The sequence below is a fragment of the Schistocerca nitens genome, chromosome 6 (genome assembly GCF_023898315.1).
Source record: "Schistocerca nitens isolate TAMUIC-IGC-003100 chromosome 6, iqSchNite1.1, whole genome shotgun sequence".
NCBI lineage: Eukaryota > Metazoa > Arthropoda > Insecta > Orthoptera > Acrididae > Schistocerca > Schistocerca nitens.
Window position 1 is genome coordinate 470,674,527 of NC_064619.1, and position 288,358 is coordinate 470,962,884.

The window sequence follows — 288,358 nt, forward strand, 5'->3', positions numbered from 1 at the left end:
CAGTATGCACATATTAAAAAATCAACATATGATTCATTCAGAAATCAACTTAGAATGTGTCAAAAAATGTTCAAAACCAACAGTATGCGTGTCAGAATCATATGAACCATCGATAGACTAACGGACTTTGTGAAACACTTTTTTCTTCGAGAATATGAATTTGACACCCCCGTGAAATTGCCGCTCGGGGCAGATACTCCAGATTGCTCCCCACCCCCCTCTATATCCAGGTCTGGTATAAACTATACGAAAAGTAAGGAAATTCCAGTAGCAAATGTAAAACAAGTAACAAAAAAATAACAAAAGTAGGAAGTGAAATGATTATAAGCAAGCGTCACAGGGACTAGCAAGTATAGCACACATGTAAGCAGCTACTTTCAGAATGATGGAACACACTCATCCAGGTGTTCTCTGAAGCCGGATGGCCCGGCCACGTGATGTCAATTTCTGATTCGAAATGTCAACACAGCCAGGCGTTCTATGGATGTGAACCATTCCCTCTGTTTCTGTGTTGTAACTTGCGATAGTTTGGTGATCTGTTATTGTCACTCTTTCTGAACAATCAAACAGACACGCGTACAATGGAACAATGTTGCTTGTACTGAATAATCAAACACGCCAGCACAGCAGAGCCTTGTGATCACTCACTGGTGCCTTACATGTTCGTCGACCTCATACCATAACGCCCACAAAATTAAGGCTCGTACGGGTGCGGACAGCATTTTTTGTATCTGTGCAGATCTGTGGTAGTGTCTGTATTTGCACTGACAGAACAAATCGTTATGGTTCAGACTATTACAGTACTTGTGCCTGGCGACTGCCGCCATTACCCTTGTTGAAATAACGACGAAAGTAGGTAAAATATATCCTCAGGTGTTTGTCAGATTTATCTGCATCATTTTATAATGTACGAACATTAAATCAATGTAAAGATAGGTTGAAATGTCCATCCAATGAGAAGTGGGATGCTAGGATAGAAGTTCGTCGTTTGAAGAACTTGATTTTTTTCTTTTGTTCTCTGTAGCACAGTCGGTGTTTTTTTTCGTTTTTCGAAGCTGAATCGGATGGTACACTCATAATTACATTAAAACAGTAAAAAGTTATCTTTAACAGCAGTAGTGCAGGGAGAGACTGCGTGGTACGATTTCGGAACGATTATGTAGATCTTCCTTTCCCAATGGGTTGAATTTTAGCGTGTTTGTATATCCCTACAATGATAAGACAGCCTAAAAGTTAACTTTGTATTGTGCGCCACGCAAAAATCATTGAAAGCTTAGGTTTTTCAGGAGCATATGGCAAAAACATATAAAAAGATCTAGGAATAAAGGAGTCGTGAAAGATAGAGTGTAAAGCTTTTATAGCATCCGATGCACCAAACCAATTTTCCCTATATAGCTGCTTAGAACAGAACTAAGGGGACACACAATAGCAAAAGAAAGTGCGCATGTAGCGAAGCGCATGATGGCATTAACCTCAAATGAAGAACCATCGAAATCAACATCCTTCAGATTGGAGAAAATTACTACAATTTGTAAGTACCGATGAAAACAAATTTTTATACGTATATAAAGTGATTGTACATTCTGGGTATTCACAAATGTTTTGATCCATATAAATTTGAGAGTGTGAAATTAATAGCAGCTACCGTATAACAGCTAAGCTTATCAGCAAAGTTAGACAACTTCAGCCACTGCCAGTAGTAATAAGAAAAGTAATAATAACAGTTATATACATAACTTGTCAAAAAAAGAACTATTTTGTGGATCTTTATTGCTTTGTACATAATGAAGTACAGATTAGGGCTGAACGAAATAATGTTTAAGCCTTTGCTACTCACCGTTTCGCATTTTTGTGTAAGGGGAGTTTTCGTGGCTTTTTATTTTTTCGAACAAATGTACAAGATCCTTAACAAATGTATTAGTCCGCAAATTAAGTTCCAGGAGATTCTTAGGTTGCACCTACACAACAACTTTAGCTTATTGTACATTTATTCGTTGAATGTTCGCTTATACAGCATGGTCACTTGACCAGAATACAGTTGAGGCGCTGAAAATCATAAGGAAAAAAGGCACACTGTAGTCGATCCCACATTTAAGTGAATATCAGACAAACCAGTGAGAGAGCTTTTCGCGAATGTTTATATCTGCAGTGTGGGCTTACAGCACGGATACACCTGACTCACCGCAAGATCAAGATTTCAGAAGCATGAATAAATGCTACAACCTCAGAACCGACGATGAAGTGCTGATTTTAACCTACAAGAACAGGACGGATACCACGACGCCAATGTGCTTGGAGACGAGTGCTACAGGGCGTCTTTTGCTATTATAAGATGCATGTAAATGAGCAGTACCGTCTCGAAACGAATGTGGCGAATACTTTACACTCCATCCTTAGTTACTAGAATTACCAGACAAGTTTTACGACTATACAACATGAAGGGAAAAACGCCATGCCCCAAAAGTTATAAACGCTTTAACTTTGTGACGTCACTTTCCTTCTCTCACACCTTACAAACTAACAGGCCGGAATTTATGTTTTTCATATTTATACGCGTGTATTACGAAAACATGTAGTTCCAGTGATACACTGCTCTAATGATCTCTCCAAAACGCGTTGTTCAGAATGTGGTTTATTATGCTTCAGTGACAGGATGTGCGATGCGACTTCAGTTTGTTACGTTTTTCCCAATGAGATTATGAGGACATAATGGTTAATTTACGTGGTGAAAAGTACATGTTTCTATTATGGATAAAATTTATATGTAAAGAAGCAAGTATTATCTAATTAATGATTTACGGTTTCAGAGCAGCTTACGTTATCCGAAAAATGGTGAAAATTGATGCAGCAGCCTACTGGACGGATATTCAGGTTCTAGTACACTTCAGCGCTCTGTACACACTTACACAGTAGATCTGAGAAAGCAAGTAACAATATTCCTGATGGGAGTATTATTTCAGATTGAGTGTGGCATTTAATAAAGAAAATCACTGTTACAGTGTCATTTAGTGCACTTGCACAGCTTCAAAATTCGGTTTGGAAAAAATTAAAAATTTCGTAAAACAGATATCTGAGGTGCAAGAGTGAAAATATTAGGTTTTAAATTAGTATTTAGAGCATCGTACATAACATTTAAGATATGGCACAAAAACTTTGAAATTGTACTTTTCAGAATTTGGTATAGACCTAATTATTAGAAAGATATAATCGACAGATGTCAAATATCAGTGTCACTTCTGGTTTTATCTGAACCAGAAATGCATCTTTAATGTGAGAATTGCATTTTTAATTGACCCTAATCACACTCCTACAAGTAGGGTCTACTCGAAATCTGTTTTGCTGAGTTTGTTTAACGTAGTGCAGGCATGCGTCCAATAACCTTCATTCAGTATTCGTGTCACAGACACACACAAAGTAAGATAATCTGAACACCCAAAGCACTGAAAAGTGAAAATACATATTCATACGTACGCCATATTTGCAAATCACAGGAATAACAGAATCACCACCCTTCTGCCACAAATGCAACGCCAGTTAGCAGTAATAATAATTTGTAGACAGCTGATGTCCACCTACCACAACCGAAAACGATCCACTACAGTAAATTTAACCAAAAGATACGCCATCCTTGTCAGTCGAGCAAATTATTTTTCCAGATTTCCTGTCTTGTGAAGAACATGACGAGTACTATACACTCTGTCCTCAGTTACCGCAATAACCAGACAAGTTTTACGAATAACGAGATGACGGGAGAAACGATCTGTTACATACTCCGGATAATTCGAGATGACTTGAAATGCAACTTTTAAAACTTTGTTTCGCTATATGTATTTAAAATTGTGCTGACGTACGTCAATTAACCACCAGTGAATGTCATTTAGCACACAAGGAAAGACAAGCATGAAGTGTAGCATAAGGTACTCTGAAAACCGAAAGGACTTAAAAGTGGAAATACATACTGTACACCACATTTGCAAACGCTTGTATCATTACCCTACTGGCATACAACCAGTAAGTAGTAATAACAATTGGTAAGATAACTAATGGCAACTTACCACAAAAGAGATCGACTACAGTAGCTATAAGCACGTAAGATACGCCACCCTCTTCACTTGAAGAAATTCATTTTTGAGGTTATAATCTATGCCTAAAATTTCCAATAAAGATTTTACATATTTGAGGTTTTGAATTAACCTGCGATTTCAGATCATAGATTCCGAATTATATAACGATGGTTGTATTTTCGTCCTCAGGATGCCAAAAACTCACTCTTTCTTGGACTGAACTTACCAATTTCTCGCACTCCATATTTCGTGTGCGAGAACGTTTGACTGAAGAAAAACAAGTTGAATTGAATTTCGCCGAGTGTTGTTCGAAGTCTGTACGTGTAGGAATCAGGATTGGCTATAATGTGAACGCACGTAGTGGCGTACTAATTTGAAAAGATCGGCCGATGTCGGTTGTCGGCGGAATCCACCGATATCGGAGCCACTGTGACCGCAGCCTAAGGCAGTTACGTCACGTTAGTAGCGTATGCACAACTGAAGTTGTGCTCGCGACCGTGATTCCAAAGTTCACGAAATCTAGAGGAACAGCGATGTAACATAGCGCGGTGGATTTAGTGCCGTGTATTTGATATCACTGTATCTTCATTTCATTTAACAGCATACAAAGAAAAATATCCAAAAAATTCGCACCGAGCAAGGTGGCTCCAATGGTTAGTGCACTTGACTCACATTCGGGAGGACGACGGTTGAAACTCGCGTGCGGCCATCCTGATTCAGATTTTCCGTGATTTCCCTAAATTGCTTCACGCAAATGCATGGCCGATTTTCTTCCCCATCCTTCCCTAATCCTATGAGACCGATGACCTCGCTGTTTGGTCCCCTCCCCCAAATTAGCCATTTTGCAAGGTGTTCACGTGCCCTTGTGCTCTTACACAACAGCTGACACTGCATATATAAATACTGCACAGTGTACAAGGGATAAACAATTATTTTTGCCAGAAAAGATAGTGGACACTTTAAGTTCCAGACATTCCAAATCAGTGTGTCAATTACAAGGAGGTGCGGTTTTTTGTTTTTCTCATCTTCTTATTTTCTTTCTTTTTTTCATCCAAAGAAGTGACAGTTTTATACATTATCAGTTTAATTTCAGGTGTTGAAGACCACGAGTTTATTACTCCAACACAGACGGTTCTGTGCCGAGAGGACATGTACGTATGGAGAAGATCACAAACATGTCATGTAAGTTATGGTGACAGTAGGCTACCTGTTTCCTTTGCGACATCTATGGAACACAGAAACTAGTGTGTTGAAAGACAAGCGTTTACATTGTTATGAGCAGGCATTCCATAGAGAACAACTATTGTGAGTACTATACATCAGACTTGGGAACATACCGTACAAGATCCTGGTTCTGACGGTTGAAAAAAAGTTCTTTAAATAGTTAGTGTTAATAGAAACAACTGGCAGTGTATTATATGTGGATATTTAAATAGCAGTATTGATTTAATCTCAGTACAACTGTTTGGGGGTACTTCATTACTGTTGTGTTACATTGGTTTGTCCCTACCACAACATTCCCCACAAGAATAGAGAGAATATAGTGCCACTGTAATTGATAATTTATTTTTAATTCCAATGGTCTTTCTTGTAGTAGATGTGAGCCTATAATGAAATGTTTATGTGCTTATGGTGATCAAATGAGATATAGGTTACCTGTCAACCATATTTTGCTAAGAGTATAGTCTCGCAAAATTATAAGTACTGTCTGAGTTAAACTATTCAGAGATAATTTAGGGGAGACCAGGGTAAAATGTAAACACTTTCTACCGATACAAGTTATACTTTACCCTACACAGCCCTCAATAGCAGTTATCATCAAATGTGAAAACTAATCTTATTTCTACATTTTTCTTTTATTGAAAAGTAGGTTTTAGAATACTGGTACATGTTTTAATTTAGTCAATCCTTTAATAGGTTGTTTACATTATCACCCACCGAGAGATGTAATTATACACCAAAATTAGTGGTACTGTATAACTGTAGAAATGAAATATGTATTACTAAACACTACGGGCCTAAGAGTTGTTTAAATTGCTTCTTTTTTTTTCTCTCCTTAATTTAGATATAGGTATACAATTACCTGTGTTCACTTTTTGATGGTTGAGAAGTCAAAGAAAAATGAAGAATACAGTTACAGTGTATTATTAAATATGTTTACAAAGTCACATCTGTTTGAGGAAATACAGAGCCATCATAAAACCTTTAATATGTTAATCAAATGTGAAAATTCTAATTGTATAAAAATCAAACAATGGGAACTTCAGGTTGGAATATCAGGAAAAGGATAAATTGCTACTCACCATAAAAATGACACCTTGAGTTTCAGACAGGCACAATGAAAGACTGTTATAATTTAGCATTTGGCCAAAGTCTTCTTCAGAAAAGATAGCAAACACAAATTCAAGCACACTTCATGAAAACATGAGCACCATCTCTGGCAGTTCAAACTGGAATGCAACTGTCACTTTGAACAAAAGCAGCAATCTGTAGGGGCCAGGGAAGGGAATGGATAGCAGGGTATGGATTGGAGGAGAGAAGAATGCTGTCTGGCAGAGTGTGCAGGGACTAGGTGGACACACAAAGACTGCCAAGCATGGCATTGGGGGCAGTGGAGTAGGGATGTGTGGGGGGGGGGGGGGGAGGGGTGGAAAAGGAGAGAAGCTGGGAGGGGAAGGACGGGCAGGTGCTTGGCAGAGGGCAGCACACAATGAGGCCGAGGGGATGTGAATGACGGAGGGGGGAGGGGGTGATAGGACAGAGGGGGTGGAAACTATTGGGTGGAGGGTGTTTAGACAGTAAGTTACTGTAGGTTGGTGAGACCATTATAATTTCATGAATGGAGAATGTGTTGTCTGCATAATTTAGGAAAGATGGTGGTGGATGGGAGGACCCAGATGGCCCGGATTGTGAAGCAGGCATTGAAATTAAGCATGTTATATTCAGCTGCATGTTCTGCCACAGCATGATCAACTTTGCTCTTGACCATAGTGTGGCAGTGGCTGTTCTTCCTGGTGGACAGCTAGTTGGTGGCTATACCAATATAAGAAGCTGTGCAATGATTGCAGCAGAGCTGGTATATGATGTGTCTGCTTTCATCCCGGGCCTGGCCTCTGATGAGATAGATAAGCCTGTAACAGGACTGAAATGGTAAGTTCTGTGAGGGTGGATTGGGCAGGTCTTGCACCTGGGTCTTCCACAGGTATATGATCCCTGTGGGAAGGAGTTGGGATTGGGATAGTATTCTGATGGAAGGCATGTTGTCTAGAATGGGTGGTGACCATTTAAGGGGGGGGGGGGGAGGAGGAGGCAGTTGGTGGGAAGGATCTTGGGTAGGTTGTCCTTCATTTCAGGGCATGATGATAAGTAATCAAAGCTCTGACAAAAGGCGTGGTTCAGTTGTTCTAGTCCGGTGAGGTACTGGGTGGTGAATGCAGCACTCCCTTATAGCTGTTTCTTAGGGGTGGTGGGTGGATTGGGGATGTGCGGGGATGTGGCACAGAAAATCTATCTGTGGAGTAGCTCTGGGTGATAGTTCCTGTCACCTTCAGCATAGTGGGCAAAGGAGCTCTTGTCACAGCAAATATACAGTCCCTGGATGGCCAGGCTCTATGGGAGGGGTTTTTTGATGTGGGAGGAATAAAAGCTGTCAAAATGCTCATTCTATTGGTAGTTGGTGAGTTTAATGTGGATAGCGATGTGACTGGAGCCATGAGAGATGATGTCAACATTGAGAAAGGTGCCCTGAAATAAGGGATATCCTATCCAAGAACCTTCCCACCCAACATCCACAACATCCTAGTTCCTGCCTATGCCACTCCCAAACACAAACACTTGCCACAGGGATCATATCCGTGTGGAGGACCCAACTGGAAGACCTGCCCGATCCACACACCCAGCACTTACTATTCTAGTCCTGTTACATACTTATCCTACCCTCCCAGAGGCTGGTGTCACATACCAGCTCTGCTGTAAAAATAGCACAACCTTTTATATTAGTATGACAGCCAACCAGCTGTCCACCAGGATGTATGGCCACCTCCAAACTGTAGCCAAGACCACAGTGGAGACCAAGCAAGGTGGTGCAGTGGTTAGCACACTGGACTCGCATTTGGGAGGACGACAGTTCAATCCCGCAACTGGCCATCCTGATTTCGGTTTTCCGTTATTTCCCTAAATGGCTCCAGGCAAATGCTGGGATGGTTCCTTTGAAAGGGTACGGCTGACTTCCTTCCCTGTCCTTCCCTAATCCGATGAGACCGATGACCTCACTGTCTGGTCTGTTCCCCCAAACAACGCAACCGCAGTAGACTACCTGGCAGCACAACGTGCCAGCTGAACATAACATGCTTGATTTGAATGGCTGCTTCACAACCCAGACCATCTGGATATTCCCTCAACCACCAGATTTTCTAAACTGCGCAGATGGAGTTATACTTATTAAACATTTTCCCCACCCGAAATTATTGCAGTCTCAGTCTACAGTAACTTACTGTTCCCAATAGTTTCCACCCCCTGTGTCCTATCATCTCTTCCTGATTCACATTCCCTCGCCCTCAGTGTGTGCACTCCTATGCCAATGCACCCACCCATCTTTCCCCCTCCCTGCTCCACTTATTTTCCTCTTCAGCCCTTCCCTCTGCCCCCCTCCCACCTGCCTGCCCTATAGCCTCCCCAACCCTGTGCATGGCAGTCTTCATGTCTCCATCTGGTCCCTCCAGGCTTTGCTAGACAGTGCTCTTCTATCCCTCACCCATATCCTGTTATCCCTTCCCCTACACCACTCATCCAGACTGCTGCTTTCCTTCAACGTTACAGTTGCATTCTGGTCTGAGCTGCCAGAGATGGTCATCACATGTGCACAAGTTGTGCTTGCTTGTGCGATTGAATGTGTGTGTGTGTGCTTTCTTTTCTGAACACGGCTTTGGCCAAAAGCTAAATCATAAATCTATTCACTGTGCCTAGCTGTGACTCAGCATGTCATCTTTATGGTGAGAAGCAATCTATCCTTTTCCTTATACTGTTAATTATATGAAAACATATTCTTATACAAAAAGCTACAAAATTTTTATTGTTCAATGAATTTTAACAACACATAGATCTTTATTCAGTCTTACAAAATTTCAGTTGTATGAGGAAATTTTAGTTTGAAGTTGTGATGACCCCTTTGAAATTCTAGTTGTAGCCATATTTTTTTGTATCAGAAAGATCAACTGTTGATGTATCTAGGATTGATGGCAAGAAGAACTGTGCTCTCACTTTCTATAGAAAATTGACTGTAGCATATGCTTCACCCAGTTCTGCCACCTGCACTGCATAAAATCTACATCCTTTTTCTTTTGGAATTTGACTAGAACCCAGACCTCCAACTTTGGAGCAAGTTCTTCTTTGAAGAAATCTTCCTCTGTTGTATTTGGTTCCTTGCCACTCAGTTTGTAAACTGTTCCCTTCATCTGCCAGATACATCCTCCTACTGGTTTTCTGACAATGAACATTCTTCTGATTTTCTTTCACCAACTTCCATTTTATGACTTTGGGTTGTCGCCTTTTTATACGTTCCATTTTCTTCTATTTTTGATTTTCCTTTATGCTGTCAAGATCTTGCACTTTCAGCTTCATTAAGTCTCTCCATTATCCTCTCCACAGTTAGAACTTCACTACAATTTGCCTCTTTTAACTGAAGTGTAAGAGTTCTCTTTCACTAGTTTTGCTCCTATCCTCAGATCAACTAGTTCCTTTTCCCTTATTTTACTTGCAAAAATGTCAATTACTATATCTGTAGGTTTAATGGAAGATTTGTGTCTTATTCTGGTGCTCAAGTGTACAATTATTGTTTCAACTTTCTGCTATGTAGTTCTTCTTTTATATGGCTGCAAGTCTTTATCTGTAGTCATATTATCCAATTCAACAACTAGCCTAATCCTAAAGTAGAAATGTGTGAGTTACATCATCCTACAATGCCTTTTGATTGGACCTTTTTGCAGTGTTTGTATCATCTATAAAGAAAAGATTTGTGTCAAAATTAGGTGGGTCTAGAGGAAAGAGGTTTGTGTATTCATAACCTTTCTCACATTTTTCAGGCTTCATTCCAGACTTCCAAACTGAATTTAATATTTCCAAGAACCTTCACTTACTCAGTCGTCCACATCCAACACCCATTCCTTCTTTGCTGAATTTTACCAGTTCTTTATTCCACATGATTTTTAAGGGTCCAAATACACACTTATCAGGTGGTTAGTTAAAGGACTGGGCAATATGATGAGAAGAATTTTTGACAAAGTTGCTTTTTCAGATAGGTGAAGGCTAATGGAGCTGGCATGTTCATCAAATATCGATATTGCTCCTGGTCTGGTATGCTGTCCATGTACCCATTGAACATGTGGAATAAATACATCCATAAACCATTGGCAAAATATTTCTTTGATCTGTCCATTTTTTGTTGTCCCATATGTAGTTCCAAGGAATGCATCTTCAGATGTCCCAATGACCTTGAACTGCCTCTCACATTCAATCAGTTATGGGAAAGCTGTGCCATCACTACCTATGCAAGCCAGAACTGTAGTGTACTCCTGGCTGGAACCATCTGAAACACAGTTGAAAGGCTTTCCTTTCCCTCCAATGGCCCCCAGTTTTGTTGGATCACTTCCCATCAACATTAAATACAAATACTGCCTTGCTGATTTCTACTTTTACATTTATACATTTGTATAGAGAATCTAAATTATAAAAAGAGTATACAACATCAGGATTCTGTCATTATTCAAACCTTCTGACGGCGTTTATGCCCTTTTAAAGAAATCTGTTGATTCTGAATAATGAAACCACATTAAGAGTCATCACCTGGCACATCATTTTTAAATGGGATAAAAATATTATTAGCTTTAATTTAATCTGCAAGTACCTCTTTATGGTATGGATAACCCATTTTTGCAGGAGCTATCAAACAGTGATCAACTTTTTCCCCTGTGTGAAAATAAAGAACTGTGCTTCTCACAGCTCCAGTTTTATTTGTTGATACTTTCGTGCCTTTAATTATGTGAAATATGACCGATATTGGAACTGCACACCACTCCTCAAATTCACAATAACTGCTGTTATGATTTTCAACACCCCTGCCAGTATTTTGCAAATCCTTAACTGTATAGCTGGGTGGAAGCAGCTTCCCAATATAGTTTAGCATTGAAGCCAAAACAAAACTTGTTAATAGTTACCTTGATTTCACAGAGCACTTGCCCACGACAAGCATAGCTTTCGAGTTCAGGAAGTTGCACGCTGATTTCGTGTTTACAATTAACCCATCAACTGAAAGTATGATGTAAATGTAAATGAACCATAACCTGCGGAAAGTGGTTATGACTAAGTTGGAAAATTAATAAACATATGAAATCTACAGCATATACACTAAAGAGCCAAAGAATCTTGTACACCTGTCTAATACCACCTAGAGCCCCCGCGAGCATGCAGAAGTACCTCAACACAACGTGGCATGGACTTGACTAATGACTGAAGTAGTGCTGAAGGGATTTGACACCATAATCTTGCAGGGCTGTCCATAAATCCGTAAGAGTACGAGGGGGTGGAGATATCTTCTTAACAGTACATTGCAAGGCATTCCAGATATGCTCAATAATGTTCATCTGTGGGGAGTTTGGTGGCCAGCAGAAGTGTTTAAACTCAGAAGAGTGTTCCTGGAGCCACTCTGTAGCAATATGGGATGTGTGGGGTGTCACATGTCGTGTTGGAATTGCCCAAGTCCATCAGAATGCACAATGGAGATGATTGACTGCAGGTGATCAGACAGGTGATCACCTGTCAGAGTCATATCTAGACATCTCAGCGGTCCCACATCACTCCAACTGCACACACCCCACTCCTTTACAGAGCCTCCACCAGATTGAACAGTCCTCTGCTGAAATGCAGAGTCCATGGATTCATGAGGTCATATCCATACCCGTACTTGTCCATCCGATCGATACAATTTGAAACAAGACTCGTCCGACCAGACAACAAATTTACAGTCATCAACAGTCCAATGTCAGTGTTGATGGGCCCAGGCAAGGCATAAAGCTTTGTGTTGTGCAGTCATCAAGTGTACAAGAGTGGTCCTTCGGCTCCGAAAGCCTTTCATTGAATGGTTCGCCCGCTTACGCTTGCTGATGGCCCAGCATTGAAATCTGCAGCAATTTGCGGAAGGGTTGCACTTCTGTCATGTTGAAAGATTCTCTTCAGTTGTCATTGGTCCTGTTCTTGCAGGAGATTTGATGTTTTACCGAATCGCTGATAGTCATTTGTGAAATGGTTGTGCAGGAAAATCCCCACTTCATCACTACCTCGAAGATGGTGTGTCCCATTGCTTATGCACTGACTGTAACACCATGATCAAACTCACTTAAATCTCGATATCCAACCATTTTAGCAGCAGTAACCAATCTAATAATTGTGCCAGACACTTGTTGTCTAATATAGGCGTTGCCGACCGCAGTGCCGTATTCTGCCTGTTTACATATCTCTGTATTTGAATATGCATGCCTATACCAGTTTCTTTGGCGCTTCAGTGTAAATAATAGAAACTGAATTCCAAGAAAAATAATAGTATGTTTTCACTTACTGAGACAAAGAAGAAGTAAGAGCTTGTTTTCTCAGTCTTTTTTATACACTTCCACAACCTGTTTAGAAACAAACAGCTGTGTAGAATTGGCACCAAAATACATTGACATGTTTGCTGACATTCACACCCTAATTTTCCCCACATTTCAAGTCTTTCTACTGGCAGTCTTAAATTTATAACTGCTTATGTTGAAATTCACCTCCTGTTTACAGTTACCATGGTGAGCAATGGGAAGAAGTGTGCCAAGGACACAGAGTAAAAGATAAATTTAATTCTTTCCAAAAAAAAATATGCTTTCCAGTTTTCTTGTATGATAGATAGGACTTCAGTTGAAGCTAAGAGAAATGGTGGTTAACATCTGTGATCAAGATATCTGGTGTCAAGAAGAGAGAACTTTGTTTAAAGCAGATTACTAGCTCTAATCCAGACTGAAAAGCTCACCACAAACAGTAATCTATCGAAAAATTATTTACCATATCATCCCAGAAGCGGTACCACACTCTATGGACAAAAAATTCCAAATAAAAAGCAAAAGAAATTTGGAGCATTATCCTGCATGAAATGAATGAAGTAGTAAGGTATTGTATTGTTTTGTATGGAACTGGGGACCTAGAAATGACGGAGAGGCTTCATCCCTGCCATAGCCCTCAGTAATACACAACCCCACAATAGGCTACAGCAGTCCACTCACCATACTGTCGCCCCACACCGAACCCAGGGTTATTGTGTGGTTTGACCCCGGGAACGTTTCACACTAGACGAGTGTAACCCCAATTTTTGCATGGTAGAGTAATTATGGTGTACATGTAGGTGGAGAAAATGTTTGCGCAGCAATCGCTGACATAGTGTAATTGAGGCAGGATATGGGGAACCAGCCTGCATTCGCCGAGGTGGATGAAAAACTGCTTTCAAAACCATCCACAGACTGGCCGGCACACCAGACCTTGATACTAAACCGCCGGGGCGATTCGTGCTGGGGACCGGCACGTCTTCTCGCTCGGAAGGCAGTGCATTAGACTGCGTGGCTAACCGAGCGGCCAAATAGTAAGGTAAATGATACTCAACTCCCAGATGACAATAGCTGGAACAAAGATGATATTAATTCAAATAATTGGGCCTAAAACTCAGTCTTCTAACGGCCAAGAAAACACAAGGACAAAAAGATGACCACTGTAAGCAGATCAATTGGAATTAAACTAGACACTGAATAACCCTCCAGAAGACATGTTTTGCCAGAACAGTTGGAAATGAAATCACATAATTCATTAGGTCACTGAAATGCACTACTGTCCTGGTTAAGGTGGTATTTTAATGAAAATTACTAAAATTTTTTGGTGGTGTGGCTTGGTCTTGAGTTACATTTTGTAACCAGTCAATGAATTTAGATGTATTTTGTTGAACGCTGAAATATGCAGTAGTAAGAACGTTTTGAGAAAGTGGAACATTGGAGGACTTTCCAAAAAAGGTTTGCTGATGATGCAATTGGTAAACAGTCCAAACATATTCATTCCAGACACAATCTGGAGAATAATGTACCAGACTTACAACTGGTAACAACTTACAACAGGTAACAACTTAACCCTTAATTTTACAAACGCTCATTCTATGCAATTTAAAACAAATACAAACAAAATGACTCACAGATAACAGAAGTAAAGCTCAATGAGTATACACTGAATAAGGCTCCAAATGTGAAGTGCATAGGCATCCACAGGGATAATTCATTGAGGTGGCACCAGTGTAGTTAACCAAAAGATCAGTTTTTCATGCTTAGCACTTAGAAGTCTCTCCCGCAGTGTTGACCTGTAGACAGGATTGCTAGCACACTTTGATTATTTTCATTCAAAGCTATTTGTGATTAATCACATGAGTCAATTTAGAATGATGTTGTTGTTGTTGTGGTCTTCAGTCCTGAGACTGGTTTGATGCAGCTCTCCATGCTACTCTATCCTGTGCTAGCTTCTTCATCTCCCAGTACCTACTGCAACCTACATCCTTCTGAATCTGCTTAGTGTATTCATCTCTTGGTCTCCCTCTACGATTTTTACCCTCCACGGTGCCCTCCAATGCTAAATTTGTGATCCCTTGATGACTCAAAACATGTCCTACCAACCGATCCCTTCTTCTAGTCAAGTTGTGCCACAAACTTCTCTTCTCCCCAATCCTATTCAATACCTCCTCATTAGTTATGTGATCTACCCACCTTATCTTCAGCATTCTTCTGTAGCACCACATTTCGAAAGCTTCTATTCTCTTCTTGTCCAAACTAGTTATTGTCCATGTTTCACTTCCATACATGGCTACACTCCACACAAATACTTTCAGAAATGAATTCCTGACACTTAAGTCTATACTCGATGTTAACAAATTTCTCTTCTTCAGAAACGATTTCCTTGCCATTGCCAGTCTACATTTTATATCCTCTCTACTTCGACCATCATCAGTTATTTTACTCCCTAAATAGCAAAACTCCTTTACTACTTTAAGTGTCTCATTTCCTAATCTAATTCCCTCAGCATCACCCGACTTAATTTGACTATGTTGATGTTCATCTTATATCCTCCTTTCAAGACACTGTCCATTCCGTTCAACTGCTCTTCCAAGTCCTTTGCTGTCTCTGACAGAATTACAATGTCATCGGCGAACCTCAAAGTTTTTACTTCTTCTCCATGAATTTTAATACCTACTCCGAATTTTTCTTTTGTTTCCTTCACTGCTTGCTCAATATACAGATTGAATAACATCGGGGAGAGGCTACAACCCTGTCTCACTCCTTTCCCAACCACTGCTTCCCTTTCATGCCCCTCGAATCTTATAACTGCCATCTGGTTTCTGTACAAATTGTAAATAGCCTTTCGCTCCCTGTATTTTACCCCTGCCACCTTCAGAATTTGAAAGAGAGTATTCCAGTTAACATTGTCAAAAGCTTTCTCTAAGTCTACAAATGCTAGAAACGTAGGTTTGCCTTTTCTTAATCTTTCTTCTAAGATAAGTCGTAAGGTTAGTATTGCCTCACGTGTTCCAACATTTCTACGGAATCCAAACTGATCTTCCCCGAGGTCCGCTTCTACCAGTTTTTCCATTCGTCTGTAAAGAATTCGCGTTAGTATTTTGCAGATGTGACTTATTAAACTGATAGTTCGGTAATTTTCACATCTGTCAACACCTGCTTTCTTTGGGATTGGAATTATTATATTCTTCTTGAAGTCTGAGGGTATTTCGCCTGTCTCATACATCTTGCTCACCAGATGGTAGAGTTTTGTCAGGACTGGCTCTTCCAAGGCCGTCAGTACTTCTAATGGAATGTTATCTACTCCCGGGGCCTTGTTTCAACTCAGATCTTTCAGTGTTCTGTCAAACTCTTCACACAGTATCATATCTCCCATTTCATCTTCATCTACATCCTCTTCCATTTCCATAATATTGTCCTCAAGTACATCGCCCTTGTATAAACCCTCTATATACTCCTTCCACCTTTCTGCCTTCCCTTCTTTGCTTAGAACTGGGTTGCCATCTGAGCTCTTGATATTCATACAAGTGGTTCTCTTCTCTCCAAAGGTCTCTTTAATTTTCCTGTAGGCAGTATCTATCTTACACCTAGTGAGACAAGCCTCTACATCCTTACATTTGTCCTCTAGCCATCCCTGCTTAGCCATTTTGCACTTCCTGTCAATCTCATTTTTGAGACGTTTGTATTCTTTTTTGCCTGCTTCATTTACTGCATTTTTATATTTTCTCCTTTCATCAATTAAATTCAATATTTCTTCTGTTACCCAAGGATTTCTCTTAGCCCTCGTCGTTTTACCTACTTGATTGTCTGCTGCCTTCACTACTTCATCCCTCAGAGCAAATCATTCTTCTTCTACTGTATTTCTTTCCCCCATTCCTGTTAATTGTTCCCTTATGCTCTCCCTGAAACTCTCTACAACCTCTGGTTCTTTCAGTTTATCCAGGTCCCATCTCCTTAAATTCCCACCTTTTTGCAGTTTCTTCATTTTCAATCTGCAGTTCATAACCAATAGATTGTGGTCAGAATCCACATCTGCCCCTGGAAATGTCTTACAATTTAAAACCTGGTTCCTAAATCTCTGTCTTACCATTATATAATCTATCTGATACCTTTTAGTATCTCCAGGATTCTTCCAGGTATATAACCTTCTTTTATGATGTAGGCTATGGGAAATTGGAGAATATTTCATATAAGTTTCTTGGTCGTGTTATAGTTTTACATGGAGACTGCAACTTACCAGCTATGTACTGGGAGACTGAAGGCATTAAGATTGGCTGTAGGGACAGGGAACAGTGCGAAATTGTTCTGACTGCCTTATCCAAAAATTACCTTGACAGTTTATCAGAGAACATACTCAAAAAGAAAACATCTTAAACCTGCTAATGAGCAACAGATCTGAACTTTTTGATGCAGTTAGCATAGCACACAGAATTGGTGATCATAAACCCATTACAGAATCACAGTATTTGGCTGTAAATAGGAATACAAAGAAAACAGGAAAATCTTTCTGTTCAGCAAGAGCAGAAAGAAACAGATTTCAGATTACCCGAGAATTCAACATAAAAATTCCACATGCAGCACTGACATTGTCGACCAGCAGTGGACAAAGTTCAAGTGCATTGCAAAACACTGCAGACATGCAAGTGCCAAGCAAAATTGTGAGTGATGGAAAATGCCTGCTTTGGTTTGACAGCTGTATTAGAAAGCTGCTATGAAAGCAAAGAGAGATTCACTGCAAATTAAATGTAGCAAAGCCGCACAGACAAACAGAAACTAAATAAAAACAAAATTAGTATAAGGGGGGCAATGCTTGAAGTATTCAATGAATTTGAAATAAAATAGAATCTACCAACTTGATAGAAAAACCTAAAACTTTTGGTCTTGTGCTAAAGCAGTAACCAGATCGATGTCATCTGTCCAGACACTGTGACCATAATGGCATTGAGGCAGAGGATGGAATGGAAAATACTAAATGTCTTTTTCCATAATTGTTTCACAGCAGAAGATAACACTGTAATTCCTCCCTTAAATTGTTACATGAATGACAAATATCAAACTAAGCAATGAAGAGATAGAAAAGAAACTGGAATCACTCAGCAGAGGAAATACTGCTGGAAAAGACAGGGCACTAGTACAATTCTACATAGAGTATCCAAAAGAAGTTGACCCTCTTCTAACAGCAGTGTACTATTGGGTTCTGAAGGAGCTAAGTGTTTCTAATGATTGGAAAAACATTTTTGCGTGTAATCAATGCAAATGTGAATAAAGCATTGTCTTAGAGCCATGTACTGGAATGGGATAAATCCACGTGGCATCATGTAACTGCCAGCTGTTTAGAACTGACAGGTCCATGTGGAGCAATCTGCCACTGCCCATTCCCTCATTGCTGCCTTCCATCCCACTCTCACCTGCTGCCTGGCTGAGCTAGCCTCAGCAGTCATGTGCGCACGCCCGTTAAGCATGACCCATGATCAAACTTCTCTCTCCAAATGACAACAAATGACTGTTGTGTAACTACATATCTATACAGTAAATGTTCAACTATTCTTTTAAACTTGGTCCATAGTTACTCTGCATGCTCCTGCCCTGTGATGAAAGTTTCAAGTTTCTCATTGAGATATGGCACTACTGATGTTTTATCCAGTTTACTGAAAATATCCATCTTTCTGCTTATTTCAGTTGCCCTTAGTACTTTGGTGATCATTGTTGCCACAACTGTGCCATGATCACTGATACTAGTTTCAGTGTGGAATCCTCAAAGAGGTCAGTTCTATTTGTTGCCATTAGATTCTATATATTTCCATCATCAATGGGTTTTGGACTATCTGTGATAGATAGTTTTCAGAGAAGGCATCTAGTAATGTTTCACTGATTGTCTTACCACATCCACAACTAACAAAGCTGTATTTTTCCCAATTGATTGTTGGACAATTAAAGTCTCCACCAATGATTACGCTATTATTGGGGAAAATTATGTACAACTGAACTGAGGTTTTCTCTAAAGTTGTGTAGGTGTGACCTGTGCTTACTTCAAACTACTGGGCACAGGTTTTGTTCAAGGGCTCTACAATAGACTATAGGTAAAACAGGACTAAACCAGCCACAAATTTATTGTAGAATCTCATAGAGATTCCATCGGGCCCTAGGGCTCTGTTAAACTTCAACAATTTCAGCTGTTCTCAACACTGCCGACACTAACACTTATTTCAAACATCAAGTCAGTGATATGAGGATTAAATTATTGCAATTCTCCTGGGTTTTCCTTTGTAAGGGAACTTTTGAAAATGAAGTAGAGCATTTCAACCTTAGCTTTGCTACTTTCAATTTCAATCTGTGTCTCATTTACAAGTGACTGGACACTAACTTTGGTGCCACTAACAGCCTTTACATAAGGCAAGAATTTCTTTGAGGTTTTTGAAAAACCATTTGACAATATTCTGCTACAGTAATCATTGAAGGGTTCACACATTGCTCTCTTGACAACCAAAGGCATTTCGTTTAGCATCTCTGTATCTATAGTTCTATGCTTTGCGTTATGTCTGTTATGCAGTAGTCTGTTTTTCTTTAGAAAGTTCAGTACAGTTACTCCATACCATGGAGGGTCCCTCCCATTATGAACTGTTCTACTGAGTACATATCTATCCAATGTATGGTCAACTATTTTTTTAAACTTGAGGAATAGTTCCTCTACATAAGTGATTCCCATACTGCCTGAGAACATTAGCCCCACGTGCAGTCACGTATTAGCTAGTACCCCTCTTCTTCCCTCCAACCCATCACCTTCAGCATTAGCACCTAACTAAATTTTTGGATGAAAAAATTTTCTTTGAACACTTACATTTTAGAAAGGTATAACATAAATGATATTCCTCTGAAGAGCTCAGATGGAAAACCAGTTCTAAGCAAAGAAGGGAAAGCAGAAAGGTGGAAGGAGTATATAGAGGCTCTATACAAGGGAGATGTACTTGAGGACAATATTATGGTTATGGAAGAGGACATAGATGAAGATGAAATGGGAGATCTGATACTGTGTGAAGGATTTGACAGAGCACTGAAAGACCTAAGTCGAAACAAGGCCCCGGGAGTAGCCAACATTCCATTAGAACTACTGACAGCCTTGGGAGAGCCAGTCCTGACAAAAGTCTACCATCTGGTGAGCAAGATGTATGAGACAGGCGAAATTCCCTCAGACTTCAAGAAGAACATAATTATTCCAATCCCAAAGAAAGCAGGTGTTGACAGGTGTGAAAATTACTGAACCATCAGTTTAGTAAGTCATAGCTGCAAAATACTAACATGAATTCTTTACAGGCAAATGGAAAAACTGGTATAAGCTGATCTCAGGGAAGATCAGTTTGGATTCCGTAGAAATGTTGGAACACGTGAGGCAATACTGACCCTACGACTTATCTTAGAAAATAGATTAAGGAAAGGCAAATCTACATTTTTAGCATTTGTAAACTTAGAGAAAGCTTTTGGCAATGTTAAGTGGAATACTCTCTTTTCAATTCTGAAGGTGGCAGGTGTGAAATACAGGGAGAAAAAGGCTATTTACAATTTGTATGGAAACCAGATGGTAGTTATAAGAGGCAAGGAGCATGAAAGGGAAGCAGTGGTTGGGAAGGGAGTGAGACAGGGTTGTAGCCTATCGCTTATGTTATTCAATCTGTATATTGAGCAAGCAATAAAGGAAAGAAAAGAAGAAATTGGAGTAGGAAATAAAATCCATGGAGAAGAAATAAAAACTTTGAGGTTTGCTGATGACATTGTAATTCTGTCAGAGATGTGGAAGAGCAGTTACAAACAATCCTGTTGGAAGAACATCCACAACTGTGCATGTTACTAGAGGTTGAAAATTCACTTCAGTTGTAAGTTTATTTTATTATCACGACTGGTTTTGGGCTCTCATAAGCCCAGCCTTAGGTGTCGCAACTGTGCTGTGGCCCCAAAGTGTGGCAGCGGACATGTACTAGGGGCCGTGTGCTACCTGTGAGCACTGAGGGTGCCACAGCACAGTTGTGACACTTGAGGATGGGCTTATGAGAGCCCGAAACTGGTCGTGATAAAAAAAGAAATTTACAACTGAAGTGGATTTTCAACCTCTAGGAAGAGCAGTTAAACGAAATGGACAGTGTCTTGAAAGGAAGATATAAGATGAACATCAACAAAAGCAAAACGAGGATAATGGAATGTAGTAAAATTAAATCAGGTGATGCTGAGGGAATTAGATTAGGAAATGACACACATAAGTAGTAGATAGAGAAGGTGTTTAGTAATGTTTCACAGGATGTCTTGTCATGTCCACCACTAGCAAAACCATAATTTTCCCATGTAATTGTTGGATGATTAAAGTCTTCACCAATGAATACAGTATGATTGGGGAACTTACATACAAGTGCACTGAGGTTTTCTCAAAAGTTTTCGGTTACATCAGGAGATGAGTCTGATGGGCGATAGAAGGATCCAGTTATCATTTTATGCCCATCCCTGATACTGAGTTTTGCCCAAATAGTCTCACTTGCAGCTTCTATTTCTATCTCAGTGGGTTTGAGTTTCTTGTCTGCTGCGACAAATACACCACCCCCATTTCCTGTTTTCTTATCTTTTCATTTTACACTTAAACTTTTTCCAAATATTTCACTGCTATCAGTTTTGGGTTTCAACCAGGTTTCTGCACCTAGTATTGTGTGAGCATGTCAGACTGCTATAGCAAGAACAAACACAATTTATGTAACATAGTACTTTATAGAGCAACACATAAGATACGATGAAGTACAGGTTCCATGTGGCACTGAAAACATTGACTGGACAGCAGTAATACAGGTTACAGAACTGGCTGACCACTCATTTGTGATTGCTTAAATAATACTCTTTCTTTGGCAGCTCACCAGAAAGCATCAGGGGGCTGACCCAAGTGGCGTCTACAAGCAGGCCTGTGAACTGCATAGACTCATGATTTCTGAAATCTCATGCTTCATGAATGAAGGTACACCACTCCTCCCTTCTAATGGTGGGAAAACCACATATGCACATAAAAACACTAGGCACTGAAAGATACATGGTACAAAAAATGCATGGTACAGAAGATAAGTACTGGTACCGGAAAAGTGCTGGTACTGAAGAAGCAATGGTTCCACATAAGCACTAGTATTGTGGGGGGAAAATCTCTCAAGGCACTGAACCATGGGAAACACCAATGATGGTGCCGACATCCATTTCATTGCCCAATGATGGCAGCTGCCGCAACATATGGTTGGCAGGCACTGGCAAGTAGGGACGGAAGTGATGAGGGGGCAGGTTGGCATGCCATCTCTCTGCTGAGAGGCCATAGGTTAGGACCAGGGATGACATCTCCGGAGTGACGTCCTCATTGTGGTCAGCAGTTGACACCAGAAGCATCAGTGTGTGTGTCGTAGACAACAGCCACACAGCATCCAGAGACAGAGGCAGCAGGTGCAGTGGGGGCGGCACCGGCGATGACAATTGTGGATCGGAGGCAGAGGCAGGAACCCCATACAGCAATATACCAGGCAGTGACCCCTGCTGCGGGGCTAACTGGAATGTGTGCAACACAGGAACAGGTATTGATGCCTGTGGGGATGGGAGAGGCGGTGAGCTCTCCGGAGCAGACCCTGCCATGTGTGGCCACAGCTGGTCAAACTGATGGAACAGGCACTGGCACCAGCCCTGGTGATACTCAATTATGGTAGGAATCCAGTTCGGCCGGCAGTCAAAACCACTAATCCAGACAGGTGCAACTGACTGGAACTGTCATGGAACTGGTGATGCCAGCAGATGCAGCATTGTATGCAGCAGGTGAAGGAGGTTCTGTGGTCAACACTTTTGTAGTAGTTCCACTTGGTTCTTGTCCCCCACTGGACTAAAATGGTATGAACTCAAAAAATGGCCTAAGCAGCTTCAGTGTCCCTGCCAGATACATACTTCCGCATCTGAGTTTGTATTCAGCCTCACCATTAGTGTGAGGGTGAAATGGGGGAGTTGCGAAATGGTGAATACCACTAGATTGACAAAAAGATGCAAATTGTGTAGAAACAAATTTGGGGGCTGTTATTGGTAACCATGGTGTATGGAAGTCCCTCAATTGTAAAAATCTTAGACAGGGTCAAAATAGTGGCTGCCACAGACATGGTTTGACAATGCACCACATAGGGAAACTTGGAATAGGCATCCACTACAGTGAACCAATACTGATTTAGGAAGGGCCCAGCAAAATCTACATGTAGATGTTCCCATGGACATAGCGGCATCAGACAGGGGGAAAATGATATATGGGGTGGCCACCTGTTGCTGAACACAGTGAGTGCAAGTAGCGAGAAGCTGCATAATGTCTCCACCTGTGCCTGGCTGATACACATGCTGGCAGGCCAAAGCATTTGTGCAAGAGGTCCCCCAATGACAGACAAGCAGAAGTTGAAGTACATTACAGTGTAAGGAAGTGGGAATCACAGCCTGGGGAGCAGTGTCTTCCATAGCTAACAAAAGAACCCCATCAAACACAGAAAGAAGGTTCTGGAAGGAAAAGTAATTACACAAGGGATCCAAGGCATGGCCTGGGGTTATGTTCAGCAACTGTGCTTCACAAAAGAGAGGATCCGACTAAGTGCAGGATCAACGGTGACAGCCAATGTTATCTTGGCACTGTTGATGGGAAAACCATCAACCATGTTCTGTTCATTTTGATTTAATTATTTCATGTGGCATTGCATTGTTGTTCACCATAACATTCATTTAGCAACTACAGTTTTTTCCTTCGTATTGTTTTTCATCTCATTTTTTAAACTGTTTTTCTTATTTTTCAATGTAATTGGCACTGGAATTGAGCTGTGTTGACTGATTTTCATTTATATTGGAATATTTTGTCAGTATTGTTTTATATCTTCTTTGTTTTTTAGTTTTTTTCTTTATTTAATGTTTTGCAATGTCATCTACACTCCTGGAAATTGAAATAAGAACACCATGAATTCATTGTCCCAGGAAGGGGAAACTTTATTGACACATTCCTGGGGTCAGATACATCACATGATCACACTGACAGAACCACAGGCACATAGACACAGGCAACAGAGCATGCACAATGTCGGCACTAGTACAGTGTATATCCACCTTTCGCAGCAATGCAGGCTGCTATTCTCCCATGGAGACGATCTTAGAGATGCTGGATGTAGTCCTGTGGAACGGCTTGCCATGCCATTTCCACCTGGCGCCTCAGTTGGACCAGCGTTCGTGCTGGACGTGCAGACCGCGTGAGACGACGCTTCATCCAGTCCCAAACATGCTCAATGAGGGACAGATCCGGAGATCTTGCTGGCCAGGGTAGTTGACTTACACCTTCTAGAGCACGTTGGGTGGCACGGGATACATGCGGACGTGCATTGTCCTGTTGGAACAGCAAGTTCCCTTGCCGGTCTAGGAATGGTAGAACGATGGGTTCGATGACGGTTTGGATGTACCGTGCACTATTCAGTGTCCCCTCGATGATCACCAGTGGTGTACGGCCAGTGTAGGAGATCGCTCCCCACACCATGATGCCGGGTGTTGGCCCTGTGTGCCTCGGTCGTATGCAGTCCTGATTGTGGCGCTCACCTGCACGGCGCCAAACACGCATACGACCATCATTGGCACCAAGGCAGAAGCGACTCTCATCGCTGAAGACGACACGTCTCCATTCATCCCTCCATTCACGCCTGTCGTGACACCACTGGAGGCGGGCTGCACGATGTTGGGGCGTGAGCGGAAGACGGCCTAACGGTGTGCGGGACCGTAGCCCAGCTTCATGGAGACGGTTGCGAATGGTCCTCGCCGATACCCCAGGAGCAACAGTGTCCCTAATTTGCTGGGAAGTGGCGGTGCGGTCCCCTACGGCACTGCGTAGGATCCTACGGTCTTGGCGTGCATCCGTGCGTCGCTGCGGTCCGGTCCCAGGTCGATGGGCACATGCACCTTCCGCCGACCACTGGCGACAACATCGATGTACTGTGGAGACCTCACGCCCCACGTGTTGAGCAATTCGGCGGTACGTCCACCCGGCCTCCTGCATGCCCACTATACGCCCTCGCTCAAAGTCCGTCAACTGCACATACGGTTCACGTCCACGCTGTCGCGGCATGCTACCAGTGTTAAAGGCTGCGATGGAGCTCCGTATGCCACGGCAAACTGGCTGACACTGACGGCGGCGGTGCACAAATGCTGCGCAGCTAGCGCCATTCGACGGCCAACACCGCAGTTCCTGGTGTGTCCGCTGTGCCGTGCGTTTGATCATTGCTTGTACAGCCCTCTCGCAGTGTCCGGAGCAAGTATGGTGGGTCTGACACACCGGTGTCAATGTGTTCTTTTTTCCATTTCCAGGAGTGTATTTCTTTATAACTTTCAATATTATGAGAGGAAAGTTGCTACTCACCATATAGCAGAGATGCTGAGTTGCAGATAGGCACAGCAAAAAGACTCACAACTATGCTTTCAGCCGTTAAGGCCTTCATCAACAAAAGACATTGGCAAAGAGTTTGGCTCAAACTCTTTGCCTTTACAAATGTCTGCTTGTGTCTGTGTATATGCGGATGGATATGTGTGTGTGTGCAAGTGTATACCTGTCCTTTTTCCCCCTAAGGTAAGTCTTTCCGCTCCCGGGATTGGAATGACTCCTTACCCTCTCCCTTAAAACCCACATCCTTTCATCTTTCCCTCTCCATCCCTCTTTCCTGATGAAGCAACCGTTGGTTGCGAAAGCTTGAATTTTGTGTGTATGTTTGTGTTTGTTTGTGTGTCTATCAACATGCCAGCACTTTCGTTTGGTAAGTCACATCATCTTTGTTTTTAGATATATTTTTCCCACGCGGAATGTTTCCCTGTATTATATTCATATCAGAATATTTTGACACACAGATGTAAATCCCAGTTATTTCTGAAGTTTGTTTTACACAGAGTTTTAAATTTTCTGGTGCATATATTGCTTTTAGTGTCCTGTGGCATCAGTTAAGTCACATAAATAAAACAGTAGATAAGAACAATAGCTTGGCAGTGTAAGAGGAAGACCATTTTTTTCCAAAGTAGCTGCTTTTCTCTTGCATGTGGTGGGCTGTGGATGCTTCTGCCTGTTGTTGTATAACGGAAGGTGATGAAATGCGAAACTGATACAATTCTAACTGCCTCTGAATATTTTTAAACAATATTTAAACTTGTATAGACAGGGAGATACAATTCCTATAGGTAAATGATGGTCATCCCATCTTTCCCTTTGTGGAATTAATGATTTTCTGTTAACTTTCCTTTTTATACTGATAAACAAGTCTTTCTATTCTGAGAAGAACTGAATAAGTTACATATTTATAAGGTAATTTAAAATATTCTTGTAAATTCTCTATATTGTTTTTTCCTTATACTTTAATTTAATAATTATCTGCTTCATAAAACTTGACACTTCTCTAATTGCAGGACTATTTTTTGTTTATCACATCACTCAATGAGACAATTAAAGGAAAACCACTTTCAGTTGACTGTGAAAAGTCTCCAATCGTACATGAAATAGCTACACTGCTGGCAAAAATTGAGGAGTGGATTGATCAACATGTGCCTACTACCCTATCTCTTAGAGGAAGAAGTGAAGCTTTTAAGATGTGGCATGCCAGACTAAAGAATGTATGTTGACTTTACTCTGTCATTATAAAAGCACATGCTTTTAATTAATTACTAATTGTTATCAATTTCATAATTGTATACAGTGGGTTGAATAACACTTAGGCGGTTTTTTATTCTACTGATTTTTATTTGTATGAACTAGTTTTCTGCTTATTAGGCCATCTTCAGATAACTACTGGCTATTGTTTACAAGGAGCTTGTGTTCTTATGAACCAAACATTCTGCACTAAGATCCAATGCACTTACATGTGATTTTCAGTTCTGGTATTGTCTCAGGAATTGTCAAACAGGTCTTTTGACTTTTGTTCTGTAAAACTGTTCTTTAACATAATAAATCAGATTTTATGGTTTGTCAGTACCATGTAGAATTATTTAGAATACACATTATTACAAAATTACAATTTTTGGTATTTGTTGTTAACAGTTGCACTGGACACTAATTGTTTATTTATTTATATCCCATAAATCCAATACTGCGAAGCATTCGCATGGATGTAGGAAGTGTCAGAATTATTACAAATAATACAAAAGGAATACATAAAAGTACCTCTTGCAAGAGGATATCTGGTATAAGACAAAATACACATTAATAGGTATAGAAAAAATTGCATTAAAAATATGGTAGATCTTAATAGCTAAATGAAAGACACAATAAAGTTAACAGTGATGGTGAGTATCATAATGCACAATAGCACATCAAATTAGTAAGTGAAAAAATCAATTACAGTTAACTCTACCGAAATATTCTTCTACCGAATAGAAGGAATTATCTAATAAATACTGTTTGAGCTGTTGCTTAAATTTGGTAAGCTCATGGATTATTAATTTCGGTGATGGTGGGAGAGCATTGAACACCTTGCAGCTCATGTAATGGACTCCTTTTTGTACAATAGTAAGGTTTTGTGATTCATAATGGAGGTCCATCTTCCTCCTGGTATTATGGATATGGTATGAATCATTGGTTTTGTATGATTGTCCATTTTTACCAATGAAACATAACAGGGAGTAGATGTATTGGCATGCCGTTGTCAGTATCCCTAATTTTCTGAAAAGGTTCCTACAAGAATGTCTAGCCTGGACTCCGCTCATTATCCTAATAGCTCTCTGGTGGGCAATGAATATTTTTTTGGATAGTGGCTGATTACCCCAGAAAACTATGCTATACAGCAATAATGCATGGAAATAACTAAAATAAGCAGTTTTTGTGGTGTCTCAGTCACATACAGTGGAAATAATACGAACAGCGAATGTTCCTGAACTGAGTTTTTTGTGGAGGTGCAAAATATGTTCAGACCATTTTAGACTGTTGTCAAAGTGTACACCCAGAAACTTGGTTGACTCAACTTAAGCTGGTATGCAAGGGAAGGTCATTGATAAAGATGAGGGAGAGAAGGGGGCCAAGTACAGAGCCCTGAGGAACACCACAGCCAATAGAGCCCCAGCTAGATGACACAGAGTACCCCTCAGAGTCGTTCAACATGACCTTCTGCTTTCTTCCAGCTAGGTAGGATTTAATCCATGAGCCAACTGAGCCACTTATACCATAATATTCAGCCTTTGCTAAGAGGATTTCATGATTAACACTATCAAAGGCCAGAAGATACCAACAGGAGATAATTTATTATTAAAAGACTCTTACGATTTGATGGGTGAAGGAAAAAATAGCTTGTTCTGTTGATACACCCTGTTGAAATCCGAACTGGCTACTGTTTAATACCTTATAATACAAGAGGTGTTCAGAAAGTCTTTTCTGAACCAGTTTCTCAAGAATTTTAGAAAAGATTGTTAAAAGGGAGATAGGCCGATAGTTGGTTATGTCAGCTTTATCGCCTTTTTTAAAGAGAGGTGTGACAATAGCATACTTTAGTCTCTCACGAACAATCCCATGATGGATGGATTCATTGAATATGTGACACAGAATTTTGCTTATCGGCTTATAGCACTCCTTCAGTAATCTTGAAGAGATACCATCTATGCCAACAGAATTCTTGCTCTTCATTTCTCTAATTATATTCTCAGTGTCATTTACTGTGACAGGGGACACTTTAATCTGCTTGGTGTTTTTTTATTCATAGCTTTTATAAGGGATAACATGGCTTCATTAACAGAACACGTTTTTCCAGTTTGTACTGCTGATGCCAGAAAGTGGTTGTTAAAAATGTCGGTGATTATTTCAACATTGTCATGAATGGTATCATTTATTTTAATTTCTATTGTGTTTTCTGCAGCAAGGATTTTACCTGTTTCCCTTTTTATTATGCCCCATATGGTTTTAATTTTGTTATTAGAGACATCAATTTCTGATTTTATAGAAATACTCTTTGCCCTTCTTATAACTTTTTAAAGCATAGAGCAGTATAGTTTGTAATGTTTTTCCTTTTCTACACTATAACTGGATTTGAGTGAGGCATACAGATTCCTTTTCCTTCCGCAAGACGTTTTAAAGCCCAGAGTTAACCAGTTTTTATTAGAGTAGGTCTCGCGTTTGGATTTGACTGTCCTTTTAGGAAAAGGCACTTCGAATAGGCAGATAAATTCGTTTATAAAAGCATTGTACTTGTCATTAACTTTGTCAAAGAGCTCAATCTGGTCCCAGTCTACTTCTTGTAGGGAATTACAGAAGCTATTGATAGACTGTGTGTTAATTACTCTGAAAGTTTTATTGCAGGAATTGTTCTTACAAAGAGGGCTAATATTATCAGTTGAAAGTAGTTGACCATCATGGTATTAGAGCCCATTAAATATATGTTTTACAGTTATGTTTAGAATTCTACTACTGTCTAAGATGATGATGTCAATCTGACTTGTAGAATTAGCTGTGACTCTAGTGGGGAAAATCCACGAGTGCTGTTAAGTTAAAAGAGTTCATTAAATGTGATAAATCATTTTTCCCATGTTATCTGTACGTAAGTCAACATTAAAATCACCTACAATTATAATATCTTTCGTTTTTGCAAAGAGATGAGTTAACAGAGATTCCAACTGTTTTAGAAAAATACAGATTTTGCCTGCAGGAGACCTATAAAATGAAAGGACAGTAATTTCAGAGAAATCAGTACAGATTACAACTCCACAAAACTCACAATGTTGATCAATAAAGTATTCAGTCAAGTCTAAAGATCTATAAGCTATTTTGTTCTTAACGTAAATCACCATTCCACTATTATCTAAAGAATGTCTACAGTAAAGAGCTGCTAGGTTATAGTTATTCAGTTGCAGAGTGTCACAACCAAGTTTCATAAAGTGTTCACTAAAACTGATTACATCAGCATTATTAATAAAGTCCTTATCTAAAATGTTAATGGATATCTCATCTAGTTTACTTAATAAGCCTTGAATCTTCTGATGGTAAACAGCAAATTTATTAGCACTGTTGGTTGTACAACAGCATTGTTTACTTTGGGGGTTACATTTTGTTATTAGAAAATTGTGCATTAATAAATACCAAATATTACATTGCTACAGTTGAGTTACAATTAGGAATGTAAACATATAAGGGATATTGCATAATATTAGGGAGTGAATCTTTTACTATTGGGACACTTTGTGGTTAGTAGCAGGTTTACTGTATTGTGTAAAGTTTAAGAGTGGTGATGTGCTCAGTTGCAATTGGTCATTTAGAACCAGCTGGTGATTTAGGGCTAAGTTTTTGTTAATTTCAAATGCTTCTAGTAGGCTGAGTTTTCTGCCTTTGTTGGCTATATGTAGCACTTCTGTGTGTGTGAGATATTTGTGTCCTTCTTTGAGCACATGTTCAGCAAAGGTGGAGTCTGATTTATTTAATCTCCAGCTGTGTTCGTGTTGAGTCAACCTTGTTGATATGGCCCGGCCTGTTTGACCAATGTACAGTTTATTGCAGTTAGTACAGGTTATTTTGTAGACCCCACTGTTGCTTAGTTTATGTGTTTAGTCCTTGCTGTTGAATAGGAGATTAGCTGTAGTGCCTCTTACATAAAATGATGTTTTATAGTTTTGGGATTTCAGTGTTTTGGCTAGTTTGTCTGATAGCTTACCTAGATATGGAATAGTATACCAGTTGGTTTTTGGTGTGGTTGTTATTGCAGATGGGGCATAAATGTAGGGGAAGATTTTCCTTCTTGTTTCTTATGCAGGATTTTGTCAACTACTTCGCCGTTATAGCCATTGTTATATGCAACATATTTAATGGTGTCTACTTCTGTTTGGAGATTTTGTTTTGACATTGGTATGGATGTGAGGCGATGCACCATGGAATGGAAGGCTGATATTTGTGTGTTATTGGTTGTTGTGAACATGAGGATATTACTGTGTCTGTTGTGGTTTTTCTGTAAATTTTGAAAGTATGTGTATTTGTGATGATATCTATGTTAAGGTCTAAAAAGGTAATGGATTTTTCACCTAGCTCCATGGTGAGTGTATGTTTCTGTGTTGTGAATTTAGATGTTCTAGGAATGTGTTCAGTTGTCTGTTGGTACATGTCCACACACACACACACAGTACATCATCTACATATCTGTACCAGTATTTAATGTTATTACTGAGGGGTTCATTTTCTAGGAACTGTTTTTTCAAACTTGTCCATGAATATTTCAGCTAAGAGGGGACCCTATTGCCAATCCTTCTAGCTGTTTGTAAAGGGTACCTTCAAATTGGAAATAATTTTGTTTCATACACGTTTGGGTGGCAAAATTTATGTCTTCTACTTGTAATGGGTTGACACTTGCTCTGTATAATAGTTCTGTCAGAATATCAAGGCATTCTTGTGTCGGTATGTTTGTAAATAAGCTGCTTATGTCAAATGATACTAGTTTTGCAGTACTTGGTATTGGAAGGTCTTTAATTTTGTTGACAGGGTCCACTCTGTTTACAATTACAAGCTTAGATTTGAATTTTGTTTTGGTTTAGATACAGGAATGTAATTCTTTGGCAATTTTGTAGTTTGGTGCAGTGTAGGTTGGGACAAGTGGTCTTAGAGGATGGTCATTTTTGTGTAATGTAGGGAGTCCACATAATTTAGGAGCTGTTGAATTCATGTTGCTCAAATATTTAGCTTCATAATCGTGTATTATACTTTTGTTGGACTTGGTTAAATTTTCAGTTTCATCATTAAAGGTATTTGTGGGGTCTTTGTTAAGGACACAGTAGGTATTAGGTGTGGGGAGTTGTTTGCCTTTTTCAACATATTTACTTTTGTCCAGGAGGACCAAGGTATTACTTTTATCTGCTCTCGTCATAATTGTTTTGTTTTTGGTGATTCTCTTCTTTAGGTTATTCAGTGTGTTGTGGTCAGTAGATTGAGTTGTAGTAGTGTTGCACTCGAGCCATTTTTGTATTTCACCTTTAATGATGAAATTAAAAGCTGAACTAAGTCCTGCAAAATTATAATACACGATTATGAAGCTAAATATTTGATCAACATGAATCCAACAGCTCCTAAACTGTGTGGATTCCCTAAACTACACAAAAAAGACCATCCTCTAAGACTACTTAAGACCACTTGTCCCAACTTACAGTGCACCCTAATACAACATTGGCAAAGAATTACATTCCTGTATCAAAACCAAAACAATATTCAAATCTAAGTTTGAAATTGTAAACTCAGTGGATCCTGTCAACAAAATTAAAGACCTCCCAATACAAAGTATTGCGAGACTAGTATCCTTTGACATAAGCAGCTTATTTACAAACATACCTACACAAGAATGCCTTGATATTCTGACAGAACTACACTCGTGGAAATGGAAAAAAGAACACATTGACACCGGTGTGTCAGACCCACCATACTTGCTCCGGACACTGCGAGAGGGCTGTACAAGCAATGATCAAACGCACGGCACAGCGGACACACCAGGAACTGCGGTGTTGGCCGTCGAATGGCGCTAGCTGCGCAGCATTTGTGCACCGCCGCCGTCAGTGTCGGCCAGTTTGCCGTGGCATACGGAGCTCCATCGCAGTCTTTAACACTGGTAGCATGCCGCGACAGCGTGGACGTGAACCGTATGTGCAGTTGACTGACTTTGAGCGAGGGCGTATAGTGGGCATGCGGGAGGCCGGGTGGACGTACCGCCGAATTGCTCAACACGTGGGGCGTGAGGTCTCCACAGTACATCGATGTTGTCGCCAGTGGTCGGCGGAAGGTGCACGTGCCCATCGACCTGGGACCGGACCGCAGCGACGCACGGATGCACGCCAAGACCGTAGGATCCTACGCAGTGCCGTAGGGGACCGCACCGCCACTTCCCAGCAAATTAGGGACACTGTTGCTCCTGGGGTATCGGCGAGGACCATTCGCAACCGTCTCCATGAAGCTGGGCTACGGTCCCGCACACCGTTAGGCCGTCTTCCGCTCACGCCCCAACATCGTGCAGCCCGCCTCCAGTGGTGTCACGACAGGCGTGAATGGAGGGACGAATGGAGACGTGTCGTCTTCAGCGATGAGAGTCGCTTCTGCCTTGGTGCCAATGATGGTCGTATGCGTGTTTGGCGCCGTGCAGGTGAGCGCCACAATCAGGACTGCATACGACCGAGGCACACAGGGCCAACACCCGGCATCATGGTGTGGGGAGCGATCTCCTACACTGGCCGTACACCACTGGTGATCGTCGAGGGGACACTGAATAGTGCACGGTACATCCAAACCGACATCGAACCCATCGTTCTACCATTCCTAGACCGGCAAGGGAACTTGCTGTTCCAACAGGACAATGCACGTCCGCATGTATCCCGTGCCACCCAACGTGCTCTAGAAGGTGTAAGTCAACTACCCTGGCCAGCAAGATCTCCGGATCTGTCCCCCATTGAGCATGTTTGGGACTGGATGAAGCGTCGTCTCACGCGGTCTGCACGTCCAGCACGAACGCTGGTCCAACTGAGGCGCCAGGTGGAAATGGCATGGCAAGCTGTTCCACAGGACTACATCCAGCATCTCTACGATCGTCTCCATGGGAGAATAGCAGCCTGCATTGCTGCGAAAGGTGGATATACACTGTACTAGTGCCGACATTGTGCATGCTCTGTTGCCTGTGTCTATGTGCCTGTGGTTCTGTCAGTGTGATCATGTGATGTATCTGACCCCAGGAATGTGTCAATAAAGTTTCCCCTTCCTGGGACAATGAATTCATGGTGTTCTTATTTCAATTTCCAGGAGTGTATTATACAGAGCAAGTGTCAACCCAGTACAAGTAGAAGACATAAATTTTACCACCCAAACATGTGTGAAACAAAATTATTTCCAATTTGAAGGTACCCTTTACAAACAGCTAGAAGGATTGGCAATAGGGTCCCCTCTTAGCTGAAATATTCATGGACAAGTTTGAAAAAACAGTTCCTAGAAAATGAACCCCTCAGTAATAACATTAAATACTGGTACAGATATGTGGATGATGTACTGTGTGTGTGTGGACATGTACCAACAGACAACTGAACACATTCCTAGAACATCTAAATTCACAACACAGAAACATACACTCACCATGGAGCTAGGTGAAAAATCCATTACCTTTTTAGACCTTAACATAGATATCATCACAAATACACATACTTTCAAAATTTACAGAAAAACCACAACAGACACAGTAATATCCTCATGTTCACAACAACCAATAACACACAAATATCAGCCTTCCATTCCATGGTGCATCGCCTCACATCCATACCAATGTCAAAACAAGATCTCCAAACAGAAGTAGACACCATTAAATATGTTGCATATAACAATGGCTATAACGGCGAAGTAGTTGACAAAATCCTGCATAAGAAACAAGAAGGAAAATCTTCCCCTACATTTATGCTCCATCTGCAATAACAACCACACCAAAAACCAACTGGTATACTATTCCATATCTAGGTAAGCTATCAGACAAACTAGCCAAAACACTGAAATCCCAAAACTATAAAACATCATTTTATGTAAGAGGCACTACAGCTAATCTCCTATTCAACAGCAAGGACTAAACACATAAACTAAGCAACAGTGGGGTCTACAAAATAACCTGTACTAACTGCAATAAACTGTACATTGGTCAAACAGGCCGGGCCATATCAACAAGGTTGACTCAACACGAACACAGCTGGAGATTAAATAAATCAGACTCCACCTTTGCTGAACATGTGCTCAAAGAAGGACACAAATATCTCTCACACACAGAAGTGCTACATATTGCCAACAAAGGCAGAAAACTCAGCCTACTAGAAGCATTTGAAATTAACAAACACTTAGCCTCAAATCACCAGCTGGTACTAAATGACCAATTGCAACTGAGCACATAACCACTCTTAATCTTTAGACAATACAGTAAACCTCCTACTGACCACAAAGTGTCCCAATAGTAAAAAAATTCACACCCCAATATAATGTAATATCCCTTATGTGTTTACATTCCTAATTGTAACTCAACTGTGACAATGTAATATTTGGTATTTATTGATGCACAATTTTCTAATAACAAAATGTAACCCCCAAAGTAAACATTGCTGTTGTAGAACCAACAATTAGTGTCCAGTGCAACTGTTCATAACAAATACCAAAATATGTAATTTTTTAATAATGTGTATTCTAAATAATTCTAATTGTTGTCATACATGGTACTGACAAACCATAAAATGTGATTTATTATGTTAAAGAAAAGTTTTACAGAACAAAAAGTCAAAAGACCCATTTGACAATTCCAAAGACAATACCACAACTAAAGATCATATGTAAGTATTTTGGATCTTAGTCCAGAATGTTTGGTTCATAAGAACACAAGCTCCTTGTAAACAATAGCCAGTAGTTATCTGAAGATGACCTAATAAGCCGAAAACTAGTTCATGCAAATAAAAATCAGTAGAACAAAAAACCGCCTAAGTGTTATTCTTCTTTCAGTATGGAAATGTTCTATCAAGAAGTGATGGAAAAATCCATAAATGAAATTGTATACAGAGTTAAGTACTACACATAATTAGTTTTATGTGGTATCTTTCATATAAAATATGTGCCTGTTTGAGTTGCTGTGTTTATATTTTGGCTACAAAGCCATGAATACATTGGAAGTGACATACCAACAGTGATTTCCTTGTAAAATAATACAACTTGCCCCTCTTTCCTCCACAAGGAAGTAATTAATAATTTTGAAAGCTAAAGTTATGTTCTCTGCTTAATTGTCTGTCTATTGGCAGTAATAAATAGCTTGCCTCCTGAAGGCAAGTAAAAGCTAACAATTGTGTCTCATAATTTTATAGTTTTGTCAAGTGAATTTTCCTTTTGATAAATATAAACTGCTGTCCATTAAAATTGCAATACCAGAAGCATAGCACACAAGGGAATTTTACTTAGTGTGTGTACATTATATTAGGAACAATAAATAATTAAATTTATAGTGAGGAAGGGACGTGCAATGTACAAAGTATAGTACATTGTTACCAGCACTAGCAGCATTAATGGCTACTACCCAGCTGGGCATCAAGTCAGACTGAACTTGGATGGCAAATACAGGTACATTATTCCACAGAGCTTGAACTCTGTGTTAGAGTTCATTAGTTACAGTGGCATCATACCCCAGCCTCTTAGCATCCATGACCAGATTTTATCAGTGGGTAATATATCTGCAGAATATAATGGTCAGGGCAACAACTGAACAGCCTGTGTATTGATCACAAGCAACATGTGGTACTGTAAGCAACTTGTGGTACTGTTTTATCTTATTGAAAGATAATGTTGAAGACACCTGGAAAATAGGGCATAACCCCTGGCCTTAGCATGTCAAAAATGTAATGACTGGTGCCCAGATTACTAACAGTATCAAACAGACAGAGCCTCACCTAATCATACTACCTGCAGACTAAAGCCTGCTATTGGCATTATGAATCTTGTCACTTGGTGCAAGACCTCTGCCAGTTGTCTGACTCCTCCACCTATAAACTCTGCCAAAGTGATCCCATCGCATAAGTACAACATAACCTGCTTAAAGCCTTAGGACTTTTCCCCTGAATCTGTTTCCCTCCTTACCCCTATGATACCCCACAAACCCGCTTTATAAATGCTCCCAAATATCCACAAACCTGACAGTCCTGGACACCCCATTGTAGCTGGTTATTGTGCCCCCCCCCCTAAAAGAATTTCAGCCCTCACTGACCTCCAATCAATTGTCCTTGTCAAAGACACCAATCACTTCCTTCACTGACTCTCCACCAACACCATCCCATTACCTCAAGGAGCCCTACTCGTCACTGTTGATGTCACTTCCCTATACACCAGCAGTCCTCGTGCCAACGGTCTTGCTGCTCTTGAATACTAGTGATACGCGTGTATTGATTCCAATCCATTGTATGATTAGCGGAGAGAGAGTTGTGCCAGACGGGACGTAGAGGGAGTGAGCACTGTGTGAGGGAAAAGATTTTAGGTGATGTGAGTTGGTGTACAATTGGTGTGAGGGTGTGGAAGAGAGAGGGGGATCCCATAGATAGTGCTCTAGTTGGAATCGTATGCTGTGTACACATCCATAAGAGCTATTTTTCTGGGAAGTGTTTGTAACTCATCTTATTTGCACTGTGCCAGGACTAGTGACAGTATGGAGTCAGGTGTTTGCGCACAAATAACCAGAGCCAGCTGTAGGAAATGATAATAACTGTTAACTGTTTCATGCTTTAAGTTGTCTAATACCATTTTGTCTCCTTGTGTGTGAACTAGTGTTTGCCGGTTGCCTTGGTTGCTGTCAGTTACCTTGTTTGGAGCTCGCTTTCTGAATGTTGGGACCTTGTTCTGCTTCTATGAACTAACAAACTTGTTTTATTTTGTAATAGAAACCTTTGGGTCAAGGTGCTGTTTTGGACATCATTGTGCTGGTGTACTAGTTGGCATATCAAATTCTTGTTGAACACAAACTCACACCACTCATGGCTCTGCCAATGTCATAAAGTTTATTGAGCGGTCATTCATTATTTCCACTACTTAGTGTGGCTGATGGTGCAGTAAACTGTAAGTTGTGTGTACTTTTTGTAATAAGATGATGCATCCTGTCTAAGAATCCTTGGCACATGAACAATATATTTATTGCAATGTTTATTTGCTAGAAACTATTGGATCAGCATGACAGATTTTGTCATTATTTCTTGTTAAGGTATTTGTTGCCAAGATTGTCTGACTAGTTGTTCAGTACTAAGTCTGTCACTAACTAATTAAAAATTACAAATGTTATTTCTATTTGTTACTTTAGTGGGCTAGAGCCCTTGATCTGAGCAACTGTGTAAAATTTTTGCTGCCACAAAACAGGCTAGAGTTATCTGTAAGATTGCCCTAACTACTGGTTAAGGCCTACATGCACTGTTATCTTGGTTAGATGTTACTTTTTAAAAACTGGGTTTTGAATTGGTTAATTTGTGGGAGCTAGTGCTCTTCCTATGGACTTAAGGTTACTGTGTGTGTGTGTGTGTGTGTGTGTGTGTATGTGTCTTTTTTTTTTTAAGAGGAGTTATTTTCAATTGTTAATGTAAGTGGGCTATCACCCTTAGCTTGAACAACTATTTAAATATTTTGCTACTACTAAATTGGGCTAGTGATACCTACCAGAGTGCCCTTATTAGTTACTAAGGACTTTGTCCATTATTCTATAGATCTGAGCTTACTGTGTTTAAAAATGTAATTTTTCTATTTGCCAATTTTAGTGGGTGAGGGCCCTTAACTTGAGTGCCTGATGCTTTCTTTTGCTAGCACCAGATCTGTTTGCTGTTTCTCATTAAACCCCCCTAATTAATTTTGGCAGCCTAGGTCTGTGATTTTATTGATTTAAAGTTACTGTTTTATAAAAATTGCCTTTTAAATTTGTCAATTCATGTGAGCAAGCACTCTTAACTGACTTTCAATTACAGTATATTCTCATTAGAATGAACTCGCATGAGACGAACTCGCGGTTAACGCGAAAAAAATATTGGTCCCACCAGGAATACATTAGTTCTTATGGTATGTTTTATCGGTTAACACGAATTTCGGTTAAGGCGAATTACAAACTCTGTTTCAGTTCCTAGTGTAATTAAATTTCACTCTAACACAAACTTCCAACCTTAGAGTATTCTAAAGCGTAATTTCTTTTTCTGAAATGAATGTAGGAAATGTAGCTACAAAGCTAATTATACTTATTCATGACTCATTTTTAACGTATTGTAATTCGGTAGCCGCGATTATCACCTCAACAATCAGCGTGTGCTGTACATTGTAAGACATTCAATAATGTGTGCAGCAGCATTTAGGAACGTACTCAGTGCCAGCTTTGACAAGTGTTCTGTTAATCATAGCCGTATCGAGTTGGAATACTGAATAAAAACTACAGTTACAACCGTTACCGTAGCATACGAAAATGGCAAAGAGGAAATAGACAGCTCTAAATGTACAGTTAAAGCTTAAGATTCTAGATGAAGTGGACTGTGGTACCAAGAAAACAGAAACTGCAGAGCAGTTTGGAATATCTAAATCTACTTTATCTACGATTATTAAGAATCGAAAAAAAATTATTAATGCTGCGGCATCAGGTTCTGGAAACAAATCTAAACGACTTCATACCGCCAAGTATGAAGACATCGAGACGTTACTGCTAGAATGGTTCAATCATATGCGTGCATCTAACATACCTTTAACTGGCCCTGTGATTCAGTCAAAAGCAAATGATATTGCTAAAGATACGGGCATCGAAGACTTCCATTGTTCTGCTGGTTGGTTGTATTGGTTCCAAAAGCGACATTCAATTTCATCTGTACAAATTTGTGGTGAAGCAAATAAAGAAGATGAAGAAAGTGTGAACAGCTGGTTGCATTAATTCAACCGAGTGAGGGAAAAGTAGGCCTCATGTGATGTGTTTAACATGGATGAAACTGGATTTTTCTACAATCTTTTTCCAAATCACACCCTGGGGATCAAAGGTGATTAGTGTCATGGTGGAGCACAAAGCAAACAACGTGCAACCGTTGTACTGTGCTGTAATGCTGACAGCAGTGAGAAGTTTCGTCCCTGGGTTATCAGTAAATCCGAGAAACCACGTTGTTTTAAAAACATACATATGGACACTTTTGTGAAGCCGTCCAGCTTGTCGCTGCCATCTGCGTTGCTGCATAAGAGAACAGTAATTCTCTGCTTGCTCATTCTTCCTCCATGGCATGCTTCTCCTTTAACACTTAAGGTTTTAGAGGGCATGAGTTGGTAAAACAGGCCGGTTTCACCCACATTGTACACACCCTGAGATTTGAAACCTTCTAAGAGGGGTGGCAGCACCTCTTATTTCCAGTGTTCAACACTTTCATCACTAACTGCAGCACTCTCTCCGCATACTGCACTGCAAGTTTTCCCACAGAGTTTTTTGAACCTATCCAGCCAACAATTCGAAGCTTTGAATTCTGTTAGCCCAAGTTTCCCTGATATCGTAGATGCTTTCATTTTTATCAATGCCCCATCGATTGGTAAATTTTCAGCACATGCACCATTGAACCACTCCATTAGCTTCAATTTCATTTCTTCATATTGTGACTTTTTAACATTTTTTTCTCTGCTTTACTTTTGAACCGCACTGTGTTTCTTGATCCAGAATCTTCTCCTTATTCTTCAATATTCCTGACAATGAAGACTGTGCAAGTCCCAGGCATGAAGCCATTTCACTTACGGGCACATTTGCGTTTCTCTCCACATCCTGAATCAGGTTCACTTTCTCAGCGACAGACAGAGTTTTTCTTTTTGCTGCCATAGTCAACTTCGCTACAACAACGAATGTGAGTGAGCAAACTTATATACAGCTGGATTCTCCACACAATACACGAACTGATGCAAACTTGCGTAAACTGATGCTATACTGTAATGCTGCTCTAAACGTACATACTTGGACACAGCTCGGCTGCGTGCAAGCATGCAAAGCACAGAATAAGAAAAAAAGAGAAACGCAACTCCCGTGTTAAAAGTGTGAAACACAGACCGACAGCAGCGCCTCAAGTGGTATGGAGATGAACTAAAATATGAAAACATTGCGGGTTGCATCCCCCCCTAGTTTACTTACGTTGTAGGCTTTTATTTTTCTTTTAATTCTATTACCTTGTTTTTCTGGGCGTGCCATGTAATTATTTTGGCTGGAATCATAATAAAATAATTGAAACACAGCTATAGCACACTGTACTACAGCAGAGAGAAACTTATTCAGTAATATTTTCAGTCAATTTTTGAATTTTGCGTCTGACAGTCAAGAAAACATGATAGGAGCAGCGACTGTCAGGTGCAAATGTCAAAAATAGACTTTTGAATTGACATGCTTATATTGTTATCTATCAACATGTAAAAGCTCGAGCATGTTTTATGGCTCATAAGAACCAAATGCAACACTTGAAACTGAGCGTAAGTCGAAACAAGCTTGTAGTGTAAATAATTGAAGCAAAAGAAAAATAACATTGTAGCAGCTAAACTGGACTACAAATATTTCTGAATAATGTCATAATTTTTATGTCATACAAGCTGCTGGATCAATGGAGGAAAAAAGCCTATTATTAAGAGAATAAGCATCAGTTAAAGAGGTTCAGTTAAGAAATATTTATCACAGTATTAATTAATGAAGAATTCTAAAATTTGTAAAAATATGTTTCAGGACTATAAGTTCTTAGTAACTGCCCAGCAAACTTGCACTACTGACCATTAATTTCTTAAAAAGGTTCTTACATCTTACTACTGTAAATGCTTCAACACAAAAAAGAAAACATCAATACCAAGTACCAAAAGCAGGAAAGGCGGATAAAAACAATGAAATGAAAACAGTGAAATGAAAACAAAACTTACTTTTTATTTCTCAAGCACACAAGAAAAATTTTCTTTTAACTGTTATAAAGGTTTAAACCGTTTACTGAATTTGTCATTAACAATATCAAGTCTTTAATTACTGATGGTGTGTTTCCAGTCTTTCACATACTTGTAAATCGATAGAGGTACACATTGTCTTAAAATATACTGTTCAGAAAAATGGGCCTTGCAAAATGTTATTTCCTCTGGAAACTTAAACAGTGAATAGAATGTATTCTCCAACTGTTCCCGGTGTCCACATTTATCTAAGAATGCATACTACTGACTATGAACATTTGCTACAAGGGACATTAAGCTGTCACTAGCATACAATAATTTTGGGTTTAAAGCACCATATTCTTTTAAACTTGTAAATAAATGCTGCTCTTTGGGTATTGGTGAAAACAGAGTTGTTTTACAGTCACTACAGTTGGTTTCAGGTGTTACACCCATCTTTCGTAGAATGTAACCAGCTACATATGCTAGTGCTTGTCTGTCGTTTCTTACATCAGCCCCACCACTACCAGCAGCAGCTTCATTATCAGCAAGGGCACAATATAAAGCACTTTGATCTATAATGGAATGGTGTGTTGTGGAGTCAAGAAAGTTGTCATCACTAGCTCCCAAAAATTGCCTTAAATTGTTAATGGCATGCATCTATCATCCACACAATTACCTAGTGACTTTGTAGGTAAGGACATGTTATTGACTATAACTGTTTTCAATGCTGCTTTGAACTGAAAGCAAGTTGGGTCGGTGTTTGCAACACCATGCTGCCTCACACAACAAAATACATTCTCCACTGGGTCTTGATTGAAAGCCCTCATGCTTAAAAAATTAAAGCCATTTTTTTTTTAATCTGTTCCAAATGAACATCAGTGATCTGATTGTGGTTTGCCACCCACTTATGAAACGGAACATATTTGTCTTATCTCTCCCTGTGCCTAGCTCCAACACTCCCCAATTTTCCATTTCCTTCAACACATTTCAATATGTGGGGGCTCTGCAGAGAGGGCACACTTATAAGACTTGCCCTCTTGTGGATAACAATAGGAACTGTTCAGTGGATCAGATAAACAATCCATCTTTTCAACAAATTCGGCAGTGTATATTGCGTCAGCAGGTAAGATATTAAATGCCACATAAGTTTCAATAACTGCAGCAACTGTATGACTAAGCTGATTCCTATGTAGTTTTGGCAATGTCTACAACATCTTCTGCTGATCCAGAAGAAAAGCCCTGTGAATATATTCAAAACTGGCCTCTTTTTTAAACCCAAACTGTGTTTTAGTTCCTAGCAGAGCATTTCAAGTATTTTTAATAGACGTGGGACATCATAAATGACTGTAATAGGTTCATCTCTGACTACAAAATGAAATAATAAGCAACAACCTGCTTCCAGTTTTTATGTATGCCTCTGACCATGAAAACTAATGCATAATTTGCATGAACATTTGACCTCCCTAAATGCCCTAAATCTTGAAACCTTGAAATTGCTTGTTTGCTTGCATTATAATACACCCCTCTTTTTAAAGACATTTCATCAAACAACAAAGCACAATATTTGTCACTGTTGTTCATTACTTCAACTTCTGCTTTCATTACATTCATGACCGAAATATTCAATCCTGGTTCAAAAGGTATAGAAGACAACAGACATTTCAGATACCTCACAGAAGGAAGATAAAAATGAACTGACACATATTTGTATAGGCGGGGACTTCGTTTGTATAAGGATAAAGCAAATACTTTGTCCTCGGGTGTCCATCGCCTTGCATTTGCTGATCGATGAGCATTTCGTAATTGGCTGTTTATGAAATCTTTGGCAACAGAATTAAATTAGATTCTATGACAGAGAAAGTATTGCTGTCATACAAATATTTAAGTGCTTTCAGTTCTGATTTTTCATGATGTAGCTTTGCTTTCAGTTTGGATAGCCTTGTTAGAGTATTCCTATGAATCTTGTACAATTTTGATTTTGTTGGAGTTAAGTCTGCTTTTGAAACCCCTGTACCTAAAACCCCACTTCCCTCATTACAAAATGTTTCAGATAAGAATGTGTACTCACTATCTGCAGATTCATTTTGAGGGGAGATAAAAAATTTAAGAGGTGCATCACTCAGTGTATTACTCTGCTCAGCACAATTAGTGCTATGTAATTCTCTAACACCAGTTTCACCTCTGGTATTGGCACCTGTATACTAAGGATTTTCCATAGTACCACTAGTGCTTGGTAAGTCTAATTCACTATTAACACCAGTTTCACCTGATCCAACTATGGTACAAACACCTACATGAGAACTACTTGCCACAGCACAACTAAGGCTTTGTAGCTCATTAACACCAGTTTCACTTCTAGTATCAGCAGCTGTAAAATGAACAGTTGCCATAGCACCACTAGTGCTTGGTAGGCCCAATTCACTATTAGCAAGTGCTGATTCACTACCAATTTGGCAATTTCACAAGGAACACCTGTCACATGTTTTGGAAACACACCACTGTTTAGCCTATGCCTACTTTTATTCATTAAATCTTCTTTGAAAAAATGATTTTCACGAACAAAATAAGAAGCACAGTTCACATCTGGTGACAGTTTACAAACACTCTTCCACTTTAGAAGCAACTCTTGAGGTTGTTTTGGAAACCTGTAGAAATGCTTATTGCAAATTTTCTCCGTTGAACCCACGTAATAGCCAGATGAACAGCCGGGGAACTTGCAGGAGTATTTCAACGTCAATCTGTTGTGTTGAATATTCTGAAAAAAACATAAACGTATTCATTAAATAAAACTGCTACAGACATATCAAAGTTATTTAAATAAACAACGGAAACCACACTGCTTAATCCACGATAGAAGAGAATACATTTCATTTATAAGATACGAGATTATTTAATGAAAAATTAAATGTCTTACCTTACAGTTAATTGTGGACATTTTTCAGCAGGAAATTTCTTCAATTCCACGGTGAGCTTTATGAATTTAAAGTAAAAAATCTGTTTATAATGAAGATGAGTAGTACGTAAATATGAAACAAATACAAAGACGACTGTAACCGAGGACTACAGACTTCAGTGTGAGCAAGACGATAGAATATTTCAAAACAACCACCACTGGAGTTTAGACAGCTCTCATTGGTCAATTCCAGCTTCATTTGACCCCTAGCGCCTCTAGTGGTCTGGAATGGAACTACATGGCTTGTTGCCTCTTCGCCCATATAGCTTTCACCCCCGTGATGCAAAGCAGCGTGAGTGTTAGCATGCTGTACATTGTTAGTCTTCGGCTGCGGTCGGCTAAGTTAGAGCTTGGAAGATGATCGATCGTATCCAATACAAATGCTGGAGTTCATAGGTTCTTAATGCCCGTATTACACGATACTTGCATTTGGAGGCAAAGCCTACAGAAGATCCGAAAAATCCCGCTAGAAGCCGCCACAAGTACTGTAGTTACTGTATTTACACGAATGCAATCCGACCTTGAATGCAAGCTGCACCCCAGAAATGAGACTCGGGGGGGGGGGAAATTACCCCGATTTCAAGCCGCACTTAAAAGTGAAAAATATGGCTCATCATATGATGGATAGAGTATTAAGTGGCCGTACCCTCAGGGATTTGGGACACTTAAAATTACATCGCAAAACACTAACAACAGTGAAAAATTCACTATATCTATCGAAATAAAGTATTCCGGATCGACACGCACGTGAGCTCGCAGCACTGCATACCGGAACACAGTCATGATTTTTCATGTTTTTATTATTAACGCTAGGGACTCTTTGTCACTACTTTCGTACAAAGCATCATCCTCTGTGCCATCAAGCGCATTACAAATACAGTGCTTTTTAAATACGTGACGAACAGTTTCACTTGGGAGACATTTACAAGACTGCCTAATGCACACGCACACTTGAGACAAGCTTGCACATTTAACATGTCCTGTAGGCATTAACTGCCTATCTTCTTTTGTTAGACACTGTGTATACATATTTTTCTGCTTGTTCATAAAAGGTTCCCATGCCCCATGAACCATGGACCTTGCCGTTGGTGGGGAGGCTTGTGTGCCTCAACGACACAGATAGCCGTACCGTAGGTGCAACCACTACGGAGGGCTATCTGTTGAGAAGCCAGACAAACGTGTGGTTCCTGAAGAGGGGCAGCAGCCTTTTCAGTAGTTGCAGGGGCAACAGTCTGGATGACTGACTGATCTGGCACTGTAACACTAACCAAAATGGCCTTGCTGTTGTGGTACTCCAAACGGCTGAAAGCAAGGGGAAACTACAGCCGTAATTTTTTCCCAATGGCATGCAACTTTACTGTATGATTAAATGATGATGGCTTCCTGTTGGGTAAAATATTCCAGAGGTAAAATAGTCCCCCATTCGGATCTCCGGGCGGGGACTACTCAGGAGGACGTCGTTATCAGGAGAAAGAAAACTGGCGTTCTATGGATCGGAGCGTGAAATGTCAGATCCCTTAATCGGACAGGTAGATTAGAAAATTTAAAAAGGGTAATGTATAGGTTAAAGTTAGATATAGTGGGAATTAGTGAAGTTCGGTGGCAGGAGGAACAAGACTTTTGGTCAGGTGAATACAGGGTTATAAATACAAAATCAAATAGGGGTAATGCTGGAGTAGGTTTAATAATGAATAAAAAAAAATAGGAGTGCGGGTAAGCTACTACAAACAGCATAGTGAACGCATTATTGTGGCCAAGATAGACACGAAGCCCAAGCCTACTATAGTACTACAAGTTTATATGCCAACTAGCTCCGCAGATGATGAAGAAATTCATGGAATGTATGATGAGATAAAAGAAATTGTTCAGGTAGTGAAGGGAGACGAAAATTTATTAGTCATGGGTGACTGCAATTCGATAGTAGGAAAAGGAAGAGAAGGAAACGTAGTAGATGAATATGGATTGGGGCTAAGAAATGCAAGAGGAAGCTGCCTGGTAGAATTTTGCACAGAGCATAACTCAATCTTAGCTAACACTTGGTTCAAGAATCATGAAAGAAGGTTGTATACATGGAAGAACCCTGGATATACTAAAAGGTATCAGATAGATTATATAATGGTAAGACAGAGATTTAGGAACCAGGTTTTAAATTGTAAGAAATTTCCAGGCGCAGATGTGGACTCTGAACACAATCTATTGGTTATGAACTGTAGATTAAAACTGAAGAAACTGAAAAAAGGAGCGAATTTAAGGAGATGGGACCTGGATAAACTGAAAGAACAAGGGGTTGTACAGAGTTCCAGGGAGAGCATACGGGAACAATTGACAGGAATGGGGGAAAGAAATACAGTAGAAGAAGAATGGGTAGCTTTGAGGAATGAAATAGTGAAGGCAGCAGAGGATCAAGTAGGTTAAAGGATGAGGTCTAGTAGAAATCCTCGGGTAACAGAAGAGATACTGAATTTAATTGATGAAAGGAGAAAATACAAAAATGCAGTAAGTGAAGCAGGCAAAAAGGAATACAAACGTCTCAAAAATGAGATCGACAGAAGTGCAAAATGGCTAAGAAGGGATGGCTAGAGGACAAATGTAAGTATGTAGAGGCTTATCTCACTAGGGGTAAGATAGATAATGGCTACAGGAAAATTAAAGAGACCTTTGGAGAAAAGAGAACCACTTGTATGAATATCAAGAGCTCAGATGGAAACCCAGTTCTAAGCAAAGAAGGGAATGCAGAAAGGTGGAAGAAGTATATAGAGGGTCTATACAAGGGCGATGTACTTGAGGGCAATGGTATAGAAATGGAAGAGGATGTAGATGAAGATGAAATGGGAGATATGATACTGCGTGAAGAGTTTGATAGAGCACTGAAAGACCTAAGTCGAAACAAGGCCCCGGGAGTAGCCAAAATTCCATTAGAACTACTGACAGCCTTGGGAGAGCCAGTCCTGACAAAAGTCTACCATCTGGTGAGCAAGATGTATGAGACAGGCGAAATTCCCTCAGACTTCAAGAAGAATACAATAATTCCAATCCCAAAGAAAGCAGGTGTTGACAGGTGTGAAAATTACTGAACCATCAGTTTAATAAGTCATGGCTGCAAAATACTAACACGAATTCTTTACAGGCAAATGGAAAAAATTGGTATAAGCTGATATCAGGGAAGATCAGTTTGGATTCCGTAGAAATGTTGGAACACGTGAGGCAATACTGACCCTACGACTTATCTTCAGAAGAAATATTAATGAAAGGCAAATCTGCGTTTCTAGCATTTGTAGACTTAGAGAAACCTTTGACAATGTTGACTGGAATACTCTCTTTCAAATTCTGAAGGTGGCAGGGGTAAAATACAGGGAGTGAAAGACTATTTACAATTTGTACAGAAACCAGATAGCAGTTATAAGAGTCGAAGGACAGGAAAGGGAAGCAGTGGTTGCGAAAGGAGTGAGACAGGGTTGTAGCCTCTCCCTGATGTTATACAATCTGTATATTGAGCAAGCAGTAAAGGAAACAAAAGAAAAGTTCAGAGTAGGTATTAAAATCCATGGAGAAGAAATAAAAACTATGAGGTTCGCTGATGACATTGTAATTCTGTCAGAGACAGCAAAGGACTTGGAAGAGCAGTTGAACTGAATGGACAGTGTCTTGAAAGGAGGGTATAAGATGAACATCAACAAAAGCAAACCGAGGATAATGGAATGTAGTCGAATTAAGTCAGGTGATGCTGAGGGAATTAGATTAGGAAATGAGACACTTAAAGTAGTAAAGGAGTTTTGCTATTTGGGGAGCAAAATAACTGATGGATGGTCGAAGTAGAGAGGATATAAAATGTAGATTGGCAATGGCAAGGAAAGCGTTTCTGAAGAAGAGAAATTTGTTAACATCGAGTATAGATTTAAGTGTCAGGAAGTCATTTCTGAAAGTATTTATATGGAGTGTAGCAATGTATGGAAGTGAAACATGGACGATAAATATTTTGGATAAGAAGAGAATAGAAACTTTTGAAATGTGGTGCTACAGAAGAATGCTGAAGATTAGATGGGTAGATCACATAACTAATGAGGAGATATTGAATAGGATTGGGGAGAAGAGAAGTTTGTGGCACAACTTGACTAGAAGAAGGGATCGGTTGGTAGGACATGTTCTGAGGCATCAAGCGATCACCAATTTAGTACTGGAGGGCAGCGTGGAGGGTAAAAATCGTAGAGGGAGACCAAGAGACGAATTAACTAAGCAGATTCAGAAGTATGTAGGCTGCAGTAGGTACTGGAAGATGATGAAGCCTGCACAGGATAGAGTAGCATGGAGAGCTGCATCAAACCAGTCTCAGGACTGAAGACCACAACAACAACAACATAAAATGTTTCTTTAAACAAGCATGTAACCGATGCAGAATGGACATTATCCATTCTGGAATTACAGCTAAGTCCGTTTTAGCCTCTGCTAATTTTTTTTTTCAACAGCTGGTGTACAGTGACCTGCATATGAATCTATGAGGAAGACGTTGCCAGATAGATCTGATCCACTCTAAAAGATGTCCTCCATGAACCAGCCAATTTTGTTAGCACCTATAATAACATCTTTAGGGAACCCTTCGGACTTCGTTAAAGTTTTCTGTGTGAAATGAATAGTGGCAGTTTATGGCCATCGGCTGTACAAGCCAGCATGAATTTCCGATGCGCATCTTGATGATGTAGCGCTGAAATGCGACGAGTTTTTCCCCGTATTTTTCAGGCCAAATTGTGGCTCCCTTTAAAATCCTGGATTTTCTGACGTGCTTTTACTTGAATTATTTCTGCAGTTACAGGTAAGCACTGTCATTGCTTCCTCACAAAATCGTTCACTACGACTTCCAACTCATAGTGGTGACCATGTTTGGGTCCAGAAAATGCTTTTCTGTTGCTGGAACAAGCTGAAAGTTGATACTTTTGCTGTCTGCATGTCTTACCAAAGTTCAAAACCAGACTGAGACAAATGTTTTTGCGAGCATTGCTCTCATTAGTTGGAGTTGTCGAAATGTAAAGCCACGCTTGTCAAGTTTCTTCAAAACGTCCATTTTGATGCTGTATATGTAAAGAGTTTTTTTAATTGCTATGAATATTTGAAAAATTGGTAAATTCGCCCATGATAAAATATACCTTAACATTAATTACTCAAAACTAGCACAACGGCTTCTGTGGCGGCTTCTAGTGGAAAAAAGCAGCAATAACGGCCGCAAGCAGTTGCGGTGAAACTAGCGGCATTTTCGGAACTTCTTAGGCTTTGCACCTGAATGTAAACTGCAGGCAGTTTTTTGGATTCCGAAAACTGGAAAAAAAGTGCAGCTTGCATTCGGGCTGCAAAAACCACTATTGTATTGTTTTCAATATTTAATATTTCTAATGCTAAATGCGGGTTTTGACGTAATGTGAATTATGTTAAATCGAATATAAAATTGCATTGCACTTATGGAATAATTTTCGGGACTTGAAATTTCTTCGGTTAAATGCGGGTTTCCCCGAAATCGAGGTCACACAAAATCGGGGTTATACTGTAAATTATATGGAAACAATTATCCATCGACAGTGATATGAACGTTTTCACTCAGTCTCTGCATTTTATTTACATACTTTTTCATCGTTTTTTATTATACATGAAGCTTGACTAGGTTTGACAACCTGTCTAGAGCCAAATAAAGTGTCTTATTTCAAGGAGAAGTGAATAAAAAGTATATTTCTAAAAAAAGATATTCAAAATGTTTGTATTTACTTACTGAAATACAAATTTTCGTACTTACAGCATTAATTATCAATTTTTGGCTGGTTTTTAAAAGTGTAATATCTGGTGCTGCACTGTAAATTTGTCTACATATAAATGATCAGTCACTTTTTAACACATTTTTATCAGGTTGGTTCCTTGTCATTTCTTTCTGGTACAAATTTTGCAATTAATTTTAAACTAACTAAGCAAAAAGCTAGTGACTCGAAAGTTTCAATCTAACGCAGAACTGGATGATGCTGCAACATTAACTCACTGTCAAATCTGGTGTGTGGTGAAGCATACTTTTGTTTTTGGTCTGTCTGTCTGTCTGTCTGTCTGTCTGTTCGGTACAAATTTTGCAACTGATTTTTAACTAACTTCCCAACAAGCTAGAGACTTGAAACTTTCAATTTAGATCAGAACTGGGCGACAATGCAATGTGAACTCACTTTCTTTTCTGATGTGTGGCACAGAGTAATTACTTGGTGTGCCACTGCTATTTCCCCATTTTCTTGTTTCAGTCACGAATGTTTCACAGTTAAAAATGATTGTTGGTAAGCTTCCTTGTGAACTTGATTCTCTAATTTTTACATTTGCAGTCTATTCATGAGGTATGCATAGGAGGAAGCAATATATTAGCTGAATTGGTTGAAGAGAAACTGAAATAAACCTGAAGTTTACCACATGTCACTCTTGTAATCTCATCAAAATATTTGAAATCAGTTGAAAAATTTCTCACACACAAGACTAAAAAGCAGAAAATAACAATTTAAATAGAAAACTTTTGTTGTTAAGCTTCCGTGTGCACTTGATTCTCTCTCATTTTTACATTCATGGTCTGTTTGCAAGATATACATAGAAGGAAGCAAAATATTGGTTGATTCAGGTGAAGAGAAACGGAGATAAAACCTGAAGTTTACCACATTTCCCTATCGTAATTTCATCAAAATAGTGAAATCAGTTGAAAAATTTTGCACAAACATGACTAAAATGCAAAAAAATAACTATTTAAATAGAAAACTTTTTAATATAACACGGTTTTAAAACTAATAAGTATTAAATAATCTCTCCTAGCCCCATACAGATAATCCTGAAAATTTGTGCTTGTGAATTTTCAATAGTTATGACACTACCTGTAAAACTGAAAATGTGGGGCATATGTATGTAGCCGATGATGTGATTTTCTGTGCAAAATATTTAAATTCCACAAAAGTAAACTGCTGAATATTCAAATGATTTTGCATTTGTGGACACCATCACGTATAAAATGGGTTGCAAACTGTCACTAAAACAAGTCATGGTTTCTTTCTGCTTCATATTATCCGTAATGGAACCATTATGCTCATCTTTGCACTTGCCACTAGGACTGCAATACGTCCAGATTTCCCCCACTAAAAGGTCCTAGTTTTAAGGGTGTTCAGAGACATACAGGACGGATTTGTATATAATGGTCTGGGGTAAACTCAAACCATTTTTAGAGCCTGGGAAAATACTATTGACTGGAGACAAATAGATTGTAATAAACCTTGGTTAAAATTCATTAAAACCCAGTGACAAGCACACTTAGACAGTCTCTTATACACATACAGTGTGTTCCGAAATGATCTTTACCACTTTGATCAAGTATATTTCAGAAATGGGAATAAGTAGAAAGGTGTGGTTCGCAGCATAATGTTCACATGCACCTAAAGCTGTTATTTTCTTATTTTTCCCATATTAGTTATTGACTGGCCTTGGCCAATGGTGGAATGTTGGTCCAACCAGATCTGTTACCCAGGTCATGTGGAACTCCATTACACTTTTTTTCTTCAGGCTGGACTTGCATGAACTATGAGCTCACATCACAGAAGCAATAGCACGTGTTAGTGGGGGACACGCTAGTTCAAACATGGAAATAGAATATCACTTGGATATCCTGTGTGCTACAGATGGCACACACATTTAAGGTGACCATTCGTTCCCCCGTACTCCATTCTTTGTGACAGTCACGATTTTTCTAGTTCTGTCCCAGATTTTTTCAAAAGTAATTTGGGACCCTATTTGTCCCAGATTTCAAAATTATGAAATGATTTATCTTGAATTAGATGTTCATTTCACCTGTATCAGTGTGCTGTTACTGTAAGGTTATTTTCCCAAAAGAATAATGTATGGAGCAGTGACAAAACACAGTTTGTCGCAGAAGCTTTGAAAGCAATGTTAGTTACTGGAATGATATATATACTGAAACTTGAGTTGAATGTTTTTGTATGCTGTTGAAGAATACAGATGTGCTGAAGAAAATTTAAAACACTGATAAATACTGTATGTCTGCTCGTACTCCTTCATCTTAGAAGATACTAATAAAATATAAATTAACATATTTTTTTTTGTAACAAAGTAAAGTGATAGTTTGCATTTATTCCATTCAGTTAAGACTTTTCTTTTGTAATATCAAGATTTTTTAATGTATCCCAAATTTGGGTCTAGAAAATATGGTCATTTTAACACACTGAACTTAATTAAGTGGTTGCTGGAACCCCAGGTGTGTGTGAACATTATGCACAAATCACAATTGCCTATCTGATCCAATTTCTGAAATGTATGTGATCAAACTTATAAAGATAATTTTGGAACACCCTGTATTCTCCATACTTCTTTATTGAGACAATGAGATGCTGCTGACAATGGATGATTGCACGTACTGCAATGACGCCCCCCCACCCCCCCACCCCACCCCCACCCCTCTCCACGCCCACAGACAACAAATATCTTAAATGTCATTTGACTTCTAATCATTGAGTTGTATGGATTAATTTACATTTACATTCCTTACTGAAAATGAGTACTTTATTTGAACATGAAAGTCTCTGTAATATGTTTCACAAATCCTTGTTACTTGTTTGTTTAATTTATATCTGCTGATAGATAAGAGACACATGCTCTCTGGCACTGACAACATTGAAATGCAATTGAGGAAACATTCCCCCTTTCATGTCCCCACTCTCCACTATACATCATGGCCAACTTACAGAAAAATAATCTGATTTGACCCAGATATCTGGAGTTCTCAAAGTTTTTGTCTTGGGTTGGCAATTTAAGTGATGGCAGGCCTACCTCAGTGATAAGTCAGATTTATTAATTACATTATAATGGCACCTGGGACAGTTTACTCCACAAAAATGTATGAATCAGTTTTAAATGATGAAAAAAACTACTCCCTTCAGTATATAATTAAATGAACATGTATAATGCTTGTTGTACCCCTTATATATATCTCCTCTAGTAGTATAAGGTAGCACTGCTTTAGTTCAACTAATTAAAATACTGCAGGCTTGTTTCACTCAGAAGAATGTATGGATAGCTCGGGCAGCTAAAATACTAAGTAGTGGTTTCAGTTAAAAGACCAAATACGTGGTTCAACTGACAGAAAAAATACTGATTGTTTTCATTTGAAACAAAAGAACGAATAAAGCTACAATGGTGTTGAATCTTCTCATTTGGTTGCTCCCACTGACTGCTTTCACTTAAAAAAAAGAAAAGAATAATATTCCAACCAACACATAAAACTGAAACCGACTGACTTGATTTTTTCATTTGGTTGCTCCTACAGACTGATTTCACTCAAAAGAATGAATGAGTAGTCTAACCGACTGAATTGGTTGTTTTCATTTGGTTGCTCCCACAGATGAGTAATACTCAAAAGAATGAATCAGTCATTCAACCAATATGGAAAACTACAACCAAATGAGTCAACTGTTTTCCACCAACAGAATGAATTGATTGTTTTAATTAAGTTGTTCTCATCACTATTGTAGACTGTACCATGCAAAACTGGGTAGAAGTTAAAGTATCAGTGAATAAATGGAGATCCACAACAAATTTTATAGTCAGTGGTTTATCTGAGCAACAGTTGAGCATATTAAACCTTTTTCCATGTTATATTTCAGAGCGCCTTAGGCAATACATAGTGCATTCTCAGCTTAGAGAAGACCAACATGTACACAAACTTTCTCAAATCTTTGAGGATGCCTGCAGAGAGAAACCTCTCTGACCGCCAACTGCATCCTTGTCTAGCTTATCTTTTTAATGTGGACTCAGACTGCTATGTGGCTGCCAAACAGTGTGACATACTTTTGTATTCATGCCATATGATAAATAAGGAGTGTTCTAGTCAGCACCGAGTCCTTGCTGATTGTCACCCTTATCTTACCCTGGGCTAAGATTCTACTTTGGTGACCCATAACAACTGTATATCGATCACTTTCAAGCTCCTATGCCTCCAGGTTTGGATACTAAGTGCCAGTGTTGCAGCCATTCTGCAGCTGCCCTACATCTCTGTTCTCAAGGCATTAGTGTGCAGTGTTTTGCAGTCAACTTCATAACAAACTGTATTTGTCAAAAATGAACATGACATTCATTAGTGCAGTGGTACAAAAGTTGAAAATGGTATCAGACAATGGAATCCTACAGACAGTTTACTAGGCGATTTCATTCCAATCTCTACTCTGCACATACCGTATTTACTCGAATCTAAGCCGCACTTTTTTTCCGGTTTTTGTAATCCAAAAAACCGCCTGCGGCTTAGAATCGAGTGCAAAGTAAGCGGAAGTTCTGAAATATGTTGGTAGGTGCCACCACAACTAACTTCTGCCGTCGAATATATGTAGCGCTACACAGGCATGCTTTGCAGGCACAAAGATAAATGCTGGAGCCAAATTCTCTGCGTCAGTAAATAAATTTAAAAAAAGGTGGAAGACGAGCTTTTTCCTCCGCCCCGAATTTCGACCACTGCATTTTCATACATTATCCAATGAAGTAAATACAAATTCCGTATTGTTCATCTTAGAATGTAGCAGCTTTTCAATGTACTATGAAAATCCGACTGGCAAGACTGTTTGCAATGTTTGTCAATATACGTTCTGAATTTTTTCCTACCTGTGAGAAGAGATGGTTGCTAATGGGAACTTTTATGAATTGTGAATCACATGCAGTATTCTCTTCACCATAAGAATAATACCAATATAAACATTTTGCCATGTATTCTTTCATGTTTGCTGCTATCTCATTTAAATCCTGTCTGCCTAATAAACTATGAAACTAGAGTGAGACAACAGCAAACGCGGAAGAATACACATATCATGTCATGTTTATATTCGTATTATTCTTATGCCTAATAGTGATACAGTCAGAAATGAAGCATGGCAATTGAGTAGATTTTTAAATCTAAGATGACTCTAATTTCTGTGCAGAAAGTAATGTACTAAAGAGGTGTCTGCAAAGATTTTCAACAGAGAAAAATTTTCGCTAAATTCTCGTTCAAAACATCTTCTATCATACGCAGTTTATTATTTGGTTCTTGTTGATCATTATCAAAGAAATCAGCAGTGTAAATAACAACAAATAGCAGTCTCTTGCCATTGTTTCGCTAATGAGACGATTCCTCTCTTTTTTTTTTAAATTGTACAGTAATACATTTTCAGCTTAGAGTGACATAAACACCTATAACAAAGAGAATGGCACTTATTAAATCAAAGAAAAATAAGCAATCAATTCAAACCAGACGACGTGAAAAATGAAGGGTACCCATATAAAAACGGACGGAGCGCCTGACGCATAGCAATGGCTACTTGGCAAAGCTTAACTGCTAAGCTTACGACTTGAACCAAACTACTGTATCTGTATCGTCATTCATTCGACCTAAATTGTGTCTCATATCACAATAGACTAACTTTGTTTCGATTTGGAGGTGCGGCCTAAAACTTTTCTCTCCCCTTGAATTTCGAGTCTCAAATTTCAGGTGCGGCTTAGATTTGGGAAAAATTTTTTTCCTTGATTTCGAGTCTAATTTTTCAGGTGCAGCTTAGATTCGAGTGCGGCTTAGATTCGAGTAAATACGGTAGGTCAGGCAAATACTATGCATCAGTTCCTGCAACAGCCATATTCACGAGTCTTCACTGCTATTGATGTGACTGCCATGCTGCATCTAAATTCATTCACCCTGTTCAGGCTGCACCACAGGGCCAGTGACATTATTAATTTGTCCCCAGCCAATAATAAATACCTCACCATGAAATTTCCCCTTTTTCAATGCTTATCCCAGACACCAGAGCAACAGTTACAGCAAGATATGTATGACAAATGACAGAGGACAGGAGGCCTTCACAGCTACAGCACCAGTTATGCATACTAGTGGATTTCAAACTGCTGTCAGACCGCATGCTGTGTCCAACTCCCTCCTAAGTTCAACTTGCGATGATGTCACATGAAAATGAATCATTGTATTGCAAGTTAAAATTGGTGGACAGAATCTTTATCAATGTGTAACACTGACAATATATAAATACTGCAGACAACAATGCCTCTGAACGTAGTTCACAGCAGCCTCACTGCACCCACTGCCTCGCTATAACTGAGCTGGATCGAGCGCACCTGACCACTGCTGAATGTGACATCAGTCCCTCCACAGAGGACAGTGATCTTCATTTGACCTCAACAGGCATCCCCACAACTGAAAACAATGCTCTGTGCACTGGTATGGGGACAGTGTTGCTGACAACACATGCAGTTTGGCATCATTGTGAGGAATTGCTGCCCACTGTGTGACTGCCCGAAACTGGTGCACAGTCTGCAAGAGTTGCATAGGATCACGAAGACCATTAAAGTTGCTTTACTTTATGTTATGTCAATGAAAAGTCTTCCACTCCACCATCACCACATGGTAGCAGACACTACACCTTTAGTCACATCAATCAACACTATTTCCTCATTGACACGGGATCTGACATGAGTACCTCACCTCCTGGTCTACCCTCAGCATTGAGTGCCATTCCTGCCATACAGATTTGTGCGGTGAATTACTTTTTCCACCACCATCCACAGGGCTGAGTCTCACACCCTGGATCTCAGTGTTGGTGAACTGTTTACATGGAGCTTCGTTAACACAGGGGTGAGAGATCCAGTGCTTGGCATAGACTTCCTTCGTCATTTTCAACAGTTACCAGACTTGGTCCGCAGTACTCTGATCCATCAGGACAGTGGCCACTTTATTACTGATGTCTTTGTTTATGACTCTCCAGTACTATGGCGCACCTCGGTCACATCTTTATTGGACAACACTCAGTGTTGCAGCTCGACTGTCAAATGCCAATAATATATACAAGAATGCATCACATACCCCATCAAACTGCAACAAGTGAAATGGCTTTACAGGATGTACATGATGCTATATGTTGCACAATCCAAGAGGTGTTGGAGGAACTTAGTGCCACACAATGCTACCTAGATGGTTGTGAGATGCGTCATTCACTCGTGCCCATTCAAGACAATTCCACCATAACATCTCCCCTCGATCTCAGCATGATAATGGCATCCTTCCCAGTAGCACCTGAGTCTACACAGCCTCCACACACAATCAAATTCAACAATGTGCTTCCTACTCTTGTGTACCCCTCTGAAACTGTGAGTCTTTGTACGTCCTCCTGCAACTGCGGGTGTTATTTATGCAGGGTACTACCTGCAGTGGAATGTTCCACAAAATCACTACTGAACTAGCTGCACACTGCCAAAGTGGAAGTTGACAGTCTTTTGTTGTCTGGGATTGTGAGACCTTCTGTTGATTTGGAGCTTCTCCCATTAAGATGGTGCCCCAAGAAGACAGGAGAGTGAGAATATGCGAATACTGTAGAGCTCTTATCGCCTGTCAATCATTGTCAGGCAATATCAAACATACATGACTTCATCAACAACCTTGCTGGCACTTTAGTTTGCACTATATTGGACTGTAAGGAGGCACTCCTGTAGATACCGGTAAGTGTGGAAGACATTCACAAAACTGTGAGTATCACATCTTTTAGTTTACAAAAATATTTATATCTGCCACATGGCCTCAGGACTGTGGCTCAGACCCAGCAGTGATTTATTGACAGTGTTATGTTCAAACACCCTTTTTGATACACCTACCTGGATGACATTCTCGTCTTCTCTCCTACCCAGGAATTGTGGGAAGTGCATCTTAAATAAGTTTTCATTGTGATTCGTGCCAACAGTGTAGTAATTAACGATGACAAATGCCAACTTTAGCAGCCTCAAGTTGTCTCTCTCAGATACATTGTCACTGCAGCAGATATTCATTCTACACCACACTGAACTGACCTCATCTGCCAACTACCCCCACCTCAGGATTTCCACAAGCTATACCATTTCCTTGGGAAGATTAATTTCTATCATCACTATCACCATCTCCATCTTAATGCCACCTTTGAGGCACCACTTACAGAAGTTCTCATGGGCAAGAATAGTGCTGGCCAACCTAAGCTAGAGTGGACCCTCACATACAGTACACATTTAAGTAAATAAAAAACTGTCTTGTGCAAGCCAATGTTGGGACACCCACCTCCACATGATCAATTCATGATTAATAGTGATGTTAGTGACTTCACTACTGGAGCAGTTCTGCTACAAGAAATAGCAGGCATACAAGAGTCACTCTAGTTTTTTTTTATGTAAGTGATCACTTTATAGTTCAAGTGGTTGGTATATGACTGTGAACTGTTGGCAGTGTACAAAGTGGTTCATCAGTTGAAAGGAAATGTGGAAAGCAGATCACTCATCATCTACTCCAATCAACAACCTTGGGTGAAATCAATCCATAGTCTTTTTAAGGATACGTGCCTTCGACAATTCTGATTCCTCAGTTATATAGCACAGTTCATGAACGATTTTAGACATCTGCACGGTGCAGAAAACATTGCCATGGATTGCCTGTTGTTCATCAACATCCTCTCTGTGCATGTTGACTCTGGAAAAACTACAGAGAAACAGCTGCATGAATTAATTTCACAATACCATAACCAACTTATGGCTGGAATGATGCTCAATTCTGGGCACAGCTAAACAACTCTTGTGTGATGTTTTGCAAAATTGTGCTTGGCCACTTGTAATCAAGCTGCTGTGGAAGTTCATCTTCAAACAGCTTCACAACTCCTCACATCCTGGCATACGCTTGATAACATGACATGTCACAGAATGCTCTGTGTGGCCCAATGTAAAAAAGCATTGGAGAGAGTAGACCCATGTGTGCATAGCCTGTAAATGGAGTGAAGTGGGATGTCATGCACAGTGGCCACTTGGTCAGGTCAAGATACCAAAAGCATTATTTCAAAATGTACTCTTCGACCTGCTAGGGCCACTGCCTAACTCTGAGTGCTACCAATACATTCTCTTGGTCATTGACTGTCTACCCTTAGAGCAGGGGTGAGCATTAATTTTGGCTCAGGGCCACTTTGTGCAAGCAAGGGTTAGTGGAAGGCCACACTTTTTAAAATGGTTGCATGCATTGTTAACTTTGCATTTCAGAAAAGACATAAATTGTTATATAAAAATTCTGTCTGTTTTGGTGGGCCACACAAAAGCCAATAGCAGGCCGCAAGTTGTTTTTGGCTGCTATTTGCCCATACCTGACTTGGAAACATCACTGCAGAATCAATAATCAGGGCTCTCGTTGATACTTGTATCTCCCATTTCGGTTGTCTGGCTTCTCTAACCACCAATCCAGGTTGGCGGAAGCACTTGCTCTACTGGCAGACTACATACTCCATGCACTGCTGACATCATCTACAGATCTGCCCATCTTCACCGACATGTCAAACAGGGCACAGCTGCACAGTCTTCCGAGAACCTTCATCCACAAGGCACTAACCAACTGAGATTTTGTCATGCTTCACAATGATACCCTTTGGTCAGCACTCCAGCCACCATACAGTTCTTAAATGTGGTTTCCACACATTTTACATTTTGCTTCATTGCAGTCCTACGATGGTCACGATCAGTCAGCTGAAGCCAGCTTGGAACTTAACATGACAACACTCCAATTAATGATGCACTGCCTACTTCAAACCATTCAGCCTCACCTGTGGCTGCACAACTGTATGCCATGACTGCCAACCCCTCCACATCCAATGTCTTCGAAGGGCCCCTCAATGTCCAATGCTTTCTGCCAGATGATCTACACATCAAACTTGTTGACAATTTGCTGGTGGTTGAAGGGTGGCAAGCTGAATGACAAATCAAGAATGGATTCATTGCCTGTCAATTCTCACATAGTTACAACCTACCTAACGATGGGGATGCAGCTGCCATCACATCACTCCTATCATCAGATGGTTTCCTCACATTAATGGACACCATGCCAGATCACTTCTACTTCAGTTGACCCAGATGCTTATAATCACCCCTATTACAGTCATCCCCATCACCATCACTGCACCTCCAGAAAACCATATGTCTGCCATGACTTGGGGGATGTATCCTTGTGCCATGACTTGGGGGAGCTATCCTTGCAATGGTGGATCATGGGTACCTGCATTACTATTAATTACTATTAGTGGGGGATGGAGAGGGGAGGCGGGGAGCTCTGTGGGGATGCCACAAAAGAGGAACTTTTTGACGATCAACTCTGTCCTCACCTGCTAGTATGTCCTTGTAAGGTGGACTCATTTTGCTCTATGGCTGCCAAGCAGTGTGATGTACTTTTGTATTTATGCCATATGTTCAATGAAAATGTTCTAACCAGCGCCATGTCTTTACTAATTGAAAGATTCTACAAACCATTTAGCACTTCTTGCAGATAAGGAGTTTGTTGTGCAATCCTCACACCATGTGAGTGCATTTGCAAATTGTAGTTGAGAAAGCTGAATAATGTTTCAATGTATACAGCAGCTTGCTTCTTAACTCTCAAAAACTAAGGGTAAGAAGGTTTTAAATGCCACATAGAACTCATCTTTTCTATTCATTGGCTTAAATAGTTTAAACAATGTATATTATGAATATATGCCTCTTGGCATATAATATGACAATTTTAACACTTGATTCTTAATATGATGATGACAATTGGGAAATTAAATATATCTTTGTGTAGCTTTGCAATATATTATTTAAGTGTAATACATTTGAAAAGTCATAATATTTTGACCACATTCATTTCATTTCTGTGATAGAAAAATAGTACTTAGAACATTCATCTCTTTTACATTTGTGCAAACAATTTATGAGACCCTTAATTATGAAAAAATGCTTTCAACTTGAAATATATAGAATTTCAATGATGTTGGCACTAAGTTGTGTTTTAACGAGCTCATGTTCACTGGCAGTTTATTTTCAGGAAGCAAATAGACTTCTTACTGAGGCTTTACCTGAAGAATTTTACAATAGTGTAATGGAAATTGTGGTGTACTTCATGGAATCATTTGGAAGTTCAGTTCATTTTAATTATGGCCCTCGCCATGAAATGTCATTTGGATTGTTTCTGTGCTGCCTCATCAGGATTGGAGCACTTACCGCAAAAGACCAAGAGGGAATAATTACTGTTGTGTTTGTCAGGTATGTTACAAGAGATCATTACTTTATTGTAATATAAAAAGAAATTATTCTTCTGCTAGTGGACACATAAATTTGTTACAAAAATATGAAGTGTGGACAGTTTTGTAATATATCTTATTGTAATTATTGTTGTTATAGTACTGATTTTTCTGTACACTAAACATGAAGATAGACAAAATAACAAAAAATGTGGACAACAGGGAATATAATCCCTGTCCATCTTTACAGTGGAAAATAGAAAGAAGGAAATGAGGCCAAATAAATAAATTCTTCATTTACAAAACAAGAATGCAAGAGGACAAGAAACTCATCAAAGACAAAAAAAAGCCTTCTTTATTGGAAGGAGGACACGTAAATCATGGAAATGTGGCAAAAACTTAAGGTCATTCAATCAAAAAACACATAGTATATCTGTCTCCAATACTACACCCATTATGGTATCTGGCAGGTTCAGAGAAGGAAAGCCAATTGTAACAACAAACTCTTGTAATACCATGAGACTTGTTGCAACTGACCAATGGTTATAGCACTCTCTCTCTTGCACGGTCAGTTAATGAGGACTCTGTACTGTGTGATTCTCTCCTGGACTGTGATTTGGACTTTGTTGTTACCTACCAGTGCTGCTTTGTTAGCACATGTACTTGCTGGCAGTAGCTTTAAACCACTTAGGACTGATGTCCTCATTGTAATAACAGCCTGTATATTGATATGCCAGGTTCCTTAAGAAATAGGAGCAGTACTGTGCTGGGCCTGACCCAGTATTTTCTGGATAAAAGGTATTAGATAGGAAGGAAGAAAGTTCAGAATTATCTACGAAAATCTGACCACAATAATTCTTTCCTGTCATCTCAAATCGCAATAGAAGTTGAGAACAATTTGCTGCTTGAAACTCAAAGAGATTCTTAGGTAATTAACAGCATTGGTGACATTATATGTGATAGATTTGCGTTCAGAACACTTGTCATGAATCATCAATTTACACATAAACTGAGGACTGGAAACCACAGAACCTGGACACAAGAGTGGAAGAGGACTTTCAGAAAAGAAGATTAAAGGCATTTTGGTACAGGAAGAAAGCAAAATAATCAACAAAATAATGTGAAGCCTATTCTCAATTGGGCATAAACCCTATAAAATTGATACTATTAAAAAAAGTCAAAGGTAAATAAAAGTTATAAGGAGTAACATAAGAGAGTATGTGAATTAAGGACAACACATAGATAATTTATACAAGGTATTATCTATATATAATTTCATTATTCATATCAGTATAATAGAGGGAAACATTCCACGTGGGAAAAAAATATCTAAAAACAAAGATGATGTGACTTACCAAACTAAAGCGCTGGCACGTCGATAGACACACAAACAAACACAAACATTTGTGTTTGTTTGTGTGTCTATCGACGTGCCAGCGCTTTCGTTTGGTAAGTCACATCATCTTTGTTTTTAGATATTAATTTCATTATTCTCGTGACAAACAAAAAGTACTGATGGCAAATTACTGTGACGTCATATACCCTCAATTCTCGTATTCATTTCACTAGCTAGTAATTAAACAAGTAAAACACCTAACAAGAATACTTAAACATAAAAAGAGCCTTCTGTTGAATTTCTAAGGTACTCCTGGTAATTCTTGTGTGTTTTTTATTTTTTATTTTATTTTATTTTATTTCTTTATTTATTTAAGATTGTGAAAATGGATGCTCTACACACACACACACACACACACACACACACACACACACACACACACACACACACACAAAAGTGTTATGACTCAAAATTATGTGCTGTAACTGAGACAACTACTTCACTAGTGATCTGTCACTCCGATGTCATTTGTGATAACTTTTACCAAGGGCTGTAAGAAAGCTCACATCTATGTCAACTCACTACAAAATGAAATAACTGCTTTTTAAAGAACTCTTCCGTATTTTCTTGCTCTCATAAAACAGCTATAAAATCTGGTGAACAGATCTCTTATTAATCAGAACATCATCTCCAATATGAATCACAGAGCAGAGCAGAAGAGAATGACCTTCCTCTTAAGCTACTCGCAACTGTTTCTGTGCGTTATCATGGTAGGGATACCTCTTGCTTTCTGCCTTCCGAAACAGTGCTGAGCTGCAATGCCAAAGCCTAAGTGACCCCTCCGTAGTAGATGGAGATGCCTAGTCACCATTATACCTTTGTGTTGTTATTAGCTCCCACATACCACTCCGACTCTGTACATTGATCAAACCAGGGCACACACAGTGGAAGGTTGTCTACAGGCTAGCTACATAAACATTGTTTGTACATAGACTTCTTTCATCTGAGTGCAAGGAAGAGGTGGGACAACATGTCACACCATTAAGATGATCACAGTTTAGGTCTCTTAAGATGGAATTCAGTTTTATCCCTTCACAATACAAAACTTGTGCATTTGTCTTTCTTACTTCAGTCTTTTCAATGTGTGATTGCTAGGTTCTACAATGATTGCCTTTCCCTTTTGATTATGTCTTTGTCACATATCAGTGCTTACTTATCTAAAAAAAGTGTCCTTTTGTTGCTTCATTTCTTTATCCTTCCTCCTTTTCTTATATTACTGTTGCCATTCAATTATTCATAATTAATTGCTAGATTTTCATAGATGAAGAGAACTCATAAAGGTTTATCTTATTTGACAAGGATTGATCATTATTTCATTACTTTGACTCAAAGTTTATTTGCATCTGATAGTTTGTAAATCATCATCTATAACAGTGCAAGATTCTCAATTTTTTTGAGACAGAAAAGGTTTATATCTTTAATTATTATAAGGTGTAATGTACTGACATTTTAATCTACACAACTTTCCACTGTCTCAAACCCCAGATTTGTGACAACTGAACATTTATGGAAAATGAATTTTCATAGAACCAATCATCACCCAGGTTGGTCTAATTGTTTTTGACTATTTTGTAGAATACTTCATTAGCATGATTAGCAGTCACATTAAAGTTCACTACCTTAGTAAGAACTATGTTTAAACCTGATACTGTTTGTGATGCTGGTCTCCCTCTCCTTACCCCTCTACAGAAAAGGAATGGTACAGGTCATTCCTTTCCTAGATTCACATGACCAAGGATTAGACCATTCCTTCTCTGAATTCATCTATCCTTCCTCTCTCACATATCTTCATAAAATTGGGTCCGCCACATACACACATCAAAAAGAGTTTTGCATCACCCTAGTTCCAAGAATTCCTGAAGATAGAAGTTGACTGTGGATATTGTATCACAGACATAGTCCCTTTGACTGTTCAGAGATGTCACTAAATCCGCCCTTGCATGAGCAACACCTATTAAATGGAGGGAGTCTGACAGCCGATCAGTTCCAGTCATTCCAGCAGGAAAGAGGTACACAACTCGTGTTGTCTATGCCTAGATGGTCAATACCATAGTTTGATCATGTCCATATTGTTACTTTGTGCCAGGTATGGCTCTCCAAGGGAAGCGGCCAGGTGTCTCGGAGTGAACCAAAGCATTGTTGTTCAGACACGGAGGAGATACAGAGAGACAGGCACTGTTGATGACAGGCCTCGCTCAGGCCACCCAAGGGCTACCACTGCAGTGGATGACCGCTACCTATGGATTATGGTTCAGAGGAACCCTGACAGCAACGCCACCATGTTGAGTAATGCTTTTCGTGCAGCCTCAGGATGTCATGCTATGACTCAAACTGTGTGCAGTAGGCTGCATGATGCACAACTTCACTCCCGACATCCATGGCAAGGTCCATCTTTGCAACCACAACACCATGGTACAAATGGGCCCAACAACATGCCGAATGGACCGCTCAGGATTGCCATCATGTTCTCTTTACTGATGAGTGTTGGAGAGGCCTTCAACCAGACAATTGGGGGAGACATGTTTGAAAGGCAACCTGGTCAGGCTGAACGCCTTAGACACCCTGTCCAGTGAGTGCAGCAAGGTGGAGTTTCCCTGCTGTTTTGGGGTGGCATTAAGTGAGACTGACATACACTGCTGGTGGTCATGGAAGACACCATAATGGCTGTACGATACATGAATGCCATCCTCTGACTGATAGTGCAACCATATCGGCAGCATTGAGGCATTCATCTTCATGGACTGCAATTTGCACCCCCATCGTGCACGTCTTGTGAATGACTTCCTTCAGGATAATGACATCGCTCGACGAGAGTGGCCAGCATGTTCTCCAGACATGAACCCTATCAAACATGCCTGGGATAGATTGAAAAGGCCTGTTTATGGACAACATGACCCACCAACCACTCTGAGGGATCTATGCTGATTCGCTGTTGAGGTATGGGGCCAATCTGGACCAACAGTGCTTTGATGAACTTGTGGATAGTATGCCACAATGAATACAGGCATGCATCAATGCAAGAGGACGTGCTACTGTGTATTAGAGGTTCCGGAACTCTCGAAATGGAGGTGATGCAAAATTTTTTTGATGTTTATATCAAAAATCTGAGATTGTATGGGCAGCTTAAGACCCTTAGCTTTTTAACTTTCAATGATGAAATCTCTCCATGTCCAAATGACTTTACCTGGCTATTTCAGATTGATGGATCTTGACTCCTTCCTGATATTCTTACACATGATGTCAAAGGATATTCACTCCTGGTTTATTTTTGTTATTAGATAATTATTTTTATATTTTTGGATCATCAGACTGGTCACATTATGTTCTAATGGAGCCTAGGTGGTCACAAAATAGCTACAAGAAGAAGTGGCTTTGGAATATAATCTCTTTTTCACTTCTTTACATCAATACCCTCTATGTATATGATAAGGTAGCTTCTCACTTTCTGCTAAAAATACTTCTACATTTGCTGTTAATCTCTATTCCATCTCTCTTAATAATTGTAAAATACAAAATCTTTTTTAATAGCTCTTTAATTCTTCATTCTTAAGTTAAAAGGCATAATATATCCATAATTATTGCATTTTTATTATATTCACACACTCTTCTCAGAGATAACATGAGTTTTTGAGATTAATTTCCCTCCTCATCTGTTAAAAGTGACAACATACATTTGCATTTCCATAGACTTGCATGTTCCACTATTTCCTTTTCACTGATATGTTAGCATGTTACAATCTCTTTTAAGGATGAGTATTAGCTTCCTTCCTTTGCACTGCCTCCCCCCCCCCCCCCCCCCTCCATTTATCTGACATTGCTAACATATACTACAGACCACAACAGCAAAGATTCATTAGTTTATCATGCGTCTGAAACACAATTGTCTACGTCAGTATGTCATATATTTATTAACCTGGGTTACTTGAATTGTCTTTTGACTTTATCTACGAAAACAAGATGTAATCACCACAATGTGGTGGGGATCAAAGATGGGTTTTAGCAGTAGAAATATATGAATCTGGACAGATGGAAGGAAATATAAGAATAAGTGTGTTAGGACTGAAGAAATAAAGAATACAGATCCCACTCCACACACCAAGGTACTCTGCTTGATGGGTTCTTCACTGAGATGCTGAAGGATGAAGTGTGGTCGGCATGCCCTACAGCATGGACATGTCTTGGTTTCTCCTGTACAGGGACCTAACTACACTCCTATGAGTAGCTAATAGAGACTGGTAACAACACACCAGTTGTCAGTAGTAATTAGTCTTGTCATCATCAGTCTTTAAATCAGTGGTCACTCACCAGTACAAGTCCTATTCATAATTTCTATTGCTGATAGACCTGTAGACGTATGGGGCAATTCATTCAATATAGTCTGGTACTCAGGAATGAATTTAGCCACTGTAGTATGTTTGTTACCTTGCCACAGTGGGAACACTGGTTCCCATCAGATCACGGAAGTTAAGCGCTGTCAGGCTTGGTTAGTACTTGGACGGGTGACCATCCAGTCTGCTGAGTGTTGTTGGCAAATGAGGTGCACTCAGACCTTTTGAGGCCAATTGAGGAGCTACTTGACTGAGAAGTAGCGGCTCTGATCATGAAAACTGGTATGGCCAGGAGAACAGTGTGCTGACCACATGCCCCTCCATATCCACATCTAGTGACGCCTATTGACTGAGGATGACAAGGTGGTTGGTTGGTATCGTTGGGCCTTCTGAGGCCTGTCCAGAGTTTAGTTTAGTTTAGTTTTTAATTAGTATGTTTGTTGGAACAGTAAGTTCTATATAGACATTCAATTTCCTTCATTATGTGTTCACAAGAATTTGATAGCAGATGATATTTTGAGATGACTATATGTTTTACACCTTTCCATGGCAAAAATTCCTAGAAGTTATTACTTGTAAATAGTGATGCGTTATCAGTAAGAAGAATACAAGGCTTGCCTACATCTCTAAAATAGCCTCCTAAACATTTTATTTCTATATATGCATTGGATTGTTTAATGTAGTAAAGTTTACTGCACTTAGACCAACACTGTAGAAGTACCAAAGTATAAGTTGCTCCTCCTTGATCTGAAGATAACTATCCAAAAAAACCAACAGCAACAAATCAAGTAATCCTTTTGGTGTTATTGGATATAACTTACATATTAGATAGCTGTTATCATCTTTAACCAATGACATACCTCACAGGAGAACAGTAAGTTTACTTCTATCCTGCTTAAGTTCTTAAAGTAATAAAATTTATTCGTGTGCTTAATGCAATGGGAAAACCATATTAGATCTTCTTCCACACTCTGAGGTATGCATAATTTCCAACTAAATATGGCATTGTTTAATCTCCAGAATAAAATACCATCAATAGCTGGCCATAATTCCTACCTCGTCTGGTAACATTCTTGCATGTGTGCATTGCTGAAATTTCATGCTGAAATATGCATCCATCCTTGCTTTATCCTTGAATCAAGGTTCCTTACCTCGTTATTGGTGATAATTGAAATTAAAAAAATTAATCACAAAAATGACACCAGGTCTCTCAGTACGTTTCATGTCATTTGTACCTAAAGGTAATTTTGATAGTATATCAGGAACTTGGTTCACAGAAACCTTTATGTATTTCTATTTGGAATTCTTGTAAAGACAATGCCCACTTCATTATATGGTTATGTGGTAGTCTACTATCCACCAGGAACTATCTTTGATCCCCAAATTGACATCTGGAATATTTATATATTGTAAACAATAGCTTATTACTGCGAACGGTTGAAAGCAAAGGGAAACTACAGCCGTAATTTTTCCCGAGGGCATGCAGCTCTACTGTATGGTTAATGATGATGGCGTCCTCTTGGGTAAAATATTCCGGAGGTAAAATAGTCCCCCATTCAGATCTCCGGACAGGGACTACTCAAGAGGACGTTGTTATCAGGAGAAAGAAAACTGGCGTTCTACGGATCGGAGCGTGGAATGTCAGATCCCTTAATCGGGCAGGTAGGTTACAAAATTTAAAAAGGGAAATGGATAGGTTAAAGTTAGATATAGTGGGAATTAGTGAAGTTTGGTGGCAGGAGAAACAAGACTTTTGGTCAGACAAATACAGGGTTATAAATACAAAGTCAAATAGGGGTAATGCAGAAGTAGGTTTAATAATGAATAAAAAAATAGGAATGCGGGTAAGCTACTACAAACAGCATAGTGAACGCATTATTGTGGCCAAGATAGACACGAAGCCCACACCTACTACAGTAGTACAAGTTTATATGCCAACTAGCTCTGCAGGTGACGAAGAAATTGAAGAAATGTATGATGAAATAAAAGAAATTATTCAGATAGTGAAGGGAGACGAAAATTTAATAGTCATGGGTGACTGGAATTCGAGTGTAGGAAAAGGGAGAGAAGGAAACGTAGTAGGTGAATATGGATTGAGGGTAAGAAATGAAAGAGGAAGCCGCCTGGTAGAATTTTGCACGGAGCACAACTTAATCATAGCTAACACTTGGTTCAAGAATCATAAAAGAAGGTTGTATACATGGCAGAAGCCTGGAGATATTGACAGGTTTCAGATAGATTATATAATGGTAAGACAGATATTTAGGAACCAGGTTTTAAATTGTAAGAAATTTCCAGGGGCAGATGTGGACTCTGACCACAATCTGTTGGTTATGAACTGTAGATTAAAACTGAAGAAACTGCAAAAAGGAGCGAATTTAAGGAGGTGGGACCTGGATAAACTGAAAGAACAAGGGGTTGTACAGAGTTTCAGGGAGAGCATAAGGGAACAATTGACAGGAATGGGGGAAAGAAATACAGTAGAAGAAGAATGGGTAACTTTGAGGGATGAAGTAGTGAAGGCAGCAGAGGATCAAGTAGGTAAAAAGACGAGGTCTAGTAGAAATCCTTGGGTAACAGAAGAAATATTGAACTTAATTGATGAAAGGAGAAAATATAAAAATACAGTAAATGAAGCAGGCAAAAAGGAATACAAACGTCCCAAAAATGAGATCGACAGGAAGTGCAAAATGGCTAAGCAGGGATGGCTAGAGGACAAATGTAAGGATGTAGAGGCTTATCTCACTAGATGTAAGATAGATACTGCCTACAGGAAAATTAAAGAGACCTTTGGAGAAAAGAGAACCACTTGTATGAATATCAAGAGCTCAGATGGAAACCCAATTCTAAGCAAAGAAGGGAAAGCAGAAATGTGGAAGGAGTATATAGAGGGTCTATACAAGGGTGATGTACTGGAGGACAATGTTATGGAAATGGAAGAGGATTTAAATGAAGATGTAATGGGAGATATGATACTGAGTGAAGAGTTTGACAGAGCACTGAAAGACCTGAGTCGAAACAAGGCCCCGGGAGTAGATAACATTCGATTAGAACTACTGACTGCCTTGGGAGAGCCAGTCCTGACAAAACTCTACCATCTGGTGAGCAAGATGTATGAGACAGGCGAAATACCCTCAGACTTCAAGAAGAATATAATAATTCCAATCCCAAAGAAAGCAGGGGTTGACAGATGTGAAAATTACCAAACTATCAGTTTAATAAGTCACGGCTGCAAAATACTAACGCGAATTCTTTACAGATGAATTGAAAAACTAGTAGAAGCCGACCTTGGGGAAGATCAGTTTGGTTTCCAAGGAAATATTGGAACACGTGAGGCAATACTGACCCAATGACCTATCTTGGAAGCTAGATTAAGGAAAGGCAAACCTACATTTCTAGCATTTGTGGACTTAGAGAAAGCTTTTGACAATGTTAACTGGAATACTCTCTTTCAAATTCTAAACGCGGCAGGGGCAAAATACAGGGAACGATAGGCTATTTACAATTTGTACAGAAACCAGATGGCAGTTATAAGAGTCGAGGGGCATGAAAGGGAAGCATTGGTTGGGAAGGGAGTGGGACAGGGTTGTAGCCTGTCCCCGATGTTATTCAATCTCTATATTGAGCAATCAGTGAAGGAAACAAAAGAAAAATTCGGAGTAGGAATTATAATCCATGGAGAAGAAATAAAAACCTTGAGGTTCGCCGATGACATTGTAATTCTGTCAGAGACAGCAAAGGACTTGATAGAGCAGTTGAACGGAATGGACACTGTCTTGAAAGGAGGATATAAGATGAACATCAACAAAAGCAAAACCAGGATAATGGAATGTAGTCGAATTAAGTCGGGAGATGCTGAGGGTATTAGATTAGGAAATGAGACACTTAAAGTAGTAAAGGAGTTTTGCTATTTGGGGAGCAAAATAACTGATGATGTCAAAGTAGAGAGGATATAAAATGTAGACTGGCAATGGCAAGGAAAGCGTTTCTGAAGAAGAGAAATTTGTTAACATCGAGTATAGATTTAAGTGTCAGGAAGTCATTTCTGAAAGTATTTATATGGAGTGTTGTGATGTATGGAAGTGAAACATGGACGATAAATATTTTGGATAAGAAGATAATAGAAACTTTTGAAATGTGGTGCTACAGAAGAATGCTGAAGATTAGATGGGTAGATCACATAACTAATGAGGAGATATTGAATAGGATTGGGGAGAAGAGAAGTTTGTGGCACAACTTGACTAGAAGAAGGGATCGGTTGGTAGGACATGTTCTGAGGCATCAGGGGATCACCAATTTAGCATTGGAGGGCGGTGTGGAGGGTAAAAATCGTAGAGGGAGACCAAGAGATGAATACATCAAGCAGATTCAGAAGGATGTAGGTTGCAGTAGGTACTGGGAGATGAAGAAGCTTGCACAGGATAGAGTAGCATGGAGAGCTGCATCAAACCAGTCTCAGGACTGAAGACCACAACAACAACAGCTTATTACTCCTTCTCTGTTGATGTGTAATTTAATTCATGCTTGTTGAAGCTGCTGCTTATCAAAGTGATAGTCTTATTTTCACCAATTTCCGAAGTCTATTCTCCTTGAAATAATTCTGCCATGACACCATATTCTGATGCACCTGTTCCTAACTTATATGCCTCATGTTACACACTTCACTTCACTTTCATTAGTGCTTCTTTAATATTCTTAAATGCTGCCCCTCATCACATAAATATTTAGTTCTTACAAAAGGAGGCCATGATGTTGGGATCACGGATTTACTTCAAACTTTTAGTGGGCCGTTATAGCAACATAATGTGCGAGTAGTAAGATGCACTAGTCTGACAATTCTGAAAAAAATCACAAGAGAAGTCTTATACTTCTGTCACACAACTGATGTATCTGTGCGTAGGTGCTGGATATTTAAATTCATGGTGGTCAAGTAGTTAGCATTCAAGCATCATAAGACAAACGTGTATGAGACAATGTTTTGGACATCTTACCACAGGTTAACTGCCAAATGTGGCCGCCTGCTCGAAGCATCGAGGTGCAAAGTAGTTCCACATACATTACCACACTGCATGTATAAGAGATTTCACAAATCATGACAGGCATACATTTTCAGGAAAACTCCATGCGTTTCTTCATTTGCTTGTCAATAGCTAGAAATATGTGATTCTTGAGTTTCTCCCAGTGTATTTGATAATCAAAATATCCACGGGTGTGCTGCCAGTCTATAGTGTCCAACGGGCACAATATTTCGGCGATCATACATGTCGCCATCATCAGGTGAACTGACGGACTGAGCTCCTGTGAACGTGCCGGCACGGAGATCAGTACGCTATGGCTTATTAAACTGATAGTTTGGTAATTTTCTCATACATCTTGCTCACCAGATGGTAGAGTTTTGTCAGGGCAGGCTCTCCCAAGGCTGTCAGTAGTTCTAATGAAATGTTGTCTACTCCCGGGGCCTTGTTTCGACTAAGGTCTTTCAGTGCTCTGTCAAACTCTTCACGCAGTATTATATCTCCCATTTCATCTTCATCTACATCCTCTTCCATTTCCATAATATTGTCCTCAAGAGCATTGCCCATGTATAGACCCTCTGTATACTCCTTCCACCTTTATGCTTTCCCTTCTTTGCTTAGAACTGGGTTTCCGTCTGAGCTCTTGATATTCATGCAAGTGGTTCTCTTTTCTCCAGAGGTCTCTTTAACTTTCCTGTAGGCAGTATCTAACTTACCCCTAGTGATATACACTCTACATCCTTACATTTGTCCTCTAGCCATGCCTGCTTAGCCATTTTGCACTTCCTGTTGATCTCATTTTTGAGATGTTTGTATTCCTTTTTGCCTGTCTCATTTTTGTATTTTCTCCTTTCATCAATTACATTCAATATCTCTTCTGTTACCCTAGGATTTCTATTCTTTCCTTGCTAATGGCTGGTTGCCCCAAAAAATAATTTCATACTCAATGAGAGAATGAAAATAGCCATAGTATGCCACTTTTGCAGTGTTAGGTTCAACACATGTAGTGACAACGCATAAAGCATAGGTAGCAGAGCTAAGCCTCTTACAGAGATCAATAATATGTGAAGACCAGTTCATTTTCTTGTCAGTGTGCACTCCAAGAAATTTTGTTGTTTCCATTCTTACTATTGGTTGATTACCACATGTCACACTTATCTCTCTTTTTCTGTTTTTGTCATGTCAAGTATAAAACAAAGTTTACATTAGTGTCAGGCATATTGCACTTACTATGCAAGCTCATGTTCATACGACAGTCAAATGAAGAGTGAGATGCAAAAGCCAGCAACAAACATTATGAATTATCACCATATAAATCTGTGATAGTGAACAGACGGAAGTACATTTGAACATATCATTTTTGTTGCATATTTCCAAGTGCAGGCTGAAAGTATTTCAACTCTAGAATATATTTAATTTTGTAAACTGCTTGGCATTTTATTAGCCTCAAAGAGTACTGTCATCTGTTCCAGATAAGAGTGGGTCTGCTATCTGCACAAATATTGTTTTTTTCCTGTAAATTTTCCATCACGTCGAAACTTCCAGAGATTTTAAGCAAATGAATATGCGTGAAATATGTCCATTCCACCAATTTACATCATATACAGAAGCAAGATACTGGATGGGTTGAATTGCCATTAAATGTTTCACTGCACTTACATTACTACCACATGGTGAACTGCTGTGGCTTGTTCTAAAGAAATTCTGTTCCACACTGATGTTAAAATTCCTTAAACTATAGCAGATATTGTGAAATTTATTAAAATTCTGTATCAGATAGCAGACCCATATTAAAATATTGACTATGTTTCATTTCTGTGGTTGGTAATTTGAGTAACTTGTTTAATTCATCCAGATAGATGTGTGCTGATAATGTAACACCCAATCGCTGATAAAGCAGTATTGTAGCCAACACTTTTTGATACATCATTATACAGGGTTGTCAGCAACAGTTTGAAAAGCTTGTAAGGGTGTTGCAGTGTATGTTGTGCTGAGAAGTAATTGTTAAGAAAAAAATTCTATATAGTGCGCTGTTTCTAAATTAATTACCGCTGAAGTTAGCCAGTCAGGCCATTGCACATGAAGATTCAAGTGGTCCACCAGATACAATTTTTTTCAGTTGTTTTCATAGTGTAGATGATAACACATGAGGATGCACAGCCTTTGACTCGGGTTCAATCCTTACCGCTGTCCTATGACCAATTTGTCAGTGATTTGTGTTTACTTCATTGTATGTATTATTATGCTGTAACTGTTCAGCTTTAGCAAACCAAACAAAGAACATGTTTGGTGACATAGTCTGTGGTGGGGTGCTTGAATTTGCATGTTCAATGGCCTGATTGACTAATTTCAGTGATAACTAACCCAGAATGATGCAAAATATCAAAAGGATGAATAGTTGCAATATCGCTTAGCTTCTTTCCCAATGCGATCTTTGTACTGCATCTTCGGTAATGAAGGAGAAGTTTTCAAAAAAGTCTGTTGACATAATCAGTTCAGTTTGTGATATCTTCTATGGTCACTTTAAATTGCTTCCTCTGGTGTTTAGCAGTGTAGTGTTAATTAAGAAGAACCAAAATCTTTGCTTTTCTTTTTTCTACTTTCAGCTGCATTGTTTCTGTGTAAATCCTCTGTTTACATTGACTTAATCTTTGAGATCAATATTTTCAAATTCAGAAACATCTTCCAGAAATTTTTTCAGGGCCTCTGATCTTGGATATTACACAGCAGTGAAGAATACGGTCCTTCGATTCCAAACTACATGATTTTACTAAGCAACACATTATAAACTTCCTTTTCTGCGCCATGTATTGACATTAATTTTAAATCCTGATACACTGTGCACACACAAACTGAATGTTAACCTGCTCTGGATACTGGTGTGTAGCACTTTGAACATGATTCACAAAATTTTGGAAATCCATCTTTTGATCCATTTCTGGTGAGCAACCTATATTTCTTTCAAATTGCTCAGTAGCAAGTTTCTGAACTTTTTCTCTCTTACTTACAAGAACTTTTTCTTTCTTACCCAAAAGGAAACAATCTTTTTTACTGGACAAATTTTACTAAGTTCTTGATGTTCAAAAAATTCCATAACCTTTTGAATTATGTTGGCTGGAAGTTTATTTACATACTTGGTTCTTGTGTGGCCCAATATTTCTCTTTTTCATCATCAGGCTCCTTGCTGCTTTTGCCATTTTTTCTTTAACATAAAATTCTTCCATAGTCTTCTTGATTGACCGTCTTGGAAGATGGGAAACTGCGGGATCCTAGTTCTGTTAAGTCAGGAACAATGGCTTGCCAAACTTGAAGACTTTTTTGTGTGTTTTGTGTTCTGAAGAAAGTAGTCCTTGTGAAAATGTCTCTAATAGCTACACTAAGTTACAGAAGCAGCTGAAACTTGATAGATGTCTATGCAGTTTCATTACATACAGTCTGTACAAATTTTAACAAAAGGGCTTGGACTCTTAGCTCAATTCACATAGAACTCTTATACTACACTGCGCTCTCTCCCTCCCTCTCCCTCCCTCCCTCTCTCTCTCTCTCTCTCTCTCTCTCTCTCTCTCACACACACACACACACACACACACACACACACACACACACACCATCTTCATAATGTTTATCCCAACCTGCAGGGTCTGTTTGTTTCATGATTTGGCAAATTTATTTTATCTAAATTTGTGACTGAACGCTCTTGTCAAGAAACTTAAGGGAGAAGAGATCTGGGCACCATCTGTCAGTGCATTGTGTTTTACTTCGTAGTATGTGTTATTATGCTTTAACTGTTTGTGTATCACTCTCCTGAGGTGAACATTGGGGCAAGTCCACTGTTTGCCTTCACAATCATGGAAACCATCTAAAAATCACACTTAGGCTGGACAGTGCACAGCACATATTTGATCCAAGTCTCGCTGACTTCCTTGTCTCACAAGGTACTGCACTGTACATTAAGCTATATGAGCAGGTTTCTTATGTCTATATTACTGAATACATACACTCAAGAGTGAGTGGCACAGTGGTGGGTTCATGTGTTGCTGGGTGGAAGATGAAAGAAGGAACGAACTGATGGCTGGCTCCTTAGACCTCAGCAACAGGTACGGGATGCTAATCAGTGATGATAACACCTCTGAGCCACCATCGGATGCCTCTCCTGTAGGGCCAGCAACTGATTCTCCTGCCAGTCTGAATAAGAGCAGAGGTTGGGTATGCTAATCATTTGGAGATTGAATGTTAGGCAGGTGGTGGGATAGCGTGCAGGGCAGGAAATGGTGCCAGTGAGTTATCATTATGTTTGCCAGGGGGTCTCACCTGTGACGTGGAGGAGACCCTGTTAGTGGCTATTGAGTGCACTGGGTGTAACCAGCTGCAACTTTGGCACATGTTGGCACAAGTAATGCTGTGCTTGGGTGCTGAGGCCCTCTTCAATTCCTTTTGGCAGATGGCTTATTTGGTGAAGGCAACTAGCATGCATGTAGGGTGCAAGTAAGCAGTCATTTTGTAGCATCATATGGTTCTCTGATTTGGAGCAGAGTACAAGGTCTATACTAGTGGCTCAGATGTCTCTGTGATAGTTATCAGATGTGAATTTCTGAAACTCCACTGTTTATTGAAGAATTGTAGGGTTCCCCATAATAGGTCAGGCGTGCACTATACACAAGAAGTGACTCCTAGGGTAGCAGAGTTTGTGTGGTGCAGGCAAGGTTTTTTTTTTTAGATTAGAGGAGCCTCTCTTGGAATGACTGCCTGCCAAAATCGAAGTTACATCAGCTACAAGGCTCTCAGAGAATGCTCATCATCACAGATCAGATACAGAAAAGGTTAATATGATTTTAGTAAATTGCAGAGCATCCAATGAAAGGTCCCAGAATTAGTATCACTTATTGAAGGGTATAATGCCCTGACAGTAATAGGAACAGAAAGCTGTTTGAGACTGGAAGTGAATAGCAATGAGAACCTAAGTTCAGATTGGCATATTTATTGTAAGGAGAGGTTAGTTGCCATTGGTGGCGGTATTTTTATTGCAGTGAAGAATTTGATAATATTTAGCAAAGTTATCACAGATCTCAAATGTGAATTAATGTAGGTGAAGTTCAGTATCAAAGGTTAGTCAATAATGTTAATCAGATGCTTTTATACATTGCCTGGATCTGGATCCATAGTGGTAGAGCTCCTCAGAGAGAACGTACAGAATATCATTAATAATTTTCCTGATCATGCTGTTGTAATGGGTGGAGGTATAGATTGAGAGAGTGATGCTATCAACTCTGATTCAGAGACAAGGATTCATGTGGTATTATTCTGAATGTCTCATCTGAAACTTACTTGGAACAGATAGTTAGAGAGCCAACTAGTGAAGGTAACATCTTAGCCCCCACAGCAACCAAAAAATTTTGGCTTATTGAATCAGTTAATCTAAAGGAAGGTATCAGTGATCATAAGACTGTGATGGTAACTGTGAATACAGGTTTTACAAGGAATATTAAGAAATGTAGGAAGATATTTTTGCTTAGCAAAAGTGACAGAATACAAATTGCAGGGTATCTTAGAAGTCAGCATCAAATATTCAGTGATGACACTGAAGATTTGGAGCACAAATGGAAAAAAAATCAAAAGCATCATTCAGTATGTCTTGGACAAGCATGTTCTGAGCAAGATCTTAAGGGATGAGAAAGATTCACCCTGGTTTAATAGCCATGTTAAAAAATTTCTCTTTAAACAAACAGAACGTCATCTCATATTGAAGAGAAACCAAAACTTAGTTGACAAACTAAAGCTGAACAAAGGGAAAATGAGCTTAATGAGTGCAATGAGTGAAGCAGTCAGTGACTTTGAAAGAAAAATTTTGTCAATCGATGTAAGTAAAAACCCTGACAGGTTTTAGTCTTATGGACAGTCAGTAAGTAGTTTGAAATAATCTATTCATTCACTCAAAGACCTTACTGGCACTGAAATGGAAGATAACACAGCGAAGGACAAAATACTGAATTTGGTCTTCCAAAATTGTTTCGTCACAGAGAATCATAACACAGTCCCTTTTTTCAATCATCGTACTTAAGTCAAAACTGAACAAACTGAAATAACTGATCATGGGATAGAAAAGCCACTAGAATCACTTAGCAGTGGAGAGACATCAGGACTAGGTGAGATACCTGTAAGAGTCTACAAATATTATGAGAAATAACTTGTGCCCCTTCTAGCATCAATTTATCATAGATCACTAGAGCAATGACGTGTACCTAGCGAAGGGAAAAATGTGTGTCATTCCCATTTTCAAGAAGTGCCTCAGGACAGAGGCACACAATTACAGACTTATATTACTGAGGTCAGTGTGCTGTAGAATTATGTAACATGTTTTATGTTCAAGAATTCTGATATTTTTGGAGAATGAAAATCTCCTCTATAAAAATCAATGTGGATCCTGCAAATAGAGATCCCACAGAACTCAGCTCACTCTGTTCTTCCATAAGATCCGTAGTGCTGTAGAAAATGGCACTCAGTGTGATGCCATGTTCTTTGACTTCAGGAAGGCATTTGACACCATCCTCCACTGCTGTATAGTGAGAAAAATACAAGGTTATCAAGTATCAGACCAGATTTGTAACTGTATTCAACATTTTCTTGCAGACAGAACTCATATGTCCCTCTTAACAGAAGAAAATTGACAGATGTAAAGGTAACTTCTGAAGTACACCAAGGAAGTGTGATAGGACCATATTTGTTTGCAAAGTATATAATTGATCTAGTAGAAACTGTTGGATGCTTTTTTAGACTGTTCATAGATGATGCTATTGTCTACAGCAAATTAGCAGTGCCAGAAGACAGTATTGATGTGTAGAATGATCTGTAGAGGACTGATGAATGGTGCAGGCTTTGGCAGTTGATCCTGAACATAAATAAATGTAACATATTGTGCATACACAGGAAAAGAAATGCACTACTGTACAACTGCAGTTGATGAGAAAATGCTGGAAATAGTATCTAACAGTAATTATCCATAGTGACCTTAAGTGGAATGAGTTTGAACTATCAGGTTGGACTGATAGAAGAGCTGGAGAAAATCCAACAAAGAGCATTGCATTTCATCTTGTGATCATTTAGTTGGGACAAGAGCATTACCGAGATGCTCAACAAATTCCATTGTTACAAGAGAGGCGTTGTGCATCACAGAGAGGTTTACTATTGAAATTTCAAGTGAGCACTTTCCAGGATGAGCCAGACAATATATTACTTCCTCACTCTTACATCGCACATGAAGAGAAAATTCAAGAAATTAGAGCCAATACAGAAGCTGTAGATATAGATTGTTCTTTCATTAATACCAAATGTGTAAATCGTTCGAACTGTATACTGTTGATACTGCTTTAATTTCTCAATTCATTTTTCATTTATTACCTCAATTCATTTTTTATTTATTACCTTTGTAGTCCCCCCACCCCCCCACCCCCACCCCCCTCCCTCCACCCCATGAACCAGGGACCTTGCCATTGGTGGGGAGACTTGTGTGCCTTAGCGATACAGATAGCCATACCATAGGTGCAACCACAGCAGAGGGGTGTTTGTTGAGAGGCCAGACAAACGCGTGGTTCCTGAAGAGGGGCAGCAGCCTTTTCAGTAATTGCAGGGGAAACAGTCTGGATGATTGAACTGGCCTTGTAACACTAACCAAAATGGCCTTGCTGTGCTGGTACTGCGAATGGCTGAAAGCAAGGGGAAACTACAGCTGTAATTGTTCCCGAGGGCATGCAGCTTTACTGTATGGTTAAATGATGATGGCATCCACTTGGGTAAAATATTCCGGAGGTAAAATAATCTGCCATTCGGATCTCCGGGCAGGGACTACTCAAGAGGACGTCGTTATCAGGAGAAAGAAAACAGCATGGAATGTCAGATCCCTTAATCAGGCTGGTAGGTTATAAAATTTAAAAAGGGAAATGGATAGATTAAACTTAGATGTAGTGGGAATTAGGGAAGTTCAGTGGCAGGAGGAACAAGACTTTTGGTTAGGTGAATACAGGGTTATAAATACAAAATCGAATGCAGGAGCAGGTTTAATAATGAATAAAAAAATAGAAGTGAGGGTAAGCTACTACAAACAGCATAGTGAAAGCATTATTGTGGCCAAGATAGACAGGAAGCCCACACCTACAACAGTAGTACAAGTTTATGTGCCAACTAGTTCTGCAGATGCTGAAGAAACTGATGAAATGTATGATGAGATAAAAGAAATTATTCAGATAGTGAAGGGAGACAAAAAATTATTAGTCATGGGTGACTGCAATTCGATAGTACGAAAAGGGAGAGAAGGAAATGTAGGTGAATATGGATTGGGGTTAAGAAATGTAAGAGGAAGCCGCCTGGTAGAATTTTGCACAGGGTATAACTTAATCATAGCTAACACTTGGTTCAAGAATCATGACCGAGCGAGGTGGTGCAGTGGTTAGACACTGGACTCGCATTCGGGAGGACGACGGTTCAATCCCGCGTCCGGCCATCCAGATTTAGGTTTTCCGTGATTTCCCTAAATCACTCCAGGTAAATGCCGGGATGGTTCCCCTGAAAGGGCACGGCCGACTTCCTTCCCCATCCTTCCCTAATCCGATGAGACCGATGACCACGCTGTCTGGTCTCCTTCCCCAAACCAACCAACCAACCAACCAAGAATCATGAAAGAAGGTTGTATACATGGAAGAAGCCTGGATATACTAGAAGGTATCAGATAGATTATATAATGGTAAGACAGAGATTTAGGAACCAGGTTTTAAATTGTAAGACATAAACTGAAGAAACTGGAAAAAGGTGGGAATTTAAGGAGATGGGACCTGGATAAACTGACTAAACCAGAGGTTGTACTGAGTTTCAGGGAGAGCATAAGGGAACAATTGACAGGAATGGGGGAATGAAATACAGTAGAATAAGAATGGGTAGCTTTGAGGGATGAAGTAGTGAAGGCAGCAGAGGATCAAGTAGGTAAAAAGACGAGGGATAGTAGAAATCCTTGGGTAACAGAAGAAATATTGAATTTAATTGATGAAAGGAGAAAATATAAAAATACAGTAAATGAAGCAGGCAAAAAGGAATACAAACGTCTCAAAAATGAGATCGACAGGAAGTGCAAAATGGCTAAGCAGGGATGGCTAGAGGAGAAATGTAAAGGTGAAGAGGCTTATCTCGCTAGGGGTAAGATAGATACTGCCTACAGAAAAATTAAAGAGACCTTTGGAGAAAAGAGAAACACTTGTATGAATATCAAGAACTCAGATGGAAACCCAGTTCTAAGCAAAGAAGTGAAAGCAGAAAGGTGGAAGGAGTATATAGAGGGTCTATACAAGGGCGATGTACTGGAGGACCATATTATGGAAATGGAAGAGGATGTAGATGAAGATGAAATGGGAGATATGATACTGCATGAAGAGTTTGACAGAGCACTGAAATACCTAAGTCGAAACAAGGCCCTGGGAGTAGACAACATTCCATTAGAATTACTGACAGCCTTGGGAGAGCCAGTCCTGACAGAACTCTGCCATCTGGTGAGCAAGATGTGTGAGACAGGCGAAATACCCTCAGACTTCAAGAAGAATATAATAATTCCAATCCCAAAGAAAGCAGGGGTTAACAGATGTGAAAATTACCGAACTATCAGTTTAATAAGTCACAGCTGCAAAATACTAACGTGAATTCTTTACAGACAAATGGAAAAACTGGTAGCAGCCAACCTCGGGGAAGATTAGTTTGGATTCCGTAGAAATGTTGGAACTCATGAGGCAATACTGACCCTACAACTTATCTTATAAGATAGATTAAGGAAAGGCAAACCTGAGTTTCTAGTGTTTGTAGACTTAGAGAAAGCTTTTGACAATGTTGACTGGAATACTCTCTTTCAAATTCTGAAGGTGGCAGGTGTAAAATACAGGGAGCGAAAGGCTATTTACAATTAGTACAGAAACCAGATGGAAGTTATAAGAGTGGAGGGACATGAAAGGGAAGCAGTGGTTGGGAAGGGAGCGAGACAGGGTTGTAGCCTCTCCCCGATGTTATTGAATCTGCTTATTGAGCAAGCAGTAAAGGAAACAAAAGAAAAATTCGTAGCAGGTATTAAAATCCATGGAGAAGAAATAAAAACTTTGAGGTTCGCCAGTGACATTGTAATTCTATCAGACACAGCAAAGGGCCTGGAAGAGCAGTTGAACAGAATGGACAGTGTATTGAAAGGAGGATATAAGATGAACACAAACAAAAGCAAAACGAGGATAATGGAATGTAGTTGAATTAAGTTGGGTGATGCAGAGGGAATTAGATTAGGAAATGAGATTCTTAAAGTAGTAAAGGTGTTGTGTTATTTGGGCAACAAAATAACTGATGATGGTCAAAATAGAGAGGATATAAAATGTAGATTGGCAATGGCATGGAAAGCATTTCTGAAGAAGAAAAATTTGTTAACAACGAGTATAGATTTAAGTGGCAGGAAGTCGTTTCTGAAAGTATTCGTATTCAGTGTAGCCATGTATGGAAGTGAAACATGGACGATAAATATTTTAGACAAGAAGAGAATAGAAGCTTTCGAATTGTGGTGCTACAGAAGAATGCTGAAGATTAGATGGGTAGCTCACATAACTAATGAGGAGGTATTGAATAGAATTGTGGAGAAGAGGAGTTTGTGGCACAACTTGACTAGAATAAGGGATCAGTTGGTAGGACATTCTGAGGCATCAAGGGATCACCAATTTAGTATTGGAGGTATCAGTTGGTAGGACATGTTCTGAGGCATCAAGGGATCTCCAATTTAGTATGGGAGGGCAGTGTGGAGGGTAAAAATCATAGAGGGAGACCAAGAGATGAATACATTAAGCAGATTCAGAAGGATGTAGGTTGCAGTAGGTACTGGGAGATGAAGAAGCTTGCACAGGATAGAGTAGCATGGAGAGCTACATCAAACTAGTCTCAGGACTGAAGACCACAACAGCAATCTTTGTAGTTTCTATTTGTTTTTATTTATATCATGCATCTTTAGCAGTTGACCATCATAGAATGGGAGACCATTTGCTTTGGGAATTACACTTTGATTTTGCAATCTCATTGTGTCTATGAAAAGTTACCAATATCAGCACTGCTGCTGTTGTAAATTGTACGAGGGAAGTTAGATTATATAAAATGACAAAGCACTCAAATGGCTGGTCAGTGTGGCCGAGCTGTTCTAGGTGCTTCAGTCTGGATCCGCGCGAACGCTACAGTCGCAGGTTCGAATCCTGCCTTGGGCATGGTTGTGTGTGATGTCCTTAGGTTAGTTAGGTTTAAGTAGTTCTAAATTCTAGGGGAATGATGACCTCAGATGTTAAGTCCCATAGTGCTCAGAGCCATTTGAACCATTTGACCCAAATGTAGCTCTATCAATGTATGCTCTGAAAAATTAAAAATTCAAATCTCCACATAGCATTACCATATGCTACATGCAAGATAAGAAGTTTTATTACACACCAAACTGTTTCATATATAATTCAAAATTACCAGTTGGAGCTCTCTATGTTGTGACTATTACTATTAATTTACCATAAAAATCTTACTTCTGAAGCACAAGCTTCAAAAGAATGGTTAGAGCAAAGTCTTTAGTTATTAGTGATTTTATATTTGAATCTGTTCATAATGTAAATGGAAACTACTTTTTCCATAGCTGACCAGCAGTAGCTAGATACTAAGTGATATACATTAATACTCACTATTTCTGCATTGGTGATCAAATGATGTTCAGAAACACATATTATGTTGACATAGTTCGTAGAGTGCAATTCATCCAAACAATTCAGTAGTCAATATATTTTATTCTTTGATGTTCTAATGTTTTGCTGTGATAAGTGTACTTTAAACTCGTTTCTGTCTTCAAGTGTATGAGGTTCCAAACTTTCAGTTATCTAAAATTATTTTAATGCTTATAGACTGACATCTGAGTTTCCCCTAAGGAATGTTGCTGGCCTTGTACCAGTAATTACAAGGACACTACCATGACTTTTCAGTGTTGCTCCACCACCACTTCCCCGTTGATAGATTATTCCATAAACCCATAATTTCGCTTCCCATACCTACTAGGAAGCAGGCCATGACTCATAAAACCTACAGGCCAGAAGCATCGATGGGAACCAGATATACATTTGACCTTATAACTGAGAAAACCAGGCAATCTAACGTGATGCTGGCTCAACTCAGAGCATTGTGCAGATGAGGCTAATCAGTATGCTTTGAAGTGGAAAGAAGCTTGACATTTGTATAGTTTGTTGCTGAAGCTATTGTTATTGGATCGCTCTTGATACTGTAGCCCTGAGCCCTGTCGGTACTGTTTTCTGCCGCATCCATTATCATAATATTTTTTCCTAATTCTTCCTACAACAACTAGCCCGCGTCTCTTCCATGACTGCTACCTAACACCAAGACTTTCTTACTTTCTCTGGAACCACAGGTTTCCTCTCGAAGGCATGCTGTGCCTTGGCCACACATAAGTCTACTGGTGACTTTTCCTTTTCCAACCAAGATAGAATGGCAAAGCTGTGATGAAACTACCAGATACTGTTCTCTTCCTGTAGTCTCTGTTTCCTGCTACAGCTTCCCACTTCTCACTATCCATCTCCTGGAAAAAAAAATCCTAGCTACAGTCATAAACTAAGTTATGTGGCACATTACATTTTCAAATCACAAGACAGTTAAAAAAAATGACCTAGAGAAACATATATGTGATATGAAATACAAATCAGAAAATGAAATCTTCAGTATTGCTTACAGATCTGATTTTTGGACTGTACCAATTGGAGTACCACAGGGAAGTGTTCTAGGAACTCTCTTACTTCTAATTTATGTAAACAACATCAAAATTCCAGTCAGTGCTACTCATATAACACTGTTTGCTGATGATAAAAATGTTTTTGTAACTGATGTAAACCTAGTGTTGCCAACATCTGCAACTAGAGTTTTGAAATATTTACAAAAATGGTTTGAAATGAAGAAGTTAACTTTAAATATTTCAAAAACTAATTACATACATTACAGGAAAACAGTCACAAAATGACCTGGACTCTTACTGTACTTATCCAGATAAATGGAACTAGGGCAGGTCAATCAAACTACATCTAGCATGAACACAATTAGTCAATGTTTCAAATATACACTAATACTAGCTTCAATAAAAATCGGAATACAAAATAAGTAAGTTAAGAGAGTAGTTGTCACAAAATGTTTAAGTGTCCATATGGATGAAAATTTAAGTTGGAAAGCCCACTGACTGACTAACAAGTTAAGTTCTGCTTGCTTTACACTATGTGTAATTAGTAATGTGCCTAGTAAGCAGTGTAGCAGAACTGTCTACTTTGCTTACATTCACAGTACTATGACCTACAGCCTCACTTTCTGGGATAACAATACTACAAATCTAAAAACCACCTTCACACTACAAAAACGAGCTGTCAGAATAATTACCAACAGTTCCAGGCTAACACTCTCCAAGCAGCTATTCCAACAGCTAAATATTCTATCTTTACCAATACTCTGCATACAAAATGTAAGTAACATAAAAAGATGCATTGAAAATTTCAAAACCAACTCAGATCTGCATTCATATAATACAAGAATGTGCAATGATATCCATGTGTAAAGAGTAAACAATGCTATTGTGTAGAAACAAATAAACATTCAAGGTACAAAATTGTATAACTAATTTCCAGCATGTATTAAAGAAATTAAAAAAAAAATTGTCTACATTTAAGAAAGCAGTATTCAAGTTTTTAGTGATCAGCTGCTATTACAGTGAAATGAATACCTCAACAACCTAGCAGAAAATAATTACAGTCGTGTAATATGTTGATCTCATACGCCACAGACAATGTTAATAGTATTTTCTGTCAAATGTTTGCTATGGTCCGAATTAATATTCTGAACAGAAGTGTTACAGCTATTATTTGTTTTTATTAAAATCTCAGCAAATAAGTGTTTCATGAAAAATATCTTCTATGTAATTAATCAAAGTTGTATGCAATTTTAATGTAAGATTGTGTAGGGTACTGTGCACTTTTGTATACGTAGGGTACTATACATCCTTATATTTGTACATGTGTGTGTATTTATTTATTTATTTTTCTATCCTTCGTATTTTATGATGAAATCCATGCATTTATAAATTGTCTCTGGATGAATAAACTGCTGCTACTACTACTACTAATGTTTCACCTGGACAGGATACTAATGTGTATTTAAAAAGATCATAATATCTTTAAACATACACTTAATACTCTTGAAAAATGGTTTGATTTGCACACTTAAAATAATGGCAGAGACACTTAGTCAGAGAAATTATATGTTGAAATGGTGTAATATCATCATGAAAAAAGGACAGTAGAAAAATTTTGGTAATCAATCAACAAGGTGTAGAATTATATTTCACAGTTTATAGCAATTATAATGTACTGAAAAGTTTTCTTTTTACAGTTACATAAAAGTGATTCACAAATTGCAAACCACGTATGGCTTGAGATATGCTAGGAGACATGGCATCTGGCGATTAGATGATCCTATGTACCTACCATACATATGGGGCAGTTCTCAGCTCATAGGTAAGAGAAGGGAAATGACATGTATCTTTTATAATGTATATTATTTGCAAATTCCTGACCCCACCCATTTCAAGGCTTTATCACAGATACAAATATGTTGACAAATATGTTGACAGATACACACCTTCTCTCTTTAAACAGTTTTTTGGAAATCTGTATCTACGGTGCACAATTATACAGTATCGTTATTGTGTTCTGTTTCATTGTACTGCACACTCAGATGCAATACTAGCTGGGGTACCTGGCTTCACTCAGGAGCTTGATACAAGACTGTGTGGTAGTTGGAATAAATGGATTAAAGTATGAGAGGTAATTTTTGTAAATGAAAACTTATTCTATTTACAGTACTTGTCAATGTATAACAGGTAAAAAAGAAATATTGAAAACATATTCTAACTATTTACAAACCTTGTTTATAAACAATATTTTTGTTTTGTTATACAGAGTATATATGTTCAAATTTTTTGGATTTCTTACTCAAAAGCAAGCTACATATAACTGACTGTGAGAGAAACAGAAGTCTTTGAGGTTGATACCACAATATTTTAAAGTCTGTCCTTGTACGTTGTTAATTGTAAGACTGTAGACTAATTTGGTTGGAAATTGCAGTCTTTGAAATTGAAATGGCAGTTCAGTAGTATTCTGGGGATAAATGTGTTTCCTTTGTACTTTCCAGTCCCAAGTTCGGCTTCAATGATGTTATTTGATAGCTATTTGACAAACATCCTTGTTCCATTACATTGTTTTGGTGAGTTGAAATTTCTGAGTAGTATGGTCAGAGATCCAATTTTAAGTTGAAGGCAGCGTAATGGCATTGCTGATACCTGCAAAGAGTTTGAAAATTGTGTAGGGAAGTTCACACTTTTTTCAGTATTTACTATCATGTCAGTCATTTGTATATTCTTTCTTCACTGGGAATATCCTTTGGAATAGTAAAGTTGATATTATCGACAATATTATTTTTAGTTGCCAAAATTTCCATTTCAAATAGCCAGTCCATTTTGGTATAGTTGGTGAACAATGTTTGCATAAATTTGTTGATGTGTTCGTTTTCATAAAAGTTGTTAAGCAAAATGTGATGTTGTTTTGTCTTTCGATAGTTCAACTCCCATATTTTTTGTTAGCTACAGTAATTGTACTTGTGGCCAGAGATGTGGAATTTTTTAGCATGTGTTGATCTCATCTGCTGGTGTTGACTTGGGGTACCTGGAAGAGTTTGTCAAAAATCTCCAGAGAGGACAAGTAGAGCTCCTCCAATCACTTCAGAGTTTCCTCACAAGTCTTGTAATGTTCTGTCCTTGGCATCAAGTGATTCTTTTATGTGCCATTGCACATTTGTACCAAAGGATAATTTTAGATTGCTTTAGAAGTTCACCTTATCCAGAGAGTTTACATGCCAGGAACTGTTCTTCAGTTGCATTCATCGGTAGTTGTAGGGTGGAATGGGCAGTTCATCCTCCTTCCATAAGTGTGGCTGCAATGCCAGATGATGCAGTGCAAGTGCAATGTATTATTTAGCATATATTTCCACCAGCAATAGATTTATTAGAAACATTTTCCAGGTGCCGCCTGGTGCTTGCATCCCAAGCTGTACTAAGGTCCAGTTGTTTATTGCTAAACATTTATCTTTTGGGCAACTGATTGTTTCACTGAAAATGTCATCACTGAATTTGATGGTCAGGTCGGGATAAGCTTGTAGGATTTGGTACAGTATGTCATCACTCATACTCTCTTTGAACGAGTTCTATAGCTATAATTCTGGATTTCAATGTAATTTCACTCTAAGTACACTTTACACACTTTATTATTGATTTATATTCAGTCAATCACTTTGACTACTCACACTTCATTGTTTGTTTTTATTCACTCACTACACTACGTTTTCAGTTCCTCCCTTCATCACTGATGTGATGTGATGTCATGTGACTAGGTCCTCCCTTAGACCGTTCACCGGGTGCAAGTCTTTTGATTTGATGCCACTTCGGCAACTTGTGTGTCGATGGGGACGAAATGATAATGATTAGGACAACTCAACACCCAGTCCCTGAAAGGAGAAAATCTCTGATCCAGTCAGGAATCAAACCCAGGCCCTTAGGACTGACATTCTCTTGCGCTGACCACTCAGCTACCGGGAGCAGACTTCGTCACTGATAAGAAACTGACATTCTAACCCGCAACGGGTCTTGCTTTGTACACCCCTACCAGTGGGTGTGGAATTTTTGTGAGTGTTCCACACTATTTCCAAACATTCCGGAACATCCCAGATCATTGCGGAACATTCCGGAATGTTGTGGAATATCTTGAATGTTTTGGAATGTTCTCAAATACTTTCAAATCTTCTGTAATGTTCTAGAAATCTCTAGAAAGTGAAACTTCCTAGCCCTTATATCTCAAAAGCATGCCGTTCAGGTAAAAAAGGGAACCTCCTCCATGGATTGGGGTTAGAGGGCTAACACATTTTGTAACTACCTTAATTTTACTGGGACTGAAGGTTTTAGCAGCATGTACACTGTACACTTACTTTTATAATACGTATTGATTAATATTGGTTTCATATGCAGATATAAAACTCTTTGACAATCTACCAGACCACTGCTAGGATTTTCAGCTCCTGGGTAAGCATTCGTAGGCCCCTCCCCCAACCTTCTGATTTAAGCTTTGATTTTTTGGATAGTCAGAAAACTATAATACAAAAAAAATCAAACAAAGCCTTTTTATGATACTTTTTAACTGTTGAAGTTTACATAAATTCAATACTCTACCAACTTGTACTTTCTTCCAAGGTTTTTCTAGATGCAAACCCTTTTATAACCCAGTATAATCTAATGAGCAGGCTAACTCTGACTCTTATTATGATTGTAGTTAATCTAGCAAGCCATTCTTGACACATTGTAGTTCTCAAGCAGTGCTTAACCCTTTGTAGGAATGCTGAACAACCACCCTGCTTGGGCAACAGTAACAGGCAAAATACAGAGAATCCATAAGGCTACCATTATATTTGGAAATATTTATTAAAATTGCATTCTTAAAGAACATTGAGTTGGTGCAGCGGGGGTAGTGGCTCAGAGTCAAAGTTAGCAGTATGAATCTTCTTTAACTGCAAAATTTCTCCTTTTGAAAACTCTTTAATAAACTCTGTACGAAGATGCCATGTTTTCTGTGCTCTCTCATAATGTAGAATCATGACGGATTATGTGGTTACATTAGAAACCAAATGTGTTAATCAGGTTGTCTGTAGCAGCATACATGATAGTTAAGTTCCCAACAACTGTATCGAGAATAACAATGAAAACATTTAGTTTCAAACTGTCCTCTAGGCTCCCATTTAAATCTTCTTCTGATGTTTTATCTACAAAGCATTTATTTTTGCCTTTCATTTCTCTGCACTGCATACTGTTGCATTCATTTCAGGTGATATACCAATATTTTCCCCTAACTTGCAACTTTCTGTATAAGTACTATCCCAGTTATTTATCAATTTATTTACTTCCTTCTCTAGATTACTAATATCAGCACTTTCAACATCTACTGTGGCTTCCTTTGCACAAAGCACAATGTTATGTCTGTTAATTGGATCTAATACTTTCTACTACACTGAAGGCATTGTGACACACTGAAATGATTTCGAATACTTCTGAATGCCCTTTGGTTCAGTATGTACCTCTTATATCAAATTAAAGTTAAAAGCAAGTTCATCTGCTCTTCATAACCCTGGCAGATGCTTAGCAAATGTACTCAGGGCATCTATCTGCACAGACCATCTCTTTTCTGTAGCCGTTGCAGGACGAATCCATATTTTCATTATAACTTTCCATCATTGGGGACTAGAGTGAAAAAAATACGAGTTTTTGAAATGATTCTGAAAAAAGAGACTACACTATTGCAGCTCTCTGCAGCATGGATGCCACAAAGATTTAATGATTGAGTACCAGAAGGAGAAAAATCGCCAATGGATTTTCTTTTAATTACTGCACTTAAGCTCCCTATATATTCAACTCACATAGCCCCCATTGTTGTCTCTGCTGATTACAGTCTGAAAGCTGTAAGTCATAATGTTTAAGCTTCTTGCAAATCATTTTAGCAATTGACTGAAGAGTCTTCTAGCCACAGTCAGCAAAGTTGAAAAAACACTCTCTAATTCTTTATTGGTTCTCTTCATTAATGGCAGTGAAGTACAGTAGGGAAATATCTTGCTCCCTTTGGGCTTCATCAGGATCTGCATCTACCATAACAGAAAAGTATTTATTATATTAAACCTCTGTTAACATAATTTGGCGAACAAAGTCTCCAGCAATTTCAAGAAATTCATTCTGAATATGGCATGATATATAATGAACCATGCATTTTCCTCATTGCTGTGACACTTCAAATTTTCTTAAATGCTCTTTCATCAATGGAACAAAATTCACAAAAAAAGAAACCCAAGCAACTGCCATTTTGATGATCTCCAAAAGAGTCCCTATCATCTCTTTCAAACCTAAATTTCTTTCCACGAGAAAGAAAATCACTTTGATTACACAATGCAATACTTCACTCCAGTACTGCTCTTTGATTACATTTTGGTCTGAAAGATTTTCTGTGGCTGAACTACTATTTCTAACTTGCAAAGTACAAAGTGCAAAGTACAAAATTTTGTGCTCATAACTAATTTTGTGTCCACTCACTTTTTGTTTTAGCTTTTTCCAGTCTTTTGATAACCCTAGTTGTAGCTTAGAGCCAAATCACTTGTAGGAGGCATCAGTGCATTGCAAAAACAACTGGAAAGCAAAGAAAGTAAGTGTTTTCTTATCTTTATTTCATCAAGCCAGCACCTTTTTGAAATTCCTCCATTTTTAAGATGCAATCAAATTCATTTGAAGGGAAAGATCCATTGCTGTTTCAGACCCTCAACACTTGGTGTCTCCTCATTGCAAATGCCACCCTCATTATTGTCTCTCTCTACATCAGCGTGGTCCCATTTCTGCACTGCTGATGCTATACAGGCTTCTAAATACTGTCCTCTGTGCATATCAGCATTTGCAAAATTTTGAAAATGGCACTAATTTTTGCATGAGATGGTCGTACCTGCACAGCAACAACCTTAATGAGTTATAAGTGGAACTGTCTAACTAACGATGTACCTTGTCTCTGAGGCTGAGGTGACCAGAGATGGTAGTCTTGGGTGTGTGTGAGGTGTGCCTCCTTGTGTGACATGTTGTGTGTTTTCTTTCTGAAGAAGGCTTGGGCCCAAAGCTCATATGTAACAGTCATTTCATTGTGTCTATCTGCAACTCAACATGTCACCTTTATGGTGAGTAGTAGTCTATCTCTCCTTTCCACAATATTTCTGGTATTCCAACCTGGACTTTATATTGCTTGTACTTAATAAATTTTTTATTTTGAGTTATCAGTTTTCTGATTGGTTTGATGTGGCCCACCACAAATTCCTGTCCTGTGCCAACCTTTTCATCTCAGAGCAGCACTTGCAACCTCTGTCCTCAATTATTTGCTGGACATATTCTAATCTCTGTCTTCCTCTACAGTTATTACCTTCTACAGCTCCCTCTAGTTCCATGGCAGTTATTTGATGGCGTTTTAACAGATGTCCCACCATTCTGTCCCTTTGTCTTATCAGTGCTTTCCATACATTACTTTCCTTACCAATTCTGAGGAGCACCTCCTCATTTCTTACCTTATCAGACTATCAAATTCTTAATATTCTTCTGCAGTATGACATCACAAATGCTTTGATTCTCTTCTGTTCTGGTTTTCCCACAGTCCGTCTTTCACAACCATAGAATACTGTGGTCCAAACGTACATTCTCAAAAATTTCTTCCTCAATTTAAGTCCTGTGTTTGATACTAGTCCACTTGTATTACACAGGAATGCCCAGTTTGCCAGTGCTAGTCAGCTTTTTATGTCCTCCTTGCTCCATCAGCCATGGGTTATTTTGCTGCCTAGGTAGCAGAACTCCTTAACTTCATCTACTTCATGATCAAGATTTCTGATGTTAAGTTTCTCACTATTCTCATTTCTGCTGCTTCTCATTACTTTTGTTTTTCTTTGATTCACTCCCAATCCATATCCTGTACTCACTAGACTGTTCATTCCTTTCAACAGATCACTTTCACTGAGCATAGCCATGTCTTCAGCAAATCTTACGATTGGCACCCTTACACCTTGAATTTTAATTCCACTGTTGACTCTTTCTTTTATATCCATCATTGCTTCTTCACTGTGTAGATTGAACAGTAGGGGCAACAGACAAAATCCCTGTCTTACCCGCTTTCTAATCCAAGTGCTTTGTTCTTGGCCTTTCACTCTTATTGTTCACACTTGGTTCTTGTACACATCATATATTACCCATATTTCCCTATAGCTTACTCCTGTTTTCTCACAATTTTGAACATCTTGCACCATTTTACATTGTCGAATACTTTTTCCAGGTCAACAAATCCTATGAATGAGTCTTGATTTTTCTTCACTATTGCTTAATTTAACAATCACAATGTCAGAACTGCCTCTCTGGTTCATTTACCTTTCAGAAAACCAAACTGATCCTCAATTTTCTTTTCCATTCTTCTGTATATTACTCTTTCAGCAACTTGGATGCACAAGCTGTTAATCTGATTGTGCAGTAATTCTTGCATTTGTTGGTTCTTGCAATTGTCAGAATTGTGTGAATGATATTTTTCTGAAAGTCTGATGGTATATTGCCAGTCTCACACATTTGACACATTAGTTTGAATAATTCACCTACAGTGAACTGAATACTAACAACGTAAGTTGCTGCTCCACTTCTTATAATGCACAAAGACAGACTATTGCCCCGGCAAAGGAATTCACTGTTTGCTGTAAGATACATCCTGACATAGCGGTCATTCCAACTCCAGGCACCCCAAGAGCCTGTACACACTTGAATTAATGAATCTGACCATCACTCTCATGTTGACTTGAAATTTGACTGGCTAACCATCCACAACCAACATCAACAAAATATGATGGGGCGACTCACACAGGGCATTAGGCATAGCCCCAGAGTCCATGAAAACATAGGGCCATCCAATGACTGACTTGTGGCTTGCCAACTGTTACAAACAGTTGCCAAATGGCCCATCTGATGGCTTGCCCTACACATGGCTTCCATGTGTGGGCAGTCTTTTCAGATGTGCAACAAATGGCAATCAGGACAGGAACACTGGCTCGTCCAGTGTGCAGAACGCGAACGATGCTGAGGATGCAAAAACTGCTCCAGACAGGAATTATGATGCAGTGACCAGAGCAAGCCTGCCGAACTTCATGCGTGTGATGACAGGCAGCACCTAGATGTCACTGCATCAGAATTGTCAATGGCATCAACACATTGCTGATTCGATGGCAGGTGAAACCACCTGTGGTATCCTGCGGGACACTAGTGGTTGTTTACCACGCATACCTCATTGAGCCACCTGCTAGTTATCAGAAAGGATGACTCTTGCCATTTCTATCAGCTCGCATAAGACCACAATCTGGGCAACTTCAGCTAAAGAAGGGTCGGAAAAGGTCAACGCCCTAGTATGAACCTCAGTATTGTGCTAATCAGCAAAAGAGGTAGTACATTTGGTACACTCAAGATGACACTTGCGCAAGTGACCCTGCAAATCAGTTATCCAGGCCACATATGACTGCCCTGGGCGCTTATGGTACTGGTTAAACTGCAATCGTGTCGCCACCGTATGGGTTTCATGTCTAAAATACTGTCAGCAACTGACAAAGCTTATGAAAGGTGAGTTTCTTGGGCTCACTGGAAAACAATAAGGCAGCCTTATCAACTGCCCAAAATTAACACAAGGAAAAGTAAAACAAAAATAATGGTGTTACGTGCATGAGAACATCCTTCATTGCAGCTTTAGTATCTGCACAGGCATGACGATACCAATACATTACACTGTTGACATGGGTACTTCTCTGGTTGATGGTGGCTCAATAATACTTGTGGAACAGAACCTTCTGAAATAGAAAAAACTTGTCATGTGAGTCAATTTACAGGAAGTAGAACTCTGAATCCTCGTAGAGACATGCACGGGGATAAACTCAGCATGTGGCTGGCATGGACAACTGTCAACTGAACATTCAGCAACAACACTCGGCATGTAGCACAAGGCGATGTCTGTGGTAGCTGAACTTAGTGTAAGCACTGGCCTGTCCTGCCTATGGCTGCCTGCAGGTAAACACCTCTGTCAGTGGGTCTCTCCATACTACACACTGCATGCACCCTCCATGGTAGTTTTCAAATGGTTCAAATGGCTCTGAGCACTATGGGGCTTAACTGCTGTGGTCATCAGTCCCCTAGAACTTAGAACTACTTAAACCTAACTAACCTAAGGACATCACACACATCCATGCCCGAGGCAGGATTCGAACCTGCGACCTTAGCGGTGATGCGGCTCCAGACTGTAGCGCCTAGAACCGCACGGCCACTCCGGCCGACCATGCTAGTTTTCCTCACAGTTCACTGCACTACCCACAACAGCTCATCCACCTCCAACATGATGTCTGCTGGCAGGGTCACCAGAATAACACTTATATAAAATGTAGAAAACTGAATGTACTTTATATATACATCGAGTAATATGGGTACTGAAGTTTGAAATAGAGCTGGCATTGATCTGTTTTTAATGTCTTGTTCCATTCTGTTACATTACAAATTTTCCATAGCAGATGATACAGAAAACAGATCACTTCGCCTTCCTAGAGTGTGCAAAACATATCCATAGGGTGTAACTTCCACTCTCCAGCATCAAAATCTTTAAGATAAATAGATCATTTTCCTAGTGCATTCATAGTTGAGTCATTGCCCATACATTTCTGCAGTGGTTTTGCAAATTTAGTAAATAATGCGTATCACTCAATTTTCTTAGCCATATGATTCATTGCTTCACAATTAGCAATACACGAAATCTCATCTAATTATTCACTCATTAGCAATGAAAGCCTGGTCAGGCAGTTCACTTTTATTTTGGTTATGGACACCTTTTTGTTTTTGTTTGACACTTGGATACATTTTTATTAATATAACCAAATCCACCACAGCTGAAACATTTAAGCTTCTTTTTGTCTGTTGACTTTTCATACTTATTGGTCGTGAACAGTGAGACTCAATCATTTCATTTCTCCCTTACAGAAATGAGATAACTCATCCATTAAATGTTTTAGTCTCTGTTGGTCCTTAGATCTTGCCCACCATGACTGTAGTAGATTTTTCATAACTGTCAGGCAGTGTTTCAGGTAGCTACACCATTAATGATGATTCATCAGGTTTCACATCGAGTTGCTGCATATGAAGCACCAAGTTCTCAAAATTGGCTAGATGTGTCACAATGTCATCACTAGATGTGTCACAATGTCATTACCAAAGACCATATGGAAATTGAAAAATTCTGACTGAACAGGGTTTGCAGCTTTCTTTTGAAGTGTGGCCACACTTGAAAGCTATGCACATTAGTGGTGTGACATCCGTGAAAGTGTGCGAAAGAGCAATACTGTGAACTTCTGTTAGAGCCTGCCTCAGGTGCCTGTTTAAACCCTACCGTGATATGCTCATGCTCAGTTAATATGTTATTACTGATTGCATACATTTGCCTCATCTTACTGTGTTCAGTGTATGTTATGGTGATTTATGTACATGCACAGTCTAATAAAGTGTACTAACATTCTTGTTTGTGTTGTGTGTCTAAGTTACGTCATCTTTGTTTTCTGTTCAAATGTGGCATGTAGCTTGTCCCACGTATCTCTTGTAGTCTCACCTGCAAGCAACAGTGCCATGATTTTTTGCTTCAACAGTTCTAATGATGATGTGAATTGCTGCACAATCAGCTATGTGCCATGTTTTTAGCACTGTATTGAACACATCTGTTTGTGGTGTTGTAACACCCACTGAAAAAGCTGCCAGATTTTGCACTTTGTTACACCCATCTCATTCATGCTGTATGACGCACGTAATGTGTTACATATTGAAAACTTCCATATGGTCTAGTTTTCAGCTCCGTACAATTTCTCAGTGCCTTGGGAATCCATGATAGACCCATAAAACAATTCAAATTTACAGCTGCAAAAATTCCACACAATAACAGTTGTTCACGTACAGTATGAACCATGCAAACCACAGAACACACACAAATACATTTCACATGTTGAGATGTACAATAGCAGTACCCAATTTCTCTCATGAACCATGCACTGGGCTCATTACCTATTGTTATGTTATGTTAACCGGGGACCTAGAAACGATGGAGAGGCTCTGTCCCTGCTGCAGCCGCAGTGGCCCGCAACCCCACGACGACAACCGCAGTCCACTTCACCCCTCCGCTGCCCCACACTAAACTCAGGATTATCGTGCGGTTCGGCCCCCGGTGGATCCCCCAGGGAACGTCTCATACCAGACGAGTGTAACCCCTATGTTTGCTTTGTAGAGTAATTGTGGTGTACGCATATGTAGAGAACTTGTTTGCGCAGCAATTGACGACATAGTGTAGCTGAAGCAGAATAAGGGGAACCAGCCCGCATTTGCTGAGGCAGATGGAAAACCACCTAAAAACCATCCACAGATTGGCCGGTTTACTGGACCTCGACACAAATCTGCCGGGTGGATTTGTGCCAGGGACTGGCGCTCCTTCCCACCCGCAAAGCCATGCATTAGACCGTATGGCCAACTGGGCAGGTTTACCTATTGCAGGAGACAACATAAAGCACACACATGGCATGGCATAGTTCTTACTGCAAGACAACATGATATTTAGGACAACAACATGACGTTTAGACATTGCACAAAGAGATATGCTACATAGCAAAGAGTTAATACTTTAACAAGATTAACTAACTAATACACTGTTGCATACAGGTAATTGTAACACATACATAATGGTAACAAAACAGTCTTCACTGTTTACAATATACTCCTCTGCATTGTATAATTCTTATTGCACTAAATAATCCATAAAAAGTTTCTAAAATGTCGCCTTTATCAACAACTCTTTGTGGTGTACTTCACAGTTTGTGTCATATGAATGATAATGATAATGATAATTCATATTTGAACAAATGTATGAAAATAGTCTGCCTGTACACACTATAATTAATTAATTATTGCTTGTTCTGTTAGTCATAGTGGTCAGTGATAATGATAATTCATATTTGAACAACTATAATTAATTAATTATTGTTTGTTCTGTTATTCTCTACTATAGTGGTCAATGATGATAATAAGTCATATATGAAAAACAAGTGTATGAAAATAGTATGCACTATAAATAATTAATTGTTGATTGTTTTGTTATTCTCTACTATACACTGCACAAGATATATATTTATATATGTTTTACCACCGTAGGCCTATGTTATTAATTTACTGTATAATTACAAACTCATATAATGTAACATGACAACTCCAATATAATTTTATATGATAAAATGGATGCTCAGTAAATAACAATAACAAATAGCAATGGACATCTGAATTTATTTTCTAGGAATCTATTGTCTTTTATTAGTGAAGCTATTTTTAAAACATATCATTTTGTAAAACTGATTTCCATCTCTAAAAGTCTCCTTTCTCTACATAATTTGTTTTTCCCTCTGTGGAAAGATAATTGGAAAACAACTGTCATGTTGCTACCAAATATTTTACATTCATTCATTCCATAAATTCATTCACACTTCGTGCTCTGTAAATACCATCTGAAGGAGAACTTTCAGGGATGTGGAATAAGTGTAGTTATATATTAGTAGGCAGCAGCACGCATTACTGGCCATTTCTATGAAGTATACTAACAATAAATTATGGCTAATACTAATCTATTCAAAGAGTTAATTATAGTAATTATTTTCAGATTAATTGACATATCTATATAAGGTGAAAAGACTAATATATCAATACAAATAATCAATTTCTGAAACTATCATATAACTTGATAGACAAAAAACTACTTGCCAAGCAGCGGCAGGAAAAAACACACATAAAATTTATGGAAATGTGCAAGCTTTTGGAGCCAGCGGCTGCTTCTTCTGGCAGAAGGGCTGAAGGGAGAGAAATACGCATGAAAGAAAAGAACTGGTGAGGTTTAGGAAATGGGGAGAGTTATGGAAAAGTTGTCCAGTCTCCAATGGTTAGTCTGTCCGTCTTTCTTTCCCTTCCCATCCTGTAAATATTCCCTAACCAGGAGTTTTGGATGACTTTTCCATAAGTCTCCCAATGTTTTAAACCTCACCAGTCCTTCCCCTTCAAATGTTCTGCCGGAAGAAGGAGCCACCAGCTCCAAAAGCTTGCAAAGTTCCACAACTTTTATATGTTTTTCACCTGCTGCCAATTGGTGAGTAGCTTTTTAATCTATCCATTTATATTATACTGGGTGAAAAGAAGCTTCTTTGAAAACAGCCCCTTGTATATCTAGTCAGCTACTCTTTTTATCTGATACTTTACAAATGAATTTATGTAGCTCTGATACAGTAAGGATCCAGCTAAAACAAATACTAGCATTAAGTGGAGAACATTCTTGAATCCAAATATTCTGATAAATTGTAGGAGTGGCTAATGAGATACTCTTTTAATTTTTAAAAATATTTGGGGATTCTCAATTTCCTGCCTGATTTCCACTGGAAACTTTTACGCTAGAATATAAAACTGTATGCTACAGATAGATGAGAGCCAATGTGGAAATTATTTCTTCTTTTGGAATTGTGGTTGCCACAAAAATAATTCAAGAGTGTATGTTTTAGCATGTTAGTGCAAGAATCCCTTTGTGCCTGAAGAGGCTTACCCAAGATCTTCAGTTCTTAAATTTACACAAATTCTTATTGCAGGCTTCTGAAAAATGAATACTTTTTTCATCTTGGCTACAAAATCCATGTAATAGATCAGAGCTGAGTGAAAGTACACTGGCTGTAGTAACAATCGTGCCTGTAGCTCAACAAAGTGAGAGAGATTTCTGAGTGCAAAGCAGGCAAAACTGAGCTTTTTGGTAACTGAATCCACAAGCTGGTGCTCATTCAGTTAATTATCCATATGGATGTCCAGGAAGTTCATAAATGGAGCCTGATACAATATATTGCTATTGATCTCTACTTCTGGTACCTGTAAGTCATTTTTATTTGTCTGGAACTGCGTAACATTAGTTTTTGTAAGGATAAGGATGAACGTGTTAGCTATGGACCAGCTGTAAGCCTCTTCCACTACTCCCCTGGCTGTATTCTGGCCTTTTATCAGTATACTTCAGCTTTCAGCAAACTTTAAGTCCTCAAATATCCTAGGTAAATTGTTTATATAGACCAAGAATAGGAGTGGGTCAAGCACCGAACTTTGCACCACACTGTATTTATTGATTTAATGTCTCCACAATTGGAATTTATTCTTATCCCTCTAAACCTTTCTTCTTCTTCTTCTTCTTCTTCTTACGAATGGGCCAGCTAAGGACCATGATATTCAACTTTTCAGCCTGGAGAGGGACTTGATGTTTGCCCAGTAATCACGCATTCTCTGGCTATGTTTCTCCTTTGTCCAAAGGGAGGCAGTCTTTTTACGGGGTGATCTGTCAGGAAACCTCTTTTCTTTAAGTATCCTTCTGAGAAGTGCTTGGTTTCTAATGTCACTTTCAGTTATGTCCAGCTCCTGGACAACTTTCTTGACTTCTATCAGCCATGGTGTCATGGTATTCCTGCTCTTCCACTAGTTGAGAAGTGAGTTGGTTTGTCTTGTTTGGTACATCCTTGTGATATGTGTGTAGAAAGTGAGACGTCTCTTCCTGGCTACATCTGTGATTTTCTCAGTATGATTGTATAGCTCCTGGTTTGATTGTCTTCTGTACTCACCATCTGTTTTGACCAGTCCCAGAATTTTTCTCAGGATCTTCCTCCCCTGAATCTCTAGTTTATCTGTCAAGCGTTTCCAGTTAAGATTCAAGCATTCTGAGGAATACAGGGTTTCAGGGCAGATAACTGTTTGGTAGTGTTTTAGTTTGGAATTCTGAGATAGACATTTCATATTATAGATGTTGTTGGTTAATCAATATGCTAATTGTAACTTATTAATCCAAGTTGTTAGTGTTGTTCCTTCTGATAGATTAGGTTCCAACCATTCTCCTAGCTACCTGGATTTGTCAACTTTCTCAATTTTACCTTGTTCCAGCTGTAGTTCACTGGGAGTATCACTGATTTTGTCTTTTCTAGAGACAATTGAAGTCCTACCTTGGCAGCCTGGAGTTTGAGCATATTGATCTGCTTTACTGCCACTTCCACTGATGCTATAAGTGCCAGATCATCTGCGAAACCTAAACAGTCTACTTCTAGTCCCTTCTGTTTGTGTCCCAGCTAAATACCGCTCAGTATATTTTGTACTTCCATTTCTTTTTGTCACACTCTGATCACCTTGTCCAGTGCACAGGTGAAGAGAAGAGATGAAAGTCCCTGTCTAGCTCGTGTCTTTATCTCAAAACTTTCTGGAAGAGTTGCCCTGAACTTTACTCATGATCTAGTATTACTCAATGTCTTTTGGATAAGGCTGTGGGTTTTCTGGTCCGGGCACATTTCCTCTAAGCCTTTATCGATTACTGGGGTCCATAGTTTTGAAACATAAGGAATTTGTAAACTTTAAGTTGCTAGTGATTTATTGCTACCCCCTGTCATCATAACATTCAAACAATATGCTGTCTAGTATTTTTGGAGTAGATATTCTTGAATGCTGTGTTCCACTATGCTGTGCTCAGGCTCTTTATGAAGAATGAATGATGATGGAGCTAGTGGTCCACTGCAGGCATTATCTGTTACTTGTTCTCAGAAAATAAAGCTTACTAATCAAGCCAAGGTTTATGCTGAGTATGAAACAAAAAATATAGGTATAATGGCTATATTGTATGATGCAGCATGGTCTGCTTCCTCAACAGCACCCATTTTTTTGGTATAATCTTTATGCTGCTCTCTGCAGCCCCTTCTGTTAATAACAGTAAAGTTTACAAATTGTACTCACAGACAGTAAGCATCATGGTTGCATTTGGATGTGGATTTATGTCTAGATTCATAGTGTTGAAGAACTTGGAAGCTGGCATGAAATAATAATTTCATTTGCATTTACTTAGCAACTTTCCAATTTGATAATGTTTCTTGCATAATCCACACTGACATCAACATCCATACTCTACAAAGCAAGTGCAAGGCAAAGCGTGCATTCCATTGTACCAGTTATTAGGGATTTCTCTCATTCCATTCATGTATGGAGGGCAGGAAGAATGATTGCTTAAATGCCTCTTTGCAGAATGTAATTAGTCTGGTTTTGTCTTCTTAATCTCTATGGGGGTGAAGTAGATTTTTACAGAATAGTTGAAGTCTTTCTTCAAGCATCTGCCAGTTCAGTTATTTCAGCATCTTTGTAATTCCTCCCATGGATCAAACAAACATGTGGCCATTTGTACTGTTCTTCTTTCTGTGTGATCAATTCAGTTACTACTTTGTCACTTGTATAATTCATTTCTGCTTATAAATATTATTGTGTGACCAATTAAATATCTGAATGCTGTGACACCTCTGCCGAATCTCTTTGCCTTTACAATGTCTGCTTGTGTCTGTGTATGCGTGGTTGGATATGGGTGTGTGTGCGCGAGTGTATACCTGTCCTTTTTTCTCCCTAAGGTAGGTCTTTCTGCTCCCGGGATTGGAATGACTCCTTACCCTCTCCCTTAAAACCCACATCCTTTCGTCTTTTCCTCTCCTTCCCTCTTTCCTGATAAAGCAACCATTGGTTGCGAAAGCTAGAATTTTGTGTATATGATTGTGTTTCTTTGTGTGTCTATCGACCTGCCAGCGCTTTCGTATGGTAAGTCACATCATCTTTGTTTTTAGATATATTTTTCCTGCGTGGAATGTTTCCCTCTATTATATTCATACAATTAAATATTTTCTGTGATGTGGCACTTGCTTAATTAATGTGGTATCTAAATATTGTCTCTTTCATTTTGTTCCTACTCATTACTTTGATAATACCTTTTGCAAACTGTTAATAGTTGTTGATTTCTTTTTTTTTAATCTGTTATCATTAACCTTAAACAATAAATTAATGTTTCAGTGAGCTCAGTGGTCATTGCTGTTCCTTGGCACTTCTGTCAATTAGATGTATAATATGGATATACAGAATGAAGTCTGTAATATACAATAAGTCATAAAATTTTGTGTTGAACATTAACTGAGTAGTTATTGCCATATTACTTCAATACCTTATATCACATATTTTTTCTTTTCTTTTTAGGTCATCCTCATGTTTATCCCAGCTCTATTATTGAAACAGAATGTGTAGATATGTATTCACAAGATTATATGTTTCTGGCAAGTGTAAAACATATCAATGAGGTACGTAACATAATCTAAAATCAACAAAAATTTTATCTGCATAATGTGTAGCCCCTTCTGTGCGCTGGGTAGCACTCTGTAGGCTACTGGATGAAGTTAGGTGCAGAATGCTAAGTATATCATTGTCAGAAGGTTCCCATACCTTTCTATTTATGAATGGTGTATGGGGAAGAACAGTTGCATATATGGTTTTGTGTAAGTGCACATTTCATTGTAATGAGAAATAATGGACACTATATTTCACTCCATTTGAACCATAGTGCTGATACAGTGCAGTCAGCTGGGTCAGTGTAGCTGCATAGTTATCTCTGAAGGAGGACATCGCTTATAACATCAGCAGTGTTTTCAGTCTTATTTCCATGTCATCAAATGTTCAATCAATGAGCTACATGGTGATCTGTTACAACAGTTACATCATTTATTTATATTTCAATCTAGGACTTTCTGTTATTATAATTAACTAATTATGGCAGTGCATGAGCAGACTCACTGTGACATGGTGCAATATACTGATGAATGAAATTAGATAGCATGTGAATATGTAACATTACTTTTAGAGAGTAATTATATGCAAGCGCTATTTCATGTAAAAATATCATAAATTAACATTTTGTAATTATAAAATGCAGTGTAGAGAAATTATAGCCAGCCGCTGTGTCCAAGCGGTTCTAGGTGCTTTAGTTTGGAACTGTGCAACCTCTACAGTCACAGGTCTGAATCCTGCCTTGGGCATGGATGTGTGTGGTGTCCTTAGGTTAGTTAGGTTTAAGTAGTTCTGAGTTATAGGGGCTGATGACTTCAGATGTTAAGTCTCCTAGTGCTCAGAGCCATTTGAAGCATTTGAGAAATTATAACACCACTGTGTAAGAGCTTCTGCATACATAGTTCAGATTTGTGTATAACAGTTGCACTAGTTAGTTATTAAATTTATTTGCTTTTTTATTAATTTAATTTGCCATTTTATGGTTTAAATTAATTAGTTTGATCTAAAATATTACAGTTGAGTAATTTGTTGTATTACAACTGAGGTTTGTTATCCTAGTGTCTGAGTGTACTACGTCAATAGGCTTAATACTTATGAGCTTAATATATTGAATCAACAAAAGTGTGTTTCAATAGGTATGTGTCAAAAAAGAAATCCAAAGGTTTGGCTTTGATTCTTCCCTGCTCACAGGATTTTTTTGTTATAACATCTTTCACTTCTGGCAGTGCTTTGTATCTAGAAAACATTCCAAGTAGTTCCATGGTTCATATTTCATGTTAAACTGAAGATTCTGCTGTACCTAACAAAGGCATGCAGTCTTCTCCAATAAGGATTATGCATAATAAAGTATGGTGGCATTCAGACCATTATTTGACTGTAAGAAATACACTCCTGGAAATGGAAAAAAGAACACATTGACACCGGTGTGTCAGACCCACCATACTTGTTCCGGACACTGCGAGAGGGCTGTACAAGCAATGATCACACGCACGGCACAGCGGACACACCAGGACCCGTGGTGTTGGCCGTCGAATGGCGCTAGCTGCGCAGCATTTGTGCACCGCCGCCGTCAGTGTCAGCCAGTTTGCCGTGGCATACGGAGCTCCATCGCAGTCTTTAACACTGGTAGCATGCCGCGACAGCGTGGACGTGAACCGTATGTGCAGTTGACGGACTTTGAGCGAGGGCGTATAGTGGGCATGCGGGAGGCCGGGTGGACGTACCGCCGAATTGCTCAACACGTGGGGCGTGAGGTCTCCACAGTACATCGATGTTGTCGCCAGTGGTCGGCGGAAGGTGCACGTGCCCGTCGACCTGGGACCGGACCGCAGCGACGCACGGATGCACGCCAAGACCGTAGGATCCTACGCAGTGCCGTAGGGGACCGCACCGCCACTTCCCAGCAAATTAGGGACACTGTTGCTCCTGGGGTATCGGCGAGGACCATTCGCAACCGTCTCCATGAAGCTGGGCTACGGTCCCGCACACCGTTAGGCCGTCTTCCGCTCACGCCCCAACATCGTGCAGCCCGCCTCCAGTGGTGTCGCGACAGGCGTGAATGGAGGGACGAATGGAGACGTGTCGTCTTCAGCGATGAGAGTCGCTTCTGCCTTGGTGCCAATGATGGTCGTATGCGTGTTTGGCGCCGTGCAGGTGAGCGCCACAATCAGGACTGCATACGACCGAGGCACACAGGGCCAACACCCGGCGTCATGGTGTGGGGAGCGATCTCCTACACTGGCCGTACACCACTGGTGATCGTCGAGGGGACACTGAATAGTGCATGGTACATCCAAACCGTCATCGAACCCATCGTTCTACCATTCCTAGACCGGCAAGGGAACTTGCTGTTCCAACAGGACAATGCACGTCCGCATGTATCCCGTGCCACCCAACGTGCTCTAGAAGGTGTAAGTCAACTACCCTGGCCAGCAAGATCTCCGGATCTGTCCCCCATTGAGCATGTTTGGGACTGGATGAAGCGTCGTCTCACACGGTCTGCACGTCCAGCACGAACGCTGGTCCAACTGAGGCGCCAGGTGGAAATGGCATGGCAAGCCGTTCCACAGGACTACATCCAGCATCTCTACGATCGTCTCCATGGGAGAATAGCAGCCTGCATTGCTGCGAAAGGTGGATATACACTGTACTAGTGCCGACATTGTGCATGCTCTGTTGCCTGTGTCTATGTGCCTGTGGTTCTGTCAGTGTGATCATGTGATGTATCTGACCCCAGGAATGTGTCAATAAAGTTTCCCCTTCCTGGGACAATGAATTCACGGTGTTCTTATTTCAATTTCCAGGAGTGTATTTACTTATATCTAAGAATAACATATTACTTGCATTACAGAAACTTACATCTACCTTAAAGTTATTAAAAGTAGTAGTATCATTATAGTCAATTTAAGAAACTATAGTATCAAGACTGCCAAGAGAGCATGCCGCATTTGCTATGAATGACACATTTCTATTAAATTGTATTTTATTATTTAAAATCTGTAAGTTTAAAAATTTTAAGACTATGCATTATGTCCTATTTTGATTAAACTGTTCAGAAACAAGATTTCCATGAATAAACCCTTATCTCCCTGTCTTCATAACTGGAGAGTTAAATATAGGTAGATGGCTCAGTATCTCAGGGCTTCAGTTCTAAAGGCCTGGAGTTCAATCTCCAATCAGTACAAGGCTTTCTGCTGTCACTTATACCCCTTTCAGATCTGGAAAAGACTTATAATTTGATAATGTTAAGTTGTTCCATGATTCAGAGGCCATGTTAAAATGTAAGTCCCGCTGTAAAGAGGTGGGTAAGTCAGTTTAAAAGTTAGAGGTAAGCATTGGTATATTGACTCCAAGAGGACAATACCTAGTATAGCACTGATGTGTTCAAACCAACATTCAGGATGATGGCAGCTTTACGTTATTGAGATAAAATATGCTTTATAATGTTTAAAGTCAAAGACCACTCAAGATTCTACACTGCCTAACAAAAATTGGTATCCTCGAAAGTGGCACTGGGAAGGAGTTGAAGTCCAAGCTGGTCCCACACGTTCTATCAGGTACTCATCTGGAAACCTTGCTGGGTCACAGAACCACATCATCATGCAGACAGTTATTAGAGACAAAGACCATGTTTGGACAAGCATTGTCCTGTTGAAAAGTGGCACCATGCTACTGTCAGATGAGAAGTAGCACATGAGTATACAGGATGCTTGTCGATATACTCTTTTGGCATCAGATTTCCCTCAGTCATTACCAGCTGTAACCTGGAGTCATACTCAATGACTTCCTACTCCATGACTTACTCCATGACTCCAGAAGTAACACTGCTGTGCTTCTCGAAACAATGGAAGAATGAGACCATCCCCAGGTCGCCACCATACTTCCTGATAATGACCATCTAGGGTAGTGCAGAACCTCAATTCATCAACACAGATGTGAAGGGGCTATGATGTGATTGCTGCACAGTATGGCAGTCCTCTGTTGTGGTGGTCAGGTATTATCAAGTGGAACATTAATGATGAGGATGCCTGCCCTCACATCCCCATGCTGCCTCAAATCACGCCACAGTCAAATCTGAATGCCCCACAGATCTAGATACTGCATGATTCAAACAGGTGGCCAAATGGAGAGCTGCAATGAGGCCCCTTCCAAACTGTGTCAGGCACTCATAAACGTATCTCGCATGAGTCCATGACATCCTCATGTTCTTCATTGTGATCAGTGAACCACTGTCGCTGTTCATGCCACTCATATACATATATTCTACCAGTCCTGGTAACTACAGTAAACACAAACAATGCAAATGCAACTGATACGTATGTGTACAAAGTTACATAATAACTGGCTGTGTCTTCGGGGTGCCCCACTCTTTATGTCAGTGGTGTATTTCCTTGTTATGACAATTTATTGAAAGATTGAAGGGTTCCCTCTAAATATTCTTAACAAAATAATATTTGCAGGGTATTACCCACTCCTGTAATATGTCCTCTGAGATAAAACATTGATCCCACCTTACCTGCTGTTATTGTTGTGCCATAGATATAAGCTAATTAGGAAGATCTTGGACAGGTGGTGAATTGGGTTGTGGCATTTATTGGGAATTTCTCAGAGATGGAAGCTTGATCATGGTGAAGTTTCACTGCAAATTTTTTGATGTCTCTCCTGTACCTGAATTATATAAGTTATGAGACTAATTCATAATTTATTACTATATTAGGAAAGAAATCTTCTTGTCTATGTAGATATATGTTGTGCTGGTTATATATAAGAAGTCAAAACTGTTATGAGTTAAGAATCAAACTTGGCTCATTATTTTTTAAACTAAATTAGATGTACATTTTGTTCTAATTGATCCATTGTGAGGAGATCCCCTGGGATGTGGACTGTGTCAGAAAAATAAGAATACACTATAAATATTTACAAAATAAGAATAGATGTACGAATGTACCTTCCACAGACCCAAATGAAATTGCCCTTGTGGATGTGGAGTTGGTAAAAAAATCTTAAGCATATTTACATTTAAAAGATATAAAACTTGTACAAAATGTTGGTAACATTTTTGGGAAAACAGTGCTCTTGTAATCTGTATTAAATCAGTGAAAAAACAGTCTCAATTGTGATGGTTATTTTGTTAAAATGACTGGTATCGGCGAAGGCTTAGGTCATCTTCAGACAACACCATCAGCTGAAGTTGGCGATGCATGGAACAGTCAGCTGAATGCAGTCACAGTTTCAGTGACTGAGGTCAACTGACTTTTCCACACATCATCAACTTTAGCTGATGGTGCTGTCTTATGATTGCCTAAGCCTAGACCAAAATTGGTCATTTTAATAAAATAACCATAATGATCAAGACTGTTTTTCATTGATCTTATATAAAACATGTCACCAAATTTTAAATGTTCAGTACATTTGAGTGCATTTGATAATTCTTAGGTTATTGTGGCCTTAGAAAAAAAGGAGTACAGCACTTCTTTACAATGATCACATTACTGCACAATATTTGTAGAGAAGTCAGATTGTACAGAATATTCACATTGTGTGATATTATTAATAACATACAAGTATCACACTGTTCCACAAGGAATTCTTGAATGAAGCACCAATAAATCTGTTAGATTCTTCTCAGACTGAACTTTATTATTAAACTTTTTGTGGCTGCTGGAATGTTATTGAAAATGAGTAAAGCTAAATAGTGGACACCTTTCTGAACCAAACTAAATGACTTTTGTGAAAGTTATTATGATTTCTAGTACTGATTCCATGAACTGTTGGTTTGAAAAAAAGATATATTTTTAATGACAAATTTTATTAAGGAATAAATATATTGGGGAGCAATAGTTAGTATTGCCAGTTCCTTAAACAGCCCTCTGCATGACTTTCTTGTGTTCACACCACAAATAATTCGTATTGCACATTTTTGGTCTTGGAAAACTGCAGCTTGGCTTGATGAGTTTTCCCAGAAATTAATCTCATATGACATTATAGCATGAAAGTAAGCATAGTACACTAACTTTTTTATTTTTATTTCCTACTCTGACAACATTCACATAGCAAATAGAGGTTTGCTTTGATACTTCAGCTGTTCTGTGGTTTGGTCCTCCCATTAAATTTATTATCAAGCTGTAATACCAAGAATTTAACACTGTCAACTCCTTCTATCCACTTGTTGTCATATGTGAAGTGTATGGTTGGCAGGAAACCTTTTATAAGTTATGAACTTCATAAAATACATTGTTTGAAAGTTTAGTGACAGAGAATTTGCTAGGAACCATTATTAATGTCCTTGAAAATTTCATTAGCTGTCCTTCCTAAGAATATACATGATTTACTATTTATTGAAATGTCAGTATCATCTGCAAACAAAACAAACTTGGCATCTGGTAATGTTAATGATGAAACATCATTGATATAAACAAGAAAAAGGAAGGGTCCTAAGATAGAACCTTCAGGACCACCACATATTATTGGTTCCCAGTTGGATGATGCCTGATAGCTTAATACATATCTTTCCTATTGACACCCTTTGTTTTCCACCAGAGATATAGGATTTGAACCATTCTGCAGCATTTCCTATTACACAATAATTATCTAATTTCATTATTTTCATCACGGCAGCGACAAGACAACCATTACAAAATTGTCTTGAATGCAGTCGTAGTGGCAGAGGACATATGGTGCCATATGTAATTTTACTTATGTCGAAACAGGTTTATATCTGTTGAAGTTATTTTATTGGTCTTGACTCAGCTGCTGAGCTAAGATGTTTTCTATTTATTAGTGTGTATGACTTCTGAAGAAGGCTATATTATTATAAAAGAAACCATGGTCAAGGTTTAAAATAAACATAATTTAGTGCAACTTTGGGCTGTTTTTCATTCGAGATGTCTAATTTACTTAAAAGGATATTGTCATTTACTCAGTCCAATGCTTTTGAGAGATCACAAAATATACCAGTAGCCTGTAATTTATTGTCTAACGAATTAAGTACATTTTCACTGTATGTGTAGATAGCTGTCTTAATATCGAAACCCTTTAGAAATCTGAATTGTGAGTTGAACAATATTTTATTTGTGGTCAGATGATTAAGAAGATGACTGTCGATTATCTTTTGTAAATTTTTTGAGAATGCTGGCAAAAGTGAAATTGGGCAGAAGTTTGATGGTATTTCTTTATCTTCTTTCTTACACAAAGGCTTAATTTCAGCATATTTCAGCAATTCAGGAAATGTTCCACTGATAAAAGACTTGTTACAGCAATAACTTAAACTGTCACTAATGTCAGAGGCACAATGTTTAATCAACTTTGTTAATACACTCCTGGAAATTGAAATAAGAACACCGTGAATTCATTGTCCCAGGAAGGGGAAACTTTATTGACACATTCCTGGGGTCAGATACATCACATGATCACACTGACAGAACCACAGGCACATAGACACAGGCAACAGAGCATGTACAATGTCGGCACTAGTACAGTGTATATCCACCTTTCGCAGCAATGCAGGCTGCTATTCTCCCATGGAGACGATCGTAGAGATGCTGGCTGTAGTCCTGTGGAACGGCTTGCCATGCCATTTCCACCTGGCGCCTCAGTTGGACCAGCGTTCGTGCTGGACGTGCAGACCGTGTGAGACGACGCTTCATCCAGTCCCAAACATGCTCAATGGGGGACAGATCCGGAGATCTTGCTGGCCAGGGTAGTTGACTTACACCTTCTAGAGCACGTTGGGTGGCACGGGATACATGCGGACGTGCATTGTCCTGTTGGAACAGCAAGTTCCCTTGCCGGTCTAGGAATGGTAGAACGATGGGTTCGATGACGGTTTGGATGTACCATGCACTATTCAGTGTCCCCTCGACGATCACCAGTGGTGTACGGCCAGTGTAGGAGATCGCTCCCCACACCATGATGTCGGGTGTTGGCCCTGTGTGCCTCGGTCGTATGCAGTCCTGATTGTGGCGCTCACCTGCACGGCGCCAAACACGCATACGACCATCATTGGCACCAAGGCAGAAGCGACTCTCATCGCTGAAGACGACACGTCTCCATTCGTCCCTCCATTCACGCCTGTCGCGACACCACTGGAGGCGGGCTGCACGATGTTGGGGCGTGAGCGGAAGACGGCCTAACGGTGTGCGGGACCGTAGCCCAGCTTCATGGAGACGGTTGCGAATGGTCCTCGCCGATACCCCAGGAGCAACAGTGTCCCTAATTTGCTGGGAAGTGGCGGTGCGGTCCCCTACGGCACTGCGTAGGATCCTACAGTCTTGGCGTGCATCCGTGCGTCGCTGCGGTCCAGTCCCAGGTTGACGGGCACGTGCACCTTCCGCCGACCACTGGCGACAACATCGATGTACTGTGGAGACCTCACGCCCCACGTGTTGAGCAATTCGGCGGTATGTCCACCTGGCCTCCCGCATGCCCACTATACGCCCTCGCTCAAAGTCCGTCAACTGCACATACAGTTCACGTCCACGCTGTCGCGGCATGCTACCAGTGTTAAAGACTGCGATGGAGCTCCGTATGCCACGGCAAACTGGCTGACACTGACGGCGGCGGTGCACAAATGCTGTGCAGCTAGCGCCATTCGACGGCCAACACCGCGGTTCCTGGTGTGTCCGCTGTGCCGTGCGTGTGATCATTGCTTGTACAGCCCTCTCGCAGTGTCCGGAGCAAGTATGGTGGGTCTGACACACCGGTGTCAATGTGTTCTTTTTTCCATTTCCAGGAGTGTATATTATTATAGACATTATAATTTTTTGATTTTTAGGGTTTTCTGGTGGACATTACTTCTACTGGTGTTGTGGGGGTCATACTCATATTATTGCAGTTATTTGTAGTGAGTGGACAGAGATATTTCATGGGAGCATCTACTGAACGTGATAACCCCATCTTTTCAGTAACAGTTATGAAGTGCTTTGTAACGTTCTCCTCCAATCATTAACACTTAAATTTCATTTGCCTGGGATTCATTGATGATGATTGAAAACAAAAGTTTCAAACTTCACAAAATTTATTGACAACCAAACTACACACTCCACATGTAAACAAAACACTCACTGACTGACCGTCTTGCACCATCGCTTTGTATGGAATTTTAACAACAAATTTCAAAATAACTCATTATTACTTTTGTACAATTTTGATGTTACAATTAAAATTTACAAAAAGTAAAGAAACTGATGTTACAGCTGAATAAGGTATAAAATACAATATCGAATGACATAATTTTTTGTAGTAATATCTGTCGTTTTCCATAAGAAAATCAATCTGAACTTTAATTACAATAATATCTCTTGTATTACTTTCATTAAGTGATTAATTACAGTTTATAATTGGTTACTAACATTCAATGGCACTAAAGAACTCATGCTTTATCCAATTACATACATAAAATGCACAAATAAGGCCTCAAATTCTAGAAATAAAAAAGTTGTGTGTATTTATTTATGTATTTATATAATAGAGGGAAACATTCCACGTGGGAAAAATATATCTAAAAACACAGATGATGTGACTTACCGAACGAAAGTGCTGGCAGGTCGATAGACACACAAACAAACACACGTAATTCAAGCTTTCGCAACAAACTGTTGCCTCATCAGGAAAGAGGGAAGGAGAGGGAAAGACGAAAGGATGTGGGTTTTAAGGGAGAGGGTAAGGAGTCATTCCAATCCCGGGAGCGGAAAGACTTACGTTAGGGGGAAAAAAGAACAGCTATACACTCGCACACACACACATATCCATCCGCACATACCATGTCACCCTCACAACATCCCCACAACGACCCCATTAAGTTGGTGTATGTGCGGATGGATATGTGTGTGTGTGCGAGTGTATACCTGTCCTTTTTTCCCCCTAAGGTAAGTCTTTCCACTCCCGGGATTGGAATGACTCCTTACCCTCTTCCTTAAATCCCACATCCTTTCGTCTTTCCCTCTTCTTCCCTCTTTCTTGATGAGGCAACAGTTTGTTGCGAAAGCTTGAATTTTGTGTGTATGTTTGTGTTTGTTTGTGTGTCTATCGACCTGCCAGCACTTTCGTTCGGTAAGTCACATCATCTGTGTTTTTAGATATATTTATTTATTTAGCAGCATATGATATACATCTATGGAGTAAGTCCAGTTACATTTTTGCTTTGTCACTTTTCCAATAAAATACACTATTTTTACTGATTCTAACTACAGTTTTGCTAAGATAACTAATAAATTTTAGCCACAATATTTCTGGAAATCAACATCATAGTTACAAAATTTTAGATACTGTAAACTGAAGAGATTTTATGAGGCATACGTAATCTATATACCTAAATTACAGAACATTTAATTGCAATAATTCTATACTGTGGGTCCATCATTTTATATATATGGTATATTACAGTCATATAGCACATACATATTCTATATCCTGTTTTGTTTACATTTAAAAAAAATTAACAGCAATAATACTGTAGAAAACAAAATATTTAGATAAAACAATGCTGTTAAGAAGTTAACACATTTTACTATTTCTTTTTCTTTATACCTGTGTACATATTTTTTTAGTGTACTATACCTGTTTGCTCCAGTATTTTTGTTTGAAAGAAATTCTCTGATTGAATATAGAGGGGTTTCTAATATCAGTTTTTTGATTGACTGTTAAACTTATCCTTTGATTTGGTATTAGTGATGTGTGGTGGTAAAGAGTTGTACAACCTTACTGTCATGTAACCACTGCTTCTCTCATATTGAGTTGTGTTATGCTGCATAATTCTTAATTTCTTGGTGTTTCTGGTGTGGTGGTGGTGGTGTACATCTCCATTTTTGTTGAATTTGTCGTTATGATCCCAAGCAAGGAGAAGAATTTTATATATGTACAAGCTGTAGAAGGTTAGAATCTTATATTTTTTTTGTTGAAAAGAGGCTTGTAACTCTCTCTCGTGTCCATTTTTTTCCTATTATTCCAGTTGCTCTCTTTTGTAATTTGAATATTTTAATTGTCTCAGTCGAGTGGCCCCAGATTTCTATGCATAGCTCATTATAGTATTGAAGTATGAAAAATACACCATGCAAACATCATCTTCAGTTATTAGTGGCTTAATTTGTCTCAGAGCAATGCCAGCAATGCTAAGTTTATTGCTTATATTGGAAATATGATCTTTCCATCCTAAACAAATGCCCATGGTGATCCCTAAAATTTTAACAGTTTAAACTACTCTTACATCTAGCTCTTGGAATTTTTCTTTTGTTGTTCCTAAATAGGATTGCATTAGTTTTCTCATTATTGAGAATTAACCTATTCACTTCAAGCCAGTGGGTGATCATTTCAACTGTTTGATCACTTTTACTTATGGCCTCCTGTAAGATTGGTCTCACAGTTATGCTTGTTGTGTCATCTGCGAAGAGTATCAATTCACCGTCTATGTTACAAGGTAAATCATTTACGTATATAAGGAAGAGGAGGGGTCCTAGAATACTACCCTGTGGCACCCCATGTTTTATATCTTGTAGTTCTGATAACTGTTTCCCTTGATTTTCTGACACTTCCACTGCTTGTTTTCTGTTCTGCAGAAATGACTTTATGATACCAAGAGCAGTTCCTCTAATTCCATAGTGGTGTAGCTTCATTATTAACACGTGGTGATTGACAAGATCAAAAGCTTTAGATAAGTCACAAAAAACACCAACCGGGATTTGGCCTTGATCTAGGCCTGCAGAGATTATATTAATAAGTTCAAATGCAGCTGACACTGTAGATTTTTCCTTTTGGAAATGTGTGATGTGAACAATTGGAGGGTTAGGAAATGTAATTACAAAGAATATTAATTACTGAGGAGGACATAAAAATTAATAACAAATGAAAATACATCGCTTGGTAATAACTTTTAAGCTGTTTCTCGAGGTAATGAGGTTCTATGTGTTAACCCATTAATCAAGTGCAATTATGGTAATTAGAGGCATTATTTATTTATACCAACATTTCTACAGCCTCTTAATGTTTGTTGCTATATATTTATTACTTTGATTTCTCAATTAGATCTTTGATTTAGCATTTGTACATAATTTTGCTAATGTCAACAATCTAGTCACAATTACGACAATATGTTTTCACAAAAATACTCTGTGTTTTAGCAAATTGGATAGGTCGATACCTATAAAGATGCACATACAAGGCCTTTGGAAGCACAATATCATCCGATAACTACCCAGATGCGTATAAAAAAAGGCTGTCACTCCAGTCACTGGTTCACAATGCACATCTTAAGGAATTGGCATCTCACAGTCATCAGTCCTTTTGCTGGGTCCATCTTGTGTCTGCAACCCCTCTTTTCTGGCAGTCTCTATGCTGCAATAGCACATTCCACTATTAGTTTTACAGTTTTTAATTTTTACTTCCAGGTCAGATAAGGATCTTGGATAGAGTTCTCTAGGTAGGAAGTGGGATGAACTCATTACTCAAGGTACTCGTGCAGGTTACAATTAAGGTCGCATCAAGTATAAATATGTCAAAACCATTCACATATTATCCTATTCCTTAGCATATTTGTAAACAAAGTCACACAAAGGTAAGAATATCCAAACTGTAAAGATTTAGCTATATACAGATTAAAGTCAATGAACAAAAATAAATTATATATGTTTTTTTTCTTTTTGATTAATATTTCAGTATATTCCACTATACAGTATATTTGACCCCCAGATCTCATTTAACTCTTTATCATATCAAACAAACTCACAGGCTGTTCCTCATCACACCATCTCGTAATGACAAACTTTTCACAAAATGTCTTTTGTCACAGTGCAACTTGTCCATTTAGTAACACATGTATGTCTTTAACATTGTCCATTTGTAAATCTCATAAAATCATGATCATGTCTGTAATTCTAAAAGAAGCACCCACAAATCAAATACATGCGCTACAGAGTATAACTACATTAACTGGTCAATCACTACTGTAGGAAAGTCAAATTTAGTACACAGTTTACATTTTCAAAATATTCCTCAAATAATGTCGCTCGAAATTCATATTACACACAGAAAACTTATACTACAGAGAATGGATAGAATTTAGCATTACAGGTTTATAGATGAGTAAAAGATTAGCATCTGAAAGTGAAAAGAAGAAAATAGAATGCTACATAGCTTGGAGACCTAGTGCTCGCCATGCACTTGACACAAAGATGTGGTGTCCTCTTGAGGGCTTTTACATCATCTTATTTTTTCTTGTTGTTTGACACTTGCTTATATGGTTTCAGTTCAGTAATTTTACGTAAACCAAATAACCTCCCAGACTTTGGATACACTAACCTGTATGCATTTGGGTGTGGCATAGACTGAATTTTGAATGGACCAATATAGAAGTCAAAGAATTTCTTTAATTCATTGCTTATAGTCTTGGATTTTTCATGTGTCTTCACCAGGACCAGATCATCGATTTTAAAATTTGTAGGGCTAAACTTCTTATCATGTTTGTTTTTCCTCAATTTCCCTTGTTGTTCCATTACTTTCATGACTATTTCTTCTCTTTTCTGTGGACTCATAGCCTTACATGCTGGTAATTCAATTAATTCATCGATCAGATTTGATGGTTTCTTGTGGAACATTATTTCATATGGATGGAAACCAGTAGACAAATGTTGTAAGCTGTTCAGTATATCTTCAAAGCTGTCTACATACTCTATCCAACTTACATGATTTTTGTTGCAATAAGTTCTAAATAATCTCCCTATTTCTCTCATGTAATGTTCAGCCGGATTGCTTGACTGGTGATAAGCAGATATCAGAATACGGCTTGTGTTCCTGTCCTCAACAAATGTTTTCCACAGTTTAGAAGTAAATTGTGCTCCATTGACAGAAAGTATGCTCTTTGGTTTTCATACCTTTGTGAAATAGTCTCTTCTAATTTTCAAAATGATGTTGTTTTCTTTAACAGATATAGTTTGTGGCGCCGATGAGATCGACACCAGTATCAATCTTAGTATCATCTTTGGACTAAGCAAAACATTATCTTTGTGTAGTTCCGCCATCCAGTTCTGTGTAATCCTTTCTTGCGTGAATAAATGAACTCCTGATTATAAGGTGTTGTTTGGTGTATCTCACCCGAGCATCCACCTCACTGGTGACCCCGAGTTGTAACGTCTTCCGTTTTTGCCGTTTTACTGTGTCCGCGGCCTCCGTGTCGGTTATTTTCATGTGTATTACATCAACACAACATTCGAACAATGGCTTCAGCCCAACACCTAACATCAGATTTTGTGATCGACATGCATCGTGTTGCGGGCGATGTACACCCGCCAGGACTGCAACACGATGCCTCTCACTCATCGATTATGCCGATTTCGCCGGACGTTTTCGTGCCTGCAACAATAAGTGAGATTAGGAGTGTGCATGACTCCGGCTATCAGATGCCTTTGTTCCTGCCACATGTGCCCTCCCTCATGGACGGTGCAGCTACCTCTTATGGATCTCTGTGCAGTGCGGGATCAGTGCCGATTTCTGCAAATGCTTTTTGGATAACCTACCACCACCAGGACAATGGTTTGCCATGCCGCAATCCGTGCAGTACCACGGGGATTCCTGCCATGTGGCCGGCAATGCTTTGTTCACAGGTCCATCTCTTCAGCATCCGACCACACCCGCACCTGCCTCGGTTCAGCATCAGCACATGCCTTTCTGCTTCAATACCTCGGCCTGCAACAGGAACAATGGCTTATTATCTGTGCCTGACCTCCATCTCCGTCCTACTGCTACACCTCAGTGTTTTGTGCCACGATATTCTCCTTATCTGCACACCGTTCTGAGTGAAGTGACTATGAACAGTGAACATTCACACGTTATGCCCGATATTCGACATCATTTTCTTCACTGTGCTTCTGGAGAGCCGGCAGCTCTGCAGCCTCCTTGCAACACAGGTGGCTCCGACTCTGATCGCATGTCGAGTTTTCCGTGGACCGTCACGCGTTTTCAAACTTTGAACTTTTTCTCACCTGTTACCCCCGCGCCAGCTCCAGTCGAACTTCCACAACCGCAGTTGACACATTACGGTGTCTCACCCGCATCGGCCTTCCTCATCGCGACAGATCGTGCTCAACCACAACACGTCACCTTCACGCTGCCACCCGACCAGCTGTCGTCGACACATACCCTGGACACATACTCTCCTGGAATACTGCAGCAACAACAGCTCGTTTCAGGCAGTGCCCCGACGAATTCAACTCAACCTGTTCTTCCGAACGTTCTACAATGCTTACCAATGCTGCCGCCGTTCAATCCCGACAGGGCAACCACCTGGTTCAAAATTGTGGATGAAGTGTTCGACCATTTCAAACTCAACGAATCAACGAGATTTCTGTGCCTTATCACCCACCTGCACGATAAGGAGGACTTGATTGCTGACCTGGTCGACGCCCCGGACTCTACTACCCAGTACACTCTAGCCAAAAAGACAATTCTACGTCGTCTTGTGTGCTCAACTGAGACAGCAATATGGCAAGTGCTCCACGTCGAGCAACTAGGCAATGACAAACCTTCACAACTCTGGAGACGGCTATGGGCCCTGGTCAGCGACGATCTACTCTCTGACACAGCTCTCCTCGTCAAATAAACTACCTCCTCACATCTGCTTTGCTCTGGCTCAGAGGTCTCCCGAACCTGTTCAGTAATGAATGACAATTGCTGACAAACTACATGATGCTTCACTGCTCTATTTCGCCAGCCACTGCCTACCTGGCAAGTCTCAGGTTCAGGCTCCTCGTCCCACGGCCTGACGGGGCCGGGGCCGCACTGTACCGACTGTTTGCTCACTCTGGGATGCAGTAAACAAGCCACTGGGACGTCACCAGCTCTGCCCTCAAGTCACACCCCCTCCTGCAACCGAACTGGCTGCGGCCACCGAACCTCAACCACCGCTTCTGGGAACGAACACTTTCCACAGGAAATGCAACTGCACTGCCCATACTGTTACTTCCACACACAGTTTGGTGAGGCGGCAAGGAACTGCAGACCACCCTGCTGCTTCCCAAATGCCAATCAACTTCAACTTCAATTCATGCCCTTCGGTTTGAAAAACGCAACCCAGACCTGGCAACGCTTCATCAACAAAGTGCTATTCGAACTAAAATTCTGCTTTGCGTATTTTGATGACATTCTTGTGTTCAGCGCCTCTGTTGAGGACAACATTCGACATGTGCAAACTGTTATAGACACTCTCGCGGCAGCAGGAATTGAGACCAACCAGGACAAATTGCAGCTACATCAACCTGCTGTCACTTTTCTTGGTTTTTGGGTCTCTACTGACGGCATTTCACCGTCCCCTGACAAAGTACAAACAATACTAAACCTACCAAGACCTTCGTCATACAAAGAACTCCAGTGCTTTCTGGGGATGGTTAATTATTAGCGCTGTCATCTACCTTGGGCTGTGGAGATTCAGGCTCCACTGACGGACGTCTTGGCAGTCACCAAGACTTCTGGATCTCCGCCCATTCCATGGACCCCTGCTATGACTGACTCTTTCACTGCCCTCAAAAATCTTCTTGCCGAGGCCTGCACCATCGCGCATCCTCATCCCAATGCGCAGCTTTTCATCACCACAGACGCGAACGATACTGCCATCGGCGCTGTCCTAAGCCAGACATTCGACGGCCAAACTTCGCCTCTGCAGTTCTTCACGCGCCAGCTCACCAATGCGCAATGGAAATATTCCACATTTGACAGGGAGTTGCTTGTGGTCTATGAAGCGATCAAGCATTTTAAGACCGACATTGGGGGATGCCCTTTCTATGTTGTAACAGACCACAAGCCCCTGGCTGCAGCCATTTCTAACCCGCCAGCTGACCCACCTCCTCGCCGTTTCAGATACATGGACTTCATATCTCAGTTTACCACTGATGTCAGACACATAAAGGGTGCCGACAATATAGTTGCTGATTTCCTTTCACGAGTCGACGCCGTTCATGCGCTGTTAGAACTCTCTGAACTGCCTAACCACTAACCCGCTGACGAGGACACACAAAACCTGATTTCAGACTCTACCTCTTCACTGCACTTCGTCCTCACCACCTTCCCTGGCATTTCTGGTGAGATCTGGTGCAACGACAGTATGGGCACATTATGCCCCCTCATCCCAACCACACTCCGTTGAGCTGTCTTCAACCCCTGCATAATTTAGCCCCCCTCGGTGTTCGTGCGTCCGCCCGCCTCGTAGCAGAGTGCTTTGTGTGGAGAAATGTCAATAGGGACTGTCAACAATGGGCACGCTCCTGCGTCGTGTGCCAACGCTGCAAAGTACACAAGCACACTTCACCCCCCCTTGGCGCCTTTTCGATCCCTCCTGGGCGTTTCCAGCATATTCACATTGACATTGTCGGCTCTCTCCCCCTCACTAACGGCTTTCGTTATGTTCTCTGTCTATCGACTGAGCAACTCGCTGGGTTGAGGCTGTCCCTCTCCCCAACATCACAGCAGAAACTGTTGCTCGAGCATTCATCGAGTCACGGGTATCGTGTTTCGGATGTCCAGCTATCATCACGAAAGACCAGGGCAGGCAATTTGAGTCGGCCCTGTTCAACGAGATTTGTAACATTTGCGGCATCCGGCGCATCCAAACCACAGCATATCACCCTCAAAGTAACGGGCTGGTTGAGTGCTGGCACCGCACTTTCAAGGTGGTTTTTCAATGCCACGACTCTCTTTGGATGGAGGCCCTACCCCTTGTGCTACTCGGCATTCGTGTGATCTATAAGGAAGACCTCAAAGGCACAATAGCTGAGTTCATATAAGGCCAGAACATTGTTTCCCTGGCGAACTTGTGAGCTCTTCCGCTTCTCTCCCTCAGTCTGACTTACCTTCCTTCGTGGAGCGTGTCAGACGCCACTTCATCAACCTCCACATCCCTCCGCCTGCCAGCCATTCCCGCCCTAAGGTTAACGTCCCGAAATCTCTGAACAATTGCGAGTATGTCATGCTCCGAGATGACACTGTCTGTGCTCCCCTCCAACCCCCATATACCGGCCTGTACCGAGTTCTTCAGCGTCAGCCAACACCTATGACATCCAGATGAAAGATGCAACTATCACAGTCTCTCTCAACAGGCTTAAGCCTGCTAATGTTGAGCCTGCTTCTACCCCCCTTCAGGCCACAACCACGCCACTCACTGTTGTGGCTCACAATGCTCCGACCACTCCCTCCATGTCGGACTTACTCACTCAGTCGGGTGACTTCGACCTCCAATCGTCAAGCTCTTCTCCGACCTTGCCCTCTACTCTGGTCTCACGCACTCTGTCGAGTAATCACATGCTCCCCACATCGAGCTTCCCTATGATCACGCCCTCGCTGCCGGTACCCTCTCCGGTCCCTTCGACCTCTCCCCCGTCGCCTGCCTCGCCCTATCGAGGTTTCTCACGCCGCCCCCCCCCCCCCCCCCCCATCTTGAACGTGCCCTCGCTCGAGGTGTTTGTGCCTGTCCCCCCGGACATAATCCATGACATCTCTATAATACTACGCGATGACACACTGTTCGTCGTGTGTTTCCCTTCATCTGGTGCTCATGATACAACCTCCGCCATTCCCTGCCGCCTGCTGAAATGTGTTCCCCTCTCGCCCGACGTCGACCTGGACATGTGTTCACCACGCCCACCGGAGACATTGTTGTCGCCGCTCCGTTCCTCCCGCAAACCGCCGGCCTACCTGTCGCCGCAAGACCAGCACACCCAGTACGACGCCCGCCGTGCTTAAACGACTTCTAGGTTCGGTGGCCGGACCATCCTTCATGACATCTACCCACACAGCTCCCCGACGACACTGTTGTGCTGACCGTGGTCCGGCTCCCACGGTCCACCCCTGCCGACGCCTTAGTCATTTCCCCCCCACCCCCGGCCTCTCAGAAGTACCGCAAGGGGGGGGGGGGGGCTATGTGCGCCGATGAGATCGACACGAGTATCGATCTTAGTATCATCTTTGGACTAAGCGAAACATTATCTTTGTGTAGTTCCACCGTCCATTCTGTGTAATCCTTTCTTGTGTTAAGATGTGAATAAATGAACTCCTGATTATAAGGTGTTGTTTGGTGTATCTCACCCGAGCATCCACCTCGAGTTTAATGAATTTTGGAAAAAGATCCACCATGACAAATATGTAACAAAATCCTCCTTCAGCCTTAGGCAATGATCCATAAAGATCAACTGCTACAAGTTGTAATTCTTCTTTTGGCAAGATGTTTTGCATATATCGTTAGCAGGTTTGATTACTAACTTTTACCCTCTGGCATCTGTCAAATGTAGATAACTGCTTCCTCACTCTCCTGGCAATGTTATAAAAGTACACATTTTCTTGGATCTTTGGATACATTTCTGTGTCCCACAATGTCCGAAACTCTCATGTACGTACTTTATCAATACTTCAATATACTGCTCTGCTCAACACAGTCTCCGAGCATCACTGTCTGCACTGTATCTTCTGAAAAAGTATACCTTGTGCACTTTATAATACTGCTCTACTTTCTCGTATCCTCACTTACCCAGATAACTTTTAGCTAACTTCCAATTGGAATCATGGTTCTGATATCTACAGATGTCATTACTTTCATCTTTCACCCATTTTAGATACATAATCCGAAATTCCCTTTCACACTCATCACTGTTATTTTCACATTCTCCTCCCATTGGCAATCTTGATAGAGCATCAGCAATTAGACTTTCTTCACCTTTTATATACTTTACTTTATAGTTGAACTGCTGGAGGAATAGTGCCCACTTGGTTATCCTGCTGTGATGCAAAGTACGCTCTTGTATATAGATTAAAGCCTTATGGTCTGTTATACTACTACTTGATGTCCTAGTAAGTAATTCTTGAACATGGTGAAAGCTCAATAGACTGCTAAAGCTCAATAACTGCTAACAATTCTTTTTCGGTGACAGTATATGACTTTTCGTGTTTTTGCAAAGTTCTACTGGCAAAACCTATTGATCTATGCTCTATCATATCATCTACAATCTTTTCTTGGAACAAATGAGCTCCCAGTCGATAGTGACTGCTGTTTGTCGTAATGTAAAACGGCTGTGTAAGATCAGGTCTGTAACATTTTACCATCGCACATCTGTTTCTTGATGTTGTCAAATGCTTCCTGACAATCCTTGTCCCATACTCAAATGGTGTTCTTCTTCAACAAGTTGTTCAAACATGGTGCATTTAAAGCTTGAGTGCTGACAAACTTGCAGTAGTAGCCACAAATTCCATAGAACGATTTAAGATGTTTCTTAGTCTTGGGTGCAGGAAATTTTGCAATGGCTTCAAGTTTTTCTTCATCAGGCAAGATTCCTTCTTCTGAGATGATATGGCCTAAAAATTTGAGTTGTTTAAACCCAAAATTGCACTTCTCTAGTTTTAATGGCATACCTTCCTGCCTCAATCTATAACACACTTCACTCAACAAGCGTACATGTTCTTCCCAACTTTTTCCTGTTACGAGTATGACATCAACATAAAGGACTAGTTTACTTAACAGTCTTTTCCTAGAACAAAATCCAATACTCGGATAAATTCTGCAACTGATACATTAAGGCCAAATGGTACAACTCAATAGCAATTACATGTTCCTCCATACAAAAATGCGGTATATTTCCTGGATTGAATCTCCAATGGTACTTGATGGAAACCTGCTGTTAAGTCTAAACTGGACATACTTCACATGTTCAAACTTATGTAATAACTCCTATGTTCTCAGGGTGATCAGTTTCCCTCTCAACATATTTGTTTAAATGTCTTGAATCGAGCACAAGTCTTACTTCACCATCATATTTGGAAACTACCACCAATGGGTTATTGTATGCATTACTGCACCTTTCAATTACTTCCCACTCTTCCAGCTTTTGTAGTTCTTTCTCCACAGCTTTTCTTTTTGAGATGGGTACTCCATATGGTTTGACAAAAGATGGTTCATGAGGTTTAGGTTAAGTCTACATTCATAGTTTTCACTTTTCCAGGTTTCTCACTCAACACATCTTTACATTCCCACAACAAACTATCCAATTGATCTGTCTGTTCTTTATCTAGACTCCCAGCTTTCCTTAGTTTGATGGCTAATAATTCAGCATACTTGTCTTCACTGCATTCTTCTCCATTGTCTTCCTGTTAAAGTCAATCATTTCATTTACACAAATCACTCTTCTAATTTGAAAATCCAGTCATATGTACGAGGTGTGGCTAGAAAAAAACCGGACTAGTACTGGTGAAACAATAAAACGAATGCAATAAAGCTGAAAGTCGCGTGGCCTGTCACGTGACTCTCGCTCCGCCTACTGCTCGAGTTTCATCTGCCTCCTGCACTCAGTCTGCCCGTGGCGTCTGTTTTAAGTAGTTGACGTTTTGTCTGTGCGTCGGAAAATGTTGAGTGTACAGAAAGAACAGCGTGTTAACATCAAATTTTGTTTCAAACTAGGAAAATCTGCAAGTGAAACGTTTGTAATGTTACAACAAGTGTACGGCGATGATTGTTTATCGCGAACACAAGTGTTTGAGTGATTTAAACGATTTAAAGATGGCCGCGAAGACACCAGTGATGACACTCGCACTGGCAGACCATTGTCAGCAAAAACTGATGCAAACATTGAAAAAATCGGTAAACTTGTTCGACACTTTCCTTGTCAACTCCTGTTAACTCAGACACTGCTCTGATTGTTAAACGGCGATCTTGTCGAACAAGTTTACAAGTTTACTGAGTGCAGGAGGCAGATGAAACTCGAGCAGTAGGCGGAGCGAGAGTCACGTGACAGGCCACGCGACTTTCAGCCTTACTGCATTCGTTTGATTGTTTCACCAGTACTAGTCCGGTTTTTTTCTAGCCACACCTCGTATTACATCTGTCTTTGGATTGGTAAGTTTTAACTTTTTGTTATTCCAGTCAGAATCTGCATTTACTCCTTGTATCCAATTCATTCGGAACAAAATATTTTCATTAAGGTCAGGGACTACAAAACATCCTTTGTTATACTGTACATCATTAATGGTGAAAGATATTAAGGCTTCTCTGTTTACAACTTTGCTGTACCTACCAGTTGCTCCCTTAATTTTGATTCCAATAACAGCATATTCATCAAAGTCAGCACTATGTCTTATCTGGTCTCTAAATTTTTCAGAAATAGCACAAACAGGACTACTCGTGTCTAGAGGCAAACTCCCTCATAATTTGCAACTTTTATACGTATATATGGGCAACCTAAAATTTTTTCCGCCCTGCTTTCCTCATCTTCATGCAACAAATCATCTTCAATCTCTCTAAAGTCCAAGTCATTTATACCATTTTTGTGTACACAATTTCTCTTACTTGTCTGTATTTTACTCAGAGCTACATCAGATGACTGCTTGATGTCATGTCCCTCTTTTACACACTGTCTACTTTTCCGAGAACTGATCTCATTGTAAGCCTGCTGATTAGTTATACCTTTCAAGTTGGAATGCAGTTCTTCACAAATAATCTTGATGACCCTTTTTACTCAGTTACTGTTACTATAACCCTTGTAAGTATCCCATAAAGTTTCTAGCATCACATCTAAATCATAATGGCTGTCCACATGTTCCTTATGTGATGATACCTTCCAAGTTTCCATTGCTACATATTATTCACAAATACTACTTACATCATCTTCTTCACCAATTATGAAATCTTCTTTAACGTTCATATACACCATGCTGTCTAATTCTTCCTCCCATTCATCATTACTGCTGACACTTTCACTATCAATGTTGCCACACATGCTATCATATCCAATACTAGACACTTCTACAACATCTTCACAATGATCATCATCAGAACTGTTGACAAGTACACTAGTACAAGTGTCATCCCTTAAGTGCTTAACAGGGATACATTCTTCCTCCATTAATTTACTTAATCCAAATTCATCAAGATTATTATCGGAACAAACATTTTCTTTGCAAACTTTTTCACCACACTGATTATATAGAACTGAGATAGTTTCCTCCTCTAACAGAACCTCTTCAACATTCTTACAGACACGATTACTTCTATCTTCATACTTTTCTAGAATTTACTGTCAAACTGTAATTTGCTAATCTGATGTGCTCTTCTTACATTAGTTCTGTCATTTCCACTCCAATATCTTTGATTACTCTGTCTTATATATATATATATACTTTCAATGTCTCTAGGCCGGTGGTGTCTAGCCTGATTTTGGTAGTTATTTCTCGCCCCAAACTGACAGGCTCCCAATGAGGCGTCCATCAATTTAAATTGCCTTGTCTTGATTGGTGATTATCTGTTACTATTCTCCCAAGGGCTCTCCCTGTTGTCATGTCCTCTGTTTCCATTCCCATTCCTATGGTTGATCTATTTATTATCACTTCTCTTGTAGCCACTATTCTTATTCTGATTTTCATTATCACTCCTGCCTTTATTCCTGCTCTGATTCCACCCCCCCCCCCCCCCCCCCCAAATGATTGGTTGGCAAATCTGCCATTATTTAACTTTTTGTTTCTCTCAAAGGCTCTATCCAACTTATTTACGTATCTCAAGAACTGATCTACAGAGTTTTCTGGTCCATAAATCAACTCCCACTGTACTCTTTTAAGGCATCTATTTGTATTAGTTCATCAAAAGGTTTGTCTAAGTGTACTAATTTCCTTAGTTTGTTTTCACAAAAACACTTCAAGCTACCATCACCTTCCCTATACATTCGACGATTCAAAAACTCACTTTTAATCCTAGCTTGCTCAGATTCAGACCAAAACTTATTTAAGAACTTTCTTTCAAATTCATCATATGACATGGTAGAATGTACATTCTGATTGGCCCATGAGATTGCTTCTCCATCCAAAAATCGCTTAGCAAATTTAATTTTAACATTGTCTGTAATGCCATCACTAAAATTATCCCGACAATGCTGTAAAAAATCAACAGGATGCTATTTCCCATCTCCTGGAAAGCTTTTTAAAGGTATGTTACCCCATGCACAATTATTATTGCTAACAAAATTTCTTTGAGCTACACCCTCTTGTGATTCTACAACTTTCTTACTTAAATGTACATTATTTTTACACAAATCTATTTTTTTAATCACACTTCAGTTCTACATTACTTTTTTGATTGGTAATGTCTGTGAGTTTTAGCTCACAGTTCCTTTTGTAAGCTTCTACTTCTTCTTCTAAGATTCTCCTAGTCTGAACAACCTCTACTTTAAGTTTAGAATTTTCTACTTCTACATGTTTACATAGTTTTTCGAATCTCTCCTCATTTTTGGACAACTCTTGTGTGAAATTAGCTTCTAATATCTCTAACCTTCCTTCTACTGCTCCTACACAAGTGTTGAGTTCACCCTGTCCTGTCTCAACAGTAATTCTTAGTGCTGCAAAACCCTCCTGGATTTCCCTTATCTGATTGCATTTTTGGTAACAGTATTCTTTAATTCTGCCATTTGTTCACTAAATTGCTGACTTAACTGTAGACCTTGCTGACCAGTATCCTTAATCTGTCCCATCTGTTCCTTCACTTCTTGCCTAATCTGACCCATCTGTTCCTTTGCTTCTCTGATATGCTGCGTTAATAACATTTACAAATCATCTCCTCCTACTCTTGCTTGTGCAATTGGAGTACTCATGGTGGTATTTTCACTCGAATCCTCTCCACCAAAACTTCGATCTACACTTGGATTACTGCCTACCCGTTTTTCCTCACTCATTTTTGTATTTTTGTTGTCACCCATTGTAAATTGAAAAATATAAAAACTTCCCACACAAATGTTTGTCACTGTCACAAAACTATTTAAAAAAATAAACTGTTACTCATCTGATGGTTGATGGTGCTGTCCGAGAATTTGGTCCTTTTTGTCCACACCAACTCTTCCCATGGCGCAACTTTCATTTGTTCCGTGCATCCATAACATAAATTTTTCAAACCAAGTTTTGCTTGGCAGTCGTCTTACGTTCGCCTGAAACAGTCACTTGTTAAACATAGTTCCACATTTCAAACATCCATCCCAGCTCAACTCCACCAATTATAACGTTTTCCTTGGATCGTTAACACTTGACTTAAATTTCGTTTGCCAGGGATTCATTTGATTTGATCTGATTTGATTTTTTATTGGTCCAATTTTATCATACAGCACAAATTGTACAATTGATATTGGACAGGTCAAAGATAAGTCACAATAATACATAGTATTAGCAAAATAGTAGGCAAATTAAAAATAGGTACCTATTACAATTAATTTTGTTATGTATTCAGAAATTCTCTGCTTTATTAGAAATGCCTTTAGTTTAGCTTTAAATATTGCATGAGCAGCATTTTTTATTTCCTCTGATATCTTATTGTGTAGTATTACACGAATGTTATTTATGCTCCTCTGATAGGTGGTTGTTCTGTGATATTTTTGATTATTTGATTTCCCTCTGGTACCATAGTTGTTCTGTAGCAGTTTGCCTGTTTTCAGGAGGTAGTCTCTAATGAACAAGATAGTTTTATAAATAAATAAACTTGGAACATTTAGAACACCAAGCTCAGTAAGGTGGGATTTACAGGACTCCATCTTTTTAAGGCCACAAATTATTCTTAGAGCTCTTTTTTGTATTCTAAAAACCTTTACACTGTGAGTTGAGTATCCTCAGAAAACGATCCCATATTGGACTAGTGAGTAGAGCTCTGCATAGTGTGCCTGCAGTACTGTTGTTTTGCTTGTTGTAACCTGTAAAATTCTTAGGCCATAGTGCACAGATGATAGTTTTCTAAACAAGTTATTTACATGTGTGTCCCACTTTAAGTCTTGCTGAACCATAGGCCCCAAAATTTTCTGACACATTTTCTAGGGGGTCATTTTTTAGTTGTGCTTGAATAGACATTTGATTAGTTGGCAGAATTAAATGAAAATCGACACACACAGTTTTTTCAGTATTTATAATGAGTTTGTTTTTTGTGAACCACTCAGAAAGTCTTTTCATAGAACTTCATAGAACTTTCTGCTGTGGACTGCAAAGTTTCTGGACTGGATCCAGTGAGCAATATGCTGGTGTCATCAGCAAACAGGATAGTTTTTCTGGGAGTCATATATTGAACTAAGTCATCTACATTAATCAAGAAGAGTAGTGAACCTAAGACTGAGTCCTGCAGTACACCATATTTTATTGGTAATTCGCTAGAAAGAAAGGAATTGTTTCTTGTTTTATTCATTTTGTTGAATTCATACTGAAGTGATACTTTCTGCCTGCGGTTTTTTAGGTACGAACACGAGCAGCTATGTGCTACACCTCTCACTCCTCGTCTTTCTAATTTTCAAGCAGAATGTTATGGTGCAGGACATCAAAGGCTTTTGATAGATCTAGAAAAATACCTACAGCTAACTTATGTTGATCAAGGGATTTTAAAATGCAGTCTAAGAATTCGAAAATTGCTGTCTGTGTAGATTTAGACTTTCTAAAACCATGTTGTTGTAATGTAAGAGGTGCATATTTATTTATGAAACCAAAAAGCCTGTCATAGAAGAGTTTTTCTAGAATTTTTGAGAAGGTACTTAACTGTGACATGGGTTGGTAGTTTGATATTTTTTCAGAAGAACCTTTTCGTAGCAGTGGTGAAACTTTTGCTATTTTAAAAAAAACTGGAAATACACCAGTTTTTAAAGAGAGGTTGAAAATTTTTGCCAACGGGTTTGCTATGTGGTGAGCACAAGCTTTTAATATGAAATCAGGTACTTCATCAAGACCACTTGACATTTTATTGCTTAATGATTTAATTTTACTTATTATTTCATTGGGGTTTGTTTCATAAACATACATAAAAGCAGTCGAGATCACTGACTGGCTGGAGAAACTTGGGACTGGTCCTTGACAGTGTACTTGAATGAGGTCTTCAGGTAGTGAAGTGAAGTATTCATTGAATTTTTCTACAACTGAATTTGGGTCTGAGACTTTTGAGTCTTCTAGTGTTAATGATACATTCTTTTTCTTTGGAGTTGAACTACAACTTCCTTTCTTTAGAACTCTCCATGTGGATCTCATTTTGTTAGATGAGTTTCTTATCAAATTGTCATTCCACATAAGTTTTGCCTCTTTGACTACTCTACCATAGATTCTTTTATAGGCTTTTGAATAATCTGCGAATTCTTGGGTTACTCTATATTTATTACAACAGTACTGCAGAAATCTGTTTCTCTCACTGGAAATTTTTATGCCTTTAGTTACCCATTGCTTATTATTGTTAGGTTTTACTGTTTTTACTACTTTTGGAAATGCTAAATTAAAATAGTTAAGAAAGATTTCCTGAAAACTCATGTACATGCTATCAACTTTGTTCTGAGTTGCGATGCTTTTCCAGTTTTCCTTCACCAGTAAGAGATAAAAAGTTCTAATGTTAGCTTCAGAAAAGGTTCTTTTTTCAACTACTTTTTTGGAACTACTACTACTTGTTGGCATTTCTATACACAGCAGCTGTGCCTCGTGATCACTCTGCTTGTGAAACTGTAATTTGTTTCTGATATGAATATTTGGTCAATAATGGAATTTGTGCATTCTGTTAATCTTGTTGGGCAGTATATTGTGGGGATCATATTGAATGTGTTGGTCATATTTATATTTATCAAAGCATCTCTGGTGCTGCTGTCTTTTGAAAAATCAATATTGAAATCCCCACAAAGCACTATCTTCATATTTAGTGTACTGATCCTGTTCAGCAGAACCTCTAGTTTATTCATGAAGAATGGCAGGTTTCCACTTGGTGCTCTATATATGTTAATAACTATGAAATTACGCTCTGGCAGTTTAGTAATGGAAAGTTCAAAGTCTTTTTCAATTGGGTCAATATAACTTTCACTGACATTACAGAACTTTATTTGTTCTTTCACAAAGATAGCAGATCCACCATGTTTGGAAAACTCTCGGCTAAAATGACTTGCTAATCTATATCCTGAGGTTGAGGTTAATTTTACTTCGTCATTTCGCAGCCAATGTTCAGTAATGCAAATTATGTCAACATTTAGTGCATACTGGGGTAGTGCTTCCAACATGGAAATTTTATTTGAGAGTGACTGAATTGATGATTGAAAACAAATGTTTCAAGCATCACAAAATTTATTGACAACCGAACTACACACTCCACATGTAAACAAAACACTGACTGACTGGCCTTCTTGCCGCATCCCTGCATCGCTTTATATAGAATTTGAACAATGAATTTCAAAATAACCCCGTTATTAATTTTGTACAATTTTGATGTTGCAATTAAAATTTACAAAACGTAAAGAGACTGATGTTACAGTTGAATAAGGTATAAAATACGAGGGCGGTTCAGAAAGTAACCTCCGATTGGTCACAGTGCGGGTTGTGGGGGGAGTAGCGACGCCATCTGTGCGTTCACGCACTCAACAGGTCAGTCGGCATCAAGCCGTGGTCGAGTGAACGTCGTACCTGCGCTAGTTTAGTTTTTGTGGCAGTTTGAAATGTGTGCTGCAATAGAAAACCCCGCCAAATGTGAAGTGCGTGCTGTCATAAGGTTTTTTACAGCCAAAGGATATTCTGCAGCAGCTATTCATCGTGAGCTTTGTGCCGTGTACGGACCAAGAGTTATGAGTGAAGGAGTTGTCCGTGAATAGGTACGTTTATTTAAAAGTGGACGAGAAAACGTTCATGATGAAGAGAGGAGTGGTAGACCATCATTGGTGACTGACGAACTCGTTCAGACAGTTGATGCAAAAGTTCGTGAAAATCGACGTTTCTCAATGTCGGAGTTGTCTACTGGTTTTCCACAGATTTCTAAGACTCTCTTGTACGAGATAGTGACAGCAAGATTGGGTTACCGTAAGTTCTGTGCACGATGGGTGCCCAAAATTCTTACCGACCACCACAAAACTCAAAGAATGGCCTCTGCATTAGACTTTCTGTCACGTTATGAGTACGAAGGAGAACCATTGTTAAACAGAATCGTGACCGGTGACGAAACCTGGATTAAGTACGGGAACCCTGAGACAAAAGAACAATCAAAGATGTGGGCACATTCAAATTCGCCTACCAAACCAAGAAAAGCCTCGCAAGATTTTTCTGCCAGAAAACTGATGGCAACGGTGTTTTGGGATGCCAAAGGGGTGTTGTTGGTTGAATTCATGGAACGTGGTACGACCATTAATCAAGACGTGTACTGTGAAACAATAAAAAAGTTACGACGGGCTATACAGAACAAACGCCGTGGTATGCTGACTTCCGGTATCGTTTTTTTGCACGATAACGCCCGTCCTCACTCTGCCTGCAGAACAACGGCCCTTCTTGAGTCCTTCAAGTGGGACGTTATCAACCATCCACCTTACAGCCCAGACCTGGCGCCAAGTGATTATCACCTCTTCATGCATTTGAAGAAACGGCTCGGGTCACAGCGGTTTGATGACGACGAAGAGCTCAAAGATGCGGTCACAGGCTGGTTCCAGGCACAAGCGGGTGATTTTTATGCAGAAGGAATTTCAAAGCTTGTGAAGAGATACGATAAGTGCCTCAATCGCTATGGAGACTATGTAGAAAAATAGTGCAAAGATGTAGTTGTAAGATGTATATATTAAAATATTTTTATTTAACTTGGTGTATTTTTTTAAATCAACCGGAGGTTACTTTCTGAACGGCCCTCGTACAATATTGAATGACAAATTTTTTGTAACAATATCTGTAGTTTTCCATAAGAAAATCAATCTGAACTTTAATTACAATAATGTCTCTTGTATTATCTTAGTTAAATGATTAATTACAGTTTGGATTTGTTTACTAACATTCAACAGCAGTACAGAACTCGTGCTTTACCGATTACATACATAAAATGCACAAATAAGGCCTCAAATTCTGGAAATCGAAAAGTTGTGTGATGTAATCAATTGGAGGGTTAATTATAAATGTAATTACAAAGAATCTTAATTACTGAGGAGGACATAAAAATAGATAACAAATGAAAATACGTCGCTTGGTAATAACTTTTAAGCTGTTTGTCAAGATAATGAGGTTCTCTGTGTTAACTCATTAATCAAGTGCAATTATGGTAATTAGAGGTGTTAGTTATTTATGCCAACATTTCCACAGCCTCTGGACATTTGTTGCTATATATTTATATATTCGATTTCTCAATTAGGTATTTAGCATTTGTACATAATTTTGTTAATGTCAACAATCTATTCACAATTATGACAATATGCGTCCTTCCAGAATATTCTATATGTTTTCACAAAAATATTCGGTGTTTTAGCAAATTGGATAGGTCGATACCTATAAAGATACACATACAAGGCTTTAGGAAGCATGGTATTGTCCAATAACCACCCGGATGCATATAAAAAAAGGTGGTACCAGACCCTTCATATTAATTTGGGAAAGGCTGTATTGTTATAGCTTATTGAAAAGTTCAGCAACACTGCACACATCTGTTATCCATGTATCACTTACTCTTAATAGTATATGCTCCTCTTCATCTCTGGTTCTAAATGTCTCTTCCTTCACTATATCCCATACTGTCTTTATTTTGTTATATGATGTGCCTATCCTTTTCTGATAATGCATTCGCTTTGATATCCATATTACTATCTTCAGTATTTTGCAGTATATTTTGTAGTGATCTATGACATTTACATCAGAGCTGTTTCTGACCAATAGACACAGTTTCCTGTTTGTCTTACAGGATACATTTATTCCTTAGAATCCATGGCTTTTTATAGACTTTGGTCTAATCTAGATTAGGTTGGGGGAAAACAGTTTTTGTTTAAGTTAAGGACATTATTGTACAGGTGTTGTATCTCTCATTCAAGCTAAGGTATTTAACACAGCACTCCAATTCATGTCTTTGAGGTGTTTCCTAAGCGAATCAATGACAAAAGCCTTACTAGCCAAAAGCTTTATTTATGACAGTCTTCTTGTTGCGCCTATCTGCAACTCAGTATCTCTGCTATATGGTGAGTAGCAACTTTCCTTTTCATAACATTGTTACATTCCATCCTGGATTTTCCCTCTCTTGACAGTCTGAATTAAGTTGAATGACAATGCTAGTGACTGCAATAAGTTCTTACTGGAAGAATTTTCAAGAAAATCTACAATAAAATCAGCAGCAACCACTAATTCTTTATTTTTTGTTGTTAAGTAGGCCAATACCACTTCAAAGTGACTTATGAACAGATTAAAATTACCTGCTGGACTCAGTAAACACTTACTATTATGAATGATTTATTATGAAATTCTGTTTGTTGCACATGCTTCCATGCTCAATGCATATTTTATGAATTTTATGTTATTAAATTTATGGCAATTCCTGATGAATATGCAACTCCTCCATCCCCCCTTTCTGTCCTATGAAAGTGAAAAGCTAACCTAAGTATCACTTAACGCATCCATACCAGTGGTCATATGATGATCAGAGAGGCAGATTATGTCAACTAGATTGGATGACTGTAATTCATCAGTGCAGATAAGATTAATTTTACTTCTTAGCCCTCGAATATTTTGACACACCAAAGATAATTTGTATTTAATATTGACTGAGATAAAACTGGGAGAAAATGAAATTTCTACTGACTGGTTAAGTTATAAACTAATGTCTGTGTTTGCTGATACAAGATGCCACAATTCTGCTGTTTAGTTTCTTTCTCAAACTGAATGCTCATTTCATTCCTGACCTCTTTTAAAACTTGACTTCTTTCTGGCCTACCTACCTAAAAACGGTGCTGTTCCAACACCTGTGGTATTTTACCACTCATGGCAGTACCTCCTTCCCTTAAAATTTCCTGCTGTTGGCCCAGCCACTTTACCCATCTCTTTCCTGTTGGGGTGTAAGCCATACCTAGTATATAATCCCACCTACTCAGAGAATCAACAGGAACAACACCAATATGTGACCCTGCACATGACCCAAGCAGCCATTCCAACTGCAAATTAATTCTCCTGACAGAAGGGTTCAGATAAGGTTGGTCATTGTGCCTCTTAACAAACACAGACTCTATAATGGTACGTCTCGATGCTGATGAAATATTTTCCAGGTCACACCCCACGTTGTATCCAGGATCTCTGTCTGTACTGCTGCCTTCCACACCCACTATAACCATGGTGTCTTCCTTGGTAAAGTCTTTACAGAATTAACCTAAATCCTCTGTCACCTGACACAGACTAGATTAAAAAAAAAGTGGTGACCTGGTATACTGATCCTAGTTTACCATGCAGAAGTTGCCATAATAACTACCTAACAACAAATCTTTATTTCTCTTTGCTGACTTCCCTACATCCTTAATTTTATACTGAAAGTTTCTTGAGCCCTTTGCAGACTTTCAAATAATGGTGAAATGATGTGGCCCTCACCTACGTACCCTCAGACTCAGAGTTGAAATATTAAACGTTTTGGCTGGTTTCGTTGTCTAGAGGCTGGGATACGTAGTTGCCACATTACAGGCCAAATACTGCTGAGTCTGCAGTATACAATATGAATATACACATGAGTTGAATGGTCGAAGGTTCCTGTCACTTCGCAATTGCAAATTTTGAATGAATAGACATTTATAAATGAAAGATTGAAATTAAATAAAATCTGCAGGTGCTGTTCTTAACGACTTTAAATGATGAGTACGATAGTAGACATACCTATAAGAATGCCGTTTATTACTACAAAACACTTATTGGTGTTGATGGTCCAGCAATTAAATAAAATATAAGTTGAATGACAGGGAAACAATAGATTTCTACCTCACGTAATTAGTTATAAACAACAACATAGCTTGTGAGATATTCACTTCTAAACACATACAACATCTTCATTGCAGAAGCCACAGAAATCTCACAAGTGCACAAGCCGGCACTACGAAATATTTCTGTCTTCCGCTACCATGCACAAAACTCATCCACTCACAAAGTCTTTCCCACGACTGTGCATCCATCGCGTCGTACTGTCCAGGAATCTCTCGTGTCCTCTCCCGTACTGTCCAGAACTCTCCATGTCCTTTCCCATACTGTCCCTCGCGCTGCAGCCTTCAGATCTCCCCCTCCATTCACTTCTGTGGTCGCCTCCATTAGTAATGAGTGCTGTGATTGGCAATAGCACTCCCGCCATGTCTCCTAGTCAGCGCACACTCACAAAAATTTTGAAACACATTCAAAATACTGGATTTACATCTAAATAACTTTAAATTAAATAAATATTCCTACGGCTGGACCTTAAACACGCTCTAACACACGATATGAAATACATAAACAAATCAAACAAACATATATAAAAAGGAATAGAAACAAAAGGTAGGCCAGTAGCCTAATGTCTCTGTGCTTTCTAAAACACAGTAAATATTTGACCAATTTTTTCATGGATAGTGTATATCTGATATAAACAAAGACATCGACGAATAAATATATTTATGAGCATGCTGCTACCTTTTAATCGTGTCACTGTTTTGTACTTTATACCAATTTAAGTTTACACTAATAGCCTTCTAAAGACACATCGATCGACGAAATCGGATGAACCATTCAGATTTTGGAAATTCATTTCTGGGTGTTACTTGTATTTAAACTAATAAGGATATTGAAAATCTGATTACACCATCAGAATCATCGTGCAAATAATGATAATGTACATGTTTCTTTTTGAGGTATCATGATTCCTCTGGCTAACATTAAGGTTTCACAAAGTCCGTCATCTTTGGCACTTCCAGCATGTCTCCTTCATCGACACGGCGTCACTGTGGAATTCCCAACCATGCCGTCGATGGACCGTGTGGTCCAGCCATTGTGCAGCATCACGAGGTTGCTAACGAGCCGCGGCTTGCCAAGCGGTCCCAGCGGTGGCCGCCAACTCTGAACTTAGAATGTTTTCAGGGCACCACAACTCGCCCATTACCTCACACCTTTCTACACTTACCTTTGCCTGAGGCTCATCAGTTTGTAATTGAAGCAACAAGTCAACTTTATTTTTACATTCATCACAAAGGTGTCTGATGAAGTTCTAAGTCTGTTTCTTCTAATGTGTGTTGCCACCTACCACCTCTCTTTACTCTTCTCCCTCCTTAACCTGTGCATATCTTCCCTAGCCTGAATTTGCATTTGAATTCCAGAGTTGCAACTTACAGAGTTGTTGCAGTCTTTCCTTGTGAAGCAGAATTGTAGCTCCTGAATTACATCTTATTAGCAGATATCTGCTAATAAAATCATGGGCTGCAAGAAACTCTTAAGAGAGAACACAAGTGAAAGTGACCAAAATTGTGAAATTTTTTTGTTGGATCTTCATTTACTACATGGTACTGAAATTTGAGTTCCTGAATATTACATTGCAGTTCTATTCCCCAGTGTGATAAAAGTAATAATTAACACAAGCTTACTCAGGGCCATTCCCCTTTGTTGTTATGTATTTCCTCATATTACTTATTCGTGTGATGTTCTCTTCCAGTTTTATACAGTCACAATGTGAGGAATAATTTGGTGTTTAGCAGATCTAGAATTTCTACAAAAGTGTGTGCACTGGAAAAGTCAAAATCCTAATGAAAGTTACAATTCTCTGATAGGAAAACTATGCCCCTTGACAACCTCTGTTTCCATAACTGCTGATGAAGTTGCAGTGTATGATGCTTGTTCAGTTTTTAACTCTACTAATCTTGACAGACTAAGGACTCTACAGTGGCTAGGATTTGATCCATGAGCTTTCACACCATTGATATTGAAGGAAATTGATAACAGGAGAATTGATGCAGCTGATATTGATGTTAGTCAGTTTGAAAATCATGTTAAGCTACGAGGACAAGCAAAATAAATAAATAATAAATAAATAAAATAAAATAAAACAATAAATAAAAATGACTGCATGAGGAGGAGAATGTGTATAGTTTGCACTAATTCACTCAAATAAGGTAAGGCTAATACAAACACTGTCAAATCTTTGATTCAGGTTTCCCGAAACTTACATTTTGCAAACTTTATGTACCTTTTCCTCACAATCCACTGACATTATAGTGCTTAAATTTGGCATGAAATTAGTACTGTAGTGAAACGTTTTGTGGAAGGAATATTCATATACTATGATAGTAAGGCATTTATGTAACAGAAAAGCACTCAGATTTGGTATAATTACTTTCACAAAAATTTTGAGAGCTGTAAAAATCTAACAAAAGAAAATATCAGTATTCTGTTCCACATATATTTGTGATAATGGTGTATCAAATTTTGTGCAAAAGTACTTAATTTCATTCTGACAGATCTTTCAAAAAAAGAACATTTTCACTCACCTTACTGAAAAAATTTCAGTTGTTTATAATTACAAGTGTATAACTTCAGTAAGCATGGAAATATATGTGTATATCTATATAACATTCCTTAACAACTGTGCCAAATTTAGTTACATTGCTTTGAAAACTTTGAGCTTTATAAGGTTTTTTTCCCAAAGTAATGCAACTTTGCATGTGTTGCTCCTTAAATATGATCTTATTTCCCTGCTATGAACACTTTCAATGAGGTGTGTGAATGTCTCTGGAGGAATAGCAGCCCATTCTGCCCCAAAGCCAATACCACTGAAAGTAGTGATGTTGGACATTGCAGTCTGGATCAAAGTCAACTTTCTTATTCATCCTAAAGATGTTCCATTGGTTTCAGGTTGGGACAATGGGCAGTCCAGTGCATTTCAGAACATTTGGTTACATAATTTGCATATACATAAGGAGATAGTACAGGTTCCTTGACATTGTCTGAACCTCACTCTTAATTAAGTGGTGTCCCATTCTGTTACTTTAACACCCCCTCAGGGGTTGTGCATAAGAGACATTGCCATAGTATGCATGCACCAGAACTGGCGTATGTTATGCAGTAATTTTGATGTCTGCATCTGTTTGTGTTGCAAATTGATGGTAAATATTAATAATTAATCATATAACATAAATATATTAAGTAAAGGATGATTTAAACAAGTATTTACACAATGTCTTTACATAAATTATTAAGCATTGCTTCGTTTTACAAATGAGTTTTCTCCATATTCTTCAGCTTCTCCATAGAATCATTAGTACAATAGGAAAACAGGTTCAAAATCATCATCAGGAGGCATCTCACTTCTCCTTGAGCCTTTTTTTCCAGAATGTTTTGTTTGTCTCTGAAACAGTACGCAGTGTATATTACCAGTAACTCTGTCAGAACACAGCTATAGATAGTTTATAAGGTATTATTATTAGTATTTTTTTTTTCAAATGATGGATTCATGATTAAAATGTTATGAGTTCGAACAGCGTTCAATTAAAATTTAAATGGCTTAGGTAATTATACTGTCAACTAATTCAGGTGTAAGACAGAATGGCATCATATATATGTTCTTAACAAATAGCAGTGGGGATGCACATGGCTCATGTGGAACCAAAGTTAACAAAATTTGGTAATCATGAAATGTAGTACTAACTAAATTCAATTCTGGTGTTTTGTCAACTTATCCAGTAGTCAGTACACTGAAATATAGCTTTTAAACTTATATTAGTATTTTATGTATCATATAACTTTTATATTTGTGACATAATAATCATTTCATCATCATCAGTAGGAGTAAATTGCATTTCCTCTTAATGACATGTACTCAACTTCAGTGTTAGGCAATAGGTTTCAAAGTGGTATTATGTACAAATAAATGTTAGTGTATAAGTTTTGTAGTTCTCTCAGAATGGTCTTGTAGTATGAATATCATCAGTACTGTCATAAATTCATCATTCACAGATAAGATACACAGCACATACACTGTAGATAGATAAATAATTTCTCTCCTTTCTTCTGTATATCTTCACAAGTGTAATAAAACTGTTGTGTCTAAGTTCAATCTGCAATGTAGCAGTTTCAAAAAATATAACACTTACACCATCAGCAATAACTGTAGTGACAATAAGAATATTCACACTGTATGTTTCATGGTTTTATATATAAATCTCTGTGTTCAATTCATGCGTAATCTGTGTAGGTGTATGATCACAAGCATCAGAGTGTTAACAGTACAGAGCATTCCATACAAAATGTGATTATGAGTGCGGTAATAAGATATTAGGTGAAAAAGTGTCTAATTCTTGAGGCCTTTTGATGTGTATATTGTGAAAGGATAATATTTTAATATAAATGACAATAATCTCTAAGTGTATTCAACAAACTTTTCAGAGTGTACCACTTTAACATTGTGAGCAGCTGTATGAAGGGAAGGGAAGAGTGTGTGTGTGTGTGGGGGGGAGGCTTGTCAGGATAGATTAGCATGGGCAGCTGCATCAAACCAGTCTTTGGATTGAAAATCATAACAGCAACACACAATAACTAACAGAAGTACTTACATTAAATACTACCAATTTTAATTGTATTATTTACCCTAGCCAAATATATCGCATACTACTAATCAAAAGCTGTATCATCCTCCAGGCAGACTTGAGAACTCTTCTGGAATATGTCACAAATCATCATGATCTCACCACCTCATCAATAGGAAGAACATATGGCCAGGAAAAACAACAATGTACCAAAGGCACCAGACATCCCTTCATTTTATGTGCAGTTCTGAAGAAGTTACAAATACTGATGACGTGGGTACTGAAATGTGCACAGGGAACATGTAAATCCCTTGATAACCCTTCTTCCATCAAAATGTCCTCACCTTGACAGAAGTATAAAGGGAGAGATAAAACAGGAACCCCATTGTTAAAATAGCTCTCATTTTACAATAAAGTGTAAATGAGTTCAGACTAAGTGTGGAGGAAGCCCCAATAAAGAGTAAATATTTGTACTTGTATCTGCAATAAACACATTCCAAATTATTTCATACCTATGTGTTGGTGTTACAGCCATCATAAGAAATATGACCTATTTTAGAAGAGGGTGAATGGTTATGTGAGGGAGCAAATGAGGACTTCTCTCAGCTGTAACCAATTTTTACACACACAATTAATCACCCTATCTGTTGTCCATGCCTAGAGCACAGCAGTGACATCAAAGTCTGTTGTGGATTCATTTTAGAGCTAGTAAAGAAAGCTTGCACAATAAATATAATGTTGTCTATGTGTAGAGCACAGGAAAGAAAAGTATGTTTTGCAAAATTACTTCAAAATGAAACACATAGTTTTGAAGATGATGTTGTGTTTTATGTGTGTGTGCCTGCTAGAGAATGGCATTAATGAACAGTAATGTGTTTTACATATACAGCAAGCATTCCCTGTGCCCATGTAGAAATCTGCCTATTTTACTGAGTTATTCTGAAATTAATTGTTTCACTAAATATTGAAAACCTGGTTAGACTAGCTACCGTTTGTTTCAAGACCTAAGAATGGGTATTTTGACATGTTGTAAGTTATAGAAACTTGTAGGTATGTATGATTTTGGAGCAATGTGCATTTATTACTCTATCAAAAATGAAATCTTTATGAGTTCTTTCAGAGCTGACAGCTGACCATAAATGTCTTTAATAAATTTACATTCATTTATTTTGCGGACTAGGGTGATACTTTTTCCTGAGCCTCAGTGTGTGAAAAATCCCTGGATGTTAAAAAAAATTATAAACTCATAACAGATGCCCAGATGGGAATGTTATGAGTAATCTAGTTATTTGGATTGGTTACATTTTGCTCAGGGTGAAAGTAGTCACTAATTAGTTGTGGGTGGATGTTCTGTCCAGTGTCCATTCCACCAGATGACAGCTGTCTGACCAGGAGAGAGTTGTTGCAGTACAAGGATGCCATAATTGTGCTAGTCTGTGCTCTGCCTCGAAACCCATGTTATGTGTGAACTTTGATTTTTCATCTAGCTAGCTGGCAGATTTAGGAAGACTGTACTTATTTTTGGATTCTAAATTTTGTTAAATAGCTGAAGCACTGTAAACATAATACACTGCTTCTCAAGTAATATCAACATATAGTACCATTTTGTGAGTGGATTATTTTCATTGTAAAAAACTTTAATTTAACTTTATGTTTTTAAGAAACCACTTTGGAGTGAGCTATTAAGTGAATTTTGCTGACATAACTTGCAACTTTTCTGTCAGTTTATAAAGCTAAGGCAAGTGCAAGCTCTAAACATCAAGTGTGAGGGGAAACTATGTTGTATTATTACATAATTAACTACTGTGATGGACTTAACTGTGTTATTTTTTTAAGAGCCTGTTTCAGAATATATATAGTAATCTACAGAGCGTGTTTCTCTTGTAAGTAAACAGTTGCCACCCCACTAAACCTATTTCATAGCTTCAGCAGAGGAGTTGTTTTCCATGGAAAACACCAGAATTAGCCCACAAGTAGGTAGACAGTCAATGTCACAGCTTTTTCCAGTAATTTTCAGTTGACAATACCATCCATCTGAGCTGACCCTGGAGCGTGAGATGGAGAGTTCACATTTTTGTAACTTAACAGCCAGTAACAATAGAACTGCACACATCCTCAAATCAGTAACCGTGTTAGGACTTCAAATAATAACTGAATATTCCATCTTTCTGCTCCCTCAAAAACAAATCAACCAAGAGCTCTCAGCTGTCTAAGCATACATTTCCTTATCTCTGAGAATTTTGACACACACTTTATGTTACCACCTATCTCTACAATCAGTTTCTTGTTATGCTCTTCTGCCACTGGTCTGTCATTTCTTTCTGATAACCATTTACAAATTTGTGTACATATGCCAGACAAGAGTGGTGCTGGCAAGAGAGTAGCAGGGATGGATGCTCAGCTAGACAGACTGCATGCTTCACATTGCGAGCACAATCCAGTACACCACTCATGCAACCATTCTAATATTCTGAAGACAGTTAAGAAGGCGCTCTGTTTTCTGGTGGTTTGATAATTGCTTTTCTGTAATCAGTGACAGATGGGCAGCTTTATGGAGGTCCAAGTGCAGTTCCACTATTGAAAACTTTGAGAGCAAGTAGAAATCTTGGCAGGAATTTTTCATCTCTATCAATCAAGGTATTAAACCACTGATAGTGTGGAAGACAGTCAAGAGGATTTCTGGGTGGACTCAAGGTGTACTATTAATGCTGCAATGAAGCATGAGATTCTTCAAATCAATAAAGAAAACATCTGCTTGAATCAGTACCATTGTTAACCAGCATTCATTTTTTCTGTTACTGAGAGTGCTCAGTGAGAAAAGAGGATGAGTCTAAAGCTATCCTTGTCATCATGGACGCGAGATTTGGCATTGTCTGTTTCGTGTCACCATGTCATGATAAGATCCACTGCAGCATGTTGTGGCACCTCATTACAATGCTAACGAAATCCTGCTAGGGATTCATATACAGATCATAACAATTCACTAACTTGTGAAAACAAATTCTATCTTTATAACCAGCCTTAAATCTCAGAGAGCTCATGCATAATGAAGGGGTGATAATCTTGTTCTCACTAGCGGTGTGGAAATCTCTTTGGACTACATTGGCAGCCAGTACTTTGTCTGCATCTTATAAGGCAGGTAGCTACTTAGGTGCATTCAGTTGTCATTCTGAAAATATCTTACCTTCATTGACAACCTGACCCTATATGAGATGGCAGGTTTTTATTTAAAGGCATCACTAAATAGAATGCATTGAATTGGAGTTAAAATGTGAGCTTTTGAAGATTAATATCATATTCTTTGTCAGGAGATAACTATCAGCTGGGAGCAATATCTATTTCCCTTTTAGTGGCATTCAAGCTTGTGATTTGCCAGGTGATACTGTTTTGAATTGTAACTTCTATTAGCAGTGGCATCACATGGAAGTTGGGACTGGCATACCCAAATGGAGGAAATTGGTGATGTTGCAGTATGCCCCCCTCCCTTACTGGGCTGGGATTAAGGGACAGAAAGGAAATGGAGACCACCCTCAACATCAAATATCCCCTCATGAGCTGTGATTTGTGGTTGTATTTCTTTGAAGGCATTGTGTGTTAACTGCTCATCTTCAGCCACTTTTCAGATTATAACCGCTATCTCTGCACTTTTAGATTTCTGCTGCTTTTTTTATTAAGAAATCCCAGTAGGTCGGTGAGTGGAAGAGGACGTTTTGATTATAACCACTATCTCTGCACTTGTAGATTTCTGCTGCTTTTCGTGTTAAGAAATCCCAGTAGATTAGATTAGATTAGATTAATACTTGTTCCATAGATCATGAATACGACACTTCGTAATGATGTGAAATGTGTCAGGTTAATAAAAGATATCTGTACAAGATATTTTATTACACAAAATATTGCATGACACTAATGTTTAAGTTGTGTTTTTTTTCCTTAATTTATATCTAAAAATTCAGCCAATGAGTAGAAGGAGTTGTCATCTAGAAATTCTTTTAATTTATTTTTATATGTTAGTTGGCTATCTGTCAGGCTTTCGATGCTGTTTGGTAGGTGACCAAAGACTTTTGTGGCAGCATAATTTACCCCTTTCTGTGCCAAAGTCAGATTTAACTCTGCATAGTGAAGATCATCCTTTCTCCTGGTGTTATAGCTATGCACACTGCTATTACTTTTGAACTGGGTTGGATTATTAACAACAAATTTCATAAGTGAATATATATACTGTGAGGTTACTGTGAGGATCCCTAGATCCGTAAATAGATGTCTGCAGGATGACCATGGGTGGGCTGCAGCAAATATTATGATTACACATTTTTGAGCAATGAATACTTTTCTACTCAACGATGAATTACCCCAGAATATGATGCCATACGAAAGCAGTGAATGAAAGTAGGCATAGTAAGCTAATTTACTTATCACGTATTTTGCATACGTAGCTGAACTCAGACGTTTCAGCAGACCATCAATGTGTTGCTTCCAGTTTAACCTCTCATCAATGGACACACCTAAAAATTTTGAAAATTCTACCTTAGCTACAGACTTCTGTTCAAAGTCTATATTTATTACTGGAGTTGTGCCATTTACTGTACGGAACTGTATATACTGTGTTTTATCAAAATTTAAAGAGAGTCTGTTTGCTGAGAACCACTTAATAATTTTGTGACAAATATCATTTACAATTACATCACTTAGTTCTTGGTTTTTGGATGTTATTACTATACTTGTATCATCAGCAAAAAGAACTAACTTTGCCTCTTCATCAATGTGGAATGGTAAGTCATTAATGTATATCAAGAACAGTAAAGGACCTAAGACCGAACCCTGTGGGACCCCGTACTTGATAGCCCCCCAGTTTGAGGAATCAGCTGTTGTTTTAACATTACATGAACCACTTATTTCAACTTTCTGCATTTTTCCAGTTAAGTATGAATTAAAGCATTTGTGCACTGCCCCACTCAAACCATAATGATTTAGCTTATCTAAAAGAATTCCATGATTTACACAATCAAAGGCCTTTGAGAGATCACAAAAAATACCAATGGGTGATGTCCGGTTATTCAGAGCATTTGATATTTGATCAGTGAACGCGTATATAGCATTTTCTGTTGAAAAGCCTTTCTGAAAACAAAACTGACATTTTGTTAGTACTTTATTTTTACAAATATGGGAGGCTACTCTTGAATGCATTACTTTCTCAAATATTTTTGATAGAGCTGTCAGAAGAGAGATTGGGCGGTAGTTGTTGACATCCGACGTGTCCCCCTTTTTATGCAATGGTTTTACAATGGCATATTTCAGGCTATCGGGGAAAACACCCTGCTCCAAAGAGCTATTATATACGTGGCTGAGAATCCTACTTATCTGTGGGGAACAAGCTTTAAGTGCCTTGCTGGAAATGCCATCAATTCCATAAGAGCTTTTACTTTTCAGTGAGTTTATTATTTTATTGATTTCAGAGGGAGAGGTTGGTGGAATTATAGTTGTTTCAAACTGCACAGGTGTGGCCTCTTCTATTAGTAGCCTTGCCTCTTCTCGTGAAGATCTGATCCTATTTTCTCCACAAAATTTAAAAAATGATTATTGAAAATATTTTCTATTTCTGATTGTTTGTTAGTACACTTGTCATTCAGTTTTATGGCACTAAAGTCTTCCTGTGCTCTTGGTTGCCCTGTTTCCCTTTCAATAATATTCCAAATTGTGTTAATTTTATTATCAGAGTTACTGATCTCAGACATGATACACATGCTTCTGGACTTTTTAAAAACTTTTCTTAGTACCGCACAATAGTTTTTATAATATTGAACAATTTTGGGGTCAGTACTCCCTCTTGCTGTTAGATACAGTTCTCTTTTATGGTTGCAAGATATTCTTATTCCTTTAGTTAGTCAAGGTTTTTTATATGTTTTATTGGAATTATGTTTAACTATTTTCTTGGGAAAACAATTTTCAAATACCCTTAAAAATGTATCGTGAAATAAGTTATATTTCAAGTTTGCATCGGGTTCCTTATACACTTCATCCCAGTCTAGCTGCTGTAGGCTTTCCCTAAAGTTTGCAATGTTTATATTGTTAATTGAACGCACTGCTTTGAAAGTCTGATTTGATATACTGCATGGAGCTGCGTCATGTACCATAACTAGCTGTGCACCATGATCTGAAAGACCATTCTCAACAGGATAAGCATTTATGTCCTTAAACTTATCTTGGTCTATAAAAAAGTTATCTATCAATGTACTGCTGTTCTTTGTTATCCGAGTAGGAAAATCAATGACGGAGTTCAAACTGAAAGAACTGAGTAATACTACAAGGTCATTCTTCCTATTACACTCTTTCAGGAAATCAACACTGAAATCCCCCCCCCTGTCTGACAGATAGCACAACATAGCATCCTAGTTTTCTAGAAATAACTGGAAATTCCCTGAGGGGGACCTATACACTGTTACAATTATGAAAGTGCCATCATTTAGTTTAAGTTCAGTGGCACATGCTTCCATATGTTGCTCTACACAAAAATTTTTAGTTTCTAAATTTTTTGCACTGTGGAAGCTTTTGACATATATGGCAACTCCTCCTCTCATCATATTATCTCTACTTACATGTGCAGCTAATTTGTACCCATTGATGCTAACCTTTTGCATATCAGTGACAATGTGATGCTCAGACAGGCATAGTACATCTATTACCTTCTCAGTTTCTATATCTTCTAAACAAAACAGAAGCTCATCAATTTTATTCTTCAATCCCCCAATATTTTGATGAAATATACTAACATTATTTTTCACTTTACTTTTGTGAGTATCTTGAACTTTTTTAACATCTTTAGTACTTGCCTGGCTGAGTTTCCCACTGGACACTGATCTTACACTAAAAAAGAGTTTCCACCATGAGATGTAGTTCCTCCCCCCTTTAAATTTCCTGCTATCAGCCCAGCCAGTTTACCCTTTCCTTTCTTTTTGAGGTGTAGGCCATGTATAGTATAGTCCCACCTACAGAGTGATTCAACAGGAACCACACCAATGTGTGACCCTGCACCAGATCCAAGTAGCCGTTCCAACTCCAAATTAACTCTCCTGACAGAAGAGCTCAAATGAGGTCGGTCGTGGCACTCCAGAACCGACACAAACCCAACACTGGTATGACTCGATGTTGATGCAATCTTTGCCAGGTCACACTCTATGCTGTACCCCGGATCTCTGTCAATACTGTTGCCCGGCCCACCCACAATAACCATGGTATCTTCCTTAGTAAAGCCTCTAAATAGTGAACCTAAATCCTCTGTAACCTGCCCCAATCCAGCACTAGGTTTGAAAAAACTTGTGACCTGGTATTCTAACCCTAATTCATCCTGCAGAAGTTGGCCCACATACGAACTACCTAGCAACAAGACTTCCTTTCTCTTTGCAGACTTCCCTACATTCTTATTCAATTTGCTGCTGAAAGCTTGTTGAGCCCTGTCTACATCTACTTCTGTGAGAGGCTCATTAGTTTCTGACTGAGGCAACAGGTCAAACCTATTTTGTACATTAATTACAAAGCTGTCAGAAGAATTTCTTGGCCTGTTCCTTATGCCTGTTGCCACTTTCCACCCCTGTTTACCCTTCTCCCCCCCTTAACCTGCCCAGTTCTCACCTATTCTCATCTAACTCAGCCTGAAGGGCAGCAATTTTCCCCTCCTGTTACACAATCTTTCTATCTCTACTGCATAGCCTACAGAACCACTGATGAGTCTCGCTCATTTTCCCAATTCTCACGCCACTACAATCACCCGAATGAAAAACGTTACTGCATCCATCACACCAGACCCCAGAGCTAACGATTCTAAGGCATGTCAGGCACTTTACACTCATGGTACAAATCGATTTTAGTGACAGAAAGACAATTAGGTTACCGGAAAACAATGAAAATACATGTACAAAAAATTAGGCCTACTCGCGTTTATGTAAACAGTGGTTCAAAAGTTTTTTACTGGAAATTGCTTAAGAGATGACGATACTCTACAGATACAGAGGGGCAGCAAACGTATTTAGCACACTAAAATATCAGTAAATGCACTTAAAATTGAGGTATGAAGTTTAATATGAAAGCTCAAAAGTTCGGCCTAGCCGCGATATGTAAACAAAACGAACTTTACGTGATTACTGTGAAAATACGCGAGTAAGACAAAAACTATTAATGGTACGCTTGAAGAGGACTATAATTAACGTACTGAATTATTTTAAAGTGTTAAAAACAGTTTATTACTACTTAAATTAGTTATCTTGTACGAGAGCTGTGACTCAGACGCCCGTATAGCAGGCGCAGGGCTAGGTCGGTGAGTTGGAGAGGACCTTCATTTTTTTTAAAGTTGACCTTGTGCCATTCTGTAAGATTGTGTTCAGATGTCACTGATTTCTCAAAATTTCTGTAGTTAATGTGCGATCTTTGTTTAGTGTAGTGCTTGGCTATGATGTGGATTATCTGCCACATGTAGTTTTCATCTCCTCTTGCATGGCATATTGTAGACATTGGGTACTCTTAAATAAATGCTATCTTTCACTGGACACAGCAAATTCTTACTTTTCTGTGGAGGTTGAAAAACTATTCTAATACCATCTTTACATAATATGCACTCAGTTTTTGTTTGAGGCATTCTGTAGAATGGAAGGAAGGCCATGTGTTTGTCTCCTGTAGGCTGGATGGATTTGTGATTATGTTTACCAGCAAATGAAGCTCTGTCTGATGTACTTTGTATCTGTTTTTTCTGAACATATTCTTAAGAGATTTCACTTTAGATACTAGTTTTTACAGTCTGAATTTGTCTGCACCCTGTATAATAAAGTGTTCAGGAAAGAATGCTTTTGAGTTGGATTGTGGAAACTGTGCTCATTTAAATAAAAATCTTTGTGTCAGCTTTCAGTACATAAGATGATCCAACCATCCAATGAGTTTATGCTCCACCAACATGCCCAAAAAAGGCAACTTGCTATTTCCATAATAAATTTGATGCTTACATGTATGGGATTCATGTGCTCCAAGAACTGATATAGTGCTATCATCCCATAAATCCAAACTGAAAATGTGTCATCCACATACCTCTAAAAAGTTGTGCAGAGAGGAACAGAATGTAAAGTCCATTCTTTGAGACCTTGCATAAAGAAGTCAGCAACAGCTGATGATAATGAGCCCTTAGCTTTACCATCAGTTGTTTTGTATTATTTCTCACTGTACAGAAAGTAAGTGTTTGTCAAAAAATGTTTAAAGAATTTGGTAATGACAGGTGGAAAATGTCCAGCTAGATGTTCCAATGCATCTGCTGTATGTACTTTCATAAATAAAAACACCATCTCTAGGCCCACCATAGTGTCACTTAGGAAAAACTGTACACCTTTAATTATGGACAGGCACAAAATGCATTATCCTACAAGGATTTCATAATAAAAGAAGTGGTAGAAACATGCATTAACAGCTGTAATAGAAATGGATGTTATAATCTGAGTGGTGCCTGGAGATGAACACTTGAGACAAAACCCCTTCAAATAAATAAAAAAAAAGGGGTCATAATTCTTAAGGGGGCATGTGATGCTGGAGTTGTTCTATATTTCCTTTCCACCCCTCTACCATGATCCTGTGGAGGAAGGGTTCATACAGCTGCATTAACAATTTCCTTCATTTGCACGTATGAATCCTGCCACATAGGTGATATTACCTCCAGCAGAAATCAGAAATTGAAGTGACAGCACAAGCTTGGACACCATATAAATGAAGCAGACTTAACTCCTGGCAAACAGTCGTCTTCTTACAGAAAAGTTGGTGTTAATCTCCAAAAGCTAATGTTTTAACTGTGATTGGACATGGTCAGAACACAAAGATGATGCTGCAAAAAACTTTGATGTTTTCTTAATCTTGAGAAGGTCTATGGCAATACCTGGAGACATACATGGGGTCTTGGGGGATGTCTTTCTGGATTTTACAGTCCTACTTCTCACACTATATAATAAATATAGTGCCAGTGATGTTTTCTCTGTTTTAATCAAGAGCATGATATACATTGAGGTAGGTTTTACATTTGCCTCTGTTTTTAAGAAAATTGTGAAACATGCAAGACAGATTTGTGACCTTCAGGTAGAATTAGAGATGGCTTATTTTGAATTAGATAGTTTGAAGGATCAACAAGACAGTGGGAGCTGGTAGGCAAAAGGAGAAAACCTCAGACATCACATTTCAAATTCTGACCAGCAGTCAGTTTGACTTTTTACCTGAAACAGGAGAAGAGCCTCAACCAGATGTTCAGCATAGCAGAGTGCTGCAGACTCATAGGAACAACTTTAAGGCTAGGCTGGTAGAAAGGTCAAGTAGAAAGAAAATAGTCCTGATGCTAGGTAGCAATCATGGGAGGGGTGTAGGCCAAATGCTACAGGAAAAGCTAGGTGTAGAATACTAGGTAACAAGCACCATGAAATGCAGTGCCAAGGTTAGTCAGAAGGCAGAAAACACAGGGGCGTGTGCAGAAATTTTGATGGAAAGTGTCAGGTACTTACAGTAGGAGGATCAGGGAACAGCCTGGCTAGCAACTCAAAGAGTATAGTATTAACGGTGGCCTGGAGGAAATAAGAGTAGCAACAGCACACACTGGTGTGGGGCTTGTGCAGGTTCACCACCACCGTGACTATCCCAGGGTTGACACAACTGTTAGCCATTTAAACAAAGAGCTGAGTGGATTGCTTTTGACTGTAACAAAGTCTTATATCTGTGCTGAGCCCGTTGCTGCAATTGGGATATGGGGTACAGAAATTATGGCCTGCAACTGAATATGAGGGGAAGGAAAGCATAGCTGGGCAGCTTGCAAAAAGAGTGTAAGGGGGACCAGAAGAACATAAGACAAAATTCCTGTGGTTACTTTTTTTAGGTTAGGGTTAGATTACTAACAGACAGTATTGAAAGAAATTGGAGCAGAACAGGAGACTGTAATATATGTAACAGTTTCCAGACAAAATTAATTTGTTTCATCAAAACATTTGGGGGTTGAAAAACAAGATAGATGAATTTCTTGTATGCTTACAAGATGTGAAAAATTCTGAAGTGACAGATGTTCTGTGCCTCTCTGAATACCTTGTAACCACAGGGAAGGAGAAGTCAAATATCAGGGATTGCAGACTAGCATCATTTTCATGTAGAATTAACATTGAAAGAGGAGGAGTTGCAGCATATGTAGAAGTTGGACACAAAGACAAAATGAAACAACCTTTTTTTTTTTTTTTTATCAGAATGTAGAAGTGTGTGCCTGTGACTTGTTACTGCAGAATACTTCTCCAGTAATTGTAACAGTTTACATGCCACTCCTAGGAAAGTTTCAGCTATTTATGAGAAACCTAAAAAGCATTATTGAGCCTCCTGTCAGACAAGATTAAACTATTAGTTGTTGGTGGAGATTGTGATACAGATTTATTAAAATATATGGACAGGAAAAATTAACTGGAATCATGATTTAGGTGTTTCAATCTAATTTCACCAGTTAATCTTCCACGTTATGCGCAAAAAGATAGTGGGACATTGACAACATTTTTACAGACAATTCTCAGGCAGGAACAATTTGTACCCAATTGTCGATGGTTTTGTAAATTCTCATCACAAGTTTTGTAAAGACCTTGTTGCTACTGCTTTGGAGGCCAAGTTGCCACTGTCATTACGGTAGGCTGAGTTTAAGAGTTCATGAAATGGCTTCTCATGCAGTACACTGCTAAGATAATTTCTCCCTGCCATTATTACTCACCTATGCCCAAGGGTCAGGTAACAGGATAGGAGAACGAAGGTTCTACAACACTCCAACTAATTAGTAACAAAGTCACACAAATGAGTTAAAAAGGTTTACTTATGTTTGTGACTTGTTGAATAATGAAGTTGGTAACACTGCTTCTAATATAACACAAAAAAGGCCCTCAATGGCTAAGTGCAAATAATCATAGGTAAACGTCACAGTACATAGCAAATGCAATTTACAACAACTGTCTGTTCACTTCTAAGAGTTCACTAAATGACATTCCCTTTCTAAATCAGCCCTGGACAATGATCTATAACCAACTGGGTGAGAGCTGCTCTTCTATCTTCCGAGTAGGCTTCTGTCCATTATCATCCAGTCATTGTTGGATTGTACTTGGCTGACAACTGGCCAAGGCAAAGTTGATATTTCCATCCTCAGCACCATCCATGGTGCTGGTGGAACTCACCCAAGTGGCGAGTCTCTATGGCACCGGCACCAGGCTGCATCTTTGCACCTGTGGTGCTTTTGCCGAGGCTGTGCCTTGTTTGGATGACACAGCTAACAGAAATAAACAATACAGCACTTTATACCCCTGAGGGAGGTTCATACAAACCAGTGAGGCCTATTAATGAGAACAGATTACAATGTTTTATAAGTGAGTTAAAAGAGGTAGCATAGGATGAGGTATACAGGGTGAGTCAAAAAGGACTTTACAACTTTGGAGTGATATAGAAAGTTACTGAGATAACTTACAGAATTGGTAGATGTGTCATTTTGTAGCAAACAACCTCAAGTTTGATTCACGTAGTGCATCAGTACCCTGTTCCACCTCCAGGAGCACCAGCCGAGTGCACAGTTAAAATGGATATTTTCATGGATATGGAGCATGAAACAAACTCTGCAACAACTGTTCGGCATAAATTTCACAACAAATTTGCTACAGAAACTCCAAGCAAGACTACAATTTACTCTTGGCACAAGAACTTTGTTGAGATGGGTTATTCACCACATGATAAATCACCAGGTCACCCACCTGTTGATGATTATGTCAAACAAGTTAGGGAGAGTTTTGCCCCCAGTCCACAAAAATCAGTGTGACACATCATTAAAGATCGTGTGTATGTTCCTCTCCTACAAAACAATATAGCTAACCTGAAAAATCAAATCTATGCCATTGCACAAGTTACATCCAATTTTCTGCATTGAGTGTGGGAAGAAATTGATTACCATTGGGATGTTTGCCACATCACAAATGGTAGTTGCATTAAATCAAAATGACACTTGACACTTTTATGTGAACCTTGAGATTGTTTGTTACAAAATTACACATCCACCAATTCTGTAATCTCAATAAAATTCTATATAAGTCCAAAGCTGTAAATTCCTTTTTGACTCATTCTGTATATAAAATGAGATACTAATGTGAAATTCATTTTATTCGGTATAAATTTTTGTCCATATTTGAAGAATTGCTACTCACTGTAAAGATGACATGTTGAATTGTGGATAGGCGTGGTGAAAAGACTGTTGCACATTTCAGCCAAAGCCTTCATCAGAAAACAAAAACACACACACCTTCACGCAAGAGAGCAAGCACACCTCACAATCACACATAAAAGCTGTCTCTGATTGCTCATGGCAATTAGTGATCCAAAGTTCTCCTTGACCATCTGCAGTGCTTATTATCATCACTGGCAAGTAGATTTTCTTTGTGAGACTGAGTAGCTACTTGAAGTTAAAAAAAGTTCATAGTTTAACTGGGTATTGGGATTGATGACTGGGACTCATCTTGTTGATGTTGATGGTAAAACAACATTTCAAGTGGTAAACAACTAGCCAGATCATTATTTGTGATTGTTGGAATAGCTTCATCAATCCTGAGTTCTCATCCCCCTCAGTCTATGACAGCTTGTGATACCTGCAAGAAGTCCTATCCAAAAATAACATTATGAATACATTCTGTTTAATCAATAAATTTGTGTAGCTATGTTCTGTCATTGACAGTTATTCTTCCAGTATATGTTTCTGTCAGACATACTGCCCATTTGCAACCTTCAGCACAGTCACTCTCTTCTCATGGAACAAAGTCTTCTTTAGATGGTGATGATAAGTGTTTGGCACTACAGACAAAGAAACCCCCTGAGTCAACCAGCACCCGGACAGGTTTACCGTTGATGATGAGGTCAGAGGGATTTCCTGACAGCTGCGTGATTGTCATCCATGGAGGATTTTGTTGGTTGTGGTCTCATCTCCATAGATGGTTGTGTGACATAGGTCTTCTCAATTTGGTGGCTGTCTCTGTACAGTGATGGAGAATGGCTGCGATGCATTGTGGAGCAACCTTGTTTAGGGCACTGTGATAGGCTTTATCCCACAGATTGGTTATAATCATCTACAGTTGACTGGCATGAACAGAACTGTTGTATTGGTTGACAACTGGTGGTGTAGTTATTGTCAGACACACACCTTCTTTGTCTGCCGTAGAGTGTAACATGTCCATTATGTCCACAATGGGAACTTATCAGCACATTGTCCCCTGTCTTCCAAATGTTTGTTCTTGTTGGTGGAGGAATTGGTTGTATCTCTGTTGATTGGAGGGTTGTCATCCAATATCAGTGACATTGTCACAAACACACTCCCTGTTGCTAATAACAACAATCAATTATTCTTGTGCACTTTTTTAGGAATCATATCACTAAAAGCACACAACTATCTTAAACAAGAACAAAGTTCAAAATAATAATACTTAATAAACTAGATGTATTCATATGGCTTTCATAGCTCTATAGCTTGTTGAAAAAACATAGCACTTTTATTTCCTTCATTTCATATTTTAGTAAAATGTTACAAATCCAATTTCCATTCTGATACAATCCTTTCATTGAAGTATAACAATTTCATGAATTTCATGTTAACTTCATGACAGCAAATTCACAACTCTCACCAAAACTATCGACCTGCTTCTAAAAGCTCACTATTTGTTGCACAGATCAACAAAATTACAAAGATACAAGAAGTTACAGTTTAGCAATGTTAAAAAATATGGATTTCACATCCAAAGAGTTTCACATATATAATTAGATGCTTCTTTTACAATTTTTTCAGAATAAAGTGTACAAATAGGAATAATGACAATAATTTTAAATTATAATTACAATTTCAAATTAAATTGGAAATACATATTGTGTCAGTATTTTATATATTACTAGCTGAAAAGACCTGCTTCATGTGGTTTTTATTTTCGTTTGTTTTCTGTGAACATTTCAGATCACTCAAGAACAAAATAAACATGAATATTTAAAAAATCATATAGAGTTAGTATGCCACCCTACAAAGTACCCTTGTTGTTGTTGTTGTGGTCTTCAGTCCTGAGACTGGTTTGATGCAGCTCTCCATGCTACTCTATCCTGTGCAAGCTTCTTCATCTCCCAGTACCTACTGCAACCAACATCCTTCTGAATCTGCTTAGTGTATTCATCTCTTGGTCTCCCTCTATGATTTTTACCCTCCACGCTGCCCTCCAATGCCAAATTTGTGATCCCTTGATGCCTCAAAACATGTCCTACCAACCGATCCCTTCTTCTAGTCAAGTTGTGCCACAAACTTCTCTTCTCCCCAATCCTATTCAATACCGCCTCATTAGTTACGTGATCTACCCATCTTATCTTCAGCATTCTTCTGTAGCACCACATTTCGAAAGATTCTATTCTCTTCTTGTCCAAACTAGTTATCGTCCATGTTTCACTTCCATACATGGCTACACTCCATACAAATACTTTCAGAAATGACTTCCTGACACTTAAATCTATACTTGATGTTAACAAATTTCTCTTCTTGAGAAACGCTTTCCTTGCCATTTCCAGTCTACATTTTATATCCTCTCTACTTCGACCATCATTAGTTATTTTACTCCCTAAATAGCAAAACTCCTTTACTACTTTAAGTGTCTCATTTCCTAGTTTAATCCCCTCAGCATCACCCGATTTAATTTGACTACATTCCATTATCCTCGTTTTGCTTTTGTTGATGTTCAAAAGTACCCTTGAATGCTCAAAAATACTCTCCAGTGCTCTTAAATCAACAGAAGTATTTAACAATAACGTAATTTGAAACAAAGTACTCTGACAGTCACTTCTTTATAGAATACCAAGAATGTTCCAAAACATTTGAGAATGTTAAAAAATTGAGGAACTTTCTAGAACATTCTAAAATATAGAACATTCAAGAACATTTTAGAACATTCAAAAACATTTTTTAACATTCAAAAACATTTGTTGACATTCAAAAATATTCATACAACCTTGATAACATAGGTAAATCTCGAATTTATTCCCTTAAAATATACATTCATGCAAGAGACATGGAAGGTGTCCGAACGTAATCATTTCCAGTCAATGATTGGTTCAGTTGGACCAGAGGACCAAGTCAATTCCATGTGAACACAGCCCACACCATAATGTAGCCACCACCAACTTGCACAGTGCCTTGTTGACAACTTGGGTCCATGGCTTTACGCAGTATACCCTACTATCAGCTCTCACCAACTGAAACTGGGACTCATCTGATCAGGCCATGATTTTCCAGTCATCTAAGGTCCAACCAAAATGGTCACCAGCCCAGGAGAGGCACTACAGGTGATGTACTGTTAGGAAATGCACTCATGTCAGTCGCTTGCTGCCATAGCCCATTAACGCCAAATTTCACCACACTGTCCTAACTGATATGTCTGTTGTATGTCCCACATTGATTTGTGTGGTTATTTCACATGATGTTGCTTGTCTGTTAGCACTGACAACTCTATGAAAACACTGCTGCTCAAAGTTGTTTGGTGAAGGCCATCGGCCATTGCATTGTTCATGCTGACAGATAATGCTTGAAACTTCATATTATCAGCACAGTCTTGACTTTGTGGTGCTCGGAATATTGAATTCTCTAACAATTTCCAAAATGCAATGTCTCATGCTTCAAGCTCGTACTACCATTCAGTGAAGTCTGTTGATTCCCATCGTGCATCAATAATCACACCAGAAACATCTTCACATGAGTCACCGAAGTGCAAAAGACAGCTCCAACAGTGCACTGCCCTTTTATACTTTGTGTACATGATACTGCCACCATCTGTGTAAGTGTATATTGCTACACACACTGAAAGAATCAACCTTTAGATACAGCAATTGTAAAGCTATACTATATTCTCAACCAGATGTACTTAATCTAGTGAAAGAAAATTTTGCTTTGTCTTTGCTATATTTCATACTTAATAAACTTGTTCTATCAAAATACTTAAAATTAGCATTTGTCATCTTGTTATTTGGTGAGTACATGTAAAAATTCTTTGGTTTTCCCACCCCTAGACCAAGCGACATGTAACTGACCATGAGAAAAGTATGATTTTTTTTTCAAATTAATACCATAACATCATAGTATTTGCCTTTGTGCCCTACTTATACTAAAAGCTAATCTTGATGGGAATCATAGTCTTTTGAACTGAAGTTGCAGTTCAGTAGATACGAGTGAAATAATTGGTAAATGGTGTTTTTCCTTTCTCATTTCTTGATATTATTTTTGCTTCAATTATATTCTTTGATACCTGTTTACAACCTTTCCTTGTTTTGGAAGTTTAAATTAAAATCTACTTCTTCATTTCTTATTGCTAAAATGGCTGCTTCAAATAATCAACTTGAGTCATTTTGGACAATGTTCTGCAAAACTTTATCTATTAATTTATTTGACATGCTGACAGTGTTACATGTATCATTTGTAAATTCAATTTGGCCAGTTACACAATCAATTGTGTGAGTGCTTTCACTCATTTGTAAGAGTTGTTCAACAAAATGTTTCATTTCTTCATCATTGGAAAGTTGAACTCTCATATTTGTTGTCACTGAGATCAAAGAAATGATTTCTTCAGATAAGCATTGATTTCATCTACTGTAAGTTGATTTTGGAATAACTGGAAGCATCTACAGAAAGTGTCCAGAATGAGCATGTAATGTACCTCCTATTAGTTCTGGATTACCTCAGAGATGTTCTGAAAAATTCTAAAACATTTTGAAACATTCTGCAATATCTGTGAATGTTGTTGAAGGACATTCTGGCCAGTTTCACTTTGGCACTTGTTTCAAAGTTGCTTCACCACCTTCCCATAAGAAGTCCATTGGTGTGATGCCCTATTTTGGTGCTCATACCTTTGAACCCACCCCCTGCAGTTGTAAACCAGACCTTCCTTATGAATGAGGGATGGAGGGCTGCCATTCTACATAACCCTCATGAGGCTGCAGGAGTTATAGCAGCACGCACAGACAAACCTACATTTATTGCATTAAATTCCCTCTTTGGATGCTGATACCTTCATAACTGACCCCTGCAGTTCCAAAACAAAATCATCTCCATTGATGGAGATTTACCAGACAATATAACCTCTATGGGACTGTGACATTTGCTTCCAGGTGGGGAGGCTTGCTTGCCTCAGCGACACAGATAGCTTTACCGTAGGTGAAAACACAACAGAGGGGTATCAGTTGAGAGGCCAGACAAGCATTTGGTTCCTGAAGAGGGCAGCAGCCCTTTCAGTAATTGCAGGGGCAACAGTCTGGTTGATTTGACTGATCTGGCCTTGTGATATCAACCAAAACGGCCTTGCTATGTTCGTATTGCAAATGGCTGAAAGCAAGGGGAAACTTCGGCCATAATTTTTCCTAAGGGCACACAGCTCTATTGTATGTTTAAATGATGATGGCACTCTCTTGAGTAAAATATACCAGAGGTAAAATAGTCCCCCATTCAGATCTCCGGGTAGGAACTACTCAGGAAGATGTTATCAGGAGGAACAAAACTGTCATCCTACAAATTGGAGCATGGAATGTCAGATACTTTAATCAGGCAGGTAAGTTAGAAAATTTAAAAAGAGAAATGGATAGGTTAAAGTCGGATATAGTGAGAGTTAGTGAAGTTCAGTGGCAGAAGGAACAGGGCACCTGGTCAGGTGAATACAGGATTATAAATACAATATCAAGAATGGGTGATGCAGGAGTGTGTTCAATAATGCATAAGAAAATAGGACTGTGGGTAAGTTACTGTGAACAGAATAGCAAATGCATTATTGTAGCCAATATAGATATGAAGCTCACACCCGCCACAGTAGTACAAGTTTATGTGCCAACTAGCTCCACAGATGATGAAGAGATTGTAGAAATCTATGATGAGACAAAAGAGATTGCTCGGATAGTTAAGGGAGATGAAAATTTAGTAGTAATGGAGGACTGGAATTCAATTTTAGGAAAAGGAAGAGAAGGAAAAATAGTAGGTGAATATGGACTGGGGGAAAGGACTGAAAGAGGAAGCTGCCAGGTAGAAATTTGCACAGAGCTTCACTTAATCATAGCAAACGCTTAGTTTAAGAATCATGAGAGAATGTTTTATATGTGGAAGAGACCTGGAGATACTGGAAGGTTTCAGATAGATTAAATAATGGTAAGCCGGAGATTTCAGAACCAGATTTAATTAATTCTCTTTCCAGGGGTGGATATGGACTTCGACCACAATTACTGAACTGCACATTGAAACTGAAGAAACTGGAAAAAGGTAGAAGAAAGAACCAAAGATTGTAGAGGGTTTCAGAGGGAGCATTAGGGAATGATTGACAGGGACAAAAATGGTTCAAATGGCTCTGAGCACTATGGGACTCAACTGCAGAGGTCATAAGTCCCCTAGAACTTAGAACTACTTAAACCTAACTAACCTAAGGACAACACACACATCCAAGCCCGAGGCAGGATTCGAACCTGCGACCGTAGCGGTCGCGCGGTTCCAGACTGTAGCGCCAGAACCGCTCGGCCACCAGCGGCCGGCTGACAGGGACAGGGGAAAGAAATACAGTGGAAGAAGAATGGGTAGCTCTGAGAGATGAAATGGTGGAGATGGCAGAGTATCAAGTAGGTAAAAAGATGAGAGCTTGTAGAAATCCTCATGTAGCACAAGATAAGAAGAAAATATAAAAATGCAGTAAATAAGCTGGGGAAAGGGAATACAAATGTATATAAAAAAAGAGATTGATTGGAACTGCAAAATGGCTAAGCAGGAATGGCTAGGGGTCAAATGTAAGGATTTAGGTGCATATATCTCTAAGGGGAAGATAGATGCTGCCTACAGGAAAATTAAAGAGACCTTTGTAGAAAAGAGAACCACCTGTATGAATATCAAGAGCTCAGATCAAAAACCAGTCCTTACCAAAGAAGGGAAAGCAGAAAGGTTGAGGGAGTATATAGAGGATCTATACAAGGGTGATGTCATTGAGGGCAATATTATGGAAATGGAAGAGGACAAAGATGACAGGGCACTGACAGACCTAAGTCAAAACAAGGCCTTGGGAGTAGATAACATTCCATCAGAACTACTGATAGCCTTGGAAGAGCCAGCCAGGACAAAACTCTTCCAGCTGGTGAGCAAGATGTATGAGGTAGGCAAAATACCCTCAGACTTCAAGAACAATATAGTAATTACAATTCCAAAGAAAGCAGATGTTGATAGGTGTGAAAATTACTGAACTATCAGTTTAATAAGTCATGGATACAAAATAGAACACTAATTCTTTACAGAAGGATAGAAATGTTAGGAACATGCGAGGAAGTACTCATCCTGCAACTTCTCATAGAAGATAGGAAAAGCAAAGGTAAACCTTCATATATAACATTTGTAGACTTAGAGAAATCTTTTGACTGTGTTGACTGGAATACTCTCTTTCAAATTCTAAAGGGGCTGGTATAAAATACAGAGAGCAAAAGGCTGTTCACTATTTGAACAGAAAACAAATGGCAGTTATAAGAGTTGAGGGGCATGAAAGGAAAGTGGTGGTTAAGAAGGGAATGAGACAGGGTTACAGCCTCTCCCATATGTTATTCAGTCTGTATACTGAGCAAGCATTAAAGGAATGAAAGAAAAATTTGAAGTAGGAATTAAAGTCCAGGGAGAAAAAATAAAAACTTTGAGGTTTGCCGATGATATTGCAATTTTGTTAGAGACAGCAAAGGACTTGGAAGGAGTGGACAGTGTCTTGAAAGAAGGATATAAGATGAACATCAACAAAAGGAAAACAAAGATAATAGAATGTAGTCAAATTAAATCAGTTTATGCTGAGGGAATTATATTAGGAAATGAGACACTTGAAGTAGTAAAGGAGTTTTGCTATTTGGGCAGCAAACTAACTGATGATGCTTGAAGTAGAGAGGATATAAAATGTAGATTGGTAATGGAAAGAAAAGCGTTTCTGAAGAACAGAAATTTCTTAATGTTGAGTATAGATTTAAGTGTTAGGAAGTTTTTTCTGTAAGTTTTAGTGTGGAGGGTAACCATGTATGGAAGTGAAACATGGACAACAAACAGTTTACACAAGAAGAAGCTTTTGAAATGTGGTGCTACAGAAGAATGCTGAAGATTAGATAGGTAGATCACGTAACTGATGGGGAGGTACTGAATAGAAGTGAGGAGAAAAGAAATTTGTGGCACAACCTGATCAGATGAATGGATCGGTTGGTAGGACACATGGACACATTCTGAGGCATCAAGGGACTACCAATTTAATACTTGAGGGAAGTGTGTGGGGTAAAAATCGTAGAGGGAGGCCAAGAGGTGAATATAGTTAGCAGATTCAGGATGATATAGGTTGCAGTAGTTACTGACAGATGAAGAGGCTTGTACAGGATAGACACAGATACAAAAAAATATAGGAATAAATTATGTTCTTAGATTTAAAATTGTGATTCCATTGAATCATGTCATGAATTTAATCAGAGTATCGTTTCTACAATATGTGACATAGATAAAAGTACTGATTAGTTCAATTACAATGTCCATCTGTTGTAGAAACAGAGATTATATTTTGAGCTCCAATACAATGAGGTACTTGGAACAGAATGGTCTCATCCATGCCAACCAACATAGGTTTCTGACATCAGTGACTGAAATCTATCTTGCACTTTCCTCATGTGATATTCTGATAGCCATAGATCAAGGCATATTCTTGACTTCTAAAAAGCATTTGACTTGGTTCAATACACATGCTTATTAATGAAAGTAGGATGATATAGGGGATCAACTGAAAACTGTGGCATGACTGAGAATTTCTTGACAGGTAAGACCAGCATGTTGTCTTGGTTGCTACCCTTGCTGTTGGTGTTGTATATTAATGACCTAGAAGACAGTATTAGAAGTAACCTTAAATTTTTTGTTGATGATGCAAAATGATGCATATGTGTACCTGTACCTGAAAAATGTGCGTCTTTATTCATTGAGATCTTGATACTATTTTAAAGTGATGCAGAGATTGGAAACTTGTTTTCAGTGTTCCGAAATGTAAAACTGTGCATTTTATAAAACACAAAGACAGTACCGATGAATCACAATTGTAATCAGTCAAATCATCCAAATACGAGGATGTAACAATTTATGGGCATATAAAATGAAATTATTGCATAGGTTTGGTAGGAGAGTGCTGGGAAAATGCAGTCTATTCTTACAAAACAAACAATCCTTGAATTCTGTGCAAGTATATGGAACCCAGGCCAAATAGGATTTGAAGAATTGCATGTTTGCTATTGGCTGTACAAATTTTTAACTCATTTGGTACTGGTTTTGGTCCTATCAGTCACGTTCACAGGAAGAAAAAAAGCTGTATATTAGATTGATAAGCAATTCAACTTTCCATTGGGTAAATTAAAAACCATTGGGGTCATAAAAAATTTACAGAACCCTTGTATAAGAGGCAAAGATTTCGATACCAGTGCAAAATTGACTGATTTCATATTACTACTTTAATGCTCCTTACTGTGGAGATGGTCAATCTGGTTGAATGCCTGCTGGAGGAAACAGACCTGTTAGCAACCCCCCTCATGTGACCATGCGAACATACTGGCCAGTTATTTTCCTTGTGACCAATATAAATACGGCTGTCCAGTGAATGAATGGTAAGTCAGTTCTATGCTCACATCTGATATTGTTGATTACTGTGGCGACATCATGCAGTTACGTGTTGTTGTACTGTGTGTATCGCACATGTCGTGTGTGTGTGTTTAGAAATGGTCGCACTGTCAAACATTTTGTTTTGGATTTGCTGCTGTTTGGTTATGATTTTTATTCTTTTTGTATCTTTCATACTGTTGATTAGTTCATGCATAATTACGAGACAACGCTGATGTTTTGTGTCCTGCATGTTAAGGTGTTTTCAATTGCAAGCTTGGAACAATTGAAAAGGTCATGTATTCTTTGTTATCTCCTGTGGCTGTGATCAATAAAGCTAACATTAATATAGTTCAAGAGAGTTTTTGTGTAGTGTGGTTCTGGCATATTAAGTACACACTAGTTCTAATGGTCGAACGACTGTCTGCCCATCTTGTACGTACGAAGTGGTGACCCCGATGTGATTTACCTGCATAATATCACTGGATTAATAAGTGCTTGCAGAAGATATAATGGCTGTAAGACTGCCACCTTTCTGGCCACACAATCCAACTTTTGTGGTTTGTGCAGGTGGAGGCCAGTTTTTTTTATTCTGGTTCAACAATACCCCATGGAGGTGCAAGATATAATCACCCCACCACCAGAGGCTAACTTCCATGACTGTTGAAAGCACAATAGATCTGGCAAGTGTCAACATCACAAGAAAAGCAAATTTGTCAGGTTCTCACTCAGGAAGACATTGGAGACAGAAAGCCTTTGCAGTACTTACAGCAACTAAGAAGCAAAGCAAATGTCAGAACAGTTCCAGACAGCTTACTGCACACAATATGGAGCAGTCTTTTGCCACGACCTGTCAAAGCAATTATAACATCACAGTCTGACACACCCTTGGACATAATAGTAGAGTTAGCTAATAAAATCCAGGATGTGATAACACTGGCCCCTGTCAGCACAATCACTGTGCAGTACACTAGTGTGACACCAAGTGTTTTGTCTGCAGATTACTACACTTTGGCAGCCAAGGAAGATCTACTGATGCAGAACATCTGTGAACTGTTATCTTGATGTGACTCGAACAATAACAGAGGCCGGAATCGATACTGCCGATGCTCGTGCAGCAGGTCATCGATGATCTCTTCTGCAACTGAACCTCGACAGCAAGGTACCTGCTACTATCACTGGAAATTTGCAGAGCAAGTGTGCAGATGCACAACCCCTTGCACTTACCCAAAAGTCAACAGCGATCAGAAGTAGGCACCTCTTGTGATTGCTGATCAGTGTCTCTATGCCTGTTTGTTAGTGATCGACTGTCAAGCTGGAAATATTTAATAGACACTGCGTCCATTCGTCCATTTACCCATGAACTATGTTGAATCACCCATGTTATTCTGTCTGACTGCTACAAACAATTTGGTCATAACAACATACAGCACTCTGCACTTTTGCTACAGGGCTTAACTGTTACTTTCGCTTATCTCAATGATATTTTAGTTTCTTTGTCATCACCAGGGCAACATCAGCAGCATTTAACAGAAGTGTTTAAGCAGTTGGAACACTACAGCATCATCTTGAACAGTGCAAATGTGTCTTTGGCCAACTGCAAGTGAATTTCCTAGGGTATAGGATAACAGCAGCAGGATCACTAGGCATTAGTGGTTGACACCAACCAGATGGCGAACGGCGCAACATTGCAACAATGATGTAGTGACACATGGCAACCACTCGCATTTTTCTCGCACAAATTATCCCCCCACAAACATTGTGGAGTGCCTACGACAGAGAACTTTTGGCTGTTTATGAATCCATAGTATATTTCAGACCTCACCTGGAAGCTAGAGACTTTATTATCCACACCAATCACAAACTGCTGACTTACTCCTTTTGCCAGAACAACATGAAACTTTTCACTTAGGCAACACAATCAACTAATGTTCATCTCACAATTCAGCTCCGATGTCCAGCACATCTCTGGCATCGACAATGTGTTGGCTGACTGTTTGTTTCAAGTCGGAAGCATTACCAGCATGACTGATTACGCCAAACTCGCCACTGCTCAACAGAACTACAAGGACTTTTATCAGCAGGAATGTCGGCATTGACCTGCAACTTATCCAAATTCCAGGGAACGATGTCAAGCTACGTGTTATATTCTCTTCCACAGGTAGCCTGTGCCGCACAGCGTAGCTGTACGGTCTGAGGCATCTTGTTACGGTTCATGTGGCTCCCCCCCCGTAGGAGGTTCGAGTCCTCCCTCGGGCACACATTTCCAAATTTTACAGGTGGCCTGTCCACCTTGTGGCTTCAGGTTTTTATCTTTTGGGTTCTGAAGCATGTGCTGATATCTGACTACTTGCAGATATAGCACTTGATACAACCAAAACTTATAGAAAGTATACAATAAAATTGTACAGCTAAAGGCAAATATGGAAGTCATAAAATTACTGACAGTCAAGTCATCTGATTAAATGGTCACATACATATTTGTTTGACTCATAGGAAAACATAGTGGTACTGCTAAAAAAATGACCTCTGGAGGCAGACATGAATTGTCCCGTGAAAGCCTACTTAACAAAGTTTGAAGGACCTGTTCTAAGTGAGAAGTATAGGGATTACTACAACCCTCTATGTATTGCTGTCGTAGGATATGTAATATTGGACTAATTACAGTGCACATGTAGGTATATAAGCAGTCATTTTCTCTGCATTTCACACAAAAATGGAACTGGAAAAAATATTAACATGTGGGATGACTGGAGGTACTCTACTGTGCACTTCACACTGGTTTGCAGGGTATGGATTCAGATGTACTCATGAAACCAAATCTCTCAAAGAGCTCTCACCTGCTTCAGTTTTACAGACATTTTAATGATCTTGATTAAATTATGGCTGCTCTGTTTATTGGTTAACAGGCCATCTTACCTGAAGATGCTAGGTTCCCTCCACATTAATGCAATCAAACTGACTACAGGGTTTTTTAGTACCATAACTATCTCCAACTCTGTGCACAGGCTGCCACTTTCCATGAGGTGGAAACTCCTCATGATGTGACAGACCTACAAAATATGCAATAGCCAACAATTACAAGCTCACTCTAGTAGAATCAGCCCCTCCCCTTGTTCAGGGTGTGACATTTTAACACATATTTTCAAGCTGTTGCATTAGGAATATGTTAACGTTTTACACCTGCCTGCAGCAAAAGGCTGCTTGGCTCTTTAAGAGGATCAGAATGATTTCAGATCTTATATATTTTGAAAGAGAAAGTACTGCAAATGTAGTTTTCTAATCTTCTGTTTATGAAATGTTTGAGAAGCACAGCAATTTTATTACAGTTTAAACGCAAAGTCCAAAATGGGTGGGAGCACCCTTGATTGCTGTGTGTTTTCCGTAGTCATAAACTTAGGATACACGTGTCAGAAATATTCATAATGTACAAGACTGTTTCCTACAAAATCCTGAGGGCACTGGGAGCAGACAATGCACAATCAAAGGAGAAATTTTCTTGTAATAAATTTTCTCAGTGTGCTACAGGCATTCAGCATTTCTATCCAGCAGAGAAAATGATTCATATATGATCCTCTTCTCCTGCTAAATATGCGAGGGAAGGTTATAGTATTTTGTTGGATACCAGGGAATGGTGTGATGCTGGAAAAGAGGCAGACAGACACTGCAGCCATAAAAATTTTGTCAGAAATGTCCTATGGTCTTTATGCACTGTTTCTTTGTTATGTTACTGTTCAGTCATTAGGTCTTGATCCATTGGAAGGATGAGTAGGTGGAAGCCACAGCCAAAAAGCTGCAGTTGAGAAACCAACTGTCTCACCATGGCACTCTTGCTCACAGGAATGGTACAAAGTCATGCTGATCTATCGCTTTACACTGTCTTGTCCACTGACAAATGGCTTTCTGCTCTGAAAAGAGGTCTCGGCTGTTGTGGTGCATGTGATGTACCCATTTCAGTTTTCAGTATTTTATAAAACTACATTTTATATTCTGACAAGAGGACAGAAGCAAACTTAAGTGGGTGCCTGCCCTCGACTTTAACTGATGTCAAAAGAATGTGGTACGTGTTTTAAAACTTTGCAAGCAGTAAGACTCCACCCTACTCTATTCTACTGTAAATTTTAGCATGTTACAGTGTCGTGAACTTCCATTTGTAGTTATGTGGTTAACAACTCATATGAATCGGGTGTAGCATTTCAGTCTATTTTTTTGTCATCTTCTGAACTAATTTTTATCAGTTTTAAATATCGTTAAAATAATCTAACATTTTGGTCCATTCGTGCATGCATGTGCATTTTGTGTGTGTGTGTGTGTGTGTGTGTTTAATGCTTAAGACTCATTGTCAAGTGCCATAAAACCCTTTCAACATCTTCATCATGGAATGAAAGTTTGCAACACAGGAAGGTGATCCAGACTCAAATAGACTGTACTTGTAGGGTTAATAAATACTGATACTGAGCAGGAGTTGGAGTGAGAATCAGATTTATATGCAGACTGGTTTTCAATTTATTGCTTCTAATGCATAGCCCTGATTCACAAAACTAGCAGAGTTTGTTTTAAGTGCCAAAATATTTTATCTCCATTACTCATATTTGTCTTCAAACTTCTTTCTCTAAGGCACATCGTTAGAAAATCCTCATATTCCTTGAAAGTCTCATTCATTTGGTAAGGTCATACTACAGCATGAAAGTCTATTTGAAGGATGTTGATGTGTATATTCTGAGCATTATAAATAACATTTCTGGCCACATTGTCAACTTTATCTTCAACCCTGAAGTTAGTTCTCAGTTTTGTGGAATGTCTTGCAGTGTTATTGACAAAGTACTATTTTTTATTTGTTACTGAATTTGAAATTGCAGTAGTGCTAAATTTTAAAATGGGATAAATGCTGCTGTACTTCGACATGTATGGTGTTTTTGCTTTATGATGACTACATTTATCTTAATTACTTTCACCATTGCAGATAAGAGCTGGCAGTTTTGCTGAACACTCCATCCAGCTGTGGAATCTTAGTGGTGTTCCTTCGTGGCCCAAAATAAATGAGCATTTACTTAACATAAGATACCGGGAAGATGTGAGTATGCTTTTACTTGTAGTGTGTGTGGTGAGTGTTAGTGCAATTCCAGAAATGAATGCTACAGGGATAATGGTCAATGGGACTGGAACTTTTGGTAATTAGTAGCAGCTGACACTCAGCATAGTGATTGATACGAGGGACCGTAAAGGATTCTGCCATTTACACTTGCTCCCATCAACTACCACATTTAGTGTCAGCTTAGACTGCAGAGTACATGCCTTTAATTAGATAGGATAAACTTTTCTAAGAGAACACAGTGAACTGCACAATTAAATACTTTTAACAAATTATATGTCTTGTGACTAGGGCCTCCCGTCGGGTAGACCATTCGCCGCGTGCATGTCTTTTGATTTGATGCCACTTTGGTGACTTGTGCACCGATGGGGATGAAATGATGATGATGATGACAGCACAACACCCAGTCCCTGAGCGGAGAAAATCTCCGACCCAGCTGGGAATCGAACCCGGGCCCTTAGGATTGACATTCTGTCGTGCTAACCACTCAGCTACTGGGGGCGAACAACAAAGTATAGAAAATACCATTTGGCAATATTCTTTTGTTTAAAAATTGTACAACCAGAATTGAATATCTTTGCAGGTAATGTTAGGTATGGGAAAACTTTTCTGTTTGCTGATGACAGAAATGTTCTATTTACAGATAAACACAAGAACTAATGGTAGAGAAAGAAAATGAAACCCTCAGGGTTGTTTACAACAGGTCAATAAATAATAAACTAACATTGATCCTAAAGAGAAAAAGCAGCATGAATTTCAGTTTCCAGGGAAAAAATGATACTATCACATTAAATGTAAGTGATAATTTCAGAGACCCAAAATATTTTTAAATTAGCATATGGTCAAATAGAAAAATTGCTCACCAGAAAGGCAGCAGGAGAAAACATATAAAAGATATGTTAACTGATGTGTCGGCAGCTGGTCCAACACCTTGTAGATAGAGGTGGCTTAAAGGGCACGCGAGACTAACGCAGACGGGCGTGAAGTACTGGAACAGGATACGTAATTAATGCTATGAAGAAAAGAACGGATTTTCTCATATACTTATCTTTAATTTCTTCTTGTACATCTCTATGGTGAACACAAGTGAGACTCTAATTACAACCACTGTAAGGCTAATGGCGCCTTGCTAGTTCGTAGCCATTAACTTAGCTGAAGGCTATTCTGTCTCTCGGCTAATGAGAGAGAAAGGCTTCGTACGTCTAGTCGCTAGCTCTGTCGTCCGTACAACTGGGGCTGAGTTCGAGTCAGTCTCTCGAGACCTGCCTTGTGGTGGCGCTAGGTTTGCGATCACACAGTGGCGACATGCGGGTCCGACATGTACTACAGGACCGCGGCCGATTTAAGCTACCACCTAGGACGTGTGGTGTGTGGCTGTGACACCACATTAACACTTGAACTTTCATAGATTATGGCTCCTTCTTCTGGTGGAATGACTGAAGGGAAAGAAATAGGAATGAAGGAAAAGGAAATATTTCAAGATGAATATTGTGAGTCACTTGAATTGTGATGAATACTACTATTATGTACACAGTCTTAATTATAGTATAATTTTTTGTAGATCATGTGCAAAAATATGGCCACAATGGTATAAGTAATCTCCTTGGTGACAACTATGATGATGAAGTTAGGGTGCTCATTTGTCCTAGGGTTGAGAAATTTACCCTAAAGGCCAATGAACTTCACCGACAATCAATGGCATGAGACCAGGCAAGTAGAAACCTCTGCATCGAAGATACTTCAGGGTCCAGCAGGGGAAGGAATCCTGCAAGGCTTCTCAGGTTGCCATTCAGTGAAATCCTCATAAAACCTCATAAAAGTAATAGAAAATTTAAAAGTGTAACATGGAATATGAGAACTCAACTTAAAGCTGTGAAACTACTATAATTAAGAGAAGCCATAAAACATGCTGAACTAGCACAGGTGACAGGTGTCTCAGAAACGAAATGGGAAGGCATGCGGGTAAAATGGAAGATCAATTTGACTAACATTTTAACGATAGTCTACTGATGATTTAGCTGAAAGCTTCTCCAGTAGATCTGTCCCTAATACAAGTTTACTTCCCAACAATAAACAGTAAAGATGAAGAAAGATGAAGCTTTGTACTGATAAAATAGAAGAACTGGTAGGAACAACAAATAAAAAGACAATATGATGATAGTGGCAGACTTTAATGCCTCTTGGTGCAGCCATCACAATTCAAAATGGGATGGCAAATTTGAAATTGAAAACATGGGTAGCAGAGCCAAAAAGACTATTAGAATTCTGTGGAAATATGAGATGGTCCTAACAAACACATGGTTTAAAGTTCCTAACAGAAGAAGGTAAATGCAGGAAATACCAAATGAATTATATTCTACTCAAAGATAAGAAAGCAATTAAAATCTAGTTATTCATAACCTGATTTTGACACTGATAGTTTTCATATAATAGTTATAGCTGAGTGCAATATTAGGTTTAAAAAAGCAATAAGTACAGTTAGGATAAGTGGAAAATAGTGCAGTTGTAATGCAGAAATAGAGCGATTTATCTGACTTCCAGAGAGGTGTGATCATTGGCTTTTGGGCCAATGGTGGAAGCATTTCCATAGTGGGTAAGTTTGTATAATGTTTGAATGCCACTATGGTTAAAGTATACCATGCATGGTAAAATGGCACTATCCAAAACTGTCACCAAGGCAACTGTGGTGCATCATTGGCCACAGATGATGGGGATGACTGTCCAGATGCACCAAGGGGCTACCAGCAGCATCTCCTCGATGACCATTCAGCAATCATTGCTGTTTATGGGCCTCCGTAGAAGGCATATGGCTCATGTATCCAAGCTGACTGCTGCTCATTGGTGAGGAAGGTTGGAACTTGCACACCAATACCCCAACTGGACATCCACTGAGTGGTGACAGGTGGCCTTTAAAGATGCTCCATCAGACAGATGGCCATTAGCACATTCGGCCTTGTAACAATTGTTGGAAGGCTCAAGGCCCGAGAAGGCAGTGTTATGGTCTGGGGAATGTTTTTATGGCATTCCCTGGGTGATATTATCATTCTGAATGGTGCTGTGGATCAACACAAGTATGCATTTATCCTTTGGGACCATGTTTGCCTCTACATATAATTTGTTCTTTCCTCAGCTTGATGGTATCTACCAGCAGGACAATGCAACATGTCACACAGCTTGAGGTGTTTGTGTGTAGTTTGAAGAGCACCAGGAATGAGTTTACTGTATACCCCTGGCCAGTATACTGCTCAGATTTAAAAGCAATCAGGATTCTGTTGAACCACCTTGATCAGGCCGTGTGTGCCGTGGATCCCCAGCCAAGAAACCTTGTGGAGCTGGCCATGGTACTGGAGGCAGTATGCGCCCACATCCCTGATGGTACCATCTAGAATCTCACTGACACACTTTCTGAATGTCTGCACTCCAAAAGATGGTTATTCACATTTTTTACTTGTGGTCACATTAATATGGCTAGATCGTTTAGTTATAGATGAAAAAGATAACATACTATAGGAACAATTTATCTAGCAATTGAATTTTGGTATATGTTACCTTCAATATAAACTTGTATCTATGAATTCTCTTCCAGTTCTTAGTGCTCCTATGTAATAATGCATATCATGTGTTGCAAGAAATAAATGCACTTCTGTACAATTAAGGGACAAGTACATTATTATGTGTTGATGTACCAGCCCTACCCATGTAAGTGATGTCCTTGACAGTGAAGAAAAAAGTTTCAGTGTGGATAATTTATTTTATGGTCAGTGAAATATGACACCATAATTGAGGAAAATCATAATGTTTCATACATCACTGAAGCTGAAATTAAAAAGAAAGGTTGCCATGAGATTCTGGTTTTGGAGCTCTCTCTCCCTCCAACACAAACTGTGGTTACATCACAATGTAAAGAACCAAATAGTAAAACAGTGCAAAAGCCTTCATTAGCCTAAGATAAACAGCAGTGCAGTTTTCACACCACAGTGCATTGCATATTTCTGCTATGTGAGGAAGTGAGGTAAGCCAAATAATAATAATAAAACTGACTGTTCAAGTGTTTTCTTCTGCACCACAGCCATGTTCACAAGGAATAAAATGTCTATCTGTCAGCTGAAGAGGTTCTTCCATTCTGGGCACCACAATTCATGTCCGAACAGTGCAAATTTGTTCATGATCATGGAAAATATTGTCACGCTTCAACACATCCCAGATGATCATGAACAATTTATGTTATTTATCAGCAATTTGGACCAGCAGGCAACTGTATTAGTGTCAGCAAGCTTACTTTGACTTCTGTGCTTGGTGGACTGTTCATTTCATTCAGTATGCCCTGTAATTCTTCCTGGCTTTCCACAGAGGATAGCAATGTCACAATGAATCATTATCATTGACATTCGTTCAACCCAAATTTAATTCCCACTACTGAGCCTATCTCTTATTTTTATAATTGCTTCTTCAATGTACAGATTGAACAGCAAGGAGAAAGACTACACCCCTGTCTTACACCCTTTGCAGTCCACACAGTTCATTGTTGGTCTTCCATTCTTACTGTTCCATCCTGGTTCCTGTACATGTTGTATATTACCAGTCTTTCTCTACAGCTTACACCTATTTTTCTGAGTATTTCAGACTTCTTACATAAGTTTACATTGTCATCCTATGAATGTGTCTTGATTTTTTCTAAGCTATGGTTCCATTATCATGCACAATGTCATAGCTACCTCTCTTGTGCCTTCACCTTTCCTAAAGCCAAATTAATTGTCACTAAAGGGATGTTCAATCTTCTTTTCCATTCTTCTGTGTATTATTCTTGTCAGCAGCTTGGATGCATGAGATGTGCGGCTGATTGTGAAATAATTATCACACGTATCTCACCTTGGCATCCTCAGAACTGTGTGGATGATGTTTCTCCATAAGTCTGCAGTCTACACACCAACTTGAATATTTGTTTCATTGCTATTTCCTCCCAAAGATTTTAAATTTTTTGAAGAATGTTATCTAAACCTTCTGCTTTATTTGATCACAAGGCTTCCAAAGCTCTGGCATAGTCTGACTCTATGACTTTATCCAGTTTGTCTTCCAAATCAACTTCCATTTCTTCTTCTGTCGTGTTAGTAGATAGTTCCTCCCCTTGTAGAGACCTTCAGTATATTCTTTACACCTATTTGGTCTCATGTTTGACAGTGGAATTACTCTAGCATCCTTTTTGTGGACACCTTGGTTTTAACTTTCACCTGCCCTTCTAACGATTATATTTTTTTTCAATTTTTTTTACATTTTTTCTGTAACTTCCTTGCGCTTCCAGTTTAATTCCCAAGCATTCCTGTTTTTCCTTGTACAGTTTTCTACTTTCTCCTTGATTGAAGTATTTCTTCTCATACCCAAGGTTTCTTCACAGTTACCGTCCTTGTATCTACATTTGTCTGTCCAACTTCTGTGACTGCCCATTCCTCTTCAACTGAACTGCCTACTGTGGTACTCATTACTGCAGTATCTACATCCTGAAAGAACTTCAAATGCACATAATCATTCCTCATTACTTCAGAATCCAAGTTCCTTCCGTGATGATTCTTTCTAATGATGCTCTTAGAAATACTTGTCATCATTTCTAGATTTTTGTTGGGAACTGTGTCTATTTCTGGATGCACCTTACAATACAAAATCTATTTCAGAATCCCTCTCTCATCATGATGTTGGTATCTTACATTGTCGTCAGGAATTTTCCAAATATAACTCTTACTCTTACAATATCTGATTTCAGAATCTTTTTCTCACCATGATGTTGGTACTTCCCATGTCTCCAGGTCTTCTCCAAATATACTCCTTACTCTTGTCATTTGAACAATCTATTTGCTATTACTTGATGAAATTCACAATAGAACTCTTATAGTTGTTTGTCTCTCTCATTCCTACTACAGAATGAATATTCTCCTGTAACAATGTCCTCCATACCTTCCCCTACCACAACATTTCAAGTCCCTACTGTTATTAGATGATCATCTCACTTTATACACTGAGTTACCTGTTCAGCCTCCCGGGGAGCTTAGGGTTCTTTAGTGAGTTCGTGCATGGTGCACACAGGGCCCCAGGCTATTGCAGTCCATTCATCTTTCCCTGGCTGTATTTCTTTCACCCTGGCCTTCCTCCCTACCCTCCCTCCTTCCCCATTGCCCCCTCCTTTCCCTCTCTCAGTGTTCTTATATATACCAACCTGGCTATCCAACTGGTTCCCTGTCTTGCTTGCAATTTTGTTCTTTCTTCCTTTTTGGTGTTTAGGCTCCGCTTGAGGTTTGACCACGTCTAAACCTGCAGGTCTTCATGCTTGTGATTTTCTTGGCAATATTTCAGTGTCTATTACCCCTCACCCATCTCTGAATATGGTCCAGAGAGGGATTTTTCTTAGGGACCCCATCCTACAAACTGATGAGGAACTCCACGCTAATCTGAAGCACCACAGTGTTCACTTTGTTTGATGTGTGCAGAAGGGTCGCAAAGACAACCACACTTATACCAGTGCCTTCATTCTGGCTTTTGAGGGGATACCTCCTAGAGAAGGTCACGTTTATGTGCTGCAGATGTGATGTGAAGCTGTATGTCCCACAACACATGATGTGCTCTCAGCACCTGCATTTTGGGCATATGTCTTCCGGCTGTACAACGGACCCTCTGTGTGGTGACTGGGCACCCAGTTCATGAGAGAAGCCCCTGTGTTCCACCACCTCTGTGCATCAATTGTCATGACCACCACTCCCCTCCTTCTCTCACAAGAGAGAATAGAAGATCCAAGAGAACAAGTCCCTGAACCGCCTGTTTTATGCTGAGGCTCGCCAAAAATATTTAACTCCATCCAGTGTCACTTTCTTCAGTTTTTGCCTCTGTTACATCCTTTACCCCTCCTGCCTCTTCCTTACCCCAGCCCTGTCCCTCTCCCCTCCACTTCACCTTCAGTTCACACATCCTCACATTCAAATGAGGATTAATCTGGAATCTTTTGAAAATGGAGAGATCATCGTGACACTTTTTCAGTTACAGACAACACGTCTTGTAGGTACACATCATGTGTCTTTAATACAGTGGTTTCCATTCCTTCCACATCATCATGCTGTTGATCATTGTTGATTTTCTCACCTTTTAGGAGCTGTTTCCCTCTCCAAGGGCAGGTGAGTGCCCTGGCTCTCTATCTGCCCCTCCACCATCCTTGAAACGGCTACTGGCAAAACAAGGGTGACTCCTTACACCAGAAGCCTTTTGTTGCCATTGCTGATGATTTTGATTCAAAATTTAAACACTAGCTGGGATTGAACCCAGGACATTTTAATTACGAGCCATCACCAACCACCAGGGCAAATTCAACAATACTTTACGCAACTTGAACAACAACAAAGTGACTAGGACATATTGCATCCCTGCTGAGTTAGTAAAGAATGCTGGAGATAAGGTGAAAGTACTGCTGTACAAATTTATGTGTGCCTGCAATGTGGATGGAACACTGCCAGTGGAGTTAAGTGACCACTGAGGATGAGTATTGGTAATACCAACTGCCATATTGTGTATACTCTCTGTAGTTTCTTAAGTTGTGTGTATATTCTTTCAATTTCATCTGCTGGAAAAGTCACTTTTATATACATAACTAGCTTTTTACCTGCAGTATGGATATGTCATGTCATATGTATTGTAGACATCTCCTCCTCTCCCCTCCCTATATCCTTAGTCTACCCCTCTCGCTTTCCTTCTCCTCCTTCTCTCTGCTCATTACCTCCTCCCCACACTCTGTTTACTTAAATCAAGACTGCCTAGCTTTTTGGCATTGGCAATCACCTCTTTAACCAAATTAAAAGCCTTTGCCACACTATTCATAGCCACACACTGTTCTTCTTCTGCGGTATCACCAGTGTGGGTCATTCAGCACCTGATTCAGTATAATTTTATTTGAATTGAATTGAATTTTATTTGATCCTGTAATATTACATTGTGTACAGTAAATATACATGTAATATAGGACATGTCAAAGTAGTAACATTCATTATCACTTATTTTTCTACCCCTTTAGCTTACATTTTTACATCATTGATAATGAATAACAATATATACAAATTTAATGGCGTAAATATTCTGCAACACTGTAAAACTCTTTTTCAATGAGGTAGTCTTTAAGTTTCTTTGGAAAGTCATTGTCAAGTATACTGTCTTGCAGGTTTTTAGGCAGACTTCTTAGTAGTCTGATACCAGAGTACTGGGGTCCTTTTTCTAGCATTGCCAGTTGGTGGGGTATGCTCTGTACTTCATTCTTCCTTCTTGTATTGTGGGTGTGTACACTAGCATTTGTAATCCGGTCCTCACTACCTTTTGTGATGTACATTATTGTTTTGTATATATACTACGATGAAAAAGTTAAGATGCCTAACTTCTTGAAACTGTTTCTGCACGTTTCAGAGGTCTTTCTTCTTGAAATGGCCCTAATTGCTTTTTTTTATGTGAACACTCATTTTGTCTCTTGTTTGTTTGAGTTTCCCCACACAGTCCTGTAAGTATGGTTCGAAAAGTCCATGATACACTGTACACAGAAGGTTCTTGTCTGAATACTGTGGTAGCTGCATCATTAATAATATGACTGAACTCAGTTTCTTACAGACATTATTAATATGTTTTTTCCATTTCAGTTCATTATCCACAAGAATACCTAAGAAGCTAGCAGATTCTACCTCTTCTTACTTTAACACAACTAATGAGCTGTCATGAGCAGAGTTAGCTCTCTGTGCTTCCCTATATTTCCATGTTCCATGTTCCTTGTTCCTACTTTGAGAGTTACTTTTTTGGCTATAGGCACTGGATATGGTTTCATTATAGTTTGAACTCTAGCTTGTATTCATATTTTTGTGTGATTCCAGGTCATTTCTTCCTTCTGTTCACTGTTGACATTTTCCAGCTTGTTCAATTTTGCTACTAGCTGGCCCTTGATACCTCTATTAACAACTGTTGTTTGCTTGTTAATCAATGTTTATAAGGGAACATATTATTTTTTCTTTCTTTGTTCTTTTCCTTTTATACATGTAAGCTATAGATACACAGAGCCAAAGGTAAGTTATTGGGTTACTTTGTGGCAAAAATATTGTCTTCATACAAACAAGAGAAGAGATACACTCTTCAATTGATTAATTTTTGTATCTTCACCTGTTTGTTTCTATAAGTGGTAGCAGGCGGACATACGACGAGATCCATTGTGCCAGTATTGTTTAAAAATGTGTATTTCAGGCACACATTAAAAGTGTTAGAAAAAGTTGTTGGGAAGGTAAAATTTTAATCATATGTTCACATCGACCACACCTGTCTGTTCATAATTTCGCCCCTCCAAGAGTCCTGCATCAGGAGGTTCAGATTAGACAAGAGGAATTTGCACGAGCAGCAATCCTGCATTGGCATTGTTATAATCAGGGCTACACACAATGGAATTAATGTGAAGAAGTACGTGGCTTAAATGATGAATATTGGTCTTAAATGTACTGACACTGAAGGTCTGTTGATATTAGTACCAGTACCAGTACCAGTACAATGATATTTGTACCTTCCAATTTCTTTCAATTATTCTTTCCAATTAATTTTTTTAATTATTCAAACAGCAATTATTAATCAGTTTCCATTATTTATCCACCAATCTATATGCCACTATTCAATGGCGACCTTTTAAAGGATGGCACCAAGTAGAATATGAACAGACCTTTTAATTTCTGAGAAATTTTTTTTTTGAGATAAATGATTCATTTTATTGTTAGCAGAAACTAATTAAACTTTCATTGTATTTGTTATGTGTCCACGAGATTGGGACTTATAAAAACTTGAAGGAGCAAATTAAAATTAAATTTTGCCTACAAACGAGATGCACCGGGAATGCTGATTTCAGAGGTAAAGGTAGGAAGCTGCTACGCTGGCAGTAAATAATCTCTTATCCTTCCAACTAGTATCCTTTATGGAAACTGCACTTCTAAAGAAAAGACAAAAATTTGTATAAAGTCATCACTGAAGTGCAAGATAAGTCATTGAACTCTATAAGACTGTGTCAGATAATAATCAGGTTTATTAGTGAATACACAGATAAATCTACTTCAATTGAAAAGTACCAATACAGACAAAATTTCATTTTTGAAAAATTTTACACATAATTTTGTTAAAAACTATCCACAATGGAGTCAAAGGAAATAGCCATTGTTGAAAATTCATTACAAAATGCAATCTGAGCTTGGCAACAGTTGAAGGTAACGTGCCAACTCGTGAACTGGTTGATGGCTACCAAAACAATGAGGCTGGCATCCCACTATCAAACAATCATGACACTGATAATATAACTAACCATGATGTCACTTTTATGATGCCCAATGAGACAATTTCTCAGTTATCACCGGGAAACATTTTTTCAAATAGTGAAACTGAAGTGCACGACAGTGAAAATTCCTTTGATTATTTGCTCATGACATCACAAATGCAAGAGTAGGAAACAGTTCATAAAAACATTGTAAATAGTTGTGACACACACAATTTGGCACAATTCATGCAACTAATAACACAACAGTTTGCAAAACAACAGGAATTTCAGGAAAGTGTAACACAACAACTTAAGGGTATAGGACAACAGTTTACACACCAAAATCAGGAATTTAATGATTTCAAGAATAGTGTTAGTCAACAGTTCAGTGCGGTGAACAAAACTATATGCACTGAATTATTGGACGAACTACCTGAGAAGTTGACAGAGCTCTAGGTAAACAAATAAAATAAGAAATAATTACCGATATGTCCCACAATATAAATACATGAATGGAAAAAGTATCATCTATAGATGATAAACAGGAACAACTTGCAGGTGAGTTACAAAACCTTAGTGAACCATATTCTCAAATTAGGGAGATGCAAGCCCAAGTGGATGCTTTGGTAAAAAGTCAGCGAGCTGCAAGACATATGCAAAAACTTACCTACAGAAGTACAAAAGCTAAGTCTAAGAGTACACCAGTTATGTTTAGAGTCGAAATTTGCCAAAAAACATAGAGATAAGATATGTGCAAATGCAAAGGAAATATCTGCAAAAGTTGAAGCCAGGATGCTGGATAAGGGCAGCACCCTTTCTGAAAAGGTAGCGTCAGAGTGCAAAATTTATGTAGATACTGTAGAAGCAGCTCTAGAAGAGAAAGAAAGTTAACTTCTAGCTAAAACAGATTCGGGTTTAAAGGAAGCAGAGGAGAGGTTACGAGGCAGTATTGCTAAAGCCACTGACATTCCAAAACATCATCTGACATAAAACAAACCCATACTTTTAGAGAGAAGTTTGATACTTTCACTGGTTACCCACAATATGTGGCTAGCCCATCGAAGGAAAATAGGGAAGGTTTCAGAATGCAGCAACACTTGCCGGCAGCTTTACCTGTCGAGCAAGAACAATTGCCATGTGCTACACCACAAGCAGTCACAAACACGCCTATCTCTGACAGTGCGGCAGGTTTTTCAACATTACTTGTGGATGATAGATTACTTAGGCATCAACAATTTCTGGTATTTACCTCTGAAGGGAAAAGAACAAACCCTGTGGTCTTTATCAGAGCATTTCAGAATGTTTTACCTCATACCTGCATCGAAGCTCAGAAAATTATATCTGTTGTTGGATACACACCGGGTGATGTTCTGCTATGGGCTGCAGACATGGTGGAACATTGCCATACTATGAACAGTTTGAGAGTGCCTTTCTGGATAAATATTGGTCTGAGGCTGAACAAGAGAGGTTCAGACGTGAAGTATTCAACCCAGCTCCATTCAGTAGCAAACAGGGAAGCATAAGGGGCTATTTCGAAAATATTTGAATAAAACCACATACTGGACGAACCCAGTATTCAAGTAGAGGTACTGAAAATTTTAAAGAGCCATCTACCTGCCCACATTAGGGAAAAACTCATTACCATTCTGGAACATGACCTGAATACTTTCTATCTGTACTGGACTCAATAGATCTGATATACAGGACCTGTACAATCCAAGCCTGTTAATATGCAGATAGTGCCACAGAGATTTATGGACCAAAAAGGGAACAACGGATTCGTAGTACAACACGGGTGGCAACCTTACTTCACACAGACTGATGGTAATGCTAATGGGAATCACAACGGCGATGGAGAAAGTCGTAAATCAAAGGTGGATCAAAAAGAAATGGGCAAAAACTGAACAAAACAATCACAATGGGCAAGAGCATAAGGCCCACAATATATACAGTCACCAGCTACTGTCAATAATCAGCTGATCACTTGGCAAACACAAAACAATACCAGACAGCCGAATAATCGACAGACAGTGGGATTTGGCCAGCGAAGTAATGCACACATGCCGAATAACGCGCAAAGGCAAAGAGAATTTCAGTTGAGGGCCTCACAGGATACTAATTGACGTAATCAAACACCAACAGTCCATACAGTGGAAGTTATGCCTAACCCAGACACTGATGCCACCACGACGCTGGAAAACTTGAACCGGTAACGGTAGGCACCTGTTCTGTGACCTTGGACAAGAGTTTGGGCTCGAGTTTTATTGACACTTGCTTTATCAGGCACGATCACGGTAGTGATGTCAAAGATGATCTGTATCAAAGTAATGAGGATATGCAGATAAACTTGACAGAAAGCTGAAACTTACAACACAATTTTATATAGGACAAAAGGTGTTACTTGGAACACATCCCAAATCCTAAAAAATTGGAAAACTGAACTTAAGTGGCAATTACTATCCACAGGACCATACATAACTACTAAAATCCCCTGCCTGGGGGCATACAGATTGGCACACACAAACACAGGTAAAGACAAGGGCCTTTACCTACACAAATGCTTGAGAACATTTATATACAGAAGAAGGGCTGTATACCCTCTAAGTTGTATATGAATATAATAATATTAGATTTAGGATGCATGAAAGTCACATAGTTGTTAGTTGATAAGGAAAGGTTTTGTTTGTATTTTTTCTTATATGTCAAATGTGAAAAAGATAAGATGAGTGGTTGTATCAAGGAAGAATTTTACTTTTATGTGTCTAGAGATAATGATACTCTAAATACAATGCTTTGCCTTGCATGTAGCCCACTTGTTAACAAGTAAATGAACTTGCGAAATGCACGGTAGCGCACAATGCAATACACAACTCACTGCATCGTGAATGGTATCAGAGCGACATAGTGCATGCGCATTGGGGAGCGAGCTAGTCAACAAACTGAAAGCACATGTGTGCCAGACAGGCACGGCTGGGAGTGTTGGAATTATCAAAACAAACAAACCCGATGAGCTACATCCTGCACTATCAATTGTAAAGCCTATTGCATAAACAGGGACATAGAAAATGAAGGGAGAGTCTATGCTACAACTATGACTATCTACACAATACACACAGACAAAGGTAAGTTAAGGAAGTATATACACAGGAAAGGGCTGCTGAACTAGAAGATATTTACTTAAGGTACCTACAGTATACATTATATCTATATATGTACAATAATTACAAATTTAAATATTGAAAGTGCACACACTGATCATACTAGAAGGACCAGAAAAGTCTTGTTGCAGGTAAACAAGCGAGTACAGTATAAGTTGGTTGGTTGGTTTGGGGGATTCAAGGGACCAGACTGCGATGGTCATCGGTCCCAAAGTATAAGTGGCAAACTGAATAAGAGGTCACACCATGCCTCTAATACACTATCTCCTTCAGATTTATAAGGTAAGTAGAGATGCATACATGACATAATAAGTTTTGTGATAGCACAACTGCACTATGAAATGAATAAATATATGGTTGAATATATGAAAAAGGTATTAGTAGCCATCGAGCCACTTATCTATGAAGATTTAGTCTTAAATTAGTATTAAGTTTTTTTTCCTCCTTGGAAAGATGTATTGACCCATCCTAAAGTGAAGAAAGATAAATGCTTGTATAGTGTTAGGTACCATATAAAAATAAGAAAGGATCACACCGCAAGATAAATACAGTAATAAGTTTATGATATGTATGTATGCGATAGTGTGAAAGTATATGAAGAAGAAAACAGCTGCAGTATGTCACATATCATGATGCTGAACTAAGGTTGTGCAATACCAGATTATCAAGGGGTCAAAACCTAACTACTGTGAGCATCGACTACCCACAAAAGTGTCAAATACCTGATTTACATTGAAATTTTTATGCACGTTTGTTTCTTACGTAAACAATGTTTTACGTTCATTGCACATAACATATCATATTGATGATAAAACTCTGTATACCTCAGCATATGAAATGGTTATCCTTTATACAATGAACATAACAAGTAAATACTGAGCTGCATTTTTAAACACTGAATAAGTGTTTGTTATGATTGGTATCATCAGATTTGAGTTGTGTTTATATACAACAACCTATTTTGCTCTTTGGATCACAGTTAAGTCTATTAAAGTGGCATAACTGAGCACATAAATGCCTTTCTGTGGAATTTCTTCACCCCTGCAGTATGTAGATCCTTCCTGGAGAATGCTAGAGATGTGAGGCCATGCGTAGTTACCTGGGTGGTGCTTAGTACCTATTGAAGAGAGTATTGTTTACTTCTTTGGAACTGACAAATACGCTCTGACAAGAAATCATTGTAAACTGAAAAGAAATGTATGTCAATTTATGTCATAAAGGAAAACAGAATCTCTTATTGTATTAATGTTACATGAGGAATGTATAACCAAACAAGAGTAATATGTGTACTCATAAAATTGGAATCGAATAATATAATGAAATTGTAATTTAATTGCCGGCCGTGGTGGCCAAGCGGTTAAAGGCGCTACAGTCTGGAACCGCGCTGCCGCTACGGTCGCAGGTTCGAATCCTGCCTCGGGCATGGATGTGTGTGATGTCCTTAGGTTAGTTAGGTTTAATTAGTTCTAAGTTCTAGGCGACTCATGACCGCAGAAGTTAAGTCGCATAGTGCTCAGAGCCATTTTTTTGTAATTTAATTAAATGTGCTAAAACAAAAGACAAGCAATGAAAAATATGTATAAAAAGGGAAGAGAATATGTTACAGACTATAATGTACACTCATGCTCATAAATTAAGGATAACTGCAGAATGTAGTGCCACACAACGTGGCACTACATAAAACTGGTGCTAATAGCATAGGCACATAGGGAACACTCACAACACAGATCTGTAAGTCCATGGTATTGGTGATAAGTTGAGAAAACCATCCCAAAACACATGTGCTACAAAACACTACTGTTTCCTGTGCATGTACCCCGACACCAATATGGGATTGACCATCATGCACATGTACACAGGGTGCACAACAGGTTGGCATATTCTGGATCAGGTGGTCGAGTAGCTGCTGGGGTATTCTTGCATCAGTGCCTGTTGGAGCTCCTGGAGTATTGTGGGGGTTTGAAGATGTGCAGTGATACGTCGACTGAGAGCATCCCAGATGTGCTCGATGGGGTTTGGGTGTGGAGAACAGGCAGGCCACTGCATTCGCCTCATACTTCTGTTTCAAGGTACTCCTCCAGGATGGCAGCTCAGTGGGGCCACACATTATCACCCATCAGGAGGAAGGTGGGACCGACTGCACTCCTGAAAAGTTGGACATACTGGTGCAAAATGACATCCCAATACACCTGAAATATTACAGTTCCTCCGTCAAAGACATGCAGGGGTGTACGTGCACCAATCATAATCCCACCCCACACCATCAAACCACAACCTCCTTACAGGTCCCTTTCAAGAACATTAAGGGATTGGTATCTGGTTCCTAGTTCACGCCAGATGAAAACCCGGTGAGAATCACTGTTCAGACTATACCTGGACTCATCTGTGAACATAACCTAGGACCACTGTTCCAATGACCATGTACTGTGTTCTTGACACCAGGATTTACGGGCTCTCCTGTGACCAGGGGTCAGTGGAATGCACCTTGCAGGTCTCTGGGCGAATAAACCATGTCTGTTTAGTCATCTATAAACTGTGTGTCTCTGGAGACAACTGTTCCAGTAGCTGCGTTAAGGTCCTGAGCAAGGCTACCTGCAGTACTCCATGGCCGTCTGCAGGCACTGATGGTGAGATATCGGTCTTCTTGTGGTGTTGTACACTGCGGATGTCCCATACTGTAGCACTTGGACACGTTTGCTGCCTGTTGGAATCATTGCCATAATCTTGAGATCACACTTTGTGTTTATGGCACATGGAGGGCCCGTGCTATGACCTGCTGTGTTTGACCAGCTGCCAGTCACCCTAGTATTCTACCGCTCATAACGTCATCAATATATGTTCTTTAAGCCATTTTCAACACACAGTCACCATTAGCACATCTGATATGTCTGCACACTTACTCGTTGCATCGTACTCTTGACATGCATCGTACTCTGATATAGATATGTTAGACATTTCAGGATTTAAGCTAGCTTCCTACTTCTGCAGAGTGGATATGGATGGAGGAGGAGTTGCCACATTTATCAAAAACTGCCATAAATTCAAGAACATTGACATTAATAAATTCTGTTTAGAGCAGCATCTAGAAGCATGTGCAACAGAAGTAGAGTTCCATAACAGATCCTATATAATAATAACTATTTACTGAGCGCCTGAAGGAAATTATAATCTATTCTTAGATCATCTAGAAGCTCTTTTGGGTTATTTAACAGGAAGAAACAAAGAAATTTTGATTGCTGGTGACTTTAATACAGATTTTCTAATGCAATCTTCCAGTAAACATTCACTGCAGTTAGTAGTGTTGTCTTTCAATCTAACTCACACTGTAAACTTTCCAATCACTAAATCCTCAAGGACAGCCATTGATAACATTTTTATAGACAAATCAAAGGAACAAAATCATATCATAAAACCTGTTATAAATGGAGTATCAGATCATGACATGCAGCTCCTTGTTTTAGATGTAAATTCTAAGCAGATTATCAAGACTGCTAAATCTGAGTACAGGAGAGTAGTCAATCAACCAAAAATTGAGTGTTTTAGAAAACTGCTCAAAGATATGAATTGGAAAGATGTTTATAGTGCTCATGACATGAATGAAAAATATAACACATTCATGAACAATGTCAGTACCATGTTTGAAAACTGTTTTCCTCTAAAAGTTACTCAAATTAAACAGAAGTCTATAATAAAACCATGGATTACACAAGGAATAAAGATTTCCTGTAAGACAAAAAGGAAAATGTATCTGTCGACCAAGAATAGCTCCAATGCTGATGATTTAGCTAAATGCAAGGAATACTGTAAAACATTAAAGAAAGTAATTCATACGTTTAAACAAATGCACTACGAGAAGAAAATAGCAATGTCAGGGAACAAAATAAAAACAATATGGGATATAGTGAAAGAGCAGACTGGTAGAACCAGAAAGGAACAGGAGCAAATATCACTAAGGGTAGACGACACATTAGTAACTGATGGGTATAGTGTGGCAAATCTATTTAACAAGTACTTTATATCCGTTACTGATAGAATGGGACTTTCAGGATCAGTAAATAATGCCCTTGATTATCTGAAACTAGCCTTCACAAATAGCTTCAAGTACATGAATATATCACTCACTTCACCAAAAGAAATAATGTCCATAATAAAATCTTTAAAAAGAAAGCATTCAACAAAGTTAATTAAGGCACGTTCTTGTGAGTTTAGCACAATTCTAAGTTACTTGTGTAACCAGTCAATTATAACTGGGACATTTCCTGACTGCCTAAAATATGCAGATGTTAAGCCTCTATTCAAGAAAGGGGATAAAGAGATACCATCAAACTACAGACCGATTTCACTTTTGCCAGCATTCTCAAAAATTTTAGAAAAAGTAATGTACAGGCAGCTGCTCAACCATCTGACGACAAATAACATATTATCAAGAACACAGTTTGGATTTCTGAAGGGTTCTGATATCGAGAAGGCTATTTACACCTACAGTGAAAATGTACTTAATTAATTAAATAACAAATTTCAAGCAGCAGGTATTTTCTGTGATTTGTCAAAGGCATTTGATTGTGTGAACCACAACATCCTTTTAAGTAAATTAGAATTCTATGGTGTCACGGGCAGTGCTGCAAAATGGTTCAAGTCATACCTCACAAACAGGAAACAAAGGGTGTCAGTGCAAGGGACTAGTGAATTAAGTCATCAGTCATCATCAGAATGGGAAGAAATTACATGTGGTGTCCCACAGGGATCCATCTTAGGGACATTGCTTTTTCTTGTGTACATTAATGATCTCTCATCAGTTACACTGCCAGAAGCAGAGTTCGTTTTGTTTGCAGATGACACAAGTATTGCAATAAATAGTATGTCAAGTGTAGTTCTAGAAAGATCTGCTAATGATATTTTCATGGATATTAATAAATGGTTTAAAGCCAACTCACTGACATTAAACTTCGAAAAGACTCACTATATGCAATTCAGAACCTGTAAGAGGTTTCCACCCAGCATATGCATAAAATACAAAGAAGAGCAGATAGAAGACGTTGACAGTCTTAAATTCCTGGGATTACAACTTGATAATAAATTCAGTTGGGAAGAGAACACCACGGAACTGCAGAAACGCCTTAACAAATCTGTATTGGCAATTCGAGTGTTAGCAGACATAGGCGACATAAAAATGAAAAAGCTTGCATACTTTGCCTACTTTCATTCCATAATGTCGTATGGTATAATATTTTGGGGCAACTCTTCAAGTCAAACCAAAGTTTTCAGAGTCCAAAAGCGTGTAATACGTATTATTTGTGGAGTAAATTCACGGACGTCCTGTAGAAACCTCTTCAAAGAACTGGGTATACTAACTACTGCCTCTCAGTATATTTACTCATTAATGAAATTTGTTCTAAATAATATATCTCTCTTTCTAACAAACAGATCAGTTCATATATACAATACCAGGAACAAAAATGATCTGCACAAGGACTTAAAAGCACTTACTTTAGTTCAAAAAGGGGTCCACTACTCAGGATCACTCATCTTCAATAATTTGCCAGTAAACATAAAAAATTTAGTTACACATAAAGATCAGTTTAAAAGGAGCCTGAAACACTTACTAGTGGCCAACTCCTTCTACTCCATTGACGAATTTTTTAATAGAAACAAATGATGTATTATATATATTCATACTATTAGTATTGTTATTTCAGCTTTTTTTTTAAAAAAAAGAAGAAGAAGAAGAAGAAGAAGAAGAAGAAATTGACATGTTCCCCATCCATGAGGATCTCCTCAGCACGGATCTATGGGACGAAAACTAATCTAATCTAATCTAATCTAATCTGCACCAACATACGTGGACTGCTGCTAGCACCACTGTGCGATGACTGCAGGTCAAATGCACCACATGGTCATACCCCAAGGTGATTTAAACCTGAAAACCACCCACTAGGGGGCTGTTTCACCATGTATCAGCATTATCCTTAATTTATGAACATGAGTGTATGTAAGCAATGATAATGGCATATCAACAAGTGAAAAGGATAAATGTATTCTGTAACTGTATTTGTATTTGTATTTTTTTTTAATGTTATGTGTATAGTACGTGGAAAGAACACCACAGAAACTTTATGTAATGCAACTATATGAAAGACGCTCAAAAACAAAGTGCAAAAACATATGAAACCTGGGTGCAAAGGGTTAAATGTGCGTATGATATATGTGGGTGTACGTGTGATCATGTAACATGAATTTTCTGTGCTCAACAACATTGTAAAAGTGGCAACAAGCTTACCTTGTTGACGAATGTTGGATGTGCGGCTGGTGTCCCCACTGTTTAAGTGAGAATGATGAGGTGAAATAAATTCCTCGGGCCACTGATATTGAATCCAGGTGTCACCGCATCGAAGATTTCACAAATTATCATGCTGCTGAACAAGCACTTGACAAATTTGTGCAGTAAAAGCTATTGTAAATGCACTACACGGACACTGTGGCCTTGCACTAAAACATGTGAGCATGAACTGGGACGATAATGGACATTGTGCTGTGCACATATGCTTCGCAACCTAAACACTGTGCCGATGCTGGCTGACAACAAAGAAACTATGCGGTTACAGCAAGCACTTTGTTAGGAGGGAAAACTTATATATGTATGTGTTAAAATAATCTGACTTGCCCATATAAATTGATAACCACACAGGATAACTTTAGTGGCCGAAAATATAGGCCATGCCCATACCGGTCAGGGTTATTAACCCTCAAAAAAGGGAAATAAGCTCAGACACTGTGCACCTCTGTAAGACATCAGTGCACAGTAGGGGGCAATTAGAATGGGTCATATTACTTTTTCTTTCTTCGTTCTTTTCCTTTTATACATGTAAGTTATATTTACACAAAGCCAAAGGTAAATTAATGAGTTGCTTTGTGGCAAAACTCGGTTTCTTACAGACATTATTAATATGTTTTTTTTTCCATTTCAGTTCATTATCCACAAGAATACCTAAAAAGCTAGCAGATTCTACCTCTTCCTACTTTACCACAACTAATGAGCTGTCATGAGCAGAGTTAGCTCCCTCTGCTTCCCTATATTTCCATGTTCATTGTTCCTACTTTGAGAGTTACTTTTTTGGCTATAGGCACGGGATATGGTTCCATTGTAGTTTGAACTCTAGCTTGTATTCATATTTTTGTGTTATTCCAGGTCATTTCAAAATTAATTCTTCCTTCTGTTCACTGTTGACATTTTCCAGCTTGTTCAATTTTGCTACTAGCTGGCCCTTGATATCTCTATTAACAACTATCGTTTGCATGTTAATCAATGTTTATAAGGGATCATATTATTTTTTCTTTCTTTGTTCTTTTCCTTTTATACATGTAAGCTATAGATACACAGAGCCAAAGGTAAGTTATTGAGTTAATTTGTGGCAAATATATTGTTTTAATACAAACAAGAGAAGAGATACACTCTTCAATTGATTAATTTCTGTATCTTCACCTGTTTGTTTCTATAAGTGGTAGCGGGCAGACATATGACGAGATCCATTGTACCAGTACTGTTTAAAAATGTGTATTTCAGGCCTACATTAAAAGTGTTAGAAAAAGTTATTAGGAAGGTAAAATTTTAATCATATGTTCTCATCGACCACACCTGTGTGTTCATCATTTCGGCTGCCAAGAATCCTGCATCAAGAGGTTTGGAGCAGACAAGAGGAATTTGCATGAGCAGTGGAGGAACAATCCTGCATCAGCATTGTTATAATCAGGACTACACACAAGGAATTGTTGTTGTTGTTGTTGTTGTTGTGGTCTTCAGTCCTGAGACTGGTTTGATGCAGCTCACCATGCTACTCTATCCTGTGCAAGCTTCTTCATCTCCCAGTACTTACTGCAACCTACATCCTTCTGAATCTGCTTGGTGTATTCATCTCTTGGCCTCCCTCTACGATTTTTACCCCGCACACTGCCCTCCAATACTAAATTGGTGATCCCTTGATGCCTCAGAACATGTCCTACCAACCGATCCCTTCTTCTAGTCTAGTTGTGCCACAAACTTCTCTTCTCCTCAATCCTATTCAACACCTCCTCATTAGTTATGTGATCTACCCATCTAATCTTCAGCATTCTTCTGTAGCACTTCCATACATGGCTACACTCCATACAAATACTTTCAGAAACAACTTCCTGACACTTAAATCTATACTCGATGTTAACAAATTTCTCTTCTTCAGAAACGCTTTCCTTGCCATTGCCATTACACATTTTATATCCTCTCTACTTCGACCATCATCAGTTATTTTGCTCCCCAAATAGCAAAACTCCTTTACTACTTTAAGTGTCTCATTTCCTAATCTAATACCCTCAGCATCACCCGACTTAATTCTACTACATTCCATTACCCTCATTTTGCTTTTGTTGATGTTCATCTTATATCCTCCTTTCAAGACACTATCCATTCCGTTCAACAGCTCTTCCAAGTCCTTTGCTGTCTCTGACAGAATTACAATGTCATCGGCGAACTTCAAAGTTTTTATTACTTCTGGAATTAATGTGAAGAAATACATAGCTTAAATGATGAATATTGATCTTAAATGTATTGACACTGAAGGTCTGTTGATATTAGTACCACTTAAAGTTCACCCAGGAAATGTGTACCTTCCAATTTCTTTAAATTATTCTTTCCAATTAATTTTTTTTAAATTATTCAAACAGCAATTATGAATCAATGTCCATTATTTATCCACCCACCTATATGCCACATTCATGTTCCATCTTCCAATTCAGTGTTGCACTCAGATTCCTTTAATCTTCAGCACTGTTCATTGGTTTCTGCTTCAGTCACTGTTCCATAAGAGGGCATTCTCCTCACCTTCACATTTGGCTCGAACTCAGCATATTTTCTCCCACAGTCCACTTTTGCTTCACATTAGGAACTACCTCTCACAATTATTTTACTGACAATAGTCAAAAAATGTATGCATCTTTTAGTGAATCATCACATTTATGCAAGATGTAAACAGTGCACTGAAAGGTAGTTATACAAAACATCGATCTAGACTTCTCTTTTTTGATGATTTCAGTGGTCCAGAGGCTAAAATTCATTTATAAAAATTTTCTGACATGTTGATCCTGGTATCCATTTGTAAGTGTCTCAATATTAATGGTTTTCTGTTGCTTATTTATTTCGCCTTTTTTTTAATGCAATCATAACCCTTGTCATATTTTTCATTACATAGTTCTTCAACTTAGATTCCTATTTTCAACATTCATCATAATTTCACAGAACAGATTCAATGCAATAACTGAGCAGAGCCATAACCATAAAATCAAAATAACATGTATTTATTTATTTATTGTCTTTTTTTGCATATAGTCACCAACTGGTGACTTTTGCAAACATCATAGCATTTTTATACAATTTTTGTACAAACAGTAGGAATTTGCAATTCACATTTACAAGAAGCCACTTAAGGGTGACACACTTGGCAATATATGGTACAGTACTTCATAATGCAACATACAGTTGTTACATAGTATAGGTATATGAATTTACAGCATGTTGTTACAAAAATAATGTATATTACAATCACCTCAGAATAGTACATCGTATAGATAGAAGAGTTAGGCCTACATTTAAGAACAGCTACATTTTAATATCAGTATTCATTCAGTGAGTACAAACATTTGAGAGTTAAGAACGTTTTTAATTCCCTTTTGAATACTTTACCTCTGTGGCATCTTATAGCACTTGGCAGTTTGTTAAACCATATCTGCCCATTTATCCAAGGACTATGATCTGTTGTCTTTAGTTTAGTTCTGTTTCTGAAGAAACAATCTTTTTGTCTTGTGTTATGGGTATGCACATCAGAGCACTTAGCTTCATTATTTTTGTGGTCCACAAAGAATGTTATTCATTTGTACAGATACAAGGAGTATACTGTTAGATATTTATGATGTACAAAGGTTTCCCTAAATGAATCTCTGTATTCTAGTCGATGCATGGTCCTGATTGCTCTTTTCTGCAGTGTTAGGATTCTGTTCATGTGTCTATCAGCAGCACATCCCCATACCTCTATTCCATAATTAATATATGCAAATATAGTCCCATAATAAGCAGTTTTTAATGTTTGTTCAGAGAATAATTTTGATAGTTTGCTAATTAAGTGCAGTGAACTGCTGATTTTATTGCATACAACATTGATATGTTGTTCCCATCTGAGATTTTTGTCTAGGTATATCCACAAAAATTTACATTTGTCAATGTCTACTTTTTGATTCCACTTATATTATCAATACAGGTTTGGTATGAATTACCAGGTTTAACTGGTAATAGCTGGGATTTGCTAATATTGACTTTTAGACCTTGATCATGGAAATTATTTATTTATTTATTTATTTCATGTTCCGTAGATCTCGTATTGTGAGCACGTCACATGAGATGTGGAACGAGTCAAACATACAAAACAACAAACATACCAAAAGATACAAAATAGTCTTCATTAAATATATAAAAAATGTTCTACATAACTGCATATAGTTAATACAAAGTTTAGAGGAAAAACAGATATTGTACATATAACAGCAGATTTCTTTGAGTGTTAATACAAAATTTTTTGTTTTCATTTGAAGAGAAATTGCAAGCACATTTCTTTGATAACAAGATGGATAATTCTACCTATATGCTATTTCCCTTTTTGCATCATAAAACTCTTCTAATGTATAAACAGACATATTTAACAAATATTCCTTTAGTTTTGCTTTAAAAATAGATTCATTTTCTCTTAAACATTTTATCTGGTCAGGGAGATGGTTAAAAATTTTTGTTCCTGACGATTTGACACTTCTCTGAACAACTGTCAGGTTCTTAAGATCACAATGAGGATTTTCTTTCCCTCTTATATTATATTTGTGATAGCTCTTATTTGATGGAAATTGTGCAGGGTTCTTAATTACAAAACACATCAGCGAATATACGTACTGGGATACAGTGGTCATTATTTGCAGCTTTTTGAAAAGGTTACGGCATGATGTCCTATGGGGTACTCTCTACATAATTCTAATAGCCCCTTCCTGGGCCACAAAAATTTTCTTTGCCAAAGCTAAATTTCCCCAGAAGATAATTCCGTAACACATAACTGAGTGAAAATACCCATAGTATGCGGACTTCATAGTGGTTAAATCTCCAATGGCAGACATCATTCTGATAGCATACATAGCCGAGCTCAATTTTTTTAGGGTCTGTTGTATATGGAAGGACCAGTTCATTTTGCTATCAATATGTACTCCAAGAAAGTTAGACACATCCATTCTTTCTATTGGTTGATTTCCACATGTTACATTTATTTCTCTCACTTATTTTGTTTTTGTATGGAACTGGATAAAATTTGTCTTACTTGACTTTAGAGAGAGAACATTAACACTGAACCAGTTAATCACTTCAGAGAGTATGTTGTTAAGTGACTCCTCGAAATTAACATATGATTTTCCACTCATAAAGATGGTGGTATCATCAGCAAAAAGAGTAAATTTGCAAGGCAGGCTTGCACACAATGGTAAATCATTTATAAACATATAAAACAACAGTGGCCCCAGAATTGAGCCTTGAGGCACACCACAACTAATAGAAGTCCATTCAGACTGAGCGGAGGTATCCCTTGACTGATCTGAGCTGTTTAAAATTACTTTCTGTTTTCTTTCCTGAAGATAAGATTGCAGCCAGATACCTGCGACACCCCTTATTCCAAGTAGTTTGGCTTTCTGCATGAGAATGTGGTGATCTACACAATCAAATGCCTTTGATAAGTCACAGAAAACACCAATTCCTATCATTTTTTGATTTAGACATTCAAGTACTTCATTTGTAAGTGCATGCACTGCATCCTCAGTTGAACAGCCCCTTTGAAAGCCAAACTGGCTCTTGTTGATCTGGGATACAGTGGTCATTATTTGCAGCTGTTCATTATGAGGTGTTCATAAGTAGTTATTTGACTTCAGCCATCAGTTGCAGCCAATGTCAAGGCATTAGTTTGTTTCAAAAGAACAAAAGTGAGGTATCATCTGCATAACTTACTAGTTGGAAGTACAGAGGTGCCTCTAAATCATTAATGTAGACTAGGAAGAGTAAAGGGCCCAATACGGAGCCCTGAGGTACACCTTGTTTTACTGTTTCATAGCTGGATTGGTAATATTTGATCTGACCATTAATTTCATAACTTAGCTTTGTACACTGCTTACGATTGGTTAGATAAGTGATCAGTAGTTGTATGGATGTGGCATTTATATTGTAAGTTTCCAATTTGCTTAGTAGTAGCTCATGGTTCACTGAGTCAAATGCTGTAGTAAGGTCTAGATATATCCCTGCTGTATGCATTCCCTCATCCAGGGCATCATACACCTTGTGGAGAAATATGGTAATTGCCGTAATGGTACTGTGATGCTTTCTGAAGCCATGCTGTGTTTCTGCTAGTAAATTATTCTTTGTGAAATATTCAATAAGTTGTGTCAACAAAACAATTTCAAATATTTTACTGAAAATTGGTATTAGTGATATGGGCCTGAAGTTTGATAGCTTTTTTATGCACAGGTTTAACTACTTTTTTTCAATATATTTGGAAATGTGTGCTCCATGATACTACTGTTGATCATATGGGTAATTATTCCAACTAATTCCTTATTGCATTTTTTAATTATAATACTACTCAGTCCATCCCAGCCAGATGAGATCTTATTCTTTAAGTTATTTATTATTTTTCCTATTTCCTCCACATTCACTTCCTTAGATTCAAAAGCAGTTTCCAGCCAAGGGTAAGGCTTTACCATCCGAGTCAGACAAGTGTTATTAACTGGATTCACAGCTGAAGATATAAACTATTCATTAAATATATTGCTGATTTTATCTGGATCATTAATAGGGTTTCCTTCATGTTGGATTCTGTCAATCTGAGCATCTAACTTGGGGGTGGCTTTATGATATCTATTTATTATATTCAATGAAGTCTTCCCTTTATTTGATGACTAAGCTGTTTCCTTACCTAGGATCTGTTTTTTTTTTTAATTTGAGAGCTGTTCCTGAAATTGTCTTTTAGCTTGATTGTACTTATCCTTAAATATTTGCAATTTAGTTGACTTATGAAGCACACTTAGATCCTCGATATTTTGCCTGAGTTTAATCATGTAAGCTGGAAGAGTCAGTCTGGTGTTTTTTACATTTTGGTTGTGAGTTACTACTTCCTTAATTCCTTTCACTGGGCAGCAAAAATTAAAATATTGTAAAATAATATCATAAAATTTGGCCCATTTGAATTCGGACCCTTTTTGCTGACGAACTAGTTGCCATTCCTCAGATTCTAGTTTACTTTTAAAAGCATTAATGTTTTTTTCTTTAAGCACTCTTTTATATTCTACGACCTAAGTCCTTTCTTGGATGCTTGTGTGTTCATAATCTACAAATTGACATTTGTGGTCTGAGTAGTGGAAGTCCACATTCCAGCATCTAATACTATCTTTTACCTCTTTACTTAGTATTATGTAGTCTATTCTACTAGAAGTAGACTGAGTTACTCTTGTATCTGAATTTACTGCATTCATAAGATTATAGGAGTTAACGGTATCTATTAGCCAGCTGTTATGGTTATGACAAGATGTTGCCTCTATATTCAAGTCACCAAGTATTATTACCTCGTTTGGGTCACAGTGTCCCACTATTCTACTAAAAATGTCTATGAAACGCCCTACCTCTGATTTAGGTGGACGATAAATCCCAGTAATTTTCTGTTTCATCATGCCCTTTCCACAACCTTTGATATGGAGTTCAACACCTGTCACTTCAGTCAAGCCTTCATTATTATACATATCTAAATGGTTTAATTTATTTACTTTGAGCTGCTCACTAACAAATACTGCTACACCTTTACCTTTAAGATGCTGTCTACAGTAGCTATTTCCTAGGAAATAGCCATCTAGTTTAAAGTAAATAATTTCCTCAGATTTTAGTCCATGCTCAGTTAACACAACTACATGAGGTGAATAATCATTTACAAAAGTCTGCAAAACATTGAGTTTATTTCTAAGATATTGTATATTTAAGTGCACGAGCCTTAATGGTACTTTTACTTTGTCACTTTGAATTTACTCCTGTTCTGGATTGTTTATATTGGGCCAAATCCGGTGGGAGTTAGCCCTTTCCACTAGTTTCCCTGGGGGATGGGATTTAGGGCGATAGCCCATCTGTTTTCACAGCTGTTTTCACGAATTATTACATCAACAGCTTTGTTTATGTCTGATGCAAGTATCTTTTTACCAGATAGATTTAAATGTTGACCATGCATTGAGAAAACTAGTGTTTTCGTAGCTGTTGATGTCAAGAAGTCTTACGTTTTTAAACTTGGAGCAGAAATGTTGTGATTTATGATTTGTTTGTCGAATTTCACTATTTACACTAGACCAGTCCGCCAGATCAAAACTCAAAGGTAAATTCGCTACTATCACATAGACTGATTCCGTTAACATACCTAGAATTGAACAAAACAGAGACTCAAAACAGTCTGCTTCATATGTATCAACTTATAACCAAAGACTCTCATGCACTAGTAGAGATGGTTTTCAAAGGAGTTACACTGAACTAATTGTGGCATAAATTTCATACACTATAAAAATTTATATTCAGACAGTATTAAAAAAATTGTTGTATTATCATTAATAATTATTTTTATCTGGTTTTATTTAAGTTAAATTTAAAAATACCTAGATGAGTTCTATAGAATGCACATATTTTTGAAAAAGCATACTGAATATTTTCATACCTAAAACAGGATAAAGAAATAGAAATAATGAGTAAATACAATAAAAAAATAATGCCCCAGCAAAAGCCTAAATTATGCAAACAGCTGCAAAAAGTGGTATCTGCCAATTCATTAAAATGAGACCAGTATTGATAGAGTCACTATGGATGAGAGAAAATTACCCTCATGTTGTTACAACATTTAACTAACAAATCCATCCTGATAATAGTGTACTTTGATTGTTTAGGGACTACTAGAAATTCTTGTTCTATTTCTATACCTGCAAAACTAATGTTTCTCCTTTTTGGTGACTAGCTTCATCAGTGTCCTTATTGCAGTCTCAATTCTTACTTTTTATAGTAACTACTTGAGACTCTGCTAGCAGTATATTGATACCAAACTTGGAAAGAGTGGTGACAGTGCTGCCATTGTCCATGAAAGCAATCTTTCTCATTCTCTCTGGCTGTACTTCTGTCAGTGGTTGATGTTCACCCTGACATTCTTCTTTCTTCACATCTAATAATAATAATAATAATAATAATAATAATAATAATAATAATAATAATTCACTGTTGAATAATCAAATGTAATCTCTAAAACAATACAGCTTCAGGACATTGTACAGATTACCGGTATTCTTCTGATAGTGTCAATTTACAAATTGCAAACTAAAGATTGGTATATAACAATAAATGTTACTTTTTAATGCATTTGGCTGTTGTTTATATACAAATAACAGTGCTACAAATATTTTTATTATCATTAGATCACTTGTGAATTACAAAACACTATGAGCTTGACATATGCACAAAGCACCTTTCATAATGATAAAGTAGAACTCAATTAGAGAATAAAATGGATTTTCAATTAAAATTGTTTTTTAGTTAGGCTTTTAATTTTCTATTAGAAAGAGCTCATAGATGTTTCCGTAGGGCAGTGGCTAGCTTCAACCCAGCATGAAGTGAATTTTTTCATATTATGCTGTTCTGTGGCTCTTAACATGGTGTCTTAATTTTTGTCTTGCAATGTGCTGGTGTAGGCTACAATTTAAGTTTGGATTTATTTCTTCACAAGCATGCAAAATATCTCCAGACTGTCATAGGCTATGTGTTTGCACAGAAGTTATGTAGTGTCTGCATCAAACAGTTTTAGAATTACATGTAGGAGAACAGTACTTTATATCAATATAAATCAAGAAAAGAAGGGGGCCTAATGTGGAACCTCAAGGCACACCATATTTTATATTAGTAAGTATGGATTTGAAAGAATAACTGCTTTTTAAGCAATGCAAATTGTTTCCTGTTGCTAACACATGATTCTATTGACTCATGGCCAGTTCCTCTAATGCCCAGATTCTACAGCTTGGCTAGTAATAGGGTGATGTTGACACAATCAAAAGCATTTTCTAGATCAAGTAAAACTTCAGTAAGTTAGTACATTTCCAGTTCTCTTTGACAGTTATTGTATCGTCTGTTAAATGTGCTACGGCTACTGAAGTTGACTTGTTTTTCATGAAACCATTCTGATTTTCACATATTAGATTGTGTTGACTGAGAACTGTCATTAGTCTAGCATAGATAATTTTTTCAGTTACCTCAGATACGATTGAGATGGGTTGATAATTTTTAGTTTTAGCTTATAAATCAGGGTTACTTATGCTATCTTACCTGATGCAGTTACATAATTTGCTGCTGGGGGTGGCCTGGCATCAGATATGTTATTTATGTGCCTTTTTAATGTGTTGATAGATAATCTATCATAGCCTGCAGATCTATTTTTAGTGATCTTACTATGTATTTTATTTCCTTGCTGTTAGCTAGGGTCAAGCATGTGCTTTGTTTTGCTGGAATGCCCTTATATCTATACTGAATATTGCTGAAACGATCATCGATCAACTTTCCAACAGGAGAAAGGTACTCATCAAAAACATTTGCGATCTGGTATTGGCTTTTGATGATATTCTCTTTATAGTTGATGTAAGATCACTAGCTGATTTGTCCTTACAATCCCTAAAACTATTTACAGCTTTACAAACAGCTGTACCAAGATTAATTGAGTTTCTTAACATTGTGACTACATACTTACTTCTAGTTTCTAACAGCAAATCTTTGTAATAATCAATATATTTCTTAAGCTATACCTTTGGTCTGTTATATTGCTATTCTTTAACATTGCACATTGGAGAAATTTTAAGTTTTCATCCTCTCTTTCAGTTTTCAATTCATGGTTAATTCAGTTATTTTTTTCTGTATATTTTTTGCAGTCATGTACTGGAAATGTCATTTCTGGGCATGTGACAATGGAACATTAATAATAGCTTGATGCAAAAACACTTAAAATAATGCACTTCTCTTCATACCATTGTAAGCTTTCCAGCATGCTGTTGAGATCTACATGGATGGTTCTTTTTGTCACATATTGTTTCTTTTTGCTTCTGACATGAAGATTTTGAGCTTCTATCACTACCTGAACAGAATGGCAACTTCAGAACTAATGCATTGTATGTAAAATGAATAAAGTGAGACATGATATTTATAATGTTGTCAATGCATGATTTGCTGCTATTGACCTCTCTAATGGGCTCATTTATCAGGAAAGCTATGTTACAAGGCATATCCAGGAAGAATGTGTCCCTATTTTTAAAGACAAAGACAACATAGTTACATGAAAAACTTTATTGGCAACAGGTACAGCTATGTTTGAGCTATTTTTTGACTTAGTCACCAAAAGAATGGAGACACTTGTCATATCATGGGATTAACTTTTGTATTCCTGTGTCATAGAAGTCTATCACCTGTGAATGGAACCAGTGTGTGACAGTCATCTTCAGCTCTTCATCATTGTTAAAATGCTGGCCAGATGACAGGAAATTTTTGAGGTGCATGCAACAAGGATTATGATATCTGTGGAGCTCCGTAATCATGAAGTGATGGAGCTCCGTAATCATGAAGTGACAGTTCTCCAGAATGCACTCAACCAGGTGATCACTGATGAAGACAGGAAGAACAGTCACCCACTGTGCTCTTCATCATGGACACTTTGAAGACCTTTGGGGAAAAAAGACTACATGAGCAACCCAATATATGTTTGCTCATGATGTTGTGCCCATAGGCCTGACAGGGCCGACGATGAATTTTGATGGGCAGTATTTTTTGTGCATTAAGGAACCTTACACTGATTGAACCTTGTAGGTGGCGGGAGAAGGATTAAGAGATACCATTTCGGGGTGGTACTAGCACCAGGCAAGACCTGTGCAGCTGGCATTTGATTGTCATGTAATAGATCAGTTGCGCAAGCACAATTTTACTGCCAAAATGTGTCCACGTTAAAGGAAACAACAATGGGAAACGTACTTTCTGGATGCACCTCATAAATTCAAGGGTTCCTATACCCGAGAGGGGGGAGGGGATGAGGGAGGAAGTAGTGCTGACCACTCCCTCTATCTCTGAGGTTAAGTAAAAAATATAGTGTAGTCAGGTGCTTTCTTTCAAGAAACTGATTTAAAATTCAGTATTAAGCAGGTTTTTAAAAGGGCCAGAACTGGAACTATTATATGGCTATTTACAAGTCGTCATTTGTCTTCCACAATATGAAAACTACACCATACACACAGGTCTAGCCCCCCTCCCACCCTCCACCCTCTACCTACAAGCTATCACATGGACACCCTTGATTAAACTGACCTAGTATTAGGATTGATTTATTTGAGCTGGAGTTAGTAGACAGCAAGTCAGTGTTTGTATCTCCATTAGTATGTTGTTAACCCAGCCATTTTTATTGGAATGTTTACTGTCTATTTCAACAAGCAGATCATTAAGAACTTCAAAGGAAATATCCATGCTACTACATGGAGATCTGTGTAGGCCTATAATAATTAAATTCTGTCTTCCCCACATGTAGTTAATTGTTGCAAGTTCTGTTATATATTCTATGCTGAAAGTACCTACATCTATTACATTACAGTTACTACTTCTCACTGCATAGATAGCTACCCCACCACCATATTTCTCTTTTCTGCTGAAGGCAGAGAAAATGATTGTGGAGAGCAGATGTCATACACTAATTAGTTCATCTGTATACCAATATTCACTTATAACTAAAACATCAGTCATCAGTCCCTGCAATGGTATCAGACTCATTGTGATTATTGCCAAAACTTTAAAAGTTATATTGCATTAATTTGAATCTAAATCTGGGTTGCTGAATGCTGGTTGGAGGTGGCACCCTACCAGGTTTGTCCAGCATACCTGACTGGTTCCTGTGATTCCCATTTTGATGATTATTACATGCATTTTGGTTCTGGACATGGATTATGGTGGCAGTGGCTGCAAGATTCTTCATTCTATCTTCAGAGTTTTTTTTCTTTAATGTGGAGTGATTTTGGTTTAATAGTCATGGGTGACTGGAATGCGATAGTAGGAAAAGGAAGAGAAGGAAATGTAGTAGGTGGATATGGAATGGGGGTAAGAAATGAAAGAGGAAGCTGCCTGGTCAAATTTAGCACAGAGCATAACTTAATCAGAGCTAACACTTGGTTCAAGAATCATGAAAGAAGATTGTATACATGGAAGAGGCCTGGAGATACTGGAAGGTTTCAGATACATTATATAATAATAAGACAGAGATTTAGGAACCAGGTTTTAAATTGTAAGACATTTCCAGGGACAGATGTGGACTCTGACCACAATCTATTGGTTATGAACTGGATTAAAACTGAAGAAACTGCAAAAAGGTGGGAATTTCAGGAGATGGGATCCGGATAAACTGACAGAACCAGAGGTTGTAGAGAGTTTCAGGGAGAGCATTAGGGAACGATTGACAATTGACAAGAATGGGGGAAAGAAATACAGTAGAAGAAGAATGGGTAGCTTTGACAGATGAAATAGTGAAGGCAGCAGAGGATCAAGTAGGTAAAAAGACAAGGGCTAGTAGAAATCCTTGGATAACAGAAGAAATATTGAATTTAATTGATAAAAGTAGAAAATATAAAAATGCAGCAGGCAAAAAGGAATACAAACGTCTCAAAAATGAGATCGTCAGGAAGTGCAAAATAGCTAAGCAGGCATGGCTAGAGGACAAATGTAAGGATGTAGAGGCATATCTCATGAGGGGTAAGCTAGATACTGCCTACAGAAAAATTAAAGAAACCTTTGGAGAAAAGAGAACCACTTTTATGAATATCAAGAGCTCAGATGGAAACCCAGTTCTAAGCAAGGAAGGGAAAGCAGAAAGGTGGAATGAGTATATAGAGGGTCTATACAAGGCAGATGTACTTGAGGACAATATTATGGAAATGGAAGATGATGTAGATGAAGATGAAATGGGAGATATGATACTGTGTGAAGAGTTTGACAGAGCACTGTTGGTAGGACATGTTCTGAGGCGTCAAGGGATCACCAATTTAGTTTTGTAGGGCAGCGTGGAGCATAAAAATCATAGAGGGAGGCCATGAGTTGAAACAAGGCCCCGGGAGTAGACAGAATTCTATTAGAACTACTGACAGCCTTGTGAGAGACAGCCCTGACAAAACTCTACCATCTGGTGAGCAAGATGTATGAGACAGGCAAAATACCCTCAGACTTCAAGAAAAATATAATAATTACAATCCCAAAGAAGGTAATTGTTGTCAGATGTGAAAATTACCAATCTATCAGTTTAATAAGTCATGGCTACAAAATGCTAATGCAAATTCTTTGCAGATGAATGGAAAAACTGGTAGAAGTTGACCTTAGGGAAGATCAGTTTGGATTCTGTAGGAATTTTGGAACATGTGAGGCAATACTGACCATACAACTCATCTTAGAAGATAGATTAAGGGAAGGTAAACCTACATTTCTAGCATTTGTAGACTTAGAGAAAGCTTTTGACAATGTTGACTAGAATACTCTCTTTCAAATTATGAGGCCGGACGAAGTGGCCATGTGGTTCTAGGCGCTGCAGTCTGGAACTGCGAGACCGCTACGGTCGCAGGTTCGAATCCTGCCTTGGGCATGGATGTGTGTGATGTCCTTAAGTTAGTTAGGTTTAACTAGTTCTAAGTTCTAGGGGACTAATGACCTCAGAAGTTAAGTCCCATAGTGCTCAGAGCCATTTCAAATTATGAAGGTGGCAGGTGTAAAATAGAGAGAGCAAAAGGCTATTTACAATTTGTACAGAAACCAGGAAACAAAAGAAAAATTCATAGAATTAAAATCCCTGGAGAAGAAATACAAATTTTGAGGTTCACCGATGTCATTGTAATTCTGTCAGAGATGGCGAAGGATCTGGAAGAGCAGTTGAACAGAATGGACAGTGTCTTGAAAGGAGGATATAAGATGAACATCAATAAAAGCAAAATGAGGATAATGGAATGTAGAAAAATTAAGTCGGGTGATGCTGAGGGAATTAGATTAGGAAATGAGACACTTAAAGTAATAGACGAGTTTTTCTATTTGGTGAGCAAAATAATTGATGATGGTCAAAGTAGAGAGGATATAAAATGTGTACTGGCAATGGCAAGGAAAGAAGAGAAATTTGTTAACATCGAGTATAGATTTAAATGTCAGGAAGTCATTTCTGAAAGTATTTGTATGGAGTGTAGCCATGTATTGAAGTGAAACATGGACGATGAATAGTTTGGAGAAGAAAAGAATAGAAACTTTCCAAATGTGGTGCTACAGAAGAATGCTGAAGATTAGATGGGTAGTCCACATAACTAATGAGGAGATATTGAATAGAATTGGGGGGAAGAGAAATCTGTGGCACAACTTGACTAGAAGAAGGAATCGGTTGGTAGGACATGTTCTGAGGAATCAAGGGATCACCAGTTTAGTTTTGTAGGGCAGCATGGAGCATAAAAATCATAGAGGGAGGCCGTGAGATGAATACACTAAGCAGATTCAGAAGGATGTAGGTTGCAGTAGGTACTGGGAGATGAAGAAGCTTGCACAGGATGGAGTAGCATGGAGAGCTGCATCAAACCAGTCTCTGGACTGAAGACCACAAAAACAACAACAATGGTTTATTTGTTTGGTGCATAGTAGTTTGTCTTGAGTTTCCTACAATTATTGTCTTTGTTAAATGTGCTAAACTCGGTTGCATTGCTCATATGATCTACACTGTTTTTTCTACTTCAGTGTGAAGTTTTCATTTGTTAGAGATTGAGATCTGTCAGATGTAACACAGTCACTGGGAATGATGTCTAGTTCTCTATACCTGAGTGGTATTGTGGGACCAATTGATAAATTTTCGTCCTTCACAGTTTCTAATATGAAATTTGTGATTTCATTTCTGCCTAGGTTGTTGAAGTGAAACCCGTTTCAAGTATAATGATGTCTGTGGGATTTGCGTGCTTTAATTACTTTAATTTTTCTGTATTTTGAATACAGTTTATAGATCTCTGAGTTTATACTAGTAATACTAGTTACTTCTTTGTTCACACAAGGTCAGGTTGCAACAATATCTCTAAATGGCGCATCAACTAAAAAAACCTTTCTTTGATACAATACAAGGTACTTAATTTCTTAAAGTATTTATTAGATGTTGGCTACTGTTGCAGGCAGCATCATTTGTTCCTGTTGCAGTCACTACAATATCAGAAGTGCATGTTCTGGGAGTGCTGTTGTTAATGTTTTTCAGGATGGAAGTTGCACTGGCGTTAGAGTAAACATAACCTAAACATTTGATGTGTCTTTATTTAGAAATTCACATACATTGTGACGTTGGCTGTTTCATATTCATCTAACAGCCAATCTTCCATCTCTTGTGTGTACATGTGGCACACCCTTCTGTACTATCCTTATCCTCTTTGCCCAGTGGCTTCTTACTCTCATGAATATTACCATCTGCTTCAACGACTACAGCATCTGTAAAACCATTACAGGTGTTGTCTAACTTGATCAGACCCTATTTTTATCCTGCAGCTCCTGTACATTCATCCCTCTGAATTTAAAAAATAATCCAGTCCTTCATCAATACATAATTACTAATTAGGGACATGATAGTGATGAATTCTTCTTTTCTGTTTTATTTCCTTGTTCACTGTGCTCTCGTGCAGTCTCATCTTTCTCATCATTCTATTCCTCCTTAGTGCCTTCATATTCCTCTTCATTGGTCACTCCTTCTTTCTCCTGTTTACTATTGCTTGTCAATTTCTTTCCTACCTTCATCCTTTTCCCCACAGACCTTCTGCTTCTGTGTCCTCTTCTTCCTTCTCTTACTTACTGAGTTCTCCATTTTTTCCCTTCTCTTTTTCTTAATCCATATGATGTGACTTTCTGCAAAATTGTGACAGCAGTCACTATACAGTGTGTCCCATAAATGTTATGACAAAAGTTGAGGGGCTGTAGAGGGTGTCTTGAGGAACAAATCAATGATAAGGACCCATGTCCAGAAACAGAGTGTGTTGAAGCTATAGGTGCTGGCACTTGCCTGTATGCCGCACCTTCAGTAGCAAATGTGACTTTGTACACTGGTGGACTGTAGGCAGAATGTCTTGCAGTGTTGTTTGTTATTCAGTGATGGCAACTGATTGCCTTGATTGCCAGTGGAGAATGGATGTGTTTGCTGCATACACAGGTCTTGCCTCCTGCGAATGTGATGTTCTGTTGCATTGGTCGATAATGGTTTTGGATATGGGTTTCCATCTGCAGTTTATTTTCCTCCAAGAGGGTTCCAGAAGAAAAATAAATTTTGGATGTTAACTGATGTCCAAAAGTGTCATCCACCAAGGCAACAGAGCATCACATTCGTGGCAGATAAAAACTTCCTATGCAGTAGCTAGCTCCATCTTCTCCACTGATGATCGTGAAATCTTTGTCACTGAATAACAAGCAACATTATGGGATGTTCTGCCTATGGCCCATCAGCTTAAAATGTCATGTTGGCTGTCATAAAAGGTGGTCAAGTGGCATGCACCAGCACCTATAACTTCAATACTCTGTAGTATCATGGGATAATGTTTCCGGACACATGGTACTATTTGCTCCTCAAGACACCCTCTACAACACCTTGAAGTTTGTTGAAACATTTCTAGGACACCCTGTACAGATCTCGGTTGGCACTCTTCAATCTTCCTCATTTTTACTGCACAAGACATCATTACTTTACATTACTCACATTACCTCAGCATTCCTCTGTGCACTTGTCATTTGTCACTGAAATAGTTCTAAACAACTGACACTGCCAAATTTCTGGCCATGATGTTGCTGTTGATTTACAAATGTACAATGATCTTCTTGTTGTTATTACCAACTTGATCCTGACTGCAGTCTTATGATCGTGAGAACCTTCCATACCCATTACTTCATTTTCCTGATTATTTGAACCTTTTTTTCTCAATTTGTCTTCTTCTTTCACCATTCTTCTAAAGTTATCCCCATTATTTTGTCTTCTGCTGCTTCCTCTGTTGCACCATTCACATCCATTGTTCCTGCTATTTCGTGGTGATCAAATTATATAAATCACATATGGTTCTGGTACCCTATGATAGTTGAAATTAGCTTCAGCCCATTCCACTTTCCTCATAAAGCTATCTAAATAACTCCAAGGGTCTCCTCCCACAATTCTCTGTACAGCCTTTGGCAGTTACATTCACAATACTGCAACCTGCAATACGTTGTTGGAAGACATCGCTATACGACAAAAGTTTGTTAATCATTCACTGGTAGTAAGCTGGAACATTGCACTTCCTATAACTAGGGCTCAACACAGATTGTCTTGCCACATTTGCCTGGATTCCATTGTCTCACCACATTTGTCTAGCTTCCATAGGACCAACATTTTTGAATGAATTTTTGAAAAAACTCTTCAAAGGTTTGACTCAGATTTTGAATTTCATATGCCCATATCTTCTTTCATCAATCTGCAAGGTCCTTCTGTCTTCCTCTCTTCACTCCAGCGAATAGGAGTGTTCTTTCTCAGTCCTTGCACAAAGTCCCTGGGGCGCATTGATCCTTCTCTCTTAAATACTAAATTACTAAATTTCACCTTTTCACAATGTCACTCAAAGTTTTCGCAAGGCACTCAATACCTGACAACCCTCCTTGAACCTTCTTGCAATTGCTAGCCCACCTGATATATTTCTTCCTCTAAAGCTATTTGGTTCATTCCTGCAATGTTTCTGTTGTAGCTGTGGTGTTTTCCCATTTTTCAACAATTTCTCTTGCATTACCTTTACCAGTTTAATTTGGTCAGATACTTTTGCTGCCAACTGATTTGTGAATTGTGTGATTTTCTTGTCCGCTGCCTTCCCTATCCCTTGTTTTTACTGTTTCAGTCTTCTGATCTAGTTCTTGCAATGGCATTTTCATCTCATTTCTACTTGCGTGATTTCTATCCTGCTTTGATTACTTTTCACCCCTGCTATTGCAACTTCTATTTCTTTTATTGCTCCCTATAGTCAACTCTGACCTGTTTCTATTTCGATTTTGCTTAAAACACTTCTTTTAACACTCTTATCTGCAAGTCACTGCCCAAATACCTCACCACAACCTTTCCCCATTACAAAACATCATAAGTCACCACACTAACATACAACCATTCCAGCTATCAACTTTCATTGTCATCCATCACTTATAAGTGTAGGTTACATTTATTCCTAACTGGGCATATCAGATGAGTCAATTTATGACAATTTATACAACACACAATTACGTAACAGAAACTGTATTCATAAACAATTCATACTTATGTGTAAAGAAAATGTGCCAAGAAATATGAAAAGCATTTACACTGGAAAAAAAAAAACAAATTGAGTACAGGGACAGATAATCACTTAACGAAATTCATTATAATGCGCTGAGAATACGGCACTCTATTAGAATTGCATAAAAAGGCCACAAGAACAATAACTGAAAATAATAATTGGGTTCATTGTAATAGAAAATCCATTTACAGAGTTGAGGATTCTAACTACCTTATCTGAATACATATGTCTGTCAGTTATGGTATGAAAAAAAATATTTGAAAAGGATAGTTGCTACTCACCAAATAGCAGATGTGCTGAGTCACAGATAGGCACAAAAAAGGACTTTAAGAAAATGAGCTTTCAGTCAACAAGGCCTTAATTAATTGGAGATAGAAACACACACACACACACACACACACACACACACACACACACACACAACTTACACTCACATGACTGAAGTTTCTGGGTGCAGAGGCCACACTGCGAGGAGCTGCGCATGATGTGAGATGGAACTTACTGGTGGGGGTAAGGAGGAGGCTGGAGTGGGAGGGGGAGGGATAGCAGGGGGAGCGATAGTAATGTAGGGGTTCCTTTACCACATGGTGCCCTGCTTGTCACTACTGACGCCACCTCCCTGTACTCTAACATTCTAATTGCCCATGGCCTTACCGTCAGTGAATACAACTTTTCCCAGTGCCACATGGATTGTAAACCTACAACCTCTTGTGGAAGCATACAGGATGAGGTGGAGAGAGGGTAGGACAGATGGGTGCAGTTGGGAGGTGCACAAAATAGGCACATTCCCTCATAGCTGACAAACCCTACCTCACAGATCTGTTACATTTAAACACCTTCAAAAACCTCCTCCTACCACCACACATAATCTAGAACCTAAACCAAACTGAAACACAGTGATGAACCTTTTCACCAAAAGCCTTAGCCCTGCAGAAGTATCAGTCCTTTCCAAAGGCCTTACCTTTTGCCCCACTCCCGAATTTAAACATGCAGGACTTGTTAAAGACCTTTTCTCCTCCTCCTGGTCCCTACAGTGGACACATTTTTTCACCACCAACTGTACCAATCATACTCAACCAAAGGCCAATGTTGAACCCAGCCTAACTCAGTTAACTCCTCCATCCAACTGTGATCCACCCCCACTGCCCTCGAATGACCCCCTGTTAACTATCCAGAACTTCTTAACCTTGAACCTGCAAACTAAACTTACATCCGTGGAAAGAACCACAATCACCATCTAAACCTGATCCCGACATTATAATCCTACCTGCTGTCAAAATCTCCACTACTGTTGTTTTGAACTGCAAGGATTACCTGTCGGAAGGCCTCTGCCAGCTGTCAGATTCATCCACCTACGAACACTGCCCCAGTGACCCAATTCCAGAAATCCAGCAGGATCCCTAGTCTCTCTTCAAATCCTTAGGCCCATCCCAGAGCGTCTCCATGGAGTCTCTGTCTCCCCTCACCCCTATCACTCCCTGCACTCCTACCTTCTACTTGCTTCCTAAAGTCCATAAACCCAACCACCCAGGATGCCCCATTGTGGCCAGATACTCTGCCCCCAGTGTGAGAATATTTGATCTCATAGACCAACACCCTCAGCCTATTACCTGCAATATACCCTCCTATATAAAAAGATACCAACCATTTCCTACACCGTCTCTCTGTTCCTGTTCCTTTACCACATGGTGCCCTGCTTGTCACTACTGATGCCACCTCCCTGTACTCTAACATTCTAATTGCCCATGGCCTTACCGTCAGTAAATACAACTTCTCCCAGTGCCACATGGATTCTAAACCTACAACCTCCTTCCTAATCACCATAACCAACTACATCCTCTTCAACAGTTACTTCATCTTTGAATGAATTACCTTCAAACAAATCCCGGGTACAGCTATGAGCACTCACATGGCGCCATACTATGCCAACCTATTCATGGTCCCTCTAGAGGAATCCTTCATTAACACCCAGGATCCCAAGCCCCTCATCTGGTTCAGATTCATTGATGACATCGTCAAGGGTGAAGACAACCTATCCATATTCATCCAGAACCTCAATACTTTCTCCCCCATTCACTTCACCTGGTCCTACTCAACCCAACAAATCACCTTCCTCAATGTTCACCTCCATCTCAAAGATGGCTACATCAGTACCACTGTACATATCAAACATACAAACCACCAGCAATACCTCCACTTTGACAGCTGCCACTCGTTCCATACCAAGAAGTCTCCTCCATACAGCCTAGCCACCTATGGCTGTTGCATCTGTACTGATGAGCGGTCCCTCTCGAAATACAGTGAGGATCTCACTGAGGCCTTCACAGACTGTAACTAGTCTCCCAACCTTGCACAAAACCAGATCTCCCATGCCTTATCTCTCCAATTGCCCACCACCTCCCAAAGTCCCACTATCTGGCTACTGAGGAGTATTCCCTTTGTGACTCAGTACCACCCAGGACTGGAGCATCTGAATCACATTTTCCACCAGGGTTTTGACTACCTCTTGTCATGCCCTTAAATGAGGAATGTCCTACTCATTATCCTTCCTACCTCTCCCACAATGTATACTGCCCCCCACCGAACCTGCACGATATCCTCATCCATCTCTTCCCAACTTCTGCTCTCAAGCCCTTGCCTCAAGGCTCATATTCCTGTAATAGACCTAGATGCAAGACCTGTCCCATACATCCTCCCACCACCAGCTACTCCAGTCTGGTCAGAAGCATCACCTATCCCATCAAAGGCAGGGCTACCTGTGAAACCAGTTATGTGACGTACAAGCTAAGCTGCAGCCACTGTGCTGCATTCTGTGTGAGTGTGACAACTAACAAGGCGTATGCCCACATGAATGGTCACTGACAAACTGTGGCCAAGAAACAGCTGGACCACCCCATTGCTGAGCATGTAGCCCAACACAATGGTCTTCATTTCTATGACTGCTTCACAGCTTGTGCCATCTGGATCCTTACCACCAACACCAGCTTTTCTGAATTGTGCAGGTGGGAACTTGCTCTGCAATATGTCCTACTTTCCTGTGATTCTCTTGGCCTTGACCTTCGTTATGCCTTGTTTTTACCCTCTAGTGACTACCTGTTCCCATTCAAGCACTATATAGTCCTCTATTCCACAAATGCACACAATCTTTTTACTTCTCTCCTTTTCCACTAACCTCCTGCCCTCTGCCTAACCTGCTGACTGCACCTAGCTGCCCTATCCTCTCTCCACCTTGTCCCTGTATGCTCCCTCAAGCAGGACTTTACCATCCCCCACCACCTACCCTGCTATCCCTCCCCCTCCCTGCCACAGACTCCTCCTTATTCCCCAAGACCCAGTTGTGTCTCCCGTCGTGCGCAGCTGTTCACAGTGTGGCCTCAGCAGCCAGAGAGAGCAGTCATGCATGTGTGAGTTGTGTACATGAGTGTGTGTGTGTGTGTGTGTGTGTGTGTGTGTGTTCTATCTCTGACAGAGACCTTGTTCATCAAAGTTCATTTTCTGACAGTCTTTTTGTTGTGCCTATCTGTGACTCAGCATCTCTGCTATATGGTGAGTAGCAACTACCATAAATATTGTTACATTCCATCCTGGATTTTCCCTCAAGAAAAATATTGGTTGTTATAACATTAACAACTTTACATGATCATGTAACAATAGCCAGATGTGATAAAAAATACCAAGAACAATTAAACAAAAAAATTAAAATGTTATTTTCTGCCATGAATCAAATTTTATAATAATTTGTCCAAGAAAATAAAAGAGATAACCAATAGCAACATGTTTAAAAAAGCAGCTGAAGCATACACCATTACTATACAGCAATGGATTACTTAAATAATACAGAGGAGGAGGCTGGCAAAAAAATGTATGGTACATAAACTTAAAGAGTAAAACATCTTTGTCATTCTACAATATGCTTTCAGAGTACAACGAAAGCTACCAGGAAATTGTATACCAAAGATCTGCAATGGAAAATTTGAACTTCCTTTTATCTTCCAGAACTCACTACTCCTTCATTATGGATTGATGACTCAGTTTTCAGAGAGTCAAATGGGGATGTACAAAGAATGTTACAGAGAAGCTGGGATATCACTGTAGTACTGATGTTAGGAGTAGGATGTGCATATAGTGTGTGTGGGTGTAGTGTGTGCAATTACTATTGGTGAGATGTGAATAAATAGTGTAAAATTAATTTTGGAATTAACTAAATCTTTAAGTAATTATGTGCCTGCATACTTGTCAAATTTTAACTGTGTTGCATGAAGCTGACAGGTTTATGTCAATGTCAAATGGAGTTTGTGTGAATAAATAACTAACTGTGAATGATCCCTAACACTGTACTTGCTTCAGATCATTATGTGTTGGATTTGTGAAAAATGGCAGCACACAAAAGTAGTATTGTATTAGAACAGATGTTATATTCTTAATACATTGCAGTTTGGGCTCAAGAAGGCTTGCTCAATTGAGAATGATATTTATATATTCACTAATGAAGTATCACAAGTGTTAAATAAAGAAATACTTCCAGCTGCTATTTTTTGTGATCTATCCAAATCGTTTGATTATGTAGAACATGCTATTCTCCTAGACATGTAAACTGTTATAGAATTAATTGTATTAAAAACAACTGTTTTCAATGATACTAAACAAAGAGAATGCAAAAAATGGTGCTAAACAAGTTAAACAATACAGAGAGGAGAGAAAATATTAGTGAATGGGAAGAACTCAGCAATGGAGCAGCAGGGGGTCAAATTAAATTCAACTACTTCTCTTTATGTATGTGAATGACATACTTTTTAAGACACGTCAATCAGAGTTAAAAGTAGTTTTGCATGTGACACAGGTGCGACAGTTAACTCTGTAAGATTGACTGCTATGGAAGGAATTTGTAATGTCTTTAAAAAAATTGTAAAGTGAATTTTTTAACTTATGTCTTTCAGACTCAGGTCACACAAATGATATCATAATTTGCTAGCAAATAGAGTACTTTACACAGTAACTCATCAAAGTACAACTTCACATGATACTGTGGTGAGTTACTATGTAACATATTCAAATGATCTTTTGGTGACTTACTAAGAAGTTGAAACTGATTATGATACCATTTATGTAACCAGAGACTAAAATATAAAAGAAAAAAATGTGCTCTGTGTTCCAGCAAGGCAGTGTGCCTGATCTGTGCAATTATTAAGTGATTGTCTATAGAAGTACACTCTACTAAATAAATTGCAAGGAAATCTGCATGTATATTTTTGTACACAAAGTGGAAAAAACACAAATGATAAACATAAGATGTGAACATGATTTTATAACTAGGGTAGAACGCATCAGATTTGTTGATAAAAAATTGAATTTTAAGAAACATTATTGAGCTTTTCAAACAGCTAAGTAAGTAATGTTTGCTCTTCACATCATTTCTTATCTTGTGGACAATCCAATCAATATCTTAACACATTGCTACATTTTCACTAAATGATGTTTGTTGAAATAATGAAATGAAATGTGTGTATGGCATACTTCAGGCTGGGAGTCGTGTTTTGGGGAGTTCAGCTGCCTGGTGCAAATATTTAAAAAAAAATTTGAAGCCACTTTGGTGACTTTCATGTTGATGATGACGAAATATTGAGGACAGTACTACAATCAGTCCCTCAGTAGGGAAAATTTGTGATCTGGCTGGGAATCAAAGCCACGCCCTTCACAAGGCATTCAGCCATGCTAACTACTCATCTACACAGGCAGCCACTTGACATAATACTCTGGGTTATACCATGACATCTTGAAGTATGTGGAAAAGTAAACTTCAGGGTATCTATAGTGCCACCTAGTGAAAAAAAGAAGCCCTGTTCCTCATAATTTTCATAGCATTACAGCCAAAAGCTCAAGCTATTGTAAGCATTCATGGCTTAAAATATTTTTGTGAACAAGAAGAGTGTAATACTAAGAGCAGATTAGTTATTAATTATTGACATTCTTCCCATTGTACTCCCTTTGTCAGAAAAGCTCCAGGACTGTGTTTTTTTTTAAATAGAAAATTGCACTTACCAAGTAATGATCCTAGCTCCCATTGCGGTAGTCCCCGTTTGCAACATTTCTGGAGGTCTTGGAAGCAAGCAGGGAAATTTTCAACTGAGATGCTGCTAAGCTCATTTGTCACAGCCTGTTGGATGTCTGCAATGTCGTGATGAAGCTTTCCTTTCAGTCGCCTGAGGAAAAAATTGCATGGTGAGAGGTCGGATGAATATGGTGGATGTGGAATGGCAGAAACGGAATGTCTGGCCAAACACTCAGTAACAGATAAAGAAGTATGGGTTCTTGCATTGTCATGCAGTAAGACAAGCCCTGTGAATACCACAGATCAGGGCGGCAACATCGAATTGATTGTTGTAAATGTTTCAAGACTTCGATGACCTAGAGGAAAGTACTCATGGTGAATTAATCCTTTACTATCAAAGACTGTAATCAACATTGTCTTTGCTCTTGAAGGTTGTCATTTGACTTTTTTTGAGGCTGGTGGTCCAATACTCTGCCATTCAGAACTTTGATGCTTTGTGTGATGGTTGTACTGGTAGCACCAAATTTCATCCCCAGCAATAATCTTTGACAGGAATGTGGGATCATGTCTGGCTCTGTCCAGTAGTTCAGTAGAAATTCTTTGTCTTTCATCTTTCTGTTCATCTGTTAATGTGTGAGAGACAAGTTTTGCATTAAGTTTCTGTTTCCCTAAGTCTTCACGTAAAATCTTATGACACTCATCATGATTCAAATTAAGTTCTTCTGATATTGCATGCATAGTTACATGATGGTCTTCTTACAATAACTGCATTACCTGCTCTTTGTTTGCTTCAATATGTGCTGTAGATGGGTGATCAGCTCTAGAATTATTTTGTACTGAATCCCTGCCTTCATTAAATCCTATGTGTCACTTGAAAACATGACTTCTTGGAAGTTCCTCACCTGTACATGCTTGCTTAATCATTGTCCACATTTCTCTAGGGGTTTTCTGTACCTTAATGCATAACTTAATGTTCACTCTTTGCTCACTATTGGCATCCATTGTGTCACTGTAACTAATAAGCCAAGAACCCAAACAGTGTGTTGCTAAGCACAGCCCTGCCAGCTAGTGAGTTTGTGTGGAAATATGATCAAGGTCACATCAAGGATGTCAGATATCACAAAAACATCATTTGTACCTTTCTAGTACTGCAAACTCAGAAATAAAAAAAAAACTGTCCTGGAACTTTTCTGACAAAGGGAGTATGTTTTGAAAATTCAGGAAGTCTAGATGTAGTATAGAGTATAATCTATTAACACATGACAGTCGCATGTGCTGCCCTACACTTAACTGAAATGATGTACCTGCTCCATTACAGCACTGCTACATCTCTTGTGAGTTATTTATGTCATCACTAGTGCCCACAATTTCTCATTCTCGGGGCTGTCATACAGCAATCTATTGATTTAATTTTAAAGGTTTACTTCACCAGATAGCAGGTCTGTAAATTGTCTCTGTATAATTCATTCATATACTGCAAAAGATTCAAAACTTCTGACGATGCTGACAATCAGCACTGATGATTTGTTGTTTAGACTCCTCACCCCAGAAATGTGCACACATTTCACTAAGATCTGATCATGTCTGTATAATCATATGCCACTCAGGTACTCAAACCATCCCATCTACACCTGCATCTAAAGCTACTTCTATACTTTGAAAACCACTGTGAAGTTCAGATCAGAGGGTACTTGTACAAGTCATATATTGCAAAGAGAAGAGCAAGAGGAGAGTAATGACCTTACATCATTATTCAGCATGGAAAAACTACAGAAGGATATCAAACAAAGTAAAAATTGGAAATCAGCTGGCTTGGATGATATACAAACCGAACAAATCAAACACTTCAGCTTAAATACAAAGAAATGGATTCTCCAATTTTTTGATAACTGTGTAAACAGAAACCAAATTCCAAAGATATGGTGAAAGAGTCAAATGATTGCTTAGCTGAAACCTTGCAAAGAAGGAAATGATCCAAAGAATTTTAGACCAGTTGCACTACTTTGTCATCTTTACAAATTGCTGGGAAGACTGATTTTAAATCGCCTATCAACTGCAACTGACCTCTCACTTATAACTTAGCAATCTGGATTTCGTTCAGGTAAACGTTGTACTGGACAACTGCTAAATCTCACACAGTTTATAGAAGATGGCTTTGAAGCTCAGAAAGTGACAGGAGTGGCATTTGTTGCTTATTAGTGGTGTATGATACTGTCAATCACCAGCTACTACTAGTAATGGTCTACAATCTGACCAAAGATTTAGGTCTAACCAGACTCATCGCCTCCCTTCTGCAGAATTGCAGGTTCTTCTTTGACTTTCAAAGACAGCATAGTCGATGTAGACTACAGAAGAATGGCCTCCCGCAAGGAAGTGTTTTGGCTCCACTTCCGTTTAATATATACATGAATGACCATCCTATAGCCCCAAACACCAGGAGCTTCTTATATGGTGACGACCTCACTCTAGCCACCATGAGCACAAATTTTGAATCAGTGGAGAACAACCTCACGAATGCCCTTGAAGATCTCTCCAGAGATTACAACACAAACCAGCTTAAACCAAATCCTTCAAAGACCCAAGTGTCTGCTTTTCATTTGAGAAACAAGGAAGCCACTCACAAGTTCAAAATAGTATGGTTGGGGGTCCAAAATACCTAGGAGTGACACTTGATAGATCTCCCGCTTTCAAAAAGCACTGCATGAAATGCAAGTCGAAAGTTTCCACCAGGAACAATCTCCTACAGAAACTAGTCGGATCAGATTGGGGTAGTCAACCTGAAACAATCCGAACATCTGCAATGGCACTATGCTATTCTGCGGCAGAGTATGCCTGTTCTGTTTGGTATAAGTCAAGTCACGCCAAACAGGTGGATGTAGCTCTCAACAAAACCTGCAGAGTTATAACAGGCTGCTTGAAATCCACTCCAGCCAAATGGCTTTACCACCTCGCAGCCTCGCAGTAATAGCACCACCACCTGTTCGAAGAGAGATAGCTGCCAACAAGGAAAGAAAGGCAGTGGAACAGGAAATTACCCATCCTCTGTTGGGCATGAACTGCATCCACAATGACTGAAGTCAAGGAAGAGTTTGCTTAGGACATCAAAGGAACTTAGAACCACTGCTGAAAAAGCTAGGTTGCAACTGTGCAGGGCTATGGCCTACCTTTCCCCTGGCTGGAAAAGAGTTGTTGAAGCTTTACTTCCAGACCATGACATGGAATGGACAACTTGGAAGTCCCTGAATAGAATGAGATCTGGATTTGGAAGATCAAAAGTTAACTTGGCATGATGGGGATACACTGATCCAAATGATATTCGATGTGACTGTGGAGAAGAACAGACAGTTCGGCACATGCTTCGGTGTCAAAACTCGTGTCGTGACACTCTCTACAGCATCCTGCTGACCTTCTTTGTGAACATTCAGTATCACTGTTTAATTCCATTTGGTATGTGTCCCACACACTTGAGTAAAATTTTAGGATGGGGCACACGAGTGTTTTGTATGCAGTCTCCTTTGTAGACTGATAGAATTTCCCTAGTATTTTACCTATGAACCAGTCTGCCACTTGCTTTTCCTATACTGAGGCAAAATAAATCCTCAATCCAGTCACAAATATTGCTTGATACCCTGTGCAGTTGCACTTTCGATAATAAACATAGATGTGGTACTATTAAAATGCTTTTCAGATATAAAGAAATAAGGCATCTACCTGACTGCCTTGATCCATGACTTTCAATGTGTCATGTAAAAAAAGTGTGGATTAGGTTTCAGATAATCTGTTCCTGGAATCGATGTTAGTTGACATGGAGGAATCATCCTGTTTGAAATGCCTCATTACATTTGAGCTTGGAGATTCTACAGGGATACTGGACAGTAGTTTTGTGGATCACATTTGCTATCCTTCTTGTAGAAGGGAGTGACCTGTGCTTTCTTCCAATTACTGGGCATGGTTTTTTGCTTGAGGGATCTACAGTAGATTATAATTAGAAGATGGCCTAACTCAGCCACAAATTCAGTCTATAATCTGATAGGGATACCTTCAGGCCCTCGAGCTTTGTTCAGTTTAACAATTTGAGTTATTTCTTGAAGTCACTGACATTAATATCTCTTCATTCATCTCTTCAGTGGTATGAACATTAAATTTGGTCAATACTCCTGGGTTTTCCTGTGAAAATGGAGTTTAGCATTAATACTTTTACTTTAATACTCTCAATTTCAGTTTCTGTCTCATCTGTGAGTAACTGTGGTGCCACTAACAGCCTTTACATCTGAGAAAAGTTTCTTTTGTTTTTTTGAAAGATATTTTGACAATATTCTGCTACAGTACTCATTGAAGTCTTTACACATTTTGATGTGAGAGCAGGTACTAAAATTTTCCAATTCAACAAAACCATCTGGTAATGACAGAAAATATTCACAGTGGTATCTGTCATCCAGAAACATGACTTTACCTTTCTTGGAACATGAAAAATTATGTGTACACCTATTAATGTTGGGATCTGAATGGTGTGTCTCATTTTCATGATGTTCCCAGGATATTACAAAAAACTGAAATAGAGTTACTGAGAAAGATGGCACAGTGTTAGGACTCTGGATTTGCAAGTCAGATGGATGGTGGTGCAATCCCTGTCTTATAATCCAGCTTTTAGTTTTCATAGTTTCCCTAAATTGTTTTGGGAAAATGCCACAATTGTTCTGTTGGAAAGAACATGGTTGATTTCCTTATCCATCCTTACGCCAAACTGAACATTTGTGCTCTATTTTCAATGCCGTCATCATCAATTATGTGTCAAATCCTGATCTTCCTTCATTACTGAAACATAGTTCCCTTTGTTTCCAATATCACAATGTCTTATTGATGACAGTTGTATGTGATAACTGTGCAAAGTGGCATAGCAGTTAAAACATTAAGCTCAAATTCAGGAAGAGTAACATTATAATTTTTCAGAAGCCCATATTGATTTGGGTATTCGCAGTTTTCAGTATCACTTCAGCATATGCTAGTATTATTTCTTCATAAGGATGTATTTGATGAATCACTTATAATCATCAATGGAATGCTAAACTATAATCTTCCTTTATTTCTATGGCAAGTTCTTGTTCAATGTAATATTTCTTGTTAGATAGTGAAATATTTTATTACAGAAATTAAATTAGGGGAAAAACACTTGCAACATATCATTTCCATATATTGCCCATCAGCTAGTGCTGATTACTGCTATGAATGGCAGCACTGGTTTTCTGGTTGCCCTGGGACTGAAGCTATTCTCCATCTAGGAGATAAAGGACAAAATTTCACTAATCTGGCTAGAATGAGGTGATCTGGCCTGACCTGGCTGTTTTCAATGCAAGTGGTTTCCACAGGATGACTGGCACTTCTTAATACCCTTTGGGAACAAACTTCTGAAAGAGTCAGAAGACAGCAGCAGCTTACAGCGGTACTATGACTATGACAGCAAATAGCCAATTGAAGTCCTTACATTCTGCTCTGAAGACTGATTGGCCCAAAGACTTGTATGGTGAAGTAATTTGCTGGAGTGACTGGAAGCTGGAGAGGTCGGGGAGCCAGCTCACAGCCCTCAAGGGCTACTGGTGGCTACCAGTTGGTGATGCAGGATTCATTTCCAATCTAGTTGTCAGATGCAATCTAGTGGATCGTTGCAGGACACTGATTCACTCGTTAGTGATATATGAGAAATGATTATTTTAGTTCTATTTCATGAGTCAGAGCAAGGATGGCAACCATTACTGTGACTTATCTCATGGGTCAAAGCAAGACTGGCAGCCATTATTGAGCTTGACAGTATATATGCAACAGTGTACAGATATTATCCAAGTCCCCTAACAAATGTTTTGGAGGAAGTATATGGAGAATATGTCATGTGACTTGTCTCATCATATGGTCTTAAGAGTTTGTGAACTCCGGCCACAGTCATGAATGGGATTTCACTTGGTGCTACAGAAGCTATGTAAGGACATTGAGAGGGAATGTTTCAGACTCTGACTTGCTTCTGGCACATAAGTCTTTTCTCTCAAATGGCACCAATGGGTCCACAGACATTAACAGCCTCATCTGTGAAAAAATCACTTATCACCAGTGTCACATGTCATGTCAATGAGATACTGTGGAAAGCTTTGGGATTTAACTAATGATCTATGAGCCCCACTTCTCCATCCCTCGCCAGTGAACTATCACCGCCAAAATGTATACTATCCACAAGCTGTGGAAGACGATAAATTTTCATTCTTTTTCGTAACATTCATTATGAAGATCAAACAATGGAAAATCCAGGATGTTTCATTATGAAAATGTAAGATCTCTAAGCTTGATATTTGAAAAAAAGTGGATTCCAAACATTTGTATTTTGATAATGTAAAGAGCTTATTTTTATAGTGTCACTTAATAACTGTTCTTCTTTACAGGTACTGGGGAAATTCCAAATTGTCCATCAAACACTTGTTGGCTCCTTGATGACAATGCAGCCATGCGCGAGAGAGCCTGAATGGATGTTCAAATTTTTTTGAATGACTTTAGGCACACTTTATTAAGAATAGTTATGGAAATACCTGAATTGTTAAAATAAGCTTTATTGCTTTCTCAGTGCATACAGCCTTATCTTTGGAGCCCAAAGAGATTGTGCAATAAAACTCTGATCTAGCTTTCAGTTGTTCCTCTCAACTTTTTGTGGTAGTGCTGAAATACTAATCATTTGCACATTCAAGCTTGTAGCACATGTCATGCTAATTTGATATTCATTGCATGCTGTCTCCATCATGTTGCACCTTTAATGGTCAGAAATGTATTACTGATCTCCTTCTCCCTCTCTCTTATTGGCCTTAAGGAACAAAAAGGTTGAAATCATAAGCACCCAAATCATAACTTAAAGAGACTGGTTTTTGAGTAAATCACACAATGGTTCTTGAAGTTAGGTTAGATATAGGGGCCTAAATGACAGTAGCGAGTAAAACAATAAGAACTAATGATGGTGGACACAAGCAAAAGAGACATAGTAGAGACTGAACTGAACAATTACAATGGCCCAGCTTTTTAAGAGGCTGCTCAGTAAAAGTTTCTAAGACAACCAGCATCCAAGGTTGAAAATTAAATCTCCTTTGCACTGCTGCTATGGTGACTAAAGTGTAGAATACATTATAAAGCCTGCATAGTATCTGTTGGAACCTTGGATAGCTCAGATAACAAACACACATTAATATGTAAGGTGTTAAAAAACCAATACTAGTTAGAAAGTGACACACTGTCAGTAGCTCATTACAGTGAGTGCTGAATGGTGTGAGGTCATCAACAGACGACAATAGCTGAGAACACAGTGCCCAATATGTAGTCCAGAAATTATCTGCTCATTGTTAAATAGATGAGATGAAATCTACCAAGCCTTAAGAGGAAGGGTTAATCTCCTTGAGTTTGTTCTCACAGAAAGAAAACCAGTATTCATGCCAGAGAAATAAAATGTTCCTATGTATAGCAATGCTGAGATCATCCATGGGGACAAAATATCTAAAAATCTGGGTAATAGAATTTCAGCCTTATCAGCAGCCTTGTTCCCCAACATGCTAATGTTTCCAGGAACCCATGCAAATGACACAATGGTACTAGCATCAGCAAATGAGTGAAGACAATCTTGATCCATTTTACTAAAGGGTGGTACATGTACAGTGCACAGATGCTCTGGAATGTATTGACAGAAATAGAGCATACAACACATTTACAGACTCCGTGTCACCAGATATATAAGGGTGGTCTGATGAACACCAAAGAGATCTGCAGAAAAACTGAGCACTAATCTAAGTGGTAATACCTAAATGCTATTTGCTGATAACAAAGGAACATCCCACACCATTACCATGGTATCATCAATATAAACCAGAGTCATCTTGCATGGTGGGAATTAGGCAGTAGTAATTTTAAAAACATTCTTATTAGGTTGTCGTAAAATTTTGACATAAATGTAGTGTACCATATATATTCAACATCTGGAGAGCAGGTGTGCAGTTATACAGTGCACCACAAAAGTTGGAAGATGCTAGCACTGGCATAGGCCTCCACTCTTGGATGCACCACAACCTCTCAGTGCACTCTACCAGCTGATCTACAGCTTATAGAATCAGGCCTGGCCAGCCTCGCTCTCAGTCATATGTTGACGTTTGGCATGTGTGTATTGGATTAGTAGTGCAGCCACTCTGTGGCAAACATCTTCTTGTACCAATATTCTAGAAGTAATAGTGTTGTATCTTTTATTTACTTTATGTTCTTGTTCCTGAACAATAAAGTAATTGATGAGTATTATTATTATATGCTTTAACTTGCAGCAACTCTGCTTTACGAATTTTATTAAATAAAGTTACTTTCCACTATTACTGTAGTACTGGTGGGCTGTTAGAAAATTTTACTAGTAATAGAGATACAAAAGTGGGCAGTAAGTAAAAACAGTTGACTATCCCTGGTATAAGCAACAAGGCTGTCCCCAAGCTGTGTACTAAGCTCCAGAAACATCCAACAAATGATCAAAGCCAGAGAAATGTTCTCCAGAAGTGAGATAGGTCCCAGATGGACACGGACCTGTGCATGAAGTCAAGGGGGAAAGGGTCCAACTTCTTCAGTGTAACATATAATGTGAGATGTAGCTTTCAAAGTAGAATATGGAAACAAACTGCAGGAGGCAACAAAAGAAGTAGAATTTGCCTCATATTGGCCGTCAATGGTGTTATCAGGAAAGGACCCATAAGATTAGCTGCAGAACATACAGCGCAGTTGGAAAGTGAATTTGGAAAAGGGAGCATCATGCTGCAGTTATAGTGGTAGCTTAGCAGCTTCCTCACAGTGATTTAACTGGATTGGCAGGAAATGCACCAACGACCAAATAGATCTTGCAATTATCAATTGTGTTAAAGAGACATAAGATGGATGTCACACAGATGAATAAACTATATAGCCATAGTCCAGCTTCATTCAGCTTAAAGATTGATACAGATAAAGAAGTACTGTCTAGACCACTTCCCATGAGGTGACACTTAGATTGCATAGGACCAACATAGTTTTTCGTAAAGCATTAACCCCAAGAATTTCTTGATTGTGATGGAAAGAAGAGCAGCACTGAGATGTAAGAGTGAGATATGTTAGGGCGGCAGAAGCCAGTACTGCAATCAGTGCTCAAGTAAACAGATCCACTGAGAGCTCAGTGGGCCACGAAATCATCAATGAAGATAAGAGCTTGAGATGCCCACCCAGAGACATCCAATAATGGGGTTGATTTCTGTAGCAAATTAGGTTATGCCCAGCACGGAACTTTGAGGTACATCATACTCCTGAATAAAAGTGTCATATAGAAATGACCCCTTGTGTATATTATAAACCAGATCTTTTCAAAACTCACAAATAAAGTGGGGCAGCCACCCTCGGAAGCCTCATCTGTCCACTGTATGAAGGATGGACATTCTCCAGCAATCGAAAACTTCAGCTACAGTTTGACACTTCCACAGAAAGTTGTCCATAATGTTGGTCATCAGGGTGACAAGGTGGTCAACTGGATGTTAGAAATTTGTGTGACTCAAGCCACCATACCAACCATCCACTGATCATTCATTTTGTCACCTTGCAGACACTTCAGGTGATGGAAGTGGGGTAGAAGCCGAATGAAAGCTTGGGTATAGGGATAATGATGCTTCATACCATTGTGTGGGAAGTACATTGTTCTTCCAAATATGACTGTACACATGGAGGAGAAAGTGTTTCCCATCAGGATATACGCGTTGCAACATCTGAATGTTGATGTCATCTGGTCCCAGGGTGAAAAGTTGTGACAATGAAAGGACATGCTCCAGCTTCTTCACAGTAAAAATGGCATTGTAGCATTCACGATTATGAGAAGTGAAAGGTACTAGGGGTGATTAAAATGTTCTCAGCCAACCCACTAAAAGTTGTCAATAGCCCAAATATTTATGGCTATTTTTCAACATAGTCCCCTGTTAGGATCACATGCTTTTGCCACCAGTACTGCAGATCCATTATACCTTCCTTGTCTAACGTTTCTTCCTCCATGGCAAAAATTTCTTCCCTTGCAACCATGATGTCACCTTCTAATCGAAAATGGGTTCCAGCTGGATGTTTCTTGAACTTAGGGAAGAGATAAAATTCAGAAGGGGCCAAATTGGGTGAATAAGGTAGGAGATGAAGCAGCCTGAAGCCATAGGACACAATGGCAGACATCAAAGTAATGAATGTGTGCATGGATGCATTATCCTAAGGAAAGAGCACTCATTTTGTCAACATTCTGACACATTTCACTTTGATAGCCTCCCTCAAACACATTAGCTGAGCAGTGTAATATGCCTTGTTCACTGTTCCACCTTTTTTGAGGTATTTAGCAAGGATAACACCCTGCTTGAATTTCCCTATTCGCTTTTTCAAAGTGAAATAGGAAGGGGAATCCTCCTCTAATGGATTTCTGGTGCACTCTTGCCATTTTTCAGCAGGTACTGGATGACCAAAAGCTTCCTCTTTATCCATTTTTCGAAATGTGTACACTTGGACACTTCAGTTTCCAATATCTGGAAAAAAATGTATTAATGCATCCCTTATATGTCTCAGTCCTTTAATACTCACTTACAAGTTAAGAAGGTATACACAGAGCTTGAGATCTTTCCCAAGTGCTGCCCAATTAGTTGGCAGTATCAAAAGGAGCCACCAAGATATTGTTCTGAACAATCAGACCAGATACTGGTAGATGGACCATTTGCCAGCAACATGATGAAGTTTACATCAAACAACAGAAGAGGGAGTAAAATGGTTAAAAGAATTTTAAAAAAGAGAATGAAGAGGTGTTTTTTGCTATTTCTGACAATTTGACAGATCTTTGCATTCATTTTTTAAAAGGATACAGTACTCCATCCAGGAATGGCATTCAAAGACACAGAGAGCAGATATTTGCTTGTGAACTGCATCTTGGCGTTACTCATTGTAACAAGGACTGGGTTTCTATACAAGAGGGCAGATGTTGAGGGTACGGAGTGTTTAGTGGAGATGAACCGTTTTTATTAAAGGGTGCCAATGAGGAATAGAGCCTCTAGTTAGCTACAAAGAGCTGTCATCTTGTCTCATGCATGTACTGTACATGGCTCAGCAAACAGATTACACACAGGAAATGGTGTGTTGAATCTGTATCTGAAACAATGGACCACTCTGTAGTGAATAAGCTCTATGCTGCAGAGAGAGAATCCATGTGTGGCAATGAATGTGTAGAATCTGGAAGAAATGTGGGTTGCCAGCATTGAGAGGAACCATATTAAGCTGATGCCTGGAGTGCATCTCTCATGCAGGCCATGGTAAACCCTCAAATGGAGTGGTGTGTGTGATGCAGTCACCAAGCAGCAAGGGAGGTATTGGGAGCTAATTGATAAGCAGCAGTAAGTCCATCCCTGTAAGAACAAGTAATGCAGGTTTGTAAATGTGACAAAGAGAAAATGTAATTCTGGGAAGGGAAATACAGACACCAACTGCTTGTAACTAGTAATAATAAGCGGCAGTAAGTCCATCCCTGTGAGAACAAGTGATGCGGGTTTGTAAATGTGACAAAGAGAAAATGTAATTCTGGGAAGGGAAATACAGACACCAACTGCTTATAACAGGTGTTCAGTGAAATGATCTGGCAATGAACATTATCTCAGACAACTGTCACAGCAACACCCTGAGATGGAGTTTTCTCCTCAGGAGGAAAGTTGTAAAGTACCTGTGTGAAATGTAAAAGAGCAGAGTGAACTTGAGGGCATATTTTAATTTCTTGCAGATATGTAACAGCTGGAAATTGTGAACATAATAAAAGCTGGAGTTACGTTCTGTGCAATTTAATGTCATATTCATCCCATTGAAGGATAGTCCTTATATTAGCATATGGAACAGATTGACAAGATTGACAAACTCAGGTAAATTCATGTACTTTGCTACTTTGGAGAAACCTCGAAACTAACTGTGCCTCCTCATGTAGTAACCATCAAGATATACCTCTTTCTGCAGAAAGATTACCCTTAAACAACCTTTTAATTTTGCACAGTGATAGTATTCCTATTTATGTATTCTCTTTTTTCTTCCTCAGATATAGGTCATCCTTTTCCTCCAGGTCCACCTACCCTTTCCATCACACAACACATACAGACAGATTAGGGTATAATATCCTGTTAATAGCATTTACAACTCCACCTTCTCCTTTTATACATATATATTGAGATAACCTATTCCTACCAAGCTTGTATTCATACCTGGTTTCTAATCTGTCTTGTGTGCTATATTTATTTTACTCCTCTGTACATAATCACTCACTACTATAACTGAATGACTTCCCATTGTATGTTTCAACAAATGGCCTCCTATTATATGGTTCAACAACTGTTTCTGGATGTTTGCCCTTCATGTTTACACTTCAGAGCTGAGGGCATATCCCCCTTGCTTCCATCTGTCAAAAATGTCAAGAGCTAACATCTAGCTCCACTTAGAATAATAGATAAGTCATCAGAACTGGCAGCCAGGCGACTAGCGCGAGTTTTTGTGTTCTCCTAAAGATAAGTCATTTTAGATTATAAAACATATAGTTTAGTACTGATTACATGGTAAATTAGTGTGCCTTTTAAGTGTACCATTAAAGGTTTCATTTTTCTTTACTTAATAGAGCAGAAAACGAGAAAAGATTGTACAGTTGTATTTTCTGTTTACGGTTTGCCGCAGCAAATCTATAGAATTTCGTTTAGTTGTTCTTTGATCTCTCCAGCAATTTTACTTAGCGTACCTCTTCATTATTTAACTAGCATTTCCGGAAAGTAGCGTAAAGTTTAAGTTGTTGTTTCAGAAACTTTGCACTGTTGTTTTTGTTTACACACAGTTGCATATAGGCCAAATTTATGGAACCATATTTTCGTGTTTATCTGTAATTTAACTGACTTATTCTTAATAAACTATTACGTTTATCATGAGTGAAAAGTGCTTGACTGGCTGTAGAATTGTTAGGTCATAACTTTGGTGTGATGGGTGCTGTAGTTTTTTCCATGTGGGTGACTGTAGTTGCGTGGGAATAGGGGAAGTAAATGAGACTCATCAGTGGTTTTGTAGGATTTATAGTAGAGATAGGAAGATACTAGAACAGGAGGAGAAAATTGCCGCCCTTCAGGCTGAGTTAGACAAGGCCAGGGGAGATCTTGACAGGTTAAGGATGGAGAAGGGTATAGAGAGGTGGGAAGTGGCAACAGGAAACAGGAGGAACAGGCCTAGACCTTTGTCTGACAGCTTCGTGGTGAGTGTGGAAAATAGATTTGACCTGTTGCTTCAGTTAGAAGGGGGCGAGCCTCAAGCAGTTGCAGGTGTAGACAGGGCACAACAAACTTTCAGTAGCAAATTGGAAAGTAAGAATGTAGGGAAATCAGTAAAGAGAAAGAAAGTGTTGTTGTTAGGTAGTTCCCATGGAAGAGGTGTTGGCCAACTTTTGCAGGATGAACTAGCATCAGAATACCAGGTCACCAATATTTTTAGACCTAGTGCTGGTCTGGAGCAGGTGACAGAGGATTTAGGATCACTTTGCAAAATTTTCACTGAGGATGACACAGTGGTTATAGTGGGTGGGGCTGGTAACAGTATTGACAGAGATCCTGGGTACAGTATAGAGTGTGACCTGGCAAAGATTGCATCAGCATCGAAGCATACTAGCGTTGAGTTTGTATCTGTTCTTGGGCGCCATGACCGACCTCATTTGAACTTTTCTGTCAAGAGAGTTAATTTGGAGCTGGAACGGCTGCTTATGTCGGGTGCAGGGTCACACACTGGTGTGGTTCCTGTTGATTCTCTCAATAGGTGGGATTGTACTAGGCATGGCCTTCACCTCAACAGGAAGGGGAAGGGTAAATTGGCTGTGAAAATAGCAGGAAAAAGGGGGGGAGGTACTGTCATGAGTGGTAAACTACCAGTGGTTATAGGGTTCAGAAAAGAGCCTTTTTTACGGTAGGGAGGACAGAAAGAAACCAAATTTTAAGAGAGGTTAGATCTGAGACAAACCTTCAGTTTGAGAAAGAAACCAAAAAACATAATTCTAGCTGATTATATCAGCATAAACAGCTATTGGTTAAGAACTTTCAACAGTCAGCAGATATTTTAACTCTACCCAATTTTAACTCAGTCAATGTGAAATGTCAGCTATCTTTATTGCATCAGAATATTCGAGGACTGAGAAATAAAATTAATGAATTAACTATCTGAAGAGATGAATTAGAGTCTTCAAACCCAGCTGACATAATCTGCCTCTCTGAACATCATGCGACCACTGGTATAGAACTTTTAAGTGTTACAGGGTTTAGGTTAGCATCTCACTTTTGTAGATTAGAAAAGGAGAATGGAGGAGTTGTCACATTCATCAGGAACTGTCATAAATTTAAGATTAGATTAGATTAATACTTGTTCCATAGCTCATGAATACGACACTTCGTAATGATGTGGAACGTGTCGGTTAATAAAAGATGTCTGTACAAGATATTACATTACACAAAATATTGCATGCACTAATGTTTAAGTTTTTTTTTTTTTATTTTTTTGTCCCCCCTTAATTTATATCTAAAAATTCAGCCAATGAGTAGAAGGAGTTGTCATCTAGAAATTCTTTTAACTTATTTTTAAATGTTAGTTGGCTATCTGTCAGGCTTTTGATGCTGTCTGGTAGGTGACCAAAGACTTTTGTGGCAGCATAATTTACCCGTTTCTGTGCCAAAGTCAGATTTAACCCTGCATAGTGAAGATCATCCTTTCTCCTGGTTTTATAGCTATGCACACTGCTATTACTTTTGAACTGGGCTGGATTATTAACAACAAATTTCATAAGTGAATATATATACTGTGAGGTTACTGTGAGGATCCCTAGATCCTTAAATAGATGTCTGCAGGATGACCGTGGGTGTGCTCCAGCAATTATTCTGATTACACGTTTTTGAGCAATGAATACTTTTCTACTCAACGATGAATTACCCCAGAATATGATGCCATACGAAAGCAGTGAATGAAAGTAGGCACAGTAAGCTAATTTACTGAGATTCTTATCACCAAAATTTGCAATAACCCTAATAGCATACGTAGCTGAACTCAGACGTTTCAGCAGACCATCAATGTGTTACTTCCAGTTTAACCTCTCATCAATGGACACACCTAAAAATTTTGAAAATTCTACCTTAGCTACAGACTTCTGTTCAAAGTCTATATTTATTACTGGAGTTGTGCCATTTACTGTACGGAACTGTATATACTGTGTTTTATCAAAATTTAAAGAGAGTCCGTTTGCTGAGAACCACTTAATAATTTTGTGAAAAATATCATTTACAATTACATCTCTTAGTTCTTGGTTTTTGGATGTTATTACTATACTTGTATCATCAGCAAAAAGAACTAACTTTGCATCTTCATCAATGTGGAATGGTAAGTCATTAATGTATATCAAGAACAGTAAAGGACCTAAGACCGAACCCTGTGGGACCCCGTACTTGATAGCCCCCCAGTTTGAGGAATCAGCTGTTGTTTTAACATTACATGAACCACTTATTTCAACTTTCTGCATTCTTCCAGTTAAGTATGAATTAAACCATTTGTGCACTGCCCCCCTCAAACCATAATGATTTAGCTTATCTAAAAGAATTCCATGATTTACAAGAACATAGACATTCATAAATGTTTCCTAGAACAGCATATGGAAGCATGTGCAACAGAAGTAGAATTTCACAAAAAATCCTTCATAATATTAAGTGTATATCGAGCACCTGCAGGTAACTTTAATCTGTTCGTAAACTACCTTGAAGCTGTACTGGCCCATTTAACAACCAAAAACAAAGTGGTTGCTGGTGATTTCAATGTAGATTTCCTTAAAGACTCTCCCAATAAGAACTTACTTGAGTTAGTAACACTAATATGTGCTTAATTCATTAGACAAAAAATTGCATGCAACTGGTATATTTTGTGATTTGTCAAAGGCATTTGACAGTGTAAATCACAATATCCTTTTAAATAAATTAGAATATTATAGTGTAACAGGAAATGCTGCAAAATGGTTTAAATCTTATATCTCTGGCAGGAAACATAGGGTGTTATTAGGAAAGAGACATGTATCAAGCTATCAGGCATCATCCAACTGGGAACTAATTACATGTGGGGTCCCCCAAGGTTCCATTTTGGGGCCCTTACTTTTTCTTGTGTATATCAATGACCTTTCATCAGTAACATTACCAGATGCCAAGTTCGTTTTGTTTGCTGATGATACAAACATTGCAAAAAAACAGCAAATCAAGTGTAGTCTTAGAAAGATCAGCTAATAAAATATTTGTGGACATTAATCACTGGTTCCTAGCCAATTCTTTGTCACTAAACTCTGAAAAAACACACTACATGCAGTTCAGGACTTGTAAGGGGTGTCCCACGAGTATATGCCTAACATACGATGACAAGCAGATAGAAGAAGTGGACAGTGTTAAATTCTTGGGATTACAGCTTGATAATAAATTCAACTGGGAGGAGCACACCACAGAACTGCTGAATCGTCTTAACAAATCTCTATTTGCAATGCGAATTGTGTCAGACATAGGGGATATAAAAATGAAAAAGCTGGCACACTATGCTTACTTTCATTCCATAATGTCATATGGGATTATTTTTTTGGAGTAATTCATCAAGCCAAGCTATAGTTTTCCAGGCACAAAAACGTGCAGTAAGAGTTATATGTGTTGTGAACTCAAGAACATCCTGCAGAAGCCTGTTTAGGGAACTAGGGATACTAACTACTGCTTCTCAGTATATTTATTCCTTAATGAAATTTGTCATTAAAATATATATCACATTTCAAACCAACAGCTCAGTTCATGGAATCAATACTAGAAATAAGGATAATCTTCACAAGGATTTAAAGTCACTTAGTCATCGACCATAAGTTACTGCTTAGGAAGTTATATGCCTATGGGATACGTGGAGTTGCCCACAAATGGTTTGAATCATATCTGTCAGACAGGTATCAGAAGGTGGAGATAAGCCAGGCAGATAGGACATATTCATCAAGATTCGAGAGAGTTTTGTATGGAGTACCCCAGGGATCTGTATTAGGGCCATTACTGTTTTTAATATTTATCAATGACCTACCAAGTCAACTATCTGAAGCAGAGGCAGTACTGTTTGCTGATGATACAAGTTTGTTTGTTAAAGCAAATAGTGAAGCTGACTTACAGGAAAAAGTCACATTAGCAACAGACGAAGCAGACAGATGGTTTAATGAAAACAGACTCATTGTGAATGCCAAAAAAACAACGTGGATCAACTTCAGACATATTACAAATAAAATAAAAACTAACCTTACAGTAGAACTGGGTAAGTGTAAGATTGAACAAGCATCATACAGTAAATTCTTGGGAGTATGGTTTGATGAACACTTAAGATGGGAAAAGCATGTAATATCATTGAACAAAAAATTAAGTCAAACATGTTATATACTTAGAATGCTTAAAAGCTCATGTAATATTAAAACAGTGTTATGTGTTTATTTCTCATTCATGCACAGTTTATTAAGATACGGCGTACAGTTTTGGGGGAACATCAGTCTAACAAAACACTCATTTAGACTACAAAAGAAGGCAGTCAGAATAATAAAAGGTATAGGATATAGAGACTCTTGTAGGCAAGCTTTCAAAGAATTAAAAATCATGACACTACCATCTTTATACATATATGAAAGCATATGTTTCTTAAAAGAACACGAGGAATTTTCTACATTAAACAGAGAATTTCACAACTACGAAACAAGGAATAGGAATGATTTCCACAGAGAAATTCATAAAACAGCTATGTATCACAAAAGTGTACTATACCAACCCAAAATCCTCTACAGTGCTCTCCCCAAAGAACTAAAAATAATGCCAAAACTGTACATATTTAAAAGAGAATTAAAAAACATGTTATTGAGCAATAGTTTTTACAGTATTGAAGAGTTTATGAATCGTTGACAATAAAAGCGCAGTTAATATTTCCCTGATATGATAAATATGTGTAATTGCTCACATTTAAATACTTGCTGTTTCTATGAAAGTGTGAAACAGTGTTAATGTAAGAATGTAAATAATCTTTGATGTGAGAATCACTAACTTTTTTCTTTTTTTTTACCCTACTTGTATATTTTTATGTTAATGTTCTAAAAGTTCTATTAAAATTGTAATGTCTAAGTGACAAGTAAATTCAATTACAAATTTTCATGTATATGTATTTTAAATTGTAATGTTTATTGACAAGTCCTATGTCATTTCGATGATGTACTACAAGGACGCTAATAAATTGAATTGAATTGAATTGTACAAAAAGATGTTCATTATTCAGGAACACACACTTTCAATAACTTGCCAGCACCATAAAAAGCTTAACAACCAATGAAATTCAGTTTAAGACAGGGCTTAACAACTGGTTGGTTTTGAGCGCGAGTACTCGCGTTTGCTCAGGCACTTGCTCGCGAGCAGGTGCAAGGTGGTGGAGTAGGGTGGGTGGGGAGGGAGGGGAGGGAGGGGAAATGCGCGCGCACGTTTGAATAGGGCCGCAGCTTGCCTATCGACTGTGTAACGTTTAAAGTACTACGATCAGCTCTAACAGTCACTTCGCTGGTTAAGAATCATGTCAAGTCGCCGTTGTGTAACCCCAACCATGCTTTCGCAGTTGGGAGGAATTGTATCTGTTTACAGAAAAAGATGGTGTTTGCAAAATGTTTAGTATGTCACAAAACGCTGAATTCTTTTAGGAAATTTAATTTGCAGCGACATTATATGTCGTACCACGCGAAAGACTACGGAAGTGGAAAATGTGATGGACCAGATCGTGCACAGGAAGTTATTAAACTTAAAAGAAAGCTATCCGAAGAAGATCTGGACGACGAAGAAAAATCAACTGAGGCAGCTCTCAGAGTGTTGCAAAATTGGTTTGCTTTTAGCAAAATCCCTGCGCCCCTTCACTGATGGCCATTTAATAAAAGAATGTTTGGTAGTTGCAGCGGAACATTTGTATCCATCTCAAGTTGAACAGTTTCGGATTGTGCCATTATCTAATATGACCATTATGCGTCGCATACAGGACATGGCAGACGACGTCCAGAGCCAGCTTGCAAATATCTGTAAAGATTTTATGGCTTATTCTCTAGCTCTGGACGAAAGTGTTGATATCACTGGAACAGCGCAGCTTGCCATATTTATTAGAGGTGTTAAAAGAGATCTTCAGGTGAGGGAGGAGCTCCTCGATGTAGTAGCCATGAAGTAGTATTGAAGAAAGTGTTGAAAATATAGGATTGTCGTGGAATTCTTTAGTTTCAGTGTCTACAGACGGTGCACCAGCGATGACACGGAAAAAATCAGGTTTCGTTGCGCTGTTGAAGGAGAAAACGCAAAAACTGACCGTGCCGAATGAAATATGGGGCGTTTACTGTGTGATCCACCAGGAAAACGTATGTGCAAAGAGCATCACTCTAAAAAATGTGATGAGTGTTGTTGTTCATACAACCAATTATAGAAGGAAGTATGGGCTACAACACAGACAATTTAAAAGCTTTCTTGAGGATGTAGAAAGTCAGTGTGGTAGCCTGCCTTATTACAGCGAGGTCCGCTGGCTTAGTCGTGGCGAATTATTAAATCGACTTTTTTGCCTATTAGATGAGATAAATATGTTCATGGAAATAAATAACATGTGTGTTCCTGAATTGAAAGAGCCTTCATGGAAATGTGATCTCGCATTCTTAGTAGATTTAAGTAGCCATCTGAATGCTTTGAACATTTCACTACAAGGTAAAGATCTGCTAATTACTCATTTCATAGATCGAGTACGAGCTTTCAAAATGAAATTGACACTTTGGGTGAGTCAGCTGGAAACAGGAAATCTAGCTCATTTTCCTAAATTATCATCCATGCAAGATGTTCACAAAGACTGTGAACGTTATTCACATAGTTTAGCTGCCCTTAAGGAAGAATTTGATCAACGCTTTCAAGATCTGACAGCACTAGACAGTGATTTTGATCTGTTTTCCTCTCCATATTCAGCTAATATTGAAGAGATTCGTCCTGAGCTGCAACTAGAAATTATTGACTTGCAGTGTGACAGAGAATACAGAGACAAATTTCAGAATAAGAAAAAAATTTTGGAATTCTACAGACACTTCCCTCAGGATAGATTTCCTCGTTTGCACAAACTGGCGGCTACAATAATATCAAAGTTCGGTTCCACGTATGTTTGTGAACAACTGTTCTCTGCAATGAAATGTAACAAGACGCACCTGAGAAACGCATTGTCTGATCGAAATTTAAACTGCACGCTGCGCCTACGTTGCACAAGATCAATTACTCCGAACATAGACGCAATTATAAAGGGCAATAAGTACAAGATAACCGAGAATCGCACACTTAAGTGACACCTTTTATTGTGTAATAGTTCACAAATTAATACGAATGTAGAGGCATACCCTAAGCTAATAAAATTGTGTGGCACGTGTACATTCTCCTTTATTTGTTTCATCTGTCGCTGTAATAATTCGTGAGTGATATCCCTGCAGGTGGCCGCGGATTTACATTGACTGGCGGCAGCTGTTGTGTGCACCACGTGACTCTCCCCACTCTCCGCTCTGGTCCGGTAGTAGGGGTAGCGTGCTCGCGCTGCTCCGTGCTCGCGCCTTGCTGCTCACAGCTTGCTCCGCGAGCACGTATGTTGTGAAGCCCTGGTTTAAGAGAAGCCTAAAGGATCTATTGGTGGCCAACTCCTTCAACTCCATTGATGAATTTCTCAGTAAAACCAACTGATTTGTGTGTATATATCAGTGTGCGATTTGCAGGGGGGATGGGGGAGGATTTCCCCCCCTCTGCATCAGACCATCCCTTCCTCTGGTTTTAGTTCATGCATCCCAACCTGGAATGTATATTTCCCACGCACTGGAGTAAAACTTTACATATAATTTAAATTTGTGGAGCCGAACTCTGAAAGTTTTTAATACAGTCTTACTATTAATACTATTAATGTGTTTGCATATTAATTTTTAAAAAGTGTTATGCAGTAGTTAAGCATTTCAAAACATTTAGAACTAAATCATCATTCTCATGTTGTCATTGTTGCTTTCGTCTAAGGTGCGTCATCCATTTACTTGCGAGCTTGCGAGGGAAGTAGTGTGTCAGTCATACTGCAGCAGTCGTACCGCAGAGTTGGGTGAGCTGGGGACTGAAATTCCCACCCCGGGCCCTGACACAGGGTGGTGACTGGCCACCTTTTGGCAACGGTATGGCGCGAAGTAACGCGCCTGGGACGAAAGCACACATTACTAAATAACGCACCATCGTCTGCTTCTAGTTCCTAGGATACTACTTCGTGGACCTTCTTTAAATACTCTTCTCTTCTACCATCGTTTCCTTTTCCTTTGGTTTTCATTTCCGTTGTTAGCTGCATGTGCAAGTACCAAGTAGGCCGCCGCTGCGATACTTTACCATCCTTTATACTGCAAGACCGACACACGTGTGGCACAAATCCTGTTACTTTGGTATAAATTAACCTGCCGCACGCAACATATGCCGCAAGATGTTGCCTGTTGTAGCACGCTACAAGATGACGCACACCACATTTCCGTAGCATGCCACAATGTTGCAAGACGTCGCCCCAGCGTAAACATGGCTTTAGAGCCAGGTCTGTATTGTATGGTGGATGTGCTGTGTTGCATACGAAACTAAAAGCTGCCATCAGATCCAAACGTCGTGGAAAACTGTGAAGAGATGTCATCTTGCAACAAGATAACGCTCGCCCACATTCTGCCAGACGCAATAAAGGAGTTGAGATTCGAGGTGCTGGCTCCAAGCGATTTTCACATGTTTGGACCCTTAACGGAAGCACTATAGGGAAGAAGATTTGAATGTGATGAAGACGTTATTGTTGTGGTGCAAAATTGGTTAAAGATTCAACCGAAAAACGTATTTTCTGATGAAATAAAAAAAAACTCGTAAAACGTCGGGAAAACTGCATTGAAGTCCAGGGAGGTTACGTAGAAAAATAACGCACGTTTCAGTTTTCTATCATCAGAATTAGTACAGCTTTTCACAAATGTGCCTTTATTTTTTGAATTCCCGTCGTATACCTGTACGTAGATGATTTTGTAAATAAGCTTTACCTATAATGCACTTTTAAAGATATAACAAGGGATGGCTTTTCTGATAGTGCATACGCTTGAATAGTGAGTTTCGGCATTAACATCTATTTATAAATAACTGTTTAACCATGGATAACGCCACGGTCCAAGCTAGTAACATATGTAATTATACTAACCCCCTAAGGCATTCCCCCCCCCCCCCCCCCCCGCACTGGTAAAAGCAAAAATCGCACACTGGTATATACAGGGCTATTACAAATGATTGAAGCGATTTCATAAATTCACTGTAGCTTCATTCATTGACATATGGTCACGACACACTACAGATACGTAGAAAAACTCATAAAGTTTTGTTCGGTTGAAGCCGCACTTCAGGTTTCTGCCGCCAGAGTGCTCGAGAGCGCAGTGAGACAAAATGGCGACAGGAGCCGAGAAAGCGTATGTCTTGCTTGAAATGCACTCATATCAGTCAGTCATAACAGTGCAATGACACTTCAGGACGAAGTTCAACAAAGATCCACCAACTGCTAACTCCATGCGGCGATGGTATGCGCAGTTTAAAGCTTCTGGATGCCTCTGTAAGGGGAAATCAACAGGTCGGCCTGCAGTGAGCGAAAAAACGGTTGAACGCATGCGGGCAAGTTTCACGCGTAGCCCGCGGAAGTCGACGAATAAAGCAAGCAGGGAGCTAAACGTACCACAGCCGACGGTTTGGAAAATCTTACAGAAAAGACTATAGCAGAAGCCTTACCATTTACAATTGCTACAAGCCCTGACACCCGATGACAAAGTCAAACGCTTTGAATTTTCGGCGCGGTTGCAACAGCTCATGGAAGAGGATGTGTTCAGTGCGAAACTTGTTTTCAGTGATGAAGCAACATTTTTTCTTAATGGTGAAGTGAACAGACACAATGTGCGAATCTGGGCGGTAGAGAATCCTCATGCATTCATGCAGCAAATTCGCAGTTCACCAAAAGTTAACGTGTTTTGTGCAATCCCACGGTTTAAAGTTTACGCCCCCTTTTTCTTCTGCGAAAAAAACGTTACAGGACACGTGTATCTGGACATGCTGGAAAATTGGCTCATGCCACAACTGGAGACCGACTGCGCCGACTTCATCTTTCAACAGGATGGTGCTCCACCGCACTTCCATCATGATGTTCGGCATTTCTTAAACAGGAGATTGGAAAACCGATGGATCGGTCGTGGTGGAGATCATGATCAGCAATTCATGTCATGGCCTCCACGCTCTCCCGACTTAACCCCATGTGATTTCTTTCTGTGGGGTTACGTGAAAGATTCAGTGTTTAAACCTCCTCTACCAAGAAATGTGCCAGAACTGCGAGCTCGCATCAACGATGCTTTCGAAATCATTGATGGGGACATGCTGCGCCGAGTGTGGGAGGAACTTGATTATCGGCTTGATGTCTGCCGAATCACTAAAGGGCCACATATCGAACATTTGTGAATGCCTAAAAACCTTTTTGAGTTTTTGTATGTGTGTGCAAAGCATTGTGAAAATATCTCAAATAATAAAGTTATTGTAGAGCTGTGAAATCGCTTCAATCATTTGTAATAACCCTGTATATAAGTACAATATAACTTCTGCACGATTTCAGTGCAGTAATGTGTTCATTGTAAATATGTGTGTGTGTGTGTGTTTAAGTACAATCTAACTTCTGCACCATTTCAGTGCAGTAATGTGTTCATTGTAAATAAGTATCATAATAGTTGTATTACACATTTATTACCTTGTAAATAAATAAAAAACTTTTTTTATTTTAAATTCAGCGCATAAGTATTTGTAAAATGACTTTTTTATATAGTGTTCATTAAAACATGACGATCATTCCACTTGGGACCTGTGGAACGGTGCATTAGCTTATTTGTTTTAGTTGTAAATATTTGTCATGTATTGTTGTTTTTATGACAAGTTCTACATCCTGGAGGACCTCCTCACTAAGGATAAATTGGAATGAAAGTAAAATCCGTCCATCTAGATTCTTCAGTCTGTTTTCTGGCTTAAGTTTATGTATAAATTTCTGTTGTTTGCCACATATCTTTTGATCATATTTATATAACAGACTTTTTCCTTATGGAGTTTGCAGGATCTGTGGGATGGGATCTTCTAGTTAAGTGATGAGTCTGGAATCAAGAATGCTTACTCATTAGTAACATTCTTTATTAAGCACTGCTTGCATAAAGAAGGTTGGTGAGTGCATCCAGGAGCCACACAATGTGTGTGGATGCTGAGACAGTGGTATGTTGCCTCAGCATAACAACGGCTGGCAGCATGTATGGCCTTGCCGATACAAGACTAGAGCCATTTTGGCAGTTTGAAAGCTTATGGCTGGACTTGCATATACTGTAAGCAGCCCCACGTGGCTAGCAAGAGTGTGCAGATGCTCTGCGTTGAACTCAGGGACCTTGAAGACTGAGTAGAGTCTCAGGTGATGACACATAAGGGTGGCTTCACCTCAGCAGTGCCAGTTCGAGACCCAGAAGCATGAGGACTACCTGACAGCAATTTGACCAGTGACTTCACCTAGCTGACGATTCTGCTTGGCGTAGCTGCAGCTGGCTGGCCAAACATTGGACCGATGACCGGCATCGAGTTTATCATGGCGCTGGTGGAAGTTGGAAGTCCAAAATAAATGTTGCTAATGGCTGAACAGGAAGCATTCATATTCACTCAGGCCTGTTGTGTTGTGACAGGAGCCCAATACCCATCACATAGACACAGTTGTATGCCCCAGCTGCTGGTCTAATTGCTGCATTGCAAAATACGATGCCAACATTATTTCAGCACCCAGTTGAAGGATTTCATAGGTGCCAAGCTGAATGCCCATCAGCTGATTGCAAAGTTTTGTTTGAGGTTGATGTGGCAACACATGGAGCTGACTAAAAGAGCTGAGGTGGTCTGCAAAGCATCTTGCCTGAGATGTTGCATGACAATTTGATGATCATGAGTAACTGACGCAATGTCATAGTCTGCACCATGGCATTGGCCACTGGAGGAGTGGCCCCTAAAAAGGGGCAGCAGTTTCACCAGTGCAGGTGATCACAAATGAAATATCCATGACAACCACATTGATACAGTCTGATGTACAAGGGAATAAGGTGATGGCAGATGGGTGGGAATCTGCTCTCTGATAACATCTGTGTAAACCAATGTACTGATCTCTCCAGATGCTCTTTCAGGCCCAGTTTGGGACAGTAACTTCTGGGCAATAGAGAATGATCATCAGTGCATTTCTGGGACCTGCAGTCTGTAGCTCCTTCAGCTACTGGATGTTTCAGGTACTGGATTGTAGATTTACAGAGAGAGGTTATCCTAAACGGAGCTCTGTCACTGATAGAGTGCTGGAGGAGGATGCTGCTTCTCCAGCTGGGGGTGCAACAAGGAGGGGGGGGGCAGTGGGATATCTCTTATAATGGTCAGTTTACTTGGGCAACTAGTGGCGGCTGATGTTGGGTGAATGGAGGGAGTAGTACCAATGATCTAGTCGAAACAGTGACAAAATTTGATGCCATTCTGATGGGATATAAGCAGTCTTAGTTTTTCAGGGCTTCAAAATATGAGAGGTGAGCAGAGACCTTACATTTCTGGATTTTACTTTCCTTAAACGAGGTAGCACTCTTAGGGTATCAAAGGGGAAGGTGATCAACACAGTTGACACACAATAATGATTGCTCACAAAGGAGTTTTCATGAAGCATCTGACCCTTGGCTCCACAAATTGAATTCTGCATACAGTGGGAAGATATATGCCCAAATTATTAATTACCTCATTGGGTGTGGGAAATATGGTTTCACATCACAACAGTAAACTCTGTAAATATAACTGTCTAAGGAAGCAAATCTACTTCTCTAATCATTGTGCCATTGAAGACATGCAGCTTTATAACTGTGATCAATGGTCTTTTACAAAGTACCTGACTACAGATATCCACTCCATACACTTCTGTTCATAATGTTTGCTTGGATACTGATTGGTGACCTGCAGCCACTGACAATAGCAATTCCCCTTAACATTGATTTACCAACAGATCAGGCAACTTCATTCCCAGTGTACTCGTGGGATCATCAAAATATGATAGCTCCTTAGCAGTAAGGTTATAGCTATTGCCGGCCACTTTGTTTACACTTTGAACCTACAGTATCCACCTCCTATACCCACCTGCCATGCCAGGTGAGAAATGAGAGTTGCTATGTTTTCAGATGTGCACTTCAAACTACTTTTCAGAGTTGCCCAAACACCGCCATGACTCTCTATAGGATGTTAACTTCATCTTGCAGTACAAAATGCTGATCATCTACTGATGATAAAACTAACTTATGCTATCACACAGTGGAGACTAAACGAGACTTTGTCCTATGCATCACCATTCTACAACAAAATTGTAACAAACTGCTCCTCACATCACCATGCTACAGAAAAATTGTAGCAAATTGACCCGTATGTCATCATGTCACATTGGGGCCATGTAGGAATGACTGTCAGTTCATATATGCTGACTGCCATGATGCCAGATACTGTTGGAGCAATAATGATCAGCTGAGTGGGTAACTACAATTAACACATGGATACTAATGTGGGGCAGTGATGATCCATTGGCGTGATGACTGCTGTTACTCCTGATGCAACTGTGATGGTCATGTTACAGGGTTACTGAGCTGTTAACCTGCATGTGCAGTTGACAGGGTTGCTGAGCTGTTACCCTGCATGTGCAGTTGTCTCAACTCAGTAAAGTATGACACGCTTGGAGAATGTGTCAGTATGAATGCACAGATGTCAGCAAATCTAATCATGATGTTGCTTCTGCTTGCACCTCCTAAATTTAGAACAAATCTCAACTCGTCTATGAGCTTGCTGACAGAGTATGAATACATCTCAGTACCATATATACCATAACATACCAATAAGAAGTATTAAACACGATAGAAAATAGTAAGTCTATATTTGTATTTACAAATCAAAATTAAACCTGGACAAATGATACAGTAAGCCTGCTAAAATGTTTAGTTTGGCTACTTTTTCCAGATGAATAGTTGCCAACTTTGGGGATATACCTGCAGAAATCCGTAAGTTAACATATTTTCATTCACTGATGTCTTATGGGATAATATTCTGGGGTAACTCCTTGCTTTGGCAAAAGGTATCCTTTGCACAAAATAAAGTAACCAGAATGATGCGTGGAATCCACACACACACACACACATCTTGCAGGTAACTCTTTCAGTATGTGAGAATAATAAACACAGCCTCACAGTACATTTATTTTCTTATGAAATTTGTAATCAACAATCCATCTAAGTTTGAGAGTAAGGGAGATACTGAAAAGTACACCACTAGGATGAAAAATGATCTGCATTACTGTTTAACGAGTCTAACTTTGACACAGAAAGAGGTGATATATGCAGCTATAAAACTATTTGACAATCTAGCCTTGGAAATAAACTGTCTGACATACAGCAAAAGTGTTTTGAAATGCAGATTGAAGATGTTTCTCCATAACAACTTCTATACCACAGAGGTATTCTTGAGTAGAAATAATTAGAAGTTTTTGAAGAATTAAACCTGTAAATGGTCAGCATTTACCCAAATAAATATTTTTTACTATTTTTTTAGTTGTGTATAAGTGTTATATGTTTGTTCTGTTGACACGTTACACTTCATAATGTTTATCATGAATCTCATCTATGGAACAAGTATGTAAGTAACTAACCTCCTGACACCAAACGAATATGGCAGGGAGGGAGAGTGAGGATTGGGAGTGCACTGCATTGTGTGCGACGTGAAGAAGGTTGCACGAAGATGTGGACATGTGCTTATTCAGCAAGCTCGCATATGAATCAAGACTTGTTTTAGATTTAGATGCTATAAGTGTTAGTGACATCATGATTACACTTGCTGACGTCTGCACATGCAAACTGACACAATCTTCAAGCATGCCGTATTTTGCTGAGCTGAGGTAAATATACATGCAGGGTAATGGCAGTCACCAGGTCAACTGACCATCATCATCCCACAGTAGCAAATGGGAGAATGGCAGTCACTACGTCAACTGATCATTGTTGCACTACAACAGTATCTGTGGTAATGGTAGTCACCATATGTTGACTGGCCACCACTGCCGCACTGTGATATGGCGACATTTTGTCTGTTTGGTACAATTTTGCTGTAACATGGTCATGTATGTAGCAATTTGTTACAGTTTTGCTGTAAATTGGCGATGTAAGCACAAAAGTATCATGTGGCTCCATTGTGTAACAGTGTAAGTTAAGATTGTCAGCAGAAGGTCACGAAAGTTTTGTAGTGATAGATAAACTTAATACCCAAGAATATGGTCACCATAATGTTTAACTGAACTTGATATTGTTTGTATCCACACTAAGAAAAGTTCTTGACTAATAAACTAATAATATTTACAGTTTGGACATTTACTTAGGTACAAACTTCAGACTGTTCTCATTGATAAGTGCACTGAAGCCTGTAGGTTAGATCAGCAGTGGGGCCATTCATATTCAGGAATGTTACAGATAAATTCTTATGTACTTTGATAAGTAATACAGACTATTTTGGTTTATTTGAAGTGTGGCACATAGATCGAATTAAGCAGAGTTCAGTGAGATGCTGCTAAACCTTAAGTTATGTCATTAGTGCCATTATGTTAACCTTGTGTATCTCTTTTAATGTTATATAACACCAAGTTATGACGGTGGTGGCACATGTTTTTTGCCCTCAAAATATTTGCGTATATTGGTAAATAAGACAGACAATTACATTTTGGAGCAAAGACCGAATTTTTGTCCATAATCCGAGTTCAGTCATTACAGTTGGTGAAAGATGCAACTAGCTGGTTGCGTCATTCACTATCATTAACCGCTGCGTAGCTCACAAGATCCAATATTGTTAAAATAACAATTATACTTGTTTATTACGATAAGAAGCCTGCATGTGTTTTGTACTCGAAATCTTTATCTCTTTCCTAAATAATTGTATTTTGGTGTAGATGTCGTATTTTCTAATTATCGAAATTTCCTCTCTATGCTGACGTGCCTTTATTTGTATAATATATACAGTACCATAGTCTAACACATGGTTCCCAACAGGTGGTCCGCGGACCACTATGCCAGAGGGGTCCGCATGTTGCTATTAGAATAAAAAATATATTAAATATATTTTGTATGATAACAGATCTTTTGTTTTGGCCGCTTCCTGCATGGGCAGTTTTAAGCTCAATATTTTTTCAATAATGAATATGTCAATCAAAATATGCACGGGTGTACTGCTGGTCTACAGTGTCCAACGGGCACAATATTTCGGTGATCATACATGTCGCCATCATCAGGTGAACTGACGGACTGAGCTCCAGTGAACGTGCCGGCACGGAGATCCGTACGCTATGGCTGCTCAGAGGGAACTGGGTTCGGTCGCGGCTGCTGCTGCTCTCATCTCTTACTTTCCCCTCTTTGGGGAAGTGTGATGGGGCGTTTGTAGCTTTTCGGCTTTTTCTCCCCTGTGTACTTGTGTGTGTGATTTTTCTATAGGTTTTTTGGAGTCTGTGATATGTGATGATTGTTGTGAATGTGTCTGGTACTTGCCTGAGGTAGGCGAGATTATTGGTGTTATATGGGAAGGAACAGGATTAGGGATTGGGTATTGGGATTTTCTCTTCGACTTAATCATCGAAGATCGTCATAGGGCGCTTGTGCTTATCGCGGGACATGTCATACCAACCTAGGGAGTGGATGAGTGCGTTTCCGGATCTGGAAGAACCCTCATAGAAGGCCCTTGCCAGATCCTGGAAACGCTTTCTCAGGAGTGGGATTTCGGCTGTGGCGTGCAGGTCGTCTGTGGGGAATCCAGGAGGTAGATGCAGTGCCTTCTGAGGGCGCGGTTCTGCAGCCTCTGGAGTTTGTCCAGGTGCTGCTTTGCCGCGTATCCCCAGACAGGGCACGCATACTCCATTACTGGCCGGATCAGGGCCTGGTACACATTTACTGCTACTGGGCAGGGAAGGGAGCTGGTTGTGTTCAGGATAGGGTATAGGATGGACATTCTGGCGCAGACCTTCCTGTGGACCTCGTCTATGTGGGGTTTCCACGTAAGACGAGAGTCCAAGGTTATGCCAAGGTACTTGGTGGTTCTGCGCCAGGGGATTTGGGTTCCATTTAGGTGAAGGTGGAGGGGGGGACGTTGAGGAGGTTCGTGTCTTACGAGCCTGAGGGTAATCAGCATTGCCTGCGTCTTCTCAGAGTTGATGGTGATGCGCCAGCGACGGGCCCAGGTTTCTGTGTCATCTAAAACCCTTTGTAGCCTACGAATGACCAGGTCCTTGTTCGCATTTCTCGTGTAGAAGGCTGTATCGTCCGCGTAATGCGCAGTGTGCACCAGGGGGGCCGTTGGAGTGTCCACAGCGCACAAACTGTACAATACGGGCCCCAGGACCAATCCCTGTGGCACCCCAGCACGAATACGCCTTCTGGTGGAGATAGCAGTTTCTACTTTGACGGAGAAAGTCCTATTCGTGAGATAGCTCTTGATCAGCTGAACTATGCTCCCAGGAAACCCTTGTGTGTACAACTTGTAGAGTAGCCCTCTATGCCATACTGAATCAAAGGCTTTGGCTACGTCTAGTAGCACTATTCCGCAGTAGCCTCTGTGGCTGAAGCCCTCTGTGGCTGCTTCATCCATTCTCATGACCAGTTGTGGGGCAGAGTGGTTCTGCCGGAACCCAAATTGGAAATCGGTAGAATTTGCTCTCTGGTAATATGTTCTTGTATGGGACTTAGCAGGAGGCGCTCATAGATCTTGCTGAGAGTTGGCAAGAGGCTAATCGGCCTGTAGTGCTGCGGGAATAGAGGGTCTTTCCCTGGTTTGTGTATCGCGACCACTTCCGCATGTTTCCAGCAAGCTGGGAACTCGCGGGAACGAGTAATCTCGTTGAGGACGTTCGCGAGGTGTGTGATCGCTGTGGGTGGGAGTTTTTTGACTAACTGGTTTGTGACACTATCGTGCCCTGGCGCCTTTTTTGTAGGGAGGGACCTGATTACTCTTGCCACGTCCTCGGGGGCAAAAAGTATGGGTTCGTCCTCTGGGTCCTCCTCAGCATTGAGGAAGACAGCGCTCTGAAATTGTTGTCTTACCGGCTGACAAAGACAATGCTACAGTTGTTGTCTCCCATAAGGACTACACTGATAAGATGCAGAGCCTGCTAAATGACGATTCCTACCGGAAGATCAGCGTTGACCCTACAAAGAAGGTGGAGAACAAGACGAGGTTGCTTCTCAAGGACGCAGATTTACCGGAGGGTGACGCTAAGGTCCGGTACCGCCTAGACTATATGGACTCCCGAAGGTTCACGAAGAGGGGGTACCATTACGCCCCATTGTCAGCAACATCAGGGCACCTACATATTTTTTGGCCAAATACCTGACGAGAATATTAAGTCCTTACGTGGGTAAATGCCCTCATCACATCCGTAATTCCGTGGATTTTGTTAAACGCCTTGATAGCTTCAGGTTGGATGAGTCAGATATCATGGTGAGTTTTGACGTCGTTTCCTTGTTTATGAGGGTACCCCTGCGAGAGTCACTAGAATTGATTAGTCAGAAGTTTGACGAGAAGACCACTGAACTTTTTAGGCATGTCTTGACTTCCACGTATTTTCTCTTTAATGGAGAATACTACGAACAAACGGAGGGAGTCGCCATGGGTAGCCCACTCTCACCGGTGGTAGCGAATTTGTACATGGAGAACTTCGAGGAGGAAGCGTTGTCGTCATCCGAATGGAAACCCACTTGCTTTTTCCGTTACGTGGACGACACGTTCGTCATCAGGCCACATGGTATGGATAAACTCCTTGACTTCCTCACACATCTAAACTCCATACACCCAAACATCAAATTCACCATGGAGATTGAAACGGAGGGTAAATTACCTTTCCTTGACGTCTTGGTCAAGAGAAGGGCTGACGGCACCCTAGGTCATGGGGTGTATCGGAAGACAACGCACACTGATCTGTATTTGCACGCAGACAGCTGCCACCACCCTTCACAGAGGAATGGGGTACTTAAAACTCTAGTACATAGGGCGCGCACTATCTCTGACGCAGAGAGTCTACCCCAGGAATTGGAACATCTGAGAACTGTATTTCGGAAAAATGGGTACTCAGAGTGGCAGATTCAACGTGCTCTCCGTCTAACCACTACAGCACAACCTGTGGAGATGGATGAAATCACGAGGGAGGAGGTAGGCACTGCGTTTATTCCATATACAGGCGCACTCTCGGGGAAAATCGCCCGCGTTTTGAAGAAACACCGGGTCGGAACTGTGTTTTGTCCTCCGAATAAAACTCGTGCACTGGTGGGGTGCGCCAAAGATGACCTCGGTTTGAGGAAGGCCGGCGTGTACCAGATTCCGTGTCAATGTGGCAAGTCGTATATTGGTCAGACGATGCGTACCGTCGAGGATCGATGCCGTGAACACCAGAGGCACACTCGACTGATGTATCCGAGCAAGTCGGCGGTCGCCGAACATTGTTTGTCGGAAGATAACGCTATGGAGTATGAACGCACGAGGATTCTAGTACAGACGTCGAGATACTGGGACAGCGTTGTTAGAGAGGCCATCGAAATTCGCACCAATGACGACCTCATAAACCGCGACTGTGGCTATAATCTTAGCAAGGCTTGGGAACCAGCGATTGGGTTAATCAAGAGTAAATCGAGCAAGCGTGTAGTTGTGACGACCACGGCGGACAGAGCCATCACACCGACGTCATCTGAGACGCCGTCGCAATCTGTTCCACCGCGTGGACGGCGGGGGGAGCGCGCCGCGGGCGGAGGGTATTTAAATCGGCCGCCGCCGCGACCGAAACAAGTTCCCTCTGAGGAGCCATAGCGTACGGATCTCCGTGCCGGCACGTTCACTGGAGCTCAGTCCGTCAGTTCACCTGATGATGTCGACAAGTATGATCGCCGAAATATTGTGCCCGTTGGACACAGTAGGCCGGCAGTACACCCGTGGATATTTTGAATATCAAATACGCCGGGAGAAACTCAAGAATCACATGAATATGTCAATGTTTTTTCTAGGTACCAAAAATAGAAGACGTATTAAAAGACTCTTAATTTGGCTTTTTTAGGTACTACTTGAAACTGTGATAGGCCTATGACAAAGTACCAATCATGCTCGATGAGGGGGTCCTCGAGAAAATTTTGTTAGGAACCACTGGTCTAACACAGTCGCAACATTCCGCCACGTTTTTGTTACCACCAGCGATAGCAGCACAAGTGGCCAGCAAGCAACACTTCTGAATACGGTATCAGATGAGTGCGAATATATACTACACGCGCAAACAAAGTTAATACCAGTTAGAATGTGGTGTGGTTGATACTAGGCGCTGTGGCTGATGGGAGCGACCGTGAAGTCATTTCCCTTTTACAGTCGCTGCCATCAGCCACCGCACCAAGTGTCAACTTTGTTTGTGCGAACAATATTTATATTTATTGATTTGTAACATAGTTTTTAGAATAGGGAGTGTAGGTAATGCCATAAAAATCGACAATAACCAAAATATTAAGCACATTTGTGATTACTTAGTTTGGTAAACACCTGGGAGATACGAATCGGTGAATTAAAGTACGGTTTATTTACGATACTCTTGTAACGTATAGACATTTACTGAATAATGTCGTTTCCTTTAATAACAAAAAACTTCTCGTAGACACTAGAAGACCTGACAATATTGTGTATCTATCCAACAAAGCAGAGTTTTGCTCTGTACACTTTTGGCCAAATTAGTGAAAGTGGAACGTAAGAAACGTATATGGAATGTTAATACCTACATTATTTAACGTACCAAGTAAGCAACCACAACTGTAGCTTAAGGGGAAACCTCACAGGCGTGATTATAAATCGTCAAAGACAATGAACTGTTTCCCAACAAAGGATAAACCAATTCAACAATTGTTGCTAAATCTGAGCCACAAACGGCAAGGATATTCGCTTTTGAAGCAAAAATTATTACATTACGAAAATACTCGTGTATTAGGAAGTCGAGTGAAGTGTAAGAAAGAGCGAATCACTGGACTCTACAGAAAAATTTGTAAATGCAATGGAAAGTGTCTATAAGCCGGCCGGTGTGACCGTGCGGTTAAAGGCGCTTCAGTCTGGAACCGCGTGACCGCTACGGTCGCAGGTTCGAATCCTGCCTCGGGCATGGATGTGTGTGATGTTCTTAGGTTAGTTAGGTTTAATTAGTTCTAAGTTCTAGGCGACTGATGACCTCAGACGTTAAGTCGCATAGTGCTCAGAGCCATTTTTGGAAAGTGTCTATGACAATAACAACAGACAATAACAGAAATACATACTTCTCATGCCTGAAATTATATTCTCTTGCTTTCAGTGGAGTAAGCTGAAAATACACACTTATTCGAAATATTTCTTCATGAATGACTTGTAGCTTAAGTCATTAAATCGGTGTGGTTCGGCTGTTTTTACATGTATTTCACGATGCTTCATGTCTCTTGGTAATTTACTAACGTAAAAATGCAAAAGTGTAACAGCTATTCCGTTAATTAAGTAGAAAATAGTTAAAAACCAACATTATCCTTACTAAGCATGTGACTGTCTACTTCCCCACCGCTTGGGGCACTAGTGTCCGATTGTCAAATGGCTCTAAGCACTATGGGGCTAAACAAATGGTTCAAATGGCTCTGAGCACTATGGGACTTTACATCTGAGGTAATCAGACCCCTAGAACTTAGAGCTACTTAAACCTAACTACCCTAAGGACATCACAGACGTCCATGCCCGAGGCAGGATTCGAACCTGCGACCGTAGCGGTGGCGCGGTTCCAGACTGAAGCGCCTAGAACCGCTCGGCCACATCGGCCGGCAGACTGTCAAACTGTAACAACCTTTGCACTAATGTGTGTCGTGACTGTATTTACTAAGATGAGTCCACACGATGCATCTTTTGTGTTCAGCTTTGCGCATACGCTTTTGTGCATGCGTAATTCCCTGGAAATGGAGGCTGTGCAACCCCCAGTCAGTGGGAATCTTTGCACTTTTTAGCAGACGACAAATAGCTGAGGCCCATGTATGTGTGATTGTGTAGTGTGTTGAGGTTATGCTGTAAAGCGAAATATGCGAAATAATGTCTTTTGACTTCAAAGGAGGCACGTTTAAGTTTATAGTTGATTACAGACATAGAAGAAAGTCCTATGGAAGTGCCCCTCCTGAAGATAATTTGAATAAAAATTCGATCTATTGTCCTGAACGTCAAGTATTATATAAAAGGTCTGTGAATATATTTTCTAAAGAGTAAGACACAGTAAGTTTAGAAGTAGAAAAACCGAGAAGAATAAACCAAAAATTTATGGAAAGTGTAGGCCTCTATGAAAACTGTGGACGAACATTCATGCTATGGCGACTTGAAAGCATAACTGGGGAGCCAGACATTTGAACAAAAGAAGTAGTGGGACATGTTTAGCTCCTCAAAAAACCACTAAAATTGAAATTAAGTACATTGATGATGCAAAAATTACAGAACTGAAAAATAGAACCTCCATTCTTGTTGATTCTGGCGTCTACGAAATGCCCAGATTTGTCTTGTGTGAGGACATTCATTTACATATCATCTTTCATGGTTAAAGTTGTATAAAAAAATAAAATAAAAATTACATATTGAAAGTTAATTAACCTTCACATAATGATTGAGAACCTCCCTTCAATATTTCTCAGTTGCAGGAGTAATCACTGAAATGCTTTGTTTTTAAATGAGGAATAAATGGTTCCAACAGGTGTACAAGTCACCATTTACTAGTTAACGAAATTTTATTGCCAGCCTCATCACTGCTGTTTCCCAAGCAGAAAATCTAAAATCTTACTGTGACCTCCTTTGAAATTTGCAGAGCCGCCAGCCCCCCTCCTCCCCCTCGAGCGGAGGAGATAGGATGTCAAAATTTTTAAAAACTCAATTTTTCAAAAATGTGTTCATTTTGTAGTACGCATCTTTCTGAAGGAAAAACAAAAATGATCGTGTGGCATTGAGGAGGCCCCGTTCTCTGAAGTTCGGCTGTCGAGTTGCAAGTATTATTGCAGGTGGCAGTACATTGGGCGACTTGCGTGCTGGTGATGATGAGCTGATGATGAGGACAACACAACGCCCAGTCCACAAGCAGCAAAAATTTCCAAGCCGACCAGGAATCGATCCCAGGCCCACTGCATGGCAGGAAGACCCTTCACCACTCAGCTAACCAGGTGGACTCTTTCTCAAGAGTTTGAAATATAAAACATACATGTTCGAGGAAATGTAAGCCATGTTATTTGGTCTTAAGTGTGCCAAAGTGTAATGTCACATCTCTTCACACAGCATTCTTCTATCGCATGTTACTGTATTTCGCTCTGTGGAATTCAAACATGTCTGTTGCATGTCACTTTATTTCTCTCAAAACCTATATTCAGGACTGGGGAAATTAAAATGTCCTGTAGTGCCTCTCCTGTTCCCAGTCAGCTGGTCTGACATCCTACCCCCGTTAAAAAAAAAAGACTCACAATTAATACTGGGTGGGATTATTTGTGAGCGAGAGAATGAGAACTCTCAGAAATATTCCACTCTTTATTTCCTGTTAGCTAATAACTTTCTCTTTTGTGTGGCGTAAAATTAAATATAGGAAATGTAAAAGCAGTAAAGACAAGACACAATCAAGCCAGTACACATTTCTTCAATCCTTAGGTCCCAGCATTTTTTCCTCTGTAATCTAGCTATAGATTTACATGGCATGCTTTCCTTTCTGTCAAAGAATGTATAACATCAAAGTTCGTCAAGAGCAAGGCAAAATGGCGGCAAGTAGTAATGGTAAAGTTCTTAGCTTACGTAAAAACTCGTGTTTTGACGGGGAAAAGTGTAAAAAATGTGGAAAAGTCCTGAAAACCGGAATCACGTGAAAGGAATGTAAAAACTCGTATCATTTTCGATGTGCAAAAATGGACTCATCTGTGAAAGAAAATAATGAATTTATAACATGCTGGAACTGTAGTCAGTGCTGCGGTAAGAACTCAGATAACTATCAAAAAGCAAAAATTTGTGACTGTAGGTGTGAATTATCTGGACTAGCCGACGATACCGAAGAGAAATCCAGAGCCTAAAGGCTGAAGTTACTCTTAAATAAGAAGGTGTGTGAATTCGAAAAACAGCGCCTGATGAACGACTGTAGGCCAAAACTAAAAACCAAGGAAAGCTTTCCTGCCGTAATTACTCAAAACAGGTTTCTAATTCTCGATGAAATAGTGGAACAAGAACAAGTTCAGTCCGTGGAAATTAGAAGTAATCCTTCAAGCAGTAAAAAAACTGTCAGTGATAAGTTCAGAAAACATCAAGTTCCAAACTGGTGTACAAACCGTAAACAAACCGTCCAAGGAAATGGAATGTGTAAAAGTACATGCAAGAAATAGTCCCTAGTGAAAAACAGAAGAAACGACGAGAATCAGAAACACAAGAAGGATCGGATTCTATTATATGGAGACAGCCATGGACGTGAAATAGCGCAAAACATCGCAACTATGCAAGACAGCTTTGCAGCTGTAGGCCATATCCAGCTTGGAGCCCCTCTTTCTGCTGTGGTGAAGCCGTGTGCGGTGGCCCGGTGTAATGTTAAGCTCTCTCTATACAGCTTAAGCGTTTTCGTGGACTTACTTGTTGAAGAATGCAGGTCCTGCTTTCTTGCAGCGCTGATGTCTTCTGCTACCATCGGACGCTTCTCCGAAGATTTCACTGCTAGGAAGGGGAAATTTTCACTCTCTCGCTCTCTCTCTTCTTATTTAAAAAATACGCTACTCTTGGAATCTCATTCAATGCATCAGAACATATTTATTTCCACTTTGTACAAAAAAAAAAAAACAACTAAACTTTATGACACACATTACCTGGCACCCAGAATCAATTAATTACACATTTTTGAACACAATTAATACATGAGCTTTTATCGTGGCTGACTATTCACGTCCAGTCCACGTACTCTCAACAGCAGTTCAACGTCTAATAAACAGTCACTATTTCGAGTCTCTCCATTGGTTTTTTAACAATACAATGCTACATTACTCTTTGCAGCCGGCCACGGAGTTTCCGGGCCGTATTTCCTTTTCTTGGCAGGTCGCGCTGAACACTTGCCAGCGCCGATGAATTATCTCCCTTCTAGTTTCGCCTGCACAAACAGTAAATGGGTGCAGTATCCCATGCTCATCCTTACGCCCTACTTTAAAATAACGCGTGTTCGAAACGGCTGGAACACAAATGTCTCCAGACTTTCGTAAAGTTCTGCGGGCAATACACTTTCATGTCATCCAATGACTGTGTCGTTATTATGAGAGGTTCATATGATGTAGTAAGAAATCAAGCAAATGATGCAATTAGACATATGAAAATGGTACTGGGTAAGTTAAATGACACTAAGACAATTGCTGTCAACATTTCACAGAGTCATGATCTTATGAAACAGTCTATTGCGAACCGGAAAGTTCATAAAACAAATGATAAGATTAAAGCTCTATGTAGTAAATTTCAGAATGTGTCTCTAGTAAATGTCAGCTATCTAGAAAGGGAGTTGCACACATCTCATGGTCTGCACATGAAAAAAAGAGGTAAATAGATTGTTAGTAGCAAAATTACTGAAGAAGTCAGGTGACATTGTCCACAAAGTGATGAAAAGAAGTCCATTGCCATGGGGTGGTACAACCAACCTCAACAAAATCTACCATAACACCAGCCACCGCTGGCAAGCCAGGGAAACATGTAAAGCCTGCTGGTCTCATTGGTAGTCCAAAATTATCCTCTATGGTCCAGCAGGTGAAACTCAGCCTTAAAAATCATACACCAGAATCTCGGTAGTCTTAGAAATAAGCATAATTATCTAGATGTAATTTCACGGATTTACAAATCAGATATATTAGTTGTAACTGAACATTGGTATAATGAAGCTCTGATTAGGATTAGTCAACCACTGTGTATGAAATTCTGCAAAGCCTTCAGTAGAAAAGACAAGACTGGGAGAGGTGTAGCAATTTTCACTGTAAATGAAAGTAATTTTAATGTTATTGATGTGATTGCCTTCTGCTTGGAAGGAGTCTCAGAATTTGCTGCAATAAACTTAATATGGGGTAGAGATAACATAACAGTTATCGGTGCTTACAGGCCACCTGTAGCAAATACAGATACCTTTTCTGTAAATCTTTCTGACTTGCTTGTATATACAGACACAACATTTTCTGGGTCAAATGGCCATGTAAATATTATAGTTATGGGGGATATAAATATAGATTTATTAACAAATGATGTCAGCACCAAAACGTTACATCGCCTGTGTGATGAACTTAATCTGACCCCACTCATTCGGGAACCCACTAGAGAAATTGGGAATAGTAAAACATGTCTTGACAACATAATAACAAACATGACCCACCTATCCCACAGTGCATCTGTTTTAAAACTAGCCATATCAGATCACCATGCAGTACAGCTTAAATTGGAGCTCCATGAGGACCCCACTGTCACCTCAAAGCAACAGTTTGTAACTAAAAGAATAATGTATAATGATAACATAAATAGACTAAACTGCATGCTAGCACATATAAAATGGTTTGAAAATAATAGCTTTTCATATGACAGCTTTGCTGTTGACTTCTATTACTGCTTTGATACCATATGCCCATTTGTAATCACAAAAATAAAACAAACAAAGAATATAAACAAAAATATTTGGGTAAATAGTAATGTCACTGAAGCTACAGAAAAATTAAAACTACTCCACAGTGCAATGCTGAAAAATAGAGAGATTCCTGAGGTAAAGGAAGCCTTCAAAGTATGTCAAGCACACTATAAAGCCTTACTCACACAAACCTGGAGCAACTATGTTGCAAATAAGCTTCAAAACACACACAACATAACTGCTGGTATCTGGGAAGTCATAAACAGTTTTAGAACCTGCAATGACAAATCCTCTATGGACTTTACTATTAACCATAATGGCATGCTCATAAAAGACCAACTGGAAATTGTAAATATTTTTAATTAAATTTTTTTTTCCATAGGGAAGCCATAAATGACAAACATAAAACATGCACTGCAGTTTTAAAGGTAATACATGTGACCATAGTATATATATGGCCTCCACAAACAGTGCAGAAATAATGGACATCATTAGCTCTCTAAAATACTCTCTAATTCAGCTCGGCATGATGGCCTAAATATTAATGTTTTAAAAGCCCATAGCTAAAATGTCTGTGTAGCTCTGTCTGTAGCAGTCAACAATATAACAGAATCAGGCACCTTTCCAGACAGACTAAAAATAGCACAGGTAACACTCATTTTTTAAAAGGTAACAACAACAAAATAGAAAACTACAGACCTGTCTCAATCATTCCTGTCTTTTCCAAAATAGTTGAGAAAGTTATATACAACAGGATTATAAACTTTCTTAACAAACACAACCTGATGTTTGAAAATCAAAATGGATTCCGAAAAGGTAAATCAACTAGCACTGCAGAAGCTCAACTAATTGAAGAGGTGTTAGGGGGTATCAAAAGCAAGGAACATGTGGTGGGTGTATACCTAGATCTGGAAAAAGCCTTTGATTGTGTGAATGTTGACATCATATTAGACAAGCTATGGAACATGGGCATTAGAGACGCTGCTTATGACCTAATAAAGTGTTATATGAGCAGTAGAAAACAGTTCGTTCTGCTTCAAACGAAAAGTGGTATCTACAAATCAGAGATCACTTACATAAAATATAGCATGCCCCAGGGCTCAGTGTTGGGCCCCCTTCTGTTCTTGATCTATGAATGATATTAAATACTGTACTACAAATTCCAAAATTGTTCTGTATGCCAATGACATGTCCATTGTGTGTAAAAAGGAATCATGTAATGAACTAGAGGCCAAGTGTAATAATGTGACAAAATAAATTATTCAATTTTTTGATGAAAGCCCCTTAAATGTAAGCACCAGTAAAACATGTTTGATGGAGTTTAACAAAAGTAGTTTGAATAATGAAATTAAATTATACATTGGCAACGAATTGGTAAAGAAAGACTCTAGTGTAAAATTCCTTGGTGTAACTTACTTTCTGATAGCAGCTATCGAGGCAAATCCAATGATGTGTAACAGTATGGTCTTTGAAGGTCAACAAAGATCACAAAGGTGGCATGAACGTCAATTTACAGAAGGTGTTCGAAGTGATATCTGTTGGTATCAATACAGCACTGCAATCTTCTTATCATGGACTGAGTGGTATTCCTTATCACATCGGCACTTATCGATGCATATGCTCTGTCAATTCTCTCTCACATGTCTTCAGGTGTAATTGGAATTTCTTTATAAATGTCTTTTACAAATCCCCACAAGAAAAAATCCAGAGGCGTCAAGTCTGGCGAACAAGCCAGCAACGACACATCTCCTCCACGCCCAATACAACGATTTGGGAATTGTCTCTGCAGCTCATTTCTAGCCAACAGCGAAAAATGTGCCAGACACCTATTGTATTGATACCACATTCTGTTCCTTGTTACAATACAACACTAATACATACGGTAAGACTAGTACCGTCGGATCAAGCAAATGTGAAAGATGTATTCCTTTGAAGAACAAGTCGATATGCTTCTCGTTTATGGAGTCCGCAGCTCGTGGTCTAGTGGCTAGTATTGCTGCCTCCGGATCATGGGGTGCCGGGTTCGATATCGGGCTGGGTTGGGGATTTTCTCTGCCCAGCGACTGGATGTTTGTGTTGTCCTCGTCATTTCATCATCATCATCACCATTCGTGAGAGTGACTAGATTGGACTGCATAAAAAAATTGGACTGTGGAAAAAGTGGGACTTTGTACGGGCACTGACGACATGCAGTTGGCCCCCTGACATACCAAACATCATCATCAGCATCGTCATCATCATTTATGGAGAATGCCAACGAAATTCAGTGAGAGCTAGAGACTTATACCCTGAAAGATACCCTCAATGTACTCAGCCTCCAGTTCGTGCATTTAAATATGTGTATGATAAATTGAGAACAATTGGATCTTTAACACATCAGAAACATATCCAGCAAAGGCAAGGTACTAACGAGGAAACAGAAATTGGTGCCCTTGCCTTGTGAGATCCTTGTGTGAGTTCATATCAAATCGTGAGGGAATCTGGCATGAGCCAATATAATGTTGTTCATGTTCTGCATCGCCATAAATATCATTCTTACCGTATCAGTCTCCACCAAGAATTAACTGGTACAGATTGCATGTGTCACATTGAATTCTGCTGATGGGCTTAACTTCAGATTCAGAGGGATGCCACATTTATTACTTTGATTTTATTTACTGGTGAGGCTACATTCACGAATCATGGATGTGTTAATTTGCATAACACGCATTATTGAGCAACGGAAAATCCATGTTGGGTGCAGCAAGTTGCACACCGAAAACCGTGGTCAGTGAATGTATGGTGTAGGATTCTGAAGAACAGAATTGTAGGCCACTATTTCATCGAAGAAAATCTTAACGGTAGAGAGTACACCACATTAGGTCTGTTATTCGTCTCGACAGCTGGTAGCAGATTATAAGTACCAAACTACAGCATCATCATCATCATCATCATCATCATCATCATCATCATTTAAGACTGATTATGCCTTTCAGCGTTCAGTCTGGAGCATAGTCCCCCTTATAAAATTCCTCCATGATCCCCTATTCAGTGCTAACATTGATGCCTCTTCTGATGTTAAGCCTATTACTTCAAAATCATTCTTACCCGAATCCAGGTACCTTCTCCTTGGTCTACCCCGACTCCTCCTACTCTCTACTGCTGAACCCATAAGTCTCTTGGGTAACCTCGCTTCTCCCATGCGTGTAAATGGTTCAAATGGCTCTGAGCACTATGGGACTTAACATCTGTGGTCATCAGTCCCCTAGAACCTAGAACTACCAATACCTAACTAACCTAAGGACATCACACACATCCATGCCCGAGGCAGGATTCGAACCTGCGACCGTAGCAGTCACGCGTTTCCAGACTGAAGCGCCTAGAACCGTAAGGCCACACCGGCCGGCCCATGCGTGTAACATGCCCCCACCATCTAAGCCTGTTCGCCCTGACTGCTACATCTACAGAGTTCATTCGCAGTTTTTCTTTGATTTCCTCATTGTGGACACCCTCCTGCAATTGTTCCCATCTACTAATACCTGCAATCATCCTAGCTACTTTCATATCCATAACCTCAACCTTATTGATAAGGTAACCTGAATCCACCCAGCTTTCGCTCCCATACAACAAAGTTGGTCGAAAGATTGAACGGTGCACAGATAACTTAGTCTTGGTACTGACTTCCTTCTTGCAGAAGAGACTAGATCGTAGCTGAGCGCTCACTGCATTAGCTTTGCTACACCTCGCTTCCAGTTCTTTCACTATGTTGACATCCTGTGAGAATATTCATCCTAAGTACTTGAAACTGTCCACCTGTTCTAAATTTGTTCCTCCTATTTGGCACTCAATCCGTTTATATCTCTTTCCCACTGACATTACTTTCGTTTTGGAGATGCTAATCTTCATACCATAGTCCTTACATTTCTGATCTACCTCTGAAATATTACCTTGCAAACTTTCAATCGAATCTGCCATCACAACTAAGTCATCCGCATATGCGAGACTGCTTATTTTGTGTTCACATATCTTAATCTCACCCAGCCAGTTTATTGTTTTCAACATGCGATCCATAAATAATATGAACAACAGTGGAGACAGGTTGCAGCCTTGTCTTACCCCTGAAACTACTCTGAACCATGACCTCAATTTACCGTCAACTCTAACTGCTGCCTGACTATCCATTAATTGCTTGCAAAAGTTTGCCCTCTATTCCATAATCTCGTAGAACAGACAATCACTTCCTCCTAGGAACCCGGTCATATGCCTTTTCTAGATCTATAAAGCGTAGATACAATTCCTTATTCCACTCGTAACACTTCTCCATTATTTGTCATAAGCTAAAGATCTGGTCCTGACAACCTCTAAGAGGCCTAAACCCACACTGATTTTCATCCAGTTTGTCCTCAACTAATACTCGCACTTTCCTTTCAACAATACCTGAGAAGACTTTACCCACAACGCTGATTAAAGAGATACCTCTGTAGTTGTTACAGTGTTTTCTATTTCCATGTTTAAAGATTGGTGTGATTACTGCTTTCGTCCAGTCTGATGGAACCTGTCCTGAGTCCCAAGCCATTTCAATTATCCTGTGTAGCCATTTAAGACCTGACATTCCACTGTATTTGATGAGTTTCGACTTAATTTCATCCACCCCGGCTGCTTTATTGCACTGCAATATATTGACCATTTTCTCCACTTCCTCAAATGTGATCCTATTTCCATCATCATTCCTATCCCATTGTACATCGAAATCTGAAACATTACTGATCGTATTTTCACCTACATTGAGCAACTCTTCAAAATATTCCCTGCATCTGCCGAAGGCATCAACAGGATTCACCAGCAGTTTTCCTGACTTGTCCAAAATACTTGTTATTTCCTTCTTACCTCCCTTTCGAAGACTGCTAATTACACTCCAGAATGGTTTTCCAGCAACTTGACCCAAAGTCTCCAACCTGTTTCCAAAGTCTTCCCAAGATTTCTTCTTGGATGCTGCAATTATCTGTTTGGCTTTGTTTCTTTCTTCAACATAACTTTCTCTGCCTACCTGAGTTCTAGTATGTAGCCATTTTTGATAAGCCATCTTTTTCCTTTTACAGGCTGCCTTGACTGTGTCATTCCACCAAGCTGTTTGCTTCATCCTACCTTTACACACTACTGTTCCAAGGCATTCTTTAGCCATTTCTGGTACTGTGTCCCTGTACCTTGTCCATTCCATTTCTAATGACTGTAATTGATTACATTCAACTAACTGGTACCTTTCTGAGATCACTGTTATGTACTAGTGCCTGATTTCCTTACGCTGAAGTTTCTCCATTCTTATCCTCCTACATATGGACCTGACCTGCTGCATTTTCGGCTTCACAATACCAATTTCACTGCAGATTAAATAGTGATCAGTGTCATCAAAGAATCCCCTGAATACATGTGTGTCCCTCACAGCCTTCCTGAATTCCTGATCTGTTATTATATAGTCAATGACAGATCTGGTTCCCCTGCCTCCCCATGTATACTGGTGAATGTTCTTATGTTTAAAAAAGGAGTTTGTAATTACTAAGCCCATACTGGCACAGAAATCCAAGAGTTGTTTCCCATTCCTGTTGGCCCCCATATCCTCCCCAAATTTACCCATAACCTTTTCATACCCTTCTGTTCGATTTCCAATCCTGGCATTAAAATCACCCATGAGCAGAACACTGTCCTTGTCCTTTACTCTAACAACTACATCACTGAGTGCCTCATAAAAACTATCCATCTTATCTTGATCTGTCCCTTCACAATGCGAATATACTGACACAATCCTAATTTTCTTGCTAGACACTGTCAAATCTATCCACATCAGTCGTTCGTTTACATACCTTATTGAAACTACGCTGGGTTCCATTTCTTTCCTGATGTAAAGCCCTACACCCCATTGTGCTATTCCTGCTTTGACTCCTGACAGGCAGACCTTGTATTCTCCCACTTCCTCTTCTTTGTCACCCCTTACCCGAATGTCACTAACTGCTAAAACGTCCAGTCCCATCTTACTTGCAGCCTCTGCCAGCTCTACCTTCCTCCCAGAGTAGCCCCCATTGATATTAATAGCTCCCCATCTCGCTACCATTCGTTTGCCAAGTCGTATCTTAGAAGTCCCTGGTTTGTCAATTAGAGGTGGGACTCCGTCACCTCCAAAGGTCCGAGGCATTTTGCTCTGATTGTTGCCAGCATCATATTTAAAGCACCAGGGAAGCAGGTTGCTAGCCTTACTTGCCCCAGGTCCCAATGGGTTTTACCCCTAACGGTTGAGGGACTAACAGGTGGATTTTGTAGTCTTTGCCGTCTGAACACAAAGGTGACCACGACTCAGAATATGTCCGAGATGCCCAGCCTTATTCCAAAGTAACTGATATCCTGACTGTCAGGACCACTTACTTGTCCACTCATACGTTGTCCGTGGTTCATGAACTAGGACATGACAACAGGAACCCACACCATGAACTACAGCATCCCATTTAAAAAAAAACAAAGTTGACCTTCATGTCTCTGAAGCGACCCCAACTAGTAACAAAAAACCAATGTCATATTATGGCTCCCATTGTCCCATGCAACATTTGTCGAACAAACTTATCAGCTAATATCATACTTTTGGTGTTATTCTAGGTGGCATTAGTTAGTGACTCACCCTGTATACCACTATGTAAATAACTAGTGTGTAGCTAACATGTTCTCACTTTCAAAGAAAGAAAAAATGTCTATAATTGTAATTTTTAGCACAAATTACATCAGACTTCACATGCCACCACATTTATTTAGCGGTTGGGGGAACTACTTCTTAAGTACTTTTTGTGATACATACCGCTATGTAAATAATGAGTATGAAACGTGCAACTTCTCACTTTCAAAGAAAGAAACGACAGCAGTAGTTTCCAAAAATGCAGTGAACGAACCAGCTGAACATATAACGATCTTGTGCTTTAATTCATCTGCTGAAATGGCTGTCACAGTCATGACATTTCTGAGAGCTTCTGGGACTTGTCGTCATGTTGGTGTGTGGTTACATTTTCTGCTTATGTTCTAGATTTGGTAATAAAATGACATGTGTTTTATAGAACAATAATACAGACAATGTAGGTATATGAATATTTAATTTTAACTTTCCATTGTTCCTTGCACCAAATGCGATACAATCGTCGAACTTTGCTCGTTGACAAGTGCAGCTTAACCTGTAAGTAAGGGCCTTAGTGCCTAGCTACACCAGCATTGTCAGTATCGTTTCGTTTTTTAAAATAAATGATCGAATACTTTTCATTATGATACAGATTTCAGATCGTTCAGTGTTGCTGGAGACAGGGATGGTGATCGTGCCAAGTGGGCATGACCCGTGGGTGTGGCAGTTTCAAAGTGTAGACAAAATGGCCTGGAGTAGCTATAACGCTACTACTATTCTTTCTACAATGATGTCACATCTCCATGTCAAGTCATCACTGATTCCATAAACCGAGTTGCATATGCGAACCATTTCAGCGTCATGATTTATATTAGCGGTGCAGGGTCACATGAGGGCCTGGTATCAATTCTACATTATTTTGTGTGCTCCAAAGTGGCCATTGTCCTCTTTTAATGTATGAAATTAATATTTTAGCTGGTGAGGTTACACAGCTCCTCACAGCAAGTAAGAACTGCGGTGCCATAAATGGTGAAGCAATCGATACCAACAGAATTGTACAGACTTAAAACACAAAGAATTACATTCGTTCAGGGCAAAGATGTATCAGCTAAGAAGAGGTACAGTGGATAGAAAGCTACCAATTAGCCTGAAATAGTTCTAATGAAACTCTATAAATATCACCTGCACTCATAAAATAAATTTGTGTAAACCTCTCACTAGACGATTTCGTATCCTCTGGATCCTGATAAGAAATGCTTCTATCCTTCTGAAGCTATATCCATTGTATTCGAAATGCATAGAGCATCTTTAATTAAGTTATTTTGTGACTGAAGGCAGTATTAGTACATACATTCATTTGAATACTGAAGTTTCACTACCTCAGTCTATGCGAGATGAATCTATTGATGTGTTTTGTAAAACTTGTGTACCTGAAGTACATTAGAATGTGTAGAGCAGCCCATCCATAATGTACAAAATGAAGCTTCCTAAGCAAGAGAGAATTTTCTGCGAAATTAAGATGAATGACACAACAAACTTGTAAAAAAAAACATCGTTACTCTTACAACAAGGGAACCTGAGGAAAGAAGTGAAAATAAAAACATAAAAATTAGGACGGACTGTGCTGCTGATAACGAAAACGAGGTGTATCTTCGACCAAAAGTAATAGATGTATCATTTCAAATGCCGACTGAAGCCACCAATGTAGAGGAGAGCGTTTGAGCAAAGAATCTTGGACCACTGCAGGCCTATGGAACTGCAGACTGTGTTCTAAAAAATTCGAGAAGATAAAAATAGTGACGATATCTAAGCGATTGCTGCTGTTATTTGAAGCAAGCGTCGCAAATGTGTAGCTTAATGACTTTACATACCAATCGAATTATCACGACAGTGAAAATAGCAGCACTGAAAGTATTTCTATACAGTTTTTATATCGCTGTATTAGACCTACAGGTGACGGTACACGAAATGATCTCTGTGGCTAATGCACATTTGAATGTGCTGGAAGAAAATAAATGTGGAACTGTAACTGCATCCTATCTAAATTCAGTATTCAGAAGATGTGAGTAATTTAGAGCCATGCAAGAGACTCATCAGTAAAATGTTTTTGCCACATTGGTTAATACAAGGGGACTAAAAAAAGTAAGTTTCTTATCATTACGGCAGACCAAGTATCTAATACTGAATGCTGCTCTGTACTTCAATAGTGACACAGATACGTGGCACTATTCTTCATCATAGTCACCAAGTCTTTGTAAACAACGGTCGGAACGTTCTACAAACTGTTCAATTACTGCGTCACAGAAATCTGCTCCTTGTCCGTGGAACCGTTAGAGACCGCTGTGTTCGCGCCCTCATTGTCGGAAAATCTGCGACAGTTCCTCTGTTGCCTGGACAGTGATGTCTGTGGTCGATTTTGATGGGCTTCCTTCTCGATCGGCATCACTCATGTCCGTGCGGCTTTGGTCAACTTGGTGACACCATATCACAACGACTGGATGTGACACAGCATTTTTGGTCCACATACCGTGAAATTACAACATGAATCTGAGTGCAATTTAGAGTTTTGCCCACAAGAATGGTACTGTCCGATGTTCTTGAACTCTGGAGTACGTTTCCAGTTGGCACATGATTTCGCTCCTGCATTATGATTCACTTTTTATCTGTGCCCCAGCAGAACTGTATATGCAGGAAATCTAGAACATATACTCTCCACCTCTGACGAACGTGCCGCTCTTGTCGCGCGGTAGTCTCAGTGCGGGACGAGATGAGTGGCATAATTTTTGAATTACCCTCGTTTCTGCAAATAATCTGAGAATATACAGTACTACTCTCATTACAGTGAAAGAAGGTAGAGTGCGTGCAATGTTACGTGGTCCCTAGCTGCGCAGACGGCGCAATAGGAGAGGGGACAACTGTAGTATAGGGGGCTCCCTTGTGGATTGGACAGCGCAGTAGGGCAGGTGTATTTCTACAGCTTAAGCCTACACACAAGGCCATACCAACTCGCAGAGGTTGTAACCTACAGCTAGCGATTCAGCAAACGATCGCATAAACAGGTCATGCCAGCATGGCAAATAATTCTACAACTCAACCGATTATTATTAAAAACCCAATGGTTACAGGATCATGCCGAAATTGCAACAGAAGAAGCCATTTATTTTCGCCTATGTTGCACATCCTTCTTCTTCTTGCTATGTTAAAATTAGCTTCTTTCCCCAAAACACAGCAGGGTTTACACAATTTCACATCACAAACAGGCTACTGCAGTTGAAATTGCGCAACTTATGAAAAGCTCATGCACAGTATAAAAATAAAAGTATGCTACCTTCATTTATATTACTACAAAATCATACTGATTCTCATTTCACCAGCTATCGATGGTCCTTCAAAGAATTACATTCTTTCACAGAAAAATCTATAGTCACTCATACATTGTAGTAGATAAGATAGTTTCGTATCTTGGCTATATGGCAAAATGCTCTCTGCTTTACATGCAATCATTTGCTAAAAATCGTTTCAGCATCTCGAACTGTGTATGAGATACAAGGGGTATCATGAACATTTCACTTCACTCCATTGTTTGTGCACAAGATTAGTAGTAGTAGTAGTAGCTTTATTCATCCATAGATCTCTTTTTACAGGGATATAGGACAAGTAAGAGTATTTACAAATTTAGATCAATTTAAAATAAGCTAATTCGTATACACATATATTTACAGACTTCTAGTTAGAGACAATCATTAAATTTGCTCCTGGTATACAATACTTTTTTTACAAATAACTTATTAAATAATGTAATGTCACACTGTTCACTCATATCTTACTATCAGTCACTGCACGCCCTATACACACATTGTTTCATAACACTTCACTCACTGCACACACACACAAACACACACACACACACACACACACACACACACACACACACACACACTGGTGATCTCTGGGTCATTTTCTGTACTGCAACTTTCCATTTGCTATCCTGAAAAACTGAGTCAGCATCACTCCATAATGAGTGGGATGTTGAGCTCAGAAAGAGGAAGAGGTTTTAATATTGTGCTATGCATAGCTTGGGGGTAACTATTTCTAGAAAGGAAATAAAAACATAAAGTGAAGGTGTTATGTGGAATGTTGGATATTCTATAATCATTATTTATTTGTATAACATTTTTATCAAACCCCTACTCTGTTTTAGCTAAGTAATCCTTCAATTTATAAAATGTGTTGCATAACAGGTACTTTTTAGCTGCCTTTTTAAATAAGTGTATTTTTGCAATTTCTTTAATCTCTTTTGGTAATTTTTTGTAGTTTTATTCCTTGGTAGAAAATTCTGTTTTGAGTTTTATGTTTATTTTTCTTGGCAAATGTAGGTTGAGTCCATCTCTTGTTGCATGGTCATGGACAGAGCTGTTTGTGCAGTAATTACCAATGTTATTTTTGATGTGTACAACTGACTGGTAACTGTATTCACATGGAGTAGTTAAAATCCCCAGTGTTCTGAACAGATCTTTACAATGAGCTCGACTAGTATTTTTGGTTATTGTTCTTATTGCTCTTTTCTGGAGTTTGAATATTGTGTTCATATTTTGTGCATTTGTTCCCCAAAAAAGAATGCCATAGCTAAGAACTGAGTGTACATTTGAATAATATGTAACTAAAAGACACTGCATGTTACCCACTGATGATAGGATTCTAAGGGCATAACATGCAGATGACATTCCGTTTGCAAGTACCTTTGTGTGTTCACACCACTTCAAATGAGAATCAATATTCATTCCTAGAAATTTTGCATTTGTTACACAGTCTATAGAGGTGCCATCTACATTTAATTTAACGTTGTCAGTTTTCCTCTTCAAAATGAAATTCGTGGCATTAGTTTTCATTATGTTCAATGTAACTTTATTGCTTATTGACCAATCATAAACTTCCTTGAGAGTTTCATTTGCTTTCTCAGCAAGGAGTTCTCTGGTTTTCTCAGTGACTATAACATTGCTGTCATCAGCGAAGAGAATTTTTTCACCATGAGTAACACTACTGGAAAAGTCATTGATGTATATCAGGAATAGTATAGGTCCTAATATGCTACCTTGTGGAACACCTATATTAATGTATTTTGGTTCTGATAAGCATTTTACTAAATGTTTAGATCTATTTGAAGTATGTGTTATCTCTACTCTTTGTACCCTATCTGTTAGGTATGATCAAAACAAGTCATTAGCTACCCCTCTTATTCCTAATGCTTCTAATTTATTTAATAGAATCTTGTGGTTGACTGTATCAGACGCCTCAGAAAGATCCAAAAATATGCTTGTGACACACTCATCTTTATCAAGAGCATCAAGTACAACTTTTGTGAATTCTATTATGACTGACTCCGTATTTTTGCCACTTTGGAAACCAAACTGTGACTCCTTAAAAGATTGTATTTATTCAGGTAATTCATTAATCTGTCTTTCATAATTGCTTCTATTATTTTCGAGAATGGCGACAGTGGGGAAATGGGCTGGTAATTTTCTATGTCTTCTGCATTACCTTTCTTAAGCAAAGGGTGCAACTCTTGCCTGTTTTAGCTGCTCTGGAAATGTCCCTCATGTGAAGGAATAATTTATTATATTTGTTAAGGGGCCTTATATAATCCCTATGCATTGTTTCAGTACACATGTTGGTACTTCATCTAAGCCAACTGACTTCTTACTTTTTAGTTTTTGAACAGTTTTATTGACTTCATTCTCTGTTGTTGGAAGTAACATCATTGCATTTAGTGCAACATTATTTACGAGTGTTATATTTGTCTGGGGGAATTTTTGCTGTAACGTCTCTGCAAAACTTGAAATATACTCGTTTACCTAGTTTGCTAAGTGTTGTGGATCATTTATTACCTTATCCCCCTTCCTCAGCAGTACGTTATTCTACATTTGTTTTCCTCTCCCCATTTCCTTTTTTATAACATCCCAGACTGCTTTGCTTTTATTCTCTGCATTAAATATTATTTTGCCAACAAATGACTTTTTTGCAGCAATCAGCACCTTTCTATAGATCTTGTTGTATCTATGATAGAAATTTAAGAATTCTGGATCATTGCAAATCTTTTTCATGGAACAGAGGTGTTTAAGTGTTTGGGAGGACTTCTTAATACCTGCTGTTATCCATCTGTTTTTGTGAGATGTCCATACAGACATGTATACTTTTGGAAAGGCCTTTCCAAAGTTCAATTTAAGCAATGTGGAGAATTTAGAGAATTTCATATTCATATACACACTTCATCCCAGCTTTGTTTTTCTAGTTCTTTTGAAAAATCTTTTATTTTGATTTCTGATAGATGTCGTTTATAGGCTTGTAGCTTAGGGAATGATTAGATGCATGATGTTACTGTTGTTATTTGACATAGATGGTCTGATAGTCTGAGATCTTTTACAGCTACATCACATTTTTCCCTGTCCATATTTGTGGCCACATGATCAATTATTGATGAAGTCATAGTGGTAACCCTTGTTGCACTATTGACCAATAGGGACATGCCAAAACTTTGAAGGATGTTTCTGAAAGTGCTGCTGGATTCATTTATGGTATTTGTGTTGATGTTTTTGTCTGCACACAGAATTATGTTCACCTTTGTACTTGGGACCTTATCTAGAACTTCTGTTAACTTATCGAAAAAAGTGTCCACACTACCACTGGGAGATCTATACACACACAAAATGATCGATTTCTTGGTGATATGAAGCCCTGTTAATTCAATAGTCAAAGTTTTTGTCTCCCTTACTGTACTGAGGTCATGCCTTAATTTGAACTGTGTTCCTTTTCTGATATAAATACTTGATCCTCTAATCCATGAAGTAGTTCTGCAGTAAGAGATTGCCTTTTCATACAATGATAATACTACATGTTGGATTTCTGTGTCTCTGCGCCAGTGCTCAGTAATACAAAATACTGTGCAGTTCAAAGATTGGAGCTCAACTTCTAATAGTCGTATTTCATTTTTAATTGATTGCATTTTTTGATGGAGCATTGTTAAGTCTGTGAAATGCCCCATGTTACTCTTTCCAATGGTTTGTTTTGCTTTGTGACATCTCGTATATGTGATATTTGAGGTGTTAAAAATCTGTCTTGTGAGTGAGTATTTTTTAAAGTGCTGGAGACACTCTTTAGGCAGGGGAACCTGTTGTCTGTATTTATCCTAAAAAAGACCTACTTTTCCTAACTATGATTGTAAGTGTCCTACACACAATTCATTTTCTCTAGATTGGCCATAGATATCGTTCTTGTCTCAAAATTATAGGAAAATACAACACGCTAACTCCATTTAATTTGCAGCAATATGTCATATAATATGCAGCAAACAAAAAACATAGTGACCCCTGTTTTTCACTGCAGTTCTGTACGGTACCTTATTAATTAAAGAAATAGCACAATAACTATGACCGTTAACGAAATGAAAGGGAGTTCATCACGAAGCTGATGAATGAGGTTATAAGATGTGTGCGAATAAATTTCTTTTTTCACCGATTAGTTTCTTTAAAACTGTTTGAGAAATGTTGCAGGGCAACCAGCGTGTACACGCCTCTGTTGCCACAGTGTAGCTGAGGTGGGCTGAAAATGTTTCGTTCGTAACGGACGAAGTTCACAGCTCAATAGACGACTGGCAACTCAAGCGGCCGCCCCTTTGGAACAGAGGGATGGACGCGCCCAGTACTGAAAATACGTTCTGCGCGCTGCCAAGTAATCTTGCAGGAGCCCTACTTGTCAACAGTGAACACAGAAAAGCTTACAATTCTAAAGACTGGAACTGAATAATAAAGCCAAAGGATCAAATGTCCAGCTGTTTTTGCAAGAATTGTGTTGTTTGCTTACAACGTCCACAGGTGGAATTTACTACAGGCCCATGTTAGGCACTAGTTATGTAGTTTGGTTATGTTAAGCCGAATGTTTGTGAAGTCTCCTTCAAGGTAATCACATTTATTGGTAATAAAATAATTGCACTTGATCGTGGCAATTGCAATGGCTATAAATAGTTTAATTTGCATATGATGTTCTGCTCGGACAAGGGTCAGTTAATTTCAGTAATTCTCAACAAAACACAAACACGAAAGCAATTAGAAGACGAGATACAAATATGACATAGCGTTAATATGAGGGTAACTACAAAAGAAATGCACACTATTTTTGTAAAAATACAGTTTTCATTCTGCATGTGTGAAAGTTTTACAGTGTGTAGATACATCCTTCCTGCTGGTTTTCAAACTCAGTTCAATCTGTTTCCGTGAATGGCGCCGTCACAACCGTCTTCAAGATGGCTGCTACACTTGACGTTCGTCAGAAGCAACGTGCTGTCATAGAATTCCTGTCCTGTGAAAACGAGACAGTGGGAAACATCCACAAGAGGTTAAAAAAAGGTGCATGGAAATGCTGCTGTCGATCACAGTACAGTTAGTCGGTGGGCAAGCAGGTTATGTGATGAAAGCGGGCATGACAATATTGAGGATTGTCCTAGCAGTGGCAGGCCTCGTGCTGCACACACTCCAGACAATGTGGAGAGAGTTAACGAATTGATGACTACTGACAAACGCATCACAGTGAACGAATTGTCACACTACGTTGGGATAGGGGAAGGAAGTGTTTGCAGAGTACTGTAAGTGTTGGCGTTAAAAAAGCTTTGTGCCAGGTGGGTTCCCAGGATGTTGACAGTGGCTCACAAAGAAACAAGGAAAATGGTATGCAACGAACTTTTGGAACAGTACGAGAATGGTGGAGGTGAATTTCTTGGAAGGATTGTGACAGGTGTTGAAACATGTCTCCATCATTTTTCACCAGAGACGAAGAGGCCATCAAAGGAGTGGTATCATGCAAATTCACCCAAGGAAAAAAAATTCAGAACCGCACCTTCTGCTGGAAAAATTATGGCTACAGTGTTTTTCGATTCCGAAGGACTCTTGCTTGTGGACATCATGTCAAGTGGAACCACTATAAATTCTTATGCATATGTGACGACACTGAAGAAGCTTCAAGCTCGACTGAGTCGTGTTCGACCACGTCGACAAAAGCAGGATGTTTTGCTGTTGCACGACAATGCACTGCCACATGTCAGTCAAAAAACCATGGAAGCGATCACAAAACTCGGATGGACAATACTGAAACACCCGCCTTACAGTCCTGACTATCATCTCTTTGGGAAACTGAAAGACTCTCTTCGTGGAACAAGGTTTGAAGATGATGACTCCCTTGTGCACGCTGCCAAACAGTGGCTCCAACAGGTTGGTCCAGAATTTTACCGTGCGGGTATACAGGCACTGGTTCCAAGATGGCGTAAGGCAGTTGAGAGGGATGGAAATTATGTGGAGAAATGAAAATATTGTTCCTAAAGGATGTATCTACACACTGTAAAACTTTCAAACATGCAGAAGAAAAGATGGATTAAAAAAAAAGTAGTGTGCATTTCTTTTGGAGTGACCCTCGTAATATGAAATACCATATTATGATGTGTCTTCAGATTTTCGCGGCGCAATGACTGCTCCATTAAGTTTCGGGAATGCAGCCGCATGTATTCTGCTTCTTCTTCTAATATTTCGGCTGTATACCTTTCAGCCATCTTCAGAGAGAGCCGTACGACTGACGCTCCAGCGCTCGCTCCATCCTTTTAAACTCGCGGACCGCGCCACTGCGCATGCGGCCACAGATAAACAAGGCGCCAGTGATGTTGATTGGCGGCAAAGACGTACAATATGCATGAGTTACGTCTGTGACTGCGCATTCGATCCATGCTGGGAGGTCGATATATTACTGGGAGCTGAACTGTAGCGACGTCTTTGTAAGTTCAATATTGAAAGTGCCGGATTCCATGAGTTATCTAATGTGAAACCGCTGTCTCTATTAATTAAATTCTTTGTCAAGCGGATTTCAATGGCCTCTTTTACTACGGAGTCCCAGAAAGATGAAACAGAAGCCAGAATTTCGACATTTTCATATACCATAGAGTGACCAGAATCAATACAATGCTCTGCCACAGCCGATTTACTGGGTTGTAAGAGCCGAGTGTACCTGCGATGTTCCGTACACCTCTCTTGGACTGTACGATTCGTTTGTCCGATATATGAAAGGCCACATTCACATGGTATCTTGTAAACTCCAGGCTTGCGGAGTAGTAAGTCATCTTTAACGGAACCCAGGAGTGCAGCCGTCTTCGCCGGTGGACGAAAAATCACTTTTACTTTATGTTTAGTGAGGATCCGTCCTATTTTGGATGAAAGGCTTCCCACATACGGCAGGAAAGCCATGGATTTAAATGTTTCCTCATCTTCTGCATTCCTTATGGACACCTTAGGTTTTATTTGTAGTGCCTTACGTATCTGTTGTGGAGAATACCCGTTGTCCTCAAAAACTCTCTTCAGATGTAAAAGTTCGTCTTTTAAACTACTTTCATCAGATATGACGTGTGCTCGGTGTACCAAAGTTCTTAGAACACTACTCGTCTGCGAAGGATGGTGGCAGCTATTTGCATGTAAATATAAGTCCGTATGGGTCGGTTTCCGATATACTGCATGACCCAAAGTGCCATCTTCTTTGCGCCGAACCAAGACATCCAAAAAGGGAAGACATCCCTCCTTTTCCACTTCCATTGTGAACTGAATTTGTCCATGGATAGAATTCAGATGGTTTAAGAAGTCCTGCAATTTGTCCTCGCCATGGGGCCACACTACAAAGGTATCGTCAACGTACCTCCAAAAAACTGTAGGCTTCAAACTAGCAGACTCCAGGGCCTTCTCCTCGAAGTCCTCCATAAATAAATTGGCCACCAAGGGTGACAAAGGACTACCCATGGCAACACCGTCAGTCTGTTCAAAAAAGTCGTTATTAAATAAAAAGTATGTGGAGGTCATCACATGGTGAAACAAAGCTAAAATCTCCTTATCAAAACTTTTTCCAATGAGATCTAAAGATTCAGAAAGAGGTACCTTAGTAAATAGCGACACTACATCAAAGCTGACTAATAGATCAGAGGTGTTCAGTTTCAAAGATTTTAATTTGCCAATGAAATCTGCAGAGTTCCTTATATGATGATCACATTTTCCCACAAGCGGCCTCAATAGTGACGCCAGGTGCTTGGCACAATCATAGTTGGGAGAACCAATATTGCTCACGATAGGACGTAGAGGAACGTCTTTCTTATGGATCTTTGGGAGTCCATAAAGCCTTGGAGGCACTGCACCACTTGGTTTCAGTCTTCGTATGACTTCCGGTGGAAATGGGGAGGCATTCAAAAGCGACGCCGTCTTCCTTACCACCTTGTTGGTGGGGTCCTTACTGATCTTCCGGTACATACTATCATTCAATAAGCTGTATATCTTATCATGATAGTCGTCACGTGACATTAAGACAGTGGCATTACCTTTATCAGCAGGAAGAACCACCGTTTCGGTATCTTGGCGGAGCATACGTAGTGCAGTCCTCTCTGCCACAGATATATTGCTTCTTTGTGGGCGAGCCTTCATAACAGCTCGACACGTTTCGCGTCTTATTTCATCTGCAGAATCCGTAGAAAGTGGTCGGACAGCTTCTTCAACGGCACTGATGAATGCAGGTATAGGCAAAACCTTTGGCGTGGGTGCAAAATTCAGTCCTTTGCTTAAGACCATCATCGTAGCATCGTCCAAATCTCTATCCGTCATATTAATGACGGAGCGTCGAATGATACTTTCTTGCTGTGGAGATAGCTCAAGTCGGCTGAACTTTGCAGTCTGTCTTGATGTCGCTACCTCACGAACCCAGTCTGATTTGGCCCATGTTGGTAAGGAAGACGGCGTCGCTTTTGAATGCCTCCCCATTTCCACCGGAAGTCATACGAAGACTGAAACCAAGTGGTGCAGTGCCTCCAAGGCTTTATGGACTCCCAAAGATCCATAAGAAAGACGTTCCTCTACGTCCTATCGTGAGCAATATTGGTTCTCCCAACTATGATTGTGCCAAGCACCTGGCGTCACTATTGAGGCCGCTTGTGGGAAAATGTGATCATCATATAAGGAACTCTGCAGATTTCATTGGCAAATTAAAATCTTTGAAACTGAACACCTCTGATCTATTAGTCAGCTTTGATGTAGTGTCGCTATTTACTAAGGTACCTCTTTCTGAATCTTTAGATCTCATTGGAAAAAGTTTTGATAAGGAGATTTTAGCTTTGTTTCACCATGTGATGACCTCCACATACTTTTTATTTAATAACGACTTTTTTGAACAGACTGACGGTGTTGCCATGGGTAGTCCTTTGTCACCCTTGGTGGCCAATTTATTTATGGAGGACTTCGAGGAGAAGGCCCTGGAGTCTGCTAGTTTGAAGCCTACAGTTTTTTGGAGGTACGTTGACGATACCTTTGTAGTGTGGCCCCATGGCGAGGACAAATTGCAGGACTTCTTAAACCATCTGAATTCTATCCATGGACAAATTCAGTTCACAATGGAAGTGGAAAAGGAGGGATGTCTTCCCTTTTTGGATGTCTTGGTTCGGCGCAAAGAAGATGGCACTTTGGGTCATGCAGTATATCGGAAACCGACCCATACGGACTTATATTTACATGCAAATAGCTGCCACCATCCTTCGCAGACGAGTAGTGTTCTAAGAACTTTGGTACACCGAGCACACGTCATATCTGATGAAAGTAGTTTAAAAGACGAACTTTTACATCTGAAGAGAGTTTTTGAGGACAACGGGTATTCTCCACAACAGATACGTAAGGCACTACAAATAAAACCTAAGGTGTCCATAAGGAATGCAGAAGATGAGGAAACATTTAAATCCATGGCTTTCCTGCCGTATGTGGGAAGCCTTTCATCCAAAATAGGACGGATCCTCACTAAACATAAAGTAAAAGTGATTTTTCGTCCACCGGCGAAGACGGCTGCACTCCTGGGTTCCGTTAAAGATGACTTACTACTCCGCAAGCCTGGAGTTTACAAGATACCATGTGAATGTGGCCTTTCATATATCGGACAAACGAATCGTACAGTCCAAGAGAGGTGTACGGAACATCGCAGGTACACTCGGCTCTTACAACCCAGTAAATCGGCTGTGGCAGAGCATTGTATTGATTCTGGTCACTCTATGGTATATGAAAATGTCGAAATTCTGGCTTCTGTTTCATCTTTCTGGGACTCCGTAGTAAAAGAGGCCATTGAAATCCGCTTGACAAAGAATTTAATTAATAGAGACAGCGGTTTCACATTAGATAACTCATGGAATCCGGCACTTTCAATATTGAACTTACAAAGACGTCGCTACAGTTCAGCTCCCAGTAATATATCGACCTCCCAGCATGGATCGAATGCGCAGTCACAGACGTAACTCATGCATATTGTACGTCTTTGCCGCCAATCAACATCACTGGCGCCTTGTTTATCTGTGGCCGCATGCGCAGTGGCGCGGTCCGCGAGTTTAAAAGGATGGAGCGAGCGCTGGAGCGTCAGTCGTACGGCTCTCTCTGAAGATGGCTGAAAGGTATACAGCCGAAATATTAGAAGAAGAAGCAGAATACATGCGGCTGCATTCCCGAAACTTAATGGAGCACCATATTATGATATTTCGCTTTGTAGGTGTTGTACTCTGGTGAGATGCTCGAAAACTACATTCAGCAACTGTAGACTGGTCTGGGATGCATTCATATTGCAATTGGCACCCATTAGGAGTAAGTGAAGCTGTTTTAACGAATCCACTAAGAAGAAGAATTGTTGCAGGTTGGTTGTTTCCAGTTTCATTCTTGTTATAATACTAGGGTGATTTAATAAGTTTGGTAAATTTCCATGAAAGACTAAAACATTTTTGATGCACCTTCATGGTTGGTAAGCTTGATTATTCCAAGGATTGCATTAAGAACTTTAATAATGTACAGCGTACAGTTAATTGACGGCGCCGTCTGAATTTTCAGAATCTCGACTGAGATCGAAAATGGAGAAAACCGATTTCCACCCTGTCACTAAACGTTTTCATTTAAAGGATAGGGCTGCCACACAAAGCAAAACAGAACTAGATGAAGCTCACATGGATTCTGCACCATCATTGAAGACCATTTACTTCTGGATTAATAAATTTAAACGAAGTCGGACAAGCACCAAAGACAAGTGCACTCTGGTTGTTCAGTTGAGCATCACCGAAAAGGAAACCATTGACAGAATAGATGATATGGCACTGCAAGACCACCGAATAAAAATTCGTCAACTTTCTGAAACCTAGGCATCTTAAACGAGCGAGTGCATGATGTCCTGCAAGGAGAATTGGCTATGAAAAAGCTGTTTGCGAGATTGATGCTGCGACTGCTCACAGTCGACCGACAGCGCACTGCCATTTCGACTCTGGTGTGTCATGATGGATCCAATGAAAAACACAATGTCTGGCGATGTTTCATCGCGATCCGAAAGATCATATGTGCCGATTTGTGACTGTTGACTAAACCTGGATTCATGATTACACGCCAGGGTTGAAAAGGCACTCAAAACAATGGACAAAGGCTGATGAAAGTGGATCGAAGAAGGCAGAGATGATTTTGTCAGTTGGTAGGATGGTGGCCACTGTTTTTTGAATTTCCGAAAGAATAATGCTCCTCGTGGATTACTTGGGAAGAGGCAGAACTATGGCTGGACCCTTTAACGCCTCACTGCTGGATCGTTTGAAACTTGAGTTGGTTGAAAGAAGAACCAAGGTTAGCATGCAAAAAAGTGCTCTTTCACCAGTATAATGCACCGTCCAATATATCAGCGATAACGATGGCGGAAGTGCATGAACTGGCTTTGAATTGATTCCTCATCCATCCTATTCATCAGAATTAACCTAAAGTAACTTCTTCCTGTTCCGTAACTTGAAGCTTTGGCTTGCTGGGAAGAAATTTTCATCGAATGAGAAAGTGAAGTGGCAGTCAATGAGTATTTTGCAGGGTTTGACACAAATGTATATGCACCAAAGGAGACTATGTCGAGAAGTAAGGTGAGCTATTACGGAACAAACATTTTTTCTTACTTTCTTACCATACGGATCACATCACCCTCATACATAAATTATTAACATATTTTGTACAGAGACGATTAGCTAATACATTAAGCTGTAAAATGGCGTGTTTGTTGTCTATTTAAATTTAATTTTCGCTTTTATTTGCATTTCAGGACGGTTGTGTCACTAATATGGAACAGTAGTATTCCATATTTGTAGGTACCCTAGTATTCTACATTTGTACCATATTTTCACAGCCTGTTTTATTTACGGGTATTACTTCAGAAATGACTTCACGAACTCGAAAGTAGTGGGATGATGTGGTATGCAAACAACAATTTAAAATGCTAGAGAAAAGAAGATGGGCTTATTGAAGGTAGCAGAAACTTTCCCAGTTTCCAGAGCCACTTTGTTTAGGCTAATAAAACCAGATTTATCAGCTGATTTAGCCAAAAAGACCAAACTTGGGCGAAAATCTATTCTGTTTTCGCACAAGAACAACAGCTGATTGAATATAGCATGACAATGGAGTGTAACTATTTTGGACTTAGCCGAAAGGATCTCCAACAGAAGGCATTTCAATAAGCAAGGCCAGTAATATGCAGAATCCATTTTTGGGTAAATGGGCTGGAAGCGTTTGGTTATGCTTTTCCACAAGAGGATATTTCGATACGAAAACCCACAGCAATCTCATCCAATAGGCCTCTAGAACTCACAACAGAAAATGTGGCAATATTTTTCTCTCTGTTTTCACAAGAGACGGAGAAAAACAGCTGTCTGCCGGATAGAATATACTACGTCGACGAAACTGGGCCAGTCGTTGTCCCGAGGAAAGTTCTCCATATCATTGCAAGAAAGGGAAGGCGACAAGCAGCAGCTGTCTCTTTTGCAGAGCGTGGATCACTTGAGACCTCTGCGACCTGAATGAGTGCTACAGGACATTTTATCCCGCCCATGATGATATTTTCTCGTGAGAACCTAAGCAGTCAGCCAATGAGAGATGCTCCACTTGGGTTCACTCTTCATACCTCCCACAACATGCAACTGCAAAACTTTCATGAGTCCTTTGAAAGCCTATTGCTCTGAGCAGGTACGTGTATGGATGAGGAAAAATGCACGTCCAGTAACAAACATGGATATCGCCGAACTGTTTGGAAAGACCTACCTCAAGTACTGGGCAGGAGAGTTTAGGGTGACAATAATATATCCGTTAAACCATCATATTTACACAGGTGCAGATTTCATTGCTAGCAATGAAGGAAAAACTTGAGAATTTACCCAGTGATCCAGGCAGTAAACAATCTGCAGGAGCTGTTACTTCTAAAAATGGAAAGACTCATGTCCAAGTCGAGACGGGACCATCTTCCACCATACCAGAAATTACACCTCAGAAATCCACAAATAAAGAAGAGGCCAAGGCACCAGAGGAAGAAAAGCGGGTTCTTCAGCATTCTTCTCCATATAAAGGAGCTCTTGAAGCATCGACGACAGCAACAGAAAAGAAGCAGAGGTGACGCAAGCCAAGAGACCAAGACTTACCCGAGTCTGAGAATGGTGTTTTTAGTGCGAGAGATGATTCGTCCACAATCAGTAGTGTTCCGGAAAACAGTGTACCCACTAACGAAGATGCTGATTTTCTCTTTTGAGCAGGTAAATGTTCTCACGACGAGGCAGGAGGAGATAGGGTAATGTGTCTAGTGTGCAGGATATGTGTGTGACTTCTGCAAGTGGAATCACTTAGAGTATGGAATTTAATAACTGAAAATTGTATATTTTGTGTTTTTTCTAATGTGCTATGTTTTCTTTGATGATGAATTATTAGATTTTCCACTATTTCTTTTAACCCTAACAAAGTGAAACGAATGGACTATTCCAAATTTGTACCCCATAATCTGAAGAGCCAAAACTTCAAACTTCATGTTAAGTCTAATTTATAAAGAGATTGTTAGCCAAATGTGAACAACTGAGGAATTTGTGAACGAAAAACAAAATGATATTTTACATTTGTACCTATTCCTCTAATATCTTCCAATCTTTATGATTCAGATAAGAAAACAGGGATATTCCCACTACATTTCTCTTATTGTGTGCATGCAGTTAATAGAAGACAGCATTAAATTTATAAGTGATTAAGGTGTGTATGGGTACCGAAATTTAATGCACGAAGCTGCTACCTCTGGCAGTTCAAATCGCTCTAACGTGACTGGTTATAGAGTTGAACTCAGCTTGTACAAAACATACAGCTACGTCATCCCATGCTCCTTCATCTCTGTATCAGGGGTTATCAATCGTAATGGCCGCCAAGCGATGCACTATTGGTTTCTTGACAATCCATGACTAAATATTTTCAGTAGGTGAGAGATCTGGAGAATGTGTTGGACAAGGCAAGTTCTAACACCCTCTTTATGTGGATAGATCATTTCAAGATGGACAATATGTGGTCTTGTGTTATCTTGTAGAAAAATGACGCCACGGAAACCTCGACAGAACAGAGCCACCGGCCTTAACACGTCAAAAATGTTAGGGCTGCTGGCCAGATTGCCAGACTTCCGAACGAGAGGTGAACGTGTTGTGCACTGAATGGCATCCCATAACATGAGCTGTTTGGCGATCACGAATGCAATCTGTCAACGTTCCTTCTCGTCAAAGCCTCCACACACGAATATCCTCATTGTGATGCCGGAACTCGTCTCAAACGATGACATGGTGCCACTCCTGTGTCCCGTGTTGTCGTTGGGTACGCCACAGTCGCGTGGCTCTCTCTGGTGCTGCGTCAAGGGAAGCCGCGACAGTGGTGTTGACCGTAGGTGGTGCTTCCGGTGAAGTTGTTCTGTTCATGTGGATACTTGTCTTACTGCAAGCAAGCTAATTTCCAGACTAAATGTATGTAACGTGGCTGTATTTTCCTGCGGAGCGAACAAAATGTCTCTCCTGCAGGGCACTAATCTCATGGGGCCACTGTAATCCTCTATAGCGTTGGTCGTGGGCCTCCTGAACCCATCGATTCGAAATTAGCATAAACGGCAGTCTCGATAGGCCCCGATCCTGGGGATGTTGTAGTATTCCGACACGTAGATGTTTCTCTTTCTTGCTAGAGGCAAAGACGACCTTCTCACAATCAACCACTCAAATGCGATTTCGCTGTTTGCTAACTGTTACTTCACATTGCATGCGTTGTGATCTGCACAATGGAAATTCCTCGTGAGATAACAGGGGAGTTTCAACTTTTCTTTCTAACGGTAGCCCACAAATATGACAGTTAATCGCATCATTGTCCTTATACACAGAATATAAATGGTTTCACTGTTGTTGTTGTTGTGGTCTTCAGTCCAGAGACTGGTTTGATGCAGCTCTCCATGCTACTCCATCCTGTGCAAGCTTCTTCATCTCCCAGTACCCACTGCAACCTACATCCTTCTGAATCTGCTTAGTGTATTCATCTCACGGCCTCCCTCTATGATTTTTATGGTCCACGCTGCCCTACAAAACTAAACTGGTGATCCCTTGATGCCTCAGAACATGTTCTACCAACCGATTCCTTCTTCTAGTCAAGTTGTGCCACAGATTTCTCTTCCCCCCAATTCTATTCAATACCTCCTCATTAGTTACGTGATCTACCCATCTAATCTTAAGCATTCTCCTGTAGCACCACATTTCGAAAGCTTCTATTCTCTTCTTGTCCAAACTATTTATCGTCCATGTTTCACTTCCATACATGGCTACACTCCATACAAATACTTTCAGAAACGACTTCCTGACACTTAAATCTATACTCGATGTTAACAAATTTCTCTTCCTCAGAAACGATTTCCTTGCCATTGCCAGTCTACATTTTATATCCTCTCTACTTCAACCATCATCAGTTATTTTACTCCCTAAATAGCAAAACTCCTTTACTACTTTAAGTGTCTCATTTCCTAATCTAATCCCCTCAGCATCACCCGATTTAATTTGACTACATTCCATTATCCTCGTTTTGCTTTTGTTGATGTTCATCTTATATCCTCCTTCCAAGACACTATCCATTCCGTTCAACTGCTCTTCCAAGTCCTTTGCTGTCTCTGACAGAATTACAATGTCATCGTCGAACCTCAAAGTTTTTACTTCTTCTCCACGAATTTTAATACCTACTCCGAATTTTTCTTTTGTTTCCTTTACTGCTTGCTCAATATACAGATTGAATAACATCGGGGAGAGGCTACAACCCTGTCTCACTCCTTTCCCAACCACTGCTTCCCTTTCATGCCCCTCGACTCTTATAACTGCCATCTGGTTTCTGTACAAATTGTAAATAGCATTTCGCTTCCGGTATTTTACCCCTGCCACCTTCAGAATTTGAAAGAGAGTATTCCAGTTAACATTGACAAAAGCCGTAAGGTCAGTATTGCCTCACGTGTTCCAACATTTCTACGGAATCCAAACTGATCTTCCCCGAGTTCGGCTTCTACCAGTTTTTTCCATTCGTCTGTAAAGAATTCGCGTTAGTATTTTGCAGCTGTGACTTATTAAACCGATAGTTCAGTAATTTTCACATCTGTCAACACCTGCTTTCTTTGGGATTGGAATTATTATATTCTTCTTGAAGTCTGAGGGTATTTCGCCTGTCTCATACATCGTGCTCACCAGATAGTAGAGTTTTGTCATGACTGGCTCTCCCGAGGTCATCAGTAGCTCTAATGGAATGTTGTCTACTCCCGGGGCCTTGTTTCGACTCAGGTCTTTCAGTGCTCTGTCAAACTCTTCACGCAGTATCTTATCTCCCATTTCGTCTTCATCTACATCCTCTTCCATTTCCATAATATTGTCCTCAAGTACATCGCCCTTGTATAAACCCTCTATATACTCCTTCCACCTTTCTGCCTTCCCTTCTTTGCTTAGAACTGGGTTGCCATCTGAGCTCTTGATATTCATACAAGTGGTTCCCTTCTCTCCATAGGTCTCTTTAATTTTCCTGTAGGCAGTATCTATCTTACCCCTAGTGAGACAAGCCTCTACATCCTTACATTTGTCCTCTAGCCATCCCTGATTAGCCATTTTGCACTTCCTATCGATCTCATTTTTGAGACGTTTGTATTCCTTTTTGCCTGCTTCATTTTTATATTTTCTCCTTTCATCAATTAAATTCAATATTTCTTCTGTTACCCAAGGATTTCTATTAGCCCTCGTCTTTTTACCTACTTGATCCTCTGCTGCCTTCACTACTTCATCCCTCAAAGCTACCCATTCTTATTCTACTGTATTTCTTTCCCCCATTCCTGTTAATTGTTCCCTTATGCTCTCCCTGAAACTCTCTACAACCTCTGGTTCTTTCAGTTTATCCAGGTCCCATCTCCTTAAATTCCCACCTTTTTGCAGTTTCTTCAGTTTCAATCTGCAGTTCATAACCAGTAGATTGTGGTCAGAATCCACATCTGCCCCTGGAAATGTCTTACAATTTAAAACCTGGTTCCTAAATCTCTGTCTTACCAATAAATTTTCGTCTCCCTTCACTACCTGAATAATTTCTTTTATCTCGTCATACATTTCATCAATTTCTTCATCATCTGCAGAGCTAGTTGGCATATAAACTTGTACTACTGTAGTAGGCATGGGCTTTGTGTCTATCTTGACCACAATAATGCGTTCACTATGCTGTTTGTAGTAGCTAACCCGCACTCCTATTTTTTTATTCAATATTAAACCTACTCCTGCATTACCCCTATTTGATTTTGTATTTATAAATCTGTAATCACCTGACCAAAAGTCTTGTTCCTCCTGCCACCGAACTTCACTAATTCCCACTATATCTAACTTTAACCTATCCATTTCCCTTTTTAAATTTTCTAACCTACCTGCCCGATTAAGGGATCTGACATTCCACGCTCCGATCCGTAGAATGCCAGTTTTCTTTCTCCTGATAACGACGTCCTCTAGAGTAGTCCCCGCCCGGAGATCCGAATGGGGGACTATTTTACCTCCGGAATATTTTACCCAAGAGGACGCCATCATCATTTAATCATACAGTAAAGCTGCATGTCCTCGGGAAAAATTACGGCTGTAGTTTCCCCTTACTTTCAGCCGTTCGCAGTACCAGCACAGCAAGGCCGTTTTGGTTAATGTTACAAGGCCAGATCAGTCAATCATCCAGACTGTTGCCCCTGCAACTACTGAAAAGGCTGCTGCCCCTCTTCAGGAACCACATGTTTGTCTGGCCTCTCAACAGATACCCCTCCGTTGTGGTTGCACCTACGGTACGGCTATCTGTATCGTTGAGGCACGCAAGCCTCCCCACCAATGGCAAGGTCCATGGTTCATGGTTCATGGTTCATGGTTCATAGTTTCACTACTGGCTAATTTTTGCGGTTTAGATGAAATTCCAATCATTTGCATGTCCTAGCACATAGTACACTTCATGCAAGTTTAACATTTGTTGCATGCTGTCTTCATGTGATGCAATTTTAATAGCCAACAATGCACATCATACGAATAAGTTGGGTTGGGTTTTTTGGGGGAAGAGACCAAACAGCGAGGTCATCGGTCTCATCGGATTAGGGATGGAAGTCGGCTGTGCCCTTTCAAAGGAACCATCCCAGCATTTGCCTGGAGCGATTTAGGGAAATCACGATAAACCTAAATCAGGATGTCCGGACGCAGGATTTAACCATCGTCCTCCCGAATGCGAGTCCATTGTGCCAACCACTACGAATAAGTATTTGTAGGTGCACTTTTAGCTTAGCTCAGCGGAATAACGTGGCGAATTATCTGATGCACGCAAGTATTTTTAACGTTTATTGCTGCCGAATTATGAAATTATTTTTTTTTAAAAAAAAGATTACAAACTTTTGTGTGTGACGTTGCAAAGAGCCTTCGAAGAGGATTTCGACTATACATCATGTGACGAACTTGAATAATACTTCAATAATAAGAAGATAATAATGCCACAAACCACTATCCCGCTGTGAAACGAATAGTTCCCACAAATGACTGCCATATTGCACCAAATGTAAGCAAACACGCAACTGAGGTACACTTCGTGCGTTCACCAGTACGCTTCAAGTCCACCAGTCCGTGCTCTGCTGTTCGAGCAATCATTCGAATTAATAAAAAGTGTTACAGTAGCGCTGCGTTTGCATGCAAAAATGTATCCTATTCCTCTTCTCATTGTACCACACATTAAGGCTTCTTCCGTTCCATTGGCTTATGAAACGGGCGAAAAGTGACTGCTTAATTGCCTCTGTGCAAGCTGTAATTAAAAATGGTTCAAATGGCTCTGAGCACTATGGGACTTAACTTCTGAGCTCATCAGTCCCCTAGAACTTAGAACTACTTAAACCTAACTAACCTAAGGACATCACACACATCCATGCCCGAGGCAGGACTCGAACCTGAGACCGTAGCGGTCGCGTGCTTCCAGACTGTAGCGCCTAGAACCACTCGGTCACCCCGGCCGGCAAGCTGTAATTAGTTTGATCTTGTCTTTGCGATCCCTGCGAGAGCAATACTAGAGGCTGCAATCTATATCCAGATTCCTCATTTAATACTGATATTAGAAACTTTGTAAGTAGCATTTCGCGGGATGGTTTGCATCTATCTTCATCCACCTTCCAGCTCAGCTTTTTATGCATTTGCATGACGATTGACTGTGGGTAAACGAAATATGTGACCATTGGTGTTGCCCTTCTTCTCTTACATTCAGTGTCTGCTGATAGTCCTACCTGATATGGATCCTATACACTTCAGCAATGTTCTAGGATCGGCAGCGCGAATGTTTTTGTAAGCAACCTTGTTTGTAGACTGCAAAAAATGGCTCTGAGCACTATGGGACTCAACTGCTGATGTCATTAGTCCCCTAGAACTTAGAACTAGTTAAACCTAACTAACCTAAGGACATCACAAACATCCATGCCCGAGGCAGGATTCGAACCTGCGACCGTAGCGGTCTTGCGGTTCCAGACTGCAGCGCCTTTAACCGCACGGCCACTTCGGCCGGCGTTGTAGACTGCATTTTTCCAATATCCAATCAATGAGATGATAACAAGCAGACAACAGTGTTTGTTGTGAACGTATGAGATAATCTCAAGAGAGATATATAAGTGATGGTTTTAAACAGGGACTTATTTCAGCCGTTTTTATATGTAGAGATACCTGTAACGACCAATTAGTGATGGACAGTATTAGATGTAATAAGTTTTGGAAATTAACTTCTCTGTTTTACATTATTTATCATTTTCTTTTTACATAAAATATTGACACGAAAATCTAAAAGTGCCAGATGTGGTAGATGTGGTAGAAAACTGACGAAATTGTTCCACAGAGTGAGCATGCCTACCTATCGCTGCTCGGCAGAAGTTGCAATAATAATTTTGGGCTTGATCTTCATACGTGTAGCTATTTCTGGTTCAGTAATATTTAAAATAAACCGGAAAATTTGCGACATTTGGTAGATTTCTGAAGAAATGTTTTGGATAGTTCCTCAGCTGTTTTTAGAAGAGCTGAAAGTATCTACAGTCTAGACGTCCTTCATTTGCAGAGAGCTCTCCATACCTCTCCTTCTTTCTCCTTGCCGATAACCACATATTTGTTGGAAGCAAATGACTGTTACTGTCCTCAGGCGATGCAGAGAATACTGTCTTCGCTCCAGACCACTACAGATAATGTACTCAGCCAGCGATGAGAGTAGCTTCCGGGTAAAAGCTCCCGGCTAGCAGTGGTGTGCCAATTGCAAGAAGTGGGTAGTGATGTGCGATCAGCGGGACTGCAGCATTAACGTATCCTTAGTTCCAGAGGGCCGTAGATATCGATTCCGTGGTTGATGTGACTCTTGACTTCCCGAGAGCATTCGATTCAGTTCTGTAACGAGTAAAGTAGAGGCTTGCGAAATATGGGATCAGTGACAGGACTCTACACTAGGCTCTATAAGCCGTTCTGAATGAGTCGAAATCGCCAGACGTGAAAGTAGCTTCAAAACTATGCCAAGAGAGTGTTACAAAAAACGTTATTGTGTATCTGCGAACGTGTAAGGAACTGGACTCGAGGACAGCAGGGAATAAATGAATAAACCTTATTAGCCTAAAAAAAAATCTGTTGTTGGGGGACGTTCAGTACCGTGTTACCCGGATGAGGTGGCGCAGTGGTTTGCACAATGGACTCGCGTTTTGGTGGGCGACGGTGCACTATCTCTGCCATCCAGATTTAGATTTTCCTTAATTTCCCTAAATCGCCTGAGGCAAATGCTGGGATGGTTCCTCTGAAAGGATATGGTCGATTTCCTTTCCCCATATTTCCCTAACGCGAGCTTGTGTTCCGCCACTGGTGGCCTCATTATCGACAGGATGTTAAACACCGATCTTCCTTCCTTTAATACAGTGCTCCTCCATTGGATGTACTTTAACATGTTTGGATCCACCATGAAATGCTGTCACAGCTGAGACGTTGCCCCTAAAGCCCAATTGACTCTTCAACTACATTGTGTGAGGAGAGGCTTCTGCGACGGCGTGCTGCAAGTTGCAACTGGTCCCAAGCATGCTTAATCGGATTCAAGTCAGCAGTTACCGCGGATCATTCCATTCAGTTGGTTCCTGCTTCTGCGAGGGAGGTGTTCACGGGGTGGGCTCGGTACGCTCGTGTATTATAGTCTTCAAAGGCAAACTCATTGCCAAAATGTTGACTGTACGACTAGATACTGAGTTGGAGGATCCTGTACCAATGTTGCACAGCCCTTAAATTACCCTCGATAGTGATGAGAGGCACTGGAATTCTCTACATATTACTGGTCCCAAAACCTGTCTAACCAGACTCCTTGCCGAACCTGTGGGAATGCAAGTCTGAAGTATACGTTGGTACCTCCTCATTCTTCTTGGCCGATTATCAGGCGGAAGACAAATCGCACACTCGTCGGTGGGGAAAACCCGTTGCCATTGATACAGGTCCTATAAGAAGTGTTCCTTTGCCAACTTTTCCTGTGCACGAAGGTGCTGGCGAAGACAGTTGCTAATTGATCGCGAGGAGACGGCTGTGCGCTGACTGGATTGACACAACAGCTCAGATACCTCCAAAAACACCGGGCGCAGTTCTATTACATGTTCCTAGAGTTTCGTAAGAGCCATCGTTTGTAGATAATGGTCATCAACTGGTGGGGGACTATCTTGAATGTTTTGTGGGTCACGATAATGATTGAATGCCGAATGACGTCTACATTATCTGATAAAAAGTATTCGATCACCACTATGTAACGTGGACGGTGGAATCGATCACTAGGTGTTACGACAGGCGGACCCACCACTGAAAAAAGAGGCGGGGAGTACTGTGTTTTCTGTAGAGAAGCATTAAAAGCAGCACGAGTAAGTCGGGAGAGTTGAGCAACTTCGAACATGGATGTCACCTGGGTAAAAAATCTAACAGGAACATTTCAACCCTTCCGAAGCTGCTCAAGTCGATTGTTGGTGATGTGACTGTGAAGCGGAGTCTCGAAGGAAGAACCATAGCTAAACCAAGAGCAGGGAGGCCTCATGTACTGATGGACAGGGTCTGTTGAGCATTGCGGGGGTGGTTGTAAAAGATTCCGTTAAATCAGCAGAAGGAATCACTCGTGAGCTCCACATAGCTACCAGCAGTCCAGCTAGCAAAATGACTGTGTGCAAGAAGTTAAAAAGAACTGGGTACAGTGGTTGAGCAGCTCCTCATAAGCGTCACAAGCGATGCTTGAGTTGATGTAAAGAGCGATGCATGACTGCCATCGACTGATTTGGAGTGAAGAATCACTCGATACCATGCGGCAATCAGATGGAAGTAATTAGGTTTGGCGATGGGGAATTTACCTGCCACCTTGTGTGCCAACAGCGAGGTACAGAGGAAGTGGTGTTACGGTATGGAGTTGTTTTTCGTGTTTAAGGTGTGGTCCCCTTATCACCCTTAAGAAAACGCTAAATATGGAATGAAACGAACACATTTTCCACCATTGTGTGCTATGTACAGTTGAAGAACGTTTCGGAGACGATGATTGTATCAGCATGACAATACACCCAGTCATAAGGCAGCATCTGTGAGGCAGTGGTTTGTCAGCTGTAACTTCCCTGAAATGGAGTGGCCTGTGGAGATCCAGACCTGAACCCAATGGAACACCTTAGGGATGAGTTAGCATATCGACTTCGCTCTCTACCCCAATGTCAAATATTACTATCTTTCTCTGGGTTTGTTCCCCCACAGGCATCCACACACCTCAATGAAAGTTCCCCAGCAGATTTCAAGCCATCATAAAGGCGAAAGATGACCACACTCCACATTGACGCCCACTACGACATGTCCACATACTTTTGATCCGATACCATATGTGATGGCACTTCTTCAGCTAGCTGCTTCCTGTGCTAACAACCCTTGTTGCCGTAATATTACAATGCCTGAAACGACTGTTCAAAGCGTCCGGACGGATGCAAGAGTGCACACAAGCCGCATTGCCCTGCTCAAGATTGGAGACATAGTAAACACTACCGAACTACAGTCTGAATGCAGCTTTACTTTTTACTTCATGACGCAGGTAGCTGTAGGTATCGATTTCGTATGGTTAAAATAATATCGAGAAAATCATTTGCAATCCAAAAGCAGATACTATGCAAGTCATGAGGATGGTTCAAAACTTATTTAATAAAACATTTAAAAAGTATTTGTGGTTGGTTGCGTCATTCACCAACTACTTCTTTGGACTATTTGCATCATCTGGCACATAAAATTGGAAGCTTCGTGAAAGTGTTCGTCGATGATGCAGGATTATATAAGATAATGGTAACGACCGAAAATGTTAGCGACGTGTGGGAAGAGCTGCAAAGCATCGATGCTTCGTGCAGGGACTGGCAATTGATTCACAACATAAATAAATGTACGGTAATTGGTATAACTAGGTGGAAAGGCCCAGTCTTGTTCGATCACACCACTTACGATAAACAACTGGAAGTAGTAACAACCATATAATATGTAAAAGCGTCCGTCCGGAGTGAGTTAATGTGGAATAACCACGTAAAGGCATAAGGGTCGATCAAAAAGTTTCCGTTCGAAGACCGCACAGTTCCGGTAAGCGAATCAGGTAAAATGGCCGTGACCACTGAGGCAATCATCCCATCGGTGCACCAGGTTGAAGATAACCGTTTGGTAAAACACCGCATCCTGCTACGTGAAGTCCGTAAACGTCTGCTGCTTATCCTCCTCAGACAGGAATCGTCGACCCTTCAAGGCCTTTTTTAAGGGACGGTGGGCGTGATAATCGCATGGGGAGAGATCAGGACTATAGAGCGGGTGTTCGAGTGTCTCCCACCTGAGTTGGTGTAACTTCTGCGGCCTCGCACATCCACCGGCGTGTTGTGTCGAGCCGCGACCAGCACGGAACTTGGCGCATCATTCCACAACGGTGGCTTTCTACAGACATGCTGCTTCGTAGACATTCTTCATTATCCGATGGATGTCTACCAGTGTTTGTGCTTCGGCAGCCAAGAAAAGAATAACAGCGCGTTGGTACTGTTTGGACTCATTTGGTAAACACGTCGCCGCACTTCACGTTTCCGCATTTTTCGCCACACACGTCGGAAAGAAACGAATTTCAGACTAATCCGGTGCTTACTTGTCAGTGCTTATAAACCGTAACTAGAGTCGCACTACGTTGCATATACGGTGCAGCAACGCTCACTAACGGAAACTTTTCGATCGCCCCTTATAGTAGCCTGGAAAGAAGAGGCCAGGTCTTGGATCACTGGAAGAATCGCATGGAAGTGCCATTCACCTGCGAAAGTAATAGATTACAAAACTCTCTTGTGACCGATTTTTGAGTATGGGATGCTTACTTGGTAGGTTTAATAAAATGATAGACAAAATCCAAGAAGAGCAGCACGTTTCTGTAGCGAATTGTGTTTAGTGAACGTGACGTCATCATGTGGCAGACGCTGCAGGTGATCTGTGTTTACTGATAAAATTACGGAGGGCGTACAAACATCTACAGACGTGAATATTACGGGAAAATCTGAGAAATTTGACTTCATATGGAGCCTTACCACCAATCTTTCTTCCTGTGAATGCGACAGGAACAGATGAAAGAGATAGTGGTACCTGAGGTACCCTCAACTAAACGCAGTAATAAGCCTTATGGATCATACACTACTGGCCATTAAAATTGCTACACCAAGAAGAAATGCAGATGATGAACGGGTATTCATTGGACAAATATATTATACTAGAACTGACATGTGATTACATTTTCACGCAATTTGGGTGCATAGATCCTGAGAAATCAGTACCCAGCACAACCACCTCTGGCCGCAATAACGGCCTTGATACGCCTGGGCATTGAGTCAAACACAGCTCGGATGGCGTGTGCAGGTACAGCTGCCCATGCAGCTTCAACACGATACCACAGTTCATCAAGAGTAGCGACTGGCGCATTGTGACGAGCCAGTTGCTCGGCCACCATTGACCAGACGTTTTCAATTGGTGAGAGATCTGGAGTATGTGCTGGCCAGGGCAGCAGTCGAACATTTTCTGTATCCAGAAAGGCGCGTACAGGACCTGCAATATGCGGTCCTGCATTATCCTGCTGAAATGTAGGGTTTCGGAGGGATCGAATGAAGAGTAGAGCCACGGGTCGTAACACATCTGAAATGTAATGTCCACTGTTCAAAGTGCCGTCAATGCGAAGAAGAGGTGACCGAGACGTGTAACCAATGGAACCCCATACCATCACACCGGGTGATACGCCAGTATGGCGATGACGAATACTCGCTTCCAATGTGCGTTTACCGCGATGTCGCCAAACACGGATGCGACCATCATGATGGTGTAAACAGAACCTGGATTCATCCGAAAAAATGACGTTTTGCCATTCGTACACCCAGGTTCATCGTGGAGTACACCATCGCAGGCGCTCCTGTCTGTGATGCAGCGTCAAGGGTAACCGCAGCCATGGTCTCCGAGCTGATAGTCCATGCTGCTGCAAACGTCGTAGAACTGTTCGTGCAGATGGTTGTTGTCCTGCAAACGTTGTCTCAGGGATCGAGACGTGGCTGCACGATCCGTTACAGCCATGCGGATAAGATGCCTGTCATCTCGACTGATAGTGATACGAGGCCGTTGGGATACAGCATGGCGTTCCGTATTACCCTCCTGAACCCACCGATTCCATATTCTGCTAACAGTC

General features: G+C 39.4%; 1 protein-coding gene across 1 annotated transcript; it reads left to right on the forward strand.

Annotated features, from left to right (window-relative positions):
• Positions 1–3,930: 3,930 nt before the first annotated feature.
• Positions 3,931–219,390, forward strand: LOC126262617 (serine/threonine-protein phosphatase 2A activator-like). Its single transcript, XM_049959373.1, has 8 exons — positions 3,931–4,011; positions 5,158–5,246; positions 26,132–26,335; positions 60,920–61,137; positions 86,318–86,442; positions 102,690–102,790; positions 167,656–167,766; positions 219,154–219,390. Exons 2-8 carry the CDS (start codon positions 5,214–5,216, stop codon positions 219,253–219,255), a joined length of 894 nt encoding a protein of 297 aa, XP_049815330.1. The 5' UTR covers positions 3,931–4,011; positions 5,158–5,213; the 3' UTR covers positions 219,256–219,390.
• Positions 219,391–288,358: the final 68,968 nt, after the last annotated feature.

What these genes read in the sequence shown, in the direction of transcription:
- LOC126262617 (XM_049959373.1), top strand. Translation starts at nt 5,214, where the DNA reads ATGTACGTATGGAGAAGATCACAAACATGTCAT. An exon ending in GGCATGCCAGACTAAAGAAT is followed by an intron (nt 26,336 to 60,919) that starts GTATGTTGACTT and finishes GTTTATTTTCAG; the next exon opens with GAAGCAAATAGACTTCTTAC. An exon ending in GGGCAGTTCTCAGCTCATAG is followed by an intron (nt 86,443 to 102,689) that starts GTAAGAGAAGGG and finishes TTTTCTTTTTAG; the next exon opens with GTCATCCTCATGTTTATCCC.